The sequence below is a fragment of the Neovison vison genome, chromosome 1 (genome assembly GCF_020171115.1).
Source record: "Neovison vison isolate M4711 chromosome 1, ASM_NN_V1, whole genome shotgun sequence".
In the NCBI taxonomy this organism is placed as follows: Eukaryota; Metazoa; Chordata; class Mammalia; order Carnivora; family Mustelidae; genus Neogale; species Neogale vison.
This window is the reverse complement of record NC_058091.1, coordinates 22,928,751-23,162,858: the sequence shown is the minus strand read 5'-3', so window position 1 is coordinate 23,162,858 and position 234,108 is coordinate 22,928,751. Positions and strand designations below refer to the sequence as shown.

The window sequence follows — 234,108 nt, the reverse complement described above, 5'->3', positions numbered from 1 at the left end:
TTTCAACGGCCATTAGAAAATACCTAAATTTCTAGGAAGAAATAAACTGTCCTAGAGCCCTTCTAACCTGGGGCTTGTCTCTGACAAGGGCTCAGCACAATCCCCTGGGGCCATGCCTTATTGTAGAGTGTGATGGGCTCATCTCTCAAAACCATTTAAGGATCAAAGTCTTTAAATTTTTTTTAAAATTTTTTATCTATATCAGATTATATATATATGTATATATATATATATATGAAAAAATATATATATAAGAAAAAGATTAAAGTATTTCCCTTGCTAACACAGCCCCCTCAGTACTTATAATTAATCTAATAACTCATGGTGGAATAACACTATATATGTTCTCCTTCATATAAACTCCTCACCTTCGGACTCACATGCAAGCTGGAGTCAGCGATCTGCCTCCCCCACCTTTTTTTTTTTTTTTTAAGATTTTATTTATTTATTTGACAGAGATCACAAGTAGGCAGAGAGGCAGGCAGAGAGAGAGAGGAGGAAGCAGGCTTCCCGCTGAGCAGAGAGCCCAATGCAAGGCTCCATCCCAGGACCCTGGGATCATGACCTGAGCCGAAGGCAGAGGCTTTAACCCACTGAGCCACCCAGGCGCCCCCTCCCCCACCTTTAAAGATTTTATATTTTAAGTGATCTCTACATTGAACATGCGGCTTGAACTCACAACCCCAGGATCAGGAGTTGTATGTTCTGCTGACTGAGCCAGCCAGGCACCCCTGCCTTTTTAAAAAAGGGATAAAGAACACATAACATAAAATTGACCATACTGTTTTCAAGTGTACAGTTCAGCTGTGTTAGGTATAGTCACGTTGCTCTGCAATAGAACTCTAGAATTTTTTCATCTTGCAAAACTAAAACTCTATATCTGTTAAAAAAAAAAAAAAATCCCCATATCCTCCTCCCCCCAGCGCCTAGCAACCACCATTCCACTTTAATTCTTTAATTTGATTAGTTCAGATACCTCCCGTAAGTGGAATTTGTCTCTCTGTACTGGCTTATTTCACTTAGTATGGTGTCCTCCAAGTCTGTCCGTGTTGACCGGATGTTCTTCCTTTTTAATGCTGAATAATATTTCCTTGGATGTACATCTCATATTTTGTTTATCCAGTCATCGATCAATGGGCGTTTGGGTTGCTTCTGCCTCATGGTTATTGTGAATCATGCTGCTTTGAACATGGCATGTAAAATTCTTTGAGATCCTGCTTTGAATTATTTTGGGTATACATCCGGAAGTGGAACCTAGTGGATCATATAGTGGTTCTATTTTTAATTTGGGGGGGGAATATCTATACTGTTTCCCATGGAGACTGCACTGTCTTACATTACCACCAGCAGTGCACAAAGATTTGAATTTCTTCACATCTTTGCCAACACCTGTTATTTGTTTTTTATAGTAGTCATCGTAAGAGGTGTAAAGTGGTATCTCATTGAGGTTTTGATTTACATTTCTCTAATAATTAGTGATGCTGAATATCTTTTCATATGTTTGTTGACTGTGTGTCATCCCTGGATTAATGTCCATTCAAGTCCTTTGCCCGTTTCTCAGTTTGGTCTGAGTTTTTTTATTGTTGAGTTGAAGGAGTTCTTTATATATTCAGGGAATTCACTCCTTATCAGGTAGGTATGTAATTTGCAAATATTTTCTCCCATTCCATAGGTTGCCTTTTCATTCTGTTGATTGCACTCTTCCATGCACAGAAGGCTTTTTTTTTTTTTTTAAAGTAATCTCTATGCCCAATATGGGGCTCGAACTCACGACCCAGAAATCAAGAGTTGCATGTTCTACCAACTGAGCTAGCCAGCCCCCCACGGACACACAGAAGTTTTGGAGTTTGATGTCATTCTGTTTGTCGATTTTTTTTTTTTTTACCTTTGCTTTTGGTGCTATATCCAATAAATCATTGACAAATCCAATGTCTTGAGGCTTTTCCTGTGTTTTCTCCTAGGAATTTTATAGTTTCAGTTCCTACATTTAGGTCCTTAATCCATTTTAATTGATTTTTGTATATGATGTAAGGTAAGAGTCTAACTTCGTTTTTTTGCATTCCTGGCACCCTTGTCCTTCATTTGGCTACTTGCATGAAGGTTGATTTCTGGGCTTTCTATTCTATTCCAGTGCTCTTTATGTCTGTCTTTTTTTTTTTTTCTTTTCCATATATGTCTGTCTTTATGTCAATACCATACTGTTTGAATTACTGTAGCATTGTAATATGTTTTGAAATCAGGCCATGTGAGACCTCCATCATTTTTTTTAATGGAAGTATAGTTGACCTACAATATTATATTAGTTTCAGGTATATAACATAATGATTCAGCAATTTGCATTATGAAATGCTCACCAAAGGAATTTACCATCTGTCACCATACAAAGTTATAACACTATTGACTATATTTCCCAATGCTGTACTTGTCATTCCCATGACTTCTTTAGAACTAGTTTGTACCTCTTAATCCCCCTTTTTAAAAGATGTATTTATTAGACAGAGAGCACATGTATGCGAGTGGGGAGGGGCAGAGAAGGAGAGGGAGAGGAAGAGAATTTCAAGCAGACTGTACTGAGCATGGAGCCTGACATGGGGCTTGATCCCACAATCCTGAGATTATGACCTGAACCGAAACCAAGAGTTGGTACACTTAACCAGCCAAGCTACCCAGGCACCCCCCTCTTTATCCCTTTCATCTGTCTTGCTCATCCCCCCATGCCCTCAACTCTGGCAAGTACCAGATTATTCCGTGTATTTTTTAGTCTCCTTCTGTTTTTTTGTTTGCTTATTCGTTTGTTTTTAAGATTCCATATATAAGTGAAATCATGCAGTATTTGTCTTTCTCTGATTTATTTCACTTAGCATAACACCCTGTAGGTCCATCCATGTTGTTGCAAATGGCAAGATTTCATTTTTTATTGCCACATAATATTCCATTGTGTGCATGTATACCACAAATTCTTCATTCATCTTTCAGTGGATGCTTACGTTACTTCCATAACTTGGCTATTGTGAAAAATGCTGCAATGAGCATAAGGGTGCATATATCTTTTCAAATTAGGGTTTTCCATTTCTTTGAGTAAATACCCAGTAGTGGAATTACTTGATTATTTAGCATTTCTATTTTTAAATTTTTAAGAAACTGCATACTGCTTTCCATAGTGGCTTCACCAATTTACATTCCCACCAGCAGTGCAGGAGGGTTTCCTCTTCTCCCCATCTTTGCCAACAATTGTTAGTTCTTGTCCTTTTGATAGTAGCCATTCTGAGTGGTGTGAGGTGATCTCTCATTGTGGTTTTGATTTGCATTTCCCTGATTAGTAATGTTGAGAATCTTTTCATGTGTCTGTATGTCCATTCTTTGGGAAAATGTCTGCTCAGGTCTTCTGCCCATTTTTAAATTAGATTCTTTGGGGTTTTCTTGGTGTTGAGTTGAGTGAGTTCTTTATATATTTTGGATATTAATTCCGTATTGGACATATCCTTTGCAAGTAGCTTCCCCAGTCAGTAGGTCGACTTTTCATTTTGTGCATTGTGGCCTTCGCTGTGCAAAAGCCTTTTAGTTTGACATAGTCCAAAAGTTTATATTTGCTTTTGTTTCTCTTGCCTGAAGAGACTGATCCAAAAATTGTTTCTAAGACTGATGTCCGTGAGTTCACTGCCTATATTTTCTTTTAGGAGTTTTATGGTCCCAGATCTTACATTTAGGTCTTTAATCCATCTTATTTTTTCTGTATGGTATAAGAAAATGATCTAGTTTCATTCTTTTGCATGTTGCTGTCCAGTTTTCCCAACACCATTTATAGAAGAGACTGTTCTTTCCCCATTTTATATTCTTGCCACCTTTGTCATAGATGAATTGACCATTTAAGTGTGAGCTTATTTCTGGGTTCTCTCTTCTTCTCTGTTGATCTATGTGTCTGTTTTTGTGCCAGTAACGTACTGTTTTGATATAAAACGTACTGTTTTATAGTGTAGTTTGAATCTGAGGTTGTGATATCTTTAGCTTTGTTCTTCACGAGATTGATTTGGCTATTTGGGATCTTTTGTGGTTCCATATAGTTTTCAGATTATTTCTTCTAGGTGTGTAAAATACTAATGGTATTTTGAAAGAAATTGCACTAAATATGTAGATTACTTTGGGTAGCATGGGCCTTTTAATAATATTTTCCTGTTCATGAGCATGGTATATTTTTTGGTATTGCCTTCAACTTTTTTCATCTATGTCTTACAGTTTTCAAAGTACATATCTTTTGCCTAGGTATTTTATTTGTTTTGATGCAATTGTAAATAGGATTGTTTTCTTAATTTTTCTTTCTGCTAGTTATTAGTGTATAGCAATGCAATAGATTTTTGCATATTAATTTTGTATCTTGAAATTTTACTGAACTTATTAGTTCTAAAAGGTTTTTGGTGTCATCTTTGGGATTTTCTGTATATGGTATCCTGTCATCTGCAAATAGTGATAGTTTTACCATTCTTACCTTACCCATGTGGGTGACTTTTACTTGTTGTCTGATTGCTGTAGCTATGACTTCCAGTAGTATATTGATTGAAAGTGGTGAAATTGAAAATCCTTGTTCCTGATTTGAGAGGAAAAGGTTTCCATTTTTCACCTTTGAGTAACTTAGCTGTGGGTCTGTCATCTGTGGCTTTCATTATCTTGAGGTATGTTCCCTCTACACCCTCTTTGTTGAGAGTTTTTAATCATGAACAGTTTTGTCAAATGTTTTTTATCCTTCATTTTCTTAATGTGATGTATCATGTTGATTTGCTGATAGATATTGAATAACCTTGTATCCCTGAGATAAATTCCACTTGATGGTGATAAGTAACCCTTTAAATGTATTTTTGGAATTCAGTTCACTAAGATTTTGCTGAAGATTTTTGCATCTATGTTCATCAGAGATATTGGTCTGTAATTTTCTTTTTTTGTGGTGTCATTGTCTAGTTTTGGTATCAGAGTAATGCTGGCCTTATAGAATGAATCTGAAGCATTCCTTCTTGTATTTTTTAGCATAATTTGAGGATAGGTATTAGCCACCTTTAAATGTTTGGTAGAATTCACCTGTGAAGCCATTTGGTTCTGGACTTCTTTTTGTTGGGGGTTATTTATTACTGACTAGTAACTAGTAATCAGTTTGATCAAATTATCTATTTCTCCTTGATTCTATCTTGGAATATTGCATTTCCAGGAATTTATCCATGTTTACTAGTTTGTGCAGTCTGTTGGCCTATAGTTTTTCATAATAGTCTCTAATTATCCTTTGTATTTCTGTGGTGTCAGTTTGTAAATTCTCTTTTTTTCTGATTTTAGTTTTGAGTCCTTTTTTTTTTTTTATTTCATTTATTTCTTTGACAGAAAGAGATCACAAGTAGGCAGAGAGGCAGGCAGAAAGAGAGAGGGGGGAAGCAGGCTCCCTGCTGAGCAGAGAGCCTGACACAGGGCTTGATCCCAGGACTCTGAGATCATGACCTGAGCCGAAGGCAGAGGCTAAACCTACTGAGCCACCCAGGCACCCCAAGTCCTCTCATTTTTAATTGATGAGTCTAGCTAAAGGGTTATCAATTTTGTTTATCTTTTCAAAGAATCAGCTCTTAGTTTAATTGATATTTTCTATTTTTTAAGTCTCTACCTATTTCCACTCTGATCTTTATTATTTCCTTCCTTCTATTAACTTTGAGCTCTGTTCTTTTTCTAATTCCTTTAGGTGTGTGGTTAGATGGCTTATTTGAGGTTTTTCTTGTTTCTTGAGGTAGGCCTGAATAGCTATACACTTCTCTCTTAGAAATGCTCTTGGTGCATCCCAAAGATTTTGAACCATTGTTTCCCATTTTTATTTGTCTCCAGGTTTTTTTTTAGTTTCCTTTTGATTTCTTCATTGACACACTGGTTGGTTAGTAGCCTGTTTATTCTCACCTTATATCTGTGTTTTCCAGTTTTTTTTTTTTTTCTTTCCTTGTAACTGATTTCTAGTTTCATAATGTTATGGTCAGAAAAGATGCTCGATAACATTTTAATGTTAAATTTACTGAGACTTGTTTTGTGGCCTAATATGTGATCTGTCCTGGAGAATGTTCCATGTGGGCTTGAACAGAATGTGTATTCTGTATTTGGATGGAATGTTCTGTATGTATCTGTTACATTGTTCTGGTCTGTGTCATTCAAAGCCACTGTTTCCTTATTGACTTTTCTGTCTGGATCATCTATCTATTGATGTAAATAGAGCATGAAAGTCCCCTACTGTTATTGTATTGTTGTCAGTTTCTTTCTTTATATCTGTAAATATCTGCTTTATATATTTATGTGCTCCTAAATATTTAGATATTTACAGTTGTTTAGATATGTTACAATTGCATAGATATTTAAATTGTTATATCTTCTTATTAGATTGATCCCTGCATCATACTGTAATGCCCTTCTTTGTCTTTTGTTATAGTCTTTGTGTTAAAGTCTATTTTGATGTAAGTGTTGCTATCCCTGCTTTTGTTTTCCACTTCCATTTGCGTGGAATATCTTTCTCTAGCCTGTTACTTTCAGTTTTTATGTGTCCTTGGATCTGACATGAGTCTCTTGTGGGCAGCATATGAATGGATCTTGTTTTTTAAATCCATTTGTTCTTTTGATTGGAATATTTAGCTCAATAACAGTTAATTATTGGTAAATATGTACCTATTGCCATGTTAATTATTTTCTGATTGTTTTTGTAGTTCTTCTCTGTTCCTTTTTTCTTCTCTTTTCTCTTGTGATTTGAAAACTTCCTTTAGTCTTGTGGTTGGATTCCTCTCTCTTTATTATTTGTGTATCTCTTATAGACTTTGGGTTTGTGCTTGCTTATATATAACTTCCTCTGTATATAGCGGTCTATGTTAAGCTGATGGTTGCTGAAGTTCAAACACATCTTAAAAGCACTGCCTTTTTACTCCCTGTGAGTTTTATGTGTATGATGTCCTATTTTACATACTTTTGTTTTGTGTATCCCTTAACTAATTTTTATAAATAGAGCTGATTTTACTACTACTTTTTGTCTTTTCACCTCCATGCTAGTTTAATAAGCAATTCATCTATGTTTTTTTATGTTTGCTTTTTACCAGTGAATTTTTTCCTCCCATAATTTCCTAACTTCTAGTTATGGCCTTTTCTTTTCCATTTAAAAGCATCCTTTAAAGATTTCTTCTAATGTTTAGTGGGATGAGCTCCTTTAACTTTTGTCTGGGAAACTCTTAATCTCCTTCAATTTTGAATGATAACCTTGCCAGGTAGAGTATTCTTGGCCACAGATTTTTTCATTTCAGCACTAAATATGTCATGCCACTCATTCTTTCCTGGCCTGCAAAGTGTCTGCTGAAAAAAGCAGATGATCACCTTATGGGATTTCCCTTATTTATAATTATTTGCTTTTCTCTTGCTGCTTTTAAGATTCTCTCCTTACCTTTAACTTTCAACATTTTAAATTGTTATGTGTCTTGGTAAGGACCTCTTTGGGTTCAACTTGTTTGGGACTCTCTGTGATTCCTAGGCCTGAATGTCTGCTTCCTGCCCTGCAATAAGGAATTTTTCAGCTATTATTTCTTCAAACAGGTTTTCTTTTCCTTTTGAGAAATTTCCTTTTGGGACTTCTATAATGTGAAGTTATTATTCTTGATGTTGTTGCAGGGGTCTCTTAACCTATCCTCATTAAAAAAATTTTTTTTTTCTTTTTGCTGTTCAGCTTGAGTACTTCCCATTGCTCTGTCTTCTAGATCACTGATCCATTCTTCTTTACCCTTTAATTTGCTGTTGAATTCCTCTAGGGTATTTTTTATTTCAGTTATTATATTCTTCAGCTCTGATTGGTCTTTCTTAATATTTTTAAAAAGATTTTTATTTAATCATTTGAGAGAGATACAGAGACAGAGAAGGAGAGAGAGAGAGCACAAGCAGGGGGAGAGGCAGAGGAAGAGGGAGATGCAGTCTCCCCACTGAGCTGGGAGCCTGACATGGGGCTCGATCCCAGGACCTGGAAATCATGACCTGAGCTGAAGACAGATGCCTAACCATCTGAGCCACCCAGGCACAACTTTAATATTTTTTATCTCCTTGTTGAAGTTCTCACTGAGTTTGTCTACTCTTTTCTCAAGTCTGGTAAGTATCTTTATGACTGTTACTTTTAATTATTTATCAGACAGATTTCTTATCTCTATTTTGCTTTGTTTTTTTCCCCCCCTGAGGTTTTTGTCTTATTCTTTCATTTAGTACATATTCCTCTGTATCATCACTTTGTTTGACTCTCTGTGTTTGTGTCTATGTATTAGGTAAGTTAACTATAGGTACTAGTCTTGAAAGGGGTGGGCTTATATAGACAGCATCTTGTGGGATTCCAATCTCCCTCATCACCAGAACCAAGTGCCCTTGCAGTGTCCCCTGTGTGAGCTGCATGTCCTCTCTTGTTATGACACAACTGCTGTGTGTGCACTGGTGGGCAGGGTTGGCTCCCAGTATGGCTAGTTGCAATGAACGATATGATTATGGCAGGTGCGCTAGTGGGCAGATCTGGCCTCCTGCTGTGGCTGGTTGCAATGACCAGTGCGGTTGTTGCAGGAAAACTGGTAGGCAGAGCCGTCCTCTGGTGTGGCTGACTGCAATGACTGGCACGCCTATTGCAAGGATGCTGGTAAGTGAGGCTGGCTCATCCCTTTCCCAGGAAAAGATTTGCTTTGGAGTGGTGGCAGTACTGCCACCCATGGTGTAGTGGAGCACTAGTGACTTTGGGGGATGCTGGTCCCAACTGAGGCTACCTGCCCACTATGGTGGGGCAGGAGTCAATTTTGGAGGCCATGTCCACTGGGTGGGCCCTCAAAGAAATACCAGAATAGCATGAGCATTACTAGCAAGGTAGATGGAAAACAATAGAACTGGTTCTTGCCAGTATCAGGCCAGCTAGGCTGAAGGAAGGTAAGAAAAATTGGTGCCTATTTGCATTTCTGTTCCTGGAGAAAGCTCCTACAGATCTCTGCCTCTTTGGCACATACAATAAAATTAATTAATGAATCCCTTTCATGTATAATCCAAGCACTTTTCAAACTGCTGTTTCTGTACTGGGTCTTGGACAGAGTCATAAACCACTACCTCTTTAAGAGCAAAGTCTTAGTTTCCTATAGCTCTCCAGCTCTCCTGGAGTTAAGCCTCACTGATTTTCAAAACCAGGCAGCATGGGGGCTTGTTTTCCCAGTGCAGGTCTTCAGGGTTGGGATGCCCAATGTGGGGCTTAGTGTCTTTGCTCCACATGGAGAACATGTGATATCCCTCCTGCTGTGAATGGCTATCTTGGAGGTTTCATTCCTGACCATGTCTATTCTCCTCCTACCTTTCTCAGTGTGGATTCTTCTTTGTCTTTAACTGTCAAAGATGGGTTCTACCATTCTTCAGGTCATTTTCAGATTGAGTTGCATTGGTGTGTCAATGGGAGGAGATAAGCTCAGGATCCTCTCACTCTGCCATCTTCTTGGAATAAGCCAACCTTGTTCTTTGGGGTCCTTTGAGACTCCATATGAATTTTAGGATGGATTTTTCTATTCTTGCAAAAAATGGCATTTTCAGAGTTTACATTGAATCTGTAGATTACTATAGATATAGTGACATCTTAACAATATCCTAAAGTCTTTCAATCCATAACCATGAATGTCTTTCCATTTATTTGTGTCTTCTTTAATTTCTCACAGCAATGCATTGTAGTTTTCAGGGTATAAGTCTTACATCTTCTTGGTTAAACTTATTCCTAAGTGTTTATTCTTTATGATGCTATTATAAATGGAATTGTTTTCTTAAGTTTCTTTTTAAATTGTTCATTTTTAGTGTATAGAAATGCAACTTATTTTTGTGTGTTGATTTTGTATCCTGTAACTTTGCTGAATTTATTAGTCCTAACAGGTGTGTGTTTGGTGTGTGTGTGTGTGTGTGTAATCTTTAGGGTTTTCTGAGTTTAAGATCATGTCACATGCAAACAGATAATTTGACTCTTCCTTTCCAATTTGAAGACCTTTTCTTTTTCTTGCCTATTTTTTTAAAGATTTTTTATTTATTTGAGAGACAGAGGTCACAGGTATGCAGAGAGGCAGGCAGAGAGAGAGGGGGAAGCAGGCTCCCCACCGAACAGAGAGCCCAATGCAGGGCTCGATCCCAGGACCCCGGGATCATGATCTGAGATGATGTGGGGCTTGATCCCAGGACTCTGAAATCACGACCTGAGCTGAAGGCAGAGGCTTAACTCTCTGAGCCACCCAGGTGCCCCAGTTTGTTATACTTTGTATACTTTAAATTCCTATCAGGAATGTTATTTATATCTGTTTCACTTAGATCTCTGGCTGTGGCCTGGCTTATTCTTTCACCTGGAATAAATTTTTCTCCTCATTTTGTCTGCCTCTCTGTCTGTTTCTGTGGGTTAAGAAAGTCAGTTGTGTCTTCCCCCCTTGCAAGTTGTGACCTTACAAAGAGGTCCTGGAATGCCCTGCAGTGCAGTGTCCCCTGTTCACCAATGTTCATCACTGGCATTTCAGGAGACTGCCCTCTTTGTGCTTCTTATGCCCTGCTGTTGTGCTTGAGTCACTCTTCCTTTCAGTGCAATTGTCTGCACTGACTCTCTGCCTGTTGTGGGCTGTGCTTGCTCTCTCTGGTGTCAGTTGGACCCAGGCAGACCACCCTGGCAGACCAGGGTGGCAGTGTTAGCAAAATTTGTGCTGGGCCACTAGTCCTAAGCTGAAGACCCTGAAGTGCAGTGGTGGCTGAGGGCTGTGAGCCCTGGTAGGGGTGTGAGGCTGGGCATGGTCCAGGGCCTGGGCAGAGTGTGGCAGTTGGGCACAATGTGGAGGGGCAGCTGTGCACCTGGTGGCTGGGTAGGACACCTTTGCAGCTTAACAAAGTTTGCCCTGGGCCCAGGGCTGGGACTAGCAGGCTTGGAGCAGGTGAGTCCTTAAGGAAAACCCATGGGTGTCATACATTGCTAGCAGTTAGATAGAAAGTGTTTGTGTGATCCCAGCCCTGCAGGTGGTTCTATGTTTATGCTGGGGGCAGGGGAGGAAAATAGTGCTCACCAGCTCCCTTGTTTTTGAAGAAGTACCCCAACATGCTCCAAAAGCAGTATGAACTGATCTGTCTCCTATTTGCCCCCAGCATTGTATAAACTGCTGGTTTTATGTTGTCTCTCCACATAGGCTGCTGTCTCTTTAAGGGTGGTGACCCAGCTATCACTTGCCCTCCTGGCTTGCCCAGTGCTGAGTCAGCTGACTTAAACTCCACGATTCAAGATTCAAGTCCCACTCTTTTTGTTTGTTTGTTTGTTTCAATGAGAGCTTTATTAAGATGTAATTCACATACCATAAAATTTACCCTTTTAAAGTGTACAATTCAGCAGTGTCTTTTTAAAAAATTCTTTATTTAAATTCAGTTTAGCTAACATATAGTGTATTAGTAGTTTCAGGGGTAGAACTTAGTGATTCATCACTGCATATAACACCCAGTATTCATCACATCATGTGTCCTCTGCAGTGCCCAGACCCAGTTACCCCATTCTCCCCTACCTCCCTTTCCCTTCACCACCTCCTCCAGCAGCTCTGTTTGTTTCCTTTGGTTCAGCATCTCTTATGGTTTAACTCCTATTTTATCTTACTTTATTTTTCCTTCTCTTCCCCTATGTTCATCAGTATTTTCTTAAATTCCACGTATGAGTGAAATCATATGGTAGTTGTTTTTCCTAATTTATTTTGCTTAGCATAATTAATACCCTCTAGTTCTATCCACATCATTGCAAATGGAAGATTTCATTCTTTTTGGTGGCTGAGTATTATTCCTGTGTGTGTGTGTGTCTATGTATGTGTGTGTGTGTATGCACACATTTTTCTGTAATATACAGAAATATACATGTGTGCATATATACATATATACAATATACATTTTATTCATTTATCTGTCAATGGACATCTGGGATCTTTCCATAGTTTGGCTATTGTGGACTTTGCTGGTATAACCAATGCGGTGCAGGTGCCCCTTTGGATCACTACATTTGTATCTTTGGATAAATACCTAGTAATGGAATTGCTGGATCTGAAAGACCCCCTTCCTCCTTGGTAAGGTTTGTTTTAGCAACCTATTGGCAACACATTGTCTGTGGTCACCCGGTCTGTCAAAAGGAGAGACAAATGAGAAACGAAATATACCGGGACTTTCCAGAGTGCTGTCCCAAGGAACCGCCAGAACGCCCTGACCCCAACGCCCAATCATGCCTGAATCAAATTGATCAATTAGACTCCTGTAACCATGCATATCTGCCTCTGTAGGATCGCTTCCCGCCAGAACAAACCGTTTACAGTGACTGACAATGCTTGATTTAGGTTAACCAATCAGATCCCTGTAACCAAGCATCTGCTTCTGTAAACTCGCTTCCCGCCACCCCAACCTTGCCCTATATAATCTGCTCCCCAACTTAGCCCGGCGCGCTCAGCCCACAAAGGCTGATGCGTCCGCAGGTGCCTGTGTGACCAATAAACCTCTTGCAATTTGCATCCAGTGGAGGCGTGCTGTTTGATTCTTGGGTGCGGCTCCAGGATCTTTCAGATCATAGGGTAGCTCTATTTTTAACTTTTTTGTTGTTGTTATTTTTATTAATATATTATGTGTTATTTGCCCCAGGGATACAGGACTGTCAATCGTCAGGCTTACAAACTTCCCCGCACTCAACATATCACATACTTCCCCAATAGCCAACCACCCTATCTCTAACCCCCACCCCCAGCAGCCCTCAGTTTGTGAGATTAAGAGTCTCTTATGGTTTGTCTGCCTCCTGATCCCATTTTGTTTCATTTTTTTCCTTCCCTATCCCCCAAACCCCCCACTCTGCCTCTCAAATTCCCCATATCAGGGAGCTCATATAATTGTCTTTCTTTGAGTGACTTATTTCGCTCAGCATAATACCCTCTAGTTCCATCCACGTCATTGGAAATGGCAAGATTTCATTTCTTTTGATGGCTGCATAGTATTCCATTGTGTATATATACATCTTTATCCATTTATCTGTTGACGGATATCTAGGTTCTTTCTACAGCTTGGCTATTGTGGACATTGCTGCTATAAACATTCAGGTGCACATGCCCCTTCGGATCACTATGTTTGTATCTTTAGGGTAAATACCCAGTAGTGTGATTGCTGGGTTGTAGGGTAGCTCTATTTTCAACTTTTTGAGGAACTTCCATACTGTTTTCCAGATTGTCTGCACCAGCTTGCATTCCCACCAACGGTGTAGGAAGGTTTCCCTTTCTCTGCATCTTCACCAACATCTATTGTTTCCTGCCTTGTTAATTTTAGCCATTCTGACTGGTGTAAGGTGGTATCTCACTGTGGTTTTGATTGTATTTCCCTGATGCTGAGTGATGTTGAGCATTTTTTCATGTTTCTGCTGGCCATTTTGATGTCTTCTTTGGAGAAATGTCTGTTCATGTCTTCTGCCCATTTCTTGATTGAATTATTTGTTCTTTGGGTGTTGAGTTTGAGAAGCTCTTTTTTAGTTCTTTATCTGATAAAACACTTCCAAGTCCCAATGATTTTGCAAACTCACAGAACTCGGCTTCTCTGGACTGTCATTTATTTTTTAAGTAGGCTCTATGCCTACTTTAAGTAGGGCTCAAACTCATGAGCCCAAGATCAAGCATCCCCCATTCTACTGATTGAGCCAGCCAGGTGCCCCAGGCCCTCTGGTTTTTAAAGCCAAATGTTATGGGGGATTAGTCTTCCTCATGTAAGCTCTCTGGTATGAGGGCCAGTCTCTGTTTTCTTTGCTCACACAGCTTCCTCCCTCCTATGGGCAGCCTCCTTCCACCTTTCTGGCCCTCCTAACCTTTCAGATGCAGCTTCTTCTCTGTATTTAGCTGTGGAATTTGTTTTGCCAGTCTTCAGATTATTCTCTGGTTTATTGACTTGGATGTGGATGATATCTGTTTGAAAACGTGGGACAGAGTGAGCTCAGGGTCCTCCTACTCCATCATCTTCCCAAGCTCCTCTCTTGTAATGTGTTTTTCTGGCTTTGGTATCAGGATACTGCTGGCCTCCAAATGACTTTGGAAGTGCTCCCACTTCTTCAATTTTTGGTAAGAGTTTAAGAATTAGTATTAATTCTTTAAATAGTAGAATTCTCCAGTGAAACTCTAATCTTGGGCTTTGTTGGGAAGTTTCTGATTACTGATTCAATCTCCTTAGTAGATATAGGTCTGTTTAGATTTTCTGTTTCTTCATGATTCAGTCTTGGTAGGTCGTGTATTTCTAAATTATCCAATTTTATTGCATAGAGTTGTTCATAGTATTTTCTTGTAATACTTTTTTGTTACATTGTTTGTAATATCCCCTTTTTCATTTCTGATTTTACTTGACTTTCTATTTAAGGTCTGTCAATTCTGTTGATCTTTTCAAACAACTCTTAGTTTTTATTGACTCGCCCCTCCCCATAGTCTGTTTTATTTATTTCTGCTCTAAATTTTATTTTCTTCCTTCAGCAAGCTGTTGTTTAGATTGTTTTTCTTTATCTGGTTCCTTGAAGTGTGAAGTTAGATTGTTGATTTGAGATCTTTTTTCTTTAGTGTAAGGGTTTATAAACTTTCTAGCACTGTATCCCATAAATTTTGGTAATTTTCATTCTAATTTGTCTTGAGGTATTTTCTAATTGCTTTTGTGATTTCTTCTCTGAAGCATTGGTTTGAGAATGCGTTTACTATTTACATACTTGTGGACTTTCCAGTTTTTCTTTTTACTACTTATTTCTAGTTTTATTCCTTTATGATCAAAAGTTACTCTGATTTAAATTTTTAAAATTTTTCTTAAGACTTGTTCTGTGACCTAACACGTGTTCAGTCCTATAGAATATTCCAGGGCACCTAAGCAGTCTGTTGCTGATGCATGGAGAGTGTTCTATATATTTCTGTTAAGTCCAACTAGTCTATAGTTGTTAAAATCTTGTTTCCTTAGTCATCTTCTGGTTGTTCTACCCATTATTAAAAGTGAGTTATTGAATCTCCTATTATTATTGTGTTGCTATCTATGTCTCTCCAATTTTTTTTTGTTTGCTTCGTATATTTATGTGCTATAGGATTTGTTGCCTATATATTTATAATTGTTATAGCCTCATGGTGAATTGACTGCTTTGTCTGATATTAGTATAACCACCTCTGTTCTCTTTTGGTTATCATTTGCATAGAATTTTTTTTCCATTCTTTCACTTTCAGCCCGTATGTGTCCTGAGTTCTGGAGTTGGTCTTTTGTAGATAGCATATAGTTAGATCCTCTTGTTTTATGTTATCCATTGATCCAATCTTTGTCTTTTGGGGAATTTAATGCATTTACATTTAATATAATTACTGATATGGAGAGAATTACTATTGACATTTCATTAACTGTTTTCTGTATATTTTATAGCATTTTGTCCCTTATTTCCCCCTTTTCCTTTGTGTTTCATTATTTTTTTTGTAGTGACATGCTTTGATGGCTTTCTCAGTTCTTTCTTTGTAAATTCTAGACATATTTTGTGATTCCCATGGGGAGCATATAAAAAAATCTTATTTACAAAAATCTATTTTAAATAGATATCTTGCATTACAAAAACTCCACTCCTTCACATTTCTGGCCACCCCCACTTTGTTAGTGATGTCACAAATTATATCTTTATATATCTTGTAACCATTACCATGGATTTATATTTTTTATGCTTTTGTTTTTGAATTCAATACAAGAACTAAAAGTGGATTTATGTGCCCAAATTACAATAAAGTTTTCATATTTGTCACTTATTTACTGTTGTCAGATGATTTTATATTTTCATATGGCCTTGCTTTGTTCTGTAGCATCCTTTTGTTTCAACCTAAAGGACTTACTTGTAGTGCAGGTCTAGTGATACTAAATTCCTTCAGATAAATTCTGGGAAAGCCCTAACCTGTCCCCTATTTTTAAAGAACAGTTTTGCTGATATGGTATTCTTAGTTGGTAGTTTTTTTCCTCTCAGCACTTAGAGTATATCATTCTACTGCTCTCTGGCCTGTACAGTTTTATCTTTTTTTTTTTTTTAAGTAGTCTCTATGCTCAACATGGACGGGCTTGAACTCACAACTCTGAGATCAAGTCATGTGCACCACCCACTGAACCAGCCAGGTGCCCCTCTGGCCTGAAGGTTTATGCTGAGAAACCTTTTGAAATCTTGTAGGTGCTCCATTGAACAAGACAACTTCTAGGATTTGTTTTCTTTGACTTTTCATCAGTTTGGTAATAATGTGTCCTCCTGTGGGTTTCTTTGGATTTATTTTGGAATTTGTTGAGCTTCTTGAATTAGTATGCCCATTTCTTTCCTTAAATTTGGTAAATTTTCATTCACTATTCCACTAAATAAGTTCACTGCTCTTTTTGCTCTCTCTTCTCCAATACCAGTAACATGTATGTTGGCTTGCTTGATAATGCCCTGTAAGTCCCTTAGGCTTTCTGCACTTCATTTTCCTTTTTGTCCCCCTGACTTGATAATGTCCAAATACCTGTCTCCAGGGTTGCTGGTTCGTTCTTCTGTCTGATCAAGTCCCTGTTGAGCTCCTCTACTGAATTTTTCAATTGTTCTCTTCAGTTCAGAATTTGTTCTTTTTTATAGCTTGTCTCTTTGACAACAATCTCATCTTGTTTGCATGTTTTCCTTGTCAATTATGTTTTAGTTCATTGAGTATCTTTAAGGCAATCGTTTTAAATTCTCATCAGTAAATTCAGAGATCTGCATTTCTTTAGGGTCAGTTTCTGGAGATTCTTGTGTTGTAGAGTAGGCCACATTCCCTTGTTTATATGTTTTGTGAACTTTATTGAGATTTGGGCATTTGAAAAACAGTCACCTCTTCCAGCTTTTACAGACTGGCTTTGCTCATTAGCCCAGCTAGAAGTTCTGGAACCTCTCAAACCTTTTTTGGGGGTATATCCCCTCTTGAGTTTGTGTGTATAGTTTCATTTCAGGATATACATCTGCTTTTAACTGTTTGAATTTTCCTAAGAGGCTTGTCCCTGTTTCTTCTCAGGACTTTTCTATTTCAGTTTTTATTGTATCTGTTTGTACTCTCTTGCAACCTCTGCAGTCTAAACTGTAAACTCCCTGCTGTTCTAAGAAACCATTGTGCTCACTTCTGCTTTCAGTGGCTTGTAATCAGCCAATCCAAACCATGCCACCACTCCCACTAGTGCTCCAAGTCAGGTCTCAAGCAGCACCAAGACAAGCCAGAATGCTGGACACAAATACACAAGTTCTACTTTTTCCTTCCTGCCCTGAGGGAGGGGCCAAGAATTGGGATTTATTTGTGCCATGCTGTGCCTATAGTAGAGAGAGGGGCAAGGATAAATGTATTTCCATTAACTTCCCTACATGTTTTGGTATAGCTTCCTCATGGTTTTAATTCTGCCTGGTGCTGTAGCTTTGCAACTGGATTCTAGAGTCTTCACAAAGGTATTTTGGTTCTGTGCTCTTGATAACTCAGTGTCTCCATGGGAAATGAGGACCTGGTGTCCTCGTTTGGTATCACTTCCTACTCACTTGGCTTTTGCTATCTCTTGATTGATACTAGTCACAGATATGCCAATAAGCTTTCACAGTATCTTCATGTTGGAAAATATGCTTATCCAACAACTTTTCTTTAAAACTAATTTGAAATGCCTAAACCATTAGAAAAATAAAACTCTCTCAGCTTTTAAATGAATTTGAAATTATCACCACCATTTACATGAAGTTAAACTTAAACATTACAGTAAATACAGATGTGTTTGGAACTTAATTCTTATAATAAGAGATATTGAATTAAGTTTGGCCTGATAAAAAATTTCCCCAATTTTTACCACAAAACGTCTCAGATTAAAAAAAAAAATAACAAATCCTGGAAACCTCAACCAGAAATCTTTTCACGATTTAAGTAATTTTGCTCTTGTGGGGGAGGTTTTTGGTATCCAATATTCTATTTTGCCTCCTCAATTATTTTGTCAACTCTTAGTTTAAACAATTATAGTAACATTACAAATCCTGTGTGTTTAATTTTGAGAAAACATTCTGAGTAACAGGAAACATCTATTCAATAAGGTATTGAAACATCAACTTTGTATCACAGGCATGTCTTTATTACTTTAGGTATAGGCATACTTTTTTACTTGTTAAAGTTTTTATTTCAACTTGTGATTTCTTAGTGATTCTATAAACTTCAGTGGACTAAGATAATGCATTTGGCTGATCTTGTTTGGTGATCATCCTGTTACTTATGAGAACTTCTAGTAGAGATTTTAAGAGAAAGTGTAAAGAACCAAGAGCAGAATAAGTAAAACTTCAACTATATCCAGTGTAACCTTACTTATTGGGCTCACCTGTATTGTTATAACTCAGCAGCAGTCAGAAAATGACAAAGGCATGATGCAAATTCAATGGGTAGGACCATGGATATATTATTGTAAGCTAATTAGAAATGGATTTAGGTTTTTTTTTAAGGTTTTATTTATTTGACAGAGAGACACAGTGATAGAGGGAACACAAGAAGGAGGAGTGGGAGAAGGAGAAGCAGGCTTCCCGCTGAACAGGGAGCCTGATGCAGGGCTCGATCCCAGGACTCTGGGATTATGAACTGAGCCAAAGGCAGACACATAATGACTGCACCACCCAGGCACCCCTTTAAAAATAAAATATATTGATAACAACAGTCTTGTCTTCTCACCAGGGTATGTAACTTTGAAGGCAGGAACCAATTCTATTTAAAATTCTGCCTCCCTCCTCTCATCCATACATGATAAATTTGTATGCACTGGATTGAGATCAAATGTTTTGATAAGTAACAGTTATTACAACAGCTTTGATTATATTTAGAGCTCAATGATTTAATGATTGAAATTTGACAGTATCTTTTTGTTCTGTCGTCAAATTAGACTTTGTTTCTAATAATTCTTTTTAAGCTTTTAAGTAATCTCTATACCCAATGTGGGGCTTGAACATACAACTCCAAGATCAGGAGTCACACGCTCAACCAACTTTTAAGGGGGTGGGAGAGAAGTTTAATACATTCACCAAATTAAAAGACAACATATTATAGACACTTCAGAAATCTAAATGAAATGTCAGGTGACCAACCAGTGAAATTCACCAAATTTTGGTTAAGAAAATTTTACAGTAATACAATAACACCCATGCCTCCTTTTCTAAAAATTACAGCCAAAATTCTAATTCTTTTTTTAAAAAAGATTTTGAGAGAGCACATGAGCAGGGTGCTGGAACAAGCAGACTCCTTGCCAAGCTGGGAGCCTGATGTGGGGCTCGATCCCAGAACCCTGAGTAAGTCAGGTGCTTACCACTGGAGACACCCAGGCACTCCCAACAATTCTCATTCTAGCTTACATTCAGTATTAACCTGTGTGAACTGTCCCACATGGTAAGGTTTGACAGGTCTCTAGATCAATCATTATGTGGGGATGAGCCAGCCCAGTGTCCCTTGATAATCCTTATTTGAAATCTGAAACATCTCAGTTCAAAAGCACAAAGCAGGGGTGCCTGGGTGGCTCAGATGGTTAAAGCCTCTGCTTTCGGATCAAGTCATGATCCCAGGGTCCTGGGATTGAGCCCCCACATCGGGCTCTCTCCTTGGTGGGGAGCCTGCTTCCTCCTCTCTCTCTATGCCTGCCTCTCTGCCTACTTGTGATCTCTGTCAAATAAATAAATCTTAAAAAAAAGGGGGGGGCAAAGCATGAGGCCATAAAATAGTCTTATCTAAGACCATGAAGGTGCACTCTTCTTTGTAACTTTTAAAAGGACATTAAAAGTTTGCTATTTAATAGTCTCTCATCTGATTACAGCATTATTTAAGTGTGAATCTACTTGGCTGATAAAAGTAAACAGAAACTCAGAATGGTAACTGATTGTGTAGTCATGACTTAAGAGCTTGAGATAGGGGGCACCTGGGTGGCTCAGTGCGTTAAAGCCTCTGCCTTCAGCTCAGAGGTCATGATCCCAGGGTCCTGGGATCGAGTCCCACATCGGGCTCTCTGCTAGGCAGGGAGCCTGCTTCCCTTCCTCACCCTGCCTCTCTCTGCCTACTTGTGATTTCTAACTCTGTCAAATAAATAAATAAATAAAATCTTTAAAAAAAAAAAAAAGAGCTTGAGATAGTACATAAAATTGGAGAAAAAAATGATTCTTTATTGAAAAATACCAATAATACTGACAGACTTCAAAAGCAATTCACGCTTCCAGAATACAAAGTGTACTTAATACATTTTTTCAATCTTTTTGCATTTCAAACAAAGTTAGCATTTTTGTAAACCAAATTTGATAACCCGACTAAAAATATTTTCCAGCTTTATTATTTAAACGGCTCCACAATCTTTAAAGTGGGGACCATGAGGCGGGCAGGAGCAGAGGGGCAGAATGCACCTGGGACTGCGCAGCAGTCTACAGCAACATTTCCCACAACTTCAGGCTGGAAACAAAATACTGCACAAGACAGCTGCCCTCCAGTATCAGAGAATCTTGGGAAAGAGCATATGAAAAGATAGCTAGCTTTTCTTAGAATTTATACTCTTTCATTTAAGATTGCTTTTTGAACAAAATCTTTAAGAATGCCACTGTAATTTAATTCATCCAATGAAAGAAATGAACTGTTACCATCAAAATGGCCTTTGCCGAGCTGTAATAATTCTATGCTTTTTTAAATGCAAAAAAAAATAACACATATGCAAGTTTAATTTTAAACCACACAAATTAGGTATGTAGGCTCAGATAGTAGCAGTGTTCACTTTTATTACTAATAGCTTAACTGGAACAGCCACTCTAGTCATTCCACCAGCAGAAATAGCAGCACCAAGATCTAAAATTCTTTATGTATAAAAAGCTTATGTCATTATCCAAGTCCCATTCTCTGCATGCTCCAATTCTTGTTATCTTATTTAACATAAAAGCAACAGGATTTGGAGAGTTACTATTTGCTGTATTAAAACAGTTATACAGCATCTTGTACTGTCAAAAAGCAAAATACTGTGAACGGCAGCCCTTCTTCACAGCTCTACACTTGAAGCTGCCAAGCATTCACTGCTCGTGCCAGCAGTGGTGTTTCCACAGTAACATAGCAAAAACTAAAGGAATCATGGCACAATGGATTTCTGAATTCTTTTATCTACCATTGGTCCTGGGGCTTAGTACCATCCCCTGTAGACTATATCTGCTGATCATTCCATTATCTTTAATGGAGGAAAGGCATCAGGTCATATAGCGGGTAATGGCTCTCAGAGCGTAGAGGAGTTCTGCTTGCATCCGAGCTTCTATAAGAAGCAGATTAACATGAACCTGAATATAAAACACAACATAATTTAAGGTAGGGTTATAAGCATCCCCAATCAGTTTCTCAGTGCAGCTAAAACCCCCTAAACTAAGTACATTTTCTGAGTGCTACTGAATAACTTAGAAGTCTTGACTTTGTCTAAAATGAAAGCCATCTAATGTTCTTCTTGGATAGACACTGGCTTATATTTATATCTGATCGCATGCCTTCTTGGAAGTTTGTTACACTTCAGAAAATCTAGACATTGCTTTATTAGAATACCAACTTCCCCTGCCAAATCATTTAATAATTTAATTTTTAAAAGATGGCTCAAAGACCAGACATTTCTATCTATAAACAAGTAAAAAAGAGCTCTTGCAAAATGGTCTTCTTTCTCCCAAGCAGTGACAGTCAGGCCAGCACTTCTGAAGTGAGACCAGCTACCTGTTTTTATTCTTTTACTCTAACACTATAATGAGGTTCCTTCCAAGAGATACCAGGGATAGATGTGCAGGAATGTTCTTCTCTGGGTTGGAAGAGGTGATGGAAAGGATCTGAGGGCCATTAGATAGCTGAAGGAGAAGGAGAGTCACTGTTGAACAAACCACAACAGGTACATACCTTCTCAGAGTGCTTAAACTGCCTCCAGAAGCTATCATACATTCTTTTGGTAACTTTTTCAGGAGTGCAAACAACAGTTTTGATATAAACTTTAAAGCTACGGTCCAAAAGCTGGTTAATTTCACCATAGTCATAGTCATCATATCTGTTAAAAGACAAAATGAGAATTATATTTTCAATATATACTGTTTTCTTATGAAATTATGGACAATAATAGTAAATTCTTCTTCCCTCTCTGTCCCCCAAAATAAATGCTTTACAATGTTTATTTGGGGGTGGATAAGTGAACAGAAAGGGATGAGAAACAGAAGTTAGGGAGAGGAACAAAATCTGCCAGTGCCCAAGCAGGAGTATATATTTATAATCATAAAGAAGCAAACACACTGAGGAAATTGTGGGAAAAGCTTGAGAACTGCTGAAGTTAAGAATTCCACAAATCAAACAATATTTATTATTGGTTACTCTTACAATGATATATAGATGGTAATCCACTTACGTAAATGAAAACAATTACAATTATCCCTTTTTTCTCTCATGTTTCCAGGAGTTTCTGGGATCAGATGAGGAAAAAAATGGTGGGGGGTTGGCAGACAATTATTCCAAAGAGAAGGATGATCTATAGATGGCCTCATAGCGTCTACACTTAGGAAAGGCTATTCTTTAAGCTGAGATGGTTGTATGCAGCAGTGTCTGCTCTGTCCCAGTGGGTGACGGGTTCTAGAACAGCCAGAGACTGAAGTGTCTTATTTGGTATTCAGTGGAAAAGGAAAAAAAAAAAAAAAAAAAACACAAACCTCTTCCAAAGCTGGCTTTACTACTTTTCTGGAGGTGGTGAGTCAACAGTCTGGTCACTGATAAAATTAACAGCAAGATTTTACAGCTAAAATAATCAAAGTCTTACAGTGTGGAGTTCGTGTGTATATGTTAGAAGGTGGTATATATGTAATGGCTGCATTTCCTATATAACATAATATGGCTGAATACCTAACAGTGGGGACATGAAAATTTTGCATTTTGATGATGTATCATGGGATTAGGTAGTCCTCAGAAGGAGCTTGAGAAGAGCTAGGAGGGCACTATAAGGGTACCAATTTCCAAGAAAGAGATGATATCAAAGATGTTTGAGGACACACTTTTCCTTTATGCTCTAGGACCAGCTTGCTTGCCCTCGTCTTCCCTGGAGGCATCTGTCATTTAACTCTTGTCAATGTCCCTAACTCCCTTCTGCCTAGCTAGGAAAGAGTGGTTCATAAGCAGCATAAAAATAAGCTATTGTGATGGGAGTATTTGTATATGTGTCTTGCATGTGTTTCCAAGCACCTGAATAACTGAGTCCAGAGGAAAATATTTCTTTATAAACATAAGAAAACAGACTAACCTTATTCCAAACATGCAGTGAATATAGTTCCAAATAGCTCGTCTAAGCATTGAGGTATCGACATCTTTGTGCATTGCCATTGTATTATAAGTAAGATTGTAAGCGATGTGAAATTTTTCATCAATCAACTGTCCCACATCTGGATAAAGGCGATTTACCAAAGAATAACCATGGTCTTCCCAGCAATAGTCCTAAATACAGAAAACAGAACAAATGTGAATAATTAAAATGTGGCCAAGTTTAGTTCTAGGTCTACTGTTCTGTCGATGTTGAGATTACTGGCAGTTGGAATCCCCTGCCTTTCTAGTGCATCCTAGTTCGAGCTTGACCTGCAGTATAATCTGATGTTTTCAATTTCTATATTGCAGCACACAAAGCTTTTGTAACTCAGTGAGTGTAAAAAACCAATGGGATTCTTTCTTACACATAGACTACCCATTTTCAGCTTCCTCTCACTCTGTCCTCATTCAGCATCCAGAGGCAACCTCTCTCTCCTTTTCCCTCACTGCAGCTATTCCAACAGTCCTCAAATTTTGTACATTTTTAATTCAGAACCACCACTCATTCCTTTTCCTCCTCCCTCCTTTCTCTTAGTGCTGAGTTTCCTAATTCGTTTTCCTACATTAAATCTTCCTGCTTCCTTTATTTCTACCTCAAGCAAAATAAGCCCCTACACTACTAGGTTGCTCTCATATTAATTTTCCTGGAACACCTCTTTGGTATGTTATCACTCTGATCCCCAAACCTACAAACCTGACCAATTTTAAACTAGCTTCCCACTAATCAGAAGTAGGGATCCTTTGCTTCAAACACTTAGCAGCCCAGCCAATTTCTTTATGATCCCTTCCCTCACTCTGTCTCTCAACTGAAGCTCAATTATTGCCTATAGTCTCCTCTGCTTTCCAAAGCCCATGCTTTTGGATCATTTAAATCTTTCAAATCCTAACTTACTCCATAAAATTTCCAGTCTACATGATCTCTTCAATTCTATTTCATGACACAATTATATTATCAAGTAGGAATATTCTATAACTCTTCCTTGTGCCAAAATTTTTGTCCCTATAAACACCATCTTCATCACTTGAGCAAAGAAACAAAATCCTATAGGTCTCAAATATTCACATTTCTGATAAAGGTTATTAACATTAGCCCTTCACAATAATTAAGGAAGCTGGAGTATCAACTAATCTGAATTAAATACTTTACTTACCTTACCTACCTAAATATTTATGCAATAGACTATTTTAAAAATACACTTAGGCTGCAGTATATTTCTACTAATCAATTGGATTGGAAGCAGTCTTACAAAGCTTAGAGCATGGAATAAATATTTGCTAATTGATGATTTTCAACTTTTATTGTGGAACCAGAGAACATAGCTACTGAGAGATGTTTGTAAAACACTTTTAGCATCGTGCCTCCTGCTAAGCAAAAACAAAGAAGGAGCCTGGTATCCTAGAGGATGACTAGGTCCCTAAGTTTCATAAACTCAATATGCACACAACTGTACTGAGGGAGTTTTACTGTGTATTTCAAAGATAGTGACTGGGGAGCTAAAGAAACTGGGTCTACCGACAATAATTCTATTCCCTATATCACTTAATTTTATTCACTCTAAGAGATAAGTGCTAAGTACTTTTGGACTAACATTTATGTGAATCCTCATTGCTTCCAATAACACTCAGTACATATTTTAAAGGGAATTAGGATACTGTAATTGTTCTAATTAATTTTCTATTGTATCTATAAAAACTCACCCAATTAAAAACAAAACAAAAAGAAAACAAAAACTTACTCTCTCTAAAAAGAACAAAGCTTATCTTTCACTTCTGATTTTTTTTTTTTTAATCTTCTTTCCTTCCACCCACATACATATAATGCTTGAGTTGCTGGGGACATTTCTCTTGCCACTCAGGCCTGGTGCAGATCAGGACCTCATTGTAGCACTGGCGCTCAACAGGAAGAGGGGAGAAAAGCCAGTGCTCTGCATGCTACTGTTATTCGTGGCTCAGATATATCAGGGACTTGAGTTTTAGCGCACCAGGTATCTGGGAACCTAACCCAATATTGCGATTTAGTTTTATGGATGAATGTATTTTGATTTCTGATTCACTGGTTAATGAACTTTAACAATAAAATAAATATATTTAAGGGAACTGCCTGACATAGAAAAGTTATTTCTTTCTGCAACATTTTGTAATTCTCAAATCCAGGGGACTTTTTCTTATTTTAAGTCAGATTGACATACTTCTAACCTGTCAGGTGCATAACATTAAGTCACAATTTTACCTGAACTCGAAATGTTGGCACATGCATCCCATGTCTAGAGAAATCCTTATAGCCATAACTAGTATCCTCAAAGTGACGAGACACATCTCTTGCTGGTGTGACTTCTTCATCATCTGAAATAATTAAACAAAAAAGTCACTGAAAGCTTTTCAAAAACAGGATGCTAGAAATTCATTTTACCTACAACAAGTAAAAATAGGATAACTCTGACACTGAGTAGTCAACTAAAGTCTTAAAACCACAGAGAGAAATCGCTTTCTTACCAGTGAATGGAATGTAATAAGATTCTCTGTTATAACAAATATTCATGGTTGACTTTACTATGCTTTGCATTCCTCTCTTTCATATACCCTCTGGTGTCCCCACTCTAATTTTAGATTATCAAGTGCTACTTTAAAAGTATGCACACAAAATTTGAACATACTTTTGGATAATCTTTATGGTGATAAATCATCTATGCTCTATAGTTTAACACTTAAAGACTATTTCCGGTTGAATATCAATGTCCTATAATATATAATATGATTTCTCTAACCCTTCAAAGGTCCTAGAAACAATTCTGGAATGGTGAATCACTTTTAAAATGTTTCCTGAACTTTTGGGATTATTTTCACATTTATCTGAAGAAAATAGAAACAAAAACTTTTCCTCAGGGAGAAACAAGAGAACATTCAACCTTCATTTATACAAATTTGATTTTTTCTTTGCTATTAGGAAACTTGGTGCTTTTAACACATATACTCTTTTTCCCACTCTATTATCAAAAGACATTTTAAGATACTTTAACTTTTTTCCTTTAAATTACCTGGTTTAAATATTAAATCCTATAGCCTATATATAAAGGCCAATCATAAAGGATTTAAGTTTGTTGTTAGCTGTCTAATAAATAGCTCCTTTGCATAAACCATAGAATTCTAAAGCTGAAAAGCAACCTTAGGGCTTTATGAACTCAATTTCCTAATATTAAAGAAGAGGAAAAAGAGCATTCATATGTTAAGTGACTTACATTCACAAAGCTTATTGGCAGTGAATTTTAGTACTAAAACTCAAATATCCTCTTTCAGTTTAGTGCTATTTATACTATAACGTCCTTTTCTCGGTTGCCTGCTTTATTTATAAGTAGGAATACCTATGTAATAATAGCCTCTCTAAAAGGAAAAGCATTTGATGTTTTGAAACTTTTATATAAATTCTTTAAATAAAGTGGGGGATCTTTTTGGGTAAGCAACAGAAATTTTGTTGACTATGTAATGATTGCTTTTACCTGAAGAGAAGACAAACATGCTCTCTCTTTTTTCTATTTCAAAACGTGAAGCCATCTCTTCCTGACTTGCCTCTTCTTCATCTCGACATTCTTGTAACTGCTTCATCTTTTCCATGAGGGCTTCAACCTCAAAGAAGGAATCACTTACCTAAAGAGAAAATACAACTAATGTTACATATGTAAGATAAAGGTTGAAATTTCAAAATTTTCTTATTAGGATACAAATTCTTATGAAACAGAACAGAATATAGGAAAAATAGACTGTATGATTCTTAAAGTACAAGAATGATTAAAAAATGGAATTATTTTGGCCTGTTACATATATAGAAATGCAGATTTAAAAAAATGATTTTAAGAACACATTTTTACCTTACAAAATCAGTAATAATATCATTAATAGCATTAACAGTAAGTTAGTGCTAAGTTTTAAGAACTAAAATTTAAAACTAGTTGTCAATATAAACAGAAACTGCTCAGTTAAGATACAAAGTAAAAGTGGTTTTGCATCAACTATGCACACTGGTTGTATTGTCATTTCATGATGATGACGTCTACCATCTTCAAATTATAGTAATCAGCTCTAATTTGCCAATTAAGAATAAAACCTGGGGTGCCTGGGTGGCTCAGTGGGTTGAAGCCTCTGCCTTCCACTCAGGTCATGATCCCAGGGTCCCGGGATAGAGCCCCGCATTGGGCTGTCTGCTCAGCAGGGAGCCTGCTTCCCCCTCTCTCTCTGCCTGCCTCTCTGCCTACTTATGCTTTCTGACAGTCAAATAAATAAATAAAATCTTAAAAAAAAAAAAGAATGAAATCTGTCCTTTCAGGGCTGGAATTCTCTATCTGACCTCTGCAAATGGGTCTGGCAGTCACAATTTGTAGTGAACTGATTCCCCCAAAATATACTACAACTCAAGCTGACTTGTTATATTCAAAATCCTACTTCTAAGTAGTCCGGAGAACATATATACATAGTGCTAACTGTACCTACCTACAAACTAAAGCTACTGCTCATTCGTCTGCTGTCCAAAAAAGCATTCCTGCCTTTCTGCACAAATACATACTCAAAAAGTATAAGTTCTGGAATTTTCAATAATGAAATGAGGTTTTTCATTTAATACATATCATTTCAGCATTAAGAGGTGGCCTCTCCATTCATATGTATGTATGTATGTATGTGTATATATATGCACATATATATACATATATGTGTGTGCATATATATATATGGTAAATAACTTTTTCTTTTGCGTAAACTAACTTACATTACTTCTCTCAAGCACTAATAGACAAAATACCTATTAGTTGAAGATTTAAGGCAAGTTCTGGCCCTTCCAAAGGTGCTGTGAGACTCCCCCCCACCCATGATCTTCTTTAGCCTTGTTCTAAATCCAACGTGGGGAAGGACAACAATCCAACTCCAAGCATCTTAGCAACTGATATACACTCTGCCTTAGACCATCTCATAACCCTTCTGTTTTAATAATCAGTGGCCAAAGGTGGGGCTATAACATGAATCCAGGTAGCTCAACAGAGGGTGAAACTGATGGTCTTGAACCTTGTCAGCACAGCAGTGATCAACTCGGAAAAATATTTCCCTTCATGTGCTAATCTCACAATATGTAAATGCTACTTCTTATTTAGCACCCGATAAATGCCAGCTGTATTAGGCCTTTTACTTCTTTAGAAACATTTTATTTAAACCTCAACCTTGTGTTTGACCTTTATTTATGAATGAAAGAACAGAGGCTCAGGGGGGTTAGGTAACTTGCCCAGAGTCAAATATATACACTAAAGGCAATTCAAACTGTTTAAATCTGCTCCAAAGGAATAATATAACTCAGAAAATCTATGCAAAGTATTCAGAAGACTGTGATGCTGTTTCTGTGATTTCTTTTTAGAAACATAAGTAAACTTTCACTATAGCAAAGGAATGAAAAAGGAATTTTGACTCCTCATATTCAGGAAATTAAAACCTGCTTATAGAAAATTCAACTTGTTCTAATCTGTTTCAAAGGAATAACAAAATTAAGAAAATATAAAAGCCAGAGAAAAAGGAGAAATAGTGAAAATGTTTTAATAAATTTACATTCACTTTGTGCCAAGTAAAACATGAGAAAGAATTTTAAAAGGAGAAATTTCCAGGTAAAGGCTGATTAAATCTTCTGAAAGATAATTATGAAACCAGCCTGTTTCTTTTATGCAAAAGGAAGGAAAAGAATGTGATCAGCATCAGGAAGTCTTGGACCGCCAAGTTGCAAGATTTCAGCCTCCCCTCATCTCACTGCAGCACCCATCCAATACTAGCTGGCTCTGATGGGGCACATGCTGATGGCTCCTGATCCTAAAATTACTCGAGGGTCTTAAAATTTTACATATCCCTTAGCACTAAATGAGTGCTGGGCATTTAGAGGAATGAACAGATAGAGGGGCCTAATATCTCTATGGACTTCAAGGGTGGGTTTTCTAAGTCACATGAAAAAAATAATAAAACAGCAATTACTGTGATTAGTCTTATGATGATAATCCTGTAACAGATAATACTTACCGAAACATTTCCTGCTGAGTTGACCTGCATCTCATCCACACTGTGATTGCCGTTTGTAATGTCACAGATGCAGTAGTTACTAACCGAAGGAGGTCTGAATGTGTGGCCACCATCACAATGAATTTCTGGACTGATTCCACAGCCAAATGTGAATGAGGCAAGAGAATGATAGTGTGTGAGGAGAACTACTGCATGTACCAGTTCTGCAAGGGACCAGCTGTGCTCTTCAGCTTTTAAAAGTCCCTTAAGGAAAAAAAAAATGAGAACATATTTATACACTGGGTTACGGTGTTGGTAAAAGTGAATAGTTCATCTTGGTATTTAATCTCCTTAAAACAGGAATAGTCACTACATAAAACCTAGAGTAAAATTATAATTTGAGACATGCAGAACCCAGAATTTGCTAAAATAATTATTTATTTTCAAATAGAGCTTAACATAACCTGCTAATGACACTTTCATTATTATTTTGATTTTCTGAAATCCTGATTTAAATGTAATAGAATGCACTTTGCTTAAATGCAGTTGCCATATTTCAGATGGTGGATTATAAATGCATTAACTGCTTTTAGTTCAAAGTCTCAATCCAGGTGTATTTCAAGTGACAGCTACTGTATAAAATATGCCTGTGTTTTTCTCTATTATCAAGCTTTCTCAAGAAATCTTAAAGACAGTCGTTTGAACAACTTGACTCTGAATATTCCTAAATCATCAAATTATAACTATTTATTTAAAAAACTATGCTCAAGGTAAAGGCTACCAGTTTTCAGTCTTACAAATTTGTATCCCTTCTGCTTCGTTATCTGTTTTATAATCTTATATAATTTTCCATTACCAGATGATACAACAGACACTACGTTAATCATATTCAAATTTTATATCTTAATCAGATGCTTCAATTATGTAATAATATCTGAAATGTTCTATGAAATAGAAAGATAAGCCCCCAAATATGTTGTATTTTTAAGAATTTCTACTGCATGGTAGTTACTTTTAGGGAATGTCTATCTACCTTTATTCTATTAGTAAACAGAAACAGAAAGAACTACTTCAAATTGCATTTGAAAAAGATACATAAGATGCCACTTCACACCTATCAGAATGGCTAAAATCTGAAACACTGATACATCAGATGCTGGTAAGGATGTGGAGAAAAAGGAATGCTCATCCACTGCTGGTGGGAATGCAAACTGCTGTAGCCATTTAAGAAGACCATTTCAGTTTCTTACAAAGCTAAACAAAGGTTTGCCATGCAATCCAACAACCATATTCCTAGTTATTTACCTGAGTTGAAAACTTAGATCCACCCCCCCCCAAAATATTCAAAATGGTAAATAACCAGGATGGCTTTCAAATAAACTGTGGTACCTCCCTACATTGTATTATTCAGTAATAAAGAAATGAGCCATCAAGCTCACAAAATGCACAGAGGAATCTTAAATGCATATTGATAAGTAAAAGAAGCTCATCTGAAAAGGCAATATATTTTATGATTCCAACCCTAATATTCTGAAAGGGCAAAATAAATGATAGTAAAATGATCAGGGGAGAGAGATGAATTAAGTGGAGCACAGATGATTCTTAGAGCAGTGAAACTATTTTATATGATAATATAATCGTGGACAGATGACACGCATTTGTCAAAACCTATAGAACTGTAGAACACAAAGAGTGGACCCTAATGTAAACTACAGACTTTAGTTAACAGTAATATATCAATATTGATTCTTTGATTACAGCACATATACCATACTAATGATAGATGTTAATAGGAAAGACTTGGGGGGAGGTTCAAGGGAGTGGAATACAGGAACTCTGCACTTTCTGTAAACCTAAAATTGCTCTAAAAAATAAAAGTCTATTTAAAAAAAAATCTCTAAGGGACACCCTAGATATATTACTTCTACTTACCTCAATATGTTCTTTGGTAATAAGCCAAGGTCTATGCGCTAACACTTTGTTAAGTTCTCCTAAATTTTGTAGTTTTTGAGGAGCATTCTCTAAACCATTAAGCCACTTGGGGTCCCCACCAACATGAAGGAAATCATTTACATGGAGGTTCACTAAGTAGGAACACTGGTGTCTTGCTGCAGCCTTAAAAGAAAACAAAAAGATCAATCTAGCTATAAATATTAAAAGTTTCTGATTGGTATTTTTGCAATTTTTCCATAAACTACAGAAATAGTTTCATATAAACATTAAAAAAGATCACACATACCATAGAAAGCACCTCCAAAATACCCCAAGAACAAACAAAATATATGGTAAAAGTATCTGAACCTTAGAAATTGTATTTATATAACAACTTTCAGATCCTCAGATTAACAAGCTTTTAATAAAGGTGCCAAGCATTAAATAATGGAGTATAATTTAAAAACTGAACAGGAGTAGCACCACTTATGTCAATGTGAGCTATCTGTAATAGTGGACTAAATCCTTTGCTCTTCTTTATTCTCTTTTAATGGAAAATGGTTCTCAAGAGTATATAAATACATATTTCTTTTTACTGTTACACTTGAGACTATACTTATTTAGAAAGAGGAAAACCACATAATACCTAACAGGAATCCAATTAAAAGTCAAAATATAAGTATTTATCCTGTATTTAAAGCATTAGCCATCTCTTAAAAAGATTAATAAAGGAGGCAGGATTTTTCACTTTATGTATACAAACCATTATTCCAATGTAGTGCCGATAATGTAGGGGTAATGGCCCATCCATTTGCAGTAGATAGTGTTGAGTTTTAAGGAAACTTTCTAGATATTGTGGGTGAAAAACCATCACTAATGTAATGTTATCCAAACGACCCAAAGCAGCAAAAGAATCTGCAAATAAAGTATGCATCTGTGCGTCTTCACTCCCCACTTGGAGAATCTGTATAAAAGAGAAGAAAACCATGGTTACATAAATGTAAATTGGTGTTAGAATGCAGTGTATACCTATTTTCTTTAAGTGTCATCTAGAAGCAGGTTAAATCTGACTTGAGAGAGGTATGAAATCTGAAATCTGAAAATTTAACTCAACTGGTAGCAAGGTAGAAGCATAAACAGTCACATATTGTGTAGAAGGAGATAAACAACAAAGGTTGAACATTAAAGGCCATTTAGATAGGGTGCTTGCAGACTTGGCCAGAATCCAGATAAAGCAGCAGATTTAGATGATCAAATTTGCAGAGCTTGCAAACAGACACTAAAGCTTTTCCCCTTTCCTTATAACGCCTACTCTCACTCATTTAAGGAGAACCAAAATTAACATCAAACAATGCCTGAAAACAAAGCACAGAAATTTCTACATATTTAGAATTAAAGATCCAATCTTGCATTGATACCAGTCGGTGGAGATGGTTGACCAAGTAACTCAGGTATGGGCAGACACCTAAACATCTAAATATAAGGAGATGGAGAATCACTGGTCAAAAACAAGTCTTACCTTTCCTTGATTAAATATGGGTGTTAGAAAAGCATCATGAAATACTAGAAATCAACATGACTGTAACAGCTTCCTAATCCCACAGATTCACTGCCAAAGCATGATTATTAACTCTGCGTAAAACATGTTGTCCAACAGTTGTTCAGATGCCAGAATGTGGGTCATGAAAGCTTTTCCTTAAAAGCATACAGTTCACTATGTACTTTCACAAACAACATACCTCCTTTTCTGGGATGAATCTGCTTGGTCCGTGTCCTAGTGGTCGAGGAATTCTAATTCCAAGTTCCTAGAAAAGAAAATTACACCATCTCAAGCCTCCAGCAGTAAACAACATGAACTGAGGCTACAGGAATGGGAGGGAAAAACAACCAGTTGAACAGAGACAGGCTTGTTTTGGTGGTTTGTTTTCATTGCTATATATACATACCACTCCTCTGTTTGCATCGCATAGCTGATAAGAGCTTATAATATGACTAAAGACAATAAAACCTGCTTCACTAAAAGCAGAGTTTTGCATAAAGTACTTGGCAGAAAGTCTAGAACAGAAAGTTCAGCACATAGCAACCAACCCTGTGGACTGTCAGTGATACAAAATAAGACTAATGTGTTTGTACATCCCAAACTCAACCAACCAAAACACTAATCCCTGTGTATCCTGTCAAGAAATGAGAAAGTCCTAACTTCTACCTAGATGTCTTAAACTAAAAGGAGTGTAATTATCATTACAGCTATAATAACACTTCACAATAAGAGAAGAGATACTATGAAATATAGAAAGCAGTGACTTAAATCCACAAAAGAGAAATTACTGCAGGGCATGTTTTCTCTGTGGCAGAGTAAAACAATCTTAGAGAAACTAATTTTGTGAGTTTGCTTTAAGTTTTGTATGCACTATAATGTTATCATTTTTGTTTATATATATTATATATATGTATTAAAGATCTTATTTATTATTTGACAGAGACATAGTAAGAGAAGGAACACAAGCAGAGAGAGAGAGAGGGAGAAGCAGGCTTCCCACCAAGCAGGGAGCCCAAGGTGGGGCTCAATCCCAGGACCCTGGGATCATGACCTGAGCCACCCAGGCACCCCTCCTTATATTTTTGAGAAGCTCAACTAATTAAGATATAAGAAATAAAGGTTTTCTGCCCTTTGACATAGTGAATTTAGAATCCTGTATCTGGAGTCTACTAGAATCCTATATTTTATGTGACAGTATAATATGGTTAACAAAAACGGGTATCAAGCAGTTGGGATCCATCTTTTCCCCCAATACAGAGTGCCACAGAAACAAAACCAAAATAATACAACTTTTTTTTTTTTTTAAAGATTTTATTTATTTATTTGAGAGAGACAGTGAGAGAGAGCATGAGCGAGGAGAAGGTCAGAGAGCGAAGCAGACTCCCCATGGAGCTGGGAGCCTGATGTGGGACTCGATCCCGGGACTCCAGGATCACGCCCTGAGCCGAAGGCAGTCGTCCAACCAACTGCGCCACCCAGGCGTCCCAACAACTTTTTTTTTTTTTTTAAGGTTCATGTCTTATCAATCAATCTGGTTTCAAAGAAAACAAATAAAAATAATTTCTAGAATTTACACATCTAAATATCAACCCTTACTTATATAATTACATACAAATATTACTTCAACCCTCTACTGCTTCCAAAAGTCCTTCAGGATGTTCCTTTCAAAGAAAGAAAAAAAAGAGGGGGGGAGCAAACAGAGATGGATATGTGGCACCAATTCAAAAAATCTGGTCCAAGTGAATGAAAACCTTTTGAGCAGAATGGACTTTTTAAAATTAAGCAGGCAGGACAAAACTGAAGTAAATCTTTATTGGGAGAACTTAAGACTTGGATTCAAAGTAGGCTATAACTGCCAACTAAATCTGTGAAATGTAATTCAAATAGCCATGTACTGGAAGCCAGTGATGTCTTAGTCCAGTTATTCCACACTGAGACTCAACACAGCAATGCTCTAACTGAAGCCTTCATTAGAGGCGGCACTCAATTCACTGGTCTGGCCATGTGCATGTCTTGATTTTAGTAGCCTATAAAAAAATGCAAGAAAAAACCCCCACATCCCTGTTATTCAATACATCATCTTGGCACAAATGCAGCCATTTATATAAAAACAATGACTCCATTAGCCTTTCTAACTGCTGAATTTCTGATCCAATTACATAGATTTCAAACAAAATATATTGGGCAAAACATTAAGATTAAAATCAATATTTATTCCTTCTAATTTCTTCACTATCTTATTTAAATAAGATGCATTTTAGGAATACACCCATTTCAAGGGTTTATTATTCATTTTATACCTAAGAGACACTATTACTCTTGAGGCCTTAGTATATGAAAAGGTAGCATTTCAAATGGAGGAGAAACAGATTATTCAACAAATAATATCAATACAACTAGGCAGCCAATCAGAAAAAAGTAAAGTTGGAGCCATAAATCATACTTGACTCAACACTTCGGAGATAAGTATAAAAACAAAAACAAGAAAACATTAGTGTTAGAGGAAAACACTCATAGAATGAAGTTAGGCCTAAGAATGCCATAAAACCCAGATGTTACAAAATAGAAGACTGATAAGTGTGATGACATAACAGACTTTCACATGGGAAAAATAAACATATAAAAGGTCAAAAGCAAACAGAAAATTCAAAATATATTTGCAACTCCTATATCAAAGGGGCTAAATTTCTTGAATACATGAAGATTCCTACGCATCAGAAAACCCCCAAAAACCTGACAGAAAAATGAACAGAGGACATGGACAGTTCCAAGAAAAGGAAACACAAATGGCTGAAAAATGATAACCTCACAATCAAACTCCCAAGTTAACTACACTGAGCTACTATTTTTCACCTAAAAGATTGCTTTAGATTAAAAGTTTAATAATAGGCCGTGTTGAAGAGGAGGCAGATAAACAGCCTTTCATTACTTACACATTTCTGATGGGAATGTTCTGAAGTGTGAGGAAATGAGATCAAGAAATATGTAAGAACTACTACAACGTATAGAGTGCAATTTGTAATAATGACTGAAATTAAGAAGTCAGAAATCCTTGGAGTCAACAATTTTGTCTTACATGTTAACCTGTACTCACAGAAATGTCACATGTAAAAAGACAATCACTCCAACATTGTTTTTAATAGTACAAGATATAAAACCACCTAAGTACCCAACAAGACTGTTTCAATGTAGTATGACCACAGACTAGAACAGCATGTAGTCCTTACAAAGAATGAAGCAATTCTACATGAGTTGGCTTTAAAAGATCTCCAGGAGATAGAAATATACATATACATATATATACATATATATATGTATATATATATATATATAGTGGGGGAGCAAAGTGCATAATCTGTATGTATTATGTTACTATCTGTAAAGAGAGGGGAAAAATTTACAATTCCATTTCTAGGACTTTATTTTACAACTACAGCAACATGTGGGTGGCATATATATATTTTTAATAAGACTGATAGCACATGTGCCTTAAAGAGGTTGAATTATATTACTTGGTTTTGTTCCTATACCAAAAGTATATTTAACTATCATAAAAGAATAGCTTTAGAATTCCAAGAAACTGGCTACCAAAGTTTCAGAAACGGAGTATTTTCCTATAGGTATGGCAAGGGTCTTTTCGATGATCCCATGTAATTCTCAAAACTGTGGAAGTCCGCCCCTACAGCCAAATTTGGTGGTTATGTTGGTATTACTGTCTCCCTATTCCTTGCCTTCAATGGGCAAAACCTTCCTTCCTTCTTGGTTCCTTTAGAAATATATTCTTCTAGGGGTGCCTGGGTGGCTCAGCCAGTTAAGTGTCTGTATTCAGCTCTAGCCATGATCCTAGAGTCCTGGGATCAAGTCCCACATCCAGCTCAGCTCTCCCTCTGCCTGTGGCTCCCCCTGCTTGTGCTGACAAATATATAAATAAAATCTTTAAAAAAAAAAAAAAGAAATATATTCTTCTAGAATGAAAACTATGTGTTTCAAAGTAGGATGTTAGTCAAAAGCAAACATGGGAATGGATTATAGACCCATTATGCTAATAACCTCTTAGTTCTAAGGTCACATTCATTCTTTGATGAAGTACCAGTCTGGCAAGAAAGCTGGAGACAGAAAGTAGAAAAACTATGAAAGGAAAGGAATTTCATTATTTTACTTAAGGGTAGTTCCAGGTAAAATCGAATTTTATGCAGCTCACACTTAGACTACCAGGGTCAATTTCCTACCTGGCTGAAGAGGTTGTGAAAGGTTTGTGCCATGTAAAAGCAGAAAGAGAAATGGTAGGAAAGAAATGGAGAGGAAGTGAAAGAAAAGACTGGGGAAAGGGGAGAAGGGGGATGGATACCCACATACTTAAAAAAATCAAGTCTTTCACAAAAAGAGTTGGTCAAGACTGATATAATGGGAAATAGAACTGTTCTAGACTCACATCAGTTTATTCTCCTACATTTGAAGGTTAGACTCAAAAAGATGTTCTTTGTTCTCTTTCTTAATAGACTAGGAACGTGAGAAGGATACGAGAATATGATGAACTCTAAGACTCCATTCCAATTTATCCCAGTCCAGATTCAGGCAGTCAGGAGATCATTTTACAAATTATTTATATTTTTATATATCTCACATTACATATATATATAAAATTTCTATAAAATAATTATAATTACATATAATGTTTTATAAATATATGTACACAATTTAAAATCAAGTACCTAGAGTTCAGTATTATGAGTGGTGGAGATAGAGTCTGAATCCAGGAAATCCAGAAATCCAGTTGGTATCTTTAATTATTACTCTTTTGAGCCTCTTCAAGAGTTTTTGATACCTTAAAGGTCCTTTTGGATACCACTATTGCCATACAATAGTATCCTTTGTTTCTAAAAGGTTAAAAGTTTCAACTTTCTGGAAAATTCATTTTTGGGAAACACTTCTTTTCCTAGGCAACATGACAAAATTAGTTACGCTATTTTCTAGCAGGTACTGATTTAAAAAAGGTACTGCAGGTTTTCAATAGGGTGATCATAAGCTAAACGAACCACATTTCATAACTTCCTGAAGGTTACTTTGATTATGCCTTATCTGTAGCTGTTAAAGAAAATGAATTACAGACTTGGAGCAAATTTTGGCCAATCCAGATTCTAAGAGGCAGAACTGCCAACAGCAAGTGGTCTTGTTTGAAAAGCAGATATAGATGCTAATCACAGCACAAAGCTCACAGGCTCTCCCTGAAGGTGTGGCTGGAAAAACTAACATGGGAACTAACAGTTCTTTCCTCTCAACAATCCTCCTAATCAGCATTTTGAAAGAGAGCAACAGCCTCTGCCATGACAACACTGCTGCAAAACTCTGACATAAGATCTACTTCTTCATTAGTGTATAATATTAACACACTAATTTTCACTATATAAAAATTCTTAAATGCTGACTTGATAGTATCACAGAAAGACTATATATATCACTATATGAATCAGTGTTTGTACATTAGAAGTATGTTCTAATAATTTCCAAATGTATTAAAGATACATTTATGAATCTATAGCAATATCCTTAAGTGAAAGAATGAATGATTTGCCACAAATGCAAAATAAAAGCATTTCTTGGCTTTTGGTATTTATCCACTTGCCAAACTAGTTGAAAAGTAAATATAATTAGGTCATTTGAATGACTTTTCTCACTGCACTTAGGGCACTTTAAAAAAACTATCTAGACGTTTTATACCAATAACCACAGCATTGATATTAATTTTGATTTTAAAAAATTACAAAAGCAGTATGTGCTTTTTGAAACACACTTCAACGAAACAATAATAAATTGTGTAAAATGTGAAAGCTCCCACTCCACTCTCCCTTCTTCAGGAGAATCACTTCAGAAGAATCACTTATAGGTGGGTGCTAGCCTTCTGATATTCAAAAATTTTAAAAATGAAGAGATGTAGAAGTGTTATTTAAAAAAAGAAATCCTGGGCACCTGGGTAGCTCAGTGGGTTGAGCCTCTGCCTTCGGCTCAGGTCATGATCTCAGGGTCATGCTAAGCAGAGAGCCTGCTTCCTCCTCTGTCTCTCTCTGCCTGCCTCTCTGCCTACTTGGGATTTCTCTCTGTCAAATAAATAAATAAAATCTTTAAAAAAAAATCCTGCTATAACAAATGTACTGGTGCTTCTTTTAAAACTGTCATTAACTCTACTTAGGAACTTAGAAATATTCAAAATTACCTCGTTTTCCCAGCATCCAGTCTTCTATGAAATGCATTCTAAAAAAAATAACTCACAGACTTCAAAATACTAGATTTGTAAGGCTGACTTAGCCAAATGTGTATTTTATACTTTGATCAGGAATTCCATCCCTGAAAAGTGTCTCATTTTAAAGCACTATGTCAGTTTGCCATTTGAGAGTCATGTTCTTAATTCTTTTGTAAAGTTTTCCTATAAAGCACTACTTCCTAACTTATTTTCCCACATGCTGGGTGTGTTAAAATAGAACTCTATAGCCGCTTCCTAAATACAATCCCATAAGCACTGTAATCAATGTGCAAGCTAAAATATATCTCTTTATCTTCCAGTTAACATGGCTATATTTAGAGACTGTAGATCTGGGCCAGAACCAGGGTTCTGTACACAAATACCACCAGAAATAACAGATCTATTCAAGCACAATGACTGGGGATCACTTCTATTCAAAATGAGAAAAGATCTCTTATGGCCTGCAAACAGAAACCATAAATGCTATTTCAACCGTTTCATACAGTTTTCTCTCTTTGATAGAGTTTCCAAACAGTTATAACAAGTTTTTTTTTTTAGGTTGTATTATCTGTAAACAATCAGGAGTGTATTATGTACCTATGAATTTTAAAATTTAGAAAAGTTTGTTCTAAAAACCTCATGAGAAGGTGTCTTCATTTAAAGTTAAATGACTATATGTGGTATAATCACAATGCAGACTCCATCTACAAAAAATATAAACTCAAAAACAGTCATTTAAGTGGGCAATGCTGCAGACAAACTACTTCCTATTTGGATTTCTTGAACTAAGGCAACACAGTATTCTGATTTCATTTCAAATTTTAATAACTATTTCTCTACTTTCTCCTTGTCACCTTTTGAATCAAGAGCCTTTTAAAGGTTCAAATTTTAATTAGGTTTATTCCTAACTTTCAAATAGGGCCCTATTTACAACCACTTAGGAAAAAAATACAAAATGTGACAATTAAACAGCTTTCTGAAGGCCATTTCAGACACAAAAGGGATGGTTAATAAACAAGGGTGAGCACTGCATAACGTCATAGAGCTGGCAGAACATACGTATTCCAGGCAACATTATCTTTCAACGGACTCCAATGTATTTTTTTCTTTTTTTAAGTAGGAGGCAAAGGGGGAGGGGGTCACTGATACTCTGTTTTGACAGGACGCTGAAGGGGGGAAAAATCCACAGGCTGTTCTACCGTAAGACTAGAGCTTTGTTCGGTTCTGACTTGTGGAGACTTGTACAGAAGACAACGTTATTTACGTTTTCCATTTAAAGGACCGAGGCAGCTGTCGCTGCCAGCCTCAGCCTTTCCTGCCTGGGCCCGACTCACGATGGAAACCGGCTCTCCCCCCACCACAGGCCGCCCCTTCCCCTGAGGGGCGCCGGCCAGCCCGAGACGCCCCCGCCGGGCTGCGCGGCCGGCCGGGCGGTTGCTCCAGGGGCGCCCTCCCTGAGAAGCGTTCTCCGCAGCTGTTCGGTAGGGAGGCGGGGAGGCGTCGCGATCTCGGGGCAGCCCGGGCAGCTCTGCCCGGTCCCCGCCCTCCCGGCCCCTCGCCCGGGTACCTCGTCCTGGCCGCGGCCCCCGCCGCACTGCTTGCAGCCCAGCAGCTCCGAGACGGCCAGCGAGGCCGTGTACGCCTCGTTCGCTGTGGTGGCCAGGCGCATGTCGGCGCGGGGAGCGCGGCCGACGTGCAGGAGAACCGCGGCGGTGCCGAGAAGGCGAGCGCTGACCTGACGGCCGGGGCTCCGGGCTGCAGCGCCTCAGTCAGCGCGGACCGCGGCAGCGCTGCGGCCCCGACAAACAAGCCGCGCAGCCCCGCCCCCGCCGTCACTCCGCCCGCACGGCGGCCGCATGCGCCAATGCCGGCCCGCGGGGCCGCGCAGTGCCGCCCCCTCAGCGCGGAGGAGCGGAGGGTGACGGGCGGTCTGCGGCGGCGGGCGGAAAAACAACCTCGAGCGTCCGAGCTCCCCCCAGAAGCTAATTCTCACGCCGGGAGCGGGTTCGGCCGGAGGGCGCTAGGGCTGAAGGTGCAGCGCGGGCCCTTAGGCGTCAGTGAACGGCAAATGTGCCCCTGCCCTAGCGTCCGCAGTCGAGAGCCTGACCTCCTTCCACCCTCTCGGATTCATTTACTTTGAGCGAAACGGCGACCGGCCTCTCTGTGCTGACCCTGACACCCCCAGGAAGAACCAAGTTCGCTTTACATTTTATGAACTATTGCAGTCCCCTTCGTCCTTTCCCAAAATGCCCAAACGACGCTGAATGGGCACAGAATGTTGGAACAAGTACGGGGCTATGGCCTATATTCAATATAAAATTAGTTTTGGTAAGCTATGTACAAACTATAAAATCATTCTCCTACACAGATAATAAGCCTTGGTGCCAATCTCTGAATTTCCTTTCTCTTTGCGAGTATATTCGAAGGCTTTAAAATTTCTAATGTTCTCATAAGTGCCCTGGGTTCTAAAGAAAGAATTGCTCACTTTGAAATCTAATGAGGAACTCGAGAAAATACAGGTTTTAAAGGAGCATAAATAACTGACATTGCTAGCCTTGGAACACGAATCTCTCAAGTCCCGTGTTAACACAATTTCCTTACACGGCTTCATTAACTTCTTTTAAAAATCAACTTTTAAATAAGATCTCTTTGTGCATGTCTGCTCTTGTGTTTTCAAAAGCTTACATGTTCAGGTTAAAAAAAAAAAAGCTGGAACATTCTGACAGAAGGAAACAAGCAGAGTTTAAATCAATAAAAACTGACAGACACAGAATCAGGACTCCTAAAGGCAAGTAAGTTTCATTCTTAGAAGTGAGGTTACAATGTCTCAGAGAAGAATAAGTTACTCTTACAGCCCTTAAAGTGTCATATTTTAAAAGCAGGTTAAAATGGTTATTTTTTATCTTCTCCAGATAAGGTAAATGCTGTGTGTTCTCATACATTGCTTTTACAAATTGCAAAATCATGCAAAAATTTTTTTACTGATCAAGAAAAGCAATTTTGGGTTAATATTAACACAAAAGAAAAGGCTACAGAGGCTTCCAAGCTCTCTTCCTCTGAGCACAACCACAAAAGCAAACAATATAATCAAATGCCCACTCAGTCACAAACAAACAAGCAGCAAAAATTAACTCAGTAAAACACTCAATTTGCAGCAATACCCTCCAAGATAAACTGGTTGTAGAGGAATTCCTTGGAAACATAAATGGACTTGATATATGAGGTTGTGAGCCATACTGCTAGATAATGAGAGAAGTATATGAAAATGATGACTCTGCTGTAAGAGTTGAGCTGTGATTTTTATTTTCTGGAAGGGATAAAACAGTGGGGTCAGTTGTCTACTAGGGCATAACCTTGTTTGTGACATTAAAATGATATATGTGCAAAATGGAAAATGCTTAACTTTCTATTTTTTAATGAGAGGCAAGGGAAATGCATGCATTTAGCTAACCCAAAAATGGTTTAAAATAGTTAAATGCAAATCAAAACTGCAAGCTATATATATAGTAGGGTTTGATCCTTAGAGCTTGATAAATATTTACTGAAGAAGCATACAGTAAAATTGTATAGGAAACTGCAATTAGGATTGCTTTTCCTCCCAGAAAATTTCAGTTTAATTATTTATTTTGATGCTGCCTTACATAAAAAGAAAAATAATTTTAACTCTTATTCTAACTCAGTGATTTACTGAGGACCTTTAAGTTATTAAATGTCAAGACTCCTTTATGGTCTCTATAAAGACTGACTTAAGTTCTTCAAAGAGTACTAATTTCTGCCCTTTACAATATGGAGTATGGTGAATTAGTTACTTTATTCTCCAACATAAAGGGTTGCCTCCAAATAAATCTACAGTTACTAAGAATTCCTAGCAATATATTAACCTGCAAATATCATTGTGTAGATTTCACTTCTGGAAATGTTTTGTTTCAAATCTTTCAGTAAAAAGTTTGTAAAAGAGTTCACTTCTTGAGTAGGCTAGATGTCCTGAAGGTGCTTCTCCTAACAAACCCGCAGTGCTAGGCATGTCTTTGCATGCAATAAACAACTGCTAAAAAAATGAAATCCTGATCACAGAACAATAATTGGAAAGCACTAGGCTTTTGATATTTATCACAGGTTATCATTAGAGGTTAGCAGTTGCTTTATAAAGTCTGCTAGTACTTAAATATTTCAACATTTTATTTCTCTAGGAAGAATCCTGATTAATCCAAGAAGTAACAGTAATTCTGAGATATCTCCTGTCCCCTAAAAATGTTTTGGTAGACTTACTCAGTAGTATCAAAGGGAGGTTTTTACATGTAATTATTAGTAATGGTCTCAACTCTTAATATTCTCAAAAAGGAGCTGACATACCTATGGAAAAGCAGGGTGGTGTCAAATGACTTTATCTGAACTGAGAACTATGATATATTAGAGAGTTTAGACTTGAAGCTGTGGTGTAAGACAGGCTTCCTGAAGGAAGAACATCTGAGCTGGGGCTCAGAGGATTAATGGAGAAGCCTTGGCAAGAAGATCTGTGGGGGTGGCAGGAGGGAAGGCTTGAGAGATGAAAGTTCTAAGCCAAGGAACCAGCATGTGCAAAGGCCCAGAGCAGGAGAGAGAGAGAGTGGCCCAAACAGAGAAGCTGAATAAAGGAAATTTATTTGGTCTGGAGTTGGGGGGGCGGTGGGTATAGACAGTGAATAGAGTTCAAGTAAAATATCAACAGTAAGGAGGGACCTTGTTCAAGCTTCATTAAAGAATGTAAATTTCATTCTTTTTTTTTTTTAAAGATTTTATTTATTTATTTGACAGATCACAAGTAGGCAGAGAGGCAGGCAGAGAGAAAGAGAGGGAAGCAGGCTCCCTGCCAAGCAGAGAGCCCAATGCGGGGCTCGATCCCAGGACCCTGAGATCATGACCTGAGTTGAAGGCAGAGGCTTAACCCACTGAGCCACCCAGGCGCCCCTGTAAATTTCATTCTTAAGACTACTGTGGACTTACTCAAAGTTTGAAACAGTAGAAAAACATCAGATTTGCATTTCACTACAGTTTAGAAAAATATATTGCAGGGGGCAACATTGGTGGCAGGGAGAGAAGTTAGCAAGGCTGCTGAGGCAATTTGGGCAAGGCAATATCGTGGGTCTGAAGAACAAAAGGAATGAAGCAAAGTGTAGGGATGAAGGTGGATTTTGTCTAACATAATACATTTCTTGAGAAAGGAAATCATGCCTCATACTCTTGTTTGAAATTGAGGAAATAAATCTCAGATTAGCTGCTCTCCTGACCAACTGGCTTTCCTACATCCATTAGATTTTTAAAACTAGTTAATTCATGGAAAAGAATAGAAGTATTTTAGTAGAATGAACACTTATCAGTCCAACAGGCCTAATAACACTTTCATAAACCACATATTAAATCTTGAATTTTCCCTTTTACCTTAGGAATTATATTAAAGTACTACAGATTTGTAGATCTATTCATAATTGGTTAGAAAACATATAGCAGTGGTTTCATTCATTAAACCAAAGAATGCCTTTAAGAGTGAGCTTTAAGGGATGCCTGGGTGGCTCAGTTGGTTAACTGGCTGCCTTCGGCTCAAGTCATGATCCTAGCGTTCTGGGATCGAGTCCCACATCGGGCTCCTTGCTCGGCAGGGAGCCTGCTTCTCTCTCTGCCTCTGCCTGCCTCTCTGTCTGCCTGTGCTCACTCGCTCTCTCTCCCTCTATCCCTGACAAATAAAATCTTAAAAAAAAAAAAAAAAAAAAGAGTGAGCTTTAAAGCATTCTTTAAAAATGCCCTATTGTCATTTAAAACATTTTATTTGGACTGCTGGTTTATAAGATAACTTCTGCTTACTAATGTTGTCAAGATTTTTTCCTCTAAAAGGGGAACCCTCCTACACTGTTGGTGGGAATGCAAGCTGGTGCAGCCACGCTGGAAAACAGTATGGAAGTTCCTCAAAAAGTTGAAAATAGAGTTACTCTACAACCCAACAATTGCACTACTGGGTATTTACCCCAAAGATACAAATGTTGTGATCCGAAGGGGTGAGTGCACCCCACTGTTTATAGCAGCAATGTCCACAATAACTAAACTATGGGAAGAGCCTAGATGTCCATCAACAGAAGAATGGATCAAGAAGATGTGGCCACACACACACACACACACACAGGAATATTATGCAGCCACCAACCCCCCCCCCCCGGAAATCTTGCCATTTGCAATGATGTGGATGGAACTAGAGGGTATTATGCTAAGCAAAATAAGCCAATCAGAGAAAAACAACTATCATATGATCGCACTGATAGGAATCTGAGAAACAAGACAGAGGATCATAGGGGAAGGGAGGAAAAAATGAAGCAAGATGAAACCAGAGAAGGAGACAAACCATAAGAGATGCTTAATCTTAGGAAAAAAACTAAGGGTTGCTGTAGTGGAGGGGGGTAGGGGATGGGGTGGCAGGGTGATGGACATTGGGGAGGGTATGTGCTATGGTGAGTGCTGTGAATTGTGTAAGGCTGATGATTCACAGACCTGTACCCCTGAAACAAATAATATATTATGTGTTAATTAAAAAAAATTTTTTCCCTCCAGCTCATATCTTCCTGTTTTTATATATATAGCTTGTCTGCTAAGCACTTTTTTCCCTTTCAACATCATGTTTTGAGTACAGTGAGATCTTTTTAGCACTGAACTTTAATTTTACGTTGTTCTCTTATTTGTCCTCTACTTTTCTCACTTCTTCAATTTAATTTTTAGAACTTATCACTTATAAAGGAGCAAGACTGTTGACTGATTTTTGCTCTCATTCTCTCCTTTGGGGTTTCTTCTTTTAGAAATGCAATTTTAAATCTCTGCATAGGGTTTTAGAAACTCATAGGCCATCACCCATATTTGTAACTAACAATATTCCAAACAATGTTGTGGTTTTAAATTAGAAAAACACTTCCCCCCAAAGAATAAGCATGTTAAATTGTGGTCAGGTTTTCCAAGGTTAATAAGACTAGTAACTTACCAACTTCTACCTGTCACACACTAAAGCAACTGACATATATAAGGCAGATATTTACTTCTATTTCCAAATTTATAAAGCAAAAACTTCTAAAATATGGGTAACTTGCCCAAGATTATAAAAGTATTACATTGCAATCAGGGATAAGAATGCAGGTTTGTCTGAATCCTGAGCAGCAGAAGGTGGGTTGCTTCTTTTAATGAGTATTTTATAAATTTTGATAACTATGTATTAGTCTTAGTTCTTGATTCTGAGGACAAAAGGAAAGGAAAAAAATCTATCTCCCTTTCTTACATTCAGGATGAGATCTGGGGTTGGGGTGTGTGTGTGTGTGTGTGTGTGTGTTTGGTTTTTAAGAAAGAAATGATGAAATGAGTCATCTCAGTGTTTGAGAACTTCCCTCCTCTACTTTTCTATCCTTGTCACTCTCCTTAGTGTCTTTTCGCAGGCCTTTGCTAACCTCATGCTGCTTAAAGTTCCACTACAGAACTCACCTGAATCTGCCCTAAGACCCTACCTAAGTCTACTAAAAGGTACTCATACTACCTACCCCTATTCCTCTTAGAATAACTGGTTGATGTGGTGGGAAGAAAGGCTTCTTGGAACAGTTCACACTATTTATTGTATGAAGTACTGATACCTCATACTACTTTCTTTATTTAGTCTGATTCAAAAGAATATAAGCTCCATAAAATCAGAATTTTTTTTATTGTTCACAGCTGTATTTCCAATGCCCAAGTGTCTCACACATAGTAGACCCTCAATAAGTATGTATTGAGTGAACTCCACAGAGATTATTTCTATTTAAAAAAAAAAAAAAAAAAAAGCTTAACTCAAGTGAAAGCTTAACATTGAACTTCAAGTTCAATATTCAGTTTATGAAAGATTTGGGCCATCTAGACAAAGATTTTTGGACGTTTTGGGTCTACTATATAAGCAGGCAGGCTCTGCTTGGGAATCAGCCTGTCCTTGGGCTCAGCTCTGCTAAAGCAACTTCTGTTTTTCCTAGTCTCTCCCCATTTTCTCCTTGGGAACCGACAAATAGTTCCAAGCTTCTTTGATTTTTCTTTGCGTGCTCTCCTTGCACTAAAAGATAGCTTTAAAGGTTCAGGCAATGATATATATGGCTCACTTGTTAAGTCAGGCAGGTACTTACAAGTCAGACACTGCCTGTATACATATCATTGTTTGACAAGATTCATGAACATTCTGTAACCAAGTTTGGCTTTCAACATCTTTAGGCCTAAGGTGAAATGACAGGAAATAAAGTATCTATTGAGATCTCAAAATTAAATGGGAGAACTCATTCAAAAATGCTATAATTTTTAGAGGTGAACTATTTTCCAACATTATTATTAAGTTAAATAATAATCGGTTTAATTTGGAATAGGCTGAGATTCAGGTAAAAGGTGAGTGTTGGGGGAAACTGAGAGAACTTTATCACATATGTACTTAGGAGCTACTGAAAGTTTTAGAGGAGGAGGAAAAGGAAGTGATACAGACTCAAAAAAAGGTAACCAAAGATACTAAATATATGACACATATATCTGAGAAAATATTTCTCAGACTATACACATATACTACTGTACTGTACAATTTTTAAAATACTTTTTGAGGAGCTGGATTTCAACTCTATCTAAAACCATATATGGTTTTATATATATTATATAATATATATATGGTTTATATGGTTTATATATATATAATATATATATATATATTTTAAATTCTCAAAGTACTTCTGGTTTGTGAGCACAAGGAAAGAGCTGGTTTTAATACATAACCTATAATTTTTTAAAGTTCTTTTACTTATTTATTTATTTTTAGTAATCTCTACACCTAATATGGGGCTTGACCTCATGATCCTGAGATCAAGAGTCGGATGCTCTACCAACTGAGCCAGCTGGGCACCCCTTAAATCTTTTAATCAAGTTATTTTTTAATTTATAACTACCCTGACCTCCCTATACATGCCCACCCCACCCTATGATTATTACTATTATGTAGTGAATAGAGTTTTACAATATGTTTTTCTTGCACAATTCAAAGAATCCCCACTCAATTCCTCTGTGATAATCTTTAGCTGTAGGCCCTTTAATCCTTTAAATTACCTTCTTTCTTTCCCTCCTTCTGAGATCTCTAGTTTTCCAAGAGGGTATTAAGAGCCTAACCTGGTCACAAAGTACAAGGCCACATCCAGAGACGACTTGCATGTTATTAAGCTTCTTAGAAATAAAGTGCCATTCACTGAACTTTCCCATCTGTTCTGCCCTCCAAAATCCTCACTGTAACTCTGTGGGCCATTTTCCCCTTTGTCCATAGAGTACATATACATTTGTAGTTCAACAGAAATGTTTATTTTTACTTATCACTACTATCTTTCTGGTTAGCTAAAAATATTAAAAAAAAAAAAAGAGGTAAGGCCACTTAAAATTATATTTTTTACAGGAGCTTAAATTTGAACAGAATTCAAGATCATTTCATTTGTAGTAACAGAAAATCTGGTTTTCCTAATTTTTGGCAACTGAGAAATTCTAAAATGGGATTTTATTCAGATATTACAAATTGGAGAAGGTAGTATTCTTTCTTGTTACAACTCAAATTTTGAAAATACATTTTGGCATAGGTTTATGTAAAGATGTCAATGCTATTTTATCAATTAACAGAAATAATATTATGTAAACACTTAGCATTCAATTATGATTTATAGGTATTTACTGAATGCCAAATTACATGCATTTAATTTCTTAAATCCAATGAACAAGCAGAAATATCTTAATTTGAGTCTGGGTGTCTATGTTATTTAGATTTACACCTCTCATATAAGCCACACAGATTGGCAGATAGCTTGGGACTCTGTTAGGGAACATTAAATGGGGAGTCATCTAGTTTACTGCCCAATTCTGAAACAAACAGAAAAACAAAAAGCAGAAACCCAGTCTGTAAATCCCCTAACAGCCCTTCCAGTTTTACCCCCTTCAAAAATTTTTTAAAAAGATTTTATTTGTTTATTTGACAGAGAGAGAACTGGGGCTGGGGACTGGAGAGGGAGAAGCAGGCTCCCTGCTCAGCAGGGAGCAGGGCTCCATCCCAGGGCACCAGGATCATGACCTGAGCCAAAGGCAGAAGCTTGACAACTGCACCTAGCCCCCTCAAATTTAAAATGAAGGGCTGGTGAAAGCCTTATTCTCTCAAACTTTATTTCAGCTCTAAAGTTCTGTTAATATAATTTCCTGATTTTATCAAGAGTTAAGACTAACTAGAATTTAACCTCCTCCTGCACCAGGCTTGTTCCATTACCGTGGTTTTCAAACTATTCTTAGGATCCATTCCTTACAAGTAGTTTACAGTTATTTTTTAAAAAATATATTTTATTTATTTGACAGAGAGAAAGCGAGAGAGGGAACACAAGCTGGGGGAGTGGGAGAAGGAGAAGCAGACTCCCTGCTGAGCAAGCAGCCAGATGCGGGGCTTGATCCCAGTACACTGGGATCATGACCTGAGTTGAAGGCAGACATTTAACGACTGAGCCACCCAGGCGCCCCTAGAGTTATTATGAAATACTAGATTTAAGCTTACTTTTTCAAAGCAAACTACTAATGTATATCAACATTAAATACATTAGAAACTACCATAATAATCTGTTGCCACTAGTAATTTCAATTCCTGGACTAAATAAAGCTTCTTTTATCATCTCTGTGAGCAAATGTTTGAACATTTTTGTGAATTTGTCAGTGATTAGGAAAGATATTAGGAAAGTTAGTGTGTTCTAGCCTTTAAAAAAATTCATGGCTCTCTACATCTGCTGGAGTAAAACTATAGCAGTGATTGGACTGCTACAGCATGTGGGTACTTTGCTGTCTGAATCTAGAGTTCCTGTATATTATGCATACCAGAAAATACAGAATACTGTAGCCAGAATTAATAACCTCTTAATTTCAAATTTGTTTAAAACATAACATAGTATCATTCACATAGACCAGTAGAACAGAGTGGAGAGCCCAGATATGGACCCGCAACTCTATGGTCAAATAATCTTTGACAAAGCAGGAAAAAATAAACAGTGGAAAAAAGACAGTCTCTTCAATAAATGGTGCTGGGAAAATTGGACAGCTATGTATAGAAGAATGAAACTTGACCATTCTCTTAACACCATACATAAAGATAAACTCGAAATGGATAAAAGACCTCAACGCGAGGCAGGAATCTATCAAAATCCTAGAGGAGAACATAAGCAGTAACCTCTTCGACATTGGCCACAGCAACTTCTTTCAAAACATGTCTCCAAAGGCAAAGGAAACAAAAGCAAAAATGAACTTTTGGGACTTCATCAAGATCCAAAGCTTCTGCACAGCAAAGGAAACAGTCAACAAAACAAAGAGGTAACCCATGAAATGGGAGAGGTATTTGCAAATGACAATACAGACAGGGGGCTGATATCTAAGATCTATAAAGAACTCCTCAAACTCAACACTCAAAAAACAGATAATTATGTCAAAATATGGTCAGAAGACATGAACAGACACTTCTCCAAAGAAGACATACAAATGGCTAACAGACACATGAAAAAATGTTCACCATCATTAGCCATCAGGGAGACTGAAATCAAAACCACATTGAGAGGGGCGCCTGGGTGGCTCAGTGGGTTAAAGCCTCTGCCTTCGGCTCAGGTCATGATCCCAGGGTCATGGGATCGAGCCCGCATTGGGCTCTCTGCTCAGCAGGGAGCCTGCTTCCCTTCCTCTCTCTCTGCCTGCCTCTCTGCCTACTTGTGATCTCTGTCAAATAAATAAATAAAATCTTTAAAAAAAAAAAAAACAAAAACAAAAACCACATTGAGATACCACCTTACACCAGTTAGAATGGCCAAAATGAACAAGACAGTAAACAAGTGTTGGAGAGGAAGTGGAGAAAGAGGAACCCTCTTACACTGTTGGCGGGAATGCAAGTTGGTGCAGCCACTTCAGAAAACAGTGTGGAGATTCCTTAAGAAATTAAAAATAGAGCTTCCCAACTGTACTACTTCCTCCCAATTGCACTACCGGGTATTTAGCCCAAAGATACAGATGTAGTGAAAAAAGGGCCATCTATATCCCAATGTTCATAGCAGCAATGGCCATAGTCACCAAACTGTGGAAAGAGCCAAGATGCCCTTCAACAGACAAATGGATAAAGAAGATATGGTCCATATATACAATGGAATATTATGCTTTCATCAGAAAGGATGAATACCCAACTTTTGTATCAACATGGATGGGACTGGAGGAGATTATGCTGAATGAAATAAGTCAAGCAGAGAGAGTGAATAATCATATGGTTTCACTTATTCGTGGAGCATAAGGAATAACATGGAGGACACTGGGAGATGGAGAGGAGAAGCTGAGTTGGGGGAAATTGGAGGGGGAGATGAACTATGAGAGACCGTGGGCTATGGGAAACAAACTGAGTGTTTTGGAGGGGAGGAAGGGTGGAAGGGTTGGGTGAGCCTGGTGGTGGGTATTAAGGAAGGCACATATTGCGTGGAGCACTGGGTGTGGTGCATAGACAATGAACCTTGGAACACTGTAAAAATAAAATTAAAAAACAACAACACAGTGTCTTTGTTCACATTGACTTGATAAATGATTTATTTAAACTTAAAGACATCATTAATAAAATGATGGTTTTAGATATTGCATAAATCAGAATTCTGATAATACTATTTGACTAAAGGCTGTGCTGACAAAAAAATTAGTAACACATTTGAATATCACTGCCTTATACATACCTCACGTTTCCTAATATGTAATCTAGAACTCATAGTGGGTTTGGAGGATCCACGCTTGTCTACAGTTCCCTACATTATCCACCCAAGGCATGGGTCAGGCTTTAACGTTCAGAGAAAGATTCAAGGATTTCTGCGGGTTCCAGCAGAATGCAATGGCTGAGGCGGGGAGGAAGGTTGGTGCTTAAGTTCAAAGTCTCTTTCCCATTCATGTTAAATAGAGCCTTAAGAGAAAAGGTTCTTAGACTTAGAGTCACAGTGGTTTATGACAGTCTACTGAATTACAAACCAAACTTGCTTTCCAATAGAACTTTCATTTAGCCTGTCCTGGATCTGGTCTACAACTGGATAAATTATCAATCCTTTTAGCTCTTCTCCAGAAAACATGAATAAAATCAATCTTATCCTTCAGTGACACACATGCCAACATGAACAATAATAGCTTTTATCATAAATCACAAAAATTTGACCTAAATTTCTTAGTAAAGCTACAACATAGTACTTTGAGATTGTTTTTTTTTTATTACCAATGAAGCTATTACTGATATCCAAATAATCTTTTGTGTTTAAAATAGGTAGGTTCTCAAAGAATACATTTGTTCTCTACAATTAGTGCTGTCTGTAAGAAGCTTCAACTTTCAAGTATCCAATGAGATTTAAAAATTAAACCACAGTACTTTAATTTGCGTATTACAAGTATACAATTAAAACTATAAAACCTGAAAATATCACACATTAAATTTACAAATTGGGGGTTTGAAAAATATCTAAACTTCAAAAGATATCATAAAAAAGTATGTGGATCAGGAAAAAGAGCAAAGCAGAGTCAAAAGCAGGATGCAGTTCAAGTAGGTCACACTCAACTTTTAACTTTTTCTAAGAACCAAAAAACAAGCTTAGCAACAGCTTTCAGCCAACCACAAAGCAAACAGGTAAGGACTCAACCAATCCAGACACCAGTGAGGTCCAACCTTCAGTGGTTTTTTAAAAAAAATTATAGAGTCAGAGCAGAGCACATTATAAAACAGGATATACTGTCCTGAGTTAAAAGGAACAAAGATAAAAATCTCTTCACCCATCCTTAAAAAAAAAATCAGATTTTAATAACATCGTGGTAATTTTGTTTCCACCCTCTTGTGCCAGATGCTGTACATTAAAGTCAACTTTAAAATAATGTGTAATTGTAATAAAATATAGAATTTTATTTCTTGTTTGTGGTTAGAGGATAAGGGTAGGGAGATCTGTAAGAAAAGATTCTTCTCGTTTTAAATTCCCTGATATTCAATTTCCAATATTCATTGGGGGGGGGTGGGGGCAAAAATGAAATGTTTCAATCCAAATCCAAAAGTATGAGTACAAACAGTCACATCCAAATACAACCTTCAAAGCAACCAAGGAAATTAGACAGACTGCACAGTGCTATTCTATGCAATTTTTTCCTCTTTATGACTCAATACTTATCCTTCTTTGAGAAGAAAAATTTCTGAGGATTTAGAAAGGATTTTCAAGAGCTACAGATTTCATCATTGTAGTGTTTAGTGCAAACCTCAGTATTTGTTCAAAGTGACAGAGGGCTACTTGCAATAGAAACGTACAAACACTGAAGCAATACTCCATAGTTTTCTTCATTTTGCCTTTGGCTTGCCAAATTTACAAAGTATTCTAGAGCATTTACCAATATTTTCTCGAAAAATCTTCAAGAAGCACCTTTTGTTTTTTCTTCAAGTACTGCTTAAATCACTTTCTGGTTTTAGTTCCCTAAAAAATAATTATTTTAAGTAGATCAGCTTGACTTGTCATATCAATTATTTCCTGTACTATAAAACATAGCTGGTTTTCTACTAATACTGAAGGATGCTGTCCAAAACATATGTGTATTTCCCCTTAATAGTTCATTACATTTTATACACACCAAGGAAGGTGGTGGGAAAATTAAACAATATTTGGAGACTAGCTCTAGATTTTTTTTTCCTTTCTCATTTCTTTTTTTTTTCCAATTTATTTATTTTCAGAAAAACAGTATTCATTATTTTTTCACCACACCCAGTGCTCCATGCAAGCCGTGCCCTCTATAATACCCACCACCTGGTACCCCAACCTCCCACCTAGCTCTAGATTTTATTTATTGGTGATACCCTCACTTTATCCCTTTCCTCTATCCCCAACTGTCCCAGATAACTAAGCTGTGTTGAATTAAAGAAAAAGGTAATTTCAATACATCATTTGGGTAAGACACACTTTACATCAAACTCATATCTTAAATCTTAAAATCTTTCAACAGTACCCACGGATCCACCCAAATCTTACTGAAGGTTTTATCGATTACTTAACACTCATAAATGTGTATACCAGGGACTGGTTGTATATGTTTCTGTTAAATTCATGAACCTCTGTATTTATTCAACATTTATTCAACCAATAGTAATTATGCATCTACTATGAGAAAACGTTTCCCCCCGCCTCGGTCTGTCTTTGAGAACAATATTCATGTCTTCTTCCTATTTCCTCCCTCTCTTTTTTTATGATTTCCTATGGTGATCCACCCACTATAGTCTCTTTGCTCATAAAGGGGCCCCTGGACTAAAGAATGCCTCAAACTATAAACACAAAGAGGTACAAAGGGCTTGGAAAGCAGGATTCTGAGCTACAGTGAGCATCTGATAGTTATTATAGCAGCTAGGTAATTTTGTGCCAATTGGTGAGGAGCTTTAAAACTAGCAACTCTGATTTTTAGTCTCAGGCTTGACTTTGGAAGTAGACACACACTATACTCCATGGCTTCAGATTTGATAATATTAATAAAATAGACATACTGTTGCTAGTATGTATCAGGTACTCTTCTAGCGCATTTTACATACACTTTAGCTCATATTTAATATTGAACTCATTTTAACTCATTTAACCCTCATAATAAACCTTTAGATAGATGCTCTTTTTACTTAAGAAATGGGAAATGGGGCACCTGGGTGGCACAGTTGGTTAAGCAACTGCCTTTGGCCCAGGTCATGATCCCGGGGTCCTGGGATTGAGTCCCACATCGGGCTCCCTCCTGCTCTGCAGGGAGTCTGCTTCTCCCTCTCCCTACTGCTTGTGCTCTCTCTCTCTGTGCCAAATAAATAAATCTTAAAAAGAAAAAAAAGGGAATGGGAAACTGAGGGACAGGTCAAGATGCCACGGCAAGCAAGCAGCTTAAGGTTAGAACTCAAGCATGTTTGACTCCAAAGGCATGTTCTTTTACTATACCATGATGCTGCCTGATAATGTTTTAGTTCTCTCTCCACCGTTAATATTCCAGTGACTATGCATCCATCAGAAAAGAGGCCAAGGGACTATAAACTCTTCTCTTCATCCCTTCCTATCATACACACTATTTTCCATGCAATCTCTTCTCAAAGACCGACTGTTCATCCCATCTTCTGTGTCCCGCCCCCTTCCCAAAATCATTAGAACCTCATTCCTCTCCAGGAAACCTGAACTGGCTCCTCACTGAGTCTACTGCCAAAATAGAACATATTTTGGTATCCATACTATCTCTCAATATTCCTTCTCCCTGGCTACTGGCTTTCTTATAAATTTAAATCTGATCCCTGTTTCCTTTATTCCACTTCCCTACTTTGGGTCCCTCTCTGAACCTTTACTCATTTCTCCCTGACACTTGAAAACATTCTTCCCTCACAGTTTTGCTAATGATATATTATTATAACTCACTTCAAAGGTCCTCTAAAATTTCATCTTCTGCAAAAAATTCTGGAAATTTTGTCATGCTGAAATGAGGAAAACCTTCTACCACTTTTACAGTTCACCACACTAATATTGTCTTTTAATCTCGAAAATACCATGCATTTTGGATTCAGTTAATAATTACTATTTGTGGGGCGCCTGGGTGGCTCAGTGGGTTAAAGCCTCTGCTTTCGGCTCAGGTCATGATCCCAGGGTCCTGGGATCGAGCCCCGCGTCGGGCTCTCTGCTCGCAGGGAGCCTTCTTCCTACCCTCTCTCTCTCTGCCTGCCTCTCTGCCTACTTGTGACTTCTCTCTCTGTGTCAAATAAAATAAAATAAAAAAAATTACTATTTGTGAATTTATTTATGTTATGTTCACAGTTTTAAAGTACAACCACAGAGTATTTATATGTCCCTTTTGGGCTGTGTTGAGAGTACATTCTATTTTTGATGCAAGGATTTGGGGAGTGGAAGTGTGTTAATCTTGCTTTGAAATTATAAGTACTAGCACATGGTACAAGTATTTAAAAATACATTTTCATTTTATTATAGGATTTGTACACAAGACACCAAACAGAAAGCAACAGGCTTGAGTCTAACTAAAACATCATCAAAATATTTAAATGAGTAAAACTAAACAAAATGTAACATTTTAGGTAAAAAGAAAAAATGAAGACATAAATGAAGACAAATTGGCACACAGTCATTTTATTAATTAATAGGAATTTAAATAAAAACTTAAACCTTTTTAAGTAAAAAAAGAAATAAAGTCACTTTAATAGACTTAAAAAATTAGAAAATACCTCAGTTTTTTTCTTAGTGGCTAAATATGGTATTTCCTACTCAAAAAAATTAAAGAATTCAGAGTGATTTATTTGGTAGGATTAAATCCAATGCTTTCTCTCTCTCTCTCTCACACACACACACACACACATACTCTTTTTCTCTCTGTCTCTCATATACCTTGAGATATTTCCGCCCACATTTGAAAATTTGGCCAAAATAGCTGACTATTATACATTATTGTTAGAGTAATACCTCATACAACCGAATTGATTCTTTTGGGGTGAATCTTAAGAACAGAATCTAGAATAAGAAAAAAAAAGAAGACATAAAATAGATGCAACAGAGTTTATATACCAAACAATATGTACCATACTCAGAGAAAAACTTTTGGCCCACCTCTCTTACAGACAACTCACTTTTACTTTGTGCAAAAATATAACAAGCCTATTCATCTAGTTTATAAGTTCACAGTGATTTTTTTTTTTAATTTCACATTGATTTAGAAGGGAATAGGGACTACTGTTTAAATAGCAGAGAAAGTGTGACGGTCAGTCATTTAATGACAAGGGAGGAGTCAGAAAAATTCTAAAAAGCAGAAATAAGAACTCGGACAGCACAGCAGTAGGAGGCCATTTACTGTAAGGATACTTAGTCCTGGGAACCCTGATAGCACCACTCTCTGACAGATTAGGGTAATAACTAACCTCCATAATAATGATTCTTATTCATGTTGGACAAACCACCTAAATTAGTTGGTTGTAAAATGTATGGTTGAACTGGCAAAGTAGCAGAAATCCTCAGAAGTAAAAAATGACTAATGGGAGGAATCCAAAGAAGTAATAATTACTGAGGTTGGTAGTTATGGATCCCCAGTAATCTAGAGCAACAGTATGGGGAAGAGAAGACAAAGCCTAGGACTTGGGAAATAGGGGGATAAACCAAGATCTAGTCATGAAGCCAAACCCCAAGGGGCTATACTATCAATGGACACATAAACTACAAAAGGAGATAGAAAATTTGCCTCTTTCAACTTTTGTTCTTGGTGGAGGATTTAAGATCCCTATCATCATTTTTTCCCAGGAAGCACATTGAATCCCATGCAGAATAACTGAAAGGAAATTCATGTCTTGACATACAGTAAAACTGAAAAATTCCAAGGAAAAGGGAAGATCTTAAAGGTTATCCAAGAGAAAAGCCAGATTACCTACAAAGGAAAAACTAAACTGATAGTGTAATTTTTAAAAAAGAGTTATCTATTTATTTTAGAGAGGGAGAGAGAAGGGGGAGAGGGAGAGAGAATCCTCAGGCAGACTCCCTGCTGAGCATTGGAGGGCAACAAGGCCTACCCCAGGACCCTGAGAGCATGACCTGAGCTGAAATCAAGGGTAGGCCACTTACCTGAAAGCTACTCAGACACACCTGACAATCTATTTTTTAATAATGGAAGTCAGACGACCACGGAATATTATCTTCAAAGCACTGAGAAAGAAAATGGCCACTCTTAAATTACATTAACACATGAAACCGTCTTTCAAGAAAGTGAATTCAAGAAACACATTTTAAGATATAAAAAGTAAGTTTGCCACTGACAGATCTTCACTGAAGGAACTTCCTTTCAGGAAAAAGCAAAATGATCCCAGAAGGAAGTATGAAAAATACCATTAGCCAACAAAGAAAATGTTCTTTGCATTTGAGACTTTCATTCCATGGGTAAAATTCTTACCCAGGCAAAACAGTACATTCTTTAAGGATTTTGAATAGCTTTGTATGAACGTACACTTATACTTCTGTTGGCTTGGAGAGAAATGGCTGGTTCCTAAAGAGTTATAGGTTTAGCTTTTCAAGAAACTGCCAAACCACTTTCCACAGTGGTTGTAACCATTTTTATGTTACTACCAGCAATGTATGAGAGTTCCAGTAGCTATAAACCTACATCGACACTTAGCATGGCCAGTATTATTTTAACCAATCTGACAGTGTAGTAGTGCACTGGTTCTTACCTGGGCATGATTTTACCCCCTAGGAAACATTTGATGTCAGGATACATTTTTGATTTTCACAAATGGTAGGTAGGTAGGTTGACACTGACATGTAGCTAGTAGAGGCCAGGGATGTTCCCAAGTATCCTACAACATGTAGCACAGCCCCTCATAATAGAGAATTATCTGGCCCAAAATGTTAAGTGCCAAGGTTAAGAAGCCCTTGTGTAGTAATTTCTCATTGTGGATTTAACTTGTATATCTTGAATAAATATGGATATTAATCACATTTCAGTGTGCTTATTGGTCATTTATGTGCTCTTTGGGAAGTGTCAGTTCAAATCATTTGTCCATTTAAAAATTGTATTGGTTTTCTTGTTACTGAGTTGTAATTCTTCATACATTTTGAATACAAGTTGTTTGATATATGTGGTTGTGAATTATTTTCTTCCAGTCTATGGCTTGTGATTTTATTTTCCTAAAGGTGTCTTTTGAAGATCTTAAAACTTAAAATTTTAATTTTTAAAATTTTGATGTGATCCAATTTATAATTTTTTTCCTCTAATGTTTTATGCTTGTTATACCGTAAGAAGCCTTTGCCTGCCCCAAGGCCGCAAAGATTGTTTTCCTGTTTTCTTCTAGAAGTTTTACAGCTTTAGATTTAACATGTCATAGACTATATAAATTTTATTACATCTGAAAATCAAACTGATAAAGTATTTCTCTCCAGGGAATGGGATTGCGGGTGGGTGATATTTATTTTCTTTCATATCTATTATATTTATCCTTTTGCTATAATGATTAAAAATTCCACATGCAGATAACTTTCTGTGAGGGGCGGGGATGAGAACGAATGGGAATACAGCTCTAACAGGGCTAATTTTGCCTTCTTGTTCTAGGGACCAGACCTGATCCTAAAGTCTGCTCATACACTGCCAGATACACATGTTAGCATTTTCTACATTGACACTGTATAGCAAAAAGTAAAGGGTCAAGGGTCTTTCTTTCCAAAAAATCTGCAGCTGAAGAAATGAAAAATGTTAATGGAATTGTGCAATGGTGTGTATTGGTAACATTAGAAAAGGTATCTTTGAACCGGGTTTGAAGATTACCTTGAAAAATGTACATTAGCTATCTCATGTAGATTTAGATTCTAAACTGTTCACTTATAATAGTCTAATATTCTCACAATTTCATAGCTCCTCTGAAACAGAGAATGTATGAAGATGATGATTTCAAGATACTTTTCCACCCTCTCCACTTAAGAAAATTGTTTACTATAGAACATTTGCAATAATGTAAGCAGTAAATGGGGGAACTGAAGTAGCCAAAAAGATCCTAAATTCTATAAGGAATTTCAGAGAGTTACTATTTCTAAGGATTTTAGAGCTCTATGTCCTGGAAAGACTTTTTCTTAGCCAGTGATAACTAAAGATGCTATTAGAAACAATGGAACTCATGGCTTAAAATACAGTAATTGTACTAAAAAGGTGATCTCCAGGCTAAAGACACTTAGTTCATAGCAGTTTTACTATTCAGAACCATTCTGAATAGTGGCAGGGATGATTTTGCTTTATTAAATGTTTTTCCTGTGTACAAATTATTGCCAGAGATGCCACAAATGCTAACTTTAAAATGTTACCTTTTCTTCACCTTTCTACTACCTCCTTTCGCTCCGATCCAACCTTTCCCCAATAAACAAGCAGATCTATCTATTCTCTGTGCTTTTCTTAGTTAAGAAAGGAAATGTTCATTATTTTCCTATATAAGTTTGTATTCAATTAGTCTATTTTGCTGAGCTTTTTTACCCCCTCAGTAAGGTTCTTAGATACAGTCAGAGATTGACAGATAACACAAATTCTTAGATATTAAGGTAATCACCTCAGAATGTTGGACTCTCTCCTTCCCTCTCACCTTGCCCCAGTACAAATGTCAGGTAAACATTAATAAAACAACCTTTTAACTTGGCCATAGCTTTTCCTAACACTTGGGAATTAGACTCACATGTCTGCTTCCTCTGATTCTCCATTCTTTGGTCCTGTGTTAACATGAGCAAGATCCCTAGCTCTGGAACCCTCAGAATCTACACTGTAGTATCTGACAAGAAGTTACTGCAATGGCCCCCTTGATCTGAGAATGTGGTCTAATGAGAAGTACAAAAATCAAGAAGAATGGGTTCTGGAGAAGCAATGATATCAGAAAACAATTTAGGACTATGAATGTCCACAGAGGCATGAACAGTGCTCTGTGTCGATTAATGTAAAGATATAAACTGCTATGGGATGCCTGGGTGGCTCAGTCAGTTAAGCATCTGCCTTCCGCTCAGGTCATGATCCCAGGCTCCTGGGGTCAAGTCCCACATCAGGCTCTCTTCTCCCTCAGTCTGCTATGCCTCTGCTTGTGTTCTCTCTGTCTGACAAATAAATAAATAAAATAAAATAAAAAAAAGATATAGACTGCTACTAATGCATTCTTATGCATGCAGAGTACAAGGTAGAAGGAGACAGTGGGAGATTTAGTGTATCAATAGATGAGCCAACTGAACTTTTGTTCATGTCTTAAAATATTATTTTCTTAGCCGCCTAAAATGATTTCATCCATGAGTTTGAGGATAGGATAGATAGGAATGGGTGAAACAGAGAAAGTACAAAAATAACCAGGACCTGGATTAAAAAGAAGTCACAGAGGAAAAATATATGTCTGAAATTCTCAAGATCATAAGGTCTTGGAAAAAACCATAAAATACCATGTTATGTAATGAGTATGACTCTACATAGGAACGGTGAGACAAAAAGTAAATAATATATATGGAGTTTTACAGTCCACGAACTTCAGAGTGACTTGTGCAACTTCTCACAACAACCTTGGGAGCTAGATCTCATTATTCCTGTATTACCCAAGAAGAAACTTGTTGTGCCACTACAAAGTGGCAGAGCTTTGAGTCAAAAGCAAGTCTGTATGACTTCAGGTCCAGTGCCCTTTCCTTTCCATCTCTCAACAGGTACAAAGGCAGCTTCAGGACTTCAGTGCATTGCCCACAGGGAGAACATGAGTTTTGTTGCTCAGCACCCAGGAAGCACTGTTGGAACCTGGGGACAACTTGGGGCTGAGACCATCAGGAGGAAAAGTTTTCTTGTCCACAGTCCTGACAGCTGAGAAAGGGGCTCTGATGAAGTTTCTCCCAGACATTTAAAAAAAATAGATGGTTTCTGTAGAGGAGGCCTGATGAAGATTTACAGAGGGGAAACAGACATACAGTTCTGGAAACTTCCAGCTGAACGGCCGTGGGCATAGCTTTGTGTCTGACCTTGGAAGACAGATGCTCCTGTATGTATGCTTTTAAAAATTCTTAATGATTATTTTCCCATGACAGTGATGTAATGGAAAATACACCGAAAACTGAAGAGTAAGATGTAGTTTAAATATTTAATGTTTACCAAAGCCAGTACTTTTAAAAATTTACTATTTTTTTAAAACTTCTTTGATTTTCAAATTCAGAAAGTATGTACATATGTGTTGTTAAAGTTTTACCATCACCTAGCCTACTTTTATTTTAAAGATTTTATTTATGTATTAATGAGAGAGAGAGAGGAGAGAGTGAGCAGGGATTGGGGCGGGGAGAGGGAGTGGGACAAGCAGACTCTGTGCTGAACATGGATCCAACATAGGGCTTGATCTCATGACCCTGAGATCATGACCTGAATGGAAATCAAGAGTCAGAGGCTTAACTGAATAAACCACCCAGGGGCCCCAAGCATACTTTCAAATTTGCCTGCATTGGTTGTAAAATGAGAACAAAACATTTGGTAATTATGCTGTTTTACAAACTGTCAGGAGTTTACAGGGGAGTCTTAAAATTGTTAGGAGAGCCCTAAAATCTAATCCACTTTGCTCCAACTATCCCACACCACTAATCTGAATGCAATTCTCTATTCTTTCTTCATGAAGATGCTACTGGTTTCAGCATAGTGTATTTTCACATTTGATTCCATGGATGATTATTTGAGTAATGTTATTAAAAAATAAAACCAAGTGAAATGCAGCTTCAGAGCCAGACCTCAGGGAACTTAAAATCCAGTTGATAATAAAAGACAGAGAAACAGAAGGCAATACCGGACAATACGTAATTATGCATTAAATTACATGCCACAAACTGCAAACTGCAAAAGTTTATCCTGATAGTATAAACTATCAGCAAAGGCTTTATTTATTTATTTATTTAAAGATTTTATTTATTTATTTGACAGAGAGAGATCACAAGTAAGCAGAGAGGCAGGCAGAGAGAGGAGGAAGCAGCTCCTGGCTGAGCAGAGAGCCTGATGCGGGCTCAATCCCAGGACTCTGGGATCATGACCTGAGCCAAAGGCAGAGGCATTAACCCACTGAGCCACCCAGGCGCCCCATCAGCAAAGGCTTTAGAAACAGGTAGAGGGGAGTGGAGTGGAGGAGAAAACAAGCTGGGTGACCTCCAGAGACTGTAAGGAGACTGGGCTCTGGCAGGTGGATGTGAGTTAGTAAACAGTGGGAAATAGGTTAGGGTCATTTGCAGGGAGCCTAAAAAGCCAGTGACAAAGGAGACTGGACCAAGCAGTAATGGAGCCCTAGAAGATTTCTGAGTGATGGCATAAAGTGGTGAAAGCAATGAGTTTCACAAGTGCACAAGATCAAAGCAGGCAGGGGAAACTGTACATCTAAGAAAGAGGTAGTGAGACTAACCGCTCTCCTTCCTCTTCAGCCTCATGAGTTTACCTAACTTCACAGTCACCCAAAGAGATCATTCTTGGATTTGTGTACATGCTCTTCCCTTTTCCCTCTTCTCCTGGCCCACGTCTCACCTTCATTCTGAAGTTAGACATCACTGCCTTGCAGAAGCCTGTGCTGACCACTCTCCGTGGGTTAGATACCTCCTTGTATATTTCCCCTGTTAGAGCACTTACCTCTCTGCCCTGCACTGCAAGTCTTAATAGGCCGGCCTGTCTCCTTTACTAAACCAAAAACTCCAGGGGTAAGAAATGGCCTATCTTTCCCAGCACTGAATCCCTTTGGATAAATCAGAGGACTTAAGGAGGGGTATAAGATCAGGAAGCAGATTTAGGGGTTACTTTTCCTAAAATCATATGAATAAGTGAGAAGACAGATACATATTTAGGCATGTTAAATTACGGCAGAATGTAAATTGGAAGATGGCCTCAATCTCAGTCAAAGAGATTATTTTCAGCCTTTCCTTCTATCTACCCAAGCCCTTTAATGAAGGGGGAGTTGGATTAGGGTCACAGCAGAGGTAGGAAGAAGATAAACTTTTTATAACCATTGCTTGAGGGTAACAGCCTATAATTTTTTTGAAAACCACATTTTGGCCTTAAAGAGATCAAAGAATTTAATAATTTCCATTTAACAATTATCTATAAGGAGCACAGTGCTTTGCAAGAATCCACACAAAATATTTCAAAGCATTCAAAGATGAAACAAACACAATTCCAGCCCTAAGGGACCTTACAATCCAATAAATACACACAGTGGAGTTAGGTTACAGGTATATAAGTAGGGCTATGAATTCAGAAAGGAAGAAGTCAAGGGATCATAAAAAAAAAAATGTTCCAAGCAGGGAAATGAGGTTACCAAGCTTTGATTTGAGAAGATGAGGAGAAATTGCCAAGATGGTCTGAGTTGTGAGGAGAAGCTAAAGGCAGGTAGACTATGTTTAAGATAGTGCAAGGTCTAGTTAAGAGGTAACTGGGGTATAAACCAGAATGATAAAGGTAGAAATGGAATGCAATAGACATAATCAGTAAATTTAAGAAGGCAGATTCTCAAGAATCCTTTGCTTCTTTCTACTTAATACCTAAACAAATACCAAAGGTTTTGTTTTTTTTTGTTTTAAGACTTATTTATTTGAGAGAGAGAGAGAGAGCACGAGTCAGCTAGATCATACGGGGGTAAGGGGGGGAGTGAGAGGGAGAGAGAAACTCAAGTAGATTCTGCACTGAGCATGTAGCCCCACCCAGAGCTTGATCTCAGGATCCTGAGATACATCCTGAGCTGAAACCAAGAGTCAGACACTCAACTGACTACACCACCCAAGTACCCCTCAAAGATGGTTTTGATGGAGATGCTTATGGACACAATACTGAAGTTACTTTTATTTGTAACTGTTCACTTGTAGACAGAGGCCTCCATTTGTTTTTATTTCACAATGTCCCTCCGCAATTATCTCCTGAGCTCAAAGCAGCATAATTACATGAGAAGAATCTAAACTTAAAATGAAAAATCTAGATTCCAACCCTTGTACATTATTTTATCTCTTCATGCCTTAGAATTTTCATTTGTAAAATGGGAGATTCTTACTTCATGGGTTTGCTGTAAGAACAAAGTATGAGAATACAAAAACTGCTAGTTGGGGCACCTGGATGGCTCAATAGGTTAAGCGTCCCAACTCTTAACCTTAACCAAAATTTGGGCTCACGTCATGATCCCAGGGTCGTGGGATCAAGCCCCATACTGGGCTCCATGCTCAATATGGAGTCTGCTTATCCCTCTCCCTCTTCTCCTCACAACCCCCACTCGCACGCACTCACTCACGCTCTTCTCTCAAATAAATAAATAAATAAAATCTCTAAAAAATATATGAAAACTGCTAGAAATATTTACAATAGTGACAGTGCCAATATTCTGACACCTTCATACTATCAGATTGCTGTCTGGACAGGAGAAAGACTCCTAATAAATAAACAAGCATTTAGTAAGCATGGTCTCTCACAATTGATTCTAGCTGTGTTCTCATGAAGATACAAGATGGCACTCAGACAGACTATACTATTAAACATTTATAAAGGAAAAAGTAGTAAAGCATAATGAATAAAGTCATTGTCATTAAAGTCCAACACTCTGGGATCCAAGGATAAATGAAATCTCTGTTAGCCTTAATGTACTCACCTGTACAATGGGAATGATAATATAGCAGCAACCTTAGAGGGTCACAGGATTACATGAAATCAAATACAGTGCCCATAAGTGATCAGTAAACAGTAAATGATCACTAAATATTAGCTGTGGGAGTTATATAGTGAGAGCCACAATACATTGAACCAGGAGCTGTATCATATTTGGAATATAAATCAAACAACTATTTAGCATAGCATTTGTAAAATACTCTGATTTTACTCCTCCTTTTAGTGTTTTAGGCTTGAACAATGTGCATTTAGGATAAAAATTATTAGGTATCAATGTAATTTTTAAAATTTAGTATTTGTTTGTGATTATTCTAATTATAATATTTATTATGTATCTGCAAATAATTTTAATGTAAAGAACAACCTAGCCTCAATGATTTTATAAATAGAATATGTATTTTAAAAATAATACAACATTGAAAATCTTCTCTAACAATTCTTTGGCTATCTTTTATTATTGATATTTTTCCAAGAAAACCCATTGGTCAATGTGGTAGGGAAGGCTAGTTCTACCTAGAGTCTGTCCTCTGCTTCTCCCATAGTTAAGAAAACCCTAAATCTGTAGCTGGGCACACTGCCACGTAGAATAAAGACATCCAGTTTTCCTTGTAGATAGGTGTGATCAAGTTAGTAAGCTTTGGCCAGTGCAATTATAAAAGGGAATGGCGTGTGCACAGTAAATGTCACTAAAATGAGGAAGAATATACCTCATTCTCCCAGTAAATTCCTTCTCTGTCTAAAATGTGGACGAGATTCCAGAGCTGGGACAGCCATCTTGGACATTAGTCTTAAGAGACTAAGGCCTCATCTTGAGGCTGTTTAAAAAATATAGAAGGACTTTGGGTACCAGGTGATTACACGGAGCTTCTAAATCAGTCCCAGACTGCCTTCCTTTGATATGACAGAGAAAGAAATTGTCCTGTAAAAGAAATCTTATGTTGGGTTTTCTGTCACTGACAACCTAATCTAATTCAATCCTAAAAAGTACAGACAATATGAAAGCCAAATTTTAAGTTCATTTGCTTTCTTCATAAGTTTGTTCTCGACTTATATAGGTCTAGTCTTTTTATGTCCCCTTTCCTCCTATCCCCTCTGTGGACTTCTGGATTCTTGTACATATTACCTTTGATTTGTTTCCAGAGCGCTAAACGAGGGAGAGAGAAGGGTGAGTTCATTCAGTTGCTCTACCACTGACATAGTTCATGTCATATTCATTCAGTCTACCCCCTAGAGCCCATTTTATTCTTCATCCTAGAAGTTCAACTCCATAAGAGAACTGTCATCAAAAGTAGCATTCATTTGTTCACTACTCCCTCAACGTATTTGTGAGCACTGATTGCATGCTAGGCATTTTGTTAGATGATAATTAGAAAAGATCCTGACTTCAGAGAGTTACATTAGGCAATATTTTAAAATCAAGATTGAATTATGTTCTATTATTTGTACACTACACCTCTGTGGGCCCAAATTTTCCTATAGGATCACAATGAAAGACAAATAAATGTAAAAGATTGGAAGAAAGCAGGATATATGGAGAGGGAACAGGAAATCAGAAGGTGTCGAGGAAGACTCTCAGAGAAAAGGCAAAGACATAACAATAGCCAAGGAAGAAGGAGGGAGAAAGAAAAGAAACACACATATTGAATTTTACTGGGCTTCATATATCTTCACAACCTCTTTCATGTATTAATGATTAATAGGGACAAGCTTATTGTTAGACTTCTGGAACTCCTACAGCATAGCAACTACCCTTATTATTATTATTTTAAGATTTATTTATTTAAGAGAGAGCAAGAGAAAGAGAACACAAGAGGGGTTTGGGAGGCAGTAGAGGTAGAAGGTTAAGCAGACTCCCTGCTGAGCAGGAGCCAGACATGGGGCTTGATCCCAGACCCAGAGATCCTGAGCCCAAGTCAGAGGCTTAACCGACTGAGCCACCCAGGTGCCCCTACCCTCATTATTATTATTACACCTGCCTTTTGCATTGCTAAAAGCAAAGACCTTCAGAAACCCTCAAAAGACTCCTTACAGGGACGCCTGGGTGGCTTAGTTGGTTAAGCAGCTGCCTTCGGCTCAGGTCATGATCCCAGGGTCCTGGGATCGAGTCCCACATCGGGCTCCTTGCTCGGCAGGGAGCCTGTTTCTCCCTCTGCCTCTGCCTGCCTCTTTGTCTGCCTGTGCTCGCTCGCTTTCTCTCCCTCTGTCTCTGACAAATAAATAAATAAAATCTTTAAAAAAAAAAAAAAGATTCCTTACAATTATTTTCCAATTTTGGCCCCCATTCAGAACTTCTAACCCCTTCCTACCTCTCACTGGAACTTACTTCTACCAGTGTCTCCTGAGGGAAGAGGGGATTCTGGAGAATGAGGAGGGTATCGTTGAAATCCCCAGTTAAAATTTGGGTTAATTATCTCATAAAACTGTTGCTATAATAGAAGGCAAACATCACTTATGCTACCAAATCTACAGTCCAGCAACCTCACGTAGAGAAAAATGGCTTTACTGGATTGTCTTTAGGATTTGCCAGAGGAAGGAAATACATCAGAGTTTCAAATAATTAACATGAATCTAAACTTTGGACTGTGGCCCCTCTGTGACATACAGAAAACCTGAAGACCATTCTTTGCCTAAAATATGAAAATGGTACCCCTATTGTTAGACACATGGCCCCAGGAAAATGAAAACAAAAATCAAAAACCCAGCGACTCAGCTACTTACGTTGGGATTTGGTACTTTTTCTTTGTCATTGTCATTTTTATCTTACGTGAGGGAAAGTGTATTTATTAAATAATACTAAGGCAGTTTGACCTTTAGTTCTTATTACTCTATAATACGACATTATGAATTTTTTTTCTTAGGTTGTGGTTTTAACACATCACAAGTAGTTTCTTTTCCTGTTAACTTTCAGACAACTCTGCTTAATCTTGAGCTAAATACCTGGAGGAAGTGCTACCACAATCTTAGCTTTCTTGTTTCTAGTTGGGCAGTATTAGTCTCAACTTCTCTGCATTAGGAAAGTATCATGTTTGTTTCTAGTTCTTTTTCTAACCAAATAAAAACACTCTTGGGGCACCTGGGTGGCTTAGTCAGTTAAGTGTCCAGCTGGATTTCAGCTCAGGTCCTGATCTCAGGGTCCTAAGATCAAGCCTCACATCAGGCTCTGTGCTGGGTATGGAGCCTGCTTAAGATTGTGTCTCTCTCCCTTGGCCCCTTTCCCCACTCTTCTCCCTTCTTCTTCTCTTAAAAAATGCTCTTAAAAACAATCATAGTGGGGCGCCTGGGTGGCTCAGTGGGTTAGGCCGCTGCCTTCGGCTCAGATCATGATCTCAGGGTCCTGGGATCGAGTCCCACATCGGGCTCTCTGCTCAGCAGGGAGCCTGCTTCCCCCTCTCTCTCTCTGCTTGCCTCTCTGCCTACTTGTATCTCTCTCTGTAAATAAATAAATAAAATCTTTAAAAAAAAAAAAAAAAAACAATCATAGTAAGGAGCACCTGGCTGGCTCAATTGGTAGAGCATGCAATTCTTGATTTGGGGTCATGAATTTAAGCCCCATGTTAGGTGCTTTATTTATGAACCATGTTATTTTAAGATTCTGTGATGTAACAATATTCAGTTACTACTTTCTATAAAAATGTATTCTTTCAATTGAAATCTTAGCTCAAATGTTGTACAACAAAACCCTAAAAAAAAAATCAGTTGGCTTTTTTGGTTGTTGGTTTTTTTGTTTTCTTTTGGGGGGGGTCTTATCTTTCTAATTGGATTTAGGGCATACAAAAAACTGTGTTTTTATTTCACATAGTAAATATCACTAGGCCCTAAAAACTACAATTCTCTACCAATTAGTATCTTTTCCTAGCAATAGTTATGGCAATCTTAATTCATGGGGATAACTTTGAAGTACCACAAGGTGTTAACACTCCTCAGAATAAACAGTGCAATTATAGTCATCATCTGGTCCACAGCTGACATAATAACTACAGAATTTCAGAGCTAAAATAATTATAAAATAAATTGAGTAAAGCTAGAATGGGAATTTGGAGAGTGTCTAAGTGGCGATGTTTTTATTGTATAGATGAAATAAGAACCCAAGGCAAAACATAGGGTTTTAATGTTAATGTATTATCATGGTAAAGTTTTAAGAAATGTGGACATCTGTGTGTAAAATCAGGCCTGACCTTAGGATTTGGTAGAGTAAGTGGTTGCTTATTTGATGTAACTTTAGAAGTGTTTACAAAAAAAAACATAAAAACTTGTCATCCAAGTTCTTCCACAGAGATGAAAATGGTAAAAAGATACATAGTTGTCTTTCTTCTTTATGTTTAGTTGAGGTTTAAATAATGTCTATAATTCCAAAAACAGATTAATTCCATTATTTCCTGTTAAGATGTAAATATACTGCAAAAGAGAAAACTCACTGAATAATATGTAATATTCAAACCTTACACAGGCATTAAGGTTAAAAATCATGTAGATAAAATTCTCCTTGAAATCTCTTTGGAAGGTACCAGATTAAAAAAGACTGATAAGCCACTTTTTAATAAGTCCAAAGCAGACATTTTGTCCTCCACTATTAGAACAAATGACTGTTCAGTTAGTTCAGCACAAGCTGAGATTCATTGGGGTGTATTTAGGAGCCTTATATAAAAAAAGTACATGTCTTTAACATCTGAAATCCCCTCAGAATGGTGAGATGCTCAATCTATGAGAAGCCAAAAGGAACTCAGATCAATGGAGAACACTACAACTTTTTGTTTCTCATTTCACACTCACTTGGGGTATATATTCACGGAGTAGGATGTCAGGCAGAATTGCCCATGATATTTACATTAAAATATTTTGTCTCACATATAAAAATTTCTGATGAGCAAGAATAAGTGCATTTGCATAAGTTAAATCTATTAATGATGTTAATCTCTACTGTAAGGGTAACTTCCTTCCTTAAAAGTAGTTTATTTTTTGTATAAGATTTTATTGACTTATTTGGGAGAGACAGTGGGGTGGGGAGTTGGCAGAGGGAGAGGGAGAAGCAGTCTCCTCACTGAGTAGGGAGGCCCATGGGATGTGGGGCTCAATTTCAGGACCCCAACATTATGACCTGAGCAGAAGCAGATGCTTAACTGACTGAGCCACCAGGTGTCTCAAAAGTGGGTTTGGTTTTGTTTTAAGATTTTATTTATTTATTTGACAGAGAGAGACAGCAAGAAAGGGAGCACAAACAGGGGGAGTGGGAGAGGGAGAAGCAGGCTTCCCACTGAGCAGGGAGCCCAATGTTGGGGGCTGGATCTCAGGACCCTGGGATTATGACCTGAGCCGAAAGCAGATGCTTAATGACTGAGCCACCCTGGTGCCCCAAAAGCAGGTTTTGATGTGCATCTTTTCTGACCACAATGCTATGAAACTAAGGGTCAACCACAAGAATATATCTAGAAAGACCACAAATACATGAAGGTTAAATAACCTGCTACTAAAAAATGCATGGGTTAGCCAAGAAATAAAAGAAGACATTTAAAAGTACATGGAAATAAATGAAAATGAAAACACAATGGTTCAAAACCTTTGGGACATAGCAAAAGTAGTTCTAAGAAGGAAGTTTATAGGAATACAGGTCTATAATCAAGAAGAAAAACCTCGTATAACCTAACCTTGCACTTATAGAAACTAGTAAAAGAACAACAAACGAAACCTAAAACCAGCATAAAGAAGGAAATAATAAAGATCATAAGAGAAATACATGAAATAGAAACTAAAAAAAAAAAAACACAACAGGTCAATGAAACCGGGAGCTCGTTCTTTGAAGATTAAAAAAATAATAATAATAACATTGATAAACCTCTGGTCAGACTAGAGGATTATCAAGAAAAAAAAAGAGATAGGACCCAAATAAATAAATCTCAAGCGGGGGGAGAGGGGGCTAACAACAAATACCACAGAAATGCAAACATTTATAACAGAATTATTATGAAAAACTATGTCAACAAACTGGAAAATCTAGAGGAAATGATTAATTTCCTTTTATCAAGAAAAAAAAGAGAGAGGACCCAAATAAATAAAATAATGGGGGGTGGTGGTGCTGGGGGAGACTAACAACAAATACCACAGAAATGCAAACATTTATAACAGAATTATTATGAAAAACTATGTCAACAAATTGGACAATCTAGAGGAAATGGATTAATTCCTAGAAATATATATAATCTTTCGAAACTTAAACAGGAAGAAAGAGAAAATTTAAACAGACTGATTACCAGCAAATAAATTGAACAAGTATTCAAAAAATTCCCAACAAACAAAAGTCCATGGCCAAATGACTTCAGAGGCCAATTCTACCAAACATTTAAAGAAGAAAACACAAAAGGAAGGAAAATCCCCAAATTAATTCTATGAGGCCAGTATCACTTTGATACCAAAACCAGGTAAAGATATCACAAAAGAGAACTACATGCCACTATCTCTAATGAACATAGATCCAAAAATCCTCAATAAAATACTAGCAAACCCAATCCAACATTACATTTAAAAAGTCATTCACCATGATCAAGTGGGATTTACTCCTGGGCTGCAAGTATGGTTCAATGTTTGCAAATCAATGTGGTACATCATATCAGTGAAAAAGGATAATAGCCATATGATTATTTCAACAGATGCAGAAAAAGCATTTGACAAAGTACAACATCCACTCATGATAAAAATCCTTAACAAAGTATGTTTACGGGGAACATATGTCAACATAATAAAGGCCATCTATGAAAAGCCTACAGTTAACATCATCCTTAATGGAAAAAAATGAGAGCCCTTTCCCCTATGTCAGGAACAAGAAAAAGATGTCTACTTTATCACTTTTATTCAACAAGAGTACTAGAAGACCTAGCCACAGCAATCAGACAATAGAGGGAAATAAAAGGCATCCAAATTGGTAAGAAAGAACTAAAACTTTCACTATTTGCAGATGACATTATATTATATATAGAAAACCCACAAGATTTCATAAAAAAAAAAAAACCTGCTAGAACTGATACACAAATTCAGTAAAGTTGCAGGATACAAAATCAATCCACAGAAATCTATTGCATTTCTACATACCAATAATGAAGCAGCAGAAAGAGAAACTAAGAAAATAATCCCACTTATAATTACACCAAAAATAATAAAATACCTAGGAATAAACCTAATCAAAGAGGTGAAAGACCTAAACTCTGAAAACAATAAAACATTGATGAAGGAAATTGAACAAAAGCAAAAATAATCTACTGGGACTTCATCAAAATAAAAACTTCTGTACAGCAAAGGAAACAATCAACAAAACTAAAAGGCAACCTACTGAATGGAAAAGGATATCTGCAAGTGACATATCCAACAGAGGTTATATCCAAAATAAAGAACTTTGATAAAACTCAAAACCCCCAAACCAAATATTCCAATTTAAAAACGGGCAGAAAAGATGAACAGACATTTCTCCAAAGACATCCAGATGGCCAAAAGACATGAAAAGATGCTCATCATCACTTATCATCAGGGAAATGTAAATCAAAACTACAGTGAGGTATCACCTCATACCCATCAGAATGGCTAAAACCAACAACACAAGAAACACCAGCTGCTAGTGAGGAAGCAGAGAAAGGGGAACTCTCTCTCACTGTTGGTGGGAATGCAAATGGGTGCAGCCATTCTGGAAAACTATGGAGGCTCCTCAGGAAGTTAAAATAGAACTACCCTACAATCCAGGAATCATCGTACTGGCTATTTACTCAAAGAATATGAAAACACTAACTCAAAGGGATACATACACCCCTATGTTTACAGCAACTTTATCTATAATGATTAATAGATGAACTATGGAAGCAGCCCAGTGTCCATCAATTGATGAATGAATAAAATGGATATAGATACACATCTTCTTTATATGTGTATATATATATGTGTGTGCATATGTTACATGTATATACACACACACAATGGAGTATTATTCAGCCATAAAACAGAATGAAATCTTGCCATTTGCAATGACAAGGCTGGAGCTAGAGAGTATTACACTAAGTGAAATAAGTAGTCAGTCAGAGAAAGATGAATACCATATGATTTCACTCGTAAGTGAAATTTAAGAAACAAAACAAAGAAGCAAAGAGGAAAAAAAGGGAGACAAATCAAGAAACAGATTCTTAACTATAAAGAACAAACTGATGGTTACCAGAAGGGCAGTGGATGGGGGAATGGGTGAAATAGGTGATGGGGACTGAGTACATCTGCAATGAGCACTGGGTGATTAAAATAAAAACTTTATTAAAAAGTAGGTTTTGATGGCATCTTAGGGCAAAAGGAAAAGGAATATTCTCTGAGAGCAAGGAAGGATTCCATAGTGGGAGTGGGGAAAAACAATGGCCAAAGATTAACATTTACAAATTTAAAGATACAAAGATAAAATTTAGAAATTTGTTTAGAGTATAGACATGCATATGCTGCATAAAACCTTTAAGTCAAAATAGCTTATTAATCATAACCTCCTACCTTCTCAAACATGACAGGTAACAGAGTTTACTGTAATTTCCCTTCACTTTTGCAAATAGTAACTATTAGTGTCAAAGTGTCATCCTTACATTTTATTTCAGTTCAAGAGGAGGTCCAATTTATAGTAACTTGGAGGCAAGAACATCAAATTGGAAATTACAGATCCCTCTTATATCTCTTCTTATTCAGTACTGTCAGTGAGTACTAGCTATGTTTCTCTTGATAAGCACTGTTGAAGCACCCCGAGTGGAAGGGGCATAGTCCTAGGTTCAGTATTAAAAATCCTCAGACACCAAATTATATAAAGACAATTTATACTTACAGATTCTAAACTGGCTGACCCATTAGAGCAAAATAAAGTGGCTAGTAATGGGAACAAGTATGTTCATACATTTCCAAACTAAGTTTCTATTAAGAGATGTTTTGGCTACACATTCAGTTTTTCAAAAATCTTGTTGATGTATTTTTTTCCTAACTGTAGTCTTGTTCATACAGAAAATACGTCCGTCAAGTGAATTCTTGCGGGTTCCAGTGTGAAAAGGAAGCAGGGATGGGAGAGGAGAAAATACAGTTGAGGGGGATTATTTCATGGCCACACACTGCACCACAGCTGTGGCTGGGCTTTCACAAATGTTGCGTATGTACCATCAGTGCAAATGGAGGACTATGAGAGAATGTGGATGGCTGAGCTCGCTCAGGAACCATGACTGGGAAAACAACTACCTGGAAACATGTGCCCTATTGATACCAAGTATTATCTTTAGCATGAAACCTTCAGTCATGGGATTAGAGATTACTATTTGAATTGCTAGTTCTCAACTATAGCACTAATGAAAGTTATTTAAGCAACAACAACAAAACAACTTCCCCCTTTTTTTTTCCACAGAAGAAATAATTCAGTTTGGCCGGTCTCCTCTCACTTATAGGATATCCCTTTTCGTTATATTTAAATATGCTTCTTTAATTAATTAAGCACTAGAGTATCAGACTGAAGGTTTTTAAGGCAGTGGTGGGGGTTGAAAAAGGATGAAAGGATTGCATTCAACGTTTAGGCTTTTGATCTGTCAGCTTAGTTGTTAAATAAACAAAAGTTATTATCAATTTATCAATTTAGTCATGCCACCCTGTTCTCTGTGTAAACATTTGTCCAAGGACTCTTGGGGAAACTCCAGCAAATTACATCAGTTGTTTTGCTATAATGATTAAATTAAAACAGGAGTCCTTGGTATCACTTCCTTGATTTTAACTTCTTAAAAACAAATGAAATATTAACCACCTATATGAAAAACTAGCATAATTTTTAAATAATATATCTTCAGTTTGTGGAGTGTACATCATCTGAAATTGGAACATAAAAATAGAAGACATTTTACCATTTCTTCTTTCCAAAAACAACTCAGAGATCACCTGTATAAACACTTGTGTCACTAACATGTAACCACTTAGCCAAAGGAGGGATTTTTGAGGGCAATAAATAAGTGCTAGAAGTTTCCAGAACATGGAATCAAAGTGCAGTTACAAAAATTCCTCATGTCATAGGAAAATGATAGGACCCATAATCAAAATGTGAACAATATATTTTAATAATATATTAATTATCAGTTTAGAATTGTGTAGCTAAGAAACCCAGGATCTCAAACCATGTCATACTTCTTGAAATGTTTTAGAGTTCCATAGCAAAATATTCCAACACAGCATATAAAAATGATTCTTAAATAATAGCAGTAAGAAAAAGGCAACAGATCTAGGGTATAAATCAAATTAATATAATTCTGCAGGTAATTTTCCATGCATTTAATATCCTTATGCTCAAGAGCTTATGCAAACCATTTAAAATACTGATGATGAATATATGAATGCTCAGATAGGTAAACACATCCACTCACACCAGAAGAAATGACAAGTCCTTCTTTTTTTCTAGGATAGGGTCAGAGGAGGTCTAGAGGAACGTGAGGACTCTTAACATAGCTCAGTGGTAATGAGGTTAACTCTACCTTATTATGCCACAGGAGTGGTAACAAGGCATTCCTATTCTTTCCATCCAGAAAGGCATTGTTGGAGGCCTGGTGGAGAGCTGGAACTTGCACCTCTTCCCAGAAGTTAACGAGGAGTTCCTCTTATCCCTCTGCTTAGGTATTGCTGGAGGCCAAGCAGAGACCCTGGATTTCTATCTACACCATGCAAAGGAGGCAGTGCCTGCTCTTTCCTCTACTGGAGAAATGTTAGGTAAAACAAACTAAAACAGGGACACCTTGGTGGCTCAGTCATTAAGCATCTGCCTTTGGCTCAGGTCATGATCCCCGGGTCCTGGGATCAGGCCCCGAATCAGGCTCCCTGCTCAGCTGGAAGCCTGCTTCTCCCTCTCCCACTGCCCCTGCTTGTGTTATCTCTTGTGCTGTGTTTCTCTCTGTCAAATAAATAGATAAGTAAAATCTTAAAAAAAAAAAAAAAAACTAACTAAAACAATATTTAAGTTCAGAGTTTCATTAATATAATACCCCAAGTATACAGATTTCAGTAGAAAATTATTTTTCATACCGAGAACCATGAAGATCTTAAACTGAGTGGAAAAAAAGGCAATTAACAGATGCCAACATTCAGATGACAGAGATGTTAGAACAGTTTTAAAGCAGCCATCATAAAAATTCTTTTTTTTTTAAATTTTTTATTTTTTATAAACATATATTTTAACCCCTAGGGTACAGGTATGTGAATCGCCAGGTTTACACACTTCACAGCACTCACCATAGCATCATAAAAATTCTTAAACAAGCAACAAAACACTTGAAACAAGTGATAAAATATAAAGTTGCAGCAAAGAAATAAAAGTTATAAAGAAAAACTAAAGGGAAATTTTAGGATTAAAAAATATAATTGAAATGCAAACTCAATGGATGAACTGAACAGCAAAATGTAGTAAAGAAAAGAATCCATGAACCAGAAGACAGAATGACAGATATTATCCAATCTAAACAACAAAGAAAACAGACTGACAAAAAACGGAGCCTCAAAAACCTGTGGGTCCGTAACAAGAATCTAACATTTGTATCACTGGAATCTCAAAAGAGCTAAGATGGTAGGAATGAAAAATTGTTTGAAGAAATAACAGCTGAAAACTTACTAAGATTGGCAAAAGATGTAAGCCTAGAAATTAAAGAAGCCAAGTGCACTCCAAACCAGATTGAATCCAACATGAAAAAAATCATAGTCACTTCCAAAAAATAAAAACAAAGAAAAAACTCTTGAAAAAATTCTTGAAGTAAAAGAAATGGCACTTTACCTACAGAGAAAAACAATCTCAAGTACATATTTCTCATTTGAAACCAGAAAGAAGCTGTACAATTCTCAAGTGCTGAAAGAAAAGAACTATCAACCTAGAATTCTATATCCAGCGAGAGAATCCACCAAGAATGAAGGGGGAAGGGTGTCTGGTGTCTGAAGGGGCTCAGTGGTTTTGGCCTCTGCTTTCCGCTTGGGTCATGGTCTTGGGGCCCTGGGATTAGGCCCTGCATTGGGCTCTCTGATAGCAGGGGGTCCCGCTTCCCCCTCTCTCTCTGCCTGCCTCTCCGCCTACTTGTGATCTCTCTCTCTGTCAAGTGAATAAATAAAATCTTTAAAAAAAAATTTAAAGAATGAAGGGGGAAACCAAGTCATTCTCAGATAAAGAAAAACAAAAAGAATCTGTTAACAATGCAAGAATAAAGGAAGTTCTTAAACAAAGATAATAATAATAATAATAAAGACCCCTGGGCTATCAGGGAAGAAAAAATATGGTTGTGTCAGCAGACTTTCTTTCTTCTGAAGTTTTCTAAATTACGTTGGATCACTTGATGCAAAAATTGTAACACTGTCCGATGTGGCACTAAATGGACACTGAGGGAATACTTATGGCAATTATAAATAGGTGAGAGCAGAGAAACATACAGGGAGATAGTTTTTATACTTCAACCTAGTCAGTAGACTGTGGTAAGTTATGGATATATAATATAGTACATAGAACAAACACTAAGAGATTTTTGCAAAGAGATACTTTAAAAAAAACCCTATAAAGAAATAAAAATGGAATCCTACAATAATTCAAATAACCCACAGAAAGGCAGTAGAAAGGGGGGCACCTGGTACCATATTGGGTTAGGTAACCGACTCTTGGTTTTGGCTCAGGTCATGACCTCAGGGTTGTGAGACTGAACCCTGCATGGGACTCCAAGCATGGAGTCTGTTTAAGACTCTCTTCCTCTGCCCCTCCTCTGCCACATGCTCTTTCTAAAATATATAAATCTTTAAAAAAAGAAAGAGAGAGAGATAGTAAAAAGGAAATAAAAATGGATAAAGAGAACAAAGAGGAAACAAAAAAAATAAAATGGCAAAGGCAAGCCCTAACATACCAATAATTATATTAAATATAAATGGTTCATTATAGCAATTAGAAAATAGAGGATTTTGAAATATATAGGCATATGCTGCCTACAAGACATTTCAAATACAATATTAGCAGGTTGAAAGTAGAAGACAGAAAAAGATGTATCATGAAAGCATTAACCAAAATAAATCAAGAAGTTCTGAAGATGGATGGTGGTGATTGTAGCCCAACAATGTTAATGTACTTAATGCCACCAAACTATACAGTTAAAAATGTTTAAGATGGTCAATTTTATGTGTGTTTTTTTGTAAAGACAGAAATGGCTATATTAACACCAGATAGCATAGATGTCAGAGCAAAAAAAATTTACGAGAGAGAGAGAGAGAGATGAACATTATGTCACAATAAAAAAGATCAGTCCACTGAGAAGATAGAGTAACCTTAAATGAGCATTTACCAAAGAGAGATGAAAAATATATGAAGCAAAACTTGATAGAACTGAAAGGAAAAACAGACAAATCCAAATCTATAATTATAGTTGAAAACCAAAATCCTTCTCTCAACAACTGATAGAACTGGACAGAAATTAGGAAAGATGTAGATAACAAACTTAACAATGCCACCAACCAACTGGATCTAATCAACACTTAACAGAACAACTCCACCAACAGAATACACATTCTTTTCATATGCCAAGGGATATAAACCAAAATTGATCACATTATGGCTATAAAGCGAAATCCAACAAATCTAAAAGAACTGAAATAATATAAACTTTGTCCTCTGATCACAATAAAATCAAACTAGAAATAAATAATATAAAGATAAGAGGAAAATGGAAACTTGGAAACTAAATAGCACACATACATAATTCATGGTAAAAGTAAATGTATCAAGGAAAAATTTTAAAATGCATTGAACTGAAAGAAAACAATGAAAATACAACATATCAAAATTTTGGGGCCATAGCTAAAACAATGGTGAAGAGGCATTTATAACACAATATGCATACATTAGAAAAGAAGAAATTTTCAAGTAAATTTTTTTTCAGCTCCTACCCCAAGAACCTACAGAAAGAAGAGCAATATAAACTGAGAAACAAGCAGAAGGAAGGGAAGAAGAGAATAAAGAAAAAAACATAATTAAATAAAACTATAAACAGAAAAACAATAGAGAAAAGTGAATGACACCAAGTGCTGGTCCTTTGAAAAGAAAAAAAAAAAAAACAATCGAAAAATCTAGCAAGACTGACAGACAAGCAAGTGAGTGAGTGACTGAGCAAGTGAGAGAAGACACTCTCTTATTACCTCTTATTACACACTCTTATTACTGTATCAGGAATGAAATAGGAGATTATCATTAAAGAAACTGTAGACTGTAGAGACCAAATAATAAGGGAGTACTCTGAACACTCATAAGTTTGACAATTTAGATGAAATGGATCAAGTTTACCACAACTAACCTACTATGAAATAGATCATGTAAATAGGCCCATAACCATTAAGGAAATTGAATTTATGATTTTTAAAAACATCTAAAAAGCAAATTTCCAAGTCCAAGCGCTAATTATCCAAGTCACTGGAATTCTACTAAACATTTAAAAAATTAACACCAGTGGTAGTTACACTTGGGAGCACAGTGTATATAAATCACTATGTTGTACACCTGGAAGTAATGTAACATTGTGTCAATCATACTTTAAATACAGAAAGAAAGAGAAAGAGAGAAGTCAGACAGAGAAACAAATACTGTGTGATAACACTTATATGTGGAATCTAAAGAAAGCCAAATTCATAGAATGGTAGTTGCCAGGGGAAAGGGGCAGGGGAAATAGAGAGATACTGGTCAAAGGGTACTAAATTCTAGTTTTAAGTAAGTTCTGGATATCTAATGTATACCATGGTGACTATAGTTAGCAATTTTGTGCTGTAAGCAAAAGTGCCTATGACAATAGATTTTAAACAGTCTCATCAAAACAACAAAAAAGATAATTATGTGAGATTAAAGATGTGTTAACTAAACTTATTGTGGTAAACACTTCACTATCTAGGTATCTAATCATCGCTCTATGCCTTGAATTTACACAATGTTATATGTCAACTATAAATAAACCATCAGTAAAGGTGGAAAAAATCATCTTAATAAGAACCACCTTACCAACAAAAAGAATACCAATTTTACACAGTCTCTTCCAGAAAATAAAAGAGGATGGGCGCACCTGGATAGGTCAGTTGCTTAAGTGTCCAACTCTTGATTTCAGCTCAGGTCAGGGTTGTGAGACTGAGCCTCAATTCATCTTATAAAGCTAGTATTAAAAACAAAAACCATACAAAGACAATACAAAAAAAAGTACAACCCTCATGAATATGAATGCAAAAATCCTTAAGAATTTTGCAAATAAAATTCAGTAATATTTCATTTATTTATGAAAATAAACTTGAAAATTTTATTTGTTCTTTTTTATTGGTTTTTGTTTCCCTCTGGATGCAACATAATTCTTATTTACTTATTTGTTATGTTTGTCACCATACAATATGTCATTAGTTTTTGATGTAGTGTTCCAAGATTCATTGTTTGTGTATAACACCCAGTGCTCCATGCGATACATTTCCTCCTTAATACCCATTATTGGGCCAACCCAACCTCCCCAACGCCCTTCCCTCTAAATTGCTCAGTTTGTTTCTCAGGGTCCATAGTCTCTCATGGTTTATCTCCACCTTCATTTTTCCTTCTTTTTTCCCTTCATTTTTTCCTTCTTTCTCCTAATGTCCTCCATGCTATTTCTTATGTTCCACAAGTAAGTGAGCCTATATGATTATTGACTTTCTCTGCTTGACTTACTTCACTTAGCATAATCTCCAGTCCCATCCATATTGATATAAAAGTTGGGTATTCATCATTTCTAATGGCTAAGTAATACTCCATTGTGTATGTGGACCACATCTTCTTTTTCCATTTGTCTGTTGAAAGGCAGCTCTGCTCTTTCCACAGTTTGACTCTTGTGGACATTTCTGCATGAACACTGGGGTGCATAGGGCCCTTCTTTTCACTACATCTGTGTCTTTGGGGTAAATACCCAGTAATGCAATTGCCAGGTTATAGGGTAGCTCTATTTTTAATTTTTTGAGGAACCTCCACACTGTTTTTCAATTTTGCTGTACCAACTTGCATTCCCACCAACAGTGTAAGAGCATTCCCCTTTCTCCACATCCTCTCCAACACTTGTTTACTGTCTTGTTAATTTTGGCCATTCTAACTGGTGTAAGGTGGTATCTCAATGTGGTTTTGATTTGAATCTTCCTTTGTTTTACTCAACAAAGAGTTGAGTAAAAATGATGAACATTTTTTCATGTGTCTGTTAGCTATTTGTGTGTCTTCTTTGGAAAAGTGTCTATTCATGCCTTCTGCCAATTTTTTGACTTGTTTTTTGGGTGCTGAGTTTGAGAAGTTCCTTATAGATCTTGGATATCAGCCCTTTGTCTGTAGTGTCATTTGCGAATATCTTCTCCCATTCTGTGGGTTGCCTCTTTGTTTTGTGGACTGTTTCCTTTGCTGTGCAGAAGCTTTGTGGATCTTGATGAAGTCCCAAAAGTTCATTTTCACTATTGTTTGCTTTGCCTTTGGAGACATGTCTTAAAAGAAGTTTCTGTGGCTGATGTTCTCCTCTAGGATGGATTCCTGTTTCATATTGAGGTCTTTCATCCATTTTGACTTTAATCTTTGTGTATGGTGTAAGGGAATGGTCAAGTTTCATTCTTCTGTATATAGCTGTCCAAATTTCCTGGCACCATTTATTCAAGAGACTGTCTTTTTTTCCACTGGATTTTTTTTTTTTTTCCTGATTTGTCAAAGATTATTTGACCATAAATTTGAGGTTCCATATCTGGGATCTCTACTCTGTTCCATTGGTCTATGAGTCTGTTTTTGTACCAGTACCATGCTGTCTTGGTGATCACAGCTTTGTAATCTAGCTTGATATCAGGCAATGTGATGCCCCCAGTTTTGTTTTTCTTTTTCAACATTTTCTTGGCTATTTAGGGTCTTTTCTGGTTCCACACAGATTTTAGGATTGTTTGATCCAGCACTTTGAAAAATGCCAATGGCATTTTGGTCAGGATGGCATTGAAAGTATAGATTGTTCTGGGCAGCATAGACATTTTAACAATGTTTATCCTTCTCATCCATGAGCATGGAATGTTTTTCCATCTTTTTGTGGTCTTCAATTTCTTTCATAAATGTTCTGTAGTTCCTAGAGTATAGATCCTTTGCCTCTTTGGTTAGGCTTATTCCAAGGTATCTTATGGATTTTGGTGGTATTGTAAATGGAATCAATTCTCTAATTTCTCTTTCTACAGTTTCATTGTTAGTGTATAAGAGAGCAGAAGATTTCCGTGCATTGATTTTGTATCCTGTCACGTTACTGAATTGCTGAATGAGTTCTAGTAATTTGGGGGTGGAGTCTTTTGGATTGTCCACATAATGTATCATGTCATCTGTGAAGAGAATGTGACTTCTTCTTTACCAATCTGAATACCTTTTTCTTTTTGTTGTCTGACTGCTGTTGCTAGGACTTCTAGTACTATGTTGAACAATAGTGGCAAGAGTGGGCATCCTTATTGTGTACCTGATCTTAAGAGAAAGGCTCTCAGTTTCTCCCCATTGAGAATGGCATTTCTTGTGGGTTTTTCATAGATGGATTTTATGAAATTGAAGAATGATCCCTCTATCCCTATACTCTGAAGAATTTTAATTAGGAAAGGATGTTGTATTTTGTCAAATGCTTTTTCTGCATCAATTGAGAGGACCATGCAGTTCTTTTCTCTTCTCTTATTCATTTGTCCTATCACACTGATTGATTTGCAAATGATGAACCACCCTTGCATCCCAGGGATAATTCCCACCTTGTCATAGGTGATAATCTTTTTAAAGTACTGTTGGATCCTATTAGCTAAGATCTTCTTGAGAATCTTGGCATCCATATTCAAGTTCTTTTTCATGCGGTCTTTGCCTGATTTGGGGATCAAGGTAATGCTGGCTTCATAGAAAGAGTCTGGAAGTCTTTTGAAACAGCTTCAGGAAAATAGGTATTATTTCTTCTTTGAATGTTTGATAGAATTCCCCAGGGAATCTGTCAGGTCCTGCATTCTTGTTTTTGGGGAGGTTTTTGATCACTGCTTCAATCTCATTACTAGTTATTGGTCTACTCAGGTTGTCAATTTCCTCCTGTTTCAGTCTTGGAAATTTATAGCTTTCTAGGAATGCATCCATTTCTTCCAGGTTACTTATTGGCATATAGCTGTTGATAATAATTTCTGATGATTGTTCCTATTTCCTTGGTGTTTGTCATGATCTCCCCCCTTTCATTCATAATTTTATTAATCTGGGCCCTTTCATTTTTCTTTTGGATAAGTCTGGCCAGTGTTTTATCAATCTTATTCTTTCAAAGAACCAGCTTCTAGTTTCATTGATGTGTTCTACTGTATTTCTGGTTTCTAATTCATTGATCTCTCCTCTAATCTTAATTATTTCCCTTCTCATGCATGGGTTAGGCTTAATTTGTTGTTGATTCTCCAGTTCTTAAAGGTATAAAGAGAGTTTGTGTATTTGGGATTTTTCTTTTCTTTTTTTTTTTTTTTTTTTTTTTTTAGTAAGGCTTGGGTGGCTATATATTTCTCCCTTATGACCACCTTTGCTATATCCCATAGGTTTTGGGCTGATGTGTTTTCATTCTTGTTGGTTCCCATGAATTGTTTAAGTTCTTTCACTTCCTGGTTGACTCAAACATTCTTTAGCAGGGTGGTCTTTAGCTTCCAAGTGTTTAAATTTCTTCCAAACTTTTTCTTGTGATTAAGTTCCAATTTCAAAGCACTTGTGATCTGAGAATATTCAGGGAATAATCTCAGTCTTTTGGTATCAGTAGAGACCTGATTTGTGATCCAGTATGTGGTCTATTCTGGAGAAAGTTCCATGTTCACTTGAGAAGAATGAGTATTCTGTTGTTTTAGAGTAGAATGTTCTGTGTTTATCTGTGAGGTCCATCTGGTCTACTGTGTCATTCAAAGCTCTTGTTTCTTTGTTGATTTTCTGCTTAGATGATCTATTGCTGAGAGTGGAGTGTTTAGGTCCCCTATGATTAAAGTATTCTTATCAACATGTCTCTTTATTTTGATTAACAGTTGGCTTACGTAGTTGGCTGCTCCCATACTGGGAACATAGATATTTACAACTGTTAGATCTTCTTGCTGAATAGACCCTTTAAGAATGATATAGTGCCATTCTGTATCTCTGACTACAGTCTGTAGCTTAAAATCTAATTTGCCTGATATGAGAATTGCTACCCCAGCTTTCTTTTGTGGTCCATTGGCATGAAAGATGGTTATCCATCCCTTCACTTTCAGTCTGGATGTCTGAGTCTCTTATAGACAGCATAGGGATGGGTCCTGTCTTTTTATTCAATCTGCAACCCGGTACCTTTTTATGGGAGCATTTAGGCCATTCACATTGAGAATGATTATTGAAAGATATAATTTTACTATGTTTCCTGTGAGGTACTTGTTTCTATAGATTGTCTCTGTATATTTCAGTTCTCTACCACTCTGGGAACTTTCTCCTTTTATAGAAGCCCTCCTTAATATTTCTTGCAGAGCCAGCTTAGTCATCACATATTCTTTCAGTCTCTGCTGGTCCTGGAAGCTCTTAATCCCTTAATCCATTCAAAATGACAGCCTTGCTGGATAAAGTATTCTTGGCTGCATGTTTTTCTCATTTAGTACTCTGAATATGTCTTGCCAGCCCTTTCTGGCTTGCCAGATTTCTGTGGACAGGTCTGACATTATTCTGATGTTCCTCCCTCTGTATGTAAGGAATCTCTTCCCCCAGCTGCTCTTAAGAGGTTTTCTCTGGTTTTAAGACTCACAAGTTTCACTATTACATGCCTGGCAGTCATGATCTTGGGGGGTGTCCTCTCTGCCTCTGGGACATGAATTACTTGTTCATTCCCCAGATTAGGGAAGTTCTCAGCTAGGATTTGCTTAAATATATCTTCTAGTCCCCTCTCTCTCTCTCCATCCCCTCAAGGATCTCAATAATTCTGATATTGGAAGTTCCATGGTGTCATTTATTTCTCTAATTCTGTTTTCATGGATTCTAAGCTGTTTGTTCCAGGCCTCCTCCTGATCCTTCTTTTCTTTCTTTCTTTCTTTTTTTTTTTTTTTTAAATTTCTTTTCAGCTTAGCAGAATTCATTGTTTTTGCACCACACCCAGTGCTCCATGCAATGTGTGCCCTCCATAATACCCACCACCTGGCTCCCCCAACCTCTCAACCCTGCCCCCCTTCAAAACCCTCAAGTTGTTTTTCAGAGTCCATAGTCTCTCAAGGTTCATCTCCCCCTCCAATTTCCCTCAATTCCTTTTTCCTCTCCATCTCCCCATGTCCTCTGTGTTATGCTCCACAAATAAGTGAAACCATATGATAATTGACTCTCTCTCTGCTTGACTATTTCACTCAGCATCATCTCTTCCAGTCCTGTCCATGTTGATACAAAAGTTGTATCAAAGGATACATCATCCTTTCTGATGGAGACATAATACTCCATAGCGTATGTGGACCACATCTTCCTTATTCATTCATCCTGATCCTTCTTTTCTATCAGTCTGTCTTCTAGATCACTAATTTGTACTGCATTTACCCTAGCTGTCAGAGTATCGAAATTAGATTGGATCTCATCGATAGCATTTTTAAGTTCTGCCAGATCAGCTCTCACTTCTGCCCTTAGAGAATCTATGTTGCCATTAAATTTTCTCCAACCTAGGTATTGTTGGCATAACTGTTACCTTGAAGTCTATTTCCAACATCTTGCTTATATCCATAGCCATTAGTTCTGTGGCAGAGGTCACAGTCTCTTAATTCTTCTTCGGTTGGGGGTTCCTCCTCCTAGTCATTCTGGTGAGAGGCGGTTGAAAAAACAGAGTCTAAACTATTGACCAAAACCCAAGCAAGATGCACCTGTTTTATACAGACCTTAGTGTGGTCAGTCTCTTGGTTCTTTCAGCCTGTCTTCTGGGGGAGGGGCCTGCTGCACTATTATTCAGGCAACCCTATTTGGGTAGAGTTGCCCTACCCCCCTGTAGGGGGGAATGGGCTCAGTGAAAACCAGTTTTGGGGGACTTCTGTTCCCTGGCGGTTTTCCCTGGTGGCATTCTATGTCTCTTCCGAGAGTCAGAGCAAAACTGACTGTATCCAATCCTCTGTCTCAGAACAGAGAGAACGCAGTCTAGTCTCCAGAAAGTCCCCCAGGCCACACTGATTCCGTTTTTGTCTGTGCTGCTAAAAACCCCAGCGTCCTGAGTTGTGCACCTCACAGCAGCACTCCCAGCCCTCGCTTCCTCCCCTCCCCTGCCCTTTGTGCTTCTAAAATTGCCAACTGCCCGCAGTTTATAGGCATGACCCTGCAGCTCCTGGGCTGCCCTAAAGTTCTTTACCTGTGGCTACTGGTCTGTGAGTCTTGCCTGGTCCCCAGGGCAAGATGCCTTTGTACTCCTGTGTTATTTCACCTATCTGGTGCCAGCACTTATGGTGACTCCCCACTTCATACCTCAAAACCAGCTGCTGGAGATATTCTGTTGGTATAGATCCTGATATATCTTCTTACATCTCAGGCTGATTTCGTGGGTGTTCAGAGTAGTCTGGTAGATAGCCAGCTCAATTCAGGAGACCGTTTGAAATAGGGTCCCCTTCTCCTCTGCCATCTTGGCCCCCTTCCCAAAATTCAGCAATATTTTAATAGCATTATACACCATGACTTAGTGGGACTTAACTCCAGAAATGTAAAGGTGGTTCAATGTCTGAAATAATATTAACAAGTCCATCATATTTAACAGACTAAAGAAGAAAAATCACATGATCATATTATCAGTTAATGTAGAAAAAGCATTTTGGTAAATTCCACTCTAATTTCTAATAAAAAAATTATCAGAAAATTTGCAACACAGGGAAATTTCTTCAATTTAAAAAAGAACATTTATACTTAGCGGTGAAAAACTCAATGTTTTTCCCTTAGACTGTGAACAAGGCAAGGATGTCTACTTTGATCACTCTGATGCAGCATGGTACTGGAAGTTCCAGTCAATGTAATAATATAACGAAAAGAAATAAAAGGCATGGAGATCAGAAAGGAAAAAAAATAAAACCATTCTTATTTGTAGCTGTCACAACTGTCTATACAGAAAATCAAAAGGAATCTAGAAAAATAATCCACAAAAGAAAAGTCCTTTTAGAACTAAATAAGGGAGTTTAGCAAGGTTGTAGGACATAAGGTTAACATACAAAAGTCAACTCCTCTTCTATATGCCAGCAATAAACTACTAAAATTTGAAATTAAAAAAAAATTACACTAGTACAGAAAAAATAGAAAATACTTAGACATAAATCTAACAAAATACATACAGGATCTATATGCCTAAAATACTAAAATACTAAACTGATGAAAAAACAAGGAAGATCTAAATAAATGTAGAAATACTCCATGGATTAGAAAATTCAATACCACTAACATGTCAATTCTTTTCATCTTGATGTACAGGTTCAATGTAATGCCAATAAGATACCTATTTTGTAGATATAGATAGATTCTATAATCTACTAGATTCTGAAATTTATATAAAAAGGCAAAAGACCTAGAATAGCCACATGAATGGTGAAGAACAGACACACTCCCAATTTCAAGACTTACTGTAAAGCTACAGTAAAGAAGACAGCATGGTATTAGTAAAAGAATAGACACGTATCTCAGTGGAACAGAGCAGAGAGCCCCGAAACAGACTCATACAAATATCGTCCAGTGATCACTGACAAAGGATCAAAGGTAATTAAATGAGGAAAGGATAATCTTTTTAACAAATGATGCTGGAACAACTGGAAATGAATATACAAAAGGAAAAGAAAAAAGAAAAAAAAAGAACTTAGACATAGACCTTACACCTCTCACAAAAATTAACTCAAAATAATTTTTACTTAGGATAACAGACCTAAATGTAACACATAAAGCCATAAAAAAATTTTGTAACAAAACAGAGAAGATCTAGATTGACTTCTGATTTGGTGACTTTTTAGATACAACACCAAAAGCATACTGCATTACAAAAACCTGGTGAGCTGGTCTTTATTAAAATTAAAGCCCCTTCTGTTTTGTGGCAGAAACTTAAGAAATGAAAAGACAAGCCACAGAATGGGAGAACATATTTGTAAATCACATATTTGATAAAAGAGTTATATCTAAATTAAAAAAAAAAAAACTTTTAACATTCAACAACCCAATTAAAAAGTGGACAAAATACTTAAACATATACCTTGCTCAGGAAAATAGAGACATGGCAAAAAGCATGTGAAAAAATACTGTCATCAGGGAATTACAAATTAAAATAAAAATAAAGCAGCATTAGAATGCTGCTTTATTAGAATGACTAAAACTTTAAAATTTAAAAAATTTTAAAAATTGAAATACCAAATAAATGCTGGTGAGGACGTAGAAACAGGAACTCTCATTCACTGCTGGTGGAACGCAAATGGTACAACTACTTTGGAAGACAGATTCCTAAAACCTTACACAGCTAAATTTTTACCAAATCTTACCATACAATCCAGTAATCATGTTCATATGCTTTTACACAACTGATTTGAAAACATGCACATGAATGTTTATGGCAGCTTTATCCTTAACTGCCAAGCACCAGAAGCAACCAAAATGTCCTTCAATAGATAAAGGAATAAACAAGTTGTGATACAACCATCAATGTAATATTAAGTGATAAAAAGAAGCTATCAACCCAAAGAAGGGTATGGATGAAACTTAAATGTGAAATGCCAAATGAAAAGAACCTGTATGAAATGGCTACCTACTATATGATTCTAATTACATGACATTCTAGAAAAAGGAAAACTATAGAGACAGTAAAAAGATCCATGATTGCCAGACGTTTGGAGGAAGAGGGGAAGATTGATTAGGTTAAGCACAGGGAATTTATTAGGCAGTGAAATTATCCTGTATAATACTGAAACAATAGATAGATGATATTACACATTTGTGAAAACCAAAAGAATTTTACAGCACAAAAATAAAACATGGGGCGCCTGGGTGGCTCAGTGGGTTAAGCCGCTGCCTTCGGCTCAGGTCATGATCTCAGGGTCCTGGGATCGAGTCCCGCATCGGGCTCTCTGCTCGGCAGGGAGCCTGCTTCCTCCATTCTCTCTCTCTGCCTGCCTTTTTGCCTACTTGTGATCTCTCTCTGTCAAATAAATAAATAAAATCTTTAAATAAAAAACAAAAAACATAACACAAGTTAAAAAAAAATCATTTAGAAGATAGGGGGATCCCAAGAAGCAATGCAGACTGTTAAAAGAGAATTTAACTGAATTTAACTGAATTTAACTGAATTTAACTGAATTTAAAAAAATGATTTAAAAAAATGATTTAAAAAAATCATTTAGAAGATAGGGGGATCCCAAGAAGCAATGCAGACTGTTAAAAGAGAATTTAACTGAATTTAACTGAATCACAAATGTATGAAATAACTTTACTGATGGAATGGAGGAAAAAATGTGCTGACCTAAGTAACTTCGAAAATGAGTCGAGCCTGGGGCACCTGGTGGCTCAGCCGGTTAAGTGCCTGCCTTCAGCTCAAGTCACGATTCCAGAGTCCTGAGATACAGCCCCACATCAGGCTTCCTGGTCAGCAGAGAGTCTGCTTCTCCCTCTCCTACTGCCCTTCACCCCCTACCCCCCCAGCTTGTGCCCTCTCTCTCAAATAAATATAAAATCTTAAAAGAAACAAAAACAAAGACAAGTAAAATCTATAAGACGAAAGCAAAAGGAACTGCATATTAAGAACTGTGCCCTCAAATGCAACTAATGAATCGTTGAACACTACATCAAAAACTAATGATATATGTTAGCTAATTGAACATTAAAAAAACAAAAACTGTGCTCTCAGGACACCCTGGTAACTCAGTTGGTTAGGCATCTGCCTTCAGCTGGGGTTATGATCCCAGAGTCCTGGGATCAAGTCCCACATTGGGCTCCTTGCTCCATGGGGAGCCTGCTTCTCCCTGTCCCACTACCTGCTGCTCCCCCTCCTTGTGCTCTGTCAAATAAATAGAATCTTTAAAAAAAAAAAAAAAAAAAAAAAGAACTGTGCTCTTATTGATAAAGTTGTTTCTCACAGGGGTATGGGTAACAATCCTAAACTGCTATACATTTATGCTAAAATTAAATAATTAAGTAAATGGGTTGTGTATGGTGTGAGCCATCCATTTGTTCTCACTCTTGAGTGGTAATTTTACAGATAACTCAGGGTGGGGATCTAGAATGATCCATGTCATAATGGATGAGAGTTAGAGACATCATTACAGTCATGCTTAGCTTAACAAAGAGACGGTTACATATATTTATAAGTATGTGCATATACATTGATTAGTATATACATATGCTTCCTTATGTGTATATATACATATACATATATGTATATAGTAGAACACATATATATTTCTTGCTTTGTCTTCTAAAAGATCCCAAGATCAATAAATGACACCCTAGTAGCAAAAAACACACTAGTTGATGTTTCTCTAGTCATTTTGGTAGTCAAAAACTCATTCTTGGGGCACCTGGGTAGCTCAGTGGGTTAAAGCCTCTGCCTTCAGCTCAGGTCATGATCCCAGTGTCCTGGGATCGAGCCCTGCATCGGGCTCTCTGCTCAGCGGGGAGCCTGCTTCCTCCTCTCTCTCTGCCTGCCTCTCTGCCTACTTGTGATCTCTGTCAAATGAATAAATTTTTTAAAAAAATCTAAAAAATAAAAATCATTCTTAAGTAGATTCTATAGGATATATTCTTAGGAAATAAATTCTCTGACCTCATACATATGAGTAAGTTCATTGTTTATACTTGAAAGTTAGAAAATTCTTGGTTCTCACTTTCTTGGGAGTATCTTAAATATATAGCTCTATTTTCTTCTGGTTTTGTTATCAAAAAGTCTAATGCAAATCTAATTTTCCCTGGTTAGGGAAATGCCTCAGTAATGGCTGTTCTGAGTCTATATTCTTAAACACACATTCTATTCTTTCAATGTACAGTTTTTCTTTTAGTTGCCGAAAAGTTCTCTTTAGTTGTAGTTTTTAGTAAACATTCTGTTCACTTGCTCTATTTTTTTCTTCATTGACTTCTATTATCTGAATGTTGGATCTTCTCTGCCTATCTTTAATATGTCACTTCTCACAAATTGTTTAAAAATTTTTTGCCATTTACTTCAATTTTTAAAGTTTTCTTCTTTTTCACCTTCAATTTCTCTTATGGTGTTATTTGGACTCACGTTCCTTCTAGTTTAATCCATTTTTTAGAATGTTTTTTTTCCTTTCTTTTATTATATTATGCTAGTCACCATACAGTAGTTCATCATTAGTTTTTGATGTAGTGTTCCATGATTCATTGGTTGCGTGTAACACCTAGTACTCCATGCAATCTGTGCCCTCCTTAATATCCATCACTGGGGTCACCGATTCCCTTCACCCTTCCCACCTCTAAAACCCTCAGTTTGTTTCCTGGAGTTCACAGTCTCTCATGATTCTTTTCCCCCTCCCCCTCATTTTTCCCTTCCTTCTCTGAATGTCCTCCATGCTATTCCTTATGTTCCACAAATAAGTGAAACCATATGATAATTGACTTTCTCTGCCTGAATTACTTCACTTAGCATGATCTCCTCCAGTCCCATCCATATTGATGTAAAAGTTGGGTATTCATCCTTTCAGGTAGCTGAGTAATATTCCAGTGTGTACATGGACCACGGCTTCTCCATCCATTCGTCTGTTGAAGGACTTTTTCTTTTACTTCCAATCCCTTGCTGAGTTATGTTACCTCACACCTGAATTTCTAATTCTGGTTTTTGTTGTTCTTTCACTTGTGGTATCATTTCTTAATGTCTTTTAACTTGTTTTGAAAGAGTAGGTTACAGTATTTGACTTATCTTGTAAGCATGTTTTCATTTTCTGTAGATATTAACTCTTTTCCTCTTGTTTCTTATTATAACTTTGTGTATTGTTCATTTTTATGTGAAATTAGCTTTCTTTAACTGTTTGAATGAGATAGGGTCAGCATAGATTTTTTTAACTTCACAGAATTGCATTTTCTGTTGTTTTTGTGTAGTATTAAAAATTATAGCAGATTGCTTTCTGCAATTTTGGGGGGCTGCATTCTTCTCTGCCACGGACTTTCTTTTCCTTTCATCTCTGGTGCCCCTATTCTGCTTATTTCCACTCCCAGCACCAGAGGACCATGTCCTAGAAAGAAGTCTCACAAAGGTCAGTTTTAAGAGTTCATAAAAGCTATACCACTCCAGCTTATTCGGTTCTTCTTATGGTGAACCTTTTGTACTTACCTATCTTTGGGATGCACAAAATTCCTTCCATTATCAGCTAGTGTTTGCCAACTGGCCTGCTATATTTTCCAATGAGTATCTGTTGGCTCTTTTAGGGTTTTCCTCTTCTTAAGTCTATCAGACACTGCCCTGCTGCTTTCTTCTTTTTACTTCCAACCCAGGAACTGATACCATAAAGGTCTTACATTACTTCATTTCTTCCACAATTGACAATGCTGACCAATTCTTTTCTGAAGTTTCTCTTCCGTCAGTATCTGGGATAATATCCTCTTTCAGGTTTCATCCACTATTTCTGGCCACTCAGTATCAATCTCCTTTATTCTTCTTCCTCTGCAGTTTTCTTATAAATAGATATTCTCCAGTGTTTTATCTATCCTCAGCCTTCTTCTTATTGTAATATCTTCTCCCTGGTGATCTCATTCTTACATAACTTCAACAATGAATGCTGATCAAGACTATAATTACATTTCAGGCTTTTCTCCAGAATTTGAGACCCATTTATCCAGCTACCCAATATATTTCACCTTGTTATCTCACAGCCATCTCAAATCTAACATATAAAAGCCAAACTCATCAGCTTTCTCCCTTCATGCCTCTATATTCTTCTTATGTTCTCTCCATGTAGGTCTTATATTCTCTCTTCTTATATTCTCTCCATGTAGGTCTCATCATACATCCAATTATCCAGTTGCAGAAACCTGCAAGTCCTTATGTAGTCTTCAATGTCTCCTTTACTAATCTCTTGCCAAGTTCTGAATATTCCACAACCTAAAAACTGTGAACTCTAGTTCCTTACCCTCAACCCCAACCCCATCAGAGGATCCTTGTCTATGTCTCTCCTATGTCTCTTCTGTAAGAGCAGCCTCTTTTCTGTCTCCTTGTCCATGCCACCTTTACCCTGGAGCAATCTTTCTAAATTGCAGATCTATGATATTCTAATCCTTCAGACATCCCTTAACTTTCTAAATAAAATCCAGATTTTTTACATGGCATACAATTCCCAGATGGATCTTGTCTCTGACTACCTCTCCAAATCATAGTGTGTTCAACCTACAGTTTCTCAGACATGGTAACTTTCATGATTTTGTGCTATCATACATGCTAATCTCTCTGACTGGAGCACCTTGACTTCTACCTCTTTAACTGGCTACTCCCCAGTAGGCTTCAGGAGCCAGTTGAGGCTTTTACTCTTCTACAGTCTTTCTTGATCATTCACTTCCTGTGTTGCCTTATTTCCAACCATTCAAAATCCTTAGCAGAACCTTCCTTCAGAGACTTATTGCCATACATTACAATGGTCTGTTTACCTGTCTCTCCCTCTCTGCCTATGAGCTCCTGGAGAGTGAGACCCTTGTCTTATCTCTTTCCCCAGCACATGGGAAAGAAATGAACTTTTAGGACTTTTAAGAAATGAACTTTTGGGACTTCATCAAGATCAAAAGCTTTTGCACAGCAAGTCAACAAAACAAAGAGGCAACCCACAGAATGGGAGAAGATATTCGCAAATGACACTACAGACAAAGGGCTGATATCCAAGATCTATAAAGAACTCCTCAAACTCAACACACAAAAAACAGATAATCATGTCAAAAAATGGTCAGAAGACATGAACAGACACTTCTCCAAAGAAAACATACAAATGGCTAACAGACACATGAAAAAATGTTCACCATCATTAGCCATCAGGGAGATTCAAATCAAACCCACACTGAGATACCTTATGCCAGTTAGAATGGCCAGAATGAACAAGACAGTAAACAACAAGTGTTGGAGAGGATGTGGAGAAAGGGGAACCCTCCTACACTGTTGGTGGGAATGCAAGTTGGTGCGGCCACTTTGGAAAACAGGGTGAGGTTCCTTAAGAAATTAAAAATAGAGCTACCCTATGACCCCTCCATTGCACTACTGGGTATTTACCCCAAAGATACAGATGTAGTGAAAAGAAGGGCCATCTGTACCCCAATGTTCATAGAAGCAATGGCCATCATCGCCAAACTGTGCAAAGAGCCAAGATGCCCTTCAAGAGATAAATAGATAGGGGCGCCTGGGTGGCTCAGTGGGTTAAGCCGCTGCCTTCGGCTCAGGTCATGCTCTCAGGGTCCTGGGATCGAGTCCCGCATCGGGCTCTCTGCTCAGCGGGGAGCCTGCTTCCTCCTTTCTCTCTCTGCCTGCCTCTCTGCCTACTTGTGATCTCTCTCTGTCAAATAAATAAATAAATAAAATCTTTAAAAAAAAAGAGAGATAAACAGATAAAGAAGATATCATCCATATATACAATGGAATATTATGCCTCCATTGGAAAGGATGAATACCCAACTTTTGTATCAACATGGTTGGAACTGGAGGAGATTATCCTGAGTGAAATAAGTCAAGCTGAGAGAGTGAATAATCATATGGTTTCACTTACTTGTGGAGCATAAGGAATAACATGGAGGACACTGGGAGAAGGAGAGGAGAAGTGAGGTGGGGGGAATCGGAGGGGGAGATAAGCCATGAGAGACTGTGGACTGTGAGAAACAAACTGAGGGTTTTTGGAGGGGGGGTTGGATGAGCCTGGTGGGTATTAAGGAGGGCACATATTGCAGGAGCACTGGGTGTGATGCATAAACAATGAATCTTGGAACACTGAAAAAAAATTAAATTAAATTTAAAGAAAAGAACAAATGTCTCTTAAACAATATGAGGCATGATATGGAAGAACTCAATGGAAGTAAGAATTTACTTTTGAATCTGTATGGATTGAAAAAAATGTATCCCATCTTTTGTTCTAAAAGAAAGATCAATGTCTAAATATTCAATAATTCACACACTAGAACACAAGAGGTAGAAAGTGTTAACATTAAAAAGATTTTAAAACTCTAGTGTAATATTTTTGCTTTGATTAACAGTCACTGAAACAGTGGCAAGAAAAATGTCCTTCATAAATGAACCACCCCCAAATGGCTCTGCTTATAGGTAGTGTAGGCAGTGTACCACAGAGGAATGATCTGAGGATCCACCTTCCTGAAACCTTCCTCCATGACTTTGCCTATTTAACTTGAGATCGGTACCATCAGTATTGTTGCACTAGGTTTAGTCACCAAAGTGGTAGAACTACTTCTCAAGGCCTCCTGTTAAAATGGAGTGACTATCAAGGAAATAAAGCTATTTGTATCTGTATCCCTTTTGCTTAGCACATTTCTTTGCACAAAGCTGGCTGTCAACAAACAACTGTGAAATGTGTGTTTATGTTCATATATATGTATCCATATATACACATCTAGATGTATATATATATGAACGACCTCATTCATATATATAGATGCATCTATATATATGAAGTCGTTCATATATATATATATATATATACACACACACATCTAGATGTATATATGTGAATATAGATGCATCTATATATATGAATGAGGTCGTTCATATATATATATATATATACATATACACATCTAGATGTATATATGTGAATGAATGATAAACAATGTCTGCAAGACTTGGAAAACATCTTGGCCATCACAGTAGGAAAAGGTGGTATTAAAATAGAAAGAGAGCAGATATTATTTATGTTAATATATTACATAACAGTATATGTTGATGTATCACACAATCAGTGAAGTAAATTATATATTATATTAACATATTTTAATACCATAGAACTGAAAGGAAGTTAACTTACATAGAACTTTCAAAAAGAAAAAAAAAACTTTCAAAAAGAAAATTGCATCATATGAGTCAAATGTCAAAACAAACATAAATACCCCGAGAAAAGGCAGTAAATAAAACTACATATCTGACTTTGATTTGAAACCTAGGTAATAGTTTTAAGAGATATTTTAAAATGAAGATTCATAAATAAAACAGTTATTAGATTAGAAAATACATTAGAAACATTAGAAAATGTTAAATACATTAGAAATGTTAGAAATACATTAGAAAACATTACAAACATTAGAAAATACAACAAACAAAAACACGAATAAAAGAAAGGTGGTAAATACAGGCACAACTGATATTTAAAACTGTATTTGAAGCAAAAATATTGGCCAATTTAGTGAAAAGCCAAACTGGTGATCAGGTATCTGACTTAACCACTCTCAATTTTCAACAGGTTTTGTGGTAACAGCTGTGCTCTAATCCCATGATAGAGACAGCCTGTGGAAGGGAGTAACTTCAAAATCTAAATGTGTCCCCAAACAGAGCAATACCCAGCCCAACAGGGAGCTCCTTAAGGATTGACCCAACTGTGCTATCAGCTGAAGTGGTGTGTGCAATAGCACCAATTATGTAGCAGTAAACCCATTCCAAGCCCAGAAAAGACATATGGAACTTTTTTTAGTAACTGGGGAAAAAAAAAAAACAAAACCCACATTTCAATTTATAGTGAGTTACTGATTTACCATGTGGCAAAGGAAAGAGACAAATATTAAAAGTAGACCTTGAATATATAAAAAGTATTGCAAAAGGAATAAAGTTACTTGGAATGATCTAGAAAATGGATAAAATTAACTTCCTAAGAGAAACAAACAACAAAGCAGTCTCCAACTTTCAAATAACCTATCTGTACAAATGGGCAAGCAGTGTAAGTTCCCTCCCACCATCCATATCACAACATCAGGCTTATTAACCAACTTTTCAAAGCCTGAGAGCAAATGTTCTGTTTTCCAGTTTGACCACAGAAAGAGCAACTTTCCAAGAGAGCCACCTTCTCTTAGTAAGCACAGAGAATTAATAAAATACTAGTGCCAACAAATAATTACTCATTACTAGCATCCCTTCCTTTCCATGCCTTCTTTCCAGTCTCTGAATCCCAGTCTAGAATGAGAAGGCAAGAAGAAAAAACGCCAAGCTTCTCTTGGGATATGTGATATTTAAAATACACATTTCTATAGGAATATTACTACAAGCAGTAGTTTGTTATGGTAAAAATTGTGCAAGTAGTGTAACTTCTAGTAAGAATGGGCTGAATATTTTTGGGGGGGGAGCTGATCCTGAAAGCTAATCACCAAGTATTAATACTGCTTATTCATAAAAATAAAAGTTGAGTCCTAAATAACTGATTTATAAACTAACTTCTGGAATAAATAGGAAACCTATTCAGACACAAAAGAACTCATTTCGGAAATTAGTTTCACAGTTTAAAACTTCTTTTTTATCAGTAGCTTTAAAGTTGGTTTTACAAAATAGCAGGATTCCATAAAGTTTCAAAGAGAATTAGAAAGACTTAAAAATTCTTTATTTCCTGAACATTTGAACTGAGTTAGACTATAATGGTGCCAACTCTAGTGATAATGTAACAAATTAGCTGATTTTTTTTTTTTTTTAACATTAAGGGAGTTTGGATAAGCTGCAACACTATGTACTAAGTAACACTATGTGAATTGATTCTTTGAAAGAAAAAAATGTAACCCTTTATAGAAAGTTTAAATTGGATCCTGCTTATCACCTTTACATGGGACTATTTATGTTAAAGATAGGATTCTAGGTATGAAAAACATTTAAAAAATTGTAAAACTGCAGAGCCTGGTAATCTGGTTTTCTTTTTTTTCTGTAATTGAATAGAAGATAAAAATGAATAACTAAAGTGACATCAATAGTTTTGAGGAAGATGAAGAGGAGTTTCAAACCAAAGTCACACAGATAGCTGTGGTATCTCAGAATGGAAATTCCGCAAAGACAGGGATTTTTGCTTCATTCCCTTGGCCCAGAATAGTGCTTGGGACTTAGCAATGGCTCAGTAAATACTTGCTGAATAAATCAATAAATGAAAAGTATCCCCTATAAATTTCAGAAGCATGTAAGGAAGTTTTAAAGATAAATTTTGTTAATATAAAACTAACAGTTTTGCTGTGAGAAAACAAAATTATCTATTCCTATATCTTTATAGACATGTCAATTTTAATTGATCATAATTCTACCACCTAGAGAAAGCTGTTAATAATATACTTCTAGTTTTTTCTTATGCATATTTTTACACAGTTGAGATAAAAAATACTTATAATAGTCTATCTAGCCTTCACTGTACACTTACATTTTTAGTGTAAGCCTTTTCCAATGTTATCAAAAGCAAGGATCTTCTTTAATACTTTTAACATGTTATATTCAAACACTCTGTAACACTGAAAACAATTTTTAGTTCACAAATCAGTTTTATATAAAGGTACTGGTATTAAGTTATCCCCTAGTCATTGGTATTGAATTTGTGATTTAGAGGCTTAAACATGTAGAAGCCTGTGATTAAAAAACTTTAGGATAGTCTTAAGGAAAGACTATTCTATAGGAAACATTAACATCATGTATGCTGCTTTGAGGGGAGACAGGGTATGTTTCTAATTTATTCATTTGTTCATCCACTCATCAAATATTTGTTATTGGTTTACAATCTAATGAAGGGAGACAGACATTAACTGACCAATCAACAAATTAACTTAAAATCACAACTGTGGTAAGTTGAAAATGTTAGGAGTAAAAGTGTATGGTTATATGTCTCTATATAATGAAAGAAGTCGTCTAGACTATGTATGTGTGTGTATTAGGGAATTGGGGGTAGGTGGTGGCTTGAAAGTAATTTTGTCTGACGTTTATTGAGTACTTCATCCAAATGATAGTCAGGCACTGTGTTGGATACTTCACACAGCTTACTTCACTTTCTCATTTAATGATCACAGTTATCTTATGAAAATCTAATGATTTTCCCCCATTTTACAGATAAAGAAATAGAGGCTCAGAGGGAAGTCAAATAAATTATTTAAGATTATATTGCCAATAGGGGCACCTGGGTGGCTCAGTGGTTTGGGCCTCTGCCTTCAGCTCAGGTCATGATCTCAGGGTCCTGGGATCGAGCCCCATATCGGGCTCTCTGCTCAGCGAGGAGCCTGCTTCCCCCCCTCTCTCTGCCTGCCTCTCTGACTACTTGTGATCTCTATCTATCAAATAAATAAATAAATAAAATCTTAAAAAAAAAAAAAAAAGATTATATTGCCAATAAATAATGACCTGGGAGGATAACTCAGACAAGGCAGCAGGGTATGAAGTCATACTATATGTGGCACATCCTACTTCCTAGCATAATTAACATTTATACTGAGATATAAGGGATTAGTTAATGTTAATATAGCATCAGGAAGGGAGGAAAGGGGAGAGAACATTCCTTGCAGAAGGAGAGACATGAGAAAAGCTCTGAAATAGAGAGGGACACTGCGGTGAATCGAAGAGGGAACAAAAACAGTAACAAAGCCAGTGGACTAAGCAGGAACACAGAGTTAAGGGGAAATACAGAGATGAGACTGGAAAAACGGGCAGGATCCAGGCAGTGAAAGCCCTCATAGACCACATTAAGGTTAAAATGTTGACTTCAATCCTAAATGTAATGAAAAGGCACAAGTTTCTTTTACTGCTTTTATTGGAAATTCAAAAATTTAAGGGGAAGAAAATTCACAAAGGTTGGAATGAAGGTACAGAAGAATGGATATTTGCTCAGTTTGAAAATATTTTCTGGAACCTATTACAATACTTCAAAAACAAAAATGGTGGCTTTTAAATACCTTTTAAAATAAACTCAAAATAAAATAAACTCAACAAATAAATTCAAAAGAGAAGATGATCCTATAAAGGGAGAGTACTAGAAAATGGCTTTGGGCCAGGTTGTAACAGGTGTGACTGATATTTCATCAGCTGATATTTAATACAGAGGAATGTGGTGGCTGGCCCCAAGGGTAAGCTAGAAGCAGGAAAAGTTGACATCAATTTCAGATATAGTAGTAGTACATGAATGTACATGAATGTAGTAGTAGTACATGAATGATATCAAGAGTTATGAAAATGGAAACAGTACAAGTAGCATTAAGAAGAAGCCGGGGGACGCCTGGGTGGCTCAGTGGGTTAAGCCGCTGCCTTCAGCTCAGGTCATGATCTCAGGGTCCTGGGATCGAGTCCCGCATCAGGCTCTCTGCTCAGCGGGGAGCCTGCTTCCTCCTCTCTCTCTATCTGCCCCTCTGCCTACTTGTAATCTCTCTCCGTCAAATAAATTAAAAAAAATAAATTTAATCAAATAAATTTAAAAAACAAAACAAAAAAAGGATAAGCTGGAAAAACCTGGGCTATTAATCAGCTATTAATCAGGAAGTGAGAGGGAGAGGAGAGGGGAAGTTTATAGTAAAAGACATTTCTGAGATAGCGTCTTAAAATATCCTTCCTATATGCCAACCATCTTAATATAACAAGATTGTATGTCCCATAGACACTGTTACTTATTTATTTGAGACAGCCAGTGCAAGTGGGAGGAGAGGAGAGAGAGAGACAGAATCACAGGCAGACTCCCCACTGAACATAGGGCCCAACGTGGGACTTGATCCCACGACCCTGAGATCATGACCTGAGCTGAAATCAAAAGCTGGAAGCTTAAACAGACAAACCACCCAGGCACCCTGAAACTGTTCTTTACAATGGATTTGACCCTTGGATAATAAATCTTCAGTAATCTCTGTTAACATGCAGATCAGTTGCCATATGCATTTATGCAATCCTTTGAATCCCACAGATTCAGAATGTTTGACTTCCATATTTCTGAGTTATTATTAATTATGGCAATAATAATGAATTTCATCTAGAATGTATTTTCTGAAGCAACTGAATTCTATGATCAATTATATAGTAGAGTTATAACTCCTAATTTTTTTTTCAATTTTTGGTTTTCTTAAGTTACTTTCACTGAAATAAATTCTTTGTCCATAAATTTTAAAATGAAAACTTAAGTCATCTCTCATGTTTTATCTCTATCAAATTTTATCCTCCATATCAAATGTGATCAATTTTAGACTCTGCCACTGTGAATTGTCTTTCTAGCCATTATTTTTACCATGTCTAATTTTCTCAAATGTGATGAGAAAATTTCCTTTGCTTTTCTTTTATTGGCAAAATTACTTTGTTCAGTTTTAGTAGTTTTCATCTTTATTTTGGGATTATCTCTTGCCCCAATTTTCCCTTGTCGGTTTTTCTATTTTTAATGTTACCAGCAAGATGAGCCTATTCTTTTGTCTTAGGGTTTTTTGGGGGATAGGGGTGACCTGACTAAAACTCTCTGAACATAGTTCTAAGTTATTCTCAATTTAATTTTTGTTAATTATTTATATCAATGATGAGCCACAAATTCACCTAAATACAGAACTAAGACTAACTCTGGGAATTTTGTTCCTGGGACAGAATTTAAACGTTGTAAGTATTAAGAATATAAAACAATAATTTGACTAAAAAAACAGAAATTGAGAGGTAGGAAGGAATAAGTTTATTAAATTTTCTCAATTTAATAGAGTATAAAGTTCAAACATTTTAAAAGATTTTTTATATCTGATTTTTGTAACCCTTTAAAAATACAATTAAAGCACTGTTAAAGCTCTATTATAAAGAAGTGCTATTTTTGTTCTAAGTGGAATTACTGAATAAAATGATTTGAAAGAATAATAATTTTACATCAATTTACATGCAGTATATCCTGACCTACATGGAGATTATTACTCTTAAAAAATTCCCAATGTAACAAGTAAAAAATAACTTTTAAAAATTTCTTCTACTATTATGAATTTGACCTTCTCGCAGATTTGGTGGCAATTTTGTTTACTTATAACCTATTTATTTTTGTCTTTTGATTTTTCTTATTGATTTTAAGAGCTTATAATACATTAAGAATATTAACTTTTTTCATACGATTCATACGATTCAACTTTTGTTTCCAATCTGTATTTTAATTTTATAGTATTTTTGATTATTTAATTTTTACACAAAACTATCTTTTCTAGTAAAAGTTTCTTCCCCTTCTCTTTATGCTTTAAAGGACCTTCCTTAACTGGAGGTCAAATTAAATAGCAGTTACATTTGTCAGTGTGAGGTAAGTTTAAACTTCTTTTTTTCCCCCAAGAACTAGAATAGCTGTTCCAGCACATTTACAGAACAAACCCCCTTTCCCAACGGAGTATGTTTTTGATGCTTTAGATACAATCCTCACTTCTACTTGCCATTGGCTATGTGGTGCCCCTTCCTCTTCCTTTTCTGCAGAGAGAAACCCCCTTCCTACCTGATCTCTGGGGAAAGAGAGGGATAATAATTTCCCTTTAATTTACTCTGTGCATCCAAGTCCTTCTCCCGTCCTCTCCAAACCTTCAGATTCATGTTTTTAAGTTATATGGTGTTTTTCAAAAATGTACTTAACTTACATTAAAATGTATGGACTATGGAAGTGCCTGGCTGGCTGAGTCAGTAGAGCATATGACTCTTGATCTTTGGGTCATGAGTTCAAGACCCATGTTGGGCATAAATCTTACTTTAAAAATGTATTAATTATATATTAATATTAATTATATATTAATATTGTTAAAATACCCATATTACCCAAAACACTCTACAGATTTAATGTAATTCCTATCAAAATACCAACAAACATTTTCCACAGAATTAGAACAAATAATACTAAAGTTTGTATGGAACCACAAAAGACCCTGAGTAGCCAAAGCAATCTTGAGAAAGAAGAACAAAGCTAGAGGTATCAAATTCCAGATCTGAAGGTATGCTACAAAGCTACAGTAATTTAAAAAGTATGGCACTGGCACAAAAACACCTAGAGCCATGGAAGAGAATAGAGAACGCAGAAATAAATCCAGTGGTTTATTGGTCAACTAATGGTCATAGTCACTAATGGTCAATTAATCTATAAGAAAGAAGGCAAGAATATAAAATAGGGAAAAGATAGTTTCTGCAACAAATGGTATGAGAATTGGACAATAAGAAATGAAAGAATGAAACTAGACCACTTTCTTACATCACTGACAAAAATAAACTCAAAATGGTTCAAAGACCTAAATTTGAGCCCTGAAGCCATACAACTCCTAGAAGAAAACATGAGCAATAATTTCTTTGACATCAGATGTAGCAACATTTTTCTAGACAGGTCTCCTTAGGCAAGGGAAACAAAAGCAAAATTAAACAACTGGGACTACACCAAAATAAAAAGCTTTTGCACAGCAAAGGAAACCACTAACAAAACAAGGCAATGTACTGAATGGGAGAAGATTTGCAAATGATATATCCAACCAAGGCATTAGTATCCAAAACATGTATATAAAGAACTTGTATAATTCGACACCAAAAAAACCAAATAATCCAATTAAAAATGAACAGAGGAGGGGTGCCTGGGCAGTCAGTAGGTTAAGTGTCCAACTGTTGATTTCAGCTCAGGTCATGATCTCAGGATTGTGAGACTGAGCCATGCTTTGGGCTCTGCGCTGGGCGTGGAGCCTGCTTAAGATTCTCTCTCATGCGTGAACCCTCTTACACTCTTGGTAGTAATGCAAGTTGGTGCGGCCACTTTAGAAAACAGTGTGAGATTCCTTAAGAAATTAAAAATGGAGCTACCCTATGACCTTGCAATTGCACTACTGGGTATTTACCCCAAAGATACAGATGTAGTGAAAAGAAGGGCCATATGCACCCCAATGTGCATAGCAGCAATGGCCACAATCACCAAACTGTGGAAAGAGCCAAGATGCCCTTCAACAGAGGAATGGATAAAGAAGGTATGGTCCAGGGACGCCTGGGTGGCTCAGTTGGTTGGACGACTGCCTTCGGCTCAGGGCGTGATCCTGGAGTCCCGGGATCGAGTCCCACATCAGGCTCCCAGGTCCATGGGGAGTCTGCTTCGCTCTCTGACCTTCTCCTCGCTCGTGCTCTCTCTCACTGTCTCTCTCTCTCAAATAAATAAATAAAATCTTTAAAAAAAAAAAAAAAAAAAAAGAAGGTATGGTCCATATATACAATGGAATATTATGCCTCCATTGGAAAGGATAAATATCCAACTTTTCTATCAACATGGATGGGACTAGAGGAGATTCTGCTAAGTGAAGTAAGTCAAGCAGAGAGAGTCAATTATCACATGGTTTCACTTACTTGTGGAGCATAAGGAATAACATGGAGACATTCGAAGAAGGAAAGAAAAAGTGAATTGGGGGAAATCAGAGGGGAAGATGAAGCATGACCTCATGAAAGACTGTGAATTCTGAGAAACAAACTGAAGGTTTTAGAGGGGAGGAGGGTGGAGGTACAGGTGAGCCTGGTGGTGGGTATTAAGGAGGGCATGTATTGCGTGGAGCAATGGGTGTGGTGCATAAACAATGAATCTTGGAACACTGAAAAAACAAAATTAAATTTTAAAAAAACTCTCTCTCTCCCTCTGCTCTTCCCCTCACTCTCCCTCCCTCTAAGTAAATAAATAAATAAATATTTTAAAAAATAAACAGAGGAGGGGCACCTTGATGGCTCAATCAGTTGAGTGTCCTACACTTTATCTCAGCTCAGGTCTCAATCTCAGGGTCATGAGTTCAAGCCCCGCATAGGCTCCACACTGGGCATGTTGGCCATTATATCTGTCAGGGTGAGGTAACTTTTTTATTTTCCCCAAGAAGAATAAGAGCTGTTCCAGCACATTTATGGAACAAACTCCCTTTAAAAAAAAATGAGCAGAGAACCTGATAGACATTTTTTTCAAAGAAGACATACAAAAGGCCAAGAGACATGGGGAAAGATGCTCAACATCACTCATCATCAGGGAAATGCAAATCAAAATCGCAATGAGATACCATCTCACACCTGTCAGAATAGCTGAAATCAAAAGACAAGACGTAACAAATGTTGGTGAGGATGTGAAAAAAGAGGAACACTTGGGTACTATTGGTGGGGGGGATGCAAACTGGTACAGCAACTATGGAAAACAGTATGAATGTTCCTCAAAAAATTAAAAATAGAAGTACCACAAGATCCATTAATTCCACTAGTGGGTATTTAACCAAAGAAAATGAAAAAATTCAAAAAGATATATGTACTCCTCTGTTTATTGTAGCATTATTTACAATAATAATGGAAGCAACCCAAGTGTCTATCCATAGATAAATGGATAAAGATGGGACACACATACACACATAATAGAATATTACTCAGCCACAAAAAAGAATGAAATCTTGCAATTTGCAACAACATGGATGGAACTAAAGGGTATAATGTTAAGTGAAATAAATCAGAGACAAATACTATATGATTTCATGCATATGTACAATTTAAAAAACAAGATAAATGAACAAAGGAAAAGAGAGACCAAAAATATCAGACTAATAAACACAGAGAACAAATGGGTAATCACCAAAGAGGAAGTCGGGGGGGATGGGTGAAATAAAGGGGATTAAGAGTACACTTATCATGATGAATACTGAGCAATATGGAATTGTTGAATCACTGTGTTATATACCCAAAGACAGTGTGCCACTGTGTTAATTATACATCAATAAAAAATAAATATATTTTAAAAAATAAAAAAAAAATTTAAGTGTAATACCTACTGAAAAAATATATGGGAACAAATATGGTCATTCCAAATAATAATACAATTCTCAAAAATTTAGTAATCATCAGAAAAGGAATGATCACCAAGTGAGACTATGCCTGGAAAAGATTTTTTCAAATTTTCCCGAAATTTTTTAAGTTACTAATTAACTGCACAGGATATACAGTAGACACTCAATAAATGTCGGTTGTAGAGAAAAATTTATCTTTTTAGGTCTGAAAATATAGACATTGGGCATAGTTTCAAGTTTCTGAATTTTTACTGTCAGAATATTTTGTGCAAACAAATATAACAGAATACACAGGGGCAAAATAACCTAAAATGTCCTCAAAATAAACTACATTATGATTCATAAATAAGTAAACTTCAGATATTTTCTGGTAGGTAGCCACCAGTAAGAGATTTATCCTATAACAACTAGAGGAATCACTCTACCATAAACCTTAAAAAATTTTTTCAGGGGTCCTCTTATACATACTTTTATTGATTAAATCTTCTCCTGGAAAGGTACTCTTAACTCTAAGAATAGGAAAAACAGGCAAACTAAAAGTAGTTACAGTTATCAAATGCCCTGGTAGTGGCATACAATGGACCTTATCAGTCCTGCCCAAAGTCCATTTTCCACCTTCTTCTCCCAGCCTGTCTCCACAACAGAGGCTCTAGAAACTAAACACTTCATTTCCCTACCTCCCTCTCAACTGAGAGATCGTATTAACACAGCTCTGGCCAATGAAACACAAAGAGAAAGAAGTCTGTTAGCACTGCCTCTTTTCTTTCCTTCTTACCAACAGAACACATTTGTGATGTGTAGTAAGCAACCTCCAAGATGGCTCTAGGATCCCTGCCTACTATTAGTCACACCTTTGTGTAGTTCCCTCCCAAACTGTATCAGTTTGTGTGACCAACAGAACATGGCAAAAGTGAGGATATCGTACCTCCAAGACTAGGTTATAAAAGACTAACAGCCCCCCACTCCCTGACATCTGCCCTGGGAAAGGCACACTGCCAAGGTCATGAGCAGTCCTGAAAAGACATCCATGTGGTGAGATGTGGTGGTCCTCAGTTGGACTCCTGCCAAACAGTCATGTGAGTTAGCTTGGAAGCAGGTCTCCAGTTCAGCCTCACCTTCACTGGACCATAGTTCCAGTTGTTGTCTTGACTGCAGCATCATGAGACACCCTGAGCCAGGACCTCCCAGCTAAACTATTCTCAATTCTCAACCCTCAGAAACTATGTGAGATCATAAATGTTTGTCATTTTAAGCTAATATGTTTTGGGATAATTTGTTATGCAGCAACAGATAACAAATACAGTGATGTCTTAAGGTACAATAGCCACCTGGTAACCCCCACCCCCCCAGGATGAGAACCACATTCTAAGGATGGAAGAGGTTGTTACTGATAGAGTTGAGCACCAATTCTTTACTCCTAACATTAAGATTTCTTGTCAAGGGAAACTTCTTTCTGTTTAAGTCACATAGTAAAGTTTTCTGGTGTTTGCAGCCAAACAGATTCCTAACTGACATACTCAATTCCCAAAACCCAATTTCAGTTTACAAAAGACGGTTCCTTTTACTCAAAGATCTGCCGCTGCTCTGAAGCTCATACTTCTCCTATCTTCTAGAACCCAGTTGTTCATTTCCTGATGCAGAAAAAATACCCAGGCTGTCCTGCAGCATTTCCAGTATTGAAAGGCAAGGGCTAATATTATCCCTTGCACTCAAGAAACAATTACAATTCTTTTAGTAGAAAACCTACATCTTAAAAGATGTTTCCCTTTGAGTATCCTTTGAAAAACTGCATTTGGCTATACTACAAAACACAGAAAATTCAGGAATGGATTGTGAGCTGGTTTATATAATCTATAGGGAAATGGATATCTTGATGATACTCTGCTTTATCATATGGATTCTTGGATCATGTTTCAGTCAAAGAGCAGAAATTGGTTGTCTCTACCCTGAATGAAATACAGAAAAAGTAAGCTTCAGTTCCAAAAAAATGTCTCCTACAACCCCCCCTCCTCTTAACTGCAAACCTCTCTCTAGATGCCAAAAGATGCCAGAACTATAACATATAACAGAAGGAAAGTTTCATTTGGCAAAGAAGTAAAAGTAATTTAGATCCAGTGACCTTGCTTTGTTTTTTCATTCCAAGTGTACAATTGCTCAGAGATAGAGGCAACACAGCCCCAGAAGAGGAAGAAAAATTACAGGAAATCCTGATCTACACTTGTCCAAAATCATCAAACAATCTGGGTAACTGGTATTCACTCATATGATAGCTTTTAAGTTGTCAGCAACTCTTGGCAAATATAAAAACAGAAAGTAACTTTAGCAACTCTGAGCTCTCAAAGGCTTAGTTTTCTCATGGGTCTCTTGCTCTTAGAAAAAGGTAAGGAGTAGGAGGACCTACAAAAGGAAGTTTAGCCAGAAAGTAAACCTTCTGCTCTAAGAGATAGCATGAACCGAGATACCAGACAAACTATATTTGAGAAAACATTGATAGAGCTTTCTAGAATTGTGTAACTTCAAATATATAAAATTAGTAGATAATAACATCTTAGCATGTCAACAACCCAAGGAATTCATTTTTTTTAAATTTATTTTTAGTGAAACTGCAAAAATGCTTTGAGATGTAAAAAACATTCTAGGATCTTTGAAGGCAGCTGGAGCATACTCCTAGATTCTAAGGTAGCTTAGTCATAATCAAGCAGGCACAAATGGCATTTTGCAGAAATGTGAGAGTTGATATTCCAATGATTGGGAGATTTGCTTTTAAAGTTTATTCAATTGCATATATTCAGAACTAATACGACATGGACTGATAAACCTGGAACACCTCCTTGATTCTAAAACATGGTCACCTGCACAACAGCTACATATAAAAAAGCAGAACAGGCAGGCAAAATTTAAAATACTAGTTCCCGTCTCACAGAGACCCACACAGCATCCCTTATACTTAGAGAAGCTGTCATATTTATGTATTGTTTTTGCTTTTGATCTGCGGAATTTAGAACTAACTTCGGTTCTAATTTTTATCTTCCTTTCGCTGCCGCACCAACCCTCCCAATAACTGACAATAACATATTGTTCTAAAAAATGACTTGTGATAATATTCCTGAGATTTTTCTGTAATTTGAGTATGTCTTCCATTCACAGGAAGACAGGCCTAGACCATAACAATGAAAGTGAACTCCACCAGAGGCAGGACAATATGAGTCAGCGCAGGGACTTCCCCTTTGCTACACCGTGGTACTCTTTGACCTACTTTGGCTTTCTACAAATCACTCCCTCAGTTTTCAGCCAGAAAGCACCAAATCTAGGCCTCTGCTGTGCACTGTACATTCATAAACAACAACAAGAACACGCATATACATTTACATTAAGGAATAAGGAGCTCATCTGTAGAGAAAGCTACACCACTAACGAAACATTAACAAATGATAATTTGTTTTTGTTGTTTTCCCAAAATAAATTCTAAAACACTTACTTAACAGGGGACTTTTAAAAGAAGTATCATAAGAAATGTTGTCACACAAAATCTTTGGAAAAAAAAAAAAAAAAAGAGGTCGGGAGGAGCCTGCATGGCTCAGGTCCTGATTCTGGAGTCCTTGGATGGAGTCCCACATCGAGCTGCCTGCTCAGCAAGCAGTCTGCTTTTCCCACTGACCTCTCTCCTCTCATTCTCTCTCTCCCTCTCAAATAAATAAAATCTTAAAAAAAAAAAAATGTTTTAACAGCATTTTAAACTAATGCTTTATGTATGTATTTCTGATTCAGAGAGATCATCTTTTAAGGAGTCTGTTTATAAAACTTTACAATTTCTAATTGCCAAGTCATCTTTCCAATGGGAAAAGATATAATCTGCCTTTTTTATGGATTAGTCAGTACTGTGGAGTTTTATAAAGATACTAGAAAAGCATCATGTGAAAATAAATAGCAATGACAGTGAACTAATCTCTTTTAAAGGGAAAATTCTTTAAAGGCAAAGACAATTCCCTCCCTTCTTTACCTTTTGGGTCAGAAAAAGTAGGCCATTAATGACTCAAATGAGTACAGCATCTGTAGGATGTTCCATTCTACTTTAAGTATATAGAATAATTTGATATTTAAATTATAATTAAATTAGATCATTTAATCAATCAGTATTATGTCATTGAGCCACTAGTAAGCTTCTGAAAAATTTAGTACTAGAAGGTAGCAATTTTTCCCCTAAGACAAGTAAGCAAGAGAATCAGGAATAATCACAGGTTTTTTACTTTTCTTTTTCAATGTCTCAAGAAGGCAAGTATATACTATACTCTAACTCTCCCTCCTAATCTTTTCATCAGAATAGAATGACTTCAAGTCAAATACTACAAATGGTTAATTCAATAAATGTGCACGAGTCTTGATTTAATTTGTGATTAAGGGCACCTGGGTGGCTCAGTGGGTTAAAGCCTCTGCCTTTAGCTCAGGCCATGATCCCAGGGTCCTGGGATCGAGCCCCACATCGGGCTCTCTGCTCAGCAGGGAGCCTGCTATCTCCTATCTCTCTGCTGGCCTCTTCGCCTACTTGTGATCTTTGCCTGTCAAATAAATAAATAAAATCTTTAAAAAAATAAAAATAAAAAAAAAATAAAAATGAGTTCAATGCTTAGAAATAATTTACATGTACTACTTATAACTCAGACGTACATCTGATTTTTAAATGTGCATAATCTTAAAGCAACAAGTCTCTTCTAAAGTTTCTTTAAGAAAGAAGAACAATGAACTAATATAGATACTCGTGAACTTCTGATTCCACAGACTGAACCTAAATAATTGAAAACAAAAAAAATTATTTCAACAAATTTAGTGAGCTTGGAACTTTTTATTTATAACATAAAAGTAGAAAAAAATTAAAATTTTGAACTTTCAATTATAAATATAAATGTATTATTTAAACAATACAATTAAATGGAACACATCAGAATTGATTTCACCTAAATATTATAGGTTATGCAGTAAACTTGATCTTCATCTTCTTCTTTTAAAGTAATCAATCTGGGGCACCTGGGTGGCTCAGTGGGTTAAAGCCTCTGCCTTCAGCTCAGGTCAAGGTCCCAGGGTCCTGGGATCAAGCCCCACGTCAGGCTTTCTGCTCAGCAGGGAGCCTGCTTCCTCCTCTCTGTGCCTGCCTCTCTGCCTACTTGTGATCTTTGCCTGTCAAATAAATAAATAAATAAAATCTTTAAAAAAAAAAAAACTACATTTGAAAAAAATAATCAATCTAACAGATATTTTATTTATTTAGCTTCTACTAGATGCCTACTGAGTGATGTAGAAATAAATGATGAGGAAATCTGATGTGGTCTCTACCTATGGGAAACTTTACCCAAGTGGAAGACAGCCATTAATCCAAAACTAACCAAAACCCATAAAAGTATGGTGCTCTGAGGAGTAAGAGAGAATGGAGCTAGTCAGCAAGGTCCGGGGCTGCTTATCTGAGGAAGTTATCAGTGAGTGACATCTGAAAGATGAGTAGGAGGAGTTTATCAGGTGAAACAGAGAGGAGAAGCTCTTTCCAAGGAAAGGAAAAAGCAGGTATAGAGGCCTTCTAGTGAGAGTAAGCACTCAGAAGCACAGTACACTGGAAAAACGAACCGTAGTCAGCCCGTGACCTTGGGCCACACAGTTCAAGGAAGAGTACATTGCAAGATGAGGCCCAGAGGTCAGTAGGAACCAGACCACACAGGGCCTTATGGGAAGGGTGACTATTCATCCTGGCTTACTCCTGCTGACCTGGCTGGCAATCTGTCTTCTCATAACAAATGTCCCAGTCTGAATGACAAATTATGTGAAATCATGTATAGAATTTTGTCCTTGCCTAAAACACCATTGGAAATGATAAAAGATTTTAAAGTTGTGTGTGTGAGACAGAGACACAGAAGAACAGCTATACTGCAACATTAATTTAAACATAAAAGTAAATATACACTTGCTAGAGATGTCCCCCATCTATAAACTCTGAAATGTACTTCACAGTTGATGTCCGGGGAAAAAATATCTGAAATTGTGCCCAGTGAATGGGCAATAAAACCTTCCTGCAAACAGAAACTGCCCTTGGGCACTCGGTCACTGTCCTAGTTCCCCACTGCCCTTAGGGGCTGAGTGGGCTTCTGGCCTGAAGATGGGGGACAGGAATATGTCTGTCAGCCGCAGTGGCAATGCTATATACATTTATATGATGCTATGATGCTATTTATAAAATGCTATATATATTTATAGGAGATAGAGAAGATGACTGCTAGGATACTCTCAAGAGTTACTGTTTAAAAAGAAACAAGTTACAGGGGTTGGCAGGGGAGTAGGGTGGGCGGTGGAGTTAGGATAGGGGAAAGGAAGGGCAGAGAATGCAGAAAAGAGACAAAGCCCAGGGTAGCGGAAGGCCAGCAGGCTACCTGAAGTAACAGACCAACAATGTGCCCTGAATTCCCCATGGGCCTTACCTAGTATGCAGTTCAATGACAATGATGTAATGGGAGAGGATGAAGCTGATACAGAAATGTTCATGAGAAAGTTTGGGGGACTACTGGCGAGGAATTGCACATCTTTAGCGGAAACTCACTATCATGACATTTGCCAAATTCTTGAATCCTGAGGTTTTTTTTCTGAGATTAACACAATGACCACTACTGCTTTTTCTTTGCATTTTTCTGGTGTACCTTTGCTGATTTACTCTCTATCAGGTGGGTCTTCTGTTACATCATCATCATCACCTTCTTCTTTTTAAGTTTTATCTATTTAAGTAAGCTCTACACCCAGTATGGGGCTTAACTCATGACCCCAAGGACGAAGAGTCGAACCCTCTTCTTCTTCTTTTTTTTTTTTTAAAGATTTTATTTATTTTTTGACAGACAGAGATCACAAGTAGGCAGACAGGCAGGCAGAGAGAGAAGAAAGGAAGCAGGCTCCTGCTGAGCACAGAGCCCGATGCCGATGTGGGGCTCGAGCCCAGAACCCTGGGATCATTACCTGAGCCGAAGGCAGAGGCTTTAACTCACTGAGCCACCCAGGGACTCCAGAACCCTCTTCTGACTGAGCCAGCCAGGCATCCCTTCTGTTACATTATCTAATCTGATTATCTTTCCATCCAGTTTATTAAATCCTCAACAGGGAAGCTTTACCATTTGCATAAAATATTTCCATCTTATATTGTGAAGTTAATAAAGGAGGGGGAAAAAAGCCTTCCACAAGTCATTTGGTATCTAAAAATAAATGAGAATAGAATATATATATATATACATATATACATATATATGAAGAGTGACACTTTTAAAGAGGAAAAAAACCTTTGAACATCTAAAAAATTAAGGTTTCCCTCTGTTTCATCCCAACTTTCAGCCTTTTACTTTACTCATATCACTGCTAAAATAAACATAAGACAATTGAGTCATGTATAAGAAGTAACTGAAATCACATGGAAATTAACAACAAATGGGAAATCATGATAAAAAGGTCTTAGAATCTTAGTGAACTATTATTTAGCTTTGTCACTAAACTGCCTTTATACCTGCCAACTTTAAGGTTTGCACCAACACCCAAACCATTTTTCCTATAGGCTATGATCATTCCAAATCCTCAAACAGCTATACCTTTATGTTCTTGAATCATATACCAAGATGACATAATATGGCTTATGGATAACTGCAGAATTAGATCAGAGTCCATAAACCTGAAGGTGACTCAGGCCACCTATCAGGCTGTAATGAGAGGTAATATACTTGACCCCCCAAGCATCACAGGTTCATCTACATAGATAATACTCTGCCCCATGATGTACTGACAGCAAATATAAAATAATTTAAGGATAATATATAGTTAAAAGCAAAAGGCAAGATCTGAAAGCCACAAGGCATAATCAATTACCAAATCAAAACATGGATCATAATCAGTTTTCTATAAATATATACAATGGAATATTACTCGACCATCAAAAAGAATTGAAATCTTGCCATTTGCAATGATGCATGTGGAACTAGAGGGTCTTATGCTAAGTGAAATAAGTCAGTCAGAGAAAGAGAAATACCATATGATTTCACTCATATGGAATACAAGAAACAAAACAGATGAACACAGAGAATGGAAAGGAAAGATAAAATAAGAGGAAAACAGGAAGACAAACCATAAGAGAGACTTAACTGCAAAGAACAAACTGAGGGTTGCTGGAGGGGAGGTGAATGGAGGGATGGGGTGACTGCATGATGGGCATTATGGGGAGCACTTGAAGTAATGAGCACTGAGTGCTGTATGCAACTGATGAATTCTACCTCTGAAACTAGTAACACATTATATGCAGTTGGGTTTTTTTAAACCAGTTTAGAGAATATCAAATGTTAGAAAGAAAAAAAGAAAAAACCCAGAGAGAGCGTATCAAGTGTAAACAAGTCTACTTCATTGACAATACACTTTAGCAAAGTCTGTGTGGTGATAACGTGGTAACATGTGAGCAATCTCTACATATGTAACAGAGGCAAAACAAAACAAAACAAAACAAAAAAAACCCCCCCAAAAATACAAAAAATCCAAAAAACAGCCCTCTTTTTTACATTTTCTACACACATCTGTCAGCATGTAAACCTTCAGATTACCAAATAGATGATGATAGTTTAAAAATAAGGAAATACTTACCAATCATACACCTGGGTGCCCTTTTTTCATCAAGTGTGACATACAATTTCTTCCACATAAGAAATTGTGCTATCTGAATAAGACATCTGAAATAACTAGGGTAGTTTTTTATCCTATAAATCCAACTACTTCTCTGGCTATTGGACTAAACTTCTAATCTGCCAAGCTTACCATTTTACACTTATTTTCAGTATCTCCCTTTCAGTCACCAAATTTAATAGCTCCTTAACTCTTTTTATTCCCTTTTCCATTGTTTATTTTCACATCTATTACCTTAACTTTCATAAGCTTCTATTTTAAGTATAGGGATATTTAGGAATCATTATCATTGTTGTGTTCTTACAGCTTTATAAAAAAACACTATTTTCTCTTAATGCAGTTATTATTTATTATTTACCCTTTTCAGCTTTTTTTTTTTTTTAAAGATTTTATTTGTTTATTTTACAGACAGAGATCACAAGGAGGCAGAGAGAGAGGAAGGGAAGCAGGCTCCGTGCCAAGCAGAGAGCCTGATGCGGGGCTTGATCCCAGGACCATGAGATCATGACCTGAGCCGAAGGCAGAGGCTTAAACCCACTGAGCCACCCATGCGCCCCACCTTTTCAGCTTTTAAGAATGTTATTTAGTTGTTCCTTTTCCTATCTCCAGGTACTTATTCAATTTTCAGGGGTCAGTTTCTTTTTTAGGGGAGCCTGGTGGCTCAGTCAGTTAACGGATCTGCTTCTTTTTATTATTCAATTTTAGAAGAAATAATAATCTACTGTGTTCTAAATAACAAATGTAAACTTACTTAGTTTTTAAAAATCTTTTTAATTTCCCTCTCACACATTCCTTTCCATTTGATCGTGGAGACAAGAGAAGGAAACTCTGAAGCAGAGTCATTCTTTCTGAAATAGCTTCAAAGGTGGAATGAGATGACCAGAAGACTAAAAAATGACAAAAAATAACCCCCAAGATTATTATTGGGCTTAAGGGGAACAAGACTGCAAGCCAAAAAAATAAAATACATGTGTACTCAGGTGTTGAAAAGGCTCAGGATCACACATTTGTCTTTCAGACATTTGTGGACAGAGTGATATTAATACAGCAATATTTTTGGTGTCACAAAATACCACCCATTTATTAAAGATAGAAAAATACAAAACACAAGAATAAATTTTCTTTAAAATATAGTAATGCCTTTTATCTATAATACAAATTACTATCTATAATTATAATCTAAAACCAATATATTGAGTGGTTTTTTTTTTACAAAGATTAAATTTAGTCTAAATTTTAAAAGATTAACTTAGTCTAATTAAGATAAGAGCCTGAAGTAACTAAAAATGAGATCGCCTTAAAATTCTGAAAGAGGCATATTTAAGATGGATAGAAGGATTACTACTATACATTTAGTGGAATGTAAAACTATAAAACTAATATAATACTCTAAATCCTGGTTTTGCATTTAAATTCTCTCCAACTAATAATCATATTGACAGGTAGTAAGAATCCTTTGATTTGTATCTTGATTTTTGGTTTAATAATATATCTATAAACTCGTAACAAAAATACACAGAGCAACAATTTCTATCAATATCCCTTTCTCCCAAGAAACATGCTATAGCCCAAGATGCTTAGGAAGCACAGATTAAAGTCACTAAGGGGTTTTCTTTTTTGGCAGGGGGTGGGGTGGGGGGATGGTTGGGAGGTCTACTCTTTCTCTTTTTCCCCTGTAGTGAGGGTAAGGGAGGCATGTGAATCCCTTTAGGATAGAATGAAAAAGAAAGAAGGTAGGAATCACATGTGGGCCTACTCTATTTCCCTTAGGAAAATTTGATCAATTTGAGCAACTGAGCGCTGGACATGTATCACAGCACTGAGATTATCTGATGGCATTTGAACTTAATAAAAATAAGATGAAGCCAAAGAAGTCAAGTAGATAGTCTTCTATTTTCAGTAATGTGTAATATGAAACGAAGAAAAGGAACTCATCTTGGAGGAGACTCTGAAGACTACATGATAGCAAACAGATTACATAACCTAGTAGCAGAGTGGAAATCCAATAAATTTAACAAATAGCTATTTAATTTTAGAAAAAAAAAGTTAATGGGATTTCTAGGAAGTTGATGATATAAAGTATGAGATAAATGATTATTCTTAGGAAATCTACCACAGAATAACTGAACTAACAGAATCAATGAAAACCCAAAAACCTAACAAGACAAAGTTAAGGACATCATACAACCCTAAATTGGTTAAATTAATTCTAATGAACAAGTATTAAAACCAGAAAGAGGAAGGAACGCTGCAAGGGGTCCACAAAGACACCTAAAATGGTGGAAACAACTAAACCACTCTCAATAATCAACAGATATAAATGAACATTATTTTCAAAAGATAAAAGAAAGAATTACTGCTCCCAAAAGGGATGCATTACAATAGAGAAGTACAGTGTTAAATGTTTTAGAGAATCTGTGTGGACAAAACCTGATTTGCCTGGGTAAGTGTCAGTGAAGATGCTCCAGTACAGCAAACATAAAACACATCTGAAGTAGCAAAAAGATGCCTGAACACAAAAGAAATATCCAGATGTGGGGAAAAAAATGTAAAAATCTTTCATCATCTCATTACCTCCTTAGACATTTGGAGAAACAAATAGAGAATATCTAGTATACCTATTGATTTCTATTGCAATATTAACAAAATCAATTATGTTTCCTTAGACAGTTTTTTAAAATACTCTTTTTAACCCTTCATTCTTTTTTTAAAAAAATTAATTTATTTATTTTCAGCATAACAGTATTCATTATTTTTTCACCACACCCAGTGCTCCATGCAATCCGTGCCCTCTATAATACCCACCACCTGGTACCCCAACCTCCCACCCCCCCCACCACTTCAAACTCCTCAGATTGTTTTTCAGAGTCCATAGTCTCTCATGATTCACCTCCCCCTTCCAATTTACCCCAACTCCCTTCTCCTCTCTAACACCCCTTATCCTCCATGATATTTGTTATGCTCCACAAATAAGTGAAACCATATGATAACTGACTCTCTCTGCTTGACTTATTTCACTCAGCATAATCTCTTCCAGTCCCGTCCATGTTGCTACAAAAGTTGTTAACCCTTCATTCTAATACCACTTCACTTAGTTCTTTTTCTGATGAATGAAAGATAATATAAACCCAAGAGCCTACAGTCTGGATGTTCCACTGTCCTGCAGCCCTTATGATTCAACAAAGTAACTTGAACAACGTCTCCCCACTCATCGTATCTTCTCCTTCCCATCCACAGAGATTCAGCCTATCTAGGCACAAAGGATTGTTTTTACCTTTACTGCAGGGTCCTCCCACTGTAACCTACTTCCCTAAGCTCTCATGGCACTCTCCCTGCACAATGACCACTCCACCATCATTCCCCAAAGCACCACTACTATGTAGCCGTTGAGTGTAGAAGTTCTTTATGGGCACTTTGGAAGTAAAGGAATTACAATATATATAGAATGATCCTCTAAAGCTGGATGTTATATGATTCTCCTCCAAAACAAAAACAAAAACAAAAGCAAGAATGAATGTAAATACTTCAAAGGGATCCATTTCATTGGCAGACCGACATTCCAATGGCTATATCCCTATCTTCTCCCTCTCTCCAGACTTCTCCTTCCCTTGTTCCTCAGTACTTAAGTCATGAAAAATCCTGCCCTCCCAACAACTGCTCTTATCTTGACTATTCACCAGAGCAATTTATTTTTGTAACTGCCTTCTAATCGGCCCTAAGTGATACTCTTTTCACAACCCCCATCCACCCATTAAGATGTATTCTAAATACAGGTATGCTAGACACTTTATATTTGTTTCTACCGATCATATCTCTGACCTATTCTACCTCATTGTATGCTTCAGAATGCTCACCTCCAGGGACTGTATTGTTGGGGTTCCCTTGCCATCTGGCTTATAATTAGGTTATTCCAATGGGAGACACTAACAAATTGAAGGGCAGGGGAAAGAAGGTCAAGATACTCATTATCCTACTTTCCTCCCTGCCAGGCTGAGGGCTACCAATGGGTATACTCCTCTACTGAAGGCGATAGATCCGGTTGGGCAGGCAGCTTTCTTCTTTAGCTGTAACTCACAGGGTTCCAGTAACTACTCCCAACACTTGTTCCTTGAGGTTTGCAGCTGTTACTAGTCCAAAATGCTTATGATCCCATTCTGGTTTCCCTTAACTCTACCCACACCTCAGGCATCCCATTTGAATGTGCCAACCATTTCCTGCCAGGATCCTGGCTGACTAAGCAGGGAGGAAAAGAAACCAATTAAAAATTATATTGCCATCTTCAGAGAGATTACAGAGAATAAAATACTCATTATATAAGAACTGGTTATTCTGAGAAAGGAACAGTAAGAGAAGAAACAGTTTTTGAAAATTAGAAGCATGACTGTTGAATAAACGTGTTAATAGATGTACTGAATAAAAGAGCCAGGCTGAAGAGCAAATTTACAATCTAGAAGATAAATTTAGGGAACTCTCCAAGGTTTAGAATGAAAAGACAAAAGGTTAGATGGAAGTCTAACATTAACAAGAGGTCAAAAAGGACAGATATAAGAGAGACAGTGGAAGAAAAGAAATAAAAGAATTATTTGAGATTCATATCTTCGTACTGAAAGTGTCCAAGTGCACAGGATTAATAATAAAAGGTACGTGGGGAGAGACACCTACTCTAAAATATACAATAAAATTTCAAAATTCAAAGGATAAATAAAAACATCTTAAGCTCCAAGAATGTCCTTACTCTTAGGAGATACATGATAAAATATTTAGGGGTGATATGTTTGTAACTTTCAAGAGGTTCAGCAAAAGAAGGGAAGAAAATTAGAGAAAGCTATTATGGCAAAATGTTAGTATGTGAATCTAGGTGAAAGGTATGTGGTATTTAGCTGTATTATTCTTTAAGCTGTTCAATATATTTTTTAAAAAAAGAGAGAGAAATAAGAAAAACAAGGCTTCCAGAGAGAGGTAAAACAAACAAACAAAAATAGGTTTCATAAAAAAAGAATGAGACCCAGACTGGTATAAGATTTCTCAGTATAAACACTGGATGCAAAAAAAATAGTGAAACAATGTCTTCACAGTTCTGAGAGAAAATGATTCTAGCCTAGACTTCTACTGAACTATAATGAAATGTGAGGGCAAAGTAAAAATACTTTGAAATATATAAGGGCCAGAAAGCTTAATTCTCACACACTCTTTTAAGAAAAAAGAATAATAGCTTATGTAATCTAAACAACATAGCAGTGAAATACTTAAACGAAAAATTAGTTGAAACTACATTTTTATGCTAGACCAAGCATTGCATCAATTATTGCTGAAACAGTGCAATATCCTTTTAATTGGTCTTTATGCCTCCATTGTTGTACCTCCCCTATCCATTCCCACGAGGTGCCAATGTAATTTTATTTTAATATAATCTAATGTTCCATTTATTTTTTTATGTAGGTAATACATTCACATTGAACAAAATATATTCATGTGATTTGAAAACAGAAGGTACGAGAAGGGATTACATTGCTAAGATTCAGACCATGGGGTCCAAGCACTTTTAGAGAACTCACCATAGGCCTCTTCCACCTGCACCCCTCCAGTTGGAGAAGAGTCCACTTGAACCCTGGGAGTCTCTGCTCAAACAGGCTAACCCCACTTTCAGGGCCCGTACGTGGGTTGTCCTCCCTATAGCCTAACAAAGGTCCCATCGGCATACCCCTAACACCCAGGGAGTAGGCAAGTGGTAGCTGTATGTGGGAAGTGCACAGTTCTGATGTGAGGCCAGGGTGTTCATCTATCATGGTATAGGTCTGGGAGTGGGGTTGGGCTGGGAGGACCGGGTGGAGAGGCCATACATACACTGGCCAGGGCCCACCGTATCAGAGTGGGCCTGGGAAAACGTATACGGCAAAAAGCCTCAGTCCCATTCCCGTCCCCACCCAAAAGTCTTCCTTTCCCAGAAACAACCACTGTTTCTGACTCAAGAGTAATCATTTAAAATCACAAAATCTGACAATGTAGTCTCCAACCTAAGATATTTTAGTGATTTTCCATTATGTTAGGATAAAATCCAAAATCCTTACGATGGTCAATATGGTGCTTCTCAAACTATAATGTTTGTTATAGTCACCTGGGGGATTCAAGTCAGATTTAGGACTGGGGTGAGGCCCGAGATTTGGCATTTCTAACAAGCTCCTAAGTGATACAGATGCTGCTGGTCTGTAGGCTCTACTTTGAGTGGAGAGAGCCTATAGGAGATGAACATTCCTTTTAAGTTGTGATTTCAACTAACCCAGTTAGGGAAGGAGTCCGTTCTTTCTGGCCTACCCACGTCACTTAAAAAGAAACTGCAATTGGTCCAGGCAAATGGGAGGGAAGATAGATAGAAATCGCCAAGTCATGATAATAACTAACCTTTATTCATTCATTCAACAAATAATTACTGGACATCTGTTTGTATGTGCTACCATTGGTCTAAAGAGCCCAGGAGTGAACGAGAAAACATGTCCATCTTCGTGGAGCTTACAACATACACTAGGGTAGACAGAATCAACAAGAAAATAAATAATGTCAGGTAGTGTTTGAGACTAAGATGAGGAGCTAGAAAGTAAGAACAGGTGTTATTTTAAACTGAGACATACACAAGGACAGATTTAGATTTTGTTTTGTTTTGTTGCATTAAGTACTAAGGTAGGCAACTGTGTTAAGCACCTTGAAGAGATCAAGGCATTGTTATCTCAGTGATAGGAATTGCTAGTATCTTATTTTGCAGATGATAAAACTGAAGCTTAGAGACGCTAAGTAACTTGTCCAAGGTTAGACAGCTAGGCAGAACCAGGATATGTACCCTAGCAGTCTGGTTATTACCCATTTCTGTTTTAATTAGCTTCTGCTGAGGAAAACCACAACCCCCAGATCTGTGGCTTGCATATGTATTTCTCACTGTGTTACAAGAGGCCTGGCTCTACCATGCTCAGCTGGGCTCCTTGCGTTCTACAATTCTTGAAGCAAGACTTGAACTTTTTTTTTCCTTTCTTTTAATTTCAGAGGCGGAGTTTAGTGATTCATCAGCTGCATATACACCCAGTGCTCATTACATCAAGTGCCCTCCTAAAGGTCACCCAGTTACCCCATCCCCGAACCCTTCTCCCCTTCAGCAGTCCTCAGTTTGTTTCCTAGAGTTAAGAGTCGCTTACGTTTTGTCTCCCTCTCTGATTTTGTCTTATTTTATTTTTCCCTCCCTTCCCCTATGATCCTCTACTTTGTTTCTTATTCCACATGTGAGTGAAATATATAATTGTTACGTATACATATATATGAATATTACTCAGCTGTCAAAAATGAAATCTTACCATCTGCAATGATGTGAATGGTACTAGAGAGTATTATGCTAAGACTCAAACTTTTTAAGCTCTAGGCTGCCAGTTTATGACAAACATCACAAATAATTCAAGTACCAATACCACCAGGCACATCCACAAGAAGATCAGCAGACCAAGAGGGATAAGCCAATATTGAATCGGTAAGATTTTCCCTCTGCTGGTTTAAAACCCCTGAATTCTGATCACTTAAACTTTTCTCTAAAGTTTAAAGAAGGTGAGTTTAATATGCAGTCAGTCACTCTAGTTTAGTGGTTCTTAATCTTTTGGAGTTACAATCTCTTTGATAATCTGATAAAACTTGGGCTCTGTCCTGAGAAAAATGTTCATTACACTATAGAATTCTGCATTCAATTAAGGGACACACAGGCTCCTAGAAAAAGCATAATCTTCCAATTTGAAAAACCTTAAATTGTTGCATCTTTCCAAATAAATCTCTGCTCTGAAAGCTTCCTTCTACTCCCTGGTGAACAAGAATGATTTTTTTAAACTAATTATTTCATTTAATTAAAAGACAGTTTAATTAGCATATCAATTAGCATATCAAACACATAGTTTTGTTATCTAAAACAGTTCTATAGAAAAAAAGAATAAGGGCCTAACTAGCTATTAAGAACTACTTATTTCAGCTTCTCTAAAGGCAAGTTTTATTTATCGATTACCTGTGTATAAATCAGTCACCAATATTTTTATTCTATGGTCACTGATTTTCTTCTATACTCAGTGGCTTACAACAAGAATGTTGTTTGATACAACTCTGGTCCCTGAGAAATACAAGTATAATTGTAAATTATCCTAAGTCACGTAAAGCTTTTTCTTTTTTAAGAGAAGGTACATTTATCCTTTCCTCCCCCAAATCATGAAATGCATCTCTAGACTACTAAGAAATGATTTAAAGTTCTATATCATTTTTAAATTTCATAGCGTATTACTTTAAAAAAAATACTACTAAAATATAAAACAAAAAAAATTTAAAAAAAATAAAACAACATGATGGAGCAAGCAGGCAAGTAAAATAGTAACTTTTTTTTTTTTTTTAAGATTTATTTATTTGAGAGAGGGAGGAAGAGAACAGGTGCTTCAGCACACTTCTGCAGTAAGCATGGAGATCGGCAGAGTGCTCAGTCTCAGGACCCTGAGATGACCTGAGTCCAAATCGAGAGTTGGAAGCTTAAATGACTGTGCCATCCAGGCACCCCAATAGTAATTTTTGATACATATTACCCCAACATAATTAAATTACAATCTGGTAGAGCTCCCATTAATAATACATAGCTAAATTATTACATGGCTAATACAAGGAGCTTAAAGTAAACAAGACTATAAGGATGCTTAAATATATACTTACACAAGGCCACCTGTGTTTGTGACTTGATCTACATTACCTTATAAGAGAGCTAAGACTTTGATAGTTGACTACAGAATAATTAAAAAATAGGTATTTTGGGGTGCCTGGGTGGCTCAGTGGGTTGATCCTCTGCCTTTGGCTCAGGTCATGATCTCAGGGTCCTGGGATCAAGTCCCGCATCGGGCTCTCTGCTCGGCGGGGGGCCTGCTTCCTCCTCTCTGCCTCCTCTCTGCCTGTGTCTCTGCCTACTTGTGATCTCTTTCTGTCAAGTAAATAAATTAAAAAAAAAAAATTTAAATCTCATTTTTTAAAAAAAAGGTATTTTACGGGGTGCCTGGGTGGCTCGGCGGGTTAAAGCCTCTGCCTTTGGCTCAGGTCATGATCCCAGAGTCCTGGGATCGAGCCCCACATCGGGCTCTCTGCTCGGCGGGGAGCCTGCTTCCTCTTCTCTCTCTCTCTGCCTACTTGTGATCTCTGTCTGTCAAATAAATAAATAAAATCTTAAAAAAAAATAGGTATTTTACATCCAAAATTAATAACACTGTTAATTATACTTCAACTTAAAAAATCGCATCTTATTTAGTATTTTTTCAATAAAAAATGATAACACTTGAATAGATCTAGAAACAATTATAATTAAAAAGGCAAATTTATATTATTTGCACTTAACAAAATCAGTAACAAAATATTCTCTGGTTTTGAAAGGCAGTATAGTCTGGAGAGTAACAGACCAAACCCTGGAGACCAAATGCCCAAGTTTGAATCCCACCTCCACTGTGTAGACAAGCCAAAGGAACAGTGACAAATTTAGATAACCACTCTGTGTTTCAGCTTCCTCTCATTAAATGACTGTGGTAATGAGTGAATGCAAGTATGGGAGAAAGAAATCCGAGCACTAGAATGTAAGCTCTATGAGGGTAGATTCTTATCTTTTTTTTCTCACTAATGTACATAGAGTCCAGAAGAGTGCCTAATGATAGTAGGTGTTCAATAAATATTTATGGAATAAATGACGGGGATTATAATTATTAATACAGTGATTTCTGCAGCAATGGAAAAACTAAACCAGTTAAACTCAGCTATTTAAACTTGGAAACTTCCCCTTTCTCTCCAAACTCCCTCCTTTAAAACAAAATGGAAATATAAGCTTGCTTAAGCTGCACACCCAACTCTTCACCTAAAGCCCACAGCACCAAAAGAAGAGTAATAAACTAGTTTTCAGTTGAGCAAGAGTGCCATCTAGTGTTCATAAAAACTATAATATATAAACTGAAAATCTGGAGTAAATTTTCATCCAGCTTGATGCAGGCAGAGGAAAAAAAACCCATAAATGCAAAATCCATTAGGAAAAAAAAGTCTGCTTTATTAACAGACGAACTCTTTGAAAGAAAGGTAATTCTAAAGGCAATTCAAGAATTGCAACTTTTTTTTTTTTTAAAGATTTTATTTATTTATTTGACAGAGAGAAATCACAAGTAGATGGAGAGGCAGGCAGAGAGAGAGAGGGAAGCAGGCTCCCCGCCGAGCAGAGAGCCCGATGCGGGACTCGATCCCAGGACCCTGAGATCATGACCTGAGCCGAAGGCAGCGGCTTAACCCACTGAGCCACCCAGGCGCAATTTTTAAAGTTAGTATATGCCACATTAGAAGAAACAACTCAGAGTATACTGCAGTTCGGCTTACCACCACTGAGCCACCCAGGCACCCCTATCTCCTAGATTTTAAATACATGTGGGAAAATATTTTAATTGTAATCAAATATTTGGCCAAGAAATTAAAAATTTTAAAATGAGAAATGATTTTTAAAAATTAAAAAATGAGGGGTGCCTGGGTGGCTCGGCGGGTTAAAGCCTCTGCCTTTGGCTCAGGTCATGATCCCAGAGTCCTGGGATCGAGCCCCACATTGGGCGCTCTGCTCGGCGGGGAGCCTGCTTCCTCTTCTCTCTCTCTCTGCCTACTTGTGATCTCTGTCTGTCAAATAAGTAAATAAAATCTTAAAAAAAAATTAAAAAATGAGAAATGACTTTTAAAAACTAAAACAAAGAGATTTCCGTACAATTGAAAAGCCCTAGCCTCAAATAAACATTGTATCCAGTGGAGTAAAAATTTTTTTAAATGGCTATCAATTATGTAATCATTTTGTTCCAGTTCTGCAATAGCCAAACTCCTTAAGGAGTTGAAGCTTATAAAATGAAAAAAGATAAATAATTTTATCTGTTCCCTCTCAGATACCATTAAACTGAGAGTAAAGTATACCAATTTGAGTTTGGGAGATTTGAATAAAAATTTGGGTTTGCAATTATGTTTAATCTCATTCATTATTCATTAGAGAATGCTCATAAGTTTTGGGCTTTATTTCTAATTCCTTTTCCTCTCAAATCATAGACACAGCTGAGATGTGATTCACAGCTCATTAGATAGTCACTGAATGATGAAAAGAAAGATGTTTGCCACTTCCCACTTTTAAGACCAAATGCTATTTTACTTTTAGTACAGAATGGGAAGTAGGGTATTTCCTAAGGTTGAGCAGGAATAATGGAGGTGCGGGCAGAAAAGTCATGGGGGTCAGGGGGCATGAAAGAAGAAAATCAAGAAGCTGCTAGAGGAGGTGGGCAGGCCTTGGCGGTCCCCAGCTGGGGAAGGAGCAAGACCTGGGGAAGGGCATCCATGGCCAGGCTTGTGGTGTGAGGCTCTCTTTCTGGAACTTCTCAGATGCTTTTCATGAAGAAGCAAATGGAGAAATCCACATGGCACGGAACTGAAAGCAGCCTCCAATCAATTGGATGTAAGAAACTGAAGCTCTCAATCTAAAAGCCCTCCAAGAATTGAATTGGTCAGCTGACATTTTAATGAGTTTGGAAGTACATCCTTTTGCATTTGAGCCTTCAGTTGAGACTATGGCTCTGGCTAACACCTTAATGACAGCCTCATGGGAGACTGTGAAGCAGAGGTCCTAGCTAAGCCAGATTCTCAACTCACACAAATTGTGAGATGATAAATGTGTATTGTTTTTAAGCTACCAAATTTGTTAGGAAGGAATGGATAACTAATTCAATTGTTAAACCAAAAAAGCTGCTCAAGCCCACCTTTGTGAACCATACCCTGAGTTTTGCCCCCATGCTTGCGGCAGTCTCCCCAGTTACCATTAAGGCCTGGACCCTGCTTTTCTTCTTGGCAGAACTAGGTGCTCCTTTTGTGGGTTTACAGATTAGGTTCTTCTTAGTTCACCTGCCTGGTCTCTCTCTCCCACCCAAGGGCTTCTGTACCTTCGGCAGCATGAATAATAGGACAGATGAGGAAACTTCCTAGCTTCAGTGACCAGACCATCCTGGAATCTAAGTGCATGTCTGGATTCTAAGATAAAATATATTATTAATTTTATTGCTTTTTGCAGTTTCTATTCACCATTTACCAACTGGTATGAAAATATGTCAGTATTGAACAAATATTACAGTGCCAAGGCATCCTGGGTAACTGTCAGCCCTGGTTTATGCCATCAGGTTAATTCCTCAGACAAGATTCAAGATCCTAGTTCTACTTCCCTTCAGTTAGTTTTTTAAAATAATTAATGTAATTTTTTAAAACTTCTTTTGGACATTTCACTCTTTAAATTCTGATGGTATTACCATGTGGAAACTGCAGAGCTGGAACTATTATAACGCCAAACACTGTGGTGAAAAGGAGCTTTGACAAAAGTCATAGTTACATGTTCATACAGGCACTGACAGATGGCAAAAAGAAAATAAAAGGGGGCCACAAAAGGAAGCAAAAAATGAGGCCAAAACTTAGTCTGCAGGAAAGTACAACAGAGCATTAATTATTTCTAGCCAGCCATCAGAGGTTTGGTTTGGGCATGCCAGAGATAGGATTGTATACTTGTGTAAACAGATGAGTTGAGGAGAAAAGTTAATTATTACAGTAGAATTTATATGCTCCATTAAGCTGTCTTTGTTATCCTAACCCATCCTGGTCTTTCCTCACTCTGGGTTAATGTAACACTCTATGTATCATATAAGTTTTCTGTCCTTAAGTCATTACTCAATATAAAATATATGCTCATTGCAAAAAAAAAAAAAAAGTTATACGAAAACAGATGAATGTTAAGAACATAGATACTTAGGAGTCAGACATGCCTCCTACCTTCCCAGTTTTCACCAGTTGAGTTATATAAGGTTCACCTCAGAGCATTGTAGGTATAAAATTAGGTAATGAAGGGAGATGGACCTTTAAAGAAAGTGCAGTTTGTATCAATTCTTCCAGAATGTGGATATAAACCCCAAATATAAAAAGGCAACAGTATAGCAAAAATTGAATTTTGTAAATCTTGTGTGACCCAGAGAATGTCTTTAGCAGTTGTACCCATTAGGCCTGGGGGGCCAAGGAAAGCAGTATCCAGGAAGACTGAAAGTGCTTCTTCTTAATGATTTTGAGAATGATTTTAGATTTTGAGAATTTCTTGTTTCCTTGGCTAAATAAATCAGAAACCTATTCTAATGCATTTGTATTTGTATATTTGTTTAGGGAAGATGTCCTCCTCAAAACCTATAATCCACCTGAAATTTTGCACATATTGTATATAAAATGCTTATTGGCACATTAATAAGCACTCAACAAAATCAACCAATTATTAATTATTATAAAAGGAAAACTAAAATTTCCAATAATCCTGCTCTAAAAGAGAACAACAGTTAATATTTTTGTGCATGTAATGCATTTGGTGCTTCTACTGTGTGTCGTACATACATATCTCCCCTTTCTACCAAAAATATATATTTGGCACTATTTTAAAAATTTATTTTTCATTTAAATAGTCTTTTCTTTTCTAATAAATGTGTTTTGTTTTCAGTAACTGTATACAGCCCTTTATAAATATGTATTATAATTTATTATTTAATTATTGGATACTCAAATTATCATCCACTTACATAAAAATACATATGGTTAACACATTTACTTTCTAAACAGCATTGCAGTGATTATCATCATACATAAAATTTTCAAGTGATTTCCTAGATGTGGAGCCATTATGTACAGATTCCTTTAGCAACAACTGTACTTTTGTCAGCATGCTATCATAAAACTTAAAATTTTTAGTCAGTCTTGATTTGCTCTTAATTTTTTTTTCTCTACATCATCGCAAAATTCTCAAGGGCAGTGGGTGTCTTCTACTGCTTTTTATATCCCCCACAGCGCCAGAACAGTGTCAAACACAAAGAAAAATTCAAAATGAATTCTTACTTTAAAAAATAGACTCATTTCAGCCTTAGGTGGAGAGGGAGGCCAGCTAGAGGTGCTGTGGGGTTCAGGAGAAAAAACAGTAACCCTGTCATTAAGTATTTTAACAAAGGAAAAGCCACCAACTATAATTTAGTTTCATTCCAACCAATGAAAAGCATTTGATATAAACATGTAGTACTAAAATATTTATTTCAAGGTTTGATTCTTCACATTTTATAACACATCAACTCCCAAATTCAAAGAAGCAGCCATTAAAAACTAGTATAGATTGGAATTAGACACTCATTAATCTTAATAATTACCACTAAAGAGATAATAATCTAATGTGCAAAAGGAAATAATAAAAAAATAAAATCAAAATTAAAATACTCAATATGTATTGCAAAAGCCAAACACAAGTCTAGTTTGGGGTCAAACTTTTCTTTAGAAAATTACTTTTATATGTTAAACTGAAGGGAAAAAACAGTTTGCCTTATATCCATTCTCCAATACTCAGTGCAGGCCCAACTGTGCAAGGTTTTTTTAAATCTTCAGCATGTAAAGAAGATGAACGAAACTTTTAATGGAGCATTTAAGAAAAAGCAAATGGAATTATCTGTTAGTAGCTGTTACTAATAAAGGAAATATAGTATTTAGATTTTCCATCTTCTTTGACAAGATTCATTGTCAAAATCATTTTGATTCATCATGCTATACTAGATTTTTTAAGGCATATGCCAGAGGTATCAAAACTCTGACCTAACAAGTGGTATACAAAATTATGCAAAATGGCAGGCACTATTATGAATTTGAAAATATTTTGTGCTTAGCAGTATAGTTATGATGAAATTTACAACTGGCTCAATTATAACTGTGGCTCAGTTGGTTAAGTGTCTGCCTTCTGCTCAAGTCACGATCCCAGGGTCCTAGGATTGAGCCCCTCATCTGGCTTCCTGCTCAGCAGGTACCCTGCTTCTCCCTCTCCCTCTGCCTGTAGCTCTCCCTGCTTGTCTTGTGCATGCTCTCTCTCTCTCTCTCTCTCTAAAATAAATAAACTAAAATTTAAAAAAAAATTTTTTAATTTAACTTGCAACGTATAGGCAACAAAGTTAAAAACATCTCAACAATTATGTTAATTTAAGTACACAGTTCAAATTGAGTAATTTCTTAAAATTATATAATTTATTTCACTATTTAAACAATCAAGATTAAGATGTTCCATTTTGATCAGATAAATGTTGAACTGTGGAAAGGATATGGAAAAAGTACTTTTCTACACTATTTAAACAATCTTTTATTATGGTTCTAGTAACAATTTTCCACAATAATGGAATAAAAGAATCCAAGAACTTTAAAATATGCATGGGAGACATACAAACAGAAAAATGATTTGTATATGAGCTCAAAGTAATGATACAATCTGGGCTTGATTTCTAAAAAGACAATTGAGGCCCCTTTCTTTTTAGCTGTAAACAACTTGCTGTTATGACATGTAATGCAATACCATATTTTGGGAAATTTCAAACATTCACAATCCACAGGAAAAATACTCAACACTCCTACACTATTTTTTTTAAGCCCACAATAGTGCAGTCTTTCAGCTACAAAGCCAGAAGCCAGTTAAAAAACCAGTACTTTTCCACTAGAGTTACTTATGGGGCAGGGAAGGGGATGTTCGACACTGCAAACGTTAGGGTCTAAAATAAGATCATTGCAAGGAGTTACTACAACACTCACACTGCCAGCACTGTCATGGCAACAATGAACTAGCTAGGAGAATGCTCTTTTAACATTCAAAGCTAACCTTGAGTCTATTACTCATGGAAATATACCAAATTTTCTTTTAGACAGTTCACTAAAGAAATCATCTTACTTGGTAATCTCTTAATGTAAAAATAAACCTTTCATACCCCATATTTCCAAGTTCACAGTCCAGAGTCTCCCTGTAATCAGCTGAAATTTATAACGATGACATAATAAAAATTATGTACAATGAAATGTGAAATTAATCAGGTTCCAAATGCAATTTTCAAGATGGGTCAGGGTTTAAATAAGAATTTGGATATGCAATTTACTTCAATGTTTCTCCTAGAAACACTGAAGTTATACATTTCATCCTGAAGGAAAATTAATTTGGAACAAAAAGTAATAAATATTTTCACTGCTAGGAAGTTTATATTAAATTTTTATTCAGAAAGAGCAGTATAATGATGAAAAGGGTGGTCTCTGAGGAGTCTCAACGGCTGGGTATGAAACCTGGCTCTCTTACTAGCTACGATACCTTGGACAAGTAATTTAACCTATTTGGGCCCTGATTTTTCCTCATGATAAAATAGGGACAAAATACCTACTCTTAAAATTTTGTTGTGAAAACTGAATGAAAAAAAAAATATATATCTATGTATGAACATATTTGTATGTAGAGGGCTAAGAACTAGGCTTCCCATAAAGAATGCCTAATCTTACTACATTGAAAAGTTTACATTCTGCCAAACTAGAAAGATTAAAAGATTGCTGCAGATGACTTAAGGTAACTTGGTTCCAATGCCACAACAGATTTTAAAGGGGGACAGGCATGGCAGCTTAGGAAAACACACGCCACACACAACCAAGCAAATTCAAGAAATCTAACATGGTACAAAATCTCTTCAAGCCCTGTTACCTTTCTTGAGGTATCTTTTCTGCCAAGAATCTTTGATTAGTTACTTTGTTTTAATCATATCAAACTGTCTAAGCTTGGTCACTTACCTGGCAAGAATGAAAGGACTGTTTTGGGGACTTTCAGTTGAATACGTCAGGATCCCACGGTGGGGAGCTGAACAGGAACACTGATAGTACAGCTCCAATCTCCTCAGTAGACCTTCAAGGCTAACACTCTCTGTAGCAGGTAACTTGCCTGAAGATTCAGTTGCTTCCTGACAACACTGACATCCAAGCCATGATTTGCTTTTCCTACATTATGTGTCCCTGGAGATGTATTTGAAAGTCAAATGCTCACAAGTGGAATAATAGACTAACATGATATTAAGGGAGGAATCGAATTCCCAGAAAGCTAAAACAGTATATATAAAATCCTTAATTTGTTTCCAAGAGGTGTTTTCTTTTTTTCCTCTAGAGTGCTATCCTCTAGGCCAGGGAACCTGGGAAATGGGTGAAAATTTTCCCCAGCTGCTCAGGAACCTGGGGTACTCTACAAAGCGTATCATGCTGGTGGCTCAATTTCCCATCTTTTTTCTATCACACTGTGGGGGCGGAACAGAATATTAATAGTTAACATTCACTGAGTGCTTACTGGATTCCACTAAGCGTTGCACATGTTACCTCATTTAATCCTTTCAGCTCTATGAGGGAACTGAGGTTTAAGGAGGTTATGTAATTTGCCCAAGGTCACCGAGTTTGGCAGAGTAAGAATTAAAGCCAGGTCTGACTAACTCCAAAGCCCATGATCTTGACAATTATACTCTAATCCCATCCAAATACTGAAGCAAAGGCCTTGGCCATGGACCTCCACATGGCCACCTGGATGACACATGCAACTCCTTCTGGCTGGTGCCATCCTGACGTCGCAGAATGGTGTTAGACTCCCAGGAGGGGATGGACGCTACAAATTTGCCATCACCGCTAGAGCAAACCTCTGGGGGAGCCAAACACCTACCTGGGGGCAGTGGTTGGTTTAAAGCACCCTCTGCTAACGCTGGACATCAGCACTAATCAGCTTATATATATGAAAATTCAATGTACAGAAGACAACTAGGAGTGTTAATATATGTGGACACAAAGTATAGTACAAAAAAATCCTGAAGTAATGCCAGTTTGGAGTTTGACTCATTAAACCACCTAAGATCAAGCTTATCATCATCAACATCATCGCTAGTATTTATTAAGTACTATGTATTTCTACACGCTTTGCATGTTCTACCCTGAGTTTGGTATTATTGTTACCCTCATTTTACAGGAAAGTAGTCTCAAAGAGTTTATTCATAAATAAATTTTAGGTTGCAGAATACTGAAAGTTACAAAATGCTTTGCCAATATGATCTCTTTTATAATCAAATCACAAGGTAGACAATTATGTAAATTCACAGATGAGGAAATGGAGACTACTGAGGTTAATTTACTCATGAGTAAATGGCTGGTAAAGAAAATCCAATAGGATCTTTATTTTTTTCCCAGTAAGATGTTTAAATTACTCTGAAGTAATATCTCTAGGCAATGTGAGACTGTACACCTCGAATAGTTAGAAAACAAAATAAGTTAAGAAATGCTTTTCAATCAGAATCATTATTAAAACTAAGTGAAAACAGTCTCTCCCTCTGCCACGTCAAAAGATAGATAAGTGCAGTGTTTGGCATATAGAAAGTACACAACAAATACCTAATAAATGAAATGAGAAGAAATAACTCACTAGGTTCAATGGTAAAAATCTACACTGTCTCAAAAAAAAATTCAAGGGGCGCCTGGGTGGCTCAGTGGGTTAAGCCGCTGCCTTCGGCTCAGGTCATGATCTCAGGGTCCTGGGATCGAGTCCCACATCGGGCTCTCTGCTCAGCAGGGAGCCTGCTTCCTCCTCTCTCTCTCTGCCTGCCTCTCTGCCTACTTGTAATCTCTCTCTGTCAAATACATAAATAAAATCTTTAAAAAAAAAAAAAAAAAAAAATTCAATTATTTCTCCTATTCAGAACTTCTGTCATCAACAAAACTGAATCAATACAGGTTATATTTTATAATCTAAGTTTTCCAATGCACACATTACTTGTTAGATGAAGCAGTAGACACACCTTAATTGGTGAGGTGTAATCACTACACAACTTTGAGAGACCTTGTTTTGTAAGAAAACCTGTCTCTCTATCTTTTAAAAATCACTTTTTACTTTTGAAAGGCTTCTCTTAATTATGTCCTTCAGTGCCATTGAACATATCACTCTACCACTATTTTGCAAGGCTTGGCCTTTATCACATGATTGGAAGAATATCTTGCTGTGTTTAGGCTATGAATAGCATTTGAAAAAATACTCAGTTATAATTATAGACAGCTAACACCTGCCAACTTGCTAGAAAATGAAATCATGTAAAATTTTAAGATGAGTGTGCACTGCTTGTCAAACGCTTAAGATTCAAAACAGTAAATGCTTACTTTTAGTGGGGTAAGCTAAGATTCTAACTAGACTCTACTGAATATTACACATAGAATTGAGACATTATCCAAGCTAAGTTTTAGAAAGTATATTCGCTCATCAATTTAAACAATTTTAAAGTTAAAACACTAAATGAATACTATTTATACTATTAAAGGAATACTCTTATTTAATGAATATGTATATATGAAAGTTGATTTCTGAGCTGAAGGCAGATGCTTAACCTAACACTGAGCCACCCAGGTGTCCCAAAAAACAAACATCTTTTAACAGATTTTTAGGGGCACCTGGGTGGCTCAGTGGGTTAAAGCCTCTGCCTTCAGTTCAGGTCATGATCTCAGAGTCCTGGGATCAAGCCCCGCATCAGGCTCATTGCTCAGCAGGGAGCCTGCTTCCTCCTCTCTCTCTGCTGGCCTCTTCGCCTACTTGTGATCTCTGTCAAATAAATAAATAAAATCTTAAAAAAAAAAAAAAAAAAAACACAAACAAGAAGCCTGAGTGTCTCAGTGGGTTGGGCCTCTGCCTTTGGCTCTGGTCATGATCTCATGGTCCTGGGATGGAATCCCGCATGGGGCTCTCTGCTCAGTGGGGAGCCTGCTTCCCACTCTCTTTGCCTGCTTCTCTGCCTACTTGTGATCTCTCTCTCTCTCTCTCTATCAAATAAATAAATAAAAATCTTTTTAAAAAAATAAAATACGCAAACATTATGAAAAATGTATCTTTATCAGCACTAGTTTAATGTGGTGTAGTAACCAAAAGGAAAAAAAGCAAAGCATGGGATGTTTCCATAGTATGCCTATTTAGATGAGTTTTTCATATTTCAATTTCTAGTCTGCCTAATGCCCCCACACAATGCCATCATCAAATATTCTGAGGGACTCTCAGATGCCCCTGAGTACACTGTGACTGCATAATTAAAGTACTAGGTAATTTTATCAAGGTCATCAAAGGTCTCAATGTAATAAATGTAGTCTAGAAAAGTTGTGTCAAAGTAAGACCTATTTTCCATTGACTTCCATTAAAAAAAGCAAGTATTTTACCATATGGTATGACAAAAATAGACTGATTTGAGAAATTGTGACAAAGAAGAGATTAAAACTGGTGGCAAACCTTGCTTGTTGTACTTCCATCCTACTATGCATTTTAGGTACTGCCCTCCTCCCCCAGCATCTCCCTTGTCCTTCTACAAGTTCTAAAAATTTCCACATTTCTATGGCTCCTCCAGTCCATGTTAATTTGCTTCCACATAAACACTGCCTCTTCTCAAATATGAAAATTCTTTATGATTAAGACATAATACCAAACAGGACTCTTCTATGTCAAAGTTTTAGGTGACTGATAACTCTTTATTATATGCAAGATTCCATGTCTACTTTCTGGTCAGGTGCAGCAAATCCTTAAACTGGCTACTTGAGTTATTAATTTATTTTCTATTCAAATGGTTAAAAGATATTCTGCAAATTTCTAGAGGTTACTAAAAGGAAAATGAACATAACTCCAAAAGAGAACAGCACCCCCACACCTCTATTTTCTCGTACCTCTACTCCATGAATGATCTGTAGAGCACTTTTAGGGCACAAAGTGTTAAAGATGAGAAAATAATTCTAATTATGCTAAACCATTGTTTCAGAGGGTCCTTCAGGATGGAATGAGCAACCCATGACCTTAAACTGAAATCTAATAAGCAAGTGTTTAACATCCCATTTTTCTGCAAAACACCTAATCCCATTTATAATTTAAATGCTTTAAAAAAAAAAAACACCCCATTTTTAAATTAATCATTCCGGTTTTTGTTTCTTTCTTTTTCTTTTCTTTTTTTTTTTTTTTTCATGCTTGAGACCATCTGGGGCACTGTAACAGGAATATTTGAAATCTGAAAACTTTAAAAAAAAAAAAAAGGAGGTATCCTTGTTAGTTTCAATCTTTTCTCTAAAGTCAGAACAAAGGAAGAGGACAGGATGTATTTATATATTATAAAGAGGACACAGAGGGTAGATAGTACAGATAGGATTCATCCTATAAGCCCAAGGGCAAAAAAAAAAAAAGATAAGCTCTTTGTCTGCAAACCATTTAGAAAAAAAGTTAATAGCTGCCTTCAGTTTCTTCACATTCTCCATTCAAAGAAACACAGACAACCTGCGGGTAAATAGCATTCTCCACTGAGATCAAAAGCTGCTAAAGAAAGTGGTCAAAGGTAGGAATGAGAGGAAGCACTGCATAGAGAAGTAAGCCAGGAAGCTTTCTGAAGGAAAGGGACTGAGTTCTCAGTATATTAATAAAATAAGAAAGGCCAGAAAATAGTAGATATGGAAGAGAGAAACTTAGCGTAAAGCTGAAAGAAGACTCATACTGCTGTGGCTGAAAGTAGCAGTGAATTATTTGAGATGCACTACCTTACACTTTTGGCTTTGACTAGACCTAACAGTAAAAAAGAAATCAGAACAAAACAATCAGTTTAAAAGCCCAAATCTGCTTCTAGAATGTTCCTAATCTCATGTTGCATTTTATATCACTATGCTTCTAATCTAATAGAATCTAAATTATAACTAGGCCAGGGGTGCCTGGGTGGCTCAGTGGGTTAAAGCCTCTGCCGTCAGCTCAGGTCACGATCCAGGGGTCCTGGGATGGAGTCCTTCATTGGGCTCTCTGCTCTGCAGGGAGCTGCTTCCCTTCCTCTCTCTGCCTACTTGTGATCTCTGTCTGTCAAATAAATAAACAAATAAAATAAAATAAAAGTAAAATAAATTATAACTAGACCAAAGCAATACTTTATCTAGTGAGATATTAGATCAGTTCTAATAAGGCCTCTGACTAAACTTGACTACCTTGCATCCCCCTTCTTCCTCACCAACAGAAATGTTTTTGTTCAAGTGATGGGGGTGTCCTGGCTGTTAGGGGATGAATGCAGATTAGTCCAAACCAAAACCAGAAATGCCCAATTTCCTTGCCAATGACTAGCTTAGAAAAGGGCATGTGACCCAACCCTAGTTAATAAAAACTGACAGGAAGTCTGCTGGAGGCTAAGAAAAGCTTTTCTTCCCTGATAGACACAAGAGAAGAAACTCTTAACTGCAGATTGGTCATGAGTGCATATGCAGCTTGGAACTGCTGGGGCAACCTTGCCACAAGTAGAGACAACCCTTCCTATGCTGAGGGAAGGAAAGCAGAAAGACAGAAGTCAAACAGGTAATGTAGTTTGATAATGAATCAATCAATGACACTTAAAATTACCCAACCTCAAGATTTATTATACTAAGTAATAAATTTCTTATTGTTAAACCTACAAACTATATATTACCCAAATTTGATATCAAATGGATACTCCAACTGCAACCCTTAACAAATGAAAGGTGCATTTTACCCAAGAGCTAAAGTTTCATTTCTCCTTGGGGGGTAACAATTCCTTCACTAAATGAAAGCCTCCTCCACCCCACTTAACAAACATATATACTTTGTTACTTATTCTAAATTTTCTTAAGCCAAATTACTCTCAGATAGTGTTACTTGCTGGCATGTTTACAAGAAAATTTAATACTTTTCCTTTCTCATAGTACAGAAATGAAAATGATCAAATGACCATTCTTAGAAAACTACTTGGCTGTTTTGAACACTCATCTTTTGATGAATATTTACACACTTACATTCCTCCCTTTATTATGTGCATCATAAAGACTACAGTTCACCAGTAGACTATACTAATGTATCTGGCCAGTGTTAATACACCTGTTCCTTAGTTTAGAAAACCACCCATTGAAAAGGTATTATGGGGTTAAGAACAACAACAAACGCAGCATAAATAAAGCCTACTATGAGAATAGAAGACCTTCCTCACCCAAGCAGGGAACAAGTCTTATTGATCTCCCAGTCCAGCATCTCTTACAGAACAGTTCTCAAAAATGTGTTCTACAGATTTGAGTATGTTGATGGGAAACCAATAAATTGAGAACAGGAATACAGAGAATGCTCTCTCCCAAGATGCCAATTTTTTTACAGGTTTAGCCATTTTTAGTTGAATCCATCCTACCCCTACCCCACCAACTCTCTTCCTGACTATGGTCATCTGAGCTGATTTATAGCAATTAAGAGCAGGAACAGCTACAGGAATTGCAAATTCAGTTCAGCTTCTGCTGCTTTACCAATGAATAACAGAAAGCATTATGGACACTGTATTTTATTATTTGGTTTCTCACGTGAGGCTGCAGCAGTATATAGAAGCCAGATGACAGGGGACCTCATGTAACATCTCAAGAAGTTTAAATTCTATCCTCAAGGATTTTAGACAGGAGAGTAACATGATCAGATTTCATTTCAGATAAATGACTCTGAAGTTATGATACATCAATCTGGAGGATGGGTTAAGTCTGGAGAAGTGACAGATTAACAATGGCAGAACTACAACCATAGTGGCAGAGGCAGAAATCCCTTCAGGAACTTTTTCTAATCAGATGTATCATAGGCAACTTAATCTCAACAGGTCTAAAACAGAACTCACCACCCCTCCTAAACTGATCCTTTACCACTCTTCTGTCTCAGGAAATGGCTGAACTATTCACCAAGTAGTTCAAGCCAGAAACTGGAAAGCATCCTTGATTTTGTTATATTCCCCATCTCCTGTATCCATTTCAATACTATATCCTGTAGCTTCTAATTCTCAGCAATCTCCAGACCCATTCACTGTCTCCGACTTGTTCCCACTATATCCTACTTCATCATAATTTTTGCTTTGGACTAGTGGAAAAACCTCCTAATTGATGCTGCACAGCCACTCCTGACCCCCGAAATTTATTCTTTTTATTGCTCCAAAAGTAATCCTTGGAACACACCGTGGATCATGTTCCCATCTTGCTCAAAACGCCTCAGTGGATTCCAGCTGTTACTAGGATAAAGTCTACCACTCAAAACTTGCCCTATAAGATCCTCTGTTAACCAACTCCTGCCTAAAGATAGTAAGAATTCCTAGTATTACTGAGCATTTCTTATGTGCTATGGCACTGTGCTGTGTTTTGGAAGCATTGTTTCATTTTATTCTCATTGTGAGCATCATCATAATTTTGCAGATGAGGAAACTGAGTCAAGGACAAATTATGCAACTTATTCAACATTGCAGAGCTAATAAAGTACTGGAGCCAGATCGGACAGAGAATGTGCTTACGTTTTCATTCTCCCTTCAAAAACATGCTCCAAACACATTGTGTTACTTTCCGTTCCTAGAACTCATCTGCTCTCTCTTGCCATGAGGTCAGTCTTCACACAACTGCTCCCTATGTGTGGAATGTCCCCCTCACAAATTTCATTCTTGCCTGGACTATATCTATTCATCTGTCAAATCTCTGCTTAAGTATCATCTCTTCTCGAAGTCATCCCTTACTATCTGAAATTACATTATTTATTTCTTTATGGTCTGATTCTCCAGTAAAATATCAAAACTGTTCACCACTGGTTCTTAGCTCTTAGAATGGCATTCACCAGGGGTTCAATAAACATTTGCTGTATGAAGGCATGCATGAATGATTGGGGATGGAAACTCCCTAATCTGGTGACTTTATTCAGTTTGAGAAGTAATAAAAAGAAGCCAAATATAAATTTGTTCATCCACTGGATATTTAATAGCTTCCAGGTCCCAGCCAATACTCTTGAGAACTTAACAGCCCTCCTGAGGGGACAGACATAAACCTGTGACGACAGCACAATATAAGTAGAGTGCCTGCTACAAAGTAGCAAGAATTAAGTGCAGTAGATGCAGAGATGCAAGAAGAGTATAAATCTATGGAAAACCTTAAGAGTGGAGGAGACTCTTTAATTTTTTTCCAGGATGAATGAATCCTAAAATACATATCATAAAGTCCAGGTCTTTCACTTATGAAAAAGGGGAGAAGCATTCATTTTATACTGGGGTACTTTATATCTTTAATTCTCACAACAGCTCTATGTTATTATCCCCATTTCATAGATGTCGGAATCCAAACTCAGAGAGATCAAGTAACTTAACTTGTCCAAGTTTACAAGGGATGTTAATAGGGGAGGAGAATTTGAGCCCAGGTCTGACTCTAGTACCCATTTACTTACCAATATATCACAGTCCTTCGACCCTGCACTCCCCAGAGCCTAATTACTTCTGTTTTCAATACAATTCTTAACTAAATTGGTTATCTGCTTTCCCATTTGAATATAAATAAGCAGCAAAATTAAAGATTCAGGAAGAGAACAAAGTGAAGTATACTGACAGTAAGAGGAGAAACAAAAACTATTAAAAACTAAACACAAAAATTCCAAAAATATGGACCATGTGGTCCCATATACTCCACCCTCAGCTAAACAATAGTACTTGATGTGTATAATGATGATCCCATTGTGGGAAAAAATGGCTGTTCTAGACACTGCAGTCTAAGAAAGAGAGAAATAACTTTCAAGGCTTTAAAGGGTAAACTTCAGGTATCTAGAAAATTCCTCTCTGATAACTCTGGATAAATGAATTGTCCAAACTGTTTATGAGAAGAAATATCCCAAGATCTTGAAAAGAGTCTTCATTTTATGGACGTGATTATTTTTCTGTTGCTTTAAACTAACCAAAATAGAAAAACTATTAATCTTAGCTTACATATCCATGTGTGTGTATCCAAGTAAACTATAAGTTTTAAGAACTTCTCATAAATGAATTGGAACAACACATGGATTGAGTAATTTAGACTGACCAGCATAGTGTTACTGACCATTCTTAGGATCTAAAAACAACCTTTCTCTAAACAAACAAGCCCAAACAAAACCCTTCTAATAAATCTTCCAATAAAACAGGAGAAATTGATCACAATACAAAACAGGAGGAAAACTAATATTTTTCATCTGTTACACTGAAACTTAAGTAGGTACGTATGTGAAAAAGAAAAATCAAACAATTGAGGCAAACACAGAGAAAACGAATTGAATAATTTACCATGAATGTTTCTACCATTCACTCAACCTGGATTCAACTTTTTAATTTGAAGATGTTAGCTTCTTTGTAACAGAGGCTTTTATTATTTTATGTAATTCATTTAAAAAAAAAAAGTTTTTGGAGAACAGACCCTGATTTCTTGTTTTGCTTCAAAGAACATGAGAAAACAGTTCACCAATTATCCTGAACAAGTGAAGAAACATTTAATATCCTTTATCATTTGAGAGGCTTTTAAATGAAGAAACTTTCCACACAGAATATTGTTTGTAACAATGTGAAAAGTATACTGGCTATTCTTCCTAATAATATGTAAAAATGAATATAAGGAAAAGCAAGTCTTTACTTGCAATTAACTGTAACTTTCTCATATTTTTCTGGGAGGAATACAGTTCCTGCTAAAACTCTCTAGAAGGACAATTCTTGTTTACTTATATTTGAAAACTGCTTTTATTTTAGTTCCACTTGCACAGTTTCGGCTCCAGATTCAACGTCTTCCAAGCCACTCTAAATTTAAGCTGTAGAATGAATTTGTAATGGGTTCACAAAACCACCTAGCAGCAAATACAACGTGAATAACTGCAGGTAAAACTGCACTGTACTAGATGGAGATGGACGGTTGTAATTACAAGGTTTTCTTACCTGGACGCTCTTCAAAATAAATTCCGTTTTCTCTCTTACATCTTTAAAGGGACATCTCTTAGAAAGCATCAGCAGATGAGCAAGAAGTTTATTCAACCCATCCAAAGAAACAGCATTTGAAAGCCCGTCTGATGGACGAAGAGGTGTCTCTTTCACCGAACGAAGATACTCGGTTTTTCTCAAAATGGTTTGCTTAATGTTTTCCAGTGCTGTCTCTCTAGTAGTTGAATCTCTACTGCACAGTCCATCCCATCTCACTTCATTCTCCCCTTCAGCCATGACAACTGGAGATTTTTTTTTCTTTGCCGTCTTCAGTTACCTTTCAGCATGTCCCCAAAAGCACTTTGTATTTTTAAAACGAGAAAAAATGTAAGAATAAAATCAGAGAAATCGAATCGTCATGAAAACACAAATGTCTGGGAGACATCTGGAACCAGAAGTGTCTTTTATATTAATTGCTTTCAACCAATCTGCGAGACAGAACTCACCCTCTCCTACATGAAGGGGCAGTCTTCTTGTCAGAGACTAAAAAAAAGTTGGAAAGTTGAAACCCTACAGCGCTGGCTTTGCTGCACAGGCAGTCCCGGGGAAGTGCTCTCCTCCGTCTCGCGGGGTCAGCGGATATCCTCACGTTGTGGAGCTGTCAAATCCGTGCTCTGCCCAAAAAGGCTGGTAACAGTTGAAGGCGCTCCAGCCATTCGGGGTTTTTTGTCTGGGCAGCCACCGGGTTCTCAGGAGCATTCCCACCCCGCCCCTCCTCCGGCACCAGTCCCCGCCCCCTGCAGCTCCTCCCTACCCCTCAGCTGCCGCCGGGAGCTGGTGGGGAAATCTCGCCAAACCCTTGCTCACTGGCTGCCGCGGCCGGAGACCCAGTCGCTCGTTGGTGGCGGCCGCCTCTGGCAGCCGCTGTCCCGGCTGCAGCGTTGGAGGAAAGTGTCTCTGGCCCCAAGATTCCCGATCCCCGAGCAGACGCCTTTTCTTTTCCTATACCTGCGTCCTCGCCCACCGCCCACTAAACCTGACGGGCACAGGGCTGGGCCACAATCCCCAAAAGCGGGGCCGGGCCGCGGAGCTGGCGGAGAAGCCAGGCGGGAGGCGCAGAGCCCGCCCCTTCGCCCAGCCCCATCGGTGGGGCTCGGCCCAGAGGGCGGGAGCAGGGAGGGGAGATGGGGTCCTCACCCCCCAGCCCCTCCCCTTTCTCCGCCCGGCATAACCCAGGAGCCGCCCCTGCCCCAGCGCCCTCTTCCCCGCCCTAGCAGACGCGACCCGCGGAGGCAAAGCCATCGGAAAAAGCCCCGCCCTCCAGCCGGCTACCTCCAGACCCCAAGTCCGCGAGCGGCCGCCAACTGCTGCCGGCTGCTGCGCATGCGTGATGCGAGCAGGGAGCATGCGCCTAAGGGGCATTTTTGCGTCGGTGGCGTTTTTCGTCCTCTGACGTTGGGATTCTCCCGGTTGGAGAAGGGGAGAGAAAAGTAAGGAGTTGAAGTACACTGAAACCATTACAGACAAGACAAGCACGGCAAAGAAAGAGGGCGTAAACACACATCTGGAAGAAATTGAATCGAAATTTAAAATTAGTCTGAAAATAGTGACAGTCTCATTATTACGCCAAAACCGAGATTTAAGAAGGCAGGGCGTCCTCGCATTGACTTCTGGGAAATGTAGTTTTGATGTACAGACGCGTTCTGTGGGCGATAGAAACTACAGTCCCCAGGAGCCACTGCGACGTCGCCTGTAGGGGCCTTCGAGCCAACGGTTAGCGCGGATGGAGGTTGAGAGCGTCGATTCGGTGAGCACTGTAGGTTTGGCTGCCAATTTTTCTTTGACAGGATTTTTTCCTTCTCCTATTTCCTCACGTATTTTGGAGACCAAGCTATCTAGAGCTGTCCTCCTTAGTCCAGGGGTAGTGTCCAGTAATCTGCCTGGGAAGGAGAGTCCGGGTGCCCCAGGCCGAGGGCATATGAAGGCGCGAGGAATGATCGGGACCCCAAGGGGCTTAGAGAGCAGCAAAAGGCCGGGCAAGCTCGGGTCGTGATCTCGGGGTCCTGGGATCGAGTCCCGCATCGGGCTCTCTGCTCTGCGGGGGGCCTGCTTCCCTTCCTCTCTATCTGCCTGCTTCTCTGCCTACTTGTGGTCTCTGTCTGTCAAATGAATAAATAAAATCTTTAAAAAAAAAAAAAAAAAAAGAGGGATGCTGTAGAAACCGGTGCGTCTTGCTGCGGCTTCCGCTTAGCCCTTTGAGGTGGACTCGCTCACGAGGGATTAGGTATCCCTGTGCATTGCACTTTTGTTTGCCATTTCATAGGGGTGTTCTGTGTTGTATACGCTCAGTAGAATGAAATCCCAGGCAAGGCTTTGAAAGCGAGTTTTCAAATCCATTTTGTATGAGATTAAGGGGGAAAGAATCCCCAGTATTCCTAGATAATGAATGTTTGCAGGGATACTGCATGAAAAAAGACCTATAAAAATTTCCAAAACTTAGTACGTTTAGAAGATCCATTTGTTTAAAAACTACTGTTTGGTTTTGAAAAGTCATTCCTCTTGAGAAAAGTCAAGGTAGTCAATGGACTGAGAACCAAATTCGATTTTAATTCTTCACATTGCGGAAGAGATTTTTTTCTAAAAATTGAGCCCTGGGGCGCTTGGGTGGCTCAGTGCAAAGAGCAGTAACTTTTGATCCCCCGGGGGGGTGAGTTCCACCCCCATGCTGGATATAGAAATTACTTAAATAAAAACTATTAAAAAATAAAATAAATTTAAAAATGAAAAAGATGAAAATTTAGCCCTGTGAGGTACTGAGTACACAACAGTGGCAAAGACAGCCCCTATCTAGTTACATAACCTAATGGTTAAATGCACAGTTTTAGTACAATATGATATCTGGCTATCTGGCTTGGCTAGAAAGATCACCAGGGAAATCTTCATCCTGGGGAAAGAGGGCTAAAGCGACAGCATAGGGTGAGGGCTAAAGGGACAGCATAGGGTGAAGCCTAGAAGTGAGAGAGGTATGAAACTTTCAGGAAACCAAAATAAGCCAAATCACCCATATTTGGGGAAGGATGACTTTTTATCTACTGATGTATTCTGTAGCTGTGAGGAGACAAGTACTGTGAATTTTCCAGATAGTTTCTGAAAGTGACCTGTCCTTGAACAGATAAGTTTCGATGAATTGGTATAATTTGGAAAGCCTTGGGTATGGTTTACATTCTATGCTACTGGTTTAAATTCTGCTACTGATTTAAATCAGATTTTTTTTTTAATGTGAACTTCTTATGAATATGATTTCAAAAAATAAAAACGACATTCTTTTTTTTGTCTTTTTTTGGGCTCGTCCTCCTTTGGCCAATGCACAAAGAGTAGGGTAGTTTCTCAAATCTCTGTCCCCTTATCACATAGTTGAATATGATCCCTTCCAAATCCATGGTTTCACTACCACCTGTGACTTTTAAATGTATAGCTCTATCCTCCTTTACCTTTCCAGTTTTCATATACCCATTTCCTTGATATTTCTTGTTTGATACCTCAGAAGCCTCTCAAGTTCAACATGCCTAAAACCAAATGGATGGTTATCTTTAACGAGTCTGATTCTTTTTCAGTGTTTCCTATTTCAGTTAATGATCCTACCATCTACTTGTGAAAATTTGAAAACTACACATTATTGATTTCTTCCTGTCCTTCCTGCCTCTATAGCCAATTATTACCAAGTCCTTTCAATCTCATCTCCCAGATAGCCTCCAAATCCATCCTTTTCCCATCCTCTGCACAAGCACAGTCTTTTCCAAACTGCCATTGTGTGTTGCCTAGATCGTTACAATAGGGATAATTCACTCTGGCCTTTCTCCATTGGTTCTCCACACTGGAGTCACAATGATCTTTTTGAAATGCAAATTGGACTAGACTTTTCACTTAAAATCATTGATTGCTATCTCACTATTCTTAGGCAAAACTTATTTGTAAAGCATAATATCATTTTGTCCCTTTCCACCTCTCCAGCCTCACCTAATATCATTTTGTCCCTTTCCACCTCTCCAGCCTCACCTAATATTATACCTACTACTCTACATCTATCTCTGCTTCAGCCATACAGATCTTTCTTCGGTCACTGGTTCTCATATTCCCTTCATCCATATACACACTCAACAAACATCTTTTAAGTATCTGCTATGTAATGGGAAAATCACACATCATTGAGCACAATATACATTGACACTTGAACATCATGGGTTTGAACAGTAGAGGTCCACTTACATGTTCTTTTTTTTTTTTTAATAAATACAGTACAGTAGTGTAAATCTGTTTTTCTTATGGCATTCGTAATAGCATTTTCTGTAGCTTACCTTATTTTAAGTATACAGTATATAGTATAAATACAGAATATGTGTTAATCAATCATGTATATTACCCATAAGGCTTCTGGTCAACAGTAGGCTTTTAGTAGTTAAGTTTAGCGGAGGCATCAAAAGTTACTTGGATTAAAAGTTGTGGGATTTTTTACTTCCTGGTGGGGAGTTGGCATTCCTAACCCCCACAGTGTTCAAAGGTCAACTGTTCAAAAGTCTCTACTCTCATAAGAGCTTGCATCTATTAAGGGGAGATCAACAATAAGTATGTAATATATGTGGTAAATGAAGGCAAATGTGGTGGAGAGAAAAAAAGAGCCAACCAGGAAGGGGACTAGGAAGTGCCAGTTTGGGGGGGGCAAGGTTCACTCTTAAATAAGGTGGTCAGAGAAGGGGACATTTGAGGGGACCTGAAGTAGGAGGAGGAATAAACTGTGCAGATACTTGGAGGAGGAACATTCTTGTCAAGAGAATGGCTCGTACGAAGGCCGGTGGGCAGGAGCAAAGAAATAGCAATGTGGCTCAAGCACAGTGAGTGCAAGGGAGGAGAAGAACATGAGGACAGAGGAAGGTCATCACATAGGTGATTGAAAGGACTTTGACCTTTTTATTGAAGGAGGAAGCCATTGGAGGGCTTCCAGCAGATCAGTTGCATTATGCGCTTTTTAAAATGATTACTTCTTTGAAATTGTGTTGAGCATAGACCAGGGGGAAGCAAGTGTAGAAGCAGAGACACTAGTAAGGAAGCTAAAGTAATACTCCAGGTTAGAGATGATAGTGGTAGCTTGGACCAGGCTGCTAACAGTGGAGGCAGCGGGAAGAGGCCCACAGTCTGGATCTATTAGGATAGTTTAGACAACAAGTATTACTGATAGATTGGATATGAGGTATGAGAGTATAGGAGTCAAAGATGACTCCAAAGTTTTTAGACTGAACAACAGGACGTAAGGAATTTAATGTTGTGGGAAAGTCTCCAGATTTGTGTATGGAGGTAAGGAGGTGGAAATCAAGAGTTTTGTTTGGCCATGTAAAGTTTGAGATGTCTCTAAGATATTCAAGTAGAAGTGTGGAATTGGCAAGATGGGTAAGTGAGTATAGAGATGAGCTGAAAGACCTGGCTGTAGATAGAATAATTGGATTTCATAGTAGTGCTTTAATAGCAGTTAAAGCCGGAGAGTAGTTGATATCATAAAAAGAGGCACTCCTTAGTGTTTGGTTGATCTGGGGTCATCCGCAAGGGGGACTATGCAGGAGCAGCCGGTGAACGTAGAGGAAAACCCACAGAGTGTGGTATCCTAAAAACCAAGTGAAAGTGGTTAAAGAGGAAGGAGTTCTCAGTACATGAAGTGCCGCTCTGGACCAAGTGAGGTAAGAATTGATAACTGGGGGCGCCTCGGTGGCTCAGTGGGTTAAGCCTCTGCCTTCAGCTCAGGTCATGATTCCAGGGTCCTGGGATCGAGCTCCGCATCGGGCTCCCTGCTCATCGGGGAGCCTGCTTCCTCCTCTCTCTCTGTCACCTGCCTTCCTTGCCTACTTGTGATCTCTGTCTGTCAAATAAATAAATAAAATCTTTAAAAAAAAAAAAAAAAGAATTGATAACTGACTGCTGTATTTAGTAATATGGAGGTCATAGAGGATCTTGAGAGCAGTTTTGGTTAAGAGTATAAAAGTCAGATGGTCATTTTATTTAAGAGAGAATGGGAGAAGAACTGGAGACAGTGAGTACAGATGTAGTACCTTTGTACTGTTTTCTTTGTCCAGACTTTTTTTTTTTCCAATTTATTTATTTTCAGAAAAACAGTATTCATTATTTTTTCACCACACCCAGTGCTCCTGTCCAGACTTTTTTAGCCTGTTTTTGACTCTCCTTCCTATAGATCTTAGCTCAAAGACCACTTTCTTAGTTTCCCTGATCTGATTAAATGTCCCTATAAAAATATACTCTTATTTTACCATGTCTCTACTTGCTAATGAGCTACAAATGTAGTTTTATAATAGTCTGTGATAATTTTATGAAAGTGTGCCTGCTTCTTTTTAAAAATTTATTTATTACTTGAGAGAGAGAGAGCGTGCCGGGGTGGGGGGAGGCAAAGGTGGGTAGAGGGGAGAGAGAGAGAGAATGAATCCCAAGTGGACTCCACACCCAGTGTGGAGCCCAGCATGGGGCTTGATCTCATGACCCTGATGAGATCATGACCTGCACCAAAATCAAGAATCTGATGCTTGACAGACTGAGCCACCCACGTGCCCCAGTGTGTGTTTGCTTCTAAAGCTTAAGCACAGAAGAGCAGCAGCTGTGCTGATTTTTGCTCATCCTCTGCAGCTCTGAGTACAGTGCTTGGCATCTAGTATGAACTTAGTGCATATTTGATGGGTAAATGGAAGAAAAATACAATGTCACAGAACTTTCAAAGGTATTGTATATTTACATATAGTTAACAAAAACAAGACAATTGGTAGCAGGTACTTTATTATAGTGAAAACACTTCAGAAAATTTGCCTCTTTTTTAAAAAAGATTTTGTTTATATATTTGAGAGAGAGAGCGCGTGTGTGCACAGGTCCTGGGGGAGGGGCAGACTCCCCATCGCGGAGCAGGGAGCCTGAGACACAGAGTCTTAAACGGACTGAGCCACCCAGGTGCCCCAAGGAGTTGTTGCCTTAAATGAAGAGTGCTTTAATCAAGGAAAAAGTTGACTGGCTGGTCCCTAAGAGGCCTTTATTATGAAATTCATTGATGAATTTACCATAAAAAAAAAAAAAAACCAGTACTCCTAAATCTTGTGAGTTTAGAAACAATCTTGCTAAGTTTATGAGAGTTTGTAAGATGTGGAGATTGTGTGTGTGTGACAGTGTATGTGTGAGTGACTGATGGATTTATCAGGATGCCAGTTTTGTTTTTTTTTTTTTTTAAAGATTTTATTTATTTATTTGACAGAGAGAGATCACAAGTAGGCAGAGAGGCAGGCAGAGAGAGAGAGAGAGGGAAGCAGGCTCCCCGCTGAGCAGAGAGCCCGATGCGGGACTCGATCCCAGGACCCTGAGATCATGACCTGAGCCGAAGGCAGCGGCTTAATCCACTGAGACACCCAGGCGCCCGAGATTTTTCTTTCATTGTCAACCTCAGAAGATCTAGGTTTTATTTACCATAGAAGACAGTGCAGTTTTGATACCAGAAATTCATCAGTGACCTTTTTCAATGCACTCACAGGGGGATGGAAGGATGGAAGCCAGACATTTGCATTCATTTATTCAGCATTTATTGAAAACCTACTACAGGCAACTCTGATTGGCAATAAGTATATAGCAGCATACTTAAAAAACTCCTGTTCAGATTTGCCCTTAAGAAGCATAAAGTCTAGGGGCGCCTGGGTGGCTCAGTGGGCTAAGCCTCTGCCTTCAGCTCAGGTCATGATCTTAAGGTCCTGATATCAAGCCCCACATTGGGCTCTCTGCTCAGCGGGGAGCCTGCTTCCCCCTCTATGCCTGCCTCTCTGCCTACTTGTGATCTCTATCTGTCCAATAAAGAAATAAAATCTTTAAAAGAAAAAAAAAGCATAAAGTTTATGTAGAATATAGCCCACTCTTTGAAGAAGCTTGGCTGAGCAGTGAGCCAAAGAGAGTAGTAGCTGAAGGTTTATATGAGAGATAATGAAGAAAGGATGATGTTTAGGAGGTAGAATCAATAGAATTTAATGACTATTTGGATATGGGAGTTAAAAAAAAAGTCCTGGGTTGACTGCTCTCCGGATGGTGAAGACTTAACTCCTTCCATTAATCAGAGTAGGGAATATACTAGAAATGCCAGTCTTGGGATGGGAAGATACTAAGTCCAGGTTTGCACGTGTTAATATCTTGTTTGAAGGACTTAAAAGTCATGCAAATGAACAGTACCTAGTACTGCTTTGGAACAACTTTTGCACATGAAATCTTAACTTGTTGAGAAGTATAGCTATATATTCAAATAGTGAGGAGAACATGGACCTCAGAACCCCATAATCTTGGATTTGAATCCCAAGTCTGCGTTTTGCTAGGTGTATGAATTTGGCCAATTATTTAACCTCCCTAATCATGGATGTCAGACATGAGATAGCCTTAGCTTTCTTATGTGTACAAGGAGGATAATTACCTACTTCCCAATGACTATTGTGTAGATTTAATGAGGTAATGTATATAAAATGTTTCGATTTGCATCTGGCATATATTGGTACTCAAGATATTGTATCTTTTAAAATAGTCATCTTTGGGGCGTCTGGGTGGCTCAGTGGGTTAAAGCCTCTGCTTTCAGCTCGGGTCATGATCCCAGGCTCCTGGGATCGAGCCCCGCATCGGACTCTGTGCTTGGCAGGGAGCCTGCTTCCCCCTCTCTCTCTCTTTGCCTGCTTCTCTGCCTTCTTGTGATCTCTGTCTGTCAAATAAATAAATAAATCTTTAAAAAAATAAAATAGTCATCTTTGGGGGTGCCTGGGTGGTTCAGTCAGGTGAGCATCCAACTCTTGATTTCAGCTCAAGTCATGATCTCAGGGTCATGAGATCAAGCCCTGCATCGAACTCCACACTGGGTATGGAGGCTGCTTAAGATTCTCTCTTTCCTGACCCTCTGCCCCATCTGTCTCCCACCCTCCACCATGCTTGCTCTCTCTCTCAAATAAATAAGCATCTTTATGTAAAGTAATATTTGTCACTCAGTATGAAATGTTTATAAAAGTGCTTTGTAGATGAACTAAAGAGCGTTATTTTGTATAATCTTACTATTGTCAGCATTCTCTAAAATTTTTTTTTTTTAAAGATTTTATTTATTTATTTGACAGAGAGAGATCACAAGCAGGCAGAGAGGCAGGCAGAGGGAGGAGGAAGCAGGCTCCCTGCTGAGCAGAGAGCCCGACGTGGGCCTCGATCCCAGACCCTGAGATCATGACCTGAGCCGAAGGCAGCGGCTTAACCCACTGAGCCACCGTTTAACGAGATCCTTGAATTATATTTCATTTTTTTTCCAAATTTAAAATTTATTTTTAATATTTTGTGTTTTAAGCTTCTTAATTGGGAAAAGTTATAAAAAGTAAAAATACAGCAATTATTTTTTTCATAAAATAGCAGCATAAAAGATTCTATTTCTTAGCAAGACCTCCATGTCCAGCTCTATTATAAAAATTGCTGAAAACACCATGTTTCATCAATATATCTATATGATATGAAACATTTAAAGAATGTATTATTCAGGGAAATATAATTAATACATAAAATTTTATTTAATATGACACAGTTTTACACTGTTTAATTTAGAGTCTTAGTTTCATATTGTCTGCTTTTTTTTTTTTTCTAAGATTTTATCTGTGAGAGAGGTAACATAAGCAGGGGGAGTGGGAGAGGGAGAAGCAGACTTCCCACAGAGCAGGGAGCCCAATGTGGGTCTCCATCCCAGGACCCTGGGATCATGACCTGAGCCAACGACTGAGCCACCTAGGTGCCCCATTGTCTGCCTTATATTTTTACAACAAATAAAGTAAACAGATGTTTTTGAATTTAGAAGAACTGCTTTCTGTTGGTAAATTTTCATAAGTACATTCAGAAGATTGGGAAGTAGAATTTTTCCATAGCTGAGAACAGATTGAGATGTTTTGCTAACTTTGGGGAGAAGCAGCATAATTCCATGAGACCATTGACTTGAAGCTAGACATTTAAATTCTTGCCGCTGCCATTTACCTTATTCATATTGCTAATCTTTCTAAAGCCCCATTTTCTTTATCTATAAAAGACAGAACATGTTGTTACCCATTTCCGATCTTTGAATATACCAAATTTAAGATCCTTGCATATGCCGTTTTCTCTACTCAGAATGCTCTTACCTAAGATTTTCAAATGACTGCCTTCCTCAATGGTTTAGACTTATCTCAAAAACTGTATCTTCAGAGATGTTTTCCCTGACCATGCTAGCTAAAGCAGATCACCTAATACCCTTTTTAATCTTCATCATAGCAATTCAATTATCCACTTGAACATATTTATCTGTTTTATTTTGTATTCTCTGTGAAGGACCCTGTCTTGTTTACTACTGTACTTTCAGTGTCTCAAACAGTGATTTACACATGGTAGATGCTCCTTAAATCCTTGACCCACTGGCTGACTCTCTACTTCATAGCCTCGTTAAGAAAACTCCATAAAATAATGTATATAATGCATTTAAGTATGTGGCACCATTTCTTCTGTTTGTATATTTGTTTTCCTATGTCCTATCTAATCCTAAAAACTTTTAAGACATGCTTAATACACATTCACACATATGTAAAATCTAATGGTTATAATTGCTGTTATCGGTAGTTAATATTCAGTGTGTTTACTCTGTGCCTGTATTATGCCAGGTGATTTATATGGATTTTCTTTCCAGTAACTCTATGAAGTAGATATTATTATCCCCATTTTCACAGATAAGCAAGCGGAGGCCCAGAGAGTTTAGATAACTTGCCTCAAAACACCTAAACCAGTAAATGGCAGAGTTGGAAGTGGAAACCTTGCCTGTCTGTCTCCTGACAAAACTCATGTTCTTCTTTACAGTGCTCTATGCCTTCCCCCCAAAAGGCGGGTATTCAGAAAAAAAAGCAGTAGCTTTTTTCTGATGACAGATTTGGGTGGGGGGGGCGGGTAACAAACAATGGAGCATAAATACCAAGTTAGAGCCCAAGTGTTCATTATTCTGCCTTCCCCAAAGAAGGGCTTTCTGCCTTCTTCTTCTTTTTTTTTTTTTTAATTTTATTTTTTTCAGTGTTCCAAGATTCATTTTTTATGCACCACACCCAGTGCTCCATGCAGTACGTGCCCTCCTCAATCCCACCAGGCTCACCCATGCTTTCTGCCTTCTTTTTTTTTTAAAGATTTTATTTATTTATTTGACAGAGAGAGATCACAAGTAGGCAGAGAGGCAGGCAGAGAGAAAGAGGAGGAAGCAGGCTCCCTGCTGAGCAGAGAGCCCGATGTGGGACTCGATCCCAGGATCCTGAGATCATGACCTGAGCCGAAGGCAGCGGCTTAACCCACTGAGCCACCCAGGCGCCCTGCTTTCTGCCTTCTTGAGGTGCCATGCCCACAGCTCTAGTTTCTTAGCCTTTTACTCATACTTGTATTGAAAATGGAATAATCAAAACTTAAGCTCAATTCTTTATTCTTTGTACCCTTATTGTGTTTAATATCTCACATGGTCAGAAAGCCTCAAAGGTCTTTAATGGTAGCCCAACTCAAGTATTAACAGGGCTGAATTAAATCAACAAACATCCCTCTCTTGGACCTTTATTCATAATAACAGACTATAGCTGAGGCCCTTAATTTTCTGTGTAACTTTGGGCAAGTCTGTCGATCTTTCTGGGTCTCAGAGTCTTCATCTGTGAACTGAGGGCAGTTAAAGTAAAATTTTTTTTCCAACTAAAGCCCATAATTTGCGTTAGGGTTCATTCTCCTGTTTTCCATTCTTTGGGTTTTGACAAATGCATAATGTCGTGTACCCACCATTGCAGGATCATATAGAATAGTTTCATACCCCTGAAAATTACCCGTGTTCCATCTTTTTATGCCTTTTTCCCTCTCCTTGAACCCCTGGCAACCACTGGTTGTTGTTTTTTTTTTTTTTTTTAATATTTTATTTATTTATTTCACCGACAGAGATCACAAGTAGGCAGAAAGGCAGGCAGAGAGAGAGAGAGAGAGAGTAGGAAGCAGGCTCCCCGCCAAACAGAGAGCCCGATGCGGGGCTCGATCCCAGAACCCTGGGACCATGACCCGAGCCGAAGGCAGAGGCTTTAACCCACTGAGCCACCCAGGCGCCCCTGTTTTTTTTTTACTGTCTTGTAATTTGACCTTTTCCAGAATGTTGTATGTTCGGTATTATACAGAAAGCTGCTATAAAATACATTTATATTCAGGTTTTTTGTGGACATAAAATTCAACTCATTTAAATAAATAACTGGTAGCATGATTGCTGGATTGTTGGGTAATCTTATGTTTAGCTTTGTAATAAATTCCCAGCTGTCTTCCGAAGTATCCATACCATTTTGCATTTCCATCAGCAACGAATTCCTGTTCCTGTTGCTCCACATCCTTACACCTTTGGTGTTGTCAGTGTTTTGGATTTTAGCCCTTCTTGTGGGTAAATGATGATATCTCATTTTAATTTGCAATTCCCTAAAACAGTATTGATCATTTTTTCACATGCTTATTTCCTACCTGTATTTATCTTCTTTTGGTGAGGCATCTGTTCACATCTTTTGCCCATTTTAAAAAGGCACAAGTTCTTTATCAGGTATGATGAAAACAGATATTTGTTTTGCAGATATTTCCCAGTCTGTGGCTTGTCTTTTTATACTCTTGATGGTGTCTTTTACAAAGCACTTTTAAGTTTTAATGAAGGCAAACTTCTCAGTTTTTCTTTCATGGGTTATGTTTTTTGGTGTTGTATGTGAAAAGTCATTGTTGAAACCAAGGTCACCCAGATTTTCTCCTGTGTTATCTTCTGGATGTTTTACTGTTTTGTGTTTTACACATAGGTTTATGCTCCATTTTGAGTTAATTTTGTGTGAAAAGTGTAGTAATGTCTGTGCCTAGATTTACTTATATTTTCATTAATGAAGTTTCTGCTGGCTCTGAAATTATTAATTATTTTGATCAATAATGTTAGCAGGTTAAAAAAAAACTTTAAAAAAGAGTATACTGAATACTTCAACCATTTAAGCATTGTTTTCAAAAATATCCCTTGGGAGAGAGGCTTGACGTCAACCCAAAGATGGGCCAAGGAGAGCTTTATCTGGACATATCAGGAGACTGTACTAACAGTTCCATTTCAGTGCTGCTTTACTGTTATCTGTTGCTAACATGTGCATTTGGATGAGTGTTACACATGTAAATTATTTGTTGGGGAGACTTCTTACCATTAGGAGTAGATCCCCTGATATTTGTCTACATTGCCATTTCTTTGCTACTTTTCTGCCTAGTGATAAAGGTTTGCAAAAGCCCATCGATGGTTTCTCCCCTACTTTCACCTTTCTATGCCATGCTGAAGCCATCTGAACCTTCAATATTTCCTTATGTGATGACTGACTTCAATTTGTTTTTAAAAGAAATTATGTTAATTATCTACTATTTAGTATCACAAGCAATTTTATCTCCGAATGTTTCCTTGGTTTTTTCTTCTCTTTTTCTTTTTTGAGTAATAGATGACAGTGGAATTTTATTGTTTTATATTAAAGCAAGATTATTGCATTGCACATTATGATTTTAGGGGTAGGCTGCCATGAGGGATTGGTGATAAAATTGTTGACCTTCTTAACCTGCATTTATAGTGATCCCATCAAACATAAGAAGTACATATTAGTTCTCACTGTGTTATCATCCATGTTTCTTGAGTTGCGTATTTAATCAGAAGTCCAACATGAGGGGCGCCTCGGAGGGATGGCTCAGAGGGTTGAGGGTCTGACTTCTACTCAGGTCATGATATTGGGGTCCTAGGATCGAGCCCCGCGTGAACTTCCCACTCCATGGGGAGTCTGCTTGTCCCTTTCTCTCTCTGCCTCTCCCCTGCTCATGCTCTCTCTCCCTTTCAAATAAATAAATATTTTTTTTTTGAAAAACATGATACTATGAGTTTATGGAAAGTGTGTACTATTACCTAGGAGATTAATAAAATTTCTTAAACTTTTTGTTCATTATCTCCTCCTGGTTTCGATTTGTAAAAGGTGATAAAAGTAATTAAATTAGATAGTAATTTATGATTGCTGTTGTGCAGTACTATTACAAAATCACTTCCACTTCATGGAACAAAAGAAAAGAAAAGGAAATAAAGTGAAAGGGATGGAGAAGGAGAGTCTCAGCAGTGAAAGGTCTGATTTTCTTTTTCAGAAATTAATTTCGTAGTTGAAAAAGATACATATATTCCTTATGAATATCTAAAATAAAACCTCTAGATAATAAGTAAAGGAAGGCCTGTGGTTACTTTCTCAGGTGATTTATTCGAAGACTTTTTTCTTTTTTTATTGAGGTATAGTTGATATATAACATTGTATTAGTTTCAGGTGTACAACATAATGATTTGATTTTTGTATATATTGTGAAATGATCGCCACAATTAAGTCTAGTTAACATCTGTCACCATACACAGTTACCCATTTTTTTCTTGAAAAAAACTTGTAATATTCAAGTTTTGCCTCCAACTGCTTACCTAGTTTTTCTTATTTTGATTTGTTAGAAAGTAGCACAGCAACCAAGTGTTATGTGTGTACCTTCGATGTATATATGTAAGTGTGTGTGTTGCCCAGGTGAATCCCAGAAGCTTTTCAATTTGAATCTTTAGATTTTATTTTTAAGATGTCCCTAGCAAAATTGATTTGAATTCTTTCCAGCAAGATCAGTTTGAATTCTATTCTTCTCAGCCTTTAAAAAGCTTATTTTCTCATATATACTAGTCTTAGAATATAGTAGTTTTCTTTCATGTGTGTTATTTTCTTTCTGCAGTAAATGAATGAAAACGTATATCAAATTCACTCTTTAGGGGTGCCTCAGTGGCTCAGTGGGTTAAATCCTCTGCCTTCAGTTCAGGTCATAGTCTAAGGGTCCTGGGATCAAGCCCCACATCAGGCGCTCTGCTCAGCGGGGAGCCTGCTTCTCTTCCTCTCTCTGCCTGGCTCTCTGCCTACTTGTGATCTCTCTCTGTCAAAATAAATAAATAAAATCTTTTAAAAAAAAAATTCACTCTTTAATTTTTTTCCAGTTCTTCTGCCTTTGGTGTCTCCCAAGTTACTCTGATGTGCCTTGAATGTCCTAAGTTTCCAATATTCTGGCTATTTTAATATATTTTTTAAAAATAAAATTGTTTAATATGTATTTATTTTGCCCTTACTGAAAGATTTGTGAGCTAGCTCTTAATATGTATGTACAATTTATGACATAAATTTTGGAAACCGATCTCATTTCTGGCTTCATTCTTGTTTTTCTACTCTTTTTCTACTGTTTCATACCCACATATTTTATGTGAGTATATACATATCTAGGTAAGATTTTAAAATTTTGTGTCATTTAAAAATACTAAATATTTCAAACAAAAGGACAAAAGAGTAAGTTAGTAAACACTGTTTTGTAACTTTTCAAATATTAACATTTTCCTTCATTTTTTTTGATGGAATAAAAAATTACATGTATATAGAAGTGTCCTTAGTACTACAATATATTGTCTTCATGTTTTAAAAAGATTTTATATAAAAGACAACTTATAATACTGTCATTCTATAACTTGCTTTTTTCACTGAACAATATATTTTTAAAGTTTATCCATGTTACTAAATGTGAATCTAATTTTTTATTCAGTTGCCACATGATGTTTCATTATATGAATGTGATACAATTTATCTCCATTCCCTTGTTAATATATAGTTACGTTTTTTTTTCCTTTTTTCCTATTGCAAGCAAGGCTACAATGAACATCACTGTATATACCTACATTTTTTTCTAGGCTTCATTCATAAATACTAAGAAGTAGGGTTGCTGAGTAATAGGGTATATACAGCATCACAATTTTTAAATTGTCTTCCAAAATTTTCTGCCAGTTAAACTCCCACCAGTCATTCATGGAAATTTCCATCTCCCCACATCCTTGCCAAATAGTGACTTTTTTCTAAGTTTTTGTCTGATGGGTGTGAAATAATTTTTCATTGTTTTAATTTCCATTTTCCAGATTGCATGGCATTTCCCGAAGTTGAGTATCTTTTTGGCTTTTGAATATCCATATTTTCTCATCTGTTAACTACTCTTCATATCTTTTGTCCCTTTATTGAGCTTTTTCTTATAAATTTGTAGGAGTTTTGGTAATTTCAGTACTAATCTTTTATATGTTACATGTGTTGCTTTTTAAAACTTTGTCAGTGGTATCTTCGGTTGCATGGAGTTTTAATTTTAGTTTAGTTGTTATCACTTTTCCTGTTTGTAAGTTGTCTTGTTTATTATGAAGTCTTTCATACCCAAAGTCTGAAACATATTCTATATTTTCTTCAAGAACAGTTAAAGATTGTTGTTTACATTTAGGCATTGAGTCTAGCTGGAATTTATTTTTGTGTTTGTCATGGAATAAAGATAGACGGTTACTTTTTACAGTATGGATAGTGTGTTATCCTGGCACAAATTGTGAATAGTAATCCTTTTCCTAAGAAAATGCCCTCATTTTCATATACCAAATTCCCAGAGTCTATTTCTGGACTCTGTTTTGTTCCATTGGTCTCTTTTTCTCACCTTGTGCCAATACCACTATTTTAATTACTAACACTCTATAATGAATCTTTTTTTTAAAAAGATTTTATTTATTTGACAGAGAAAGAGATAGCGAGAGAGGGAACACAGGCAGGAGGAGTGGGAGAGGGAGAAGCAGGCCTCCCACTGATCAGGGAGCCTGATGTGGGGCTTGATTCTAGGACCCTGGGATTACGACCTGAGCCGAAGGCAGATGCTTAACAACTGAGCCACTCAGGCGCCCCTATAATAAATCTTAATAGTTAGAAGAACAGTCCCTTCTTTTAACAAATCTTGTTCACAAAGATTTTACAAATTTTATTTGGCTTTATCCCTATGATTCTTATGATTTTTTACTATTGTCTGAAAAAAAAATATATGTATTATATATATATATTAAAATTACAGTTTCCACATAGATTATCCAGATGATGGTGATGATGATGATGATGATGATGATGATCAAAGTAAGCTGTACACCCAGTGTGGGGCTTGAACTCATGACCCTGAGTTGGAGAGTCTTATGCTCTACCACTGAACCAGGCAACCAGGCATATCCAAATTCTCTTGACTTTTCTATGTAAATAATCGTATTGCCTACAAAGAACAATTTTTTTTTCCCTTTTGAATCCTTATCCATCTTGGTTTCTTTTCCTGTTTTATTTATCCTTTGGTGTACTCTCCAGCTGTATGTTGAATACTACCACTAATAGTGGGAATCCTTGTCAAAGTGTTGTTTTTAGTATCTGAGGTACACATTTGGTCTTGAAAAGTAGTACTTTTAGTTTGTTTTAACTAGTTGTAATTTTAAAACGTTTTATTAATTTATTTCTTAAATTTATGAAAGTTTATTAAAGTTGCAATTTTCAAAATGTTTTTCCTAAGCATTTGAATTTAACTTAAAAATTTTACGAGATCATATTTTAGATCTAGTAGTCTTTGCCTGGAATTAGGACTTTGGCTTTTTCTTTGATTAATGCTTAGTTAACTGGTAAACCTAGTAGATTAAGTCTTCCTTAAACATGAATAGCACTTATAAATTTAGGTACCCTAGGTATTTCAAACTGCATTTTTCTATTTAGCCTATCATATTTTCTCAAATACTTTAAACAACTATCAAGGCAGATCTTCATTTCCAATAAGTAACATCTTTCTAAGTAATTAAGCAGCATTTGTCAATTTAATACATTAGACTTATACATTTAATAAGTCTGATTTTAGAAGTCATTTTAAACATTTTTAAAAACCTAACACCCTTTCACCAGTATGGCTTAACTGTTCTGTTTTTGACACTTAACCAGTTCTTTTTCTTGCATTTGAGCTTGGCTGTTTACTTGCAAATGTCACATATTATCCGGTATTTCTGTATTTAGATTGGAGGTGAACTTTTCTCTTTCATAGTAATTCAACATTTTGTCAGAATTTTTCGTATTTTATTTTACCTACCTTTTTTTCTTTTTTTTTTTAAGATTTTATTTATTTATTTGACAGACAGAGATCACAAGTAGGCAGAGAGAGAGAGAAGAGGAAGCAGGCTTCCCACCTAGCAGGGAGCCCGATGTGGGGCTCCATCCCAGAACCCTGGGATCATGACTTGAGCTGAAGGCTGACGCTTAAGGATTGAGTCACCCAGGTGCCCTTACCTTCCTTTTTTGTATGTAATTTTATAAGTCATTTAAAAGTCTTTCTGAAGGAGGGTGTTGTAAACAAATACTTGTTGAAATAATTAAAACTATGTATTCTTCAAATGTTTAAAATCTTAATGGTTGTCTAGATAAGATTACCAAGGTATTTATAGGGGTATTCACTGCAAAGACAAAATTTTAATTGTTTTAGAGCTCAAAAATATGGCTTCAATAGAAGTTTAAAAAAAAAGTTCAACATGCAAGTAAATTTGCCTCTCTCTTAGTAGAATTTTAAAAATGGATGAAAACTTCGAGATAACTTAAATCAACCCTTTTATTTTTTAAATAAAGTTGGGAGGGGGTTTAGGTACTAATTAGGATAAGGTCACAGAACTAGTTTGAACTAGTATTATCACCACTGCACTGGTGAATCCAAATATAATGCCCACCAGTAAGTAGTAGTAGAGGGAGGAATCTCTGGCCCCAGGGTGTATAAAGGCTAAGAATTTAATGTTCCTCATTTTTCTCATTTTGTTTGAACCTAATTATATTTCCTTATATTCCTCTATTCAAAAGGGGACAGATGATGGCTGTGAGATCTTATTGTGATATATTCTTTTTTTTAGACTCTATTCATTTAGAATATATGAGACAAATTCTACTTCTTGCTCCAAAGTACTTTCACATCAATTGTTTGAAATCTGTTGCTCGATTGTACTCTTTGTTATAAACCCTCCTTGTTTCATGAGTTGATTTAATGAGATAATGTAGTATTGTCCCAATAATTTGGCTACATTATGATCTGTCAGGTACTTTTGAAAGTATACTACAGTTTTTTGGTGCCATTTAATTAGATATACCAGAGTGGTTATTTACTAAATCAAGTGAGCTTAAATATAAGATCATTATAATTTTTAACTTTTTTAAGAAGGAGGTTTCTTTTTCTTCCTTTACCCTCCTATTCTGGAAATAGGAATTTCTGTATATGCAACAGGATGTTTTGGACAATTTGCTATTTGTTTTTTCTGTTAACACTTGTTATTTCATGTTACCAGTTACGTATCGTAATATTTTGATAGTTGTCTTCTGTGTAGAGCTACTTGGAAGATTCTGTATATAGATATTATCTAAAGTCTGTTCTGTGGAATGCTCGTTTCTCAAGAGGATACCCCAAAAAGGTTTCTGTTGCAAATAAGTTTGGGAAATGCATGCTTTATACCTCTTTTGGAAATTCACAATGATAGTAGAATGTTAAAGATAATAAAGTGGAATATTAAAAATTAAAATCTGGATTAATATTAAAGAATTTTTTTTTAAAACCTTGCAGGTGAAGAAGTTGGTTAATTTTGTCTTACCCATTTCAACAAGTTTATTTGCTGGAAATTTATTTAATTAAGGGAGTAACTTTGATTAATATCCTATGAAGCTAGTATTTTGGTAAATACTGTTTAATATTATGAATCCTTAGTGAATGGTAGATCATCAATACTTTAAATATTAAAGTAAGTATGTTTCTTTTTGTTTCTTTAAGCCTAGTTGTCTTTATAATTTGTTTTTTTTTTTTCCCTTTACAGCATTGATCATTCCATTTCCCCCAGTCATTCTTTTCTCCAGACCAGATGTTTTTATTCATTTAGCTCATCTTTATTGTGCCCCTAGAGAGCACATACTAGAAGTACAAAGATGAATAAAATAAAGTTCTGGCTCTCGAAGACCTAACCCACTGATATTTTTTTTTTCCTAACTCATTGATTTGGTAGAGCAGGGGAGACACCTGTAAGGCACACCCCCTTACATCTTTATGTAATTTAGAGATCCATGATCAGCACTTTGCATTTACTTACTCAATTGCATGAAAAGAATGTTCCTTTTTTTTTTTTTTAAGATTTTATTTATTTATTTAACACAGAAAGAGATCACAGGTAAGCAGAGATGCAGGCAGAGAGGGGGGAAGCAGACTTCTTGCTGAGCAGAGAGTCCAATGCAGGGCTCTCTCGATCCCAGGACCCTGAGATCATGACCTGAGCTGAAGGCAGAGGCTTAACCCACTGAGCCACCCAGGCACCCCGAAAAGAATGTTCTTAATGTATATATTTTATAAAGACTTTATTCATTGAATCCAAGATGCCAAAGATTATAAGGCACAGCATTACTTTATGTCCCACAATGAAAAAAAAAAACATATTGCCAAATATAATTTAAAGGTGAATCCTCAGGGAGCCTGTGTGTCTCAGGCAGTTAAGTGTTTGCCTTCCGCTCAGGTCATGATCTCAGGGTCCTGGAATCGAGCCCCACATTGGGCTCTCTGCTCAGCAGGGAGACTGCTTCTCCCTCTCCCCCTCCTTCTGTGCTCTCTCTCTCAAATAAATAAATTAAATCTTTAAAAAAAAAAGGTGAATCCTGATTTCATAGAAGTAAAATATATGCATTCATTTATAAATAAATGTTTGCTAACTGTTAGTCTTGTATCTACTTATTTCTACTGCATTTATTGATTTGAGGACAACAAATGCTTATTAAATGACTACCCTATAATAAGTCCAGTGGATAACAGAATAATGAATAAGATATGGTCCCTTGCTCTTGAGGGATTATAGAGGAAGACAGATATGTGCAGACATTGCTAAAATAAAATTATGTTTGTTAAGGCAACTAAAATCAAATCACAGAAACTATAATAACATTAAAGATAATTTTATAAAGATAGTGGATGGCTTTGGAAGAGTTATGAATTGCCAACTTCAAAAAACATTGCTAATTTTTTTATTTTTTCATTGTCAGAAGCAGTTGAGGGATTAGTGGGTAGGAGGGAGAAATGGAAAGAAATACTTATTTGGGGGTATGTATGTGTATTTTTTTTTAAAGAAGAGAGTAGAGTTTGTTTTAAAGATGTTTTAAGGTTTTCTCAGTTGTTATCTCCACAGGAGTTCTATTTCAAGGGAAAACAATTCTGATAGTTATAATGTTTGTTTGCTTTGGAAATTTTACAAATTGAATTATACTCAGCCAAACATGTTTCTCTATGTGTAGATTTATTTATACAAGGGAAAACTGTTAACCTTAAGTTGGCATCTGTCTGTTGTCAGCAGCTGTGTTGGTTGGTCTACTCACTGTCTGTGTATGCACTTAAGGGAGTGCAAGCTTGCTTTAATTTTGGCTTAAATAGCACTAGGAAAATTAATCTGTTAGTTTGTTTTTTCCTGAGGCTAATATAGGGGAAAATTGGATTAACTACAATTTATGGAAAGCAGTGCAGAAACAAAAAGGGCACCATATTTAGAGTCTGGAAACCCAAATTTGAATTCTGGTTTTGCCACTTAGTACACCTGTGACGGTAAGCAAGTTGCTTAATATTTTTGCCTTGGTTTCCTCGTGTGTTCAAAAATAACTATAACGATATTATGCCACTTTGTAAGGCTAAGTTAAAATTCGATGTATAAAGGCTTTGTAAATTGTAATACTTTTCAAGTATTAGTTGATAATTCTAGATTTTGCCTTTTAGTACAGTTGCGAATAATATACTATATAAGACTATATACATTTTATTTTTTTTATTTTTATTTTTAAAGATTTTATTTATTTGACAGACAGAGATTACAAGTAGGCAGAGAGGCAGGCAGAGAGAGAGGAGGAAGCAGGCTCCCTGCTGAGCAAAGAGCCTGATGTGGGGCTCGATCCCAGAACCCTGGAATCATGACCTGAGCCGAAGGCAGAGGCTTTAACCCACTGAGCCACCCAGGCGCCCCAAGACTATATACATTTTAAAGAATTGAGTTTAGCAGCTTTGACCTATCTGTATTTGTATAAACTTTAGTCAAAAAAGGATGTCATTTTCTCCCTTTTAAGCATTTCAGAGACTTTTTTTTTTAAAGACTTATTTATTTATTTATTTGACAGAGAAAGAGAGAGATCACAAGTAGGCAGAGAGGAAGGCAGAGAGAGAGAGGAGGAGGAAGCAGGCTTCCCGCTGAGCAGAGAGCCCGATGCGGGACTCCATCCCAGGACCCTGAGATCATGACCTGAGCCGAAGGCAGCGGCTTAACCCACTGAGCCACCCAGGTGCCCCTCAGAGACTTTTTTTAAGAGAGAAAGGGAGGAGGGGGCAGAGGGAGAAGGAAAGAGAATCATAAGCAGGCTCCATGCTGGTTGTGGAGCACAGTTCTGGCCTGATATAGGGCTTGATCTGAAGACCCTGGGGTCATGACCTAGCCAAAATCCAGAATCAGATATTTAACAGACTGAGCCACCCAAGTGCCCCTCTCCTCTCCCTCCTGATAGGCTGTAATTTGCAGCTGATAGGAAGCTTTTAAACTAAAGGATGAAAGTTGGTCATATTAAAGGAGACTAGGTTTCTTAGCCAGGATTGGTCTAGACTAGAATGTCAAACTTGGCCAACTGTCATGATGAAATCAGCATCATGAAGTCAACCCTCTACTTTTTGCAAGGCACCAAATTTGTACTAGTTCAAAGCAAGTTCAAAACCCTGAGTTGTTTAGGCATTTCATTTATTTCACCTGAGACTATAACCTCTTCCTGTCCACCTCCATCTCTTAGCAAAAAATCTGACACATGTTAGACACTCAGCAAATATCATTGGAATTGAAATGGAATGAAAACTGAAAATTATGCCAATTCCTAACATTAGCTTTCCTGAAAAGTCATCTCAATATTTTATGAAGCAAATTATGTAGACACAGTCACAGGCAGCCTCAAACAGGATGCAAGAGAAATTCTTAGGAGCAAGAAAGATCCCATGCTTAGTCATCATAAGGTCTCTTCTATGCCTCCTGTATTTTGGCTGTTGGGGTACATTGGAAGGTCCTCAGCACTTGCAGCATTTGGCACAGTCAGCTAAAAGTAAAGTATGCACATTGAAAACTGCTGAAGAACTAGAATATTTAAGAGGAAGCTAATACAAATTTTCAAAGGTGCATTTTAAGTAAAATGTATTTTGATTATCTTAATTAAGCTACCCCAGCTAGGCAGGAAAATTAGATTTTGCCCTTTTGCCCTCCATGCAGTTCAATAACATATGCTGTTTCTCATGTTAAGACCCTAGCAGCTGTGCCAACAAGTCTGGTTTAGGGGGGAAATAAAGAAAGAAAGAAAGAAAGAAAGAAAAGAAAGACTTAGTGGTATCTCTTTACAGATCAGCTTGTCAACAACTCTGTCCATCAATAGATTACATCAGCCCTTTTGTGAACAGTTGTTCACTTCAGATATATGAATCAGAAGTTGGTGTGCTTAAGATACTGCAGCTTGCTAGTAGGTGTAAGAATTTGAATTATGAATATGGAGTTCTGAATACCAAGAAGAGCAATGCTATGACAAACCTAGGTATTTGTGTTGCTTTTTGACAGAATAACTCATACACTACTGTTAGTGATTGGAACTCTCTTTTGTCTGAATGACATAGACATCTTCCTTTTACTTTCTATTGAGGTGACTTGTTAGTAGGATTTATCTTGGAGCTCTGCATGGCTTTTTTTTTTTTTTTCTACATGGCTTTTAATTCATTTCAGTTTAACAAGCATTTATTAACTATTGAATTAAGTGCTAAGATTATAAATATGAATGAAGCTGGATTCCAGTTTTTAAGGCTTGCTATTTAAGGGAAGGACCTGAACAGAATATTTCTTTTTTTTTTTTTTTTAAGATTTTATTTATTTATCTGCCACAGAGAGAGTGGGTGAGAGAGAGAGCACAAGCAAGGGGAACAGCAGGCAGAGTGAGAAGCAGGCCTCATGCGAGCAGAGAGCCCAATGTGGCACTCAGTCCTAGGACCCTGGGATCATGACTGAGCCAAAGGCAGACGCTTAACAGACTGAGCCACCCAGGTGTCCCAGAATATTTCAATATAATGTATTAAGCATATAAGTATGCAAGAGGAGAGTTAGCTAGCCCAGCCACGGGGAACCAGAAAAGGGCTCAGAGATTAGTATTTGTAAGGACAAATTGTAAGGAAACTGAAACTCCAAGAAAATATCAGAGAGTTTACTATCATTGCTACTTCCACCACTGTATATTTATAAAATAGTATTTCTCAAAACTAAGAGAAAGGAAATGATATAATTAAGATTACATGCTGTGTAAGTATTAGGGGAGGAAAAAAACCCTAGGTCTTCTGATTTTATCCAGAGCCCTTTCCATTACATCATATTCCTTAGTGAAACCATGCAGATGCAGAGAAATGAGGGGGAAATGCCTAAGAAAAGAGTTAGTCTCTGGTCACTAAACCCAAGAGACTGTCAACGGCTTTAAGGGATGTAATGGTAAAGAATGAACCGTCGTGCTGAAATGAAATGGATTACCATGCTTCTACAGTCTGATGAAGCTGATGAATCTTTCTTTCTGATCTCAAGACACTGTTGATGGTTATCTTCAGAGAGGGGAAAGCTGTGGACATGGTTGGGAATCAGTGGTCTAGGAGTAGAAAATATTTTACTTTTTATTTTGTGCATTTTAGTGCTGCTTAAGTTTTATTACTGATACATTACTGTTTAGTAAAAACATGTTGATAGGGATTTCTGTATAGTGGGATTATAGGTGACTTAAAATTTTTAAATTAAAATATTACATAGTACATGCTAACAAATTTCATCTGAAAAGTTACTGCTGAGTAGGTTGACAGGGACAGAGTGGATTTTCCATAGATCCACCTAGAAACTATTTTTATAACATCCTTAGAACAGCAGTGGCACTATAAAACCAGTATTCCCTTATTTCTATGGAAAAGTGAATATTAAATTATAGATAAGGATGTGAGATACTTCATTTTCCACAGTCTTAAAAAAATCCCTCTATCATAGATACAAGTACACATTTGCTCCTGGGGTAAACAGTTTTCCTGAGTGAAAGAGATTCTCTGGCAGGGTGTGAGAAGAGTGGAAATCAGATTTGAATTGTTGTATTAGTTACTTTAGACAGGACAGTGCTGTGAGAGGGACTTTGGGGACCTTTACCCACCAAAAGCAGGGAAAAGCTAGCAGTGGTTGGTTGAATAACTGGTTTCTTTGTAAAAAAAAAAAAAAATTTTTTTTTTAATGAGGGAACTCCTCACAATGATCAGTTGGTGCTTATTATCATTCTGAAGTCATTTTAGTCTTTTTTTTTTTTTAGATTTTATTTATTCATTTGACAGAGAGAGATCTCAAGCAGGCAGAGAGGCAGGCAGAGAGGGGGGGAAGCCAGCTTCCCGCCGAGCAGAGAACCCGATGTGGGGCTCGATCCCAGGACTCTGAGACCAGGACCCAAGCCAAAGGCAGAGGCCCAACCCACTGAGCTACCCAGGCGCCCCGCCATTTTAGTCTTCTAATAATGATATGCTTGTTATACAGTGAAATTGCAGTTTTATAAGATGCCAGAACAGCTATGGCATATAATTTGTGCAGTGTTTATCCTATCCTTGGAAAAGATGGAAAATGCATGCCTGAACTAGGAATGCACAACTTTTCTGGAAAATTATAAAAATGCTAAAGGAATTTTTTTTTATGGTGGCATTGTTGAAAAGGGATTAATTTTTCTTAAAAAGGACCAGAATGCTCTGGCTATAATACAAGTATTTGGTTAGTGTGTTTGTGGCCTGTGAGTAAAAGATGAAATACCGAGTATTGGATTGGGACTATAAATCATCATCCTTGGCAAGAGCAAAGTTTGCTCTTTCTCCTGTTGCGTCTGGACAGTTACCAGGGCCTGTGGGGAGCTAGGCAATCTAGTTCTCAGAGTCCCAGAGAATATTAAAGCATTTACATAAAGTTGGGATAGCAGTGGTCTGATCTCACTTGTTGGTTGTTTAGTTTATTTTGTAATTTTTTTATGGGTGAGATTTTTATATTTGGGGGAATTATAAAACATTGTTAAATGTGGGAAGGGAAAGGATTTTTATAATTTTTAATAACCTTTTATAGTTCTTACCACTAAAAATAATCAATACCCATATGAAATTATGGATGGAGTACATTTGAGAACCAGAAATTAGCCTTTCCATCCCAGTTTTTGGGCATTCAGAATAACTTGCTGGACTTTCCATTTATTGTGTTTCAGTGATTCTAATACTTTTTTTCAGATTTAAGAAAAGTTCTAAAACAATGATATGTCTTATAATCATTATTGGCCTGAATTAAAGTAGGATTACTTCAGAGAGATTTTTGCATTTTCCTCCTTCAGTCATTTGCATGACTACCAACCTGGGACCATTTTAAATTAAATTCTCTGTTTAAGAGTTTGTTATTAATCTCACAGGTAGTATGAATTCAGAGTATAAAGCAGTGTAAGAACTGTCTTTGAGTTAATATTCCCTCTACTTGGTGCCTAGTACTTGAAAGGTAGAGATTTTCAAGTTTCCTTGCTGTTTCTTTCTGCATGATGAGTTTATTTTCCATTTATCCTTCTCTTCATTTGTAGCCTTTCTTTTGTTTCAGCTTTATTTGAGAAGTCTCCGGGTTTTTTTCTTATGGTACACAAAAAAACAATGCATCTTATAGTAGATGGTGGCTTAGATTTGAGAAAAGACCCATCAAGACATTTGGTTAGGCCTTTACTTAAGCATCCTTCTTTGGCACTTGTTTATTTTTATGGTAGACACATTTCTAAGACACAATGTCATTGTTACACACATTTTTTTGTTCATTCCTCATTGGTGATCTTCAAACTTGAATGTGCATAAGAATCAACTGGGGAGTGAAAACTATTTCCAGGCCCAAAGTTCTGTTTCTGTGAACTTGGGTGATGCCCTCTCATCTGCACTTTTGACAAATACTCTCAAGTTATCCACACTTAGAGAAAAACTAACTGCATTCTCTATCTCTAAGTGAATACTCATGGTTTCAACTGCCATCTGTATTTATTGATGACTTCTAAATTTTTATGTTGAGTCTAAACCATTTTTCTTGGATGCCAAATCCATCTCTACAACTGATGTGGCTCTATTAAAGGCAGAATACTCTCTGACCCAGGCTGCCTTGGTTCAAGTCTCAGCTCAGCCACTTAATAGTTGTGTGACCTTGGGCAAAGTTAGCTTCTCAGGTGCCTCATGTAAAATGAAATTTGAATACCTCAGAGGGTTGCCTTGATAATTCAGTGGATTCACTCATACAAAGTTCTTTGACCAGAGTCTGGCACATGAGAAGTTCAATGTAAGTGTTGGCTGTTTTTATGTTGTTATTGTTCCAAAGCACCTCAAACATGTCTAAAATGAACCTTTTATACACCACCACCACCCTCCATCTGTTTTCTCCTTTGACTACAGTTTTATTTAATTTCTCCCTATCACTGATTTTCCTCATTTGGGTCATACATTTTATGAATTCAACATCATATTTATCTCTAATTTGTCCTCTCCTTTATTTCTTTGTTTTTTCCTTTCCTTTTCTTTCTTTCTTTCTTTTTTTAGAGAGAGCATGCATACTTGCACAGTGGGGGTGGGGAGGGGCAGAGGGAGAGGGAGGGAGTCTCAAGGAGGCTCTACACCCAGCACAGAACCGAAGGTGAGGGGTTGGGGGGTGGGCCTCAATCTCACAACCCTGAGATCATGACCTGAGCTGAAATTAAGAGCCGGGCATTTAACTGACCAAGCCCAGGTGCCCCTTGTCCCCTCCTTTCTATTCCCACTTCTGTTGCTTTGGTTTGGGTCTCTAGCCCCTCTCACAGAGTTTTGGAATAGCCTCCTAAATGGACTTCTAGCCTCTGGTTGTTTTTCTTCATTCAGAGCTCACAGAAATCTTTATCAAAGGCAATCAGATCCTGCCATTCGGTCTGCTGGTTTGATAAACATGGTAAAATCCAAAGACGTGTCTGGCATACAAATCTCCTTTGAGCTAGTTTTTGCCTCCTTGTTCTGCAACACTCATTTATCATATTCCCGCTTTATATATTACTTGTAGTAGATTCTCTCTTGCTTTCATAACTTTGCATAAACAAGCAGTATAGCATGGGAGTCAGTAGTGTGAGCTCTAGAGCCAGACTGCTTAAGTCCAAATCCTGACTTTGCAGCTTAACTAGTTGTGTGAACTTGGGCAAAACACTTTTTCTGTGCCAGTTTCCTAATCTTTAAAATGGGAATAGTCGTGCCTCATAGATATGTTATGAGGATTTTACTAAGTTAATTTACATAAGCATTCAATAAATATAAAGTATTGTTTTTATTATTACCATGCTGTTTCCTTTGACTGTATACTTGATCTTCTCCACTACCCATTCTCTCACTGTCTTTTGCCTATCAGGTCCTATTCATTCATCTGTCATAAAGAGCTACCTCCTCAGTGCACTTGGGCGGCTCAGTCGGTTAAGGGACCAGCTCTTGATTTTGGCTCTGGTCATGATCACGGAGTCCTGAGATCAAACCCCTAGTTGGGCTCTGTGCTCAGTCTGTTTGAGGATTCTAACTCTCTCTCCCTCATCCCTTCCCCCTACCACCACTTGCATACTCTCTCTCTCTCAAGTGAATAAATAAATCTTTAAAAAAAAAAAAAAAACTACCTCCTCCAAAAAGCCATTCTGAAATACCCACATTCTCTTACGCTGATCCTCTGGGTTCCCATAGCACCCTTTTGTGGTATAATTAAACTCTGAATGCTTTAAGGACTACCAGTATTGTTCATATGTATTTTTCATCTCTGAATGGCCAGAGAATGAGACTTAATTGTTTTGTTCTTTCTTATTTGCTATAGATTAAGAAACCCAAAAGAGGAGGGATACTCTATTAGAGACAAGTAAACAGATGCTGATAAGCAGACTGGAAAGCAGGAAATAGCAAGAGGTGAAAAGACAGAAAACAAAATCTAAGTCTGGAGCTTTCCAGTGAAGGGACAGACAGTCCAAGAAGTATCAGTGTGGTTCTCCAAGTATCATAGTATATAATTAAAAAGCTATGATAATATCCTAAGTCATCCCAAAGATCAAATTGTATAGAGTATACTTGGCCTAAAAGGAAGGAAAGTAGCTTAAACATTTTAGAAATATTTCTTTTAAAACCAGTTGAAATTAATTTTGGCAATTATGTAGTTGAGCTTTCATTATTTATAATTGTCCAACAGCTCACCCCCCCTTGGGCAGCCTGAGTAATCATTGCACTCCTGTAATTAATTCTGGCCATTGAATGTGCTCAGTTTGTGTATATGGATATTGGCCAGGGTGGGGGGGAGGGTAGGGAGCAGATTGTAATAGGCTAACAAAGTGAATTTGTGACAATTAATATGAGCACTGTTAACTTTAAAATTTATTATTTGTTGACTCAAATTTCTAAGTTCTTTATACATTTACTAATGTTGCCATCAACCTTTCTAAGGAAAAATGGTTAGAAACAGATTTAAGCTCAACAGATAAATATAATGAACATTGTAAGAATGTTGAAACTCTTTCAAAATAACTGATTTAAAAGAAAGTTAGAACTTTCTGATAAAATATTACCAGTAATAATTTAAAATCCTAAGATTTATGATTTGCTTACTTAAGTGAAATATTATAATAAAACATTGTATACAAAATACATACCAAGCTACAGTATGTGACTATTTTTACAACTTAAGACAGTATTTATAAATTGTTGGATTTAACCATAACAGAGGGAAAAGTTGCTGATCTAACAAATTAGTTTCAGGGGATTCATTTTACAATTTTTTTTTTCTTTGATTAGGCCCTGAGGATACAATGCCCCTTTGCAGAACACAGCAGTTTGGACTGCAGGAACTTACAAAAGAAATAAACATAATTGCCTTCCCTGAATTTCTATTGATATAGGAGACATAAGACCCCTAAAAATGAGATGTAAGTGCCCCAACACATATCCATATAAATTATCAATATTGTACATCTTCAGCTATTTTCTTCCTCTGCAGAAATCTAGTTGAGGAAACTATTTGCATGAAAATACTTGTTATTATAAAACTGATATGTATTTATTATAAACAATGTAGAAGAAGGTTGAAATAAGAAAAATGACGGTCTCTTGTTCATCTATTAACATTTTAATATATTTAATAGTCTTTTATATATGCTTTATCCCTTTTAAAAATTGGACTGTAATTATATAATTTTATGTTCTTCTTTATTTACTCTATATTAAATCAGAAGGATTTTCTCCTGAACTAAATATTCAAGATAAACTACAGGTAAAGATGATGGGGAGTCTAAACATTTAAGTAATCTCAGACATTGTGAAGTCTGAAACTTACTGGATTCAGTTTCAATGAGGAAATTTCTAACTTTCTAATGAGATAAAATATTCATTAAGTCTAGATATTTTAAATTCAGCAATTGATAAGTTTGCTTGGAAATCAGCTCTTATTGCAAGGCATTGAGTTGAATTAACTGTGCACATAACAATTAGATGCTCTGTTTTAATTTATAAAATAGTTGTAGAAGATTGGCATTACTTTATATTCTTTAAAAAAAAACTTAAATATGGTTGTACTCATATAATCATATTTCTCCTGTCCAGACTCATTTAAGATAATGAATGTGAGAGGAATGCACAAGAGCACTTCCCCAAAGCCATTGGCTGGGAAAGAAAATGGGAGGGGCTGTTTTCCTGAGTTCTTATCCACCAGGGCTCCAAAACTGGAGCTGTAGAGGTCAGCAGGGCTTGGCTAGGATAGAGCTCTGAGTGCAAAGAAGGCAGGCAAACAACCCAGAGGCAGACCTGTGGAAATAGCCATCTGAGGAACGCCTGTGAGGAGTTAACACACAGTGAGGAGATAATTCACTCTTCCTAGAGCTGCCCCTGAGAGGTAGCTTCAGGAGATACCTCTCTAGGGACAAAGGAGCAGGAGCAGGTGGCACTATTTCTCTCCCCCACTCCCCATCGTAAACCCAGAGCCACCTGTGGAGGGCAGCTCACCTCAACACTAGCTGCCTAGCTTGCTTGCAACAAATCCCACACCTCTGTGCTCTGGTGCAACAGTCCTTCTCAGTCAAACCTCCCTCAGTCCTAGAATGGTGAGACTCTTCCCCAGAAGATCAGCACAGGCCTCTGCCCGCACCACATGCCTAAAGCCTGGAGTCTTCAAGGTCAGCAGGCTTGGCTTGGCTAGATCCAGGAGAGCACTGCGCTGCCCCCGGAGAGAAGGCAGACAAACAAGCTTGAGCCAGATAGTGTGGAAACAGTGATCCGAGAAATGCCTGGGACATACAGAGAGGAGATTATTTGCTCTTCTTGGAGTGATTTTCTGAGAGCAACGGGCACAGAGTCCCCTCTCTAGGGACAAAGGAGCAGGCGGGCATCATTTCCCTCCCCACCCTCAGCATAAACACAAAGACACCTGTCATAATCAGTACAGCGCCAACACTGGTTGCCTAACCTGCTTATACCAAGTCCCACAACCCTGCATTTCGTTGGTACTGCCCTGCTTGATCAAGTTTGCCTCAGTGCCAGCACGGTGGGCCCCTTCCCCAGAAGATCAGCAGAAACCCCTGCCCACATCACCAGCCAGAGAGTTCTGCAGGGCTTATTTCTACTGGAAGTAGTAGCAGGTCTCATTTAACAAGTAGACCAGAGTATTCCTAGTTGAAACATACCACATTCTGGCCAAGGACACAACACTGCCCATTGCAGGCAAGGAGAGCCTCTGCATACAACTGGCCTAAAGGATAGAGCAGCCAAAACACAGCAGCAGAGTACATGCAGCAAACACTAGAAACTTACCCTGAAACACCAGGCCTGGACACTACATGACCTTTCCTTCATTAAGCCATTACTCTTAGGAGCAGGAAACAGAACAGGCTTTTTTAACCCACAGAAGAAGATGGAGACTAAGACAAATGCCCAGACAGAGGAATTCATCTTGAAAAAACAAGGTAAGATCATGGCCAGAGACCTAAGTGAAACATATAAGTAACATGCCTGATAGAGAATTTAAAGCAACAATCATAAGGATACTCTCTGGGCTTGAGAAAAGAGTGGAAGATTTCGGGGCAGGGGGGGTCTTACTACAGAGATAAAAGAGTTAAAAAGCAGTCAGAAATGAAAAATGCAATAACTGAAATTCAAAACAGACTTGATGCAGTGAGCACAGTGAAGAAGCAGAGGAATGAGTAAGTGATATAGAAGATATAATAATGGAAAATAATGAAGCTGAACAAAAGAACGAACTGTGGAACACAAGAATAGACCTAGGGAATTTGGTGACTCTGTCAAACGTAATAACATTCATATTAAAAGAGTCCCAGAAGAAGAGAGACAGAAAGGGGGCAGAAAATTTATTTGAGGAAATAGTAGCTGAAATCTTCTCTAATCTGAGGAAGGAAATGTGTCCAGATCCAGGAGACAAAGAGGACTCCCCTCAGAATCAACAAAAGCAGGCCAACATAAAGACATAATATAATTAAGTTTGCAAAATATAAAGATAAAAAATCCTAAAAGCAGAAAGAAGTCCCTAACTTACAAGGGAGTACCCATTTGGCTAGCTGCAGATCTCTCAACAGAAACTTGCCAAACCAGAAAGGAGTGGAATGAGGTAGCCAATGTGCTGAATGGGAAAAATCTGCAGCCAAGAATACTCTATCCAGCAAAGCTATCACTCAAAGTAGAAGGAGAGATAAAGAGCTTCCCAGACAAACAAAAACTAAAGGAGTTCATGACCACTGAACCATCCCTGCAAGAAATATTAAAGGGGACTCTGAGTGGAAAGGAAGGACCAAAAGTGACAAAGACTAGAAAGGAACAGGACAAATCTCCAGAAACAAAAACAAACAAGTAATAAAATGGCACTAAATACATATCCATCAGTAACTACTCTGAATGTAAATGGACTAAATGCTCCAACCAAAAGACATAGGTGTCAGAATGGATTATTAAAAAAAATAAAAGAGGCGCATCTATATGATGCCTATAAGAGACTCATCATAGACCTGAAGACACCTGCAGATTGAAAGTGAGGGGATACAGAAGCATTTATCATGCAAACGGATATCCAAAGAAAGCTGGAATAATAATACTTCTGTCAGACAAAGTAAATTTTATTTATTTTTTTTAAGATTTTATTTATTTATTTGACGGGCAGAGATTACAAGTAGGCAGAGAGGCAGGCAGAGAGAGAGGAGGAGGAAGCAGGCTCCCCGCTGAGCAGAGAGCCGGATGCGGGGCTCGATCCCAGGACTGTGGGATCATGACCTGAGCCGAAGGCAGAGGCTTTAACCCACTGAGCCACCCAGGCACCCCCAAAGTAAATTTTAAACCAAAGACTAACAAGAGATGAAGAAGGGCACTGTGTCATAGTAAAAGGGACTGTCCACCAAGAAGATCTAACAATTGTAAATATTTATTCCCCTAACATGGAAGCACTCAAATATATAAAACAATTAATAACAAAAATAAAGGAATTAATTGATAATAATACAATAATAGTAGGGGACTTTAGCATCCCACTGACATCAACAGACAGATCATCTAAACCCAAAATCAACAATGGCTTTGAAGACACAGTGGACCAGATGGACCTAACAGGTATATTTAGAATGTTCCATCCTTAAGCAGCAGAATACACTTTTTTTTCAAGTCCAGAATAGATCACATACTAGGTCACAAATCAGGCCTTAACAAGTACAAAACAATTGGGATCATACCATGCATATTTTCTGACCACAATGCTATGAAACTAGAAAGAAAACAAGAAAAAATCTGGAAAGACCACAGATACGTGGAGGTTAAACAACATGCCACTAAACAATGAATGGGTCTACCAGGAAATAAATGAATGAATTAAAAAAAAAAACCCACCTGGGAACAAATGAAAATGAAAACACAATGTTCCAAAACCTTTGGGATTCAGCAAAAGCAGTTCCAGGAGGAAAGTATATAGCAGCAATACAGGCCTACCTCATAAAGCAAGAAAAATCTCAAATAGCCTAACTTTACACCTAAAGAAGCTAGGGCAACAACAAGAAATGAAACCTTAAAGGCAGCAGAAGAAGGGACATAATGAACATTAAAGCAGAAATAAATGATACAGAAACTGAATAAATAATAGATCAATGAAACCAGAAGCTAGTTCTTTGAGAGGTTAGTAAAATTGATAAACCCTAGCCAGACTTATCAAAAGAAAAGAGAAAGGACCCAAACAAAATCACAAATAAGAGAGGAGAAATAAAAGCCAACACCACAAAAATACAAACAATTATAAGAGAATATTATGGAAAACTATATGCCAACAAATTGGACAACCTAGAAAAAATGGATAAATTCCTATAAACATGTAAGCTACCAAAACTGAAACATTAAGAAATAGAAACTTGAACAGACCAATAACCAGCAAAGAAATTGAATCAGTAATAAAAATATCTCCCAACCAAAGTCCAGGGCCAGATGCCTTCATAGGTGAATTCTACCAAGCATTTAAAGAAGAGTTAATACCTCTTCTCTAACTATTCCAAACATAGAAGTGGAAGGAAAACTTTCAGACTCATTCTACAAAGCCAGCATTATTCTGAAATCACAACCAGATAAAGACTCCACTAAAAAAGAGAACTACAGGCCAATATCCCTGATGAACATGGGTGCAAAAATTCTCAATAAAATACTAGCAATTCGAATCCAGCAGTATGTTAAATGTATCACTCACCATGATCAAATGGGATTTTCCAATAGACTTGTATATCCTTTTATATTATTTCTCCTTTCCATGAATGCCATTGCCATCTCTTCACTTGCCCAAGTGAAAATTTTGGGAGCACTTTTTTATTCTTGCCTCTCCCCCATTTTCCCATTTCACATATCGAGTTGGTTCCTAAGTCCTTTCGATTATATCTTCTCAGTATCTTATGTTCCTGTCATCTACTCCAGTCTTAATTCAAACCTATATTTTTCTTTGTTTTAATTGCTTCAGCAACCTCTTTGTCCCTCTGTTAATAATTTCTCCCCCACCAGTCCATCTATCTCATAGCCACCTGAATAATCTTGTCAGAACGTAAACATGATCATGTTATTTTCCTTTATATCCTTCATTAGCTCCCCATTGCCTGATCCTATGGAAGACAGACTCTCAATGTGATGTACAAAGTCCTTTATGGTTTGGCCCTTACATACCTTTTTAGCCATCTCTTACTGCTAGCATTTATTCACTGTGCTCCAGTCAGATTCACTAGGATCTGTCATGTCCCTCAATGATTTTACATCCTATCTGACTAAATATTTCCAAATTTCATGTTCCTGCTAAGCCTCTTGTTTGCTTGTTTTGATCTCTGTCTTTCATATCTTCCCTCGGTGTCTGGTAAGGCTTGATTAAACAACTTAAATCTCAGAGTCAGATACTGAAAAACTGATTGGAAACTCCAAATCCATCCAATCCATTTATTTTATCATCTTTAGTATTTTTGTTAACTTGGACTAGTCATATTCCCTTCATCAAGCTATTCCCATCTCCACTTGGATATAATCTAGACTACCAGTGTTCTGAGAACTGGAATGTTCCTGCCTTGAGTCAGGTGCCACCCCCACCTATGCTGGAAGTCCCTCAATTCAGACAGAGACATTCTGTCGTTTCCTTTTAGAAAAAATAAAACAAAAGTTCTAGTCTTCTTCCCAGATGGGGATAAAGCAGTCTTCTGGCTTCATAGAGAGATGAAGAGGGTTTGGGCATACAATTTACTAACGTAAACTTTCATACTGTTTTCTAGTGTTTGGGTCCATCTTAACTCTTACCTTACAGAGGTGCAGCTCTGTCCCAAGCCATTTGGAGGTTTTGCAGAGTAAACTTAAAAGTCACTTTTCTTCCTTGGGTTAGGAGACTGCCTTTTTTGCATTAGCTCATTCTGTTACTATTTGTACATCTGCTTTCGATTTTTCCAGAGTTTTGTTGTTGCCCTTGCAGGTTGATACCTTTTTTAAAAAAAGCGTTTTAGTGTTATTTTAGTGTGTTTCCAAGAGGGAGCAAATAAGTGTGTATGTCCACTCTGGCATATTTACCTAAACTCCTCTTTCAAAGCTGTAATTCTAAATTAGTTCTGGCTTTTCTTGTTTCTCCATCAATCAGGAAGAGTTAGATAATATCTTTCGTATTCCTTTGTGTACGCTTTTGTTATTGAAACGCTTTTTGTTATGGAACTGATCCTATTCAGTCATATCTTATTTTTAACCCGTTTTCTCCCCTACCACATATTGTTAGGCAACCAATCTACAGAATTTTTTCATCTGGGAAAACCGAATCTTTATAACTCCCCATTTACCCTTCCACCATTCTGCTTTCTGTTAATATGAACTGGACTACTCCCGATACCACTTATAAGGGAATCATACATTATTTTGTCTTTTTGGTTGGTGTATTTCACTTAGCATGATGTCCTTAGTGTTTATCCATGTTTCAGTATGTTTCAAAATTTCTTAAGGCCGAATTATATTCCATTATATGTATATACATTTTGTTTATCTATTGATGGATATTTGGGTGGTTTCCACCTTTTGTCTATTGTGAATGATGCCATTATGAGCATGCATGTACAGATATTTTCTCAATTCTGCTTTCTTCAGGATATCCTGAGAAATGTCATTGTCTTTTAAGACTTTTTTGACATTTCTTTGGGCACCTGAGTGGTTCAGTGGGTTAAAGCCTTTGCCTTCAGCTCAGGTCATGATCTCAGGGTCCTGGGATCGAGCCCCGCATTGGGCTCACTGCTCAGCCGGGAGCCTGCTTCTCCCTCTCTCTGCCTGCCTCTCTGCCTACTTGTGATCTCTCTGTCAAATAAATAAATAAAATCTTAAAAAAAAAAAACTGGTTGGTCTAAAGCATTTAGCATCTCTTAAATATGTCTGAAGTTATTACATTTTCAAGCCGCATGGCAGATTAGATGTTCAGAGAAACCTCCTCTGGTAAAGAGCACAGAAATGCTGTATAAAATGTTAAAACAATTTTTGAAAAGCATGACTGAGTTGGAAGCGAAGGCTGTATGTAATGAGAAAACCCAGTTCCACAGAGATAAATGAGCCCTAGAGCCCATTTTATCCCTGAGGACACCTTCTGTGATCCTTGATGGCCCAGAACCTGGGCATTAAGGAGGTATTTCTGCTTGCATGGGGCGAGGGACAAATTCTGATGGGCATGCTCGTAAGTTTGGACTCTGCGGTGTAAAAAGCTGGGATCCCCAAAGGAAAAAACCTTCTATTAATGACAGGAAAATAACCTGCTCTTCAGAATGACACTGTTTGTTTCATCTTTGGCTTTGGATGAAGTGGACAAAAGAATCTTTCCTAATCACATGTGGGATTGGACTTGGAATTCATACTGCACCAAAAAACAAAACAAAACCTCAATATAAAAGCTATTGAATGGCGCCTTGAGTTTGGGGTGCCCTATGGACCTAGCAGAAACAAATAGAAATCTTCTTTGAAGAAAACTCCTTTAAATACTGGTTTTGAAGTATTTTCCTAGTTAAAGGTCCAAGTATACACATTTATTAGAAATTATTCTTGGGATCAATACATGTAGAAGGGAGAAGAAGGAAGCACTGTTAGGCAGAGAAGTCCAGCTTTGGTGAAGACCCAACTAAGGTTTCACTGCTACTATAAGGAGCTCTGGAGATGGGTGATCCTTCGTTGTTGACTTGACTTGGGACAAGAGGGTCAGGCATTTTTACCCTCATTGGATGTGGACTGCCCCTGGAAGGAGCCTTGACCTTAGATGAGACAGTATTCTCTGGACAAAGCAATCCCCAAAGAGGGCCAGCAGCCCAAGGGCCACTTTCTGGCAGCTTTCCCAGGAACTAGGAAAAGTTTACATTCCTGAAAGGGAATCCAGGCAGTACATCATAATGTCCACCACAATGAGCAAAGAAAACTTGTAGGTGAATATAGCAAACACTGACTTTATAAATCAAAGCAATATTGTCTAATTTGTGTAGTTAAAATAAAAATAAAAATTTCAGAACCATAGTATTATATGAGTCTGGAGGGGAGTGATGGGAATTAATGCCTTCTAGGATCTGTGTTCTGTAATTGAATACTATACAGAAGTGAAAATGAATACCATACAGCTTCATGTTCCAACATAAATACCAAGATATTTTGAATGAAAAAAGTACGGTTCCACTTATAGAAAGTTTAAAAACCATCAAAACCAAACAATATATTGGTAAGGGTGCATACAAATATGACTAAACTTAACAGGCATTAAAATGAGCAACACAAAAGTCAATGCAAGAAATGGGGAAGACACAGAGAGGGTTTCAACAGCACTATCACACTATTTCTTAATCTAGGTGTAGATATACAAAAGTTTGTTTTGTTATAATTCCTCTAACTATACGTGTATGTATTATGTATATGGTAAATTATTTTTTTTAACTCTATTAAGTTATTAAGAAGAAGGGAATCTGCTGGTCTTGGTGACCAGAACATACTAGAGTTGTCTCCTAAATTAGAATTCAGCTGTGGTAATCTGGATCTAGTCCATTCTACTGAGATTTAATCAGAAATAAGTTATCAGTTATATGATTGAGTCATCTCTATTTGATTTATCAATTTTGCCCTCAGGGGATGGGATTACTCTTTTACAGGCTTTTCAGATACAGGGATGAAATTCGAAGTTTGAAAATGATCCTAAATTCTGTAGCAAGTTTTTGTTAGATGAATTCAAATGTAATATAATAGTTACCACAGTCAATATTCAATGCAACCTCTCTATCAATGATAAAGTATAGAAGCCCTACTTTTTTCCTCACAAAATCTGTGTAATCTATAAGAATCAGAGACAGCAACTTTGTTTTGTTTTTTTTTCTTCCAATTTATTTATTTTCACAAAAACAGTATTCATTTTTTTTTCACCACACCCAGTGCTCCATGCAAGCCGTGCCCTCCATAATACCCACCACCTGGTACCCCAACCTCCCACCCCCCCGCCACTTCAAACCCCTCAGATTGTTTTTCAGAGTCCATAGTCTCTCATGGTTCATCTCCCCTTCCAATTTACCCAAAAGCACATATCCTTCCCAATGTCCATAACCCTACCCCCCTTCTCCCAACCCCCGTCCCCCCAGCAACCCACAGTTTGTTTCGTGAGATTAAGAGTCACTTATGGTTTGTCTCCCTCCCTATCCCATCTTGTTTCATGGATTCTTCTCCTACCCACTTAAGCCCCCATGTTGCATCACCACTTCCTCATATCAGGGAAGAGACAGCAACTTTGAATTCAGCATGAGGATAGTGAGTTCTGTCTCTCTGGAGACCTATAGCAGAGCTTAGATGACTTGTTAAAGATAGTGTGAAAATAAGTTTGTGAAATTTCATTTAGAAAATAGATGGCCTCTAAGATGCTCTTAGGCTTTACCAAGATTACATGATTCTATGCATGATTCAGTGTTTCTTAAACGTCCCATTTTTCTCCAGAAGGCATTTTCCTGCTGACACTCCATTAGGGTAGTTTCTGTTTAGATAAATATAAACAGAGTCCTTAAGAGAGAATATTTTTCTCGAGCTCCATGGATTTTGGAGTGCAGGAAACTTGAGCTATGTGATTAGTAATTAGTTAGTGTCTCTGGACTTTGGCTTCTATATCTATAAAACAGGAAGATTGCAGCTGATCTAAATTTTAAATGGATATATGAAATTTCCCTGTCAATTCTAGAACTCCCAAATATTTATGACTTATACAGATTTTTGGTACCATGGACTTCTCAAACATTTTGAATATAGTCCCCATTGTTTCAAACTAAATAACCTGAAATATATCCTTTGTCACCCTCTTAATACTTTCTGGAGCAAAGTGTTAGATATATTTTTTTTAAGATTTTATTTATTTATTTGATAGATAGAGCTCACAAGTAGGCAGAGAGGCAGGCAGAGAGAGAGAGAGGAAGAAGCAGACTCCCTGCCAACCAGAGAGCCTGATGCAGGGCTCAATCCCAGGACCCCGGAATCATGACCTGAGCTGAAGGCAGAGGCTTTAACCCACTGAGCCATCCAGGCACCCCTAGATAATGTTTTTTAAAAACCAGACTCTAGGGGTGCCTGGGTGACTCAGTTAAGTGTCTGTCTTCAGCTGAGGTCATTTCAGGATCCTGGAATCGAGGCCTGTATCAGGTTCCCTGGTCAGTGAGTAGTCTGCTTCTGCCACTCCCTATCCCCATGCTCTCTCTTTCACTCTCAAATAAATAAATAAAATCCAAAAAAAAAAAAAAAATTCTATATTTCACTGTATTCTAAAGTTGCCTGAATTTGATTATACCTTAACCTTCAGATTAGTTATTTATATGTCCCTGTATTTATGTCCCTGTAATTCAAATGTGTCGTATTTTTCTAATTTTACAGTGCTGTGGTTTTTTCAATGACACTTAAATTCTTTTTCTTTTATTATGTCATGTTAGTCACCATACAGTACATCATTAGTTTTTGATGTAGTGTTCCATGATTTGTTGTTTGCTTTTAATACCAAGTGCTCCATGCAGTAAGTGCCCTCCTTAATACGGATTACTGGGTTAACCCATCCCCCATCCCTGTCCCCTCTAAAACCCTCAGTTTGTTTCTCAGAGTCCGTAGTCTCTCATGGTTCATCTTCCCCTCCGATTTCCCCCCTTCTTTTTTCCCTTCCTTCTCCTAATTTCCTCCATGCTATTCCTTGTGTTCCACAAATAAGTGAAAAAATATGATAATTGACTTTCTCTGCTTGACTTACTTCACTTAGCATAATCTCTAGTCCCATCCATGTTGATGTAAAAGTTCAGTGTTCATCATTTCTGATGGTTAAGTAGTATTCTGTTGTGTATATGGACCACATCTTCTTTATCCATTTGTCTGTTGAAGGGCCCCTCTTCTCTTTCCACTGGCTATTGTGGACATTGCTGGATGAACACTGGGGTGCAGTGGCCTTTCTTTTCACTAAATCTGTGTCTTTGGGGTAAATACCCACTAGTGCATTTGCTGGGTTATAGGGTAGCTCTATTTTTAACTTTTTGAGGAAACTCCCCACTATTTTCCGAAGTTGCTATACCAACTTGCATTCCCACCAACAGTGTAAGAGGGTTCCCCTTTCTCCACAACCTCTCCAACATTTGTTGTTTCTTGCCTTGTCAATTTTTGCCATTCTAACTGGTGTGAGGTGGTATCTCATTGTAGTTTTGATTTGAATTTCCCTGATGGCAAATGATGATGAACGTTTTTTCATGTGTCTGTTAGCCATTTGTGTGTGTTCTTTTGAGAAGTGTCTGTTCATGCCTTCTGCCCATTTTTTGACTTGATTATTTGTTTTTGGGGTTTGAATTTGAGAAGTTCTTTATAGATCTTGGATATCAGCCCTGTTTGTAGTGTCATTTGCAAATATCTTCTCCCATTCTGTGTGTTGCGTCTTTGTTTTGTTGACTGTTTCCTTTGTTGTGCAGAAGCTTTTTATCTTGATGAAGTCCTAGAAGTACCTTTTTGGTTTTGTCTCCCTTGTCTTTGGAGATGAATGACACTTTATTTCTACAGCATTATTCTTTCATTTTTAATATAAACTATTGAGGAAATAAATAGTTTATAATATTTTAGGTAAAAATGCTAGTATTTGTGTCAGAAACTAATACAAATACATATAAATTAAATGAATATGAGTCAAAAGCATGATTTTAGTTTTATTCTCCCATTTGATTTTGCTGGGGCATTTTTAGTCATTTTAAATTATTGCATACAAGGTAGCACATTAACAATTTCCTATTCAATTTATTAAGCTTAAGAAATTACTAAAGGTAAGTTATAGGGGGAAAATAAGTCAAGGTAGGGTTATGTAATTGTTTCACATCAAGTAGGAAACTCTAAATTGCAAATAACTTTATCATGTCCTCTAAATAGCATAAACCTTAGGCATCTGTTGTTATGTCCTTGTCACTATTCCTGTGTTTCATTCACTGTGAAACAAAGGTGTAAGTTGCAGTCAGTATATTAGTTTGCTAGGGCTTCCAAAACAAATACCACAGACTGGGTGGCTTAAGCAACAGAAAATTTATTTCTCACAGTTCTGGATGCTACAAGTCCAAGCTCAAGATGTCAGTAGATTTGGTTTTTTCTAAGGACTCTCTCCTTGGCTTGCAGATGGTTGTCTTCCCACTGTCTTCACTTGATCTTTTCCGGATCCCTGGCACATCCCTGGTACCTAATTTGTATGTCCAAATTTCCTCTTTTTCCAAGGACACCAGTTAGATTGGATTAGAGCCCATCCTAAGAGTCTTGTTTAAACTTAATCACCCTTTTAACACCCTATCTCTAAACATAGTCACTCTAAAATACTGGAAGTTAGAGTGTCAACATACGAATTTTGGGGGAATAATGAATTCAGTCAGTGAAATTGTATGTAATGTACTTTCCTGCCACAGAAGTTTTCAAGAATGAAAAGTTTTGATTCTGTGCAAATGAATGATGGGTGCAGTTGTTTGCACTGTGACTTCTGGCAAGTTAGCTCACAGTATAGTTGACAGGACACAGTTTATGGGTCTTGGGTCATTTTAAGCCAAATAATTGCAAAAGGACATCCTAATTTGAATAAAATTTCTGTCTTTTGCTGGTTTCTCTTCTACTTGTTCTTCTACTTAGTATGAGGCCTTTGGAACTGTCTTCAGTTCTTACATTATACCATCAGTGGTCTCTTCCTTTTCAAAGTCAGTTGCCTTTTTTTTTTTTTTTTAATCTAAACTACTCCCTCCTTGTTACAGCCTTCTTTCTCTATTTCTTTTCTTGTTTTGATTTTTTTTTTAAAGATTTTATTTATTTGAGAGAGGAATGGGGTGGGGGTCAGAGAGAGAAGCAGACTCCCCTCTGAGCAGGAAGGGAAGCCTGATGAGGGACTTGATCCCAGGACTTGAGGATCATGACCTGGGCTGAAGGCAGTTGCTTAACCAACTGAGCTACCCAGGTGCCCCTCTTCTCTTTATTTCTGACGTCGCACTTTTATGGTTCTTTTCTGTCACAGGTTTCTCTTTCTCTTGTTTTCCTTCCTTACCTGAAATCTTTTCTATTTATACTCTTCCTTTTAGGTGACTTCTATTCTCTGTGGTTTTCTATACCATCCATATGCTGACAATGCCATTCTTTGTATTTCTATACTAGATCTCTCCTCCAAGCTTTAGACTCTTCTAACAAACTACCTATTTCATAATTTAACTCGGATGTCTCACACTTAGACTGGTGTTTGACACATGTCAGTACTATGTGAGTAGTCATGGTCTTTGTTTTTTGTTTTGGTTTTTTTAAATTTATTTATTTGACAGACAGAGATCACAAGTAGGCAGAGGCAGGCAGAGAGAGGAGGAAGCAGACTCCCCACTGAGCAGAGAGCCCAATGCAGGGCACGATCCCAGGACACTGGGTTCATGACCTGAGCAGAGGCTTTAACCCACTGAGCCATCCAGGCGCCCCGGTCCTTGTTTTTTTAATGAATGACACTATCATCTACCCAGTTATTTAAGCTGGAAAACTTGGTTTCTTCCTTATCTTCTCCTCTTAATCTTCAAGTTGCATCTTGCTTCTGTACACTCTCTTCATCTCCATTGTCACCACCCTAATCCAAATGCAGCATCATCTCATGCCTGACCAACTGCAAATGTCCCCAAACTATGGGCTATTAAATATAGTGCTTAAGAACCCACGCTCTGGAATTGAACTGGCTAGTTTTAATTCCTGTTTCCACCACTTGCAAGTTGTAATACCTTGAGTAACCTCTCTGCCTCTATTTCTTCATTTACAAAATGAGAATAATAATAGTAATAATAATAATAATAGAGCAGTGTAGGAAACAGAGAGTACCCTATTCCTAGAACCTATTGTAGTATCTCTGTCTCCTAATGCTGTCTCCCTAACAGTCCTATGGGATTATACAGAGATGATGGCACAGTCAGCCACTAGCCAGAGAGACACTGGTTTTTAAAAAGGACTATTTTGGAGCAATTGTTTCCCTCAAGAACAAGTAAAAATGGTTTTCAGTACAATATTTGTGACAGAGGTTTTTTTTGGGGGGGGGTATTTCTTTTTGTAGTGGCTCCTTAGCTGCATCCCACAAAGATGTCTTAATTTTATGTATTGTATAGAGAAATGGATTATATCCCCGTTTGTTTACAAGCTGTCAGTAATGGTTCTAGTTATAACTTGAATTTCCCTAAGCTTTACTAGGCTGTTGATGCAAATGAGACCCACATTTCATAGACTTTTGCCCCCATTTGCAAATCCTCTGAAGTGCTCCACAGGATTTTCTGAGGTCTTTTCAATGACCTATAACTAGGCTCCACACCAGATTGGTCAGAATCCTTGGAGGTTGGGGCTTCAGCACCTCTCTACTTTGAGAAATTTTTTCTCTAGAAATTTCTGTCATACATGCCCGCGAATATGTATGTCACTTCCAGCTGCTCCCTTTCTTGCTGAATGGTACTAACAATGCACCAGAGCCCTCAAAACATCAAAACTGTTGTTAGTGATCTCTAGCAATTTTCCTCTTTATTGGAATATACCATTCTACACAAGGCAGGACAGCTAATGTCCCAACCTTTTATAGAGATATTGGTGAAATATTTCTCAGTTTTTTACTTATAGTCCTCCCCCCCGCTTCCCCACACCCACGTTTGAGTCCATGAGACCGGGTTAGAGATGAATTAGAATGACCATGTCTGTGCTTTACTCAAAATTACTCCTCCCTTCCTCCATCAAGTAAGGCTTTGATTTTGGATCAAGCTTTCTGTACTTCTTTCATCTTCCTTCAGAGTGAGTTTTTCTCTTAGAATGCCACAGTTCTTTATGGGTATAAACTTCTGCTGGGTTTATGCACTTGTTTGTAACTTAGACTAGATTGTAAGGGTTAAGCTAGGACCTTTATTACCGTGACAGCCACTGAGCATCATGGTGTGTCATCTCTCATTTCTATACTGTTTTCCTTTCCTTTTCTTCACCTACCAGTGGGTTGTTATTCCGCTTATCCCCACTTTAAGACGTGTTTACACATTTAAATAAATTTTAGTTCTAATTTTTAACTTACTGGCATCTTCTAAGTAGTCATTTACATTAAAAATTTCAAATTTGAATTTGTTTTTTAACTGGTACAAAATTTAGTTTCTGAAATAAATACTTTACCTCTTTGGTAAAGAGGAAGCAGAGTCCTCCCCAAGGACCTCAGGGTACAGTGACTAATGGCAAAACTTCATTCTTTTTATTAGAGAAACTCACCAAGAGCCAAAAACTGAGATATCTTGAGTAATTCCAAGGTTCTTGGGATAGCTTCAGCCACACACCCTCTCTCTGAAGATGTACAGCCATGTTCAGAACTTCTGTACTTTGGGATCCTACCTCTATTTCATTGTGAGCCAGCTGTGACTAACTTTGCTTTTTTATTTTTTGAGGGAACAGCAACTTAGATAGATGCAGTCTCCCATGGGGAGCACACAGTATCTGAGCAGCAACAACCCAGAGGGATGGAGACATGGTTAGTAAATGGTAGCTGATACTAATAACAATAGCAAAAAATTATTGCTTCTCAAGAGCAAAGAGCATCAAATATTCTAGCAAAGCCTCCTAGGCTATTTAACTTTTATTTATTTTATTAAAAATTTATTTACTTATTTTATAGGCAGAGAGAGTGTGTGTGAGCTTGGGGAGGGCAGAAGGGGAAGGAGGGGAAAGGAATCTCAAGCAGACTTCCTGCTGCGCATGGAGCCCAACGCCGGGCTCTGTCTCACGACCCCGAGATCATGACCTGAGCCAAACTCAGGAGTCATTTGCTTAACTGACTAAGCCACCCAGGTGCCCCTTTTCTAAAGTATTTAAATTACGGAAAGGACAGTAAGTGATTTGGGGGAAATTAGGTAGGATATTGCCTGCTAAAATGGTTAAAAGAGCTCTCCTAAAAAATAAAACATTAAAATTAAATAAAACCAGAATGACAAAGCTATTTTAGATTCTTCAGATTGAGAACCATTCTAAACTATGATTAGAATGCCGGTGCATTGGGGCACCTGGGTGGCTCAGTTGATTAAGTATCCAACTCTTGATCTCGGCTCAGTTCTTAATCTTACCACCTGAGTTTGAGTCCCACACTGGGTTCCATGCAGGGTCTAGAGCCTACTTAAAAAAAAAAAAATACTGGCACATTAAGTGGAGTTGTGTTATACTCAGTGATTAGATTCAGAGATTGATATATCCAAATTACCCTTGAAAATCCCTTAGGAAGCCAGTACATTGGAATTCAATAATCTGTCTTTAAGAATTGGATTATATGGGTGGCTTGTGTTTCAAAGCTATGTTGCCTTTTAGAATATGTACCTTCCCTGAAAACCCTAGAGTCACACTGTTTGTAGAGAGGTGCTTGGATGACAAGAGGTATATGAACTTATGATCAACTGAGTAACCAGCAGATTCACCCCACCCATATAATTAATACTCACTCCAGAGCATATGCTCACTGAAAATCAGGCAGAATTATCCATACTATTTATACAGTAGATAATAATTTTTCTCTCTTGTACTGGTGAGCTTATTATAGTTGAATTTGTGATAATTAACCTCATAAATAACACCACAGTATATGATTATGTATTATGTTAAGTTTCACCTAAAGTTTTATCTAATATTTTTGTCATTTAAATAGGAAAGAATGATGCTATACTATACTATTCCTTTATTCTCTACAGATAATGGATTCTGAATTAATGCATAGTGTAGTAGGAAGCTATCATAAACCTCCAGAAAGAGTGTTTATTCCATCATTTACCCAGAATGATGCAGCATCTCGGACTCACCACTCCACAAACTTAGAGGCCACCTCTCCTAAAATGCTTCATAGTCCAAACAGCCAAGGTAATTCTAACATGAAGTCATATTTAAAATTAGAGGAATGATATGAAATATGTTATATAAAACTTTGCATTTTTATGTAGAAAAAAGTATGATTGTTTAATCTTAATTAAACTATTAGTTTTGACTCTGTTGCTTAAAGTTTTCATAAACATAGATAAGTTATTTAACATTTTTTTTTCCAAAGATATTATTTATTTATTTGTTAGAGAGAGGGGGAGAGAGAAAGCACGAGCACAGGCAGGCGGAGTGGCAGGCAGAGGCAGAGGGAGAGGCAGGCTCCCTGCCAAGCAAGGAGCCCGATGTGGGACTCAGTCCCAGGATGCTGGGATCATGACCTGAGCCGAAGGCAGCCGCTCAACCAACTGAGCCACCCAGGCGTCCCAAGTTATTTAGCATTTTTTATTTCGGCTTCTTCAGATGTAAGATAGAGATTAACCAGCTAGACACATAATTACAATTTTATTCTAAAAAATCATGAGAAAATAGGAAAATACTCTTTGAAGAATCAAAGGTCAGATTTGGAATCTTTCTAAGCTAGATGATTAGAATATTGGTGAATTAAGTAAAGTTATATCTTATTCAAGGGTTAAATTCAGAAATTGCCTATTTTCAAGATTATGCTTGACATTGGAGTAACTATGAAATAAAAGTTTTGTAACTTTTTTTATCACAAGTAGGCGGGGGGGGGGGAGCGAAGCAGGCTCCCTGCTGAGCAGAGAGGCCGACTCGGGGCTCAATCCCAGGACCCTGAGATCATGACCTGAGCCGAAGGCAGAGGCTTAATACACTGAGGCACCCAGGTGCCCCAAAAGTATTGTAACTTTTAAAATAAAAACTTAGGATATCAGAATTGAATTAGGAAAACATACCTATATATGAATTACCTTCTAAAACACTAGTTATCATCTTTTTTAAAAATATTCTCTAATAACGGTTACCATTAATAAATAGACTAGCTTTGTGGAGGAAAAAACCACAAGAAATATTCCAAATCAGCAAATTAGGTATTGCATATCTAAAAAGCAATAAATATAATTTCTTTATCTCATTTGTTATAAAAAACAACAACAACAACAACAACAAAAACCCAAAACCCAAAAAGAACCAAATGGTAATCTCTAGCAAACATCCTTCTCATTGGATATGAACTACAGGCATACCTTGGATATATTGTAGGTTTGATTCCAGGCCACCACAATAAAGCGAATATATCACAATAAAGTGAGTCAAATGAATTTTTTGGTTTCCCAGTGCATATAAAGGTTACATTTAGACTATACTATAGTCCATTAATTGTGCAATAGCATTGTGTCTAAAAAAACAAAGTACTATATATCTTAACTAAATAAAGTAATAAAGGAAAAAATACTTTATTGCTAAAAAATGCTAAGCATTATCTGATCTTTCAATGAGTCCTAATCACTGATCACAGATTGCTATAACAAATATAATAATAATGAAAAGTTTGAAACATTACCAAAATGTAACACAGAGACATGCATGCAATGAGCAAATGCTATTGAGAGAATGGTGCTGATAGATTTACTCAACATATGGTTGCCACAAACCATTGTTCAATTTGTAAAAAATATATTATCTATGAAATGCAGTAAGGTGAAGCATAATAAAACAAGGTAGGCTGGCATATGAAAATTAACCTATAACATTTACTTATATTCCATTCCACTCCAGTTTTATAGTTTGAAGTTATAACTGAATAGAAAGTTATTTGAAAATTTTATAACTCTGAACATACCCGAACCATGATGATATTAATATAGCTGAATAAAAATCACAGTTGTACATGTGTACCACTTAAAATCTTTCAAGCCTGACGTGAGTTAATCTACTAGGTTATAATTTTTTTTTTCTGATGGAAGAAACTTGTAACTCATATATGCTGATTATTAATACTCTATCTTAGACAAAGAAACAATAAATGTTTGTGATTTAACTAAAATTGGACATATCAAGAACTGAGAAAAACCTTTAACATTAAACCTAAATTTCCATGTTAATTAGTGACACAGCATATTAAGTTTCTTTTTTTTTTTTTTTTTTTTAAAGATTTTATTTATTTATTTGACAGAGAGAGATCACAAGTAGGCAGAGAAGCAGGCAGAGAGAGAGGAGGAAGCAGGCTCCCTGCTGAGCAGAGAGCCCGATGCGGGCCTCGATCCCAGGACCCTGAGATCATGACCTGAGCCGAAGGCAGCGGCTTAACCCACTGAGCCACCCAGGCGCCCCATATTAAGTTTCTTTATCCGTACTCAGGCTCTTATGCCTCCTAGACTGTATATTATTTGATGATATTTATTTTATTGAATTAAATTTTGATTATTAGCTATCTCAAACCTAAAAAATTACTAAATACAATAATAAATATATTGTTTTTAGAAGATATGTTAGAAAAAACTTCTCTTTTTAGAGCTTTAGTGGGTTTTTTTGAGAAATATATATTACTTGTATGTTTTTCTGGCTCACTAACAAAAATACTGTTCAGTTTTATTGCTACTGTATAAGTGTTCAGAAATTTTCACTAAAGTAACAAGCAAACTTTTTCCAACAGCTCTTATTTTAGCCTTAAAAACTCTTCAGGAAAAGATTCATCGTTTAGAGTTGGAGAGAACACAGGCTGAGGATAATCTTAACATTCCATCCAGAGAAGCCGCACAGTATAAAAAGGCCTTGGAGAAAGAAACAAATGAAAGAATTCTGGCACACCAGGAACTGATAAAACAGAAAAAAGGTAAGGAAATTCAATAGTTCTCAGAAACAAGGAGTTATCAAAATTTACAACTCGAAAATAAAAAGCCCAGTCTAAGATTTACTCAAGTATCTTTGTTCTTATATATATTCAAACCTTGAAGCCTTGTTCACAGACAATGTGATGTTTGCATTAAATAGATATCACTTTGAGCTTCTATTGTTTATTATCCCAGTTCATAAATTCTTGAGATTAAAAGACAAATTAAGTTTTTAGACAGATTGCGAAATTAGGCTATTTTCAGAATACAAACAAAATCTAGTTTTACCTATAATATAATTGAAATACTTCACATATTCAGTCAATACTGGTTTTTAAAATTTGAAAATAGAAAGCAACACTAATAATTAGACAATACAGAAACCATAAAAATACATTAAAATTTTTGTTAACTTGAAAGATTAATTAGAAGAAATGGACAGGTAAGTAGAACTTTCTGTGGAAATTATGAAAAAGACATCTGGACCTAAGTTTTAGAGATTTAGAATATTAGTTCTTTGTATAATTTTTACTTCATAATGTATGGCTTTCTTTTTCCTTGTACTACATTCACCTTCATAAATAATGTTCAAGTTTGTGTTTCAAGTTACATATAGAGTGAAGAAATGAGAAAATTATTTCCAAGGTAATTGGACAAAAGTAGAATAAAGAGCTGAGGAAAGTAAAAAATTAAAGGATTAGAAAGATGTTGCTTACTTCTTAGGAAATAACCATGCTGTCAGTAGTCAAGTCTTTTTCTTTTCTGAAAGATAAAAATTTATTGATAGGAAAGAGACTTTAGGTCCTCTATTTTTCTAGATAATGTCATTTCCCAGGAACAGCCAGGATTTTTATCATTCCACAAGTCACTGACATCTTACTCTTTGAGAAGTTTGCCCTGCGGGCCTTTTAGGGGAAGACAATGTAAAACTAGTATTATGTAGTTAATGAGATAGTCACAAAATGAATGCCCACAACACTTACAGTCAGTATTTAGAACTAAAGAGTCCTTGAGCTTTTAGTTCTTGATTGAATTTATGTAATGTTTTTCTGTGACTACCAAATCTCTGATCTATATGATAATCCAGACATTATTACTTTTTCTTTTTCACAGATATTACTATACAATTAAACTCAGCTCAGTCTCGCTGTACTCTTCTAGAGAAACAACTAGAATACACAAAGAGAATGGTTCTCAATGTAGAACGAGAGAAGAATATGATCCTAGAACAACAGGTAAACACATTTTCTATAGGAATATAATATCATTTAATGTGTTTTTGAAGAATATTTAATGTCATGAGAAAATTGTATTATAATCTTAATTAGGATAGAAAGCTATATTGAGGAGATACCCACTTACAGTGAAGCAGAGTAGGTCATTTGGACAAGCTTTCTGTAGAAGAAAACATGAAAAACTGGACAGGATATTAAAGAGGAAGGAAGGAAGGAAGGAAAAAAGAGAGGAAAGGAAGAAAGACAGGAAGGGAGGATTAAAAGGGGAAAATACTTAAAGGCATTGGAGAGTTAATGAAGTCATGAAAATCACCAACTCAAAATCTATGTGTATGCTTAAATCCAAAGAGTTTGACCTCCAGAGAATGTGATTTCAGGCCTCATCCTTCTTAGGGAATTTCTGATTCCAGAAGAGTCCATTGAGAGACTAAATAATGCGCTTTTTTTTTTTTTTAAATATTTTTATTTATTTTTTGAAAGAGAGCAGAGAAAGAGAGAGCTCGCACATGAAATGGGGAGGAGCAAAGGGAGAGGGCGAAACAGACACCCCACTGAGCAGGGAGCCTGATGCTGGGCTTGATCCCAGTATCCTGAGATCATGACCTGAGTGGAAGACTTAGCTGACTGAGCCACCCAGGTCCCCCTAAATAATGCTTTTAAAGCTATAGGGCTTAAGCAATTGAAGTTAGATTCCAGGGCCTATCAAGAGTAGGAACTCTGGGGGTGCCTGGGTGGCTCAGTGGGTTAAGCCGCTGCCTTCGGCTCAGGTCATGATCTCAGGGTCCTGGGATCGAGTCCCGCATCGGGCTCTCTGCTCAGCAGGGATCCTGCTTCCTCCTCTATCTCTCTGCCTGCCTCTCTGCCTACTTGTAATCTCTCTCTGTCAAAATAAATAAATAAAAATCTTTAAAAAAATAATAAAAAAAAAAAAAAAAAAAAAAAAGAGTAGGAACTCTGATAATTTTCCTATGCTCTGAATTCTTTGTAAAGGTGAACAAGAAAGAAAGCAACCCAAATTACAACTCTCAGAGTAATCTGGAAAATCTTGTTCCCTGAAATAGAATTAAAGTGATCCTGGATAGCTAATGTTCCTGGGGACCTCAAATTATTCCTACGAACATTTAACACAGCAATAACTTTTGATCAGATATAACGAGGCAGCTGGAGTTAGGACCCTATGAAAATTGTTTTCGTTAGTGTTTTAGTTTTCAGAGTACAGTTCTTTCACCTGTTTGTTTATTCCTAGGTATCTTATTATTTTTGGTACAATGGTAAATGGCATTTATTCCTTTATTTCTCTTTGTGTTACTGCTTCATTATTGGTGTACAGAAATGTAATGGATATGTGGGTGGCTCAGTCAGTTGAGTGTTCAACTCATGATCTCAAGAGTTGTGAGTTCAAGCCCCATATGGGGCTTCACATTGGGTATATAGCCTACTTAAATAAAAACATTTTTTAAAAAGAAAGAAATGCAATCAATTTCTGTACATTGATTTTATATCCTGCAACTTCACTGAATTCATTTACCAGTTCTAGCAGTTTTTCAGTAGAGTCTTTAAGGTTTTCTATATACAGTATCATGTCATCTATAAATAGTGAAAGTTTTACTTCTTCCTTGTTGGAACACTGATGAAAGAAATTGAAGAAGACACAAAGAAATGGAAAAAGTTCCATGTTCATGGATTGGAAGAACAAATATTGTTAAAATGTCTATACTACCCAAGCAATTAACACATTTAATCTCTTAACAAAATACAAACAGCATTTTTCACAAAGCTAGAACAAACAATCCTACAATGTGTATGGAACCAAAAAGACCCCAAATAGCCAAAGCATCTTGAAAAAGAAAAGCAAGGCTGGAGGCATCACAATTCTGGATTTAAGTTGTATTACAAAGCTATAGGGATCAAAACAGTATGGTACTGACACAAAAATAGACATGTATCAATGGAACAGATTAGAAAACCCAGAAACAAACCCACAACTATATGGTCAATTAATCTAAAAACAAACTGGGAAAGACTATCCAATGGAAAAAAGCCTCTTCAACAAACAGTGTCGAGAAAACTGGACAGCAACATACAAAAAAAATGAAACTGGACCACTTTTTTACACCATATACAAAAATAAATTCAAAATGGATTAAAGACCTATGTTTGAGACAGGAAACCATTAAAATCCTAGAGAAGAACACAAACAATAACCTCTTTGACATTGACTATAGCAACTTCTTTCTAGATATGTCTCCTGAGGCAGGAGAGACAAAAGCAAAAATAAACCATTGGGACTTCATCAAAATAAAAAACTTCGTGGCAAAGGAAACAATCAACAAAACTAAAAGGCAACCTACAGAATGGGAGAAGATATTTCCAAATGACATATCTGATAAAGAGTTAGTATCCGAAATAATATAAAGAACTTACAAAACTCAACACCCCCAAAACAAATAATCCAATTGAAACATGGGTTGAAGACACGAATAGACGTTTTTCTGAAGAAGACATCCTGATGGCCAACAGACATATGAAAAGATACTCAACATCACTGATCATCAGGGATATAGAAATCAAAACCACAATGAGCTATCACCTCATACCTGTCAAAATGGCTAAAGTCAACAACATAAGAAACAACAGGTGTTGGCAAGGATGGGGATGGTGAGAAAGGGGACCCTTTGTGCACTGTTGGTGGGAATGCAAATTGGTGCAGTCACCATGGAAATCAGTATAGAAGTTTCTCAAAAAGTCAAAAATAGAGGTACCCTGCGATCCAGCAATCACACTACTAGGTATTTACCCAAAGGATACAAAAATGCTAATTCAAAGGGATACATGCACCCTGATGTTTATAGCAACATTATCTACAATAGCCAAACTATGTGAAATAGCTCAAGTGTCCATTGACTGATGAATGGATAAAATGAATGTGGACCATTACTTGGCTATAAAAAAGAATAAAGTCTTGCCATTTTCGATGACATGGATGGAACTAGAGAGTATAATGCTAAGCAAAATAAATCAGTCAGAGAAAGACAAATACCATATGATTTCACTCATATGCAGAATTTAAGAGACAAATAAGCAAAGGAGAAAAAGAGAGACAAATCAAGAAACAGACTCTTAACTATAGGGAACAAACTGATGGTTACCAGAAGGAAGGTAGGTGGGGGGATGGGTTCAATAGGTGTTGGGGATTAAGGAGCACATTTGTTTGTGATGACCACCAAGTGATGCCTGGAACTGTTGAATCACTGTTGTACATTTAAAATTAATAGAACATTGTATATTAGCTGGAATTTAAATAAGTTTTACTTAAAGAAAAAAAGACACTATGAAAAGAAATAACATACATAACAGACTATATAAGCACTCTTACAAGTTATTTCCAGCTTGGTGCTAGCTAAAAGACACACTTTAAAATAATTATGCTTGGGGCACTCAAGTCAGTGAGTCAGTTAAGTGTCCAACTCTTCGTTTCAGCTCAGGTCATGATCTCAGTGTTATGGGATCTATCCCTGTATGGGCTCTGCACTCAGCATGGAGTCTGCTTGAGATTCTCTCCCTCTCCCACCCCCACCACCCCTTTCACTCACTCTTTTGTTCTCTCTTTCTCTCAAATAAATAAATAAATAAAATCTTTAAAAATATAATAATTATGATTGTCATAATTAAGGAGATAAAAGACAGGATTGACATTTTCAGGAAAGCTTTGGAAACCAAAAAGGCAGAACAGATTCGAAAGAGAACCAAATAAAAATTATGGTACTGAAAAATATAGTATATGAAATGTAGAACTGAATGGATGGATCTAACAGTAGATTGGAAGAGATAATTAGTGAACTGGAAGGCAAAATCATCCACATGAACAAAGAGGTGAAATGAAAGTAAATTGAGAAGAGAGAGCAAGAGGCATAAGTTAGAGTGAGAAGGTCAAACTTAAGTGTAATTGGAGTTCCACCAGGAAAGGAGAGAAAATGGCACAGAAGCACTATTTGAAGAGATAGTGACTGAGAATTTTCCAAAATGGATTAAAAAAAAAATCACACCACAGATTCAAGAAAACCAATCCCACAAAATCTATAAAACTAAGTCAGGATAAATGAAAAGAAATATATACCTAGGTACCTCATAATGAATAATAAGACAAGCATAAAATCTTAAAAGCTGGTGGGGGGAAAAGATTACATTCAAAGGGACAAGAATTAAAGTGACAATTGACTTCTCAAAGTACTGAATTCATAAGACAATGGACTCTGATACAGTTAAGTAGTAAAAGGAAATACCTACCAATCTAAAAGTCCTAAATCTGGGGAAAATATCTTTTAGAAATAAAGATGAGGGGCACCGGAGTGGCTCCATCAGTTAAGCATCTGCCTTTAACTCAAGTCACTGAGCCCTATGACAGGCTCCCTGCTCAGTGGGGAGACTGCTTCTCCTTCTCCCTCTGCGCCCCCACCCCTGTTCTCTCTCACATATGTGCACTCTCTCTCTCTCTCAAATAAATAAAATCTTAAAAAAAGAAAGAAAGATTAAATAAAGACATTTAAAGACTAAAAAAGACCAAGATTATCTGTTACCAGGAGATCTGTTCTAAAGGAAACACTAAAGAACATTATTCAGATAAAAGGAAAAGTATCTTAGATGGAAGGTCAGAATGCAGGAAAGAAATACGGGCAGCACAAATAGTGTGTTTGTGTATGTAGGTGTATGTAAATCTAAGTGAATACTGTATAAAACAATAATAATGTTTTATGTGGCTTAAAGATATGTAAAGGATTAAAATTAATGAGGACAGCAACTTATAAATTAGGAAGGGGTAAATGTAGTTTAAAGTGTTGTAAGGTTTGGGGGCACCTGGCTGGTGCAGTTAGAAGAACACGCAACTCTTGGTTCTGAGTTCAAGCCCTATGTTGGGTATTGAGATCACTTAAAAATAAATTAAAAAATGAAAAAAATACTAAGTATTGTAAGGTTTTTGCATTGTTTTGGAAATGGGTAACAGTACCAATCAATTTTTATGGATTTTAATGGATCAAGTATTTAATGGGTTTTTTCCCAGGAACTGTAGAAGTTGACTCTAAGATTTATAGGGAAAAAGCAAAGGTCCAAGAATAGCAAAACTATTCTGAAGAATAAGTTCCTGCTCTACTACATATTGAAACAAATTGTAACTCTAACAAAATTAATATATTTGTATGGATAGACAAAGAAGAATAAACAAACAGAATATATTCAGAACAAACCTACATTGAAAAAATACAGCAAGAATGCCATTTGCAGATCGATGGGGAAAAGATAGACTTCAATAAGTTGTTTTAGGAAAACTGGTTAGCTATGTGAGGGGAAAAAAAATGAAATTGGATCCCAATCGTACATTATACACAAAACCAATTCTAGGTGGGTTAAAGATTTACACGTAAAAAACAAAACTTTGTAATTTTTAAAAAGCAAATGCAGAACAATGTCTTGATGACCTTGGCATGGAGACCAATTTCTTAACAAGATATAAAAAGTAACAAAACAGTAGGAAAATGGGCCCAGTTATGAAGATGCATTTTGCAGGAAAAAAGATCTTGCAAATGGTCATATATTAATAGAAGAATTATCATTTTCATTTAGTAACTAGGAAAATGCAAAATAACAGCACAACAAGGAGCTACTTCACATCCAATCCACCAGATTGGAAAAAAACCTATAAAAAAATTCTGAGTTTTATTTATAAATGAGGGTGCAACAAGTAGAAGAGCAACCACTTCATAAATTACAGAAGATAAAATATAACTTATTATATAATAATAATTATAAAATATGTTATATTTTACTATGAGCTAACCTAGAAATTTCTATCTAGCTAAATATTGTAGATCAGTGACTTTCAACACTTCTTTAAATGTTTTTTTTTATTGAGGTATAATATTTTTTTGAGTTATAATTTTTATATGGTGAAATGCAAAGATTGTAAGTGGAACGTTCAGTGATTATTGATAAATAAATGTACTCATACAATCCATAGCCTTACCAAATAACAGAAATTTTCTGATAAATCTCTGTCAAGATACTTGCTGCTCTACTTTCCAATAAGGCAACTACTATTCTGCCTTACTTTTTTACCTTAGAGTTTTTGCCTGTCCTAGAATTTTATATAATTGATCATAGAAAATGTACTCTCTTGTTTAGCATAAAGTTTTTTAGATTAAGCCATGTTGTTGTATATATAAATAGTTTTTTCTTTTTATTGCTGTTTAGATTTTGTTATACAGATATGCCATGATTTGTTTATTTGTTTTTCATAAAATTAGTTGGAAAGATTCTTTCTCCTGTTTTCTGAAAGATCTTGTGTAAGATTAGCATTATTTCTTCCTTAAGTGTGTGATAGAATTCAAATTTGATAGAAACTATCTGGGACTGCCGTTTACTTTGTGGACCGTTTTTAGATTATGAGCTCAGTTTTGTTTTGTTTTGTTTTGTTTTAACAGGTATAGGCTACTTGGATTTTCAGTTTTCTTTTTGTGTCTTTAGAGATGTACCCCCTTTCGTTTCTGATATTGCTAATTTATAATTTTCCTTTTTAAAATTATCTACTCTCACTTTGTTTTTTTTTAAAAGCAACCTTTTTATTTTTAACTTTTTATTTCCTACTTAGTTGATTTCTACTTTATTATTTCTTTCCTACTTATATAGGGTTTAATTTGCTTTTCTCCCCCTACCTTTGTATGTTGGAAGTTTAGTTGATTGATTTTAACACTTTTATTCTTTCTTCTAAATGTTGCATTTTATGATGAAAGTTATCAAGGTCTCCCTAAATTGTTTTACCTGCATCCCACAGATTTTTATATTTTGTATTTTCATTATCATTCAGCTAAAAATATTTTCTAACTTCTCTAGTAATTTCTTTTTAAATTTTATTGACTTCTTCTTGTCCTCTGGTAATTCTCTTCTCCTCCTGCTTTTTAGTAGCTGCTGTACAGGTTAAAATCTGTATTCTTAACTTACCACACTCTGCCATGAATTAGTATTAAAACATCTCAATATAATGTACCATCCTTACTAAAGTATGCTCTACTTGTCCCACTTTGATCTACAGCTTCCATACATTTAATTCTGCTTTTTTTAAAACCCACAAGACATCATAATTATTTCTGCTTTAAAGGTTAATTATCCTTTAAAGAAAAGCTAAATAAGTTGAAATACGTATCTTTTCACAGTTTCCAGTGTTTTTTATTTCTTTGTGTAGATTTGATTTTATGTCTGGTGTCCTTTCCTTAAGGCCAAAGTACTTCCTTTACAAATATGCTGGGAATTCTCTTAGCATATATTTTTCTGGAAAAGTCTTTATTTCGCCATTATTGGATAAGGATATTTTCACTGCATATAAAATTCTAGTTGACAGCTTTTTTCTCTCAGCATATTAAAGGTGTGGTCAAAGCTGTCTTCTGGATTTCATAGCTTCTTTTTTTTTTTTAAGTTTTTATTTATTTATTTATTTGACAGACAGAGATCACAAGTAGGCAGAGAGGCAGGCAGAGAGAGAGGAGGAAGCAGGCTCCCCATTGAGCAGAGAGCCCAATATGGGGCTCAATCCCGGGACCCTGAAATCATGACCTGAGCTGAAGACAGAGGCTTAACCCACTGAGCCACCCAGGCACCCCTGGATTTCGTAGTTTCTAATGAGAATTCTTACCTTCATTCTTCAGTGCATAAGGTACCATCATTTCTCAGGCTGCTTTTAAGGTTTTTCCTTTATCACTGGTTTTCAACAATTTGATAACAATGTGTCCAAATGTGGCTGTTTTTGCATTTATTCTGCGTGGATTTTTAAATTTATTATTATCATTGAATCTGTCAGTTAATATTTTTCATCAAATTTGGAACATTTTTAGCCATTATCCTTCAAATAATTATTCTTGTCTGACTTCGCTCTTCTCTCATTTTGTAACACCATTTGAATGTTAGATCACAGGTCACCAAGACTGTTTGATTGTTTCAGTTTTTTTTTTTTTTTTAAGAGACTTTATTCTTTAGGACAGTATTGAGTTTATAAAAAATTGAGCAGATAGTCCAGAGAGTTTTCATATACCTGCTGCCCTCTCACAGTTGTCCCTATTATTAACACATTGCATTAATGTGGTAATAAATACCATTAGAAAACTGTGTATAGGTGTGAAAATATATGTATAACTTTCCTTCTCTCCAGTTTCTCTATATGCTTTATTCCTCTGATAGCTGCTTTTCTGTGCTATAATTAGAGGATAAGATAATGTATATATAGGTTTGATCACCTTACAAATTTAATATAGATTTCACTGTTGATGTTTTCTGTAGTAGAAATGTTACATAAACATACATAGAAGAGTATGTTCCCTTAATGCTAATGTAGCTTATCTTTTTTTATATGTTTGTTCTTTAAAAGTATTTGGTTTTCTTTTTTACTCATAATTACCTAAAATATGTACATGTACATACATGCTTCTTATGACAGATTTATCGGGCTTTAATTCTCAGAAATTGTATTATTTTTGAGCCATTGGCATCACTTGCCAAATTCAGGTTTTGTTTTTATCCTTTTCAGGCCCAGCTTCAAAGGGAAAAAGAACAAGATCATAGGAAGCTGCAAGCAAAACTTGAAAAGCTTGATGTCTTAGAAAAAGAATGTTTTAAACTTACAACCACTCAGAAAACTGCTGAGGTCAGCTTCCCCTTATTTCTTTGAAGTGATGATGCCAGGAATAAATCTTTAGTGTTAAACAAGTGTTAAGCCCTATATGTGAATATACAGTAAATCTGATTTATCAAACTTTTTTAACAGCTCTTAGTAATCCACATATGAATTTCTGCCTGTGGAGATAAAAATTTAATCTATTCTGTCATGGCATGAATGAGCTTGCCTTTTGATGTAAAATTGTAATTTTGGCTTCTTTTGAAATGACAGAACATTTTCATTTGTCAGATAATTTGCCTAAAGGGTATTGAAAAGATCGTCTTTCACTGCTTGCAGTTAAATCTATCCTCGATCCCCCCTGAAATGCCCTCTCCTATTTTAACCTACATTTTATACATATCATAGGACTTTCTCCAGGTCCTGCTTCTGCTATGAAGCCTTCCTTGAATTCTCCAACATAAAGGGAGCTCTCCCTTTGAAATGTAACTGTCCTCAAATTCTGAACCATAACAATGGGTATAAGATGAAATACTTATATGTGTAAGTATATACATGGTCTGAGTCAAATTATACTCATTGTTTTGTTGTTTATTTCAGGTATGCTACTATTGTTTCCTTAAGTACAGTATAAGCTCTCAAGCAACAAGGAACATATCTTATGTTTCGTTTTTTTTTTCATCTTTTTTAATTGAGGTAAAATTGACATAGAGCATTATATTAGTTTCAGATGTACAACATAATGATTTGGTATTTATATTTTTTATATTTGTATATTTTACAAAATGATCATCCCAGTAATTCTAGTTAATATCCATCACCATATGTTGTTACACAATTTTTTTTTAAGTTTTTATTTAAATTCCAGTTAGAGGGGGCACCTGGGTGGCCCAGTTGATTGAGTGTCCAACTCTTGGTTTCAGCTCAGGTCATGACCTCAGGGTCATGTGATCGAGTCCCATATTGGGCTCTGGCATTCAGTGGGGAGTCAGCTTGGAATTCTCTGTCTCTTTTTCCACCTCTCCCCCTGATCCCACACTCTCTCTCTCTTTCTTTCAAGTAAATAAATAAATCTTTGAAAAAAATTCCAGTTAACATACAGTGTAACATTAGTTTCAGGTGTATAATAGAGTGAATCAGCAGTTCTGTGCATCACCTGGTGCTCATCACAACCAATGTAGTCCTTAATCCCCATCATCTATTTAACTCATCCCCCCACCCACCGCCCTTATGGTAACCATCAGTTTGTTCTCTATGGTTAAGAGTCCGTTTCTTTTTTTTTTTCTTTATTAAAGATTTTTATTTATTTATTTGACACAGAGAGAGAGAGAGATCAAAAATAGGCAGAGAGGGGATGCCTGGGTGGCTCAGTTGGTTAAGCTGCTGCCTTTGGCTCAGGTCATGATCCCAGCGTCCTGGGATCGAGTCCCACATCGGGCTCCTTGCTCGGCGGGGAGCCTGCTTCTCCCTCTGCTTCTGCCTACCACTCTGTCTGCCTGTGCTCACTCTCTCTGACAAATAAATAAATAAAAATATTAAAAAAAAAAAAAAAAAAAAAAAAAAAAAAAAAAAATAGGCAGAGAGACAGGTAGAGAGAGAGGGGAAGCAGGCTTCCTGCCAAGCAGAGAGCCCAATGTGGTACTCGATCCCAGGACCTTTAGATCATGACCTGAGCTGAAGGCAGAGGCTTAACCCACTGAGCCACCCAGGCACCCGTTAAGGGTCTACTTCTTGATACGTCTCTCTTTGTCCCTTTTTTCCCCTTTGCTCATTTGTCTCTTAAATTCCAAATGTGAGTGAAATCTTGTGGTATTTGTGTTGCTCTGACTTACTCATTTTGCTTAGCATTATACTCTCTAGTGAAATTTCCGCTCTTTCTGCCTTCAAAGTAAGGTTGGAGGTCACCTATCTACTTTTCTGTCTTGCACAAATCATTGCCAACTTTTCTCACGTTACCTTGTGGTGTATTTGTCCTTTGGTATTTAAAACTTTCTTATTCCATCCATGTCATTGTAAATGGCAAGATTTCATTCCTTTTTATGGCTGAGTTATGGTTCATTGAATAAATATATATTTATATATGGCAATATATACACACATCTTTTTTTTTTTTAAGATTTTACTTATTTATTTGACAGATAGAGATCACAAGTAGGCAGAGAGAGAGGAGGAAGCTTTCAAGACAAAGCATCTGAAGTAAATAGAGCTCCCTGCTGAGCAGAGAGCCCGATGTGGGGCTTGATCCCAGGACCCTGGGATCATGACCTGAGCCGAAGGCAGAGGCTTTAACCCACTGAGCCACCCAGGCGCCCTTATACACACATCTTCTTTATCCCTTCATCAGTTGGTGGACGCTTGAGCTACTTCGATAGTTTGGCTATTGTAGATAATGCTGCTATAAACATCAGGGTGCATGTATCCCTTTGAATTAGTATTTTTGTATCCTTTGGGTAAATACCTAGTAGTGTGATTGCTGGATCATAGGGTACCTCTATTTTTGACTTTGAAGAACTTCTATACTGATTTCCACAGTGATTGCACCAGTTTGCATTCCCACTAACAGTGCACAAGGGGTTCCCTTTCTCGCCATCCCATCCTTGCCTATACCTGTTGTTTCTTATGTTGTTGATTTTAGCCATTTTGACAGGTGTGAGGTGATGGCTCATTGTAGTTTTGATTTGTATATCCCTGATGATCAGTGAGGTTGAGTATCTTTTCATGTGTCTGTTGGCCATCAGAATGTCTTCTTCAGAAAGATGTCTATGTATTCTATCCATGTCTTGGGGGTGTTGAGTTTTGTAAGTTCTTTAAATTTTTGGTTACTAACCCTTTATCAGATATATCATTTGGAAATATCTTCTCCCATTTCATAGGTTGCCTTTTAGTTTTATTGATTGTTTCCTTCACTGTGCAGAAACTTTTTAGTTTGATGTAGTCCGTATCTTATATTTCTTTGTCTTCCTATCCCTTCCCTCCGTCAATAGCTGCACCCTTAATAATATGCACACAGTAGACATTTCTTGTGATTTGTCTGTGTTTTGAATGAAACATTGAGACCCAAGACTATGATCATTTGAACTTTTAGACATTTAATACCCCCAAAACTTGATTATAGTTTTGTTGCTAGAAATTAATAATGTCTTTGCATGTACATTCTTTGCTTTTCCTTTATTCTTCTTATATGTACTAGCAGTTAAAGAAGCATAGGAAGAAAGCCAAGAAAAATCATAGTATCTTTTGACATTTCTTTTTCTGACTTTCTGCTTTAATTTAATTTGCTCAACTACTAAGAATCAACACTTGAAGACTCTATGTGGAAAAAGAACAAAGGCTATTTGGCTCTAGTTTTTATATAAGAATCTAATTTTTTGTTCTTTTGCAGGACAAGATTAAACATTTAGAGGAAAAACTTAAGGAAGAAGAACATCAGCGTAAGCTGTTTCAAGACAAAGCATCTGAAGTAAATAGAGCATTATATCATTTATCACAATAAACCACATATGTTTCATTATACTTTGTTTTAATTATCTGTAGACTATATTTTAGACTACAATTTTGCTTCCTAGCTTGTTAGTTTTGTCTCTTTTTGCTATAATAATGAGATTATCAGTAACTCAACCATACTTGGATGCACTGCCAAAAGAAGTCTTGTAGTCTTTTGAAATTCTGACACATACACAGATATGTATGTATATATACATAAATATATATATGATAATACCTGATATAGATTGTTTTCGATTTGATTGATATATATGTGTTAATGCATTATTTTATAAGCAGAAAATGATTATAGTTAACAATGGACTTAGTAGCTTTCACATACAAAAAATAGTATTTGGGTTTTTCTTTTTTCTTTCCTTTTCTTTCCTTTCTTTTCTTTTTAAGATTTTATTTATTTGTTTCAGAGAGAGAGAGTGACCATGAGAGGGAGGAGGGTCAGAGGGAGAAGCAGACTCCCTGCTGAGCAGGGAGCCTGATGTGGGACTGGATCCCATGACTCTGGGATCAAGACCTGAGCCGAAGGTAGATGCTTAATCAACCTAGCCACCAAGGCACCCTGGGGTTTTCTTTTTTTCCTCAAAAAGCACTTAAAAAAAAAATGATACTGTTTACTTATTTTAGAGTGAGAGCACATGAGTTGCAAAGGGGGACAGAGACAGAGTCTTAAGCAGGCTCAGCGCTGAGCACAGAGCCTGACATGGGACTTGATTTCATGACCTAAGGCAGGTGTTCAACCAGCTGAGCCGCCCAGGCACCCCAAGCATTTTGACTTCATAACCTGAGACTTGATTTCTTATTATAATGTTTTTGAAGAAGTTTGTTAAAAATCAGTCGTATAAAGCTTTTTCTTTAATATTGTAGCTCCAAACTGGACTTGAAATCAACAGAATTTTGATGTCTTCAGTATCAAATCCAAAACACTCTAAGGAAAAGAAGAAGTCTTTGAAGGTATGCAGATACTTCATTCTTATTTGCTAATGCTTATTTCTTTACTTTTTAAACATTTATACCTATCCATTTCCAAAAAGAATTTCAAGAGATTTATAATAAAACACATGGAATAGTGCTTTGAAATGTGAATAAAAATTAATTGAGTGGTTTTAGGTTTGAGGATAGAAAATTTCCATAAAATATAGTTAAAGAAAGTGTCAGCAGTTGAGCACAAAACCTAGGTTGGTTGGTTGGTTGTTTTTTAAGATTGTATTTGTTTATTTGTCAGAGAGAGAGAACACAAGCATGGGAAGCAGCAGACAGAGCAGGCAGAGGGAGAAGCAGGCTCCTGCTGAGCAGGGAGTTCAAAGTGGGACTTGATCCCAGGACTGTGGGATCATGACCTAAGCCGAAGGAAGATGCTTAATTAACCAAACCACCCAGGTGCCCCAGACAAAACCTAGTTTTGAGTTTACTTGACAACCAAAGCAAAAAAAAGACCATGTGACAGTAAGATTTGTGAAACAACAGTAAGCATTCCAATTTTTCTAGAAAGATAGACATTTTCTAGTACTAAACTATTTTTTTCGATTTGTGCAACTTTATTGCTAGAAAAATAAGTTACTAGCAGAGCTATTAGTTGATCACTGATCCATTGACAACTTTCATCATTTGCTCAGTGCTATATTAAACAGTGTTTTAGAAGGTAGATTAACTATGAGCTCCAAGCCTCCTAATAATTTAAATTAAATGAAAATTAAAAAAAATATTTGAGACTCTGTTTTGGAATGCAAAGAGTATTTGACTTCCAGTTTCCATTCTCTGTAGAACAAGAACATATCATTCCATTATTAACCTGCATAAAATACATCATAGTTTCTGTTCTGCTGATGCTATAAATTAATACCAATTCTCCAGTCATAGCAGTTATGAGCATAAAGTATATCATGTAACCCAAATCTCTCTTGGTAGAAGGCTAAAGAATGGATGCTTAAATTATGTTGCTTGCTCTCCTGTTGACAACTGAGCATCCATCTCCGCCACCCCCCCATGATTTCTTCAGCATGTTAGAGCAGGGAGGAATGGTTTTCATCTCATAACCAAGTTAGAGTGAAGACACCGGCCAAATAATACACATGTTCCATTTTTTAAAAAATTCTGAATCTTGGGGGTAGCAGGTGTCTCTGTCAGTTGAGTGTCATCTGCTTTCATCTCAGATCGTGATCTCAGGGTCGTGGAATGGAGTCACGTGTCAGGTTCAGTGCTTGGTGCAATCTGCTTGAGATTCTCTCCCTCTCCCTCTGCACAACTCCCCACTCCCACCCCCCCAATAAATAAATAAATAATTTTTTTAAAGAAATTCTGAATCTTGGGCAACTCTTCTTTTATAAATACCTTGTAGTTTTTAAAAGCAGTTAATGTCTAAAGCTGGAAGAACTCAAGTCTTTGTCAGATGAGCGTGTGAATGAATGGAGGGAAATAAACAAAAAATAAGTCTGACAAGGATAAACTGGATAAGAAAATCAAAAAAGGAACAGTAGTTTAAATTTTATTCCAGCTATAATGCAGGTTATTCTGACCTTATGGTAGCATCACATGACCTACTTCTGAGTCCGTTTCCAAGATACTCTGTTGTACTTCTCTCTGTTTTATAGAACCAAGCAATCTCTGGGACTAGGGGGTCACGTAACAGTGAACAAATAGATGAAAGAATTTTTGAAATAGTTAAAGCAGCACATCACTGTGATCTTAGAACATTGAGACCAATAGCAACCATTACTATTAATATTAGGTTGATAAATTCTTGTTGCAAATGCAAACTTATGGTTTGAAGGAGTAGACTATAGGAAAACGAACTGTCAAAAAGAATACACCAGCTTGATATGGGCTGTCATTAAGTTCCATGATTGTGGCTTGCTAATGAAAGGTATCATCCCCAGCAGACCTGCAGAATATTATGCTAGAGGGTAATGGACCGAATCACTAAATTCCGTATTAATCCGCTTCAGTGCCATAACCTGCGCCTTTCATCTGGCTCCTCACTGTCTCAGTGTGTGCTCAAAGGCTGCACGGGGAAGGATCGTCTCTTCATCTCACACCAGCTCTGCCAGACACAGGCACAGAGGGACCAAGGCCTCCCTCAAGCTGCCCCTAGTACTAAACTCTTATAGAAATGTATTCTGCAATATTTTATAAAAGAGGCACCAAACGACACAAAAGATGATAACAACACAATAGATCCTAGAAGCAGCTTTTTATAACTTAAGGTCCCCAGACCGTATCTGTTAGAATAACAGTAATATTTATCTATCAGTTCAGATCTTGAAAATACAGAAACCCCTTAGATCAGAAAAGTAGTCATTATACACAGGTGGAAACTTAAATACTATCAATAAATACAGTGAAAAATCAGTGACAACTACTCTGCTGATCCAAATAAATCCAAATCTAAGCAAGGTCTTGAAGAATTCATAAGTGACATTGTTCTTAACACTGAGAAGAAAAAAGATACCTGTATATCTTGCTACTACTTCTGATAAAGAATGAAGATACTTACATACTCATTTGGTCTAGCTCATCCTGCATTGCTGTCAGTGAGTAAGCTGTAGTACATCCATAATGCAAAATACTACACTGAAATAAAAGGCATGTGTTGGTATTTGCTGGATCCGGTTGAAGGAGATTTGGATTCATTTCAGTTTTTGACTATCACAAATAAAGCTGTTATGACCATTTGTGTGTAGGTTTTTGTGTGAACATTGGTTTTCATTTTCTGGGTTAAATGTCCAAGAGAGTAATTGCAGAATCATCATATATACTTACCATATAAGCACATATTTAGTTTTACAAGAAACTGTCAAATTATTTTTGAAAGTTTATATTATTTTGTATTCCAGCAAACCATGCGTGAGCGATCTGACTTCTCCACATCTTTGCCAGCATTTGGTATTGGCACTGTTCTTTATTTTGGCCATTCTGATAGGTAGATAGCCATATATAGCCATGTTTCATTGCAGCCTGCATTTTCCTAATGGCTAATGATGTCGCAGATCTTTTTGTGTGTTTATTGGCCTCTCTGTGACCTCTTCAGTGAAATGCCTATCCATATTTTTTGCTTATATTCTAATCAGATTGTTTCCTGTTGAACTTTGAGACTTCATTATCTCATAAATGTCTTTTAAAACAATTTTTGTTTACTTTTTTGTCAATATTTAGAAAACTAAATGTTTAAAGGGAGGACCACCTCAGCAAACTTATTCAAAGTTTGGATCACTGCCTATTGTGGCTGAGAAGGTGAGAAGGGAAAAATGAAGGTACTTGTTCAGACCCACTCCTGCTTTGTTGTGAGTGCTATTTAAATGCCATGAGTCATTTGAAGCTGTTCTTAGCTATTTCTTTTCCCCTAAAGTCTGCCAGTGCGAGCTGTTCTGTGAATTCAAGTATGCAAAGCCTCCTGCAATTGATGCAACATTATGGGCCACATACCTGTCAGAAACTTCCTGAAGTTACTGAGCCTCCGTGTCTCTACAAGCCTCTTAGAACAACTTCCCAGGGTAAAGCTGAACCTTCTGATTCAAAAATTTCCATTTCTATTGGTGACAGTTTGTCTGAACTTTTAATGGCAATGCAGGATGAGCTGGACCAAATGAGTATGTAAGTATTTCTATTCTTTATCAGAACTAGCAAGATATATAGCTATTTTTTTTCTTCTCAGTCTTAAGAATAATTCGACTTATGAATTCTTAAAGGCCTTGCTTTAGATTTGGATTTATTTGGATCTGCAGAGTAGTTGTCACTGATTTTTCACAGTATTTACTGATAGTATTTAAGTTTTCACCTGTGTATAATTACGACTTTTCCGATCTAAGGAGTTTCTGTGTTGCCAAGATCTGACCTGTTAGAAAAATACTATTGTCATTCTAACAGATACAGTCTGGTGACCTTAAATTATAACCCACGAGTGCTTTTATAAGAAAGATTCTCCTTTTGTTTTTTATAATCTTTTTAATTAAGTGAGATTTCATTAGACAAGTAGGAAAGCAATTCCTTGTTTTAAACTCTGGCTGGTCTGCATTATAAGTTTTGAAGCATCCATATAAATAAGATTCTGAGTGGGATACATATTTTAGGCCCCTACTTTAAATATATATTCAACAAGAATTCCAGGAAATACGAGATTTGGGTAGCTAACTCGTTGAACTAAGATGTCTGTAGAAGATACAGCTCGTTCTCTTGATAGCATTCCTTTAAGTGGGCTATCACCAAATCTAGAGATTTCTTGGGCAAATATTTTTATAGCTGCAGTTCTTCCCAAACACCCTATATTAAGAATTCCAAAGTTGGAACTAAAGAGAGTCCTTTAATGCTTTTAGCTAAGGACATCAGAATATTTTATTACATTTAGCTATGAACATCAAGAATTCAGACTTTATTTTAAGGTTCTTTAAGACCCTAAGTCTAAGATATTTCTAAATTTATCTAATCTGAAATCATAAGAGCCTTTTATATTTACCATAGATTATTAGATAACTCTATGTAAAAAGACTGTCTTTGAAAATTAATATTTAATGGACAAAAATTTATGCTTGAACAGAATACTGTTTAATTATATCAAAGACATATAGTATAAGTCATAACAGTGCTTGATATTTGCTTTTCTTTCATAGGGAGCATGAAGAACTACTGAATCAAATGAAGGACACTGAAAGTCATTCAGTCTGTGAAGACATTGAATGTGAACTAGAGCATTTAGTCAAGAAAATGGAAATTAAAGAAGAACAGATTTCCAAACTGTTGAAACATCAAGACAATGTAAGAAGGCTTTAGTAAAAGATTTTAATAAAAAGATACATCATGGAGGACATGGGGAGATGGAGAGGAGAAGGGAGTTGGGGGAGGAACCATGAGAGACTATGGACTCTGAAAAACAATCTGAGGGTTTTGAAGGGGCGGGGGGTGGGAAGTTGGGTGAGCCTAGTGCTGGGTATTAAGGAGGGCACATACTGCATGGAACACTGGGTGTGGTACATAAACAATGAATTCTGGTACACTGAAAAGAAATTAAAAAAATAAAAAATTATTAAAAAAAAAAGATACATCTGGAGTCAGTGTTCTATTTCTGTATGATCCTTCAAATTTAAGGTCTTTATGTGTAACTTAGTAAAAAGATGGCAGGAATCCCATAGGCCTCTTACAGAGCCATCTATTCCATTGGAATAACATTGCCTCCCACTTAACTCTCCAAGATAAGGTAAAGTGAAGAGGAATAAGAAAGTTTAGTTATGTATTCAAAAATGGCCTTGGGAAAATTGTGAGGTAGACTAAGTTTGCTTTGCAGAGCTCCTGGTTACCCTTTTAACCATTCTTTCCCTTTATCTCTCCTCATCCCTAATGCCTTAATGAAGCCCTTTATGTTGACAGGTCTCTACTTCAGTACCATAGATAAACCTGGCTACTCAAGCAGTACTCTAATGCTAAAACCACTATTTCTGCTTTCCCAGATCAAATTATGCTGTGTCCCATTCGACCTGTGCTTAGTCAGCTACAGTGTGATGTTAAGGGGTTCTCTCTCCTTGCACGTGAATTCTTAATAACTAAGATATATAACAGTTTTAATATTTTAACAGAAGAATCATGGAATATTATAATCATAGAATATGGAATATTATAATCATGGAATATTATATTTTATCCCAAGACAATGATTCCATAGGTTGGAATTGAACACTGTTAAGCTGTTGGAGCAGAAGGCAGAGGGAGTCTTTCCAGGAACCTTCAAACCACATCATGTAGCTCATCTGCCTATAGAATAATCAGCATTCATATAAGTTGGTGGTATATTAAGCTTACAAGAAAGCCCTCCTCACTTTTATAGAAAAGTAATAAAGGATTCAGAATTTTACTGCCTTTATTCTCCTATGACCAATAAAGAGGAAAAAGAGGAAATGAGACTTTTGAAGCAAATATTTCCACTTTACTGGCTTTTAAGGCTCTACTAAAGTAAATTTTTTTGTGTGATTGTGTTAGGGTGAAGATTAACTTATACACTTTCTTAGAATTGCATAGGAGAAATTTGAAGAGGGTAGAAAAATGGCCATATTTTTAATGCACATTAATTATATTTTGAAAGATATTATTTATGTTCTATTACAGCCATAGCAGTATAAATTTTCAAGCATTTTATCATGATAAATTTAATCTCTGCAATTAAAATGGCCTTGGGCAAATACCAGGTTCTTAGCCAATGTGTGGATCAGCTCTAGAAAATTAGGCCTATGCATGAGTGAAACAGACTAAGTAATGGACTAGGCTTGGCAGAAATGAGTTTTGGCAAGTTGATAGGTTTTATTTTGTTTAATTCTGTCTACCCAACTATTACCAAATACTACTGAAAGAAACTTTTATTTATTTATTTATTTATTTTTTGCACTGGCATTCAGTAGTACTTTAAATTCAGGAATTTATATATAACACATTTGACTCTGTAAATTCAATTCTCATTCCTAGTACCAGATCTTTGTTTGGCTTAATACCGCCTGAAAGGTCCTTTTTCTCTCATCTCTATTCTCCAGTTTTTACTCATTTTATATCCCTTACAAATCTTCCTCTCCGCTTTTCTGAGTTCTTGATTTTTCTCAGCCCACATTGATCTTATCCTACTTTAGTCTTCTCAAATAAACACTTTTTGTCCTACTCAGAGTTATCCCAGCCTAAATTATTTTCTAGTTGTTGTGTATATGCTTTTCTTTCAATGATAAGAGCAATAAACTTTTTGAGAGCAAGGATTGTTTTATTCATGATATTTTTACCTAACGAGCCCAGTGTTAGGCATATAACAGGTATTCAATAAATAAAGATCTAATGAAATTTTTAAATTTCATGTAATCTTTATAACATCAATCCACCTATTTTAGGGTATATTTTTAATATTTTTTTTACTAAAATGTTAGATTTTTTTTTTTCTTTCCAGGTCCGTAAACTGCAGCAAAAAGTTCAAAACTCAAAGATGAGTGAAGCTACAGGGATTCAGCGAGAAGAGAACAACCTTAAAGGATCAAAGCCCATAAAAAACAGTCCCAGAAAATGTTTGCTAACTAACTCTCTTCAGAAGAACAGCAACTTTCATCCAGTACAAGTCCATAATCTTCAAATGAAATTGAGAAGAGATGATATCATGTGGGAACAGTAACACAATAGTAAAACTGTCACCTTAAATGAACTCTGTCAGTGACATCTTGAATTGTCTAGAGTGGTTTTAATTTAATATACCTTTATGAAATTTTGAATTATGTTTCTAGTCCCTATGAAGTGTCAAGTTGTAGTATTTTTTAAATTAATGCCTAATGACCTTCTAAGAGTCACAAATAATAAATGACTGTGCTTTTTTTCTCTTACTAACTGAAATACCTAATCTGTCCATGTTTTAGACACATTGTTCACTTTGCAGATTTCTTAAACTAAGTCAAAGAATTTATACTGGATTAGTGATATTTAAAATTGAGTTAAATTTTGAGATACAAGCACCATTCCACTTTTTCATTTAGTAGGCCTGTAACCTTAAGAACCAATGTAAAATGAACACAATAATGAAAGTCTTTTACTTTTCACGATGCTTCCTCCCTATCTTACTTTAGAGCTGTGAAATACTTTTCTTTTTTGGAAATATAAGAGCCCTATAAAGAGGCCTTTAGCCCAAGTTTTTAATGTGACAATTACAAATACAAACTCGTGGTTACTTTATTTTTAGATTACAGTAACTCAAGTACAGAAGCCTTTTTCTGTAGTTCCTGTTCTCTTTTACAAATCCAGGGCTGCTTTTTAAAACCAGTGACTCACCTTATTCCTTTATATGTAAAACTTTTGATGCATTTTAGTCTTTGCATTATATATAATCATCAGTATAAATTAAGAATATGAATTCCAGTACCCACTTTTATAACAAAGTATAGGAAAAGTAAATTGGACATTTTATTACCTATCCAATAAAAAAACTCAGAGGAATATGATACATTTTTCCCCCAATTTATTTATTTTCAGAAAAACAGTATTCATTATTTTTTCACCACACCCAGTGCTCCATGCAAGCCGTGCCCTCTATAATACCCTCCACCTGGTACCCCAACCTCCCACCCCCCCCGCCACTTCAAACCCCTCAGACTGTTTTTCAGAGTCCATAGTCTCTCATGGTTCACCTCCCCTTCCAATTTACCCAAATTCCCTACATTTTTAAAATATTTTAAAATCAGTGATGTCCTAAGTGATTTATTTGTATATGAATGCTTTATAATAAATTTACATTTGACCTATCTTTCTAGAAACTTATGGAAACTAGTATGCTCTTTAGAACTTTTTTGGTTCTTCACTGAAATCCTTTGGGGCAAAGAATTGAAGTCCTCAACTGAAGTAGAAATAGAAGACTGACAGGAAAGGTGTAATAGAAGGGAGGAACTCAGAAGCTCGGATAGCAGTTTAAGAGACGGTGACTCCAAAAGGACAGAGTTGGAGGTACATTTTATCTGTAGCTGGGGAAATAATCAAGCTATAGGTATGAAAGAATTTTCAGGGCAAGATCTGGAGGAGCTAGGAAAAGCAATTATGTTAAAGACAATCCTCCCAGGAAAATCCCTAACAGAATATAGGAGAAAGGGGGTAATTATGGAATTTCTGGTGAGGGAAGAGGAAAACTCTGATTCGTTCTCATTGAGAGAAGAGGTGTTATGTAAGAGGAACTTTCCAGACCCGAAGTGGGGAAATAACTGAAAATAGATGAATACTTGGCTGAAGTACTGCATGTGTCCTTCACCTACTCTTACTCCCTCTCCCTCTACAGCTTCTTCAGCCCCAGAGATGTTGCTTCATCTAAATTCATTTTCATCACCTTATCTACTTTTCAACTTTACCTTTCCTCCTCAAGAATGTGAGCGCTGTAGTTTCAACTTAGCGGAAACCTCACTAGACCTTAATGCAGCCCGATACCCTTCTGTGCCTTTGTTCTCTATGCATTTAGAAAGGTGGCTGGCTGTACTTAGCTTATCAGTAGTGAAGTCATTACTTGCAAAAATGTATTGCTAAAACAACAACAGTCATTTTAGGAACGCTTGAATATTTCAGTTAAGCACTGAAGAGTTTTCTTGGAAAATCGGTGTAGTGTAGGAGAAAAACCGTAAGACTTCAGAATTAGAAGACTCGAGTTCAAATTTGGACTCCAGGCTTTTAGTAGCTTGGACAATCAAGTAACTTTGGAGGCTCCATTTCTTATTTGTTAAGTAGGGATTATATCGTTACCTACCTCACAGGACTGTTGCGAGGAGTAAAGGAAATAACATGTCAAAGCCCCTGGCAGAAGGGTTGGCGCTGAGTAAAAATTCAATAAATATTAAATCTGACTGCCCTCCCCGACCAAAAGTGGTCAGAGAAACTGAGTTTGCATGGCTTAAAGCCTGAAAGCAGGAAGCGAAATGTATTCTTCGGAAAAGTGGAAATATTCTAATTACTTGGATTTGGTTTTTTGGATTGTTGTTTCATTTGTTTTTTTGTTTTTTGGGTTTTTTGCCTGTGTGTCTGGGAGGAAGTTATTTTGGCTTATTCCCTAGCTCAGGTTTCTAGTGAGAGGGAGGGAAGAATATGGTCTTAACATGGTGCAGAAGAAATACACAATCCCACAGAGTTTGGTTTGGAGATTGTTTGGGTTGTTGGGTAACAGCTATTATGGAGAGACACTAAAAAATTGTCTCTTGTTGCTCCATCACAGCTACTGAACTAAAAACATGTCCTGCTTGCAGACGGCTGCTTGCCAGAGCCCTTGACTCCTCAGGGGGTGGAGCGAGTGATTTCCTTCCTGGACAGGGGCAATCTGTGGTCAGTGTTCCCGAGTTACTGTAGCAACCCCGCAGCTGTGCTCTGCCTAGCAGAAACTCGGTAGGATATCATTGATTTTGCTCACTTCAGTGAAAAACAGGTTTGTTTGTTTTTTATTTAATCAGAAATGGGGAAAAAAAATGAAGTTGGAACTTTCTAGGCAGGACAGGTCTCAGATTTGATGAAACTGTGAAACTAAGAAGTTTGAGTGTTTAACCTAGCAGGTATTGTGAGTACTCTAATCGTAGAAACAGCAGTTGGAATCTTGAATTAACTGTACCTGTGTGGGTCGTTGGTAACCTAGTCCATTTTTATTAGGTTGTGTAGCTGAGGATAGGAGGGTTGGAGGGAAATGTTCGGTTTTCAGCAGAGCAAGATTAAAGGAGATCTTAAAATAGTGAGCTTTAGCAAGTGGTGATAGTGTACTGAAAAGTTTTTGAGATTTTTAGAGTCATTTTCCTCTAAAACTTCAATTTGAACTCTAAAGGAGTAGTCTTAATCTGTGATAAGACATCAAAAAATTACATTAAAATTTGACTTGCAGTGTGGTGAGACTCAAACTAAGGGGAAAAGTCTGGTTCGTTATGCACAATGAAAGGAGTGCTCACTATGGCCAAAAATGTACCAGCTGCTATTGTTGGTGTAGAGTAAATAGTGAAACTCCTAATGGGATTTCCTGGAACTCTATTCAGCTGTAACTAAAGCTGTATGTACTGAGAACATTTAATTGTATGTGAAGTTTAGATAAGTTCAAGCTGACTCCCAGAATGTATAACAAGACAAACCTCTCTATGGAATAATAGCATCTGTGAGGGGGGAAAAAAAAAAACAAAACAAGCAAACAAAAAAAAACTCCATATGGGTGCCATGGCACCTTTTGATTAAAATGAAATGAGGATAAATAAATTAAAATTGGCTGCCATCGATGTAAAACTAGATTTATTTCTTGGTGATTAAACAGACCTTGCCAATGCTTCAGCCTTTTTCTTCATAATCTATAAACTTATGTTCATGTAACTTTTCTCCTTTAATTCCTTTTTTATGTTTTGTTAAAGAAAGAATTAATCATAACAAAATTGTAAAGTTTAGAATTTTATAATATTGTCTAGGGCAGAGTTCGTTTTTATTGTATTTGTGAATTAGTCATTTAAAGAATAAAGTGGATTTTTTGTTTCCCTGGTGGGATTTTTGGGAATGCTCTGCTTGTTCATACAGAGTCATTGAATTCTCATTTGGTACTAGATCCTACTAGGTGCCATAGGCAATTATTAGAATTACAATTAGCACACACACCCCCAATTTATTTTTTATTATATACAAATGGTCCACTGGGTACCTGTGTGCATTAACAATTTCAGCAGAACATAACAGAGAAGCAAATTGATCTCTTGTTACTTTATACTCTGAGGCAGTTCTGTGACAATCCAAGTTCAGCGGTCTACCATATTAATGACCTGTTTGGCGGTCTATAGTTAGGAGACTGGACCCAGTGTGGTTAGAGAAGGGATGTTAGGAATTAAGATTTATCTGTCCAAAAAAAAAAAAAAAAGATAAAAAGTTCTGATTATCTTTTAAATAAGGGTAAAGTTGTCCTTCTTACTCTCTGACTAGGTTTCTCTGCTGTAGATACTGCTTATCTATCCTTCCCTCGTTCTTCAGGTCTCAATGCACTGCTTCCTCAAGGAAGTCCTCTGTAAGTCTCCCCTTCATACTCCTCTCCCATCTCCCAGATCTGGCTTCACGGCCACTTCTAGGTAGTTCTATCTTTGCGCCTCGAACGCTTTCTTGTTATCACTTGTTTGTCTTTCCCATAGACTGAAAGTTCCCTAAAGGCAAGATCCTTTCTTGCTCATTACTGTAGCCCAGCACCCACATAAAACTAGCCTATAAGTAGTAGCCTTCTCAGTAAATATTTAATAATGACATGTCATGAAATTGTGTTAACCGTCTTTGGTGATCTCATCTGAGTAAGCATATTGGGTCATGTACAGCTGTTTTAGGCACCAGTTCAATTGTGCTACTGTTGGATCTTTCAAGGATATGTGACCAAATTTTACATAATTCCTGGTTAAAATATGCCAGTATTTTATTGTTTGTTTGTTTGTTTGGGGGTAAAGAAAAAAGGCAATCAGGATGATGCTTTCTTTGATTTTATGATGCCAAGAGGAAGAGGTTAGAGAGCCAAGGTTGTTCTTTATTTGTATATTGGTATGACGGACTTGTTCAGTCAGCAAGTATTTCCTGATCTCTAATCAAGTCTTTGTTGATCTCCAAGATACTGTGCTAGATGCTATGGGAGATTCAAAGCGAAATTATGCATGGATTCTCTCTTCAAGTTGCCCATAGCCTGATAAGAGGAAACAAATATAACAGAAGGAAGAAAACAGTAGGTGACATAGAGGTATAATGACCATCCAGAGAAGATGCTTAAATATTTGGCTACTAAATTTTTGTTCATCATCTGTTGATAGGTAAAGTTGAACCTATTTGTATTTCTTCATTCTCTTTCTTGATATATATAGCTTTCATTTGCTTTTTCACCTGGTGGCAGTATTGGTCTAGGATTCTTAATTCTTATGGATTCTTAATTCTTATTGATTGACGATACCAGTTCGCTTAGCATAAATTTCAAACAAGTGTTGTCCACATAACCATGTATCAAATTATGAGTAGAAAAAATGAGTATGAAACACCTAAGTAAAATGGGAAGGCAGTAGAGAATGAAGAGGGTAAAAAAAAAAAAAAAGCAGTAATGACTTAGACTAAAACAGAAAAATAGTATTTTACAGAAAAGTTGTATTCTAGAAACCAATTATTGGCCTGTACGGAATTATGCAAATGATCACCACTCACTTTTCTTATGAACTTAAGCCACTCGACTTCCTCACTCTTCAGCATCCTCATTGGTTGGACTAAGTCAGTGTTTCTCAAACTGCAGGTCATATCCTATTAATGGATTGTGAAAATCCATTTAATGGGTCTCTACGAACAATTTTCAAATATTAGCATAGCACTGAAAATACACAGAGAAGGTAGTCAGTGTTTTTGTGAAACTCTGTGAATACTGGATTATAATTTAAAACGTAGTCCTAAATGTTATTTAAGGAAGAAAAAGTTGGCTCATAATAAATATTCAGACGGAATGAATTTGAAAGACATGGGGGAAAGAGAACCAGTTTAAAATAGGAATACTCCCGGGATGCCTGGGTGGCTCAGTTGTTAAGCGGCTGCCTTCGACTCAGGTCATGATCCCAGCTTCCTGGGATCGAGTCCCACATCCGGCTCCTTGCTCAGCAAGGAGCCTGCTTCTCCCTCTGCCTCTGCCTCCCACTCTGTCTGCCTCTGCTCACTCTCTCTGACAAATAAATAAATAAAATCTTAAAAAAAAAAAATCAATTCAGTCACCTCTGTAATGTCCCTTTAAAATAAAATAAAATAAAATAGGAATACTCCTCAATCCCCTATATGGCTTGTGACAACCCATTGCTTATCCCGGAAATGCTACAAATCTGTTTTATATATTTTACAGATAGAAGTCCCATTTTAATACCATTACATTTCCTGGTCTATAGAATACTCTTTTCAAACACTGAGCAACCTGTATTAGAGAAATTTCACTTCTCTAATGTGGGCACAAATAAATGTATTCAACATGAATCCTTTAACGAATGACCTCATTATTCCTCATCCATTGTTGCTGTCTAGTCACTGCCTCTGTGTGGAATCTAACCAAGTATGGGTCTTATGGTTAGGAAACAAATTTGTTCTGTTTAAGATGTTTTAAAATTAATAAAGATAGGAAATTTGTGAGAGGGAAAAAAACTGTGCATGTCCTGAATCTGAAATGAGCAAAGATTTATCCTTGACAAACCTGAGCATCAACATTCAACACAAAGAAAAAATTAGGGGCGCCTGGGTGGCTCAGTGGGTTAAAGCCTCTCCCTTCAGCTCAGGTCGTGATCCCAGGGTCCTGGGATCGAGCCCCACATCAGGCTCTCTGCTCAGCGGGGAGCCTGCTTCCTCCTCTCTCTCTGCCTGACTCTCTGCCTACTTGTGATCTCTGCCTGTCAAATAAATAAATAAATCTAAAAAAAAAAAAAAAAATTAAAAATCTGATATATTACCAATGTGGCACTTTTTAAAAACGATGTCATTTTACTGAGCATTAGACCTGATAGAATATTTTTAAATGAGTGAGCAGATGGAATAGATAATAAATATCTTACCTGAAAAATAGCTTCATTAAATAAAGTACTACTAGGGGCGCCTGGGTGGCTCAGTGGGTTGAAGCCTCTGCCTTCAGCTCAGGTCATGATCCCGGAGTCCTGGGATTGAGCCCCGCATCGGGCTCTCTGCTCCGTGGAGAGCCTGCTTCCTCCTGTCTCTCTGCCTGCCTCTCTGCCTACTTGTCATCTCTGTCTATCAAATAAATAAATAAGATCTTTAAAAAATAAAAAATAAAGTACTACTAAGGGGTTACATTTCTGTGACTTTTGATATCCTCCTCAATGTATTTCTTGGTAGCCATATCAGCTCTGAATTATGGTCAGAACATAGGAAGAAGTGCCGTAGGGAAGTAAACATTGAAACTGTGTTCATTATAATGGGATTCTACCCACTTGGCAAAAGTTTATTCACTACAAATTACTGAAGTTGCTTAAACAAAGAGACCTTAGTCTTGAGGAAAGGAGGATGGTAAAGGAACAGGCCCTCTAGTCATAGCTAAAATAATAAACTTTTGACCTAATTTTACATAGCCAGATGAAGTAAATTTTAGGATAACTGCAGAAAAACACTGGAAGGGATTTTTTGGTTAGTTTTCTTTAAAGTTAAATGTACATTGACTTGTGTGGTATTTCTTAGAAAAATCTATTACTGAACTGGTACAGTATGTGAATCATTTCTTGTCTGAAGTAAAAGACTGTTGTTTACAGGGCAGTTGTCCAGAATCATCTTGCTGAACTAGAAAGTATTTCACTTCTCTTCACTGTAGGTCCTTTTAACTTTACAAGTGTGTTATTTAAAACATAAATCATATTGGTACACTGGAAGCCCATTTAAAATGAAATTGAAAAACACTCCTGAGGATTCCATGGAATATTTATGGTTTTATAGTTTATAATTTCTAGCAAAAGAAAAAATGTTTAGGGACGCCTGGGTGGCTCAGTTGGTTGGACGACTGCCTTCGGCTCAGGGCGTGATCCTGGAGTCCCGGGATCGAGTCCCACATCAGGCTCCCAGCTCCATGGGGAGTCTGCTTCGCTCTCTGACCTTCTCCTCGCTCATGCTCTCGCTCACTGTCTCTCTCTCTCAAATAAATAAATAAAATCTTTAAAAAAAAAGAAAAGAAAAGAAAAAATGTTTAATACCTTAAAAATATTTTCAGAAATAGCCAAATCTAAAATATGTAACGCCTATGAGAGAACAGTGCTACTAATATCTTAACTATTGAATGCTTGAACACAACATAAAAAGGATTATCTTCTGCTTTCCCAAAAATAAACTACAAATTTAAAGCTAAGAAATTCAGTACCAGAAAGAAATTATTTTCAAGTTCAGAATTGCTTTTAATCTCTAAAGTAACAGGTATTTTAAAAACTTATTCTATGATTTTATGTATTATAACTTCTCTGTTCGATAAACTTGGAAGAATTTGTATCTGTTATCATATACCTTGATTCTCTCTGGTATGATTTAAATGCTAGGCCCCTAAGCCACATTTTCAGATAGGGTATTTTCTTTTTGTTCATTTACAGTATAGGTCTCAAGTAGATGGAGCGCTGTGTGACTTTGGTATTTGGGTAGGATATTTGCCTGTGATTTCAAAATTCTCAGAGCCACTTCAGAACATTCCTAAGAATGTTCCACACAAAATAGCATTTCTCTTAATCAATCTACTAAAATGCTGTTGATTCAAGCTACCATCTACTGAAGTAAAACTTAAACTACTTAGAGACCAAGGCATTTAGAAAAGAGGAGTTTATATGCAAAGAAAATCTGCAAAGGAATCAAGCTTGAGAAAGACAGCCTTAATTAAAAGTATGACATACATTTGAAGGAAAAAAGCAACCTACAAACTTATCAAGGTCACCGAGTTTGCATTTAATCTCTTCATATCCAAAAAGGTCATCACATATCTTCAGACATCAATGTTTCCAAAATCGGGGCTATAGTTGTTTTCATTAGAGAATAACTTACAGGAAAGACTCAAGAGTTCATTTCTTTGAGGAGCAAGTACCAGACAGGGTTAACTTGTTTGCTGATGTTACTTTATCTCAGGGTTTCAAAGTGTGTTCGCAGGGAATCCCCAAGATCACCTTTGTATTCAGTGATTCACTAACAGGACACTCAGAACTTAGAAAAGCTGTTACACTCACAGTTAAGGTTTATTAGAGCAAAAGGATACAGACTTTAAAAAGCAACTGACAAAGGGACACAAGGCCAAGTCCAGGAAACACCAGGCAGGAGCTGCCAGTTGTCCTCTTCCAGTGAAGTCATGCAGACAGCGCTTCATTCTCCTGGCAATGATGCGTGATGATACGCTTGCTGTACCGCCAAGCAGGGAAGCTCCTCCGAGCCTCTGTGTCCAGGTTTTTCCCTGTGGGCTGATCACACAAGTGCACAGCTGACTGCCCCAATGGCTGACCTTCAGTCTCCAGCCCCTCGGCTGATCAAGATGATACTGTATGGCCCAAGGCCGTGGTGGATCATAAGTCACATTGTCACCATAGACTACCTGGTCAGGCCTCAGGCCCTTAGGTAAACAAAAACATTATCAGACAGGATATTCCAAGGGTGGAGAGGTCATCGCTTAGGAGCTGAGTAAAGACCAAACCTTTCTTTGGAATGTGAAAGGTTTGCAGAACTTGAGCGGTCTGTGTTGACCCCTTACTGTATAGTGTTACGTCGTTTTGTTTTCTGACTCTGGAATGTGCTGCGCATTGCTTACCCATCTGGTTAGATGTAAATCTTGCCTCCAGATTTCCTTTTAAGCCTGGCTTTGACTGCATAAATTTGCCTAGTGATTTTACGGTGCAGTATTATTACTTTGATGGTTTATTTGGTCAGTTTTATTATATGAATGTGATAAAGGGTGATGCTTAAGCACAGAGACCTCTTTATAATCTGTTTAGTGAAACTAAACAGAGCATGTGATACTAAAACTTAGGGGTTAACTTTCAAGGCTTTGTACAGACTTTAAGGTTGTCATTGGTTTATGTTTAAGATATTGCTCTTACTGGCTCATATACCAAGATCGGGAACCAAGAGCCATTCAGTTCACCTCAGTCAAGTTACTTGGACCTTGTTGCTTAGCAGTGGGCTTGCCATACCTAATTCAATTAGATTTAAGGCATAGCCACAGACTCAAAAGCAATTTTTAAATTACTGTTTGATAGGAAGGAGAATAGATCTTTATTGAACTTACACAAAATAGCTACATGGCTGTCAAAAGTCAAGGAAACTTAATAAAGCCATTTTGTGTAATATTTAACCATTTTTACTATTTTGTGGTACACATTTATGTCATTTTCTCCAGTATCGATATTTTTATGTTTTCTTGACAATATATTACTTATAAATTATATCAAGAATTTTCAAAGAATTTTTTTTCTGGAATTCCAAAGGGTCAGTTGGAACATACCATTGAAAGAATGTTTATACCAGTTTATGTAGTGTAGCCAATAGATAGTTCAAAATAAAGAAGATGTCCATTAGAAATAAAGCATTAACCATAATTAACTCATTTCATCCTAGGTAATTATTTCTTGTTTTTCTGATTTCGGGTGGAGCACTCAGTTTCACAAAGTCATTTGCTTCTGGATTTAAAGAATCCTAGAAATCCTGACTCTTATCTTTTGGTAGGCTGACAGGTATCTTTTTGTCATGCTGACATCAGTTTATACTGAAAAATCTGTTATCCATGAGCCTACGCCCTATAGAGTCAACAATTATGAGTGTGGTAAAAGTCTTTACTGAGGCTTTCATTCTTCTCATGTTTCTTCCAGAAGATTCAGTTTTTGCTCTGTAGCTTATCACGGGGACTTCAGGCAAATATAAGAAAAAAGCAGAAAGTATCTGTGGATGATAAGACACAATGGCTTAGGTTAATGTGTAAAGGCCTAACAATACTAGAATAGTGGGGGGTGGAATTGTTTTTTTTCTGAAGTAACACATAATCCCTTTGCAAGATTTTAGTCAATGATTATCCTGAGAGGAAAAATACTTTTATAGACAGAGTAGGCATTAAATTTCATTTAATTAATGTCATAAAATATTTTAGGATTGTCACCTGCAAACAAATATTTTTTAAAAAAATCAATTTTTAAAAAACAGTTACTGTACCAATCTTTGTATATGGATAGGTGTATGCTTCTGTCCAACCTGAACGTTAGACAGTTGGTAAAAATATCTTTATATTTATAGTAATACATTTTCCTTAAATGTAATTAACTTGGGTTAAACTCCTCTTACTATTGTATAAGGTTTTTTCATATTTAGGAGGGGATTAGCTGGGTGACTTTTACGGTAGCTTTGAGCTAATAAAAAATCTGCAGTATACCAACCAAACATATCTAATTATTTTTAGTATTCCCCCTTTCATAGGATAAATTAGCAAAACTTTGGGGCTTCTAGCAACTGTTTGGGAAACCCCAAAGAAAATTATTATGTAAAAGACGTAGTAATAGTTTATTATTCTGAATTTGGGAAATGCCATATCAAAAAAATTATCAGGGCGTGCCTGGGTGGTTCAGTGGGTTAAAGCCTCTGTCTTTGGCTCAGGTCATGATCTCAGGGTCCTGAGATCCAGATCCAAGGTGGGCTCTCTGCTCAGTGGGGAGCCTGCTTCCTCCTCTCTCTCTGCCTTCCTCTCTGCCTACTTGTGATCTCTGTCTGTCAAATAAATAAAAATATTTTAAAAAAAAAGTTATCAGAGGAGAAAACATGAGTAAGTGACTACAGAAAAAAGGTTACAGGCAATATTTAAAATAAAGTTAGCATCAAGTAATGATACTAGAAACTTTTTCAGAGGTAAAGGACTTTGTTTAAGAAATAATTCAAGGAAAAAAAAAAGAAATAGTTCAAGGATATGACAAAAGCATAAAATGTTAGGCTCTCAAGAGTGATAATATATAATAATTAGATATATAAATATCTATATATTATAAATAATATAATTTGATAATATAAGAAAACCCTGCTATTTAGGCACTAAGTACCTCTTAATTGTTTTTTGTTTAGAGTAAACATTTACTTACGGATTTGTCAATTTAACAGAAAATCCAAATTCTAGTTTTACTCTTTGGGGATGCCATCCATATTTTATAGAGTAGGATTCACAAGTCCTTTTTTCCATCCTATGAATAAATTCATTTTTATCTAGCTAACTTTATAAAATAAGTTAATACATTTTTATGCTTCTTTTGAATTGATTATTCGTGAATATTAAAAACCAAGACAAAGTCCATTTCCCTTCATACCTTCTACAACCTGTTGTATACCCTCAAATTTGGCTTTAATATTTTCTATCACATTCTGGCATAAGCAGACAATCTGACTGTAAGACAAAATCAATCTTTTCCCATGATAGACAAATAAAACTTTATTACTTTGGATTTATACCTCTTGACAGATTCACAAACATTATTTTACATTTCTTTCAAAAAAGAACATGCATACCAACATATCTTAATTTTTCATATGTATCTTTTCAACCTATTAATTAATGGTCATTTACAATGTATAAAAACAAAAGGCAAATCTATGTAAAAACTGTGGTTGTTGAACCCAGTATTTATTTTGTTCTCTACAAATGAGTTTCTTAGATATAATTTATATCCAAAGATTATTAATTAAATGAGTAATTCAGTTTAATATTAGTTTAGGAATTAGAAAAATATCTATAAAGTTCAATTATTTAGGCTTTCCATGAGAAAACCCATCTTGCATAAGTTAGAATAGTATACTGACATTTTAATTCACCCTGTAATTAAATCAGGAAGAAGACATATGGTTGTTTTAATACAGCATTATTAAACCAATCTAATTTGTCCAAGATTCCTTTTAATTAGGAATATGATTACTTAAACTTTTCTATTTTTCATACTAAATATTTAGGAACTCTTCAAGTTTTGTTTAAGAATACTAAAGTTTCCTTTCTATTTTTCTCTTTGCTATCAAATTGCATTTCATTACTTACTTTGTCAACTTGTAAATAAGGCTATTTTTATGGTAATTTTCCAGTCAGATTGTAGCTTGAGCTAGAAGCACTGCTTTAGATTTATTAACACCTTACTTTGGGGCATCAAACTCTTTCTCACATCTTTACCTGGCTCATTATTTATGCTTTTCTGTTTTCTTTTGAAAGAGAGAGAGTAAAAGTTATGTACCCAGACTTTTTAGATTTCTTGCAAAGACCGTGAAGCTGTAGGAGAGTCAAGAAGCAATCAGTCTCATTCCATCATAAATTCAGGCTTAATTGAATGGTTTTACCATTCAAGCAAAACCTTCTCTAAAGTCTCTACCCTTTGTCCTAAAACTAGGTAGAAACAATTTCAAATTTTATTCATTATGTATATTTTGTTCTCTCTGAATTTGTCTGTTGGAATTAGATATCCTTACATAGTGTGTTCAAATGACAGCTTTTATGGCCCATTAATCTTTAATAGTGTCCCAAGGGACAGCAGAAGTTGCTGTCAGAGAAAGTTTATAATTGTAAATAAATAGACTATTATAAAAAGCTATGCCTTTCTTTTGGAGGAGGAAAGTCTTTTTAAAATGACACTAAAAGAACCATCAACTTTGGTTTCATAACATTAGCCACAGATGGATCAAATGTAGTCAAAGTACACAGAACTGGCTGATGGTTGCAGCTCCAGATCTCCAATAGCTGCTCTCCACTCCAGAGGGCACAAAAAAATGTTTATCTTGATTTGAGTCAGAGTGGCACGCAGCATAAAAAACAACACAGAGAGTTTCACCAATAGTAAGGCAGCAATAAAATAAATCAGTACCGTATTGAGTGATACGAACAACTTTCCAACCTCCTAGTGAAACTAAATCAAGGTCTCAAGACCCAGAGGCAAAGAAAGAGATAATCTAAATGACAGGAGCTAACAGAATCCTCAAGACAAACATAAAATACAATCAAATACGTGTCATTTGTTACCTCAAAAGACCATACAGGCCATTAAAAACTACATTATCAACATGGCTGCTGCCAAAGGAGAAATAAGGGTTGTGTACAAATCAGAACCAGCATGAAAACCAGAATTAACCGGGACACAAAAACCAAACAAATGGTCATAAAAAGAAATAGAATCAACTAGATTAAACCCTATTTCCACAAGAGATTCACCCTAAGACTGAGAAAAGTTATACCTCAAAGAGCCTTGAGTTGCAGTTTACTCAGCTCCAGCTACTCAATACATCTCTGGTAGATAAATACATAAAATCTTGTTAGAATCTATAGAATCGTCAAAGAAATACTCAGGGACACAGCATCTAGTAAAGAAAAGTGTACTCTCAAGAAAGGTTTATAAGAAACTCCCAGGTTTTAAAATGTCTGGTTCACTAAATAAAAGAATACAAGAATGGAGGAACACAAAATAACCAACATGACTAGCTCATAGTTAGTCTGCTCATGGAAGAAAAAGATACAAATTGTCTTACAGGTTGTCATAGCTACAAAGGTTATTATGAATTTTCAGCTATCATCATTACAAAAACTGATAAAATTGCTTTTATGAGGGAGTCGGTACTTATAAACAAAACTTAAGGGATTCTTTTATCTTGGGAAAGCCAACTAGACACAGTGACTCTGTTTTTGTTTACTTATTTCTCTGTGCAAGTTGTTTTATTCTCTGATTATGATGTATATACACCCTGATGCAGCGGAGCGACATGTCAGTTTTGCTGCCACACATGCTACTTTTGGTCCTTGGTGGTTGAAAATCCTTTCACAAATACTGAATTATTATAGCTTAAGGGAAAAAAAACTAATAATACAGAGGAAAAGGCCAAGTTTAAGAGAGGTACTTTGGAGAATGGATTCTTTTTTAAAGAAATTGTCTTATCTTTGTGGACAAGCTAGTAAAAACTTTGGATTAATGGGATTATAATACGAATGACTAACACAAATCATAAAAATTTGATTTTGACTGAGAAAAAAGGCTAGAGAGTAATGGTAGAACAAAATGAAATTTGCCCTGCCTTTCAGTGAGAAGTTAATTTGAATTCAAAAGCTGACTTTGTCAGACTCAAGGAAAACTATAGGCAGAATTCCATACTTCAAGGATTTGTATACTACTAAGAGGACTGAGGTTCGTTTAGCCCATATCCCTTTGATGAGCCTTTTCCAAACAGCAAGACAGGTTGGTTTTTCCCAGAGACCTGTTTAGATCAGTTTTGCTCAAAATGGGACTGTGATTCAAAAGTGGATCCTGACATTGATTAATAGTGAGCTCTGACCAGCAGTTTATTTTTAATGAAACAGAATAGAAAATAGATTATCTGTGGTACCCCTAAAGTAAGTATTGAGACTTCTGCTTTAGGTAGGATTTAGTAGAAAGACTAGGCTCCCATTGAAACAAATAAATTACAAAGTTGAATGTTTAAAGTTGTTGGAAAATTGTGGGCAGAGCAAAGCCTAGAAGAACTAAATTTCTGGAGAAGGAACAGCTCTCCTGGTGAGCTACAATCCCTGGCTCTTTTATTCCTTGGATCATTTACCAATTCTGGTCATACTGACTCTGTTTTTGGCATAGGGACTCTACTGGGCCAAAGAAGAAGCCAGGTGAGTTTTTGAAGACAATAGGTCCAGGCGTGCCAGATTTGACTCTAAAGAAGCCTGAAACATACCCTGGATATTTGCTGAATGTTGAAGTATAAAAGAGCCTGGAGAGCTGGTCCAGAAAGGCAGAATAAAATCTTCAATTTTATGATGCTTAGGAGACAAATTCCTAAAAAAAAAAAAAAAAAAAGGAGACAGATTCCTTCTAGAGAGAGGGACTGCACCAACCATACGACAGGTCTTTCCCTCAAGTTTTTGCCAGATACTGAACTTGATATTGTGAGAGACTAAGCTCAAAACTTTTGAAGGACAGAGTTTCAGGGATGAGGACAAAGAGAAAAGCCAAACTATCAATCAAAAACTGCAGAAGGCCACACTCGAGAAGGAAACTGGATTGGAAAGGTAAGGTCTCTCCAGAAAGCTTGGAGACAGAATCTCAAAAGAGACAGAAAGCCAGCATGACACTTGGCCAGGCTCTCTCTCAAGACATCTGCCACATTTTGAAGCTGCATGAGGTAGGAAACTAATGAGCTAAACTTTAAGCCTCTAAAGGGCAGAACTGATTCTCTCATAGTTTTTAAAAGCTGAAGGAGAGAGACTTGCTAAACTATCAATCAAAAGTCCAGGTTGATTTATAGCTGCAGTGTCCACAATAGCCAAACTATGAAAAGATCCTAGATGTCCATCAGCAGATGGATGTATAAAGAAGATGTGATACACACGCACACACGCACACGTGCGCGCACGCGCACACACACACACACACACACACACACACGGGAATATTATGCAGCCATCAAAAATGAAATCTTGCCATTTGCAACGATGTGAATGGAACTAGAGGCTATTATGCTAAGTGAAATAAGTCAATCAGAGGACAATTATTTTTTTTTATTTTATTTATTTATTTGAGAGAGAGAGACAGTGAGAGAGAGCATGAGCGAGGAGAAGGTCAGAGAGCGAAGCAGACTCCCCATGGAGCTGGGAGCCCGATGTGGGACTCGATCCCGGGACTCCAGGATCACGCCCTGAGCCGAAGGCAGTCGTCCAACCAACTGAGCCACCCAGGCGTCCCCAGAGAAGGACAATTATTATATGATCTCACTGATATGAAGAATTTGAGAAACAAGAAAGACAATCATAGGATAAGGGAGGGAAAATGAAACAAGATAAAACCAGAGAGGGAGACAAATCATAAGAGACTCTTAATCTCAGGAAACAAAATGAGGGTTGCTGGAGGGGAGGGAAGTAGAGGGGTAGGATGGGTGGGTAGTGGACATTGGGAAGCGTTATGTGCTATGGTGAGTGCTGTGAGTTGTGTAAGACTGATGAATCACAGACCTGTACCTCTGAAACAAATAATACATTATATATTTAAAAAGAAAAAGTCCAAGTGAGCCACCTCTGAAGAAAAAGGACAAAGGAGAGGTAAACTAAGTCTAACTAAAACCAGAATGCAGCCCCAATCCAATTCAATTCCTAATGGGCTAAAGATGATCAGTCCTTTAAATTATGCATCTAACAGAAGGGAGAAAGTTTACAGGGGGAAATAATATCATTATTAGTCCAGTTGGTTCTTTTATTATTATTATTTTTTTAAGACTGATTTTAGAGAGAGAGAGCATGGGGTAGGGTTGCTGGGCAGAGTGAGCAGACGCCTCACGGAGCATGGAGCCTGATGCAAGACTTGATCTCACAGCCCTGAGATATATGTATGCATATATATGCACAAGGAAAAAGAGGAAAAGATGGACAAATTGGATAAAATGATGGATAATTTTGCAGATTTGGAATCTATAAAAATAATGTACATTATGTAATTTAAAAATACAACAGCTAAAATTGAGAATTCACTGGATAGTTTTTTTTTTTTTTTAATAGCTTAGACTGAGCAAAAAATACAGTTAGTGAACTTAAGGACAGATAAATAGAAAATATCCAGAAATGAGGCACAGAGACAAAAAGAACAGGATGAATAAAACTGAATAAAAGAGACATGTGGATGGGACGCCTGGGTGGCTCAGTTAGTTAAGCGGCTGCCTTCGGCTCAGGTCATGATCCCAGCGTCCTGGGATCGAGTCCCACATCGGGCTCCTTGCTCGGCAGGGAGCCTGCTTCTCCCTCTGACTCTGCCTGCCTCTCTGTCTGCTTGTGCTCACTCTCACTCCTCTCTCTCTGACAAATAAATAAATAAAATCTTTAAAAAGAGAGAGAGACATTTGGAATATAGCTAAATAATCAAATGTACATTTAATTAAGAGTCCCAGAAGGTAAGAATGAAAGAGAATGGGGCAGAGCAATATTTCAAGAGATAATAATCAAGAAATTTCCAAAATTGATGACTCACATCTGCCCCAACATTAAAGGTCAGTGAACCCCAGTACACAGGAAGGATATATACAAGGGAAGCCACAATTAAGCACATTATGGTTGAAATGCTGAAAGACAAAGATAAAATCTTGAAAGCAGCAAGAGAAAAATAAGTCACATCTACTTTCCACAAAAGGAACAGCAAGATAATTTATTTTCTGACAAATTATGGAAGACAAAAAGAATAAAAAGACATTTAAAGTGTTAAAAGAAAAAAAAATTAGTTTATACCTAATTAAAATATCCTTAAGAAATCATGATAAAATAAAAATTTATTCAAACAAATAAAAACTGGGAGAATTCATTATCAGCAGACCCAGACTATGAATACTATTCAAGGTAGTTCTTTAGACTAAAGGAAAATTAATTCAAATGCCAACATGGGTCTTCAGGAAAAAAGAACAGCAGAAAAGATAAATATGTGATTAAGTTTTTTAGATTTTGAATTTATTTATTTATTTGACAGAGAGACAGAGAGAGAGCACAAGCAGGGGGAGCGGCAGAGGGAGAAGCAGGCTCCCTGCTGAGCAGGGAACCCAATTTGGGGCTCAGTCCCAGGACCCTAGGATTATGACCTGCGCCAAAGACAGATGCCTAACCAACTGAGCCACCCAGGTGCCCCGTGATTAAGTTTTTTTAAAATTGAATTTCAAAGCAGCAAAAATAAAACATGTTGTGGAGTTTATACACAGAAGTTACAGAAAAAATAACAGTTGTATGAATTGTAGGAGGGAGATAAATGTACATAAACCATCGTAAGGTTTTTATTCTTTGGACAGTGGTTTAAAAAAAAACAAAAACAAAAACTAGAGAGGCTTCTGGGTGGCTCAGTCAGTTGAACATCCAGCTCTTGGTTTCTGCTTAGGTCATGACCTCATGTGTCATGAGACAAAGCCCCATACCCAGCACTGTCCTTAGTGGGGAGTGGAGAGGGGATGCTCTCCCTCTGGTCTCCCCACACTTGTGTGCATGCTTTTTCTCTATATGTAAAATAAGAAAATAAATAAATCTTTTAAAAATACTAGCTTTTTTTTTTTTTTTTAAGATTTTATTTATTTATTTGACAGAGAGAGATCACAAGTAGGCAGAGAGAGAGGAGGAAGCAGGCTTCCTGCTGAGCAGAGAGCCCGATGCGGGACTCGATCCCAGGACCCTGAGATCATGACCTGAGCCGAAGGCAGCAGCTTAACCCACTGAGCCACCCAGGCGCCCCTAAAAATACTAGCTTAATGTAAGCTGTAATAAGCCAAGGATTCATATTAAAATCTAGAGGAATGATTATCAAAGTATAAGAGTTAACAAAGTAACAGTATAAACATCATCTGGGAATTTTTTAGAAGTAAAAATTCTCAGTCCTCCCCCAGACTTATTAAATTATAAACTTTAAAAGTAGGGCCCAGAAATCTATGTTGGAATAGTGTTCTAGGTGATTCTGATGCACACTAACGTTTGAGAACCACTGCTCTGGGTAACTACCAAAAGAAAGCAGGTATAATTAAGAACCTAATAGAAGAGGTCAAACAGAATAATAAAAACACTTGTTTAATCCAAAGTAATGAAAGAAAGGAGGATGTGCTCGCTTCGGCAGCACATATACTGAAAGAAAGGAGGAATGGAGGAAGAAAGGATAAGACAAGTGAAATATAAACAAAATGAATAAAATAAAATTCACAGTAAGATTGTGAACATAAACCCAACTATAACAGTAATCACATTAAATGCAAATGAACTAAATGTTCCAACTGAAAGACAAGATTTTCAGATTGGATTCAAGAAACAAAAAGGCACAGATAATTTAAAAGGATTAAAAAGACATACCATATAAACACTTCCCCCCCCAATGCTTGTGTGATTGTATCACTAATACATACATTTTACTTTAAGAAATATTACTAAATGGGGGGAGACAAGATGGCGGGGAAGTAGGAGGAGGCACCTTTTCAACCTGTACCCTAAAGTGAGCTGATTACCTACCAAAGAACTCCGATCACCCATGAAATCAGCCTGAGATCAGAATTATACACGTCTGGATCTCTACAGGGGCAGAAGACGCCAGCGGGCAGGTAAAGCAGAGTGGGAACGTTGGAGTGATATCGGAAGATAAACAAAAGGGGGAGGGAGCCACCAGAGGCGACCGGTTGGAAATACCCCAATCCGAGGGAGAGTGCCCTGCATCTGGGGACGAGCATTAACTTGGAGACTGGTTGAAAGCACTCCAAAAGAGCAAAGGATCATGGGGGGAAATTACGGGAATCGGGGCAGCTAGTGACAGGGGCTTAGTCCCCGGACCCAGGGCAGCGTCCCATGGCGCTGAGCCAGAGAGAGTGCCGATGAGAAATCAGGTCTTGGTCCCTGAGCCGCCAGCGGGCCCAAGAACGCCTGGGGTCCGGCTCCTGTGAGGGGCAGCAGCCTCGCCAGAGGGCAGAACGCTGTGCTGCGCTATCAGAGCCTGAGACGCGCACGCGCCACACTCTCCCCGGGTGCGCAAAGGCCCAGCCTGGTGCTCTCGGACCCGCGTGGTGCTAAAAAAGACCCAGAAAGATCAGGCACTCCCAGCCCGGGCCAGCGGGAAAATCTCAGTGTGCGATCGCTGCTTGGAACCTCTCTGGTGGTCTGGAGCTGCCCAGACTGTCCCGCTGTCGTGGTTTTGGGTACAAGCAGAAGAACCTGCGTCCCCAGGGACTGTGACTCAGAACCTGCTCCGCCAGCGGCCAAGAGGGAATTTATATGGGCTCTGCGGCACCCACAGGGGAGCAGACGGAGGCTTCTCTCTGAGAGGGAGGTCAGGGTGCAGTTTGCTTTCCTCCAAACCTCAAAAAACCATCAAAAGCAGTCAAGGTGAGAGAAAATATGTGAACAAACATAAAAACCTCCAGACAACAAAAGCCTGAAAAAACCGGTTTCCTCAGAGCCCACACCCTTGAGGGGGGCAGGAGGACTTAACTCAGGGAACATCATTGACTGAAAATCCACGTGGCAGGCCCCTCCCCCCGAAAACCAACCAGGAAAGAAAAAAAAAAAAAAAAAAAAAAGACTATAAGAAAACAGCCACCACTACTTCACAGGACAACTTTTATTTTTAACTCATTCCCACTATTCTGGTTCATTTTTTTTTTAATATAGATAATTTTTTAACCTATTGACCATTACAGTGAGATGTCCAGTACATCAAATTCCATAATAACATTCTAACCTGAACTTTTTGATACATACACCTGTGTTTTTCTATTTTTTTAATATTTTAAAAATTTTAGTTTAGTTTAGTCTAGTTTATTCCTTTTTTATTTTTATTTTCTAATATACATAGAGAGTTAAACTTCAAGGTAACCCCCTTTCCCCAATCAATGCTACCCCTATAGGTAAGCCAATTTTTAATCCCCCTTTATCTTAGGAAAGTTGAGTCCTTTAACAAAGATATCAAGATACATCCAGGAAGAATCAAAATAATCTTCCTCGCCCACACTGAGAATTTATAAGCACTCTCCCATCTCTTTCTTCCACCAGTGTTTCTGTGTATTTGTGTTTGTCCTGATAGTATATAAATCGTATACTTGGAGTTCTTTTTGATGAGGTTCTTCCTTTTTTTGCATATATATATATATATATATATATATATATATTTGCATATATATATATTTTTTCCCTCTTGTCATATACTTTTATCAGTCTTTTTGTTTTTATACTTTATAAATCTTACCTTGGGGCCCATTTGGGCTGAGACTTCTCTTTTATCTTCCCTTTATTTCCTGTCTCTCTCTTTCTCTTCTTTTTCTTTTCTTTTTTCTTTCATTCGGGTGGGGAATCTT

General features: G+C 37.0%; 2 protein-coding genes across 14 annotated transcripts; one reads left to right on the top strand and one right to left on the bottom strand.

Annotated features, from left to right (window-relative positions):
* Positions 1-20,176: 20,176 nt before the first annotated feature.
* SESN1 (sestrin 1) lies at positions 20,177-142,381 on the bottom strand. 3 transcript variants are annotated; one of them, XM_044244513.1, is made up of 10 exons: positions 141,272-142,381; positions 33,062-33,127; positions 32,086-32,286; positions 31,323-31,505; positions 29,412-29,654; positions 26,867-27,014; positions 25,603-25,715; positions 23,314-23,504; positions 21,936-22,080; positions 20,177-21,340 (listed from the first exon to the last, which is right to left on the bottom strand). In XM_044244513.1, exons 1-10 carry the CDS (start codon positions 141,548-141,550, stop codon positions 21,254-21,256), a joined length of 1,656 nt encoding a protein of 551 aa, XP_044100448.1. In that variant the 5' UTR covers positions 141,551-142,381; the 3' UTR covers positions 20,177-21,253. The 3 variants fall into 3 exon arrangements, with proteins under 3 accessions (XP_044100448.1, XP_044100456.1, XP_044100451.1); XM_044244521.1 differs by lacking the exon at positions 141,272-142,381 and adding an exon at positions 40,836-40,858; XM_044244516.1 differs by lacking the exon at positions 141,272-142,381 and adding an exon at positions 40,668-40,829.
* A 592-nt stretch (positions 142,382-142,973) lies between these two features.
* Positions 142,974-212,678, top strand: CEP57L1 (centrosomal protein 57 like 1). Of its 11 annotated transcripts, none has more exons than XM_044244467.1 (13): positions 143,002-143,060; positions 171,122-171,252; positions 186,760-186,842; positions 188,047-188,212; positions 190,782-190,961; positions 192,073-192,194; positions 200,764-200,880; positions 204,233-204,310; positions 205,216-205,302; positions 208,501-208,578; positions 208,694-208,938; positions 209,952-210,096; positions 212,255-212,678. In XM_044244467.1, exons 3-13 carry the CDS (start codon positions 186,840-186,842, stop codon positions 212,471-212,473), a joined length of 1,440 nt encoding a protein of 479 aa, XP_044100402.1. In that variant the 5' UTR covers positions 143,002-143,060; positions 171,122-171,252; positions 186,760-186,839; the 3' UTR covers positions 212,474-212,678. The 11 variants fall into 11 exon arrangements, with proteins under 11 accessions (XP_044100438.1, XP_044100395.1, XP_044100434.1 ...); XM_044244474.1 differs by having other exon boundaries at positions 143,016-143,069; XM_044244479.1 differs by lacking the exon at positions 143,002-143,060 and adding an exon at positions 162,695-162,823.
* Positions 212,679-234,108: the final 21,430 nt, after the last annotated feature.

What these genes read in the sequence shown, in the direction of transcription:
- CEP57L1 (XM_044244456.1), top strand. Translation starts at nt 143,037, where the DNA reads ATGGAGGTTGAGAGCGTCGATTCGGTGAGCACT. An exon ending in GCGTCGATTCGGTGAGCACT is followed by an intron (nt 143,070 to 188,046) that starts GTAGGTTTGGCT and finishes TATTCTCTACAG; the next exon opens with ATAATGGATTCTGAATTAAT. An exon ending in AAAAGAAGAAGTCTTTGAAG is followed by an intron (nt 205,303 to 208,500) that starts GTATGCAGATAC and finishes GTCAATATTTAG; the next exon opens with AAAACTAAATGTTTAAAGGG.
- SESN1 (XM_044244513.1), bottom strand. Translation starts at nt 141,550, where the DNA reads ATGGCTGAAGGGGAGAATGAAGTGAGATGGGATGGACTGTGCAGTAGA. An exon ending in ACTCAGCAGGAAATGTTTCG is followed by an intron (nt 27,015 to 29,411) that starts GTAAGTATTATC and finishes TTTTCTCTTTAG; the next exon opens with GTAAGTGATTCCTTCTTTGA. An exon ending in AGTTTAAGCACTCTGAGAAG is followed by an intron (nt 21,341 to 21,935) that starts GTATGTACCTGT and finishes TTTTATATTCAG; the next exon opens with GTTCATGTTAATCTGCTTCT.